The sequence below is a fragment of the Chaetodon auriga genome, chromosome 6 (genome assembly GCF_051107435.1).
Source record: "Chaetodon auriga isolate fChaAug3 chromosome 6, fChaAug3.hap1, whole genome shotgun sequence".
Classification (NCBI taxonomy): domain Eukaryota; kingdom Metazoa; phylum Chordata; class Actinopteri; order Chaetodontiformes; family Chaetodontidae; genus Chaetodon; species Chaetodon auriga.
Window position 1 is genome coordinate 17,041,672 of NC_135079.1, and position 288,358 is coordinate 17,330,029.

Genomic DNA, 288,358 nt, shown 5'->3' on the forward strand with positions numbered 1-288,358 from the left:
AACGTTTTTTTCTTTTATTAATTCTCAAATTCTATTTTACAAAACAGAATAATGGATGTAAACATAATATATACATTAGTTTAAAGTTAATGTATTAACAGCAGTCACAAGCACAGCAGAGTGGACAGAAGGATGGTAGTGTGTAAAAAGGCATGTAACAGCCTTTTTGGAAGTTTATAAAAGGCATGTCTAAAGCCTGTATGAAACAGTTTAAAAAGGAAATGTGAAAAATGTTTGTGTCTCAGGAAACAAACATTGAACTCTGCCATGCAGAGTACCATTTCCGATGCGTGGCTCAACACTCATTTCAATGTAGGCCTGCCCTGGAGGGCTGTGTTCACACCATGCTTTGGCCACTTTAGAGCGAGGAAGTCAGATATCAGCAGGTATCAAGATACTTGTGGACAAAAAGGGACAGAAGAGGGACAGAACAGAAGATCTTGGCAGACTTGTTAGAAAAATATTCTGGTTGAACTGTGGGGATTCTCTTAAAGCTGCAGTAGGTAAGACGGAGAAGAGAGCAGACTTAGCCTGAAAATTTAAAGTTCCACGTCACTCCCCCTCCCTCTCTGCTGCACTCATGTCCTGCCTCCACGCCCCTCCTCCCTGCAGTGTCTGCATGGCTGCTGTGACAACCAGTAACGTTAGCCTTAGCATCGGAAACAAGCTAATTCTGCCAGCCGCTACACCACAGTCGCTAACATACCATACACGCTGCAGAGTGTAACTGTAACAATCACCATATTAGCTTTGTGGTTATTTGTTGTCTTAGCCGTATATGCTGTTGTTGGCAGTGGTGGTATGGGCGGTTCCTCCTTTGCAGGTGGCTGTTGGTACGCTATAGCCTTCAATGGCCCTACTGTTTGACTGATCGGCAGCAGGCAGCATGAGCGATGGAGGGGTCAGTTTGCAGCGTGTGTGAGTAGTGATTGACAGATGTCAGACACTCCCTCAGACGCTCCTCTGGTTCTGATTGGTTGTTTTGAGTCGGGCACGGTGGATTCTTGCAAATCACAGTAGGAGCAGTAGGTGGGACCAATGGAGCCATTTTTTTTTCACAGATTACATGTTTCATGTACTGCTGTCTGGGCATAGGGAGAGTTTTAGCAAATATGACAAAAAATTACTTTTATACAAGTTACCTACTGCAGCTTTAAAAGATGTTGACCAGTCTTAAAGTATGAACACTGGCAAAGTGTTTTCTTTGTTCAGTGTTAGATTAAAACTGAGAGTTTTGCTTGTTCAACAAAATACTGACTTGAGGGCTTTAATGTTTATTAAAATGAGACATTTCATCATTTAATATTTGCTATCAACTAAACTATCAAATTTCCCAAAACCTGTTGTTGCCTTGTCTTCATGGGGAATTTGGTGTAGACTGTGGAGAGAGAATCTCAATGTAAAGACGGGAGTATGGGAGAAAAAACATGAAGACTAGTCCCTGTCCCAGGAGAGGGCGTTCCTCTCCAGCCCTTTCTTGCATGTCATCCCCTCTCTCACCTGCCTCTCCTGTCTCTCTCCAGCTAATACCTAGAAAACCTAAGGTTGAGAATACATAGGTCATATTTTACATTACAGCTGGAACATATGGGTATAAATGTTTTGTACATGAAATTTAAAACACATTACAACATAGACACAGCATAAATACTTTTGGCTTTGGCACATTTGGCTTTGTACTGAGCGATGTACACTACAGAGAAGTGGGTTTTCATCACAAACATTAATGTGCCTTTTTCATACTTTTTAGTGTGGAAAGTATGCACACATACTTAACTGTTTGTTTGCACTGTAACACACACACACACACACACACACACACACATTGTGTTAAATAAAGCATACTGTAAATAATATTAATAATGGTCAATGGCAGTCACTTAAAAGCCTGCCAATTGGACACTTGAGTCAAGGTGGGATACAGGATCATTTTGCTAAGTAGCATTCAACAATTCATCAGAATAATTGTGTTTACCAGTGTTTAATAAAGTATTGTGCAAATCCACTTCAGCCGTACACAGCACTTACAAGTGGTGATATGCTCTCATGCACTTATTTTTTTTTATGAATTTTAAAAAATTCTCACATTGTCCTTCAGTGGATCATGGTATCCTCACATAAGCACTGTGCAGCCATCAACCCACCACCCACTTGTGCTAGGCAGAGCTAAAAACAAACAAACCCTCCTCTGCACTGAAGCCAGTAAAAGCAATGACTGCTACCTATTCTGTGGTGCAGACAGACAAAGCAAAGGTAGTTAGACAGCACAGATATCTAACAACATTTAAATATGCTGAATTAAAGTGCAATCTTTGTCAAATGTTTCTCTTTGTCAGTTCAATCCAAGCAGGTGACTGCAAAACAGAAATGCCTTGTTGTCCATGAATTTTATACCAAACTCCACATATATCCCACAGAGCTAACACATCACGTCTTAATGCTGTAGTTAACTTAAAGGAAGCCTCAGTTTAAAGCTTTCATAACATAATTCTAAAATAGCAACAAAAACTGACAATCATTTTTTTTTCTCACTTTTAATACAACAGTGGATTCCTATTGGATAGTTCAATACTCTGTATTAAAAACTATCATGAAAAGAAACTTGCTGATGTTTATTTGCTGCATATTTTAACGGTGAAACAAATACTTGGTTCAGTCGATACATACATTTATTTTAACCCGAGCCTGAGTCAGTTATTAGTGCAAAACAAAGTCACTAAAACAGCAACATTGTGACAGTTTGATCAGCACCATGGACAGCAGCACTACTCATCAAACAAGCAAGACTATGACAGCGTACATTTTATTCCACTCTCACAGATCTATCACTTGATATTGACATACACTGAAAAAGATCCAATATTTCTTACCACCTAAAAGCTGGGAGACAATTTAGAAAAACAACTTACACATAAAAGACATGACTAATATGATTGTGACCTATTTATTACACTTCGGTGGCTCAGGCCGAGCCTAATAAAGCTGCAGCCGGCGTTTACCAGATGGATGGAATCTCCTCAGTAAACTCTGTCTCCGCTCTGTCGTTTTCTTTCTTGGTCAGGTCCTTCCCGAAAGCAAGTTGAATTAAACAACCTTTCTGGAGGTGTGACATGCTTCTTTGGTGCTTAGGGAACACTTTTTTCAAAGTGGAAAAAGAGTTCTTGCAGCCTTTTACTGTAAATATTAAATCCAATGATACAGGAAACAGTCTGCAGCATGGCCTTTCACAGAGTACTGAAACTGGGATTTGGTGGCAACGTTAAAGCTAGTTCCTGTTTCATTACTGAAACCTGCTAGTAGTAGCTAATTCTTTGACTGATGGGTCTTTTAACATTATTTAAATTAAACCAAGCTAGCCAAACAAAATGTTAGACAAAATTTAAAGACAAAACTTGAAAAAACAAGCTAAATCGTGGAAAGGTTGATGTTGCTAATACCGTTACACACAACTCAAACCAGTTTAGGGTGTACTTCTTCTAAACTTTTATCCCACAATAATACAAGAACATTGCAAGATTGTTGAATACAAAACAAACATTTGGATAAAGCATGCATATGTCAAAAACAATGATGATAATGATGATAATAAATCACAACCCCCCCAAAAATGAATATATGTGCTAAAATAATAAAGCTGATTTCTCCTGGAAGGGGCAAGTTGCTGGATGGGTGGGCCTCTCCCAAGTTGAAATGTTGAATTGAGCGAAACACTGCACACAAGTCATCAATATGTTTCTCCACATCTTTCTCTGTGACTGTACTCATCAAATATGGCACAATGTGTTGGTCAGTCAGCCAGTTAACAGCCTGAGCCTGTTTACCCAGGCCAAGATCTTTCAACGTGTTTTATTAGAGGAGACTCTACTGGTTCATGGTATTTCTCTTCTGCAGATACTGCTTCCACCTCATTACAGCCAGGGCTCCAGCCAGTGTGAAAATCCCCTGAGGAGGGAGGCACTGAAGCAGAAGCAAGACAAGCCCAAGATATTATTGGGCGAATAAAGACCCTGTAGCTCTGGGATCATCATGTAACAAGATATTTTATGCCCTCATTAAAATGGACAAAAAAAGTGTGGCATTTGAAATCAATCAATTTTGTTGTTGTTTTTTTTTTTGCTAGTTTTGTTGTCTTATCTGTGATCTCTTATCACTACTCAGCAGTTCTATGTTTTGTAGTGCGACACCCTTAACCGCAGCAGAACAAATGAACATTTAATTGGGTTGAAAAATACTCAAGTAAACAATGTGTTTTGTCTCTTTTGTGTTTTTTGTGTATAAATTATTGTTCCATGATGAATTGGAACACTTCCACTCCCCCCAAACATAAGCAAACACACACACACACACACACACATACATACATACATACATATGTATGTCCATATGTGTATGTGTATGTATAAATATACACATATATATTGACAGATGATGGCAGCTGCTGATGACTTTGAACTATTGCAGTAAACGAAGATCAAATATATGACAGTTCAGGTGTTTGCATGCCTGTTCTTTACCAGATATGTTGCATTTGTGCTATCACTCATGCCACACTTTTACAAAGCACCGCTTGCATGTATGAGCAACTTTACATGGCCAACAGACAAGTTTGCTCCATCTCAGCGCACTCTGAGGTTGGCGGGTGTCACTTTCAAACAAAGCAGCAATGTATCCGCGTGCACTACGAGAACTCAAACTGCATTATCAAGGGTTGTAGATGGTCCGCCGGTGGGGTCGGCCAGAGGCTGGTTGGCTGTCTGCCTGCTCTATGGTGCCGCTGGGTCCAAGGCAAGGGACATGCATGGCTGGTTACTAGAGCACTATCTTGCCCGAGTGTAGACAGGAGGCTGAAGTTTTGCAGTCTCTTCTTGTAATTATTAGAAATGAACTTAATCCTGGATCTGACTCACATGGTTTTATGTTGACTTTCTTGTATTTTCTGAAGAAATTATATTCATTGTGCAAACTGCAACAGACCGTCCTTGTACAGATATTTACCAAATGTAATAAAACTGCAGCACATGTCACCAATCATGAATCCTATCGTTTCCTCCTTTCCTGCAAAATCCAATAATTCCAACTGTCCCTCTCCCTTCCTTCATTTCTGCTCCAGTTCAGAAAAAATCCATCTAAACTGTGTCAATTTGGTAGAATTCAAGGCCTTGAAATTTGCTATCTAAACACTTGAGTCTTGCCCCCAAAATGGCTGTAATTAAGATCATGCTTGTGCAGTCAAAAGCACATACAATGACAATTTCTCAGTAGTGACAAACTCCTCCTATTTCTGATTTTTTTCATCTCAATACAAAATTATTATCTATATCACACTGTTAAATTGCTGGTGGAGTTGCTTTTTACATGAGTCAGAAATATGTGAATTCAATAACATACATTGAAACTGAAATTGAGACCTTGTAGCTGGTTGTTAATTTTACGTCAATATACAATTACATTTATTATGACCTGTAAGGCATCAAATTGTGGTGCAAGTGTCTATTCAGTCCTCAACCTCATATTTACAAGTCGACCCTCTAAATATGCACTGCCTGGAGCAATTCTTACCACAGCATCAGATTGCTTATTTACTGTATGCCGGTGGGAAAACTGTCAAAACTCGCTGTTTATGTAAAAAAATGCCAAATTCAAAACTACCTCATTTCATTGCTGAAATTAGTGATATTGATTGAAGCAATGACTTGAAAAACAGATCAAATTGTAGCTCAGTTCTACAATACATAAACTATATTTACCATTGCCTACAAGGTACGATCTCGGCAGAGTAAATTACCATGAAACCACTGAACCAATTCCAAGATGATATAATGAAGCTTATATGATCCACGACAACCTCCCCTCTTCATCACTGCACTGCGCTTTTATATTCTGATGCCATGACTTTTCAGAACGACACAAATAATCCTGAAGTCAAATTTTACTTTCAGATTCAAAAAATAAGTGCCCTCCAACACTCACTGCTTTACTTCCAAGACATTACACAATACAGGAACATAGCACTAGATCAGTTCACATGCACTTATTTCAGCCCTGACAATTACAACAATGGTCAGAGATCATTTTTTCACACTTGCACTAAAATCTGGAACGAGAACCAACGTCACATTTCAACAACAGCCTCCATTACACATTTCAAACCCTTCACACAAACACTGTCTGATGGAAGGACCTCTCATATGAGTTTCATAAAGCAGTGAAACAGTATGTCTGTATTTTCAGTAACAACTCCTTAACCAGCAGCTACATGTTGGATGTTCCATAAAACAGAGAAGACTGCAGGACTCATGGTGGTAAGGACTGTGTGCCACAATAATGTGCACTCAGGTGCACAGAATTGCCACCAGCAAGCAGTGTGGGTTTTTACTACCAACACAGTGATAACGTCGTTGGTTCATAGCGACAGTTTACTGATAAATCAACCAAAGACGCAGTTTTCGAAAGACCCTGCTGGCCCATCCTGCTTTGCCACCAGTGGAAGAAGTGGCACCGCTTCGGAATTATTATTATCAGTATTATCGTCATTATTTTTAGTAGTAGCAACGCTGAAAGCAGCAAAAATTAGGAGTAGCATTAGTCACTACTTGCCTGGCCCTAACACTAACCTTAACCCATGTCTTCAGCCCACTGTGATTATGCACTTGATTGTCTCTTTGTTCTGAAACAAGTTCCAGTTTAGAGCAGCTTTTAGTCTGCCACAAAACCTTCATCACTGTCTTCAATCCACACAGTCCCACTGAGTAGTTGCTCACTTAAATATAGACAAAGAGGTTTGACCCCCCAGGCGGTTGTGTCCTACTTAACAGACATGCTGACAGGGCATAAATGGTGACAATTGCTATTTGTTTCTCAGCAGGAGACTCAAAAGGAGTTATATCATCATCTTATGAGCTAAAACACAGAGAGAACTGGTTTTGAAAAGGAGGTGTCCCAAGAGGATTCCTATTTCAGGTTTTCTGACTAAAACAAGATGATGATTGTTTTCTAAAAATACTTGAAAACTGTCAGTATGTCTCTCCATACAAAGTTCAATTTTTTTTTTTGTCTTGCTTCACCAGTAAAAAATCTCAACCCTGTGAGACCAAGACCAAAGAAGCACACACACCAACTAACTGATTGGCGATCCTTGAAAATAAGTCAGTGCAACGAGGCATTAAAATTGCTGAACGGTTTGCCTTGGTGACAACATTCAGGGCTTAACAGCAATCTGCAAGAAACCTTAATGCCTTAAATCTGTATTAAAATGATGGTCCCTGTCTGACACAAAGGTCTGTAATAATCCTCTAAAATAGAATATCTGCTATTATTTCTTTTGACAACAAGTTGCAACAGAGTCAATTCAGTTTCCGTGAGTGTGAAATTTGAAAAATGCCAAATATAGACAACCTCTAAAGGGAACTGAAACACCAAATTGCTTTGCTTAAAAGCCAAGTGCTTGTAGAACCAACTGGCCCGTGGAGCTAGACAAATGTGCCCTGAGGCTGACCTCAGGCAGGCTGGAAATGATCTACCAAGGGGTGCCAGAGACCTAAATGTCACAGACAGTCATGGGTCATGGGTGCTGTCACTATGAGACGCGAGGGGCTGCTTCTTCTTCATCTTTACAACATTCCCCCGAGGTGTCACTTGGGTGGCGGAGAGGGGTGCTTTCAGTTTGTAATCAGGCCCTGCCACAGCTTTTGTTTTGACAAAGCTTGCAAAGACCAAAAGGAAATAATGCCTGTGTGGGCACTGGGATGAAACAAAAACTGGGAAAAAATATAATTCTGTTGTCAGATGAAAAATGCAGTTGAGAGGCAGCTACTGGTTGCAGACCAATTAGAAAAGAATGGCATGCTAGTGGACTGTGTCTGTTTTATTCTGCTGACATATTTGGAACTTTAAGAGTCTACAGCATGAGCAAAGTATAGATGCAAATGCCCATGTGTTGAGTCGTAGACATTGAATACAGGACGCAACAGTGACGGATGTTGTGTTTGATTATCCTCATTTGTCTTGCGAGTGTGCATGCTCTTTGATGGAGATCTGCATCTTTTCAAGGAACGCCTATAATGTTCAACATTCCATATTTATCACATGTTGCCGGAGCTGCTGTCACATTAAAAATGAATGCACAAATCAAAATGAACAAGTAATTTGTGAAAATCACTGTTATACATCAAATTTATCCTTGAGCAGATGATGACTGATAATGACTTTGAATGGGGCAATCCTTCATTTGGACCGAAGGTGGCCAAAGCTTTTCCTGTGTCATCCTGTAAGTAATGCCTTGGTAAAAGCCTCAGACATGAGTACTTCAATTACAACTGACAACAGTTTGTGTATGTAGTTATAGGCTGCACTTGGTTGCATATTTGTGAATGTTTTATTTCTGTCATGAACGTCTCTGACATTATTTTCATGCTTTGAAAAGCTTGTGTGGAAGCTTTATTTTCTGAGCCATCATGTTCATCTGCTTAAAGCGTGTGAGAAAAGTAATTCCGCTTACAAGAATATATAAATGTTTTGATTTTTGGGTGTGGGGGTGGGAGGTCAGTCTTAGCCCGATACTTTTAAATATATAATGATATGGATGAAGCCAACATTGGCAATGAATTGTCAGCAGAAGGTGCGACAGCATTCGGGAACTATGTTAGGCCATAAAAACAAGGCCAAATAGTTTATGCTGTGCTATTTGACATTGACTTGACTCACTTTATAACAGAGTTATGATTGTTATCTTATCTTGTTATGACCATGGAATTCATCATTATCATGGCATGGCACACACACTGGGCTACCTTCCTGTGCCCTCCTGGAGACTCCCTGTTAACCTGCATGCTATTCTCATGGTACTTCAACAACACTCTCCTCCTGCTTACTGTGATCCTCAGCTTCCCGGTCACATACCTGCTCCTCTTCCTGCTTCCTTATTTTTAGCCAGCAACCTCTCTGCACCTCCTTCTTTCATTTTTTATGTTATTCATCCTTTGTTTGTATGGTATTCATCTTACCGATGAGCCACAGCATCAGACACGAGAAACAGAGAGGATAGAGGGCGTGGAGTGGGGGCCCAACCTAGTAAGAGATGTGAGTGGGCCAGCCTGGCATCATTACTGAAAATGAACTAATGACCTGCTGCCCTTGCTTTATGGGGTGTAATCTGATATCGAAGGTCGAGGTGCACTGTTTTGAAACTTCTCGAAGAGTTGAAGGTGAGCAGGTATGCTCGAGCGGTGGAGGGGTGGGTGGAGATGGAGGCGGGGACTGTCTGCATCTTCATAAATGAAGGTAAAGGTGTAGAGTTACATCCAAGCCATTTTAAGGTATGACAGAATTTCTTACATGGAAAAATTATTGTTTTGATGAACACCAATGTGTTTTAGGCGTTTAACTGATGCCAGGAGAGGAACTTACAATGAAAAGTTTAAAGGTTTTGCAAATATGCTGATTTGGTTTTGTGCCAATAATTCTTGTTCATTAAGTATGCTAAAGCCAGCTGTTGATTTGCCTAGTTTATCATAACGACTGTGTACATGAGGTTGCTAAGCGACTACGGGGGATTCAAGGAGGTCACTGGCCTGGCCACAACATCTCTCAGTTTCAGTTTCTCTCTCAACATCATCTGCACAGATTTAACATGTATATCAGCGAGCTTTACAGGTGTTGATTGGTGTGTTTATAAAAAGCTAGGCTGGCTGTTTCCAGCTTTTGCGCACAGTTAAAGCATAATAATTAGAGAGGTTTCACTCTTCTCATATCTCAACAAGAAAGCAAATGACTGTATTTCTCAAAATGTCACATTTTTCCTCTTATTTCTGAATTAACACTTCATGAGTGGTATAAACAAGTTATAAAATTTTAATTCAGTCATTTGTAATTTGCTGTGTGACTTTTTGTGTTTTGCATACACCAGTACACATTTGCTCTTCCACTAATATGCACTTATTACATACATACAGCTACAGACTGGATTAAACACCTGACTCGTCAGTGTTAGTGCAGCTCATTTTATCATAAAGTGTTCCACTCATATATCTACACAGTATGTTGTGCCTCCCTGATATGTGCAAAAAGGGCCACATTAAAATTCCAGCTACATTCAGGGGACAGACAGAACTACATCACCAGACCATAAGAGAGAAATTGTCTGCTCTTTGGTAAATGCTGGAGGAGAGCCTTCATCTCTTCTGAGCACAGAGAAAGGACTGAGAGGTGTTAAATGAAGCACAAGGGTCACATAGTGAATACGTAAGAGAAAAACATAAAGCCTCTTCTCCTGCAGACCTCAATGCTTGTTTAACTTTTGCCATAATCTCAATCAGACTGCTCTGTTGATGATGAATTGATTCATTTGTGGGAGCAACAGTGATCGACTCACCACCATGAGAGCTTGCACTTTCAGAGAGGATCCCTGTCTCCAGTCTTTTTTTTTTTTTTAAGCTGAATTTTTTGCTCTGAGTCACCTTTCTCTCCCTTTCCTGCCTCCACCCCCACATGCAGTAAGCCAGCAGTTGAAAACAGCATCTGTCCGAGTTGCAGAAATATGCCAAATAGTCCCCGGTGTCTGCACAACAAGTGAAAAGACTGTTTAAAAAAATAAAACTGCAAACAGGATGCATCAATGTTTGATGATGTTCTCTGCACAGGATGGTGTAGATGTAGTATTTACATATGAAGTGTTGAAATAGTTACTACAGCACAGAAAATACAAGAGATGCTACAATACTCAAGTACACTTAATTAAATTGATAATATGAGCAAAAATGAGTTGATTTTTAATGCTAAATTCACCCAGAGCCTTGACATTGTTTTGCCACAGATGAGAGAGACAAAAGTTAACTGTTACCGTACTGAAATATTTATACCTATTAAGCTCCAGATCCCCTCAGTGAGCTGGCAGTTTACTGTGACCACCCATCATGCAGTCAGTTGGTTAAATCGAAGTGGTGAGGAGTGGATGTCCAAGGGAGAGGTTTAGTGGAGAAGATTCCAACTCAGTGTATATGAATAAGAGTAGAAGTACAGTGTTTTTTAAATCAATCTAATGGATCTAACACATTAATTTGATAGCTAAGTGGTTCGTCCTTATAAAGACAATGAGGCATTGAAATAATTTCCACTGTCAACTGAACTTCATTGCAACACATTCCTCCTCAATGATTCTTTGAAGCACTGTCCTTGAGCCTCTGTCCTTTATTAAAAGTCCTTACAAGTCTACAATCTTGTGACTTCAATTTTAGCAAAATACACAGTTTCCAATTGTGAAAATATTGGTCTTGCTGGAGGGAAGGATGTAAAGTCATATATGCCTTGTCGTCTAATTCCAGACACAACTGAGGAACTGAAGAAATCAATCACACATGCTGTTGACCAGCAGCAATGACATTATTGTCTTGCTGACACTGCACTTCGGCGTCGTGCTGACACAGCCAGCAGCTAATGTCTAATAGAGCCGTCTTCCAATCTAGATTGTAACAATGTGGCTCCAACCTGAATTGGAAAAAGCAATTGTTTTTTACGATACTTTATCATATTTATTTAATTCTCCATTAAAGAATACTATCAATAAAAAGTTTTCTTCTGTCCTGCCCAAAGCATTACTTTATCTTAAGAATTTGCATGCTTTTCGTGGCTTTTTCACACATCATTCACATATAATGTGAACATTTGGTCTCATAATTTACTAAATGTATTCTGTCCCACTGGCTCCTTGTTCAATGATATTTTTATACAATAATCAAGATCACTTTTCTTAATTTATATTACCGAGTAAAGTACGTGTGAACTTAAACTAGCATTAACATTATGCCAAGCAGGATTTTTTTTTCTCTTCCATTTGCATATAAGCGACCTGAAGGAATATCACACAGAGTTGTTGACACAGTTGTTGACACAGTGTAACAAACATGGACCCCCAGTGAGAATTTCTGGTCTACTGTGGCCACCCTCTGTGCATTCAGTCACATCCTAATAGGTCCTCAATAAAGTACGAAAAATTAATAACACCAAGTAATTAGCCATGGGTTCAAAAAAGGAAGTACTCAATACAGGTAATCTGGTAAAGTCATTAATGTTCAAGTGATTAAGTTCATGCATTATTCATTAAATTATTTTTTTCTTCTCTTTCTAATAATACTGTATGCATTAATAAGAAATGCTGTCAATCATATGATATGTCATATGTGTCAATTTACCATTTATCATTTAAGGTGAGGGGAGTCCAGATCATTTATGATTCAAGAAGATAGACGAGGTGTGGTGCTTTTACCCTTCAGTCAAACAGCATATAATCAATGGCATTGATGCTGGCATCAGGCAATGACAAAGGTCATTGTGAATTTATTCTCATGATGAATGTGAACAAGGAAGTTTAAAGGCATGTTGATGCTTCTTGTTAATGTTTTGTATAGTCTAGTTTATTCCAATAAGCACAGAGTGATAATTTTACATAACACATTATTTGCATTCAAAAGTGGTTCATAGCACATTGTTGAGAAAAGATTTGATCAAGCAAACTGAAAGCTGATTTAAAACACATAATAAATCAAGTTGGATAATTTAAGAAAAAAACAAGTTCACAGCCACACTAATGGCTCTGTGAGACTGTAGGAAAATTGAAATGTTAAGTAAGGTCTTTGGTAACCCATATCGTTTTGTGAGTGTGTGTCAAGTGGCTGCATTACATAACATTTCAGAGTTGTTCTCCTGAAGATTTCAGTACTCGATGATTTGGCAACACCTGTAGTCCCCGGTGATAACAACAAATGCACTTTTGTATTGCCAAGCAGCAACCTTCAATGTTGAGGAATAAAAATATACTAATACCGTAGTTCCTCAATTAGCCTCTTGAGGCTGGCTTCAAAAGCAAGTCAATCCCCACAGACCTCCTTTAATAAAATGGCCAGCTTCACAGCAGAAATCAACATTTTACAAAACTATGTGGGGTGTGAATTTTTCTAAAAACTCACTCATTTACATTACATTAAAGCTTTAAGTTATGGATAATTAAGGGAATGAATGTTTTGAGTTTTAGCTGTCTGCTCAGTTTCAGCAACCAGGTTTAATTTGACCCACCTTTATCCCCCCTGTGAATGATCTGATTCTCATATGGCAGAAAACTCAAAACAATTTCAAGGAGTTACACAAGGAGTTACACAACACAACACAATCTGCAACACATGCTCAATTTGTGATTAACTTGAAAAGGAGCACAGTCAGCAAGCTTTACATGTGTGAATCAACTCATCTTGACCACTTGGTGTGCATACCTTTGAAAATGCCGACAGGCAGATCAGGGAAAGGCCCTCAGCCGGATATAACAAGGCAGAGCTGTCATAGACATGACACTGATGTGCCTGTTGGGCTGTCAGCCTGGCCTCTTGTCATCTCGGATGATCCAAGGAGAGTTTGCTACCAAACAGGAAAAATAAAAAAAAAGCAAAACAAAAACAGTAATAATAAACCAGCACTGCAGTTAAAATCAGAAAAAAAATGTAATCAAGTGACTTGGCAGCATTGTAAAGCTACATACATTTAATCCAGTTGATCCTGAGGAGAGCAACATATTTTTGTTTTATATTTTCATATCCAAAGCCAGGATTTCAGAAGTTTATGTCACAGTTCGATCAATAAAAGAGATTTGATTGTTTGTCATTTTCCATCTCTGTCCAGCTGGTGTCTTTTCATCTCATCAGTTAACTGTAGCTCCATGAAGAGCCAGCAAGATGCTCAATCATGCTGCATGTCTGTATGTACTACTTTTAGCAGTGCACAATAATCCTTATTTTCTAAATATCAGCCAGTGATCTGAGAAAAAAAAAAACCCTGACTATTTGTGGTGGCATACATGATACTTTGAGTTAGTGTGATATATTTACACAATGGCTGTACATTACCTGAGAAAAGCTTGTCCACCTTTCAGTTCATATGTAAATCATTATAAGAACAGTCATCTAATTCATTAGCCTTGGAATAAAGACTTCCTTTGTGAAGCATAAAATGACTTAAATGTTACATAACAATGATAATTCTTGAGGCTTGTGGTGTTGTACAATGACATTATATTGTAATCTGCTTGCTGTTGCATCAAATTGCATTACTTTATACTGTACAGGTGCTTTTGTTATTATGTCCAACCCTTGTATGTTGTCACAGTGTGTAGCCACATACCTGCTGTTCAGTATTTATTGTAATGAAGATACGATGAGAGGCCTTAATGTGCTCAATTGATGTAATGTAAATCAGTTTCACATTCGAGTGAACTACATCCACTCAGTTTTTAATTACTTTCATTCACCATACGAGAAAAAGGGTTTTCCTCATCATTTGGGTTACTTGGCCGAAAATGTCTAGTTTCTTAGTGTGCAAGGTCCCTGTGAAAATTGGAATATTCCCACACCCGTTTATCAACCAGCGCAGTGTGCTGTGCTTAATTTGGTTGAATAGTGAAGGTTATGCTTGTTAACCCTAGTTCTATAGGCAGAGGGAGATTATAAGAGAAGGGGTTTCCCCAAACACAGGCCCCATCCATTTATGGTCATTTTGTATGTCTTTGTGGTTTGTTTGTGTCTGTTTGTGGTTGTTTTTTTGTCTATTTGAGGCAGTTTTGTGTCTCTTTGTGGTCATTTGACTTTCCAACAAGAAATTTTACCGGTTGCATCATATGGACTAGGCTCTGGTCCAGCGTCCTGGACCTAACCCATGAGCTTATTGAGTAATCCATCCATCCAAGCTACTGGGGATACTTGTTGTGTGTGGGTGTGGTACATCAATGAAATGATGCCTTGTGTACAAACACCACGTTAGTTAGGTTTCCCAGATTACCCAAGGGCCCTGGACACCCATGTCAAAGTGGCATTTCAAATGTTGTCAAGACCATGACAGATAGCAGCAGTTTGCTTAAGCTCCAGGGAGGCCACAGTTGGCTCCGATGACAGTGATAGAAGTCAGCAGTATTTTCTGTTCTATTCGATTGCAGACCCAGTGTCACAGTCAGATCTAATTTTCCCCTTGGCTACTGGAATAATATCAGTTATTTATGTTTTAGTTAAGCCTAAATATATGAATTTTAAATTATGTTCTATGCCACCATGCATTATCTCAAAGGAAGAAAAAAAATCACTTGAATTTGCCCCTTCATTGCATAGAACTAGTGAGTTGTGCTTCTTAATTAACAAGGTGCAACAAGAATATTCCACAGGGATGTGGGTCTGTGCGAGTGGAAAACACACATTTACTGCAAAGCACATTAAGGGGTACATGTGCAGATTTCCACCAATTACTGATGCAGCCATCAGCTGTATAAGAGCTCATTTTGACTAAAAAGCCCCCCAAATCCCAGTTTGTCCGTTTGTCTGAGCTTACTGAAGTGAAATCCAGCATTTCCTTATGTTGTATGGATGTAGCCTACCCATTCCAAGCATTATTTTTAATTCTCTTGTTAGTAAATATCTGTCATTCTCACAATTTTGGCCTGAGCGCTGTCATCCAAGTGTTTTCATAATTCTTCTCTGACCTCCTCCTTTTATTTGAGCAGATGTTGACAAAGAAGTTCATTTGCAAGGCTGCAGTTTCACACTTTATGGGTTTTAATTGGTGGAATGATGGACGCTTGTTAAGTTTAATTAACGTGCAACAACAGATGGAAACAATATCACTTGTTCACAGTTGTTTTTGAGAATGATTATCAGAAATACAACAGCAAAAGTTTTGTTAACTCAGTTATAGGCCACTTGCCTCTCTCACATTCATCTCTGCCCAAAACTAAATGAGCAGGGAATGCCTTGTGTATACCAATGCCATCATTGATTCTGCCTCCGGGTCAGATTCTTTATCAATTTCCTTATTGATTCCTGATCAGTTTTAGTTGAGCTGCCTGCAGCCTGAGAGCCAGTCTCACGTCATCTGAAATGGATGGAATGAGAGAATATTTCTACAACATTTATTTTTATTTCGGTTTTCTTAGTCAAAGAAAAAAATCTGCACTCTGGGGCTCCATGGCGCTAATGTTGTTATAACAGGATATTTATCCCCGGCAGTGGACGTGCCCCTCGGCTGGGGAGCAGTGGCACTCACTCAAAGAGTGATAAATACATACACGATATTCCTGAAATTTAAGCCCATGTTGTGTAGAAGGATATCTCAGCGTATTGATGCCGTTTTCACCTTTACTTGGAATTAGCATTTTACCGACATTGATTGAAACTCACATCGTTGTCATCTTTCATCATGAACTGAAGCTTTGCAATGGGCAGCTTTGATAAAAGCAACTGATGTGCTGGGTGGCATATGGTTTGGGACCGGTTCTCAATGGTTCTGGTTCTTAATTCCCATTCCTTATCAGGACTGTTAGTATAACTAACTGCAAAAATGTTTCACTGCACAGCTGCTCAGATTGTGATTTATATGCAGTGCATTAAAATGCATTACAACATCACTCAACACACATTGGGTTGGTAATTGGGTGATATAGGACAACAGATGAACAGAACGCTACGGACTATGTGTTATGTGTGCAGTATGTGGTGCATCACTGTAACAAAGATGACAGTAAGATACAGTTCTTGTCTTTGTGATACCAGACCTGTGACATAACATGACTTACACCGGGGCAACGGAGAGAGAAAGAGAGCAAAACAGTCAGTAAATCTCCAAGACAGGGCCAAAATGGGTCAGAGTTTCATTGATGCATTCTGTCTACACACACTTTCACTGCTTAGACACCTGTCCCCCAATGTAACGTTGGGAGCTTCCATATCAGAGAGTAGCATCTATTATAGTAAGTAGCATAGAAATGTTACTATTATGGATCCCATCCATTCAGAAATGTGACATGGGAGAGCACTATTAAAGGGATATGTCCAAGGTAGGGCTCCAAGACGAGGGGTTGCCGCTGTGTCAGGACAAAATCAATGCACATCGAGGGAATAAATGGGCCAATCACTCAGACGGTCAGCCATATTGAGCGGGTGGCAACAGGCCATGGGCTCATAACAGTTAAGAGACACATGAGAGAGTGCAGATTATATGAAATATGGGACCATGGCTGCCACTTTACATTACAGGTATGGGTGCATGTAACAAGGGAGTTGGGGTTCTGTTACTTGGATGGGTGGCTTCTTTGGTCAGTATAGAAACCATTAGGTGGCACTGGTTATATTTCATTCCTCATGTAAACTTTCAACTGATCTGAACTCACTTCTAACATCTTATATTTAGATTAATTACATCAAGGTTATATGTTTCAAACATCAGTCAGGAAGTGATTAATCTAACTGCCAGGTAATCAAAGGCTTAAGTAAAGACATTGTTCAAGGTTTGACCTTCTCGAGTCCAGTGTGACTCCCTAATCGTTATGTTAGTGGATTACCTGCATTATTATTTTACTCCCCTCAGTCCTACTGTCACTTGGAGGGAACAGACCTGGAAAACCAATTACATTACTCAGTTTGCAAAAAAGTTTTGTTGCCCATAAAAAATCCAGGTGCAACATGAGTGATTATTCACCTGATTATGAAGGCACGTTTTGTGGCAGACTGGCTGTAGGGTTTTATTTTATGCCTCTGCAGTTCGCTATATGCAATAGTAAGCAAATGCCGAAGCCACGACTATTTCCTTCTCTGCCTATGAATTAAGATTCTTAATAAAATCTAACCAGATGGTTCAAGTGGTGTCAGTGTCGTGGAGCCTCTGACATCAGTCTTTAGCTTTTGTCTGTATTAGATATGGAAAGTGTTTGAAGGAATACTCAAATCAAAAGACAAAAATATACCTTATCAGATCAATCCCCTCCGATTCTCCAGCATTCGTCCCATTGCCTATCAAACAGGCATAATCGCTGTTGTTGTTGTCAACTAAGAAAAGGAGCTATTAATCACTACGAGAAGAAGTCTTAGTCGAAGTCGAAGTGCACTGATGTTTGTGTTTCTATTGCCCAGAAAATGTGTAAAGACAGTATTGTATGTGTTACAGAACACTCTGGGGCAAAGCCTGGAAGGCCTGTGCAGTATTTTATTGAAGCACTGGCTGAACTCAAGTGATAATTTGATTAAATGCAGAAAAAGAAATTTTTTGCGTTCCAGAAATACAAGTAGAAACCCAGATTGATCTTTCATCCACAGTAAAGATATTGGAGCATTGCTTTAACCAACCCCTCATGCTGCTGTGTCTTGTCTCTCTAAATCAGATGCCATTAACCAAATCCTTTCTCCATACAGATTAAGATCATTGCTGGTGGTGCAGTGTAACTGTGAGTATGCATTGTGTATCAGGTCTGCCAATATGCTGCACAGCTTTCAGAGATGGCCACTGAATCATGGGACACCTGTGGGGATGGAGAAAGGGCAGCTGCTGCTGTGTTAGACATTTTCCTGCTGAGACTTAAGTTTTCTGCCTGACAGACAGAAGAAATGTGTACCGTGTTTTACATGTAAAGCAAAATTATATCTCAGGGCAGTTTGTGGAAATATGTGGACAAGTCAATGGCAAACAAAAGATGCAACAGATATTTTAGATTTATGTATAATGGTAATTCTCATATCCCTTCAGTAAACTGTCAATTTCTGCCTGATTTTTTGTCAACTGTCATAACCAGTGGCAGACTGAACAAGAGCTGTCACACTTCTCATCCTTCAAATTCTTTGCTTTCTAATTCTTTTTTGTCTTTTTTTCCTTGTGTTTTCCTCTTAAAAAAATGCTGCATTGTATCCCACAGAGCGGAGCACACACTCATAGCTGTGTGCCTAACAAGAGTGGAATCAAGACCAGAAATGATGGAGTCATGGCTCAGCAGGACCGATGGTCTCATGTCAGGTTGTCTCTCTAGATCTGAAAACTTGACCAGCAAATGCCAGCATGGTAGAACAAGCCCAGGAGCATGTGAGCAAAGGATCACCTCTGCACTATCATACACCACTGCAGGAATTTACTGGTGCTCTCTCTAGGGAGGACAGTACTGATAGCTGGATCCTCTGAAGCCCACATGTCCTGACTGAATATGTCACAACGGGCTGACAAGGCCTGTCCCATTCCAAAGGCTCCTCCAGATCCAGCTGAGAAATACAGCCTTTTTTTGTCAGAATTTGGAGGACACAGTCAGTTGATCCTTTGCTGCCTTCATTATCCCACTATGAAAGACATTTTACCATTATCAAACAAAGCTAGAAAGTACCATGCACCACATGTTTGCATTCAGATGGTGATTTGTCATCAGTAAATGCATCATTTAAACTAAAGAAACTAAAAAAACATCAGCCCTATGTTTGCTCTTTACAGCCCAGATATGCTGCAGTCTCAGGGAGCTACTGAAAGAGTGACTTGGAGCATGTGATCTGCCAGTTGTCATGCAGTACACTTGGATTATTACTACTATTTTTCTGCCAATTTATGACAACCCTCAAGCAATAACCTGAACACACTGTTTGTTTTGGTCACTGTAGTTCCAGCATAGACTTCAGGTGGGCTGTATCCTGTGCGCTGTGTCCTTTGGAGCATCAAACACCCAGCAAGCGTCTTTTCACCAGGGAGACAAGGTGTCAACTTTTATCCTTCATGTTTGCAGTCTCATAGTTGCATGTATTTAAGGAATTTCCTAATCAAAAAGCATTTGACTGTCAGAGAGCTGTGCTGGTAAGCAGTGTGGCTCTCAAAGCAAGCTGAGGACAGTGACTGTATGAATAAAGACCTGCTGTTTAAAGACTACATGCCCCAAGATGTTGGTTCAATGATAGATATCTACATTACACATTTTTATACAGTTTTAAGTGATAAAAAATGACATGAATTCTCCATGGATTAGGTATTTTCTCCATTCAAAGATAAGTGGAATTCACAGCTATCATTGAATTGAAGCCACAGAGCAACTTTTTTTTCTCTCTTCCAGGAGCAGCAACATGTCTTCAGCTGTATCTGATCTCCTCCAACCTGAATAAGCTGAGCTCAATAGCAATCTTTTCTGCTGCCTCAGACATTAAGAAAGAATGCCTGCATTGGTGGAAGCACGACCAAACAAACCCTCTGAGGTTTATCAAACAGGGGAAACAAAAAAAAAAAAAAAAAAAAGCAACCAGCAAACAGCAAACATATCACCATCTGACTGGGCTTTTATAATGGAACAGGACAGACTGTAGTGACAGCACACTGACTCTGTCTGCCAACCAGCAATGCTAGTTCATCTTCCCTAAAATCCATTTCCAAGCCAATAATCTGTCTTAAGTCCCAATAAACAAACTAACAAATTACTGGAAGTGCTTGTTTTGTAGTCATTACTTTTGTAGAAAAGAGCACTTCGCTTTTTAATATTTGCTACTGATCTGTCTTGGTGGGGCACTGAATGTGTGCTGTTTGCGCGTTTGAAAGAAGTCAAGAGTATAGAGAGAAAATAAATATAAGAATATAAATGTAATGTATTTCAGGATGGCAATGTCAGCTGGTCCAACACTTTGGTCCAGACTATCTGAAAACTACCAGATGAATTGCTATCGAATTCTAGGGGTTATTCCTATATTCCCAAGGGTCCTTTCTTCTCCATATTTATATAGCACATCATGGGAACATGACAAACGGTCCTATGTTCCCAAGGCTCCATGTTCACAAAGTAATTGTTAGGGTTTTGACCCTGGGAATGTAGGAGGTTGGGAAGCAGCACAGCTACTGTATGATCCCAAATTTTATACAGTTATTCATGGCTTAGAGGATGAATCATAGTAACTTCGATTTGACTTTCCTTTTAGCTCCACCAGCTGGTCAAAGTGTTCACTTATCCTGTCCTTCATAGATTGGCATAAAAGTTGGTACCGATATCCATGATGTCCAGGTAAAGTATGTGCTCACTTCTCCCCTAACTCTAGCTCTAGAATCACCATCAGGTTAATGTTTTAGTTCTTAAATATCTCTGAAACTAATGGATGGTTTGCTGTGAAATGTTGTACACATATTCATGGTCCCCAGAGGATTAATTGTAAGGAATTGGTCTCCTAACTTTGTTTTTTTCCAATAGTGACACCAAATCTGTGAGATTCCCATCAGCCTCAGCTGTGCTTTACGGTTATCGCTAATTAGTAAATATTGCCATTCTAATTAGATAAACAGACATGGTAAGCACTGTGCCTTCAAGCATTATGACTGTAATATCAGTATGATGAAATAGAGCATAAAAGGAAAATCTATATTTGAATTTGAATAAATTTGGATTAAAAAAAAAAACAGATTTAATTTTCAAGTCCTCTAAATGGAAAATGGAACTGTAAGAGTTACATAGACACTGGTCGATTTGCAGTTGTTGTCACTTGTCAGCCACATTTTTGTCTTCTTTGAGCAATTAAACTCAGTCATGACAGTAATGAGAAAGGCTGGTACTCACCAAAAATAAGGGAACACTGAAGGAATGAGACACGAAGAAACCAGTGGCAAGTAGTAATTAAACAGCTGCTCAACCTTGCATTACTGCTAGAAAGGAATAACATAAAGAAAGCAACAAAATGGAGACAAGTGATTAACAAGCAGGGCCCACACACTTGAAAGATGTTTCAGTAAACCTGCCTCCCTAAATTTTGGCATGATGGATTTAAGACTCTCTCTAAACACCACACACAGAATTCCAACACATCTAAGATTGACATTGTAGGAGGAAGCTCTTGATGACTTAATTGTTTTCTTTTGCCTGTACAAAACATCACATCGAGATAGATAAACAGAAATATACATACACACATAGACACTGATAATGTGGACATTTATGTATTGAAACAAGCATTTACTAATACAGAAGAGACATTGAGATAATATGTATAGACATGCAAGAGTGTCACTTTCAGTCTGATGATGTTAACCTTTTTGACAATGCACGGACTAATATAAGATCTACCTATAACTTTATGCATTTGTTAGTGGAGAGGAATTACAATTAATGGAGCCAGCACGAAAGATGATCAATGTTTGACCACCAACAAAGCCTGAAGTAATCAGTCATAACACATTTTCTATTGAACTGTTTTCCATTGCAACAAAGAGAATGCTTCAAATATTATGCCCTGGAATATAAAAACAGAAAGATTACGCTGGCACCGTAACTTTAGCAATGCATGCTTACTTTAGAGGCTTAGGAAAATATGTGGTTCATTATGAACCATAAATATAAATTAATTTTATGTGAAATATATTGCTGCCAGCAGCAAATCTGGGGCCAAGCACAAGCACATCAGTGGGGTAGATTGCAGGTATTATCGGGACTTATCTGCCCATTCAGTATTTTTAATTTAGGATTATGGACATGGTGCCTCGTCATATTTTCTGATTTAATTATTTTATCTTATTTCACATTTGATTTGTGATAAACTGTTGTTTGGAATATGATCATCTTAGATGGTTAAATAAATAAAAACAACAGCAGTAGCAATTATCTATTGCTATAATCTATTGCTGCTGTTTGCACAGAGCCCTTAACTGACCTGGTGAGTCAAAGAATAATTGAAATATTAATAGTTATAAAAACTGACCAATTGTGTCACGAGAGACTGAACTTACCTCGATTTATCAGGAGGGAAGTCAGAACAGGATTTCCAATCTGAAAAAACAAAAACAAAAACAAACAGTATGACAATGATGGAAATAATTAGTATGGCCATAGTTGACACAGTTTTGTTGTACCAACTTTAAATGCCCTATATGTACATGAGAAAGTAGGAGGTATCTCTTGAGCTGGCGTTGACAGGGGACAGCCAGGAAAAATCTGTAATCTGTGTTGAGTCTCTCATAGCACCCATATGTCCATCTGGGATCCACCTGTTTGCTTGATGGTCGTGCAGTTTCGTGACAGCAGAGCGTGGGCTGCAGTCAGTCCGAGGCAGTCCTGCAGATCCCACACCCAGCTGTATAGGTAAAAGTGCATCTAGGAAGACAAAGTACTCGTTGCAAATCCAGTACGAGCCACAATGCAATAAATGGTTTGAAGTACTTTGGAAATACACACAGGCAGCACTGGCTATACAGTTGGGGTTCCTTGGTTGCTAAGCGATAGAAAAAGGGCAGGTTCAACGCTCACAAAGCTTTGGGCTTCAGCGGGAGGAAGAGCAGTGGAATGCTTTATTTCTCTCAATCGAAGGTCCGGTTAAAGAGTCAGTATCTGTGTTGACCACAACTACCTTCTCAGATGATAAAAGCAGCAGGTGAGAACAGTCAATTTTCTATATATATTCTCTATATAAATATTATATAAATGGTATAAAACATGAGTCAGTGGGATTCCTGCTCATTCACACATACAAAACCATGCTGTGATGTAGGTTGCTAATATGTAAAATGTAACCTGGGCATACCAATTAGTGCTGTCCCTGTGCCCGTCTTTCACTGCTCAGTCGCGCTATGTCTGTGTTGGTACTTTCCGAACAGCGACATGCAGGATGTCACTGATGTTCACGCACTCTTTCATCTACAGCCACATTGACAAATGCACTAATGTTCAACTGGTCCATTTGTCAGTCCAACTGTTTGCTGGATGTGTACATTTCCTGTCATTTCAGGAAATGTGCCTCGCAACAGCTCTTGCAAACAGAGGCAAGTCTTTAATCCTGGATGTGATGGTGTCTTTATTCAGCAGACCATCAAACAAATCTTCTGCACTGTTGGAGAAAGCCTCTGTTATGTATTCTCTTTCTGTGAATAGCTTCCCACGTTGAGCTATGTGCTATGAAATCTTATTGTTATGTTTTATACATGCTACTTTGCTTGGCACATTTTGACACTTGCCTCTCGGTGACTCCTCCGTATCGGACTCATCTTTGAAGTTTCTCTCATGTTTAGTTTCAAAATAATAAAACATCACTTGATGTTTGATACACCATGTTTTCTTAGCAAAATGCACATAGGGCTCAGTCTCCTCTTGCAGGTTTTCAGGGGTTATGGCACCTGCACTGTTTTTAAGCAGAGCAAGGACCATTTAGCAGAATCGCATCCTGCTTTTTGTAAAGGCAGATATAATATATCACCATGCCAACATTATTGCGATCGGTGCAGGTATCACTAATGCACTATTTAACAAAGTGGTTATGGCAGCTGAGCTACCTGCTCATTACGAGCGTTACCCATTCAAACACACTCACACACGGATGGCACAGCATCCAAGGCCATCTTTGGGTTCAGTATCTTGCCCAAGGAACCGCCAACCTGTGGACTGCAGAGGCCAAACCACCAACCCTCCGATAAGTGAACGATTGCTCTACCCCCTGACCCACATTTGTCAATGTGGTATACTATTTGCTTCCTCATGTGCCACTGAAAATGGCTTTGCATGCCCACTCTGACACATGCTGCACTGGTTACTCACCCCCTGCTGTAGAATATTGCCAATGCCAGACTAAATGTATAATGAACTTGGCTCATCCACATAAACACAATGTAAAACTTGAAGGAATGACCAGGGGTGTAATGTTACTGTCGGCTCATTGTTTGGTTCCGTCCACTCATTCCTGATACTTTCAAGTATGCATGGAAATAAATCTGGAATTAGAAATCCTTTGTTGTATATATCTTAAAGGTTTAAGGATCCGCTCAGAAGACACGGTTTTGCGTGCAGATTCTTGTCTGCATAAAGATAAAGTCAAGAATAAAAAGACGTGATGAAATTCCTATAATGGATAATATGAGATAATAAATGTATTTACCATTTAAAGAAGACATGAGATTGCAAGCTAGATCGAAAGGTGACACAGAGTCATGACGAATGCCTGTCACTCGTTTATTTAGATGCTGTGTCACACACTGTGCTGATTTGTATTATAATTACATCACAGTCAACATCCCCTGTCCTTCAGTGTACACATAAATCTCTGTCATTAATGGTTATCAATTAATCAATCAGACAATTAACCACCATGGATCATATCTTTCTAAATCATCCCTAGATGTGCACCCTTTTTAACGTTACCACTAAAATGAACCTTCTTCAACTTTTGTGCTTTTAGTAATGTCATTTATCATACGAAAATATACTTGATACCATCCCTTGTCCTTGCAGGATGAAAAAAAGACAGTATTCAGTGAGACGTTAGTAAGTCAGGCATGACTGTTGTTGTACTGGAATTAATGCTGTGAACATTGACATGCTGAATTTACTATTGTCAGCCATTATAGCATCTGTAAGCTGATGAAACTCTGTGACAGGAAATGTACAGTGTCACTCTGTATCACGTCCTTTTACCTATACCTTACATCTTCAAATTTGACTATAATGCAGTCAGAGATAGGCCTTTATCTTAGAATGAGGATAGAAAAACTTTTCTAGAAAGACTGAAAATGCATTAGTTTAAAGAGGTCACACGCCTTCAACTTAGTATTTTGTGATTCTGGGATGTTTTTTGGATTTCAAGACATCTCTAACATGAACATCAAAAGTTTGGATTAGCACAGTTATACTGTGTATGCATATATGAGCTGTTTTAAGTACATAAAACATCAAATGTCACAGCCGAGGTAACAAAAGAGAACATGATAACATTTCCTACTTTACTAAATTAATTTCAATCCATTCTGTGACTCAGCCCCACTTTGTGCTGTTTACAGTTGTTGTGTCCTTTCCATTACTCACAAAATAATTAAAAGAGTAATGTCATTTGTGATAACCTGGTTGCAGCTTATCATGAATTACTCCAATATGTCTGCTTAGCTCACTGAATCTGAATTAATATGAAAACCTTGGGTCACTGGCATGGTAGAGTGACGCTTTAGCTCCAAAAGTCAAATGCAGTCAAATCTCCCCCTCCAGCTTACTCCTTCTGGGCAATGTTGTCTCAAATTTCTCTTCCCCTTCATGTCTCTTCCTAGCATTTGCCTCTACCAGTAATAATTGCCCTAGACAAAATCCTTTTAAATGCATAGATCTGTGAAAAGTGTAGAGATAAAGGCTACTGGTGTTGGTGCAGTCAAACCCTGCATGCATGATGCCTGGAAAAGCCCTTTTACAGCATTCCTGCAAACACTATGATAACATATCATGTTCAAGCCCATCATTGTGGATTTAATTTCAAATCTTACAATTACAAATAGAAGTAAAAGTATAAACTGTAAGTTTATACTTTTACTTCTATGTGCAATCAATCTATAATTGTGCCTTCTAACACCTAACAAGTGCCAAACCAGATGACAGAAATATGACTCATATTCCTTCTTAAAACAGATTACATACCAGTGTCCTATACCCATTATAGCAACATGAACGTGCACTATGAGCAAATATTTAGACAAAGAACAGTGTTGAGCATTTACATAATGCATTACTTACGCAGTTAAGTGTTGGAGCACTGTCTTAAATTTGGAGGTTAAAGTACAATGTAAATTAATTACTTTATGAAACATGTCTTATCTGCACTCAAAGGTGTTGGCCCAGAAAGGCTACCATACGGTGAATGTCTAGTTCGGGTTGTATGTGTAGGTATGTTCTGTGAATATTTGGTGGTGATGTGTCCTCTCTGTGTCCAAGTTATAAGCCTACACTTGTGTTGTGTTGTGTTCACATGTCTGTGCTTTCACACACCTCCTCACTCCATATGGAGACATATAGAGCTATTTAGTTAGCTGAAGAAACCTGCTGCTGGGTTAATACCTCTGTTTGAATATATTTCTCTGACCAAGGCTGCAATTTGAGTGCCAGCTTTCATGTTCATTTGCTGGAGTAACATGGCAACATTACAAAAGAATACACTGTATGAACCACAGAGAACAACACTGAATATGAATATGAATACACAGTGCATCTTTCTCTAAAATGTTTTCCATTATGGTTTTAATATGTTAAAAATTCTGCCCTTGTCGTCTTGTCATTGCAAAATATTTTGGCAACATTCCCAGAAAAAAGTGCTGTATTGCTGATGTTACTGCTAATGCAAACTGAACATTTCCTACTGCTGCAGCTTCACATTAACACCGTTTAACTGGCAAAACATGAGTTGACTTTTATCAAGAAGAAGTCACAGGAAATGCAATGTGTCAATGAGTGTAACACTATCGTTAATTAAGTATACATCTACAACGGCACTGGTAATTTTTGGCATCTTTGAATCGGTTTGAAATACTGCAGAAGAGTAAAGGAACGGTAGTTACATAATTTAACTCCAGATTCTATGATTATAGGAGTAGCCCTCCAAGAATACATAAGAGCTGCTTGACATGAGCTCTGACCCCAAAAGCATTTTCTTCTGATAATGGTGGTGGAGCAGGAGGAGGAGTTATGATACGTATCTTATGTTCTATGTCTTGGAGGCTCACCTTCTGAGAGTTGTTGCTATTGGCTAAGGGTGAAGCTGATGTAGTCACTGCTCACTGTGACACCAAAGTCCACAACATGCACCAGCTCACAACCCTGTAAATGCGTAATAAGACAGAGGCTGGGCCGAGTGATAATACACACCCTGCACACAGCGCTTCTGCTGCAGAAGGGTGGGACATTGATTATATACTGTAATGGTCGCCAATGCAGCCCACTAAGCCATGATGATGGGATTAGAGGTGGACTGTTTGGCATGTGCATAAAAGCGCCAGATCTGACAACATGTCATGTGCCATTCCAGCATGTTTAAAACTGAATGAGTCAGAGAGGACTCAGACACATTGCACAGATAGAGACAGATGACAGGGCGCAGAGAAGCAAGATGCCACTGCACAGATGTCTGCTATTGTCATTCCTCTGAGGAGGCTGTGGATGAGGATAAGGACAGGTTTCTGGCATCTCACTCCCTTTAAAAAAGCACTTCACAAAGGGACACGTGAAAACCAATCTCTTTCCATAGCCTTCATGGCAGGATGAAATGACTGCAGCATACGCTTTAATCGTAGATGGAGCCAAATCGTTATCTGCCAACATCTGAAGGTAGGTTAACATGAGAGGCAGAGGACACTAGGTGGAATCTGAGCCTCTCTCCACACACCTTACAAGCTGGAGCAGAAGGGGCACTTGCTCCCATGATAGAGCACACCACTGCAGGGGGCAGTAGTAGACTTTGCTAAACGCTCCCGGTCGGTGACTGGGCCCACAGGCTTTGGCTGATCACCTGGAGGTGAAGGATTGTGCCATGCAGCTGTGACAGTGCCATGGTTTCCTCAACAGCAGCATCACCATGGTTGGGAACCAAGATGTGCTCATGCGTTAACCAGCAGATGAAAAGATGAAAAAATCACTGTCACCACCACTGTCATCTGTGCGGTGCAGTGTATGACAGCAGAGAGTTTAGCACATCGAGCCTGACTACTGACAGCTTTGCTCTCACGTTCTCATTTCCACACCCAGGTGAATTAACAACTGGCTTGGAGTCTTTGCAGATGCTGTATGACTTCCACTGCGTTGAATGTGGCTTTCTCCTGGGAAGGGGTCGTAAGGATAAGGCTGTTTAAGTGGAACAAATCCCTGATTCCTGTCCTGCGTAATGGTTCATCACTGTTTCAATACACTTGGAGAATGTGTGTGGAGAAAGAGAATAGCCAAATAGTAGCTAGGTGCACTGATGTTGTTAAGGCACAGGGATTTTCTGTGCCTGGTGATGCCAAGAATGTGGAAATTTCTTAAGTTAATGGAAGTTAACCATTTGCTGGGATGCACACAGTCCATGTCTGGTAATCCACATGTGAAAAAGACCACTTACATGTGCACCTGTTGAACCGACAAAAATTGACCTCATCATGCCTATTTTCTTTGGTGTGAGAAAATAACGTTCGGGGGTTTAGGATTGAAGTGTGCAGCCTTTTCAAATTATCAAAAGTGGTCTGTAAGCAAGTGTCCACACATAGCCAGCTCATAGCCCTCTTCACTGCTGTGTGAACCGAGTGCTTGTTCTATGGGAGCATGTCGACTGTCTAGAAAGGGCGGGCTGCTGCTAGAAACACGACAGCGTCAGAAGAATGCAGTGACATGTTGTTTTGTGCTGTAGCCACCTGAGCAGCACAGTGGTATGAGTGGTCAGTTAGGCAAGCATAAACCTGGTCCTGAGGAAACGGGATTACGTCTTCCAAAAAAACATTGCCTTGGGAAACAAGATGGATGGAAAACCCATTTTCTGTATCCTCTTGGACTCTGGCGAAAGGTTCATAGTGAAATACTAGTTCTCTCAGTTGGTGGTGGTCTCTCAGTGCTCCATGAAGGGCCAGACCTCTGTTTAGTGAGGCCCCAGTGGGGACGTCTGGCCAATGGCTCGTTGTCATAATCATTTCCGCATCAGAGACGTTCCTCAGATCTACCACCGCTGTGTGAACCGAGTGTTTGTTCTATGGAAGCGTGGACGGCTGTCTAGTAAGGACTGGCTGCTGCTAGAAACACATAACAGTTAGATACTTGTTATATACTGCAGGTATTCATAAGGAAATCTTCACAACTGCGCATTCAGGTGGGGAGGAACGCGATAGTGACAGCTCTAAGAGGGCAGAGCATACACCAAATAGAACAAGAAGGTGCAGCCACAATGATGAACTGTGTGATGAACAGGCGACAGGCTGCAAACCTTCAACTTTTCAGTGAGTTAACCAACTCCTCTCACTGTGCCCGGCTGTTTGAATGCTTCGTGTGCAGCATGATATACGATCATGGTTGCTCACAGAATGATGGAAAAAGGCTAATAGTTGATAGCTAACAGACATCTTTATTAAATTGACAATAGTTTGTTTGGCTGAACCCAATATTCTGTAACCTGTGGTATTAAACTGAATTTGCTATTATCCTCAGTAAACACAGGTATCACCAAATCAACCACAACTGAAACTTTAAGAATTACAACTTAAAGTGCAATTTACATTAAAAGGCAAAATAAAAACAAGACAAGAACAAAGCTTGAAAAAATAGAGTTTTCATCACTGGAGTCATCATTGCCTCCATGTTCTGTTATGTGTGAAACATTTCATAGATTTATGCCCGTGCTGGTTGCCTTGGAACGAAGACAGACTGTTTCAATATTTTCTTCTTTGTTTCAAACAGCATCAAGTTTAATCAAAGCCCAAGGCTTCAGCTCAGGTCAATACAACAGTGAAGAGTCTTATTATGTGTGTACGTTTTAGACATGCAAGGAATGCATTTCAGAGAGTCTGTGAATAAATGTGAGTGTGTAGACTGACGTCTGCGAATAGTTTCATAGCTCTGCCTACGTTCGTATGAGCAGAGGACTCAAGTCCAGATGTGCAGCCTAACATTAACGCTACAAAGGAGAAAAAAACAAATACTTTGCTTTGCTTTGTCTTTGGAACAAAGTGTGTTCCTGATTCCAAATCATATACATATGTGTGTGTGTGCGTGTGTCTATGTTAATTTATTTTTTTCAGTATATACGCCCAGAAGCTACAGATATAGCTACAGTATAATACACAATCTGGTTTCATGTGAGTCTCATATATACCATCTGCTGTGATATTTTCTCTGACCATGAGGACTGCATGTCTGGAGGAGAAGTTCTGCCATATCGTCTCACTTCTTTCTTGGCATCTGTTGCAGGATTTCTGCCCCTCCCTACATTAGCCCTCTCCTGGCAGTACACTGCTCTTTCTGGCAAAGGTGGGAATTCTAACAGTATTTGACAACATCCAACCAGCAACATGTAGGGGAGAAACAAAATTCCATTAGTAGCTAGTAGCAACCAAGGAGAAAGACACTACTTTTGCTTTTCAGCTCAACCTTGACTGAAAAAGGAAGAAATACAAATTCTTAAAATGAATAAATAATGTTTCTACATGAATTAATAATGCAGTGGTGCAATAGCTGGTCTTGTGGTTGTATAATGTAGTGGTAACTATGAAACAATATTTTTACTAAATGCCATTATTTCAAAAATTTTTTATACCCAAAACAACAAATTGTGGTTCAGAGGTCCAAACTACCATGCACTGACTGAAAGGCACGTTAATATTTTGAACAGAGTCTATTGCTGGGCTAACACCCACAGGGAACCCATCTGACTATGAGGAGAACATGCACTTTTAATAAAGAGAAGCAGGACCAGAATTTAAGCTTAGGACCTTTTTGATGTGAGACAACAATCATCTGAACCATCAAACCGTTTTTTAAATATTAAGAAACTAAAATGTGTATAAGTATTTAAAACCATGAACCAATATGACTAGTGAATCTAAGCCACCCATGGTGATCCACTCATCATATTTACATTTCACAAGCTGGAGGTATGCTGGAGGATTTTCTATGGTTGCAAGGTGTTTTGTCTGAATAGATGCTTAGTTTATGCTCCTAATCAGCTGAAGTGTCTTGTTTAGATTACCTTTACAATCTCACAGAAACAGGCTGAAGGTAAATCTTAGCCCATCCATCTTATTACAAATCTATAGCTTTCAACATTAATAGGCTTAACGCAGTATAATCCAGATTTTTCATCTTTGCTTCCTAAAACATGCAAATCCTGTTTTTGACTGAAGAAACAACCAGGGTGAAGTGAGGATCTTGTAAACATGGAATACATTTTTTAATTTCTAAAGGTATAAGATGGAATAACTACCACTTACAACTATTTGCATGCTTCCATTTCAGCTGTATTCAATTGGCTTTATTCTTTATTTTTTATTTGGATCCCCATTAGCTGGCACTCTTCCTAGGGTCCACACACAAGAAAACACAACATATAAAACAGGCATTTGACTCATGAGAGAGGTCTCAATAAGGAAAAAAAACAACAACAAGAAACTTGACATCACAACACATCAAATTGCAGATACTTTGAAGAAACTTATTCGATTACATGCATACCCTCTGCCTCACACCTACTGGACAGGACAGTGCAAGGCTTGCAGCTTTACTCTGGAGCTGAAACTGATCTTTTATGGCTGCACCAGACCAGACTTTTGAACAGTAAACAAGAGGGGAAAAAACTAGTGCCTGTGTCCCTTGCATTGAGAGGCAGACATAAGAAAAGAGGAACATCTTCTGGTGCATGATATTCAAACTTGACCCATTTTCTAAACAATATTTCAATATATTTCATAACTGTGCTTTTGAGTGATATACACATCAGATTATCATAATTAGTGGCATGTCTGGCCTTACAAAAACATTCTCTATTTTTGCTAAATTCAAAACACGTCTGTTCTCACATTTCCAGTCAAGTAATAGTTGCAGTTCAGATTCAGAAGAGTGGTCCTTCAGTTATATTATTTGATGTAAAATGAATAGTTGTGTCATCTGCAAATAGAATAGCGCTGCACTTATCCAAAACATAAGGCATGTCATTTGTAAATGCTGAAAAAAGTAGTGGTCCAGGGGAACTGAAGCACGCCACACAGTGAGCTTTTAGGAGAGGGAAAAAACTACCTTTAAGAACACACAGGCCGCATCCTAATGGGTAAACAGCTATGCATCCAATTGACTGTCATTTGATTAAACCCACAAGCAGTTAGTTTTGCTATTAATAACCTGTGGTCTACAATAAAAAATGGTGTGTTAAAGTCAAGTAATGCAGGTCCAACCATCATTTTCTTGTCAATATAAGATTTGACTGTTGGTCATCTCTGTCAATGCTGTGCATATAGAGTAATCTGCCTTTTGGGAATGCTGGAAATCCGAGCTTAATTCATTACGGGAAAAAAAATATAGTATCTGTTCAAGAACAACGTTTTCAATTAGCTTGCTCAACACTGGGAGAATGCTAATGCGTCTGCTATTGGCAGCTGAGAAACTCTCGGAAGAGGAACAACCTTGGCAGATTTCCAAACCTGAGGGAATAACCCCTCGTTTAGAGTCAAGTTGAAAATATGACATATTGGCAAAGATATCATACTGGAAACAACTTTAAGTAACTGTCCGTCCCAATTATCCACAACAGCTGGTTTATCATCATTTAGCGCAGCAAGTAGAGTTTGTCCACTGTATCAGTTTCTACAGGTTAAAGCTCAAAAACACATTGTCTGTTTTTCATGACAGAATTGGTTATTATTCAAGGCATCATACCACCAACACTAGGGGGAACCCATTTCTTTAACAACAAAGTAATTACTGAAATGCATTGCAATGCTTTTGTTGATAAAAGTCCATGAACCTCAGTGAATGAATCAATGCAGGCTCTACCCATTATTTACATTTTCCAAAGTTTGTTATCATTATTCTTCTTCTCCTGAATTTTATTTTGCTCATGTTTTTTTTCTCCTTTCTGTTTGATTTTGTAACCTTATGTCTGATTACACAGTAAATTTGACATTTTTCCTGTAGAATCTATTGCAGCTTTTTCCAGCTCGCCCGTTTTTACCAAACACTCCCTAAGTTCTTCATTAATCCAAGATGTTTTATTAGATCTTACTGTAAATTTTCTTTATGGCAAATGTTGATCCACCACAAAGAGAAATAGTTCAGTAAATACCTGGAGGGTTTTTTTTCCACCCCATTTGAAGCCAACTCTTGGTTCCACTCAACATTCTCTACATCTCAAACAAAATCATTCTCACAAAACATTCTGTATGACCTCTTCTATAGTACTTTAGGCCTGGCTTTGGGAGTTGTGGCTGCCATATTTTGATCACTAAACTAAAGGGACAGATACTGCTTTAGAGCATAATTCGCTGTAATTTGTAAATATGTGGTCAATACAGGTTGCAGTTCTTTGCCCAGCATAATTGCAATACACCCTACAGTAGCTGACTTGTTCACCATCTGAGTTCAATTACAAATGAGTGCAGAGCTGTTCAACATTTTTCTCAAAGCTCATAAATCCAACAGCCAATCTATATTAACGTCACCGAGGGCAAATATGTCTTTACCAATATATGTTACCTTCATCAGCACAGAACATAATTCTTCGACATGTTGCACACTTGCATTTGAGACCTATAGGCACAGCCAACAAAATCAGTTTACAAGGAGGGACACGGACTTTCAGACAAAGAGTCTCAATACGAGGATCCATCAGGTATAGACCATCATTTCCAGAAATGTTATAGCCTGGCATGGTTGCCCCCATGCATGTTATTGAGTGGTCTAGGTTCAGTACTATGTTGTTTCTAATTTTAACAACAGAAGAACAGTTGAACCAGTGATCAAAAACAGTTTTGATCACTGATTGGAGGCCTTCCCTCTGCTCAGTCACTGCTCCTAGGCCACACCATAAGGCAGTTGTAGCTGTTGATAGCACAATCTTCTCTTGCTCTTGCCTCCTTCATTGCGGCTAATAGCTCAGCTCTTCTCGTCTTCATTCATTCAGAAAACTCCTTGCTGATTTAACCTGAGGTGTCAAGTTAGATCTTGTCCTGGCCAGGATTAGCTGTTTGTCCTTGAAAGGCAACAGCTTGATCACCACTGATCTCTGCCTTTTACTGCCACCTCTGGACTTTCCATTCCTGTGAGCTCTCTTGATTTCCATGGTGGTCACCAAGCTTAAGTTTTGTGGTCAACATTTCTTTTACTATGGGTTCTGTTTGAGCCCTGGTTTCATCAGCTTTATCTGGTCCAAGTCCATTACTCACAAGATTGTTTCTCCTGTACTGATTTTTTAGGTAATCCATCTGTTCAAACAGATAGTGTCCTTCACAGCCTGTCCTGATTTCAGTTCATTAACCTGCTTGGATATGGCCTTAGACTCAATTTGTTGGGCCTTTTGGTGTTTCTTCAGATCATCAATGTAATTTTGAGACTAACTCTTGTTGGCTGAGTTCATGACCATTTGAGAAAAAATTGCAAATTGTAGTCGCTTGCCTCTTCACCAGATCCTTCTGAAGGTCAAGTAATTCCAGTGTGCAGTGTCACATACTTAGGATCGTCATTTAGAGCCGCTGTTTGCATTTCTTTTGCGACCTGCCATGATGTAGCTCTTTGTGGAAATGAATGCAGCTGATGTACAGAATAAGTATGTTGTTTGTTTACAGGGGTCACCCAGCTTTTGCTGTGGAGTAGGCTGAAACCAATCCTTTTAATATGTTTGACTATGGAAACCATCCACAACGTTTGACTGTAAGGTAGCAGGTCTATTCAAACACATTACCAATGTCAAGAAAAACGTTGATTAATTCCTTCCCAGAAATCAAAGAAATACTCACTTTACATATGTCAAACTGTGTCAGCACTTCAGCACAGACCAAGTCAAAGTGTTCTTCATAAAGCTAATGAACCATAATGACCATCCTTATACAACCATCTCCACAGACTCAAATATTATGCAATTTGTGACACTGCCCATTGATTTCAGGGAGAATAAAAAGAAAAACCTTTCTGTGCTTCCCCTTGAGCTCATTGTGGTCGAACGGTCAGCTCACCGATAAATGGATGTGAAGAAATAAATTAATAAGTGAATGAAAATGATCTATCCTGAGCCAGAGGCTCTCTGGGACTTTAATTTACATGAGTACTGTATTTTGTTTGTCCCCCCAAGTGTGATGGATGGTTCCCCAGACCCTGATGAAATGGAATGCATCAGTTAATTAGTTTTCTTTGGACAATGCTGTGGACTGTACTGTAAGCTATCAGTACAAGAGTCCATCTTTTACACATAAGGGAAAAAATGTTATGCCCATGAGTGAACATTCACACACAAAATGTGTATTCACTGTGATGTTCATAAATGCATTATCAAAAGACTTCCCACTGCACATCACTACTATATACTGTTTATGATATATTGCATTCTGTTAGAAGTCCTGCAGCCAGTATCTGAATATCTGGCTTGAGTCATGATTGCAAAGAAAGATGGTTAACAGCAATCTTCTATACAAACCTAAATGCAGTAACATACAGCAAAGTACTATCACCCATCTGTCAGTCTTCTTGGCCTATAAATGAACATGAAGAAATGCAGCAAATGAACAGCCCTCTATGCAGAGAAAGTAAACTTCTTCAGATCTTTGTTATTACATTTATTGTATACTATGTCTCTGTGGGTTCTATTATGACAATGTAAAGCTTCTCTTGTTGAACAAAACCTGCTGCAGCTAACAAGGATTTCTTGGCAAACTCTCCTCTATGTTCCCTAGGGAAAAAAAGAAAAACTAAGCATGTGGGATCTCAGAATTGTTGGGCCCAAAAATCCTGTTTCCTCAAGAAATGAGCAACTTAATGCATTTTCAAGGACAAATCATTCTTTAAAAAATTGGTAAAATATTCGTCCCTACACCTATAGTGTCTATGACCATAGTTTGGAAATAGTGGTGTGTGTGAGCAGTCTGAAATTGTGTGGGATCAATGCAAAGTTTGAAAGCAAGTAGGTGTTTTACTGGAATATATGTATCTCCTTCTATCATTGAACTCACTGCTGTGCAAAGTGTAATTACTCACATTGTTTTGCAGTAATTACCGTGTCCAGACTGAGGGGCCAATACAAGCTTTTTAATTAAGCCTTACCTGACAACTTCACTGCCAATCAAAATCAGAATAATGAAATGGAATATTTCAGTCACATTACAAATTCTTACAGAACTTCAATAGATCTCTATAAAGATACGTAGACGTTTTGTTTTTACAGACTGTACATCATTTGAAGCATTTCATGATGTATTAAATAAGTGAAGAGAAGCAGGAACTTCTTAACTCTTTTAAGTTGAATATTAATGGAACTAGAGCTGGAAATACATTAAAATAATGTATGATTATTTCCAGTTTATGTGGGAGGCAGACATTGTGTTAATGGCTTTATTCACACAAGCACCGTGCTTCATTACTGATTCATACACTTTTCACTGTGGAGAATAAAAAAAAAAAACAACAACATTTTACAACCACATTGCATTGTTAGCTAAGCTTATCGGTATTGCACATCAGAATTAGGCCATATTCCTGTGCTGGAAGTAGTTGTGTGGTGAGAGCCAACAAAGCACAATTTTGTGTAATAATATGCAATAATTTGTGTTCAAGTAAAACTGCTGTGGTAATGGAAACAACATTTGCTTAATTAAGTTTTGCTTTTTACATTAATAAAAGAAATGTTACTGTTAACCTGAAATGTACATCGCAAACTAATACATTTCCTGAATGCTATTTTGATTACATTCTCGAACACAAACAAGGCTCTATGCTGTTGGCAGCTTACAGTTTATAATTGAATTGTTACAATGGTATCAGCTGATCTCTTCTGCCACCTCCTCTCCTCTCTGCTCCGCCATTTCTGGGGTCTGTGTCACCATTTTCACCACCATCAGTTACCTCAGAACTGGTTAGCAGTTGAGCATCTGTTAGAGACTCCCCCAACTCTCATCTCGGAGAGTTTGCCGGTGTTGAGTTACTGTGCAATGTCACTACATGGTGACTTCCTCAGTATAAATAATGTATGATAAAATAAAGAGTATCACTCAAACAATCAGGTGCATTTTTTTCCCCAAGATTACACCTGCTATGGGTAAAGTGTGAGGCTAAATAAGACTTTAAAAAATAAAATAAATTAATAATAAAAATGGATGGATGGATGGATGGATGGATGGATGGATGGATGGATGGATGGGGCTGCTTTGGTTGACTGAAGAGCTGTTCTACATCTGAGAGAAATGCCCTTTGAACAAGAAACTGTGCTCATAGATTTCAACTTTGAAGTACATTTACATGGCTAAGGTCATTGGTGTAGTCAGTAAGCTCATCAATGGCAAGGAGGCAAGGTTGGGGAGATTCATGCCGAAATGCCAAAGGCTTTATATATCGTTGGAATGTCACGGTCAACATATCCCTTTAGTGTTGTTTTATGTTGGAAACAGTGTCCTTAAAGTGACAAAAAGATCAGTTATTTCAGTTTTTAACAGTGACAGAGGGTAGTTCCAACTTCTGTATAATCACAGTGATCTGCCTGAGAAAGCCTATATTCCAAGGACTTTTACATAAATTACTAGGACATGGAGTCTGACAAGAGTGTGCCTTATCACTTTTCTGGTTTTTGATATTTTTGGACATAATGTATTGTAGTCACCATGGCCTGGAAAGTGTCTGGGTTGGTACCATAGGAATGGCATCTCTTCTAGTTATGGAAGATAGTGTAACTCCAGGGTGGGTGACAAAAAAGATTGAAAAAAAAAAAAAAATCTCTGTGACATTTAGGATGTTTAGGACAAGTTATGGAGGGTGGGAAAGATAGCATTTGCTTCCAGTGTTGGGGAACAATACATTTGAAATAATGACGCCATTTTGGACCTTTAGCTTTTTAATGTTAAACATTATCTGCATAAATTACCAAACTATCAGTCCATATCAGCAGACATAATTACAGTTTTTAATTGTAGGCTTCTTCATAAACATAGCAAAGTAATTGGAGTAGAAAAGTTCTTTTGAAACGTTTCAGTGCTTTGTAGTTTGGTTTTGCCAACCTACAGCCGGACAAGAGTTTCTCACGTCACGTTCATTCTTGCATATCCAACGTGAAGACCAGGAGTTGGAGAAAGTTGTTGCATGTTTGCCGCCACACTTGACTACATCATGAATATGTAATGTCTGTTGGAAATATATGTGAATCGATACAACAGTACATTAATCTCTGGGCTGGGCTTTAAAGTTGTGAAACTGATGTTGTTTTGGGGGTCTTTGTAGACACTTAAACTGAATATTTTAGCTATGTCAGACTTTTCAAAATAAAGCTTGCTTTTCTGAGCTGTTTTTCTGAATCGCTCCAGAGAATTAGGTCTCAGGGCTCAGACAAAACCTCCTGACCCTGATTCTTGAGATGGATAGCAAACATTGGTGGCAATGGATGCAGCACTGAATGATCATGTTTAGAAGTTTAGGGACAAGTTTAGAGATCTGACCCAACCAGGTTTCATCCATTTACCACCTGGATACTTGCCACTGTCCATTATCACAGCTGCTGGTCTTAAACTGCTGTCTTTTTACATCCCATACCTGTTTATTCCTAAATAAACAGGACACATCATGCAGAATTTTCTTTCTTTTTTTGTTTTTTTTTTTGTCTTTTTATTGTTTCATTTTATTTTTCATAATGCCTTCCTATGTTTCAGAAATGATTTTAGTACTCTTTTGCTTTTCTGTCCTCTAAAAAAGTGCGTATTGACAAAAGCATTTTTTGACTGGTCGTGATATATACATAGAGAAAAAAAAATAAAAAATCGCCTGTTCCATCAGCATAATATACATTCTTAAGAAGAGTTAGAGGTTTACTTCAGTTTAATTCTATGCCTTTCGGGGTGCAAAAGCCTTTGATCTGGACATTCATCATCCAAATACATTTTGTTCCTGCACTGAGCCTTAGATTAATGAATTGGCACAGTTAGAAGGATTTTACCTCTTAAGACCTGACCTTCAAATGTGTGCTTGCCAGTTGCTGCAGGCTCACTGTTATACAACAGTATACAAAAGCTTTCTTTTAGAGCTAAACCAGTGTAATTCATAAGTTCAAAGGGAGACTGTGCAGTTCAAGTGCCTGTTGTACTGTATTAGTCAATTTTCAGTCTTAATGCAATGTCTACAAAGTGCCCTCTTCCTTTTTCTACATCTCAGTCTTATCATTATGTGATAACTGTGCATAAGAAAATATTGTTATTGTTCTCTAACACAAAGGGTAGCAAAATGAAACATAATACAATATTGAAATGAAGTAAAATCCAAGCCTGTGCATAATGTAACGTTGTTATGGAGATCATGGTGATGAAGATTCTGGAGCCATATGAAGATTCTTCATTCAGGAAGGAAAAGTCGTGTTCACATGGCATAAGGGAGTGCAGATGAGCTGGAATTTTAGTTGAATCATGGGGTGTCGAGCTGCTGTGCTGTTGGTTGCTCTGTAACCTGACACCAATGCTTCGACTTGAATGGGAGCAGGTAGAGGAAGGATAGGCAATCCTATCTTGTACAAATTACGTTTATAGAACACTAATTTAGTTTTCCAAATGCATTTTTGAGGAAATGAAATTGCTGTCTGGATCATGCCCACCGGCAATGTTTTTCTTTCTTTTTCTTCCTTTTTATTGTTTTTCCCCCAATCCAGGAAGTGTGACAACCTGTTTGATTTCCGTAATGTGGCCAAAATAAGAGTCACTGCACTAGTCCTTATTTCTGCAGCCTTACATCTTCAAGCCATATTGAAGAGAAGGACAATCTAGTGGTCATCACCATTGTTCTCACTTTCCGCTTTGCTTTAATATTTATAAGTGGCATACATTCATCAGTGCCAAAATTTTGTAATTCTGTTTGGTTTCATTTATTTTAAAATAACTATAAATTTTGGATTTTGGATCACATGACTACTTGTATATGAAAGGGGTCATTTGTGAATCCGCAAATAATTATCATCAAACATACTCAGCTTCTGAGCTTTATAGCCTCTTTGAGATCAGTGTTTTGGTTTTCTGGCCCATAACTTTATAGTTTTGGTTCCCTCTCACCCGTCTCATCAGCATCGACCTGCAGACGGACAGAGTTAGCGGCTAAGCCAGATGTGCCTGTTAGGAGTTAGCAAGAGACCAAAACAGAGCTAAAAGGACAGAATCCAAATGATTATGTTGTATATCATTTGGATGTTCAGCTTAAAAGCTGAAACTACGTCAATTTTGTATTTACAGCTTGTTTACGCTGCACACAGATAACCAGAAATCAGTTACTGCATGGCTTATATTGATATGAAGAAACTTTGAAATGTTGTTACTCAACAGTGTTCTGAGACAAACTGAATCATGACTTTAACGAGCTTACTGCTACATCTCCATGCCCACATTGAAGTATGGATGAAGATAATATTTTGAAGTTCACCAGTTGCACAGCAGGGTCAAAAAAAAAACTGTTAAACTGAATCACTCTTTGGCTTCTTTCTGTCACCCACCCCCTTGCCTCTCATTCTGTCTCATTCTGTTTTCATTTTGTGTCTGCTACCAAATAAAGGCATAGCATGATATACGGTACATTAATATGGGTTATCCACTTTTTCTTTTGGCTGTTACGGCTTCCAGACAACACATTTGTAAGAATCTTCAGTAAGAGAGAGTGTGTCTTTCCTTTTGCACCTGATACTTAATCTCTGAACCCAATTCACAGAGATGCAGGACAATGGCTCTTGGAAATTTCAAGCATCTCATTTGCCAGTCATCATCATGGGCCATAAAATCAGTACAATCTCTCTGCTAGTGTCCCACCTTGCCTTGGCAATAAAATCCAAGAGCATCAAATCACTCAATGTATATCATTATGCAAGAGTATTATGCACACATATTGAGAGCCATTTGAGTTGAATTTATTACACTTGAATAATTCATCACTGTAAAATGGTCATTATTGTTGGTGTACATAACTCAAAAGATTTGGATGACAAAGGAATTCATAGTTTTCGGTCACATACTAAATACTGTTAGGCATGTGCAGCCCTGGCTAAAATTCATATTTGGACAACAGGTTGTAAATAGTTTTAAAAGGCAAAATGAATGTTTAAAATGTATAAATGTGGTTAAAATGTTTTATAAAATGTAAGAGACATAATCTGTACAGTTAAAAAGGTTATATGTTGGAGTTCATTTGCGTAAGCATAGTTTGTTTGATATGTATGGCCAGCACGTGTAGTCAGCATGACAATCTAACTTGGATTTGCAGCCCAATGTCAATCTGTTTTGTCTTTATTTTAATTGGAAGGTCCTAAGGTTAACAGCCAATTCAGGTGCGTGATTAGGAAAAAGAATGGGGCTTAGCTGTAGGCCGAATAAGTTTTGAGTTTTGGAGACACACAGAAGCAAAGCACTATGGACGAGAGAACGTTGTGAGACAGAGAGACAATAAAGTTCCTAGCTCGAGGGTTGACGACCAGTTATCCTACAGTTGGATTTATTGTGATCTACATGAGGTAAATAAGAGTTTTGTACCATTTTTATACTTTGACTACATGTTACATATGTGAAAAGAATGTGTCGCTAATCACGGTTAGCGTTAGCATTAGCGTGATAGCCATTATCTTTGCTGTTGTACTGTCTGCATTGCATGTGTTAAATTGATAAAGACGAGTTATTGCTATGTATGGACTTGTTGCTTAGGTAATGTATGGGATTTAGGAGGACGGAGATTTGTGACTGAGAGAGAGGACCTGGAAATCTCCTATGGACCACAATGGAGAGTGATTTCCCGTGAGTACCGTTAAACTAGCACCTGCCATTTTATCTTCATTGCTTGTGTTAACAAGTGAAGTGGCCATTTCAGTTTTAGGCCTCTACTCTCCCGAACCAAGATGCAGGCCTGCAATGGTGTTTTTAGTAATTATTTGGTTTGGTTGCAGTGTGAGTGTGTGTGAGAGTGCGAGCTCATATTGTGTTAGTAATATTGTCAAATGTTAAAGAGGTTATGCATTTTTGATGTTAGAGTTAAATAGAGGTAACAGATAGTGAGTTTAAAAGACTTGAAAGAAATAACAAAAACAAAGTATTAGTTTGTGTTTATTGTTGTTGGATATAATTTAGATTTTCATCTATTGCATATAAGAGACAAAAACTGATTTTATTTTGTGTATTTGGATTCATGAATGTTTCTTTAATTTTAATGGGGCAACACCAGTTATTTTGAGATTTTGAAATAGGGAACAAAGGTTGAAAGGCTAATAAGTGGGACATACAAGTAAAAGTACCACTAAATTGGAAACTGTACCCAGGCCCCCTCCCATAGTATATAGTTATCTGAGACTGGGGTTACACATGTTTCTACCTCAGTAGAAACAGGACAACGAACCAAAGCTCTACAGCTCCACATGTACAGCGCCCAGATTCACCATAGTAACACCAATGACGATCCAGAAGGATCCCCAGAGATAGGTTATTGCATGAAGAGCACTCCCTCCACTCTAGGAACCCCCTCATCTTTATGTAAACAACCAGGACATTCGCGATTGATCTCAAACTAACACAGTTGATGTGAAGTGTAAGCAGGCAGCTGAACTCTCACTCTTCCTCTGGCACATTCTGCAATTTACCAAACAGCTTCAGGTGTATTTCACCACTCTGTGGACTGAAGAAAGGCCCATATTTGAATCTAATGAGGGAAAAGCAAGAATGTGTTTTACTTTCATTTTAGTTTCATCCTCAAACATCAACCACCCATTTGAGTTACATTTTAAATGCACATTTACATTTGCAGGCAACGGTGAAGAATAAGTGGCTTAGTCTTCATGGAACTCTCAGGCTGAGGATGAGTGCCATTCCAGCCGTAGGCTCACACAGTATATTACACACTTAACTAGAGAGGGAGGGCATTAAATGTATGGTATTTATGACTTTGCTGGAACTTCCTATAGCTGTACCTGCAGCACACATTCAGTCATCACTTTCTTACAGAAAAATATAAATTCAGTAAAAGTACTGTAAAGTATTCAGTTAAAAATATACTAATCTGTGCATTTGGTTCTGTGATGATGCATCCATCCAGACATTATTGTGAAAAGATGAAGTTTTAACAGCAATTTGCTACCGGCTATTCCTCCTCGCGGTTTGGCTTTGATCAATGTGAATGCCCCGTAGCATTCAGTGGTTCCTGGACTGCAAAACAACACGTTACATTCAAGGTCATGGTGCACTCAGAAAGTCCCAAAATTATTAATCTGATTTAGCTTTACTTCGATATGTTTAATATCCAACTGACAGAAACAGATGGTTTCCATTTCACCTTATTGATCATTCCTCTCCAGCAATGACCCATTTAAACTACATGACTATCAATTACTCAAGGTTTCCCCTTCACCCACAGCACAAGTTTGCTCAAGAGACCATAGCTCACTGTAAGATCAGTGTGAACACGACACCAGATTGCAATAAAAAGTCTGACAGGTAACAGACACAATTTTCAACTTGTGATACAGAGTCCCCTGTTCTCAGCTCTTAGCACATCATCAGTCTAAACTGTGCATCATTTTTAATTGCTTTGACAATTTGAAAATGGATTTAATGACCACATCTTCCAAGTCTCAAACTCCTCCATTAGCAAAATTGGATTTGCAAAACAGTGAATGTTGTTATAAAGAGCCAGTGGTGTAACATGCATATTATGTAAACATAAGCACCATGCTTGATTTCTCTTTATTTTTTTCGCTTTAAGAACTACAAAATGTATGACCACTGGCCACATCATCATGCATGTCACTCTTGGTGGAATAAATACTAGATGGTTGGACATACATATTTGCAGGAATGGTTCAGGCATGCATTTTGTTTTATATTTATATATCATACTTTCGTTAGAACATCATGTAATATGTATTATGCATGTGTGTGACAGAGAAAGGATACCACCTGCAAACTTCTAATCACTTGATTAGTGACATGGATGTCTTCTTGCTCCCTCAATGGGACCATAGCATTGATTTTCACTGCTATACAGATGACATGCAGCTGTGCACTTCCATACCACCCAAAGATGTCAGACCCTTAGTGGTTTACTGTATTGATCACATCAACTTGTGAATGTCACAGAAGTCCTGTCAGCTGCACAGAGGTAAGACACAGATACTTTTCTATTGCTGTAAGGTCCAGAGAGAGAAGCTGCCAATGTACAAAGTTCTGAGGCCTCAATGCTTTGGAGTATATTCCGATAATTGGAGTTTTGATACACACATAAGACATCACTTTTATCAATTTTAGGACCTCTGACCTCTGCTGCATACTGTCATCAGCAGCATACTTTATTACTCTAAGTTTTGCAAAAGATGTTTCTAAGATTACCAGCAATTTATTCCAAACCAAGATCACGAAGAGCACGAACTACACCTATTGTTGCTTCACTAGTTATCTGCTTGCTTTGGATACTGCTCTTAGTTTTAAAATCACTGAGGATATTAGCCAGTGCCTACATGTTGCACATGCTTGAAAGGTTTGTCCCCCTCCACATCCCTCTGTGCCTTCAGCGCTGGCCTTTAATGGCCACCATTTATGGCTGCTATTCCATTTCAAACAAAATGGTTAGATGTATCTTTTCAGTTAAGAATGTACTGAATATAATAAAAACAACCACAAGTCTATGTATTGTATTTATGTCATGTTGCTTTTGATTAAGTGCCACCACTGGAGTGTGTGTGCATGCACTTACTTCATGTCAACCCTGCATTATATCTGTGTGGAATACATGTTTTTACAGCACTTTTGATGAATAGAAATGTTGATTTGACCGGATTGATTAAAAACATCTGAAATATGCAGTTGGAGAACTGGAGTAAAAGGTTGTAAGAGGTGAAAATTTTGAAAATAGGGTTTCTCTGCATGGCTTATTCTTGGCATGCTAAACAGGGTCAGTTAGTGCATCCCACTATTACAGTTTCCACGGGAACACAGACACTGAGCACTGTAGCAGCCGACGGCACCTCCAACCATCGCCCACACAGAACAAAGCCTGACCATTATTACAGGGTTTTGTCTACACATGTGCATATGTGTACATGTAAGAGACACAGGGACAGACAGCGGGACTGCGTATATGGCTGGTTACCCACTGGTCCCCTGTATATGCAGCTGGGTGGTTGCTTTGCTGCATTTCTGTTAAGTACAAACATGGTGAACACACCCTCGGGAAGTAATTCTCCTGACAGTGAAGGAAAGCTCGATGATGGAGAGTGGGTTTTTTTAGATCCTGCATGCTCAGAGATTGAGCACCCCTGAAGAGCAGGAGGATGACAGTAGCAGCACTGTGACTCTGCTCTACTCCATTATCCTTTAACAGACGTGCCCTGGTTATAGGACAGAAGCTGCTGTCAGACATGTCAATTGCCTGCACAGGCAGGTGTCTTATGCCACTAAAAAGTTGTTGTGTGGACCTCAGCTTTGCCTGTGAAGCAGTTGTGGCGTGCACATCTTAGTGTTCCAACAATGCACTGCTGATCTTAGACAACACAGTGGCGGTAATTACACCTGTTGACTGCCCTCTGGTGTAGTAATGTGTAGCTCTGTGTGGGAGAAGTGAGCCACCCAAGAGGAGAGCTCTGCCTTCACATTGCTCTCCTGTATATCAGTAGCATAAGTTTGAAATTAAAGGCATTTCAGGGCCTCACAGTACTTCTCAATTTCTTGTCTAATTGAAGTCTGTACGGTGCATTATCTTAGGGGAAAACAAAGATGGTGTACTTGGTATATGGTATACATTTTTTTTCTTTTTCTTTTTTCTGTAATGTAAAGAGGGTTATGCTCCATATTTAATTCACTCTTCCATCATGTTTATTTTGAATAGCCTGCAGGCCCATGCAATCATGGAGCAGTTCATTGCTTTTGGTGGTAAGTAAAGATTCCCTGGTAAAACCCATTCAAAGTGTTACCACAACATCAAGCGGACTGCAGCCTGAGATTGCATCTTCTTTAACAGAACAAGTTATCCATTTTAATTATTGGATCTCTTTAAGGTGGGGGACTTACCACAAATTTGGGTGATCTCCTGCTCCCAATGGCGTCTCGTCTCCTCTTGTTTGATGTGATGCCACCCCTCCATCCTACTCTCACAGCAGTGGTGGATCTCTCACTGCCAGGAAGAAGAGCAGGCTGCAGGCATCCAGCTTCCACTGCAGTTTGCGTCACCATCAACCCTAACGGTGTCGACCTGGAGACAGAACATCAGGGCCTCTCTCTCCTGCTCTTTAACTGTTGATCATTTCTGCAGCATGTGGAAAACCTGGTTGTCATTAAGTCACTGTAGATGTCACCAGCCTACAAATTTGGATCAGTCCAAAGCCAGCCTCACTTTTCGCTCATCCAACTTCATATTCCAGCCTTAACTTGCTTAAAGCCACATATTTGTCTTGTATTTTTAATTAGCATGGCAAATCACTGACTTCCTGCTTCTCAGGTGACATCCATCCATCTGTCTGCTCAAGTTAACTTCGGTCCGCACTCTGTCAATGTGTAACCTTTGGTACACAGTACATGCTAATAGTGTTCTTCTTCTCCCTGATGACATATAACACATTTTTATTTGATCTTATTTTGAGCTCGTCTGTTGTGATGCAGAATCTGAAAGAAAAGGGCAGCTACTGACCTCAAAAGAGGAACTGTCATCTCAGGGCATCTGGCTGCTTGAGGTCCCAGGGCAGAGGAGGCTGTGAATAAGGGCACATCATCAAATAAATTAAACATACAAAATGTCTATTTTTCTCTCTTTTTCAGGTTTTGGCTGGTATGTTTATGAATCTAGAGCTTGCCTCGGTGCAAAAAAAACTTAAGGTCTGTGCTCTCTGTCCACACAAGCTGCCTTATTTCCTTGATTTATTATATCTTTGAGGCTAAACTTTCGCATATACTGCATCTGCACCTGCTGCTCGTGTCATAGATTTTCTGCCATTGCTAAAAGAGACAAATTTTGTCTTTTGTGCCTGAAAAAGATGCATTGTGACTGTAGGGCAGCAGTTTACTGTGCACAAAGCAGCTTTTGGCAGTGATCATTAAATATTTTTCATATGAGACCCTTAAAAATGTCCATTTCCACCTCGTGTGTTAGCTGGTGTGACCTGCTTTAACCTGGTGTGAGCATACAACAGCTTTACTCTCTATAGCACCTTGAATTACAGAGCTTTATGAACATTGTCCTCTCTGATTGACTGCAAAACATTTTTTACATTTATTTCATGGTCATGTTTGGGGTCCCTGCTGGACATATGTGACCTGTTAGCTTGTGTTAAAAACAGAGCTTACGTGTAAGTCTAACATGATGAGGAAAGCAAAAAAAAAAAAAAAAAAAAAAAAAAAAAAACTGCTGCTGCTCAACCTTTTCTGACGTATTTTTCCTGCATGGTGTTCTGTCTAACCTCAAATATTATACACATAAGAAAAACACAGGCATACCAAACAGTGCACTGGTATTAAGCACCCATTAACTTACTCGAGCCTCAGGAGCAGAATAAATAAGAAAATGAGGAGTTTAATGGTGCATTAGTGAGGAGCCAGTGGAACAGGCCCTAGGCTGTGTTTTGAATCGCCAACTATTATGAAAACCAACCTGTCACACACTTGAAAGAGCAGACCAGTTGGCATTATACATTGTAATGCAATGTTTCCTCAAGGAGTAGACTGCACACTTCAGCTTGTTCCTGATCAAAGATGAAAAGGACGGATGACTTCACCTTTTGGAAGAAGTAGCAAACTTTTGAATTAACTGTGGTGCGCTGTGTTTCCCTGTTATCTAGGGTCTTAACAATGTGACAGCATACACATTTTTGCAGTGTTTTCAATTAGTGGCTGCCAGTTGATATATCTGATTATAGCTGTTTATTTCCAAGCAGATTCATTTGAACTTTTTTTTTTTTTTTTTTTGCATGGAGGATACTCTTCTCACTTCGATTATCATATTGTTGTTAACAGTATTGTATTCCTACATCACACAGACCTTTTTGTATTTATGCTTTGTTTGACAGAGGCTGCCACTGCACCAGCTTTACCTCTAATGGATACAATACGCAAATACAGCAAGCAAAATTAAGAACTGTGACAGTGTGCTGAATAAAGACATGCCAGCACATCTATGATTACTGGACTGGTGTGGTATCTTAAAGCTAGCATACCTTACACATGTTTTGCAGCTACTTACTCATGTAAAAGGTTCTGTGCAGCTGTAGAATTGAGTAAAGACTCTCAGTGGGCTGATCGCTACGAATAACCTTTTCACATTACATTTGATTTTATCTCAATATTGATACTGGTTGACATCGCTGTAAGCTGGAGATCTCAATATGTAATTTCATCGATATGTTGGCAAGATCTTATGTCTCATCCTTTTTGGCCCTCCTTGAGAAGCTGTTTTCATTAGCATGGCCTTAAGCATGACTGAATTTACATGAGGGTCTCACACATGTTGGCTTATGTGGAAGAAGAAAAAAGGTGATGTAAACAATAGACTGTCAGTCTAGATATGCAGTATCAACCTCAGCTGAAGCGGCTTCAGGTTTGGAATAATAACATATCATCAAGAGAAGAAGAGAGTAAGTTTCATTTTGGTAGCTTATTTATAGCATCATATGAGAGTTTAACTGTCTCACATAAAATATTGGTCTGCTCTAAAGAAGCGAGAGAGTGATTAATGAGCTGCCTTGGTGTCACTGGTGTAAGAAAACATTAAAAGAGGAGCACAAACGATGAATCCACTATCATTTATATGTTTTCTGACTGTCAGACATTTTGCAATCCGGTTATCAATCCAACTCTTCAACCTTTGTTCACTTGCTCCTGATTGACCCAAAGGGATGTGAACATACGTGGATCCAGATGTTTACTGTGGCCTTGTATTTTGTGGTATGAGTTGATCATATTATGATCACAATCTTATTTCACTCAGCTAATATACCAAGTGGAGCAATAACTAATGATGGAGAAATGAATTACGAAGTGCAATCATCGTTTGTCTTGTGCTGGAATCTGTTCAGGATTAGATCCCAATTACATGATGCTTTACTAATACACTTTTATTAGCTCTCCATAAGCTAACAAAATAGTATGATGATTGGATTTTACTGAATAGATAGCATCACACAGAGATGTGCAGTTTGAAAGTGACATCACTAGAATATGGTTAAATCTGATCAATACTTTTTTCTGGAAAAAAAAAAAAAAAAAAGAACGGCATTATACTTTCAGTGCTTTAGACTATGAGGTCGCCCCCTCCTAACAAGTTTTGACTTGTGTTGGGTTTAATGCATTAGATTGGACGCCATCCATGAGATAGTGTTTCACAGGGACACCTATGAGTACTCTGAGTGTTGTCTGAATTGTAGTTTAGCACAGAAAACCAACTGTTTTCAGTAGCGCTGTTATCATGGTGACATTTTTAAGGGCTCTTGAAAGAAAAATAATGCACAGTTTTAATACTTCAAGTATGATTCCAAGTTCTGTCATTGTCACCTCAACTGGAAAGTTTTAAGGTAACTGGACCCCTCATCTATGTGAAGACACATCATTTTAAATTATTTAACAAGTTAAGAATTTGACAGAATACTAGCAGAATAGTGAATGTACTGCATGTTTGGGTATGTGGTGCTTTTAAACACTGTCTCATTCAGTCCTCTAAAGTCCTGCATGGTTTCCCATGTCAGTACGTCCCTGCAGCAGTGGTACAAAGATGAATGTCTGTGATTTCATTTCACTTGCTGGAGTGACTGGTTTTATACTGACGCCATGTAACTACACTTTAGATTGTATGGTTATACACATGTTAAGAAGGCATTATGATTGCATCCTTACCATGAACCTGCATTTTCATAAATACTGTTGTAAAGAATGACAACAAAAGTATTAAAAATAGACAAAGATCCTATCTTTTTCCCTAATTTTGATGACGACTGGAAACCGTCATAAATTATTATGATCAAAAGTAACAAAAGAGTCATTGAAATTAATCAATTAGGTTTGAAACAGTTATCATCGTTGTAATAAATACTGGAATTACAAAAAATTAATCATTCAAAAAAGCGTGTGAATGGAGTGGAAAAGACAATGTAACCTACATTGTTTCCTAAAGTTTGTTTTAATGTTACACAGTTTTCTCTGTCAAACCTCCACGGTGTGAAAACAAGAATCAGACAATACAGAAAAACAACAATAGTTTATTTTAACCATATTTTGTGTATGAACTACAAACTCTGGTCTCTATAATCGATCTCCATATCTTTTAAAGGTCATGAAAGAATGCTTACATGAAAATCAATCTCTTATTCGTTTACATCATGTTTCTCTTTTTCACTTTTAGAACAGGTTGTTGGCACATGTAAAATCAAAATTTAAAAATTTTTGTTTTTGTTTTGTTTTATTCTCAAAATGTATTTTTTCATATAAATCTACCACTAGAACAGCATTCAATCTCAGAAGAAAAGAAAAGAACGTGAAAAAAAAAATAATGTTGACCAAAAATATTTAGATATCTTACATACATGAGACAGCTCGACTAAAATGCAACAAATTTACGATTTAAATTTTCAGACGATTTACCTCCAACTAAAGGCAAAAAGGGAAGATGGTTACACTCTCTTACATAAACTGAGTAGAATTGTGATCCACATCCCACCACTAGGAACTCAAACACAGACTTAATGACACACACTCAGGTCATTCTATGGTTTACAAATGTGCCAAACTCCACAGAAGTATAATTATGAGATAAATAGTGTCTGAATGAGCCGAAAGAAAGCTTGATATGGGCTAATGGGGTATCTCATTCGGTCTGAACTCAGGGACCCCATGTTTATAGGAGTCTCTGTGCACTACATTCAAAGTGAATAAATGAAGTTGTGTTTACTGAACAAATCTCCAGAATAATCTCATTATCAAGTGATCTTGAAACAGTTTCCATACTGAGTAGATAACTTGCCTCGTGCATTTGCACCCATAATGGTATCAAACCTCCCATTAATAGTTTCCACTGCAGCCTCCATAATTCTTAACCTGGAGGAGGAGGAGAAATATAAATAAAAAATATAAATAAAATGATGCTGCTTCACACGGGACTAATATTATCAGATTACCTCCGCACTGGGTGGAATATAGACGGTAATTTGCTACAGAGTTTGTAACAGATTACATAATCTGTGCAGTTATTGTATTACATATCGCAAGAGGACCCCAGGTAATACTAGTCTTGTGTGAATAGGGCTTTAGATTACTATCTTGTTTTAATTTAATTGTCTTTTCATATCCTACTGCTGCTGTATCTCCTTTATTCCCCCTACTGGAAAGATGCAGAAGCATTTAAGATGAAGTAGCCTTTTTGTCTTTTAGCTTAAAACTTGTCTTTTTGAGTAGAAAGCACTCTCTCCATGTAGGCTTTCAAGGTGTTTGTTTATAGTTATGCCCACCTGATGACATTTTGTTCAGATGTCTTCACTTTTGCATGTGGGATAGTGAACTCCTACCAAACTTGCACTCAGATGCACTTTGTTTAAGGATGTAGAGAAAAGGGCTAGCTAGTATACTTCAGAGTGGTTTTGCCCAGTGGAGGGACAGGAGACACTGTAACAAGCTACAAACTTTACAGCTCGTAAGCTTGAGAGAGAGTTGTGTTTCTGTGGATGTGTTGATATTTTATTTCTGCTTCTACCATTCCCAGTAGAGTCCACTGTAATCCAAGCTGATCAGAGCGACTGATCTTTGTGAAATGGCAAATCATGTACTTTTTTTGTACTAACAGACACCTCTCAAGCCTACAGAAGCCAAGTGTTTGAAACTCACAGCATACTTTAACGGATTTTGGGTGCAGTTCCACTTCCAGTTTTAAGGTTAGTGGTGTGCATAGTGACACCACAGAAGGTATGCCACTATCTGTATCTGTAATAGCAGTTTTTATGAGTTCTCCTCTATATAATTCCTTACTGTAACATCTTGATATAATGAAAACACAAAGCTGAATTATGCATGGCAGTGGCTTGACCTCTTTGTATATTTTACTCCTAGGGGAGCAAAAACTGCACTAATTTGCTAAAAATAAGCCTGGGATCTCTCTCTAAGTGTTGGATCTGACAAATGTCTGCCTAACCTGTGCATTTATGGTGCCTGATGCCATTTTTCACAGTGGGGGTTTGAAATGGCTTCCAGGGTATGGGCGCCTGCAGAGCTGTGTCCATCCAAAGCCCATGGGCACATCAATTAAAATGGAAATTGCGTTGTCGCTAAGGGAGAGGGAGAGACGCAGGTGCAACCCAAACATCTGGTTGATGCCCGATCCCACACATTCACCCCTAAAGCCTCCTGCAGCATAAGCCCTGCCGCTCAGGGCCAAGTCCTGTGGTTGGCAGGGGCAGGGTGTGAATCTGGGGCTGCCAGGCACTGCCCATGTGGAAATGTGGCACACAGATGACAGGCAATGTGCTCAGACAGCTGTATAAAGGGTTTGCGCTCTTTCTTCAGCTCATCAGTCTGCTCCTGATAGCACTCAGTCCTGCAGTGCTGCAGATGAGGTAAGGGGTCCCAGCATGAAAAGGGTGGCTTCAAAGCAATCATCTTCATATGCAACAGTACAAAGCACTGTAAGGTAAAGGTGAGACCATGATACATTGGAAACATTTGGAGGCAGTGGAATTGGCAGTTGCCAGAATTTAAGATGAGCTACACTTTGAGCTTAAGATGAGCTAGACTTTCCCCTATTCCCAATCACAATTATGTTAATTCTAAAGTACCCATTAATGCTGCTTCTGCATCACGACCTTCAGAATTAAAATGGTCTTAATGCAATTAATGGAATGCTCTCTACAATAATAAGAACATATCTTGAGTCAAAAAAAGTGGCGATTATTGATAAAACAATACTTAGCATATACATTAGGAACACAAAGACAAATGTAAGTGTATTTCACAGTTAATCGATAGAATTTAATTTTACTGAAATGTACTCCTAATAGTGAGCCTCGACTTTTACAACAGCAGAACGCAGGACATATTCCCCTCATTTACGATCCTCAGTCTATTGATGACAGAGTAGAGAGTGCCTAATATGTATGTGACAGTTATAATTAAACAGTGAATTATGATCAAATTTCATCACTGACAGTTCTGTCACTCACTGTAAAATTAGAAACAAGTGTTTAATTCATCTCAGTTACAGATGGTCACAAAAGATTTCATCACTTAATCCACAGCTGGAGAAGATCACTAGATTTCTAGATTCCTTTGATACATGAGGAAATGAGGTCACTATCTCATCTGATCTAAAGTCTGCAGTTTACCAGAAATGAACAATAATTTGGTTCGGGAGTTTCTCTTCGACAGATGTCTTCAAACAGAGTTTCAAAGCATATTAGTAAACCAATCATGTGAAATGAGAGGAAGAAAATAAAAGCATGAATTAAGTGCTGAAAAAATAATTGCAGAATACAGTTTTTTCTTGATTTAACCACAATACTTTTTTTTTCTTAAATAAATAACTTCTGTTTTGTAAAGACACTTTTTGAAACAGTAGACATACCCTAATTCCCAAAGTCATTGAATAAACATAACCAGTTACTGATTTGCCAGACACACGTTTCCAAACCTCCATGTTTGAGCTACAGTCCTCACAAGCAATTGTCAGTAATGTCCTGTCAGTAATATCTTTATGTAATTCCATCAGTTTTATAGTGTCTCATTTTGAAAAAAAAAAAAAAAAAAAAGTATTAGATTTGAGTCTCTTGTACATTGTCTTTTGAGCTGGCCCGGATTAACAAAGGTTCATGCGCTGAGCTGTGTATGGAGTTGATAGTGGAGGCATGGTTGTATGCAGTCTTGTAGGTGTTATAGTGGTTGAGGTGCTCGTGCTCAAGAGGAGGCAGAGTCAGGTGGCCCTCCATGCCTGGGCCTCCTGTTACACAGTCCTCATCCACATTGATGATCTCAATGGTGCGTGTGGGTGCATGGTGGTTCTGCTGGTGGTGCTGTTTGCGCATCTTGTAGAAGATAATCAGCATGACAGCTGCCATGAGTGTGATTGCAACAAAGCAGCCAATGATGATCTTGGTCGTCTTCATGACCTCATCCAAGCCGTTCAGCGAGCCGTCCCCGACCAGCTCCGTGACGGGAATTGTGTAAGTCTTCTCTGTGGCGCGGGTGGAGAGCGGGGTCCGGACTGTGGTGGTTGTTGTAGAGGTGGGTGAAACAGACTCCCATGTGCCAGCAGAGGGGGTGGGGCCTACCTTCTGCTGCACAGCAGTGGTGAAGCCTTCATTATGTGGCGTTTCTATGGTCTCCACTGTCACTGTGGTGAAGTAGCTGAAGCTGCTATTCTCTGTAGAGGACACATTGAGCGTGGCAGATGCTGTCGTGTTACCCGCAGAATTACTGACCATACATGTATACGTGCCTGTGTCCTGCATGGTAACATTGGTGAAGTTCAGAGTGCCGTCATTCAGCACAGAGATTCTGACCTTGTACGCGCCGTGTGTCATGATGGAACCGTTGGGTGTAATCCAGCTCACTGAGGTCAAGGAGCTGGCTCTGCATTTCAACTCTGCAGCACTTCCCTCTGTCACATTTAGGTCTGCGGGAGGCTCCACAATAACAGGAGCATAACAATGAAAGTAGTTCTGGTCCAGCTCGCCAATGTATCGCCCCTTATGGTGGGATGGTGAGCTGCAGCGGGCGCAGCAGCTGGTGTTTGCTGGCACCATCTCCTTTAGCCACCAGCTTAGCCAGAGGATGTCACAGTTACAATTCCACGGGTTGTGGTGCAAGTGCACCCTCTCGAGGTGATGTAAAGGAGTGAAGAGATCATGGGGCAAGAGGGTAAGATTGTTATGGGCCAGATTGAGCTCCACTAGTGACTGCAGGTCATCAAAAGAGTTCCTTTCTATGGTCTGAATCTGGGCATGCATCATCCATAGCTTCTGCAAATGGATGAGCCCTTTAAAGGAGCCAGGTCGGATGACAGAGAGCTGGTTCCCTGACATCTCCAGTTCATCCAGCTTCACCAGGGGAATAAGATTGGGAATTTCCTTCAGATTGCACATTCCCAGATTTAAGTAGCGCAGATTGCTCAGCCCTTCAAATGCCCCCTCAGATATGTATGACAGCCGTTTGAGCTCCCCAAGGTCCAGCCGCCGTAATGAGGGCACTCTGTTGAAAGCATAGGAGGGAATGCTCTCTATGGGGTTATTTCTCAGCCAAAGCTCCTTTAGTTTGGACAGGTACTCAAATGCCCCGTTTGGGATAGTAGTGAGGCGATTATCAAAAAGCTCCAAGGTATTGAGGCTGGCCAGTCCATTGAAGGCCCCCAGCTCGATTTTGCGTATGTGGTTTTTGCTCAGCTGCAGGATCTCCAGATGTCTTAGGTGCTTGAAGCTGTCCACCTTTATGACCTGAATGAGATTTTCTTGCAGATTCAGGTAGCGTGTGTTGGTAGAGATGCCATCAGGGACATCCCGCAGGCCTCGCCGGGTGCAGATGACTTTGCTGAACTGGTTACTGCAGGAGCAGACAGAGGGGCACGTCTGAGCACGCACCAGCCCTGCCACCACCAGCAGCTGGAGGGCCAGAAGCAGCACAAACAAAGGGTCGGACAAGGCCCGGTTCCACCTAGGACCTCGCATCATCTGCTGCTGCTGAGAGGAGGTCATCTTGTTTAACATTCATAATTCATTGACTGGTCTCCCACTCTTTGGAAAGAGGATTAGGGCTCACTGGAATGAAATGAGAGACAGAAGAGATGCATTAGATAATTGAATGCACAGGTGCAAGGCATGTTTGAGGTTATCATGTCACTTACAAAAAAAACATGAAACATTGCAAATTAGATATCTCAAAAAAGTAAACATTGAGAGATAGTATTTAAATTTGTGTTTCTGTTGCAGCCACTCATAATCACACATACATGCAACCAAAACAAACAACCCTCATGGAGTGCCTTGTATCCTTTTTTGTTTCTGGGTTCACTGTCCTCCTCGCACTCTCAATCTTAGTCACATAAAATAAAATCACAATGAAGCCGCCAAATTTAGTGCTGTATCTCTGCAGGAAGAGGAAAGCAGGGAAGAAAAGCAGCTTTGACTGCTGTGTTGTGTGATTTATATGTTAGACTGGGGGAACATAAATAATAAGGAAGCTCGCCACCCACCAGTCCTTCAATCGAGTCGAGATATCTGGAAATGTCTGATTACAACTCACAGTTCCTCAAAGGCACGTATGTGACTGGGATGTCAAACCAGCACGCCAAAATGGGACCGGGGAATTTGTTTGTGTAATGCTTTATGTATCACGCCAGAGGAAACAGTGGAAATACAAACAATGTGCTCTTTGATTAAGATTTACTGTGTGCAAGAGAGATGATGCCATGGTAGCTATAGAGTGTACCTCAATAACTGATGTTCATTTAATTGATTCAGCGGCTGTTATCCTCCTGATTTCTACTTGACAATACCAGCATTCCTCACAGTTGTTCATGTGGTTGCATAGTGAATAATGGTTGAATACATGTGCTGCAAATACAAGCAGGAATATGAGGCAGCAGGGAGACACATTTACAAGTCATGTAAAATATGAGCATTAAAAGTGGGCTGAAAACATTAGGATACACATATACAGAATGTCCCTTATGCAATAACTGGATTAACAGCAGCAAAGCCATCGTGATCAGTCATGAATCACTACATGAGTACATACCACACCGTGTAGTATCTAGATACTATAGTATAGTGACCTGTGGTATCTATATCATCTGAACTATTGAGATTGAATTAAAATCCCACCCAGCCATCCTGTGGAAATACACATCAATAAAGAGACAGCTTGTTGTGCTGCTAACATGCTAATTACCTAAGCTTCAGTGCTCATGTATGACACCTATGCGACTTCAAAAAGAAATGTATCAGAACCTGGTAAAGCTAATGGAAGTGAATCATATTTTCACCAATTTACTGTTAAAGATTACATTATGGCGTTCAGTAATCAATACATACACCTTACAGAAATTGCTGTATGTAAATGCTGAGATGGGCATATTAGTTTTCATCATTGTCACAGATTTTTTTTCCTCTCTAAGTAAAAGCGAGGGAAACATTCGGAAGTGAGTCACAGAGCTAACATAGAGAACAAGAAACATTTATAGAGCCTCTAATCTACCTGACCTGAATGTTTTTGAATGTGGGAGGAAACTGGAGTACTTTCAGAAAATCAATGCGAACATGAGGAGAAAAATATGAACTTCACTCAGGAAGTGCTAGAGTTACAACCTGCAGTGAAATGACTGATAAATACAGCTAAATGTGTTGTTAAGCCACAAATAGTGAAAGCGAATCACCACATTTGTCATGAGGAGAACGACTGTCACACAAACAAGTTTTAATCTATAAACAGAGTAATGAGCTCCGTGAGATGAGGGCTCTCTTTGGATGCAGTTGATGAATCAAGTGAAATTGCTGTCACATTTAAATAGGTAATCAAAAATAAAAATTATTTATTGTTATTGAGTCAGTTGTTACTGACACTGTGATTTTAGAACACAAATTAACAAAATAATAAAATTTGAAAATGGTGCGTGACATTCTGAAAAGGGCTCATCTCTGGGTGTCTGCAAACCAAGACGTGCATGACCATCAGATCAGCTCAAAGGTGAATTAGAAAGACTTGAGATGACTGTATTATGCTGACACACACACACACACACACACACACACACACACACTCACAAGAAAAGAAATAAATAAATGCATGAAAATAAAAATTAATTCCAGATTTTACAACCCTCACTTTTTTGCAGTGCAGCAACATTAACATGACATCTGATTTCTGAACAGAATAGAATGAATCAGCGACATGAATGTTGTTGTGGGATTACAGTATTTTCTTCTTATATACAGTATGTTCGACACACTGCCTAATCTGCAACAGAAAGCTCTTTCCTTAAGAACGAGCAAGCTATTACTGTAACTACTGATTAATTGCTTGATTACTGACTCCATTAATTCTTCAATTACAAAATTCAAATTCCAAGAAGCCAAAGCCTGAGGGTGGAGCAAGAATGTGCTTTCATGCAGGGGACCAAACAAATGTGACAGGGATCACACACCAGGCTGAAAATCACATTCCATTATGGCGGCTTTTAATTTGTGAGGATTTAAAACCTAGCAGAAAAAATGACAGAAAATGGGGTTTATGGGACAATGAGGTTCCTGCTTGCATGTTATGCTGACCCTTTCTGACATGAGCTATAATAAAAGTGAGCATTTACAGGAATATTTATGGTACACACTTATTATTCAGACAAGTGGCATGTTTTTTTTTCAAGGTGAAAAATATGCTGCACAGTTTGGATTTGTGAATAACTGTCCCTCGGATAAGGAATCCCTGTATCTTATTCCGCTATTTACTCATCCTCTTCAACAGATCAAACCTTGAAAAGAGATAAACAATGAATCAGCAGAACAGAATCCAAATTATGGCAGCAGAAAAGATGAAGTTGATTTACAAATCAAAACAATGCGTCCTCACACTGACAATGAAAGCAGCAAAATTGGATTTACGTGCGCAGTGAAGGAATTAGATTACAAGAGATATGGAAAATGAGATTAAGAAAAGAATGCATTTTCAAACTTTTGTCCTAAGAGATTGTGAACTGCCAGCTGTCTCTTTGTCTGGTAGAGAGTACTAAAGCATGACCCAGATTAGCAGGACTGCAGACAATTGAAGAGCAAGATCTGCAACATTTCTGAGTAATTTCTGGTTATGAAGTGGAAACAATTTACACTGAAGCCAGCCATACAAAGAAACTCGGAACATGACTGCATCTGTTTAGCAGCATAGATGACAAAAAAGCATCTTTCATCTGTCACATGACAAAGTACCTTAAAGTGAATTCATATGGTCCATAGACATTCCATTAACCAGGACTCTGTGTTGGTTTGGAGTTACTGTATTACATTATAGATGCCACATTTCTTGGTACATGAATATATATATAGTGGTATGGATTAGCGTTAATTTAGTGACAACTGAATGTGAGGATGTTTCTGAATTGACTTTCCCAAAATTGACTGACTTGTTATTAGTGTAGGTCTAGTTTGCCAAATTCAACAATTTAAATAGCATGCTATTAAATCAATATGTTTTGGGAGGTATAACTGTGTGTCATCAGCATAAAAATGCATTGATAGATTTTATGCGCATTTTTAAGTATCTGATTAGACAAGGAACGGAATTGGTAAAATTATGGAAAAAACTCGTAAAAAGCTTTTTTTTTTTATGCTCGTCTGAGGTTAACTTAATTCATGTGACTGATCAGCATCATATTCTTGTGCCCTCATATTCTGCAATGGTATGATGTTTTTTCTGAGAAGGATTGGCGCCACCTACTGCTTGTCTCGATGAACCAACTCCTAATAACATAAGAGTAGTGGATGGGAACAAGTATTTATTCACATCTTCTTTTGCCCATTTACTCGAAATACGTTTAAAATGTGTGAAGCATTTGGATGGAAACCTACGTATAGACTCATAGTTTAACTGACTCCTCTTTACACTAACATGCATATAATAGAGTATGATACACTACAAGACAAAAGAAAGTAATGCTCCGTCTTGATAATTGTATACTGTACAATCAGCATTTTATTTGAATAAAAATGAGGATAGGTGGCTTATCTGTTTGTAGTACTGCAGTAACAACATAGACTGGTATGAATCTTTTTCTGTAAGACACTTACAAATGTGCCTGTAGAAAATTGCACGTGCCACATTACTCCACCATCAGGGTGTAGTTACATCAACCAGCCCCCTGCTAGTTCTTCCACAAAGCCTCCCTGACCATTTGTCATCAGTAGACTTAAAGGTGACCACTGGGAATTAACTTTGGCAGCCATAGAAACAAGAGACTCGTCTTTTTGCATGACACAACTAATCAATACTCATACAGCATAAATTCAGCAGCTGTCTCACTGAGCTCTCTTTTTCAGCCAGTTTATCTACAGACTCAATACAATGACCAGTCTTTAAACCAGCTGCATCTAACATCACATAACACATACAGATGTTTGTTTTACCCTGAGCAACCAGGCCAACAATTTGTAATATTGTGTAAATAAGCCAATCAGAGAGATCAGAAACGAATGGGAAATATTAGTACTTTTAGTTTAGAGAATTAATGAATAACAATAATTATAGTGTCAGTGTTTTCTTTGTATAAAATCAGCTGATCTTATGTCTATGATTCAACTATCTGCATCAGAGTTTATTACCTAAGGCTTGCACCTTAATAGCTTACCATACTTTCACAAGTGGTGCACATCTATTCAGCTGGTCATGTGTCTCGACTCTATTCATATTTTAGATGTACTTAAGATGGATAAGGCATTTAGCTCGGGTAAGTCCAGTGTTTCATCATAACATTCTTTTATTTTTCATGGCTGAATGCACAGAGTTCTGGAGCTGGTTTCTCCTGTGCACACATTGCGCTGCACAGCAGTTTCCACTGCGTCCTGCCTTTTTCATGAGTACAGTAATTTTGGAGTCTGTATCGTATTTTTGCATTATAAATCAGCCAGAAAAGCCAGAATGAATTATTTAGCAGGGATACAGGAAATTCTAGTGGGGCTAGAGCCCCCTAAAATAGGTCTGGTGACGCCACCGCTTGGCAAAAAGCAGTGAGCGATTTTCTTCTGCTCTCTTTCCAGGATAAACAAACATTTCCTGTCTTCACTCTTTACAAACACATTCGTGGCTTCATTTGAAAGGTGAGGAAAGTGCGAGGGGACTCACCGGAGGCTTTCTTCACTCAGCTAATGCTTGAGTGTCCGCTGATTATTAACTTTTTAGAGAGAGTGACTGGCACAGGCCGTGTGTTTCACACTGCATGGCAATGAGGGGGAAGGGTGAGGAGAGATTGTAGAGTGAGAGGAAGGTCGGCATGTAGGCTATAGTGAGAAAGAGAGAGGGGAAGAGAGAGGAAGAGAGAGGGAGAGAGATTAATGAGATATAAATCAAATCAGGTCACTACTTGATAATGCCAGCAATCGCGCAACAGCTCCAAATATAAACCAGAATCCTTTATGGATTCCAGTGTGGGAGGGATACCAACCGCATGCATCACAAGCATTTATCTTTTTCCTTCTCCTCTCCCTCTCACCGTGTCATCTTTGCCATGTAGCCATATTTTGCATACAGTGTTTGGTCACTGTTTATCTCCACCAGTATATTATGATTTCACTGGGATGAAGACAAGATATGACATCCTCCCTTTGAGCCAGTGTCACTGCTCTGTATCTCGTGTTAATATTTTGAGGTCGAAAACAGTGTGTCACACAGTATGACTCAACTGCTTTGCTTCTATGTTTGTAATTTTTAATCATTTCTTTTTTTCTTTTTTTGTCTCCTAAATGACTCATTTTTTTCAGCATTTTAATCTAACTTTAACACTTTAATGACACTGATTGGTTGTCTTCACTGACAACAGCTAAAATACTAAGAAATGTTACTTATAAACAGCAAATAAAACTGAAATGTGTTTCTCTTTTAGTCATTTGTCTGTATTAATATTTCATCCCTTTGGTAATTGTTTTTTTTTATATATATATATTTTTATTTGACTCTATAATAGTTCATAATAAGTTAATCTAAAGCCTGCAACACACTGACCAGTTGCACTTAAGTAATTTATTTCAAATTATCTCCTGAGGCACTCTCCAAACAACATATATAATTATTTCTTCCGTGCATTTCAGTAATTAATACACAGCGGAAAGCAACAGGCATGGGGGCTAACACGTTTCACAAAAGGCACATGTTAAGCTCTTTTCACAGACAAACTATTAATAATTAAGTAAGTGCTTCATCTGCAGATAAGCTCTTGATCTAATTCATGTAGCACCAACCACCTACACACATAAACACAACTTGCTTAGCAAGCTGTATATTACCTGTAGATGATGACTGAATATGCACTAATTATCCAGATTGTTGCAGCTGTTATTTTGGTCAGCTCTGACTGTGGTTTCTGACAAAACACATAAGGCCATACTACAGTGTTTGGTCTGAAACGTTTCATTCCAACATCCAAAGCTTTTAGGGCCATGATTATTGTGTTCCAGTGTTTGTGTATTATTCTATAATTATTACTAATTCTTTTTGTCTCTATATTTGCAATGCCAAGTTTGTGTCTGACTAATACCTGATGGAGGTTAACATTTGAGTGGAATCAATGAAAATACTTGTTGTTCCAGCGTACTGTAATAATGCTAATTTTAACCCTCTACCTGCAAATGTCAGTACTGGCTTTAATGTAAGAGTCACCAAATTTTTATTATTGTTCATCATATATGTAGTGCATAAATCACATCTATTTTGTACATTAGTTATATATGTGTAAGTACAATATTCAGTACTGTGTGTAATGGTATAAATCCCATCATTTGTGGTTATGAATGAATGTGTTGTACTCCTGTATTCCTCCGCAGCTTAAAGTACACATCAATTCACTGAGCCACCATAAAATAAAGTGTTCAGGAATGTTGAGAGAAAAAAAAAAAAAACCTGAATATGGTCATCCTGCAGGTCTTTTTCATTGTCTTTTGTTGTAACCAGCCAAGTGCAACAGACAAGCCGAGTACTTTGAATTGGTGCTAACTAGCCAAGTGAGACAAACTGACAGCTGCTCCCCTGCCCACGGCCTGACATCCTTCCACTCACAGCTTGTATGTCTCATCCATAACAAGATGGTGAAATGAATTTGATTCATCTAACAAACACTGATTTAACCAGAAATCCCTGCATGGAAATGTATTAGGAAGCTGCTACGCAAACTGAGGCAGCCCCTATTTAGCCCCTTTTTGTTTTATCATCGTTTGAAATTAGTGGATCATTGTCAGTGACAGAGTGCAAATGAAAGATGAGTCCTAGCTATAGTTCAGACCTAGTGGGGAAGAGGGGTATATAAATAGTGAATTGTGATATAGGGATAACAGGGCAGAGACAAAGTCCATGCTACTCAATAACAAATTGGCATAACATTTTAAAAAAGAAAAGACATAAGCTACATTCATTGAATTTCACTACAGCTCAACTGAGTCAGGAATTGCCTGGGTTGGGTGATTGCAATTTGTCCCCAGACTAATCAATGATTTTAATCCCATCTGTGTGTGAATTTTCTCCCATTTCTTGACGACCTCAGTGGTCCTCTCATAACATGAATCCAGTCCACACATTTTGTATATTTAAGTGTGCTTCTGAGCTTCTGTGCTCCAGGTGCTGTGTTTCCCGTTATTATCTCCAGCCCCTCAGTTCACAGGTGGAGTTTTGTGTTACACTGGACGAAAAAGAAAAGGTTTCTGCCAGCTCATTAACATCAGCATCCAGTCCTAATTGGAAAATATATACAATGAAGGGCAAAAAAAAAAAAAGAAGCCATTAGAAGTGCAAGACGCAAGCTCATCTAATGAGCTCTTGTAGCGTCAGCTACAACTAAGCATTCTGTCTCAGGGAGACTGCCCAGAAACGACTTAGCTACACATATTAAACCTGACTTTCACGTGACAGTTCCCTTCTTACTGTCAAAGCAAATGAAGCATTTTTCAGAAACATCCTACAGAAATAGATTTCAATCAGCATGTGACAACAGGACTTCAGGAAGAAGCTGTACTTTTAAAGATAATTCATGGGACATTTTACCTTCATTTCCATTCTTTATTACAGTGTAGATACAGACAGAAAATGTGAGGGATAGAGAGGAGCGTACAATACTATAAAAGTCTCCAGTCTGAAGCAGGAATGTTGCTGTAATACATTTTAACCACTTGGCCATCATATGCCTCCAAGCAGGCATACTTTTAATTATCACTGTACTCAGACGATAAGCTTTTTCTCCAGACACCTGTGAATTGTTTTTTATTGGACTGTGTTAATTTGAAAACCATTGATTAAATAATTTTAATTCCAAGGGTCTAAAACACAAATTCATACATCATTCTGAGACAAATGGGAGGAGGGATCCATTTGGTCATCATGCAGTAGTTTGCGTCCTCCTGGAAGATGAATGCAACATGGATGGGCCTTTATTTGTATTTCTGTGCATGTGCTTGTCACTGTAACAAGGGGAAAACCTAACTTTTGCCTGAATAAAGAGTCTTGTTAAGATGATCTAACATGAATGAAGAGAGAAGATTGACACGGAACTGAAAGTGTTTCATTACTTCAACTGTTTGTAGACGCTGGGCTAAGTTTAGGTTGTGAGAAACAACTTTTAACATCATGAGTACACAGTATGTCACTGTTTACAATAACACATCCACTATTTCTGAATGAGGCCATTGTTGGTGACGATGCTTATCTGTGAGTCAACATTCTAGTATCTGCGAGAGAGAGTGATGTGTCACCACAGCATGATGAGGAAGGTGTATCATTACTGCAGTGCATCACACTTGTTATTCAGGTGCAGGCCAGTTTTACACAGAGACAAAGCAACTGGCCTCCCCCTCAGTCAGAGGATGACCCCCGGAGAGACACATTTTCCTGATAAATGAGCTGCAGTAATTTCAATTGGCCTCTTTGGACAGAAGTGCCTGACCAGGAGCTTGTTTATGGCCACTGGCCTTGAAAATATATGCAAGGATACATGCATGGATGTGCATCTGCGTGAGCTGGTAAACATACACGCACACACACAGGAGTGCAGACGTGCATTCACAGACTTATCTACACAGTGCAGCTAATGATTAACTAGATTTTCTAACTAAAATCATTTTGATTTTAAACTTTAATCCTTCCTGCACACTGTTTTGATTCTTGTCATTCCCAAAGGAAAAAAAGACTTTGAACCAGCTGCACAGATTACCAACAGAAGGTGTGTATCTATGTGAGTGTGTGTGCGCGTTGTATGCTTTTAGCACGTGCAAATTTTCACAAGCTGTGTACGTGACAGCCTTCTTATTTCACAGTGAATAGTGTGTTGGCGGTGGGGGCTTGTGGGTGTCAAGAGGTATTGATAAAATCATTCTTCACCCTGTGAACATTTCAGAGAGGCTGTGGGCAGAAAATGGCTGCTAACTACTCTTCAAGGATGTAGGATGAAGGAGTCTGTCCATAATACTGCTGTCACTCTGGTGTCTGGCTGAGGTCAGGGTTAGCATGCATCACTTTGAGTCTGACCGAACCGTGCAGGGGTCATTCTGAGGTTGCGAACCCGGATATCTGGGCAGCACAGTCTCCCTGTAATGGCGTGTGGGATATGTACGATAAGAGGGAGCACGCTGATGATGTCTGCAAATTAGATGCAGAAATCGGAGGCAGTGTCAGAAAACATAATAAACATAAAAGTCTATTAAGATAGAATGTGTAAATTAATTCATCGGGCTGTGAGTTCTTTGAATTCTTGTACATTTACACTCCTTTTGCAATACAACAGGAGCCTAATGACTGATAAAAGTCGTTATGACAAAATCAATGAGCGTTGCGGTTTTACAGTAAGACAGAGCAGAATTATACCTCTGCAGTGAGTCAGTGAGTTAGAAGAGGACAAACGCTCCACTTTTGTTCTCCTTTTCTGAACATATGACTGATTTTAACATCTGTTCTGTGTTGACATCTTCAAGGACACATGCTTGTACTGTCTCCTTGATTGATGTGTCAGTATACCTGTGTCATAGCAGCTGGACTGAAGGTCGGCTTTATAGACGATTTGCTAAAAGACAGTTTGCTGCTGACAGCAAGAAAAGCAATAAGTAGAGCTAAATGTCAAATAAAATGTGCTGGATGCACCTTATAATGGTAACAATGAGAGTGGGGGGACCTCTGGTGGTTTGGAAACACGTCATTACAATGAAGAATTCTTTACAACATATAGAGGTGATTCCATCAGATTCATCATTCATCTTGAATAACCTGAATATTAATGGATGACGGGGAAAAACCTCATTTAATTGTTATTCAACAATCTAAGTAAGATATAAATACATAATAAATCTTCTTTTTAGCTTTGGCATTTTAGGCTTGGAGTTCTGTGATGTGTGTGTGTGCTTGTTTTTCTATATTTGTAAGGCCTAAATGCCCACTCAAGCCCACTCACAGCATGGGGTCTGACAACTTCATGGGGACCAAAATGCGGGACCCACCAATGTAAATCATTAAATTTAGGATAAAGACTTGGATTAAGGGTAGTGTAAGTCTACAGCAAATGCGTGTAAGTCTATGTAATGTCCCCACAAGGGATGAGAACAAACCTTTATGTGTCTGAGTGAATGTGTGTGTGTGTGTGTGTGTGTGTGTGTGTGTGTGTGTGTGTGTGTGTGTATATGTGTACAGTTTTTGGTTGCAAATTAGCCTCTTCAGCCATTTAAAGAACCACAATAAAACCCCCCAGGAGTATCATTATGCTGACTTCGAGTGATCCCTGATGGTGGTGCGTGCGTGTGTGTGTGTGTGTGTGTGTGTGTGTGTGTGTGTGTGTGTCACTGAAAACGCCAATAATGTGCATTATGACGGTTGAGGAAGTGTTACTTACAGTAGTACAGTAGTGTTTTTTCTTGCTGGGATTTGTATAAAGATTGCAGCTAACAGTGGATGATTCAGGGCCCCTCTCTGCACTTACTGCTGGGTCTCATTTTTGTTGTACAGGACAACACTGTGGTGAAAATGTTATTTTAATTTTCATTTTAATCACCTGCATCTCAATGACAAGAACTAATTAAAGGAACAAGGTTCCTCATTGTTTCATATCAGGCATCTGCTCCCCTATTTTTTGACCTTTTCCCTTTGTAACAATCTGCTTCATATTCATACACAACACACACTATCCCAGTTTGGAGATGCTCACAACTGCATTTCAAAGGCAAATTCACAGAAGTGACAGTGAGAAGGGAGAGTGATGCTCATTTTACCTAACAACAGGCCAAGATTAAAGCAGAGCACAGCAAGGCTCAGACTCAGAAAACACAGAGGACCTCTGTGAGGAGGCGTACAGTAAAGTTACACTTATGATAGTCCTGTGATAAAGTAAGACTAATTATGATGCTTTTTCTTTCAATAACACATCTCCAGATGTGAATCCACACACTTGGGAACATGTATGTCACCAGCTGTTTTTCTGAAACGTGTTGCCAAAGGAAAGGGATACATTTTAGAGGAAATAAAAGCATGTGACTCGACTCCATTGCACAAATTCAATATATTTTCCATAAAGAAACCCAATCTCCCGCCCCACCGGGACAGATATAAAGGGTGGATAAAATAAGAGGAACACCACATGAAAAGGAGCTTTGAACTAAGTGAATCACAAAAGCAACTATTCATGCGAGTCATTTCAAATAAGTTGAATGCTATTTAGCTTTTAAAGAGGTCTGACAATCACCGCTTTAATGTGTCGGTTTCCAAAGGAAAACGAGGGAACTAATAGAGTTTTAAAGAGGCCACAGAGTTTGTGCCTGATGCGGTGCTGCATCGGTTGTAAAAACTCAAGAATGATTTGCTGTAGCAGGGATAATAGACTCTCAAATTATGACAACATATGGCCAACACAGACAAACAGCATCATCAGCCTAGAGGAACAGAGGTTGCAAGTAAAAGCTCCCTGACACTGCGACAGTAGTTCACACCAAAAGTAGAACAGACGTGTAGTGGAAGTTACATGCATGAGTTGCAGTGGGTCTGCGCACACCAGAGGCATATTTCTCTGTGCAGTCCAGCAGCTCTCTTTGAGAAAAAAAAAAAAAAAATTGTCTTACACAAAGGTGAAATGTCTTGTGAAAATAGACAGAGTCACTGCTGAGAGTCATAAAGTTTCTCTTATTTTTCCACTTCGGTAACTCTATAACATACTTTCATTCCATTTTCTCCTCAGACTTACTCATGCATCCAAGCAGCCACTGAATTTCTCATTTAGCGCCGTGCTGTGATTGGGTAAAGCCTGCAGCATAAGACCTATGATCCTCTCTCTGTCTTTGTCTACAGTACCAATCAAATAATTTCTTAAACACTTAATCCTTCAGTAACAGAGCTGATATTCACTTGGCATTTCATGTTTCACAAGCAAGAAATAACAGTAATCACTCTCCTGTTTTTAAATCACATTGGGTTTTATTGTGAAATATGTGCCTTCTTTTTAACGGCCATTGCGCTCAGCACTGCCAGAACAGTAGCTGGAGGTTTATGGGCTGCCTGCACCACTCTGCACCACATGTGGGAGATTTCAGTATGCATCTGCTACATACAGCTACAGAATTTAGAATTGTAGATAAAAAAATGCAAAGCTATTCCCTCACCAATTAATCCACACACTCAACAAAAACTCTCACACAGCTACTGTACTTGTCAGTAGTCTGGTCTTGGGTAAAAACAGTTGCAGTGCAGCAGCCTTGCCAATCTGAATAAGCTTGTATCCAGAGCTAATAGACAAAGATACACAGAGGTTTAACCAACGTATTCGGCCACCTCAGGCGCCACTACATCCCTAGATCTATTTGTTCCTCCAACACTGGTCAACCAACAACCCACAATCCAACTACAAACTCAGTGGCGACCCCTGAGATGAGGAGCAATCTCATATTGGCCCCTTCCTTAAGCTTATTTAACACTTAACATCTTTATTTTTGTCCACCTGACTTTTGCCCTCTAGTTTCAGCTGTATTTGTGTTTTGCCACTTTTCACTAAATTTTATTCATTTTCTTATATTTGTATTGTTCTTTGGTTTTCTCATTCTACAGCAATTTGGATGATGTCCATTATTTTAAATGTGATCTATAAGTAAACTTGACTTGATAGGTAGCTGTTCAGCTAGATGGATGGAACAGTGAAAGTCAAATAAATGCAAAATACACCCACAATACCATTTCAACCTGTTAATCATGATTGTGGATGTCTGATTGTATGGTAAGCCCTCTTGTGGGAGCGATTCAATAATTGCTCTGCATTATTGTAAAAGGGCCAAAGAAAGTGAGGCTATTTTAAAGGAGCCGATGTACCCTATGGTGCAAATATTGTTCCCTCATAATGTCCCAGTGTTCCATAATGATTATTTTCCTAGGCATGCTGCTAACCACTCTCAACAGATCCACAAATTATTCACTCTTTATGGATTGAACAAAACACTTCAACAATGCAGACTCGCAAAGTGTTCCTAAAAGATCAAGAGACTTTCCGCCTGCTGAAAGTATCCAATTACTCATTAACATCCCTGAATTAAAGGTACATAACAAGGAGAGTATTCAATGGCTCGGTCATGAAGTAGAAGAAATAAACTGGAAAAAGAAATAGAAATAGTGCAGACCATTCATTTACATTTCCCACTAAATCCTTCACATGATCACAGGGGGCTGGAAGCTAATCCCAGCATACCCCGGCCACAAGACAGAGAAACATCAAGGTGATTTATAGTTTCCAATCCACCAGAATTAGACACCTTTGGACTGTGCTGTGTTCCCACACTATAAGAAGTGTGCCAGCAGTAGTTTGCTGAGATAATAAGGGTGATTTATTTTGGCTGAAAAGGTCCATTCTCAGGGAACACAGGGAGTGAAAAAAGACCAGGTGAATCCACACTGAAATAGTCACTTTCTCTATCTGCGGCTCCTCCTGAAATGGCTGAATATGATTCGGCCAAAGGTATGAAATAGAGTGTGCTTTGTTTTGCCTCATGCCACATTATTAGGGTTTAGGTTCGGCACTCCGATTTATGACACGAAAAGTGTGTTTCTCTCTTTTTCTCTCAATCAATCAATCCATCAACTCTGCACGTCCTGCTGATCAAGATTAGGCTGCTGACTCTGTCTAGCTCTTCAGTTCGTACCTGCCAATTCAATCACGGCTCCAATGGGTTCTGGTCATCCTCATGATAACGTCCAATCCACCGTAACGCTGTCCCTGAAAACACAAGAGGCGAACCGTAAGAATACTTTAAAACAGATACAAGATTTACAGTGATACAGTTTGTGGCCACTCCGTTTCACGGGCTCCATGGAATAGCCATGAATAATGCACTATTTTGGAAAGATTATCATGTATCTACTCAGCTACAAAAAATGCAATTTTTTAAAACCCTCAGGATAGAGTACATCTAATTCAAAATTCTCTTTACTGTTTCTAAATAATCATTGAGTCATCTTGTTAGTTTTCCTTTCAACCACTTCCTCAGCACTCTCTGCTGATGCTGATTTTTTAGTGCCTTTGAGAACCTCTATCGAGCAAATGGAGCTTTACTGTATTCTACTGTACTGTAAGCCAGAAAAGCTCGTTCCCCAGGGACAAGGGGACAGTCAAAGCCATAAAGCCTTACAAACACACGGCCACACACACATGCCTGGCGTGTACACACAGACACGTTCACACAACACAGAGGACAGAACCCTGCTGAATAAATTATGGGGGACAAAAGCAAACGGAGATAAAACTCTCTCCATCTCGCCATCCATTAGTGCAGTGCCGGAACTGTGAGCGCAACAAGTGTGTGTTTGATCCACAGGAACATTATTTTGTGGGCCTATCATCACCCCAACCTTTGTTTTAAGACAAGGGTTTTGCCGTGTCTGTCTCATTTATGCAGCATTGCCAGTGAGTACGGTTTTCACATTACGGTTGCATTACACCCTGATGACCTCTCATGGCAGTGAACGCACCACAACCATATCTTGACCCATCTGATGACAAAACAAAATAGAATAGTGCTAAATAGAATATGTTAGAAATTAAGGAAATTTGCTTAGGAATTAGCCAGCTGGAGTGGGATGAAACATTTTTGTTCATGAGCCCGAGACCATTCTCAAAAGTCCTAGAAGGCAAAACTAACCAAACTACAGGTATTTATGTTTGTTAATGCAGTCTTGTTCCTACAAGGCTGAATAATAAGGACATTCAAGGAATGTAGATATGCATCAGTCTAAGCTTGTTTATGGCACCAACCATGAGCTCCGCTTGGTCCTAATGACCATGTAAATCTTCAAAAAGCGGTCTCTAATATGTAGTTTTGTCTTGGAATTCGTTGCTTGTCTTTGACTTCTCCTGAGATTTGTTGACATTAAGGAAAATGCAGAATATCACCAATTTTATCCATTAACTTTAGTCCAAGTCTCACATCTCCAGTGTACAGCTTTAAGTTGCACAACTATACATAAATGGAATGTAATGTCACGGTGACAGTAATAAATGGCACAAAATTGTTGAAAAGCTGGAACCATCCAATGCTCTCTGAGTGAAACTTCACTAAGAATGACAAACTATGTCCACGGATAGTAATGATGGATATGGGCTTGGCCGATGTAATCTTTATCATTGTTGTAATTATCAACAACATCAATATTGCACCACACACACACACACACACACACACATACAACCAAAAAAAACAAAACAAAAAAACCAACAACAAAAAAAAAAAAAACACCCGCTGGCTTTACTCTGTCTTTGACAAAACACTACATCATTCCATTTTTTTCGAAGCATGTCTCCAGTCAGTGTCTGGAGACATGATGTATGTTCTTCCTAATTAAGAAGAAAGAACTAAAAGAACTACACTCAAACCTTAAACATGCGGACAGCTTGGTCTGTCAGACACAGCTGCTGCTTCAACAGTGGTTGGGTCTTTCTAGGATAAGGAAAGAGATGAATCAAAGTGTGACTTGCTTCTTTATAGCCTTTCCATGAATGTATGCAGTGTACATATACATGTATATATTGCAATTTATCACTTGGAGTTTTCAAATTGAATATTGCTCTTTCTTAAAAAATGTCATCCAGTGTCCTCATATGTGTTTCAGTAGTGTGCGCTGCACTGCACAACTGAATACAGTTTGCTCATATGCAACCATGCCAAATACCCGAGAAAGGGCACAGCAACTGAATGCTGCTGTCAATGCAAATATTGTCAGATTGCATCAGTTGAAATAACATGTGACTTGCATGAGCATGTCACCGCCACCAGCTCTGGAAGTCACACCTGACACAAACAGGCAGCAGATGGATCCCAACTATCAGCTGCATGGGGCAGATCATGGTGGACTCGCTTCCTCTTGAAAGTCTGATTCATGAAAAAATGAAACGTCACAAATACTGTAGTTAAAATAAATCTAAAAATATCATAGTCCCTTCTTTCCAGCAATTACATTCCCAGAGACACTTTATTGCCACCTTATATTTTGCATGGACACCCGAGCACCATTTATTATCTCATCACATCTTCAACATCAGCTAGTCCAATAAACTTCGACTCGTATCTTTAGAGGTCTGCAGGACATCAAATATCTACTCAGCCACTTTTTCGCCTCTCTCTTTATTTCCCATGAACTCACAGAGATAAAGTCCCTCTCTGAAAGAGTAGTAGTCCAACAAATCAAGACTAATGTCAGTGCCTTCTGCTCCAGATCGCAGCATATTTTGACCTGCAGGTCACACTACATCACCCACTGGAAATGACCAGAAATGTATGTCAGGCTGAATCAATTGGCTGCACAGCCACTCGTTCAATTAAGATCTTGGGGGGGGTGGTCAGTGTGGTTTGCACTGCGGTGAGTACAGGCTCCCAAAGGAGCAGTAAGTGCTGAAATCAGCTCAGCTGCGCCTGCCATTTGTCATTATCTAATGGTAAATCCATCTGTGTCTGGTAGAGGGTCCTCGCCTGGCCAAATTGCTAAGTGACCAAACAGTAAGGAAAAGGAAAAGAAGGCTAGATAGATAGATAGATAGATAGATAGATAGATGTAAGTTGTAACTAACTTGTTGTTAAACGTACTGTGGCTCCAATCTAACTGTAGACTGTAGGCAGAGAGATCATATCAAGATGTTTAAAAAGATCCATGAAATCTCGAAGGTTTGCTTTGACATGATGCATATGCACACAGAGATTCTCAAGCCATATTTTCTATTTTAGAAAGTCTATGGAAGACGATGGTGATGAGATAAAACAAATTAACAGACTTTAAAGTAGGCATTAAGATGGAATACAATTATCTGGAACAAAGAATGCAATTTTGTAATTCTCTCAATTACATGATCTGTGACTTAATTAAATTAGAATGCGGCTAAATCAGTACTTATAATATGATTTTAATTAATACATGTCTCAGCTATGCACACCATTTGTTAGAAGACAATATGAGAGCTTACAGGCTTTTCAGGCATATTCTGTTTATCGCTGCGCTTGTATGTGTGTGCAAGTGCATGTGAGTGTGTACAGGAATGCTTGTGCCTGCACTGTATAAAGAATTTACTGTCAAAAATTGCTGCCACTGACTACCAGACTTTCTTGAAATGCAGACAAACATGTTCTAATAACGTGTCATTTAGCCAAAGTGATTCAGAAGCAGTGGACATTGTTGCCAGATTGTCTTATCTGGAATTGGCAAACTGGTGCAAGATGAGGTCTATTTATTTTCACTGGATGGCTTCATGTACTGCTACTCAGAATGACACCATACATGGCTATCTACAAGTCCAGTGGTACTGAAATGGCTGGAGGGCTGAAGGATCACAGGAAAGCATGATAAAACATGGACTGCTGCATATTATCCTTGCCATACCTATTTTTATTGTCAATGCATGGTGTTGCCTGGTTTAAATAAATGCTTTTGCAGACCACGGTTAGCACCGCAGTTTAAAATTCTGCTGCACTGAAGGGATGCCGCAGAGAAACTCAGTGCAGAGTGGAATTAGTGCAATCAGGGGAGATATGGAATTAATATGTCTGATTAAGTGCCTGACTGAATTAGCATTTGGAGTCCAAAGAGAGTTCAAGCAGGAGGAGAGGGATAAGATATGTTCTGTAGAGAGAAGGAAAGGCTGACAGACTGGGCTGTAGAGGAGAATAAGGTAGCAAAGACAGAAAGAGGAGCAGGAAAAGGTAGAATGACTGCGATATGGAGAGTTTTACTGTGCGATGATCAATCCGTCAGCGCCTCGTTTCACTCAGGCCAGTCTTGTCTCTTTGATTAATTATTTTTGACAGGGAAATATTCCTTCTACTCATCTGCCTGTGAAATGGATTCATAGTCACCCTCCTGTCTTAGCTTTTCACCAATATGCACACCAGCTGTCAGTTGTTTGTGATGGGAAAGGTAATTGGTTTAGCCCCATCAAAAATGTTGAAATGAGTCTTCGAAGACATTGTAATCTGTTTTCATGAAGACCCCCGTCATTAGGGATGAGAGAACTACACAAAGGTGCTTACACGGAGAGGGAGACATTAAGGATGACACAAAGAGGGAAATATTCAGAGGGAGGCAAATAGGGACACAATAGTAACACTCAGAAGGCAGAAGGATAAGTCAGGGAAAAGGTAGTTTGAGGAGAAACAGGGAAGATGAAAGACACAGACTACATGGTTAGCCCCACAGAGAGAGAGGAGTAAATTACCAATAAGGAATCTCTCCCCCGAAAATATCTAACTCTCATATGAAAGGCTGGCAAAAGCCTCTGAAGAAAAAATGCATGAGAACCGATGCCATGCTACCACAGGGTGATACAGGAGACATACCACACTAAGCCAATAAGCCTATGTAAAGCAAATCAATGAAAAGCAACCTGGGATTGCACAATAGGAAGCTAACTACATGTGTGTGCATGCAAGACTAAAATTGACTACTGTTTACGATTCTTGCTAATTAATAAATGTGTGAGAAAAAGCAGACATGATCACTGAGAGTAGATCACAGGGAATAGGAGAAATGGAGTGATGTAAGGGGAGAGGGTAAAGAATAAGGAGTAGGAAAAAAGCAGAATACAAACCAAATAGAAAAGGTAACATGGTATATGAAATCTTTTGGTGAAATGGTGTAAGCAAATGAGGTGAGAGACACATCAAGGGGGAAAAAAGAGTGAGGAGGGCAGGAGATATTTTCTTGAGTCACTGGGTGTGTCTGTCTCCATGAAGAGATGAGAGCGGTAGCTGAGGTGGTTAGCATGCGGCACCATCAAAGGAACATGGCAAACTGACAAATTGGAGAGATATTCTCCAATTTTCCCCTTCTGTTCTTTCTTCAGATTTTACTAATTTGGATTTTCCTCCAGGAATTAAATGGCAGGCTTCAATTTGTGCTCCATTTGAGGCAGGAACTGACTTCTTGGTACAGTCACATTAAGCCGTTTTATGATGAAATGTCTGGATCTAACAATGCTATAAAATCAACTGGAAATCTGGCTCATTAAGCGTTTAGGCAGTAAGTGCGTGCAGACTAAACTGCATAAAATATTTAATAGTTTGTTGTGTCAGCACAAGCATTGCTACTTCAGTTTGATTTCTGCTCTGTTCTTGACGATGGCTGCAGATGGTAATGTTGGTTAGTCAACCAGAACCAAGCAACAACAGACCTCAACATATCTCTGGCTAGATTATTGTGACACTTACCAGATTTATGCTCCCCAGAGAATGACTGAGCTGATTTTGGTGACCCTTCCTCACCTTTTGCGCTGCACTTCTGTCATGTCAAACTTAGCTGACAGCTGAATTCATGATTCAGATTCATGAATCCTCATGTTTTTGGTGATTAGCATTAACATACAGTGTCTAGTTATAGTTTTTATCTGCAACAACATATAACAACATACCCTAGTTCTAATCTGCTTCGGATCCGAGCATGAATCCTGTCCGCAGGATTGTGTTCTGATTTCACTGTGACTGTGTAAACAAAGCTAAGATAAGCCGAAATCAACTCATAATCCATGAGTCATATTGCAATAAATGTTGTTTTCCAAGCAGGTAAACTCATTTGATTTTGACCCAGTGACCTTTCCTTTCACACTCTCCGCAGGACAAACTTAACATCGCATTACATTTTTTTCTTCATCAAATACTTAATACACAGTAATTGCATGGTGTAATGAGCATTACATACTCTAGAGACAGCTGCGGGGCTTGAGCATGAGTGTTTGTTTTATGTGTGCATGGTTGGTTCATTTGTGTCAACACCATTGTCTATACAGTACACAGTATATGCATGATTGAGCTTAGATGGACAAAGTGGCATGTTTTCTGACCACGATTTTGCTTTGAAAAATCCAACCTTTCACATTTGCTCAGCCTCAAATGGGAGAACCCAGCACACAAGCCAGTATAACAACCTCTTAGCGCATGCATGTCTGTTCCCACATACTGAGACAATTCTTCACGCGGCTTTCTGAAAGTCCATGTGGACACATTTCATGTGCAAAACCACACAAAAGACATGTCATCAGGCTACAGCTATGAACCATGCAGGAGAGTGAGCATACAGAAGTGTAGCTAACACATTCCCTGTTGGACTTGACGCTAGGGATCCTAAGCGGATATACAGTACAATATCAGCACTAAGCAGAGCGTTCATTACAGGTATCAGGAGTTGAAGTTGATAGTGGAGTTAAGAAAGGAAGTGCTGACAAGCTACCAGAGAAAGGAGGTAATACGAACGGCAGACTATAATGCTGACTGTTATCATGCTACACGCAGGCAGTGGAAGATAGAAAAAGAGAGAGGAAGAGAGCATCTGTATATTACAATATGTGTTAATATGTCTTCTTAGAGGCAAGTTAGAAAACTGCTGTGACGACTAACATGTAGAGTGTAAAAGAGGAGCATGTTTGTATTAGATGTTCAGAAAGGTCCTCATGTTAAGGTGTGAATTACCAGAGCATGATATTAGCTGTTTTGTACCAGCAACCACAACAACAGTACGATTAAAAAAGAATAATGTTGAGTGTAGAATAAAATATTTGTGTTGGCAAGTACAGAGGGGACAGTCAACACCAGACATACACATGGCAGACATCATTTCTTCTTCTCAGCTTTTTGCATGAAAGCCCAGGGAGAAGCATCAGATAGCACGGAGCACTCGTCATGCACAATCGGCCATGAGTCTCTCTCTTGACGAGGCCATCAGCCTTACAGCGCTTTCCAGAACAATCTTGCACCAGACTAGCCTTTAGCTTCAGTGCCTGGCAGCACCAGCTGCTACGCTCTGCCAGCCGTGCTTGCACAGGGAGCAAATGCTCCATTGCAGAGGAGATAAGTAAATGTTACTTATTCCATGTACAAAGGCAGTATTGTACTATGTACCTTGACACAGGCTGATAACCTAGGCTTGAAGCAGACAGCTCCCGGAAGGCAGAGGTGGATTGATGCATCTTATGATTCAGTATGTGAGATACCATGAAGCTGAATGTTCTTAAGTGAGGAGGAACAAAGAAAAGATGATGAAGGGTAAATGTTCAGTCAGATTTTGCCCACTTTGTTGGCAAAAAATCAAAAGTTACTTTTGGGTTGATGATCAGACTTACATGTGAGAGTATTGAAGATAATACAGAGCCCTGCTCTTTAATTTGAAATTATTATATATATACAATACAATAAATCTTGCCTATAGGCCATGCTATGGTCATCTACAGTACATATAGCCTGACTGTGCATGTGACAGTGTGTGAAAGATTAAGTTAAAGAGGGGAGACAGAGAGATAACTACATGGAAAGTGAAGACTGCTCTTGGGAAAGCTCCCTTTCTCTCTCAGAGGAGAGGGAGGCCGTCTGAAGAGGTTATTTATTTTTCATCTGGAGATGGAAACTGAAGAGCGGTGGGGAGAGCCCCAGTGGAATTACTGACTGGAGATGGGGCTCCTGGGGCTACTGTCTCTCTCTTCTCCCTCTTTCTCCCCACTCCCGCTCACTTTCCATCTCCCACCTTTCTGATCTTCACCAGAGAGCTGCCACTGTCTCTCTGGGAGAAGCGGGAAGAGGAGAAGAAAAAGAAGCGCTGCTCATTCTCGATGCCATCTTTGCCTGCCTCACAGTCAAACTCTATTCATCCCACACTCCTGTGGTCTGCGGAGCTCTGCTTGGCTTTGCTCAGCTGTAACTGCATCGCCGAGTTGTTCTTCAGGCTCTTCCCAGGCTTGTCTGTCTCTACGTGGGAAGCATAGCTTCTTATCCCAGCCCTCCTCATTAACAGCATTCCCATCACACTCCAGAGTCATTAAAAGAGCCACTTGTCCTCCCCCATCCCCTCTGGTGTTTTCCTTTCATCATTCCATTTCTCTGTTCGGATGAACTGGCGGTGTGAATGTCTTGGCTGACACCTTTACTCCACCAGGACCGGAGTGAATTATTGGGAGGCAGAGAAGTGGGGCTACATAAGCTTTATAAGACGGCCTCTCCATGGCCTGTTCCAGGCATTCTTGTGTTGTCATGGGAGCCCATGAAAGACTGCCTTTCTGCTCCCCATTTCTCTTAATGAACAAAGGTGTCAAATGCATCCTTACATTCAGGCCATTTGGGAGGTTCCCCATAGCTGCAAAAAGTCAAGATACTAAAAATAAGAGTGCTGCAGAAAGTATGCAAGGGAGCCCATAGTTTCAGACTGATGTGAGGCAATACCTTCTCCTTTCTACCATCCAGGGAGGCCTTGTGTCAGTGCAAGTTTTCAGCAAGCACATAATTAAGATGACATTGTTGCTACAGTGCAGTAAAGTGCTCCTCAGCAACAAAGCTCCTCTGCAAGAATTCTCACCTGGCGAGAGTGTGGTACCCCAGGAGTTTGCTATTTCCACATGACTTTCTTCCACATTCTGGCTGTCGGGCCACAACACAAACCCTCTCCGCTATCTTATTTTATAAGCTGGATAAAAACAGGATGAGGAACGATGAACCACTACATGCTTTTCCATTTGTACGGAAAGAGAGAGAGAGGGTGCGCGAGAAGGGGGGGGACTAATAGAGGACCTAGAGTAGAGTAGTGTTTGTATAGGGACACACTCTTCATTATTCCTCAAATAGAAACAAGCTCGGCCTCTGCCAATCTCCCTCACAACAGTAACACGAAAATGGACTTCACTTTCGCTGCCTCTCAAAGCCACGAGCTAACAATGGCTGGAGAAGAAATCAAATTTGCACCCCCCATGCAATAACCTCCTTATTTTCTTCCTCGTCCCTTTGCCTGTCCCTTTCTTCGCCTTTCTCCCTCTCCTCTATCTTCCTCTGCACTCCATCCCCCACCCAGTTAACTTCATTGGTTGGAGAGGAAGAATGCTGAGGATGCAGGACTAAGGAGGAACCAGCATCAATTAGACTCTAAAGTGCACTTTATTTTTTTGTCCCCCCATGCCAAATTAAATTACTCTATAAATTTAAAAAAGCGCAATGGAAAAGCAATGAACTTTAATTATTGAAGCAGAACCTCAGCGTGGGTCATTGCTCACTACACTCCGGTTCACTGTGTGCTCTCACACTGCACATGTGTTGGCTTGGGGCCACTGATTTCCTCTGCTCAAAGATGTATATTTCACAAAGTCGGCCTCACTTTTAATGATCAAACCTTCCCTTCACATGGTCCAACAAATTAGAACACAAATGAGCAGTCTGTTTTTGTCCACATAGCTGCAAATGGCCTCTAATGATTATAATCCACAGCAAGCAGGGGATGAATCATACCTGTTTAATAAAGTGATATTCTGACATGTTCAAAGGATTTAATTAAGTAATTAGTTAACAACATATGAGATAATAAAAAGCTAGTCACACTTTAGACTTTCATTCTTGCTTTGTCATTGTCTTCTTATGTTCTTTTTCTCACTTGGTTAGCATGCACACTGTATGTAACAGAACAGATCAAACCACTTTGATAATTCAACTGAGAACACCGAGGACACAGTGGGAAACAAATTAAACATGATAAGTGAGACTGTGCCTCCCCCCATGTGGATCGGATAGATGGGGTAACGCGTGTCTGAGAGGGGAGAGAAAGCGTGAGACAGCAGCTGTGATTCCCCTCTATTTCTTTTCTGGGAGGACTGCCAGGTCAGATGGCATGGCACAACGTGACCTGTGTAAAATGTTACTGCCATTTGCCAGTGTTTTATCTTTCTATTTTAAGGGTGCAGTGTAAATTCTGACCTGTGCTGAAAAATATGCGTCTGGTCTGGGTGGAATGCTAACAGCAACCTTTCATTCAAATCCACTCATTTTCCCTGCTGCAGTAAAGTGTCAATAGAGAGCTGCAGAAACCTGAGGACATAAAATGGCTGCAGACATGTCATGAGTGAAAAACACTCTGTCTTACTTCACAAGTCACAATGAAAAACTATGGTTGTTTGATTTGTTTGCTTTCTTTCACAAGATGTGTTGATTTGTAATGGCACAGTTCCACTAAACAACAAGGATTTATCATGTAAATCTATATTTTTTTAGTTGTGGATGTGGATTATCACGGTACATGCAGTCATGTGTGGGATTCGAGAATGAATCTAGATACTCTGTGATTAAGGTTGTGTGGCTTCATCGATATGGAACACTTGAGGATATCAAGGACATCAAGCAAAATAAGAGGGAAAGAATTAAAGAGGGGGTGAGATGAGAGGATAAAGTAGGTCATCCATGTAATGTTACCGGTCAGCAGATAAACTGGCTGAAATATCCTTGTTTACATGCGGCTTTCACATGCGTATATTGAAGATTTTTATTTTCTAATTGAGATCAAACACCACACTTTCGTTTTTAATCACTTATGTGGGCTGCTAATGGGGGAAGACAGCTGCACCTTTCAGTATAATGCAGTTTAATACCAAAACCCCACTAAATGAGCCCAGGCAGATTAAATTATTGATTGAATGCTTCTGGCATAGAGAACTGCACGAATATGACTGAATAGTAAAAAGTCATTTTCAAGTCAGATTTGAAGGACATTAAGACAAAGATAAGCCAAGGTTGTGTGAGTAATTTAACAAATGCTAAGTCTTTTAATGATAACTATTTATAATTTAGTAGTATCTGGACCAGCTTGTCATTGTATTTGATAAATGTTACTGCTCAAAATTCAGAAAAAACACATTGTTATTGTATGAGGGGTATACCTGGACAATTTTCCCTCCTTGGTGGCCAAATGAACCTCTTTCCTTTAAACAGCTTGAAATACATTGAGTTAATGCATTCGGTTCCAAAGCAGGAAGTTGTGTGATGTTTCTAGTGTAACAATGTGGATGTTGGAGGTGGTCGGTGGGTACACAAACCATTTGATTTCAACACACCAGACCAGGTCCCATCTCATACCAACAGTCATTATCTATGTATTTTTACCACAAAGGCAATTGTTTCCTAACCCTAAATCGAGTGGTTATGGTTGCCGAAACGTAACCATACTTAAGCGAAACAGGTTGAAGTCAAAGTCAATTTTAGGATGCAGTGACAACGTACCTATTGTGTGTTTTTTTTTTTTTTTATTATACATTTTTGTTAGTTCATTTGCTGATGACAACCATACGATGCACTTAAAGGAGCGTCATGTGAGAATCTTAGTTTAAAACATTCTAAAATTAACTCAAATTACAAACACAATGTGAAGAAATAACAGTTTTGATGTTATCCCAAAGACATCTATGTAGCCTATTGTGTTGCAGAGAGAGCTACTGAAGTTAGCATGCTAACCAGCTAGCCCCAGCCTGTCATGTCTTGTAGTGCTACTTTGTACCTAAAGAGGATAAAGTGAGTCACTGTAACATCCAGTCTGCCATCAGACTAACATGAGAGGATGAAGATGAAGGATAAATGTTCAGCGGTGAGGAAACGAAGTGATGAAAATAAAAGCAAAACACGAGTTTGTCTCTTTCCACCACTGGACACAGCTCTTAGAGAGTAAAGGGATGAAGTTTGATGGTGAACTTGCATCTTTCTTCTAGACTGGTAAGTAAACAGCTGTTAATGTTAATATTGTGTTGTGTAGCACTGTGTAACATTCCTCTAAGGTAGCTGTCAGTTGAAAAAGACCTATGGGAGACACTGCTCCTTACATGCTGCCCCCAATCTGTTTGGAGTATGAATTTTACAGGTGCCTGTTTCTTACATATAGCACCCTTAAATGCCTGGAAAGCAGACATTGAGTTGATTTTACATTGTAACTATACAGACTACTAATCCTGAGGTCACGAACAATCCTCACAATCTATTTTGTCTTTCAATAGAGGACTTGTTGCTCTAATTTTTAGTAATTTTTAATTAATTTAATTTAATTCTCACATTAATGGCGTGGTGCTGGTAAAAAAAAAAAAAAAAAAAAAAGAAGATTTTGCACCATTAAAAATGCAAAAACTCAGCCTGAACAGCGGCTTGACTGACTAATAGTAGGCGATAATGGTAAATGCTAGTGAAGCAGCGGCACAAAGAGACAAGAGTCATAAGGTCAGCAAACTGACTCAGTAATGTACAACACAATGACGGTATAGTTTGTGGCTGGTTAAGAAGTAGAGCTGAAATCCATTTTGTTCACTAAGAATGTCTCAATTTTGCACTGAAGACATACGTAGGTGCTTGCAATTACACCATGAGCCACGAGACACTTAGAATATTTTAGAAAACATGTTACCATTGAACCTTAGAGCAACTAAAGAAATGATTTCAATGAGCAGGAAGTGAATCAACCGATGCAGCCCCCCCATACATGTCCTCACACACATGCACCACCTCTGATTTCCTTGTCGAAATAGGCCTGTTATACAATTGAATTATGAGTGAATCATTATTCGTTGGTGTCGTCTCCTGGTGGTTTACATAACCGGGATTTAATAATAGAACAAGTGCACGAATGCTCTCCCACAATACTACTGGTGCTCCCTGACCAAGAAACGGTACTCAGGTTTGTAGCTCCATTTTGAGAATGAGTCAGGCGGAGAGCCATAGAGAGACAGAGAGAAAGAAAGGGAGATAGAGAGAGAGAAAGTGGAGAGATGAAATGAACCGAAGAAGTACATTTCCCCTGCCACATGCCTGCTGTTCACCCTGCCGAGTCACAGGCGTCTTGGCCTCTGCAGTTTTACAGAAATGCAGAAATGTCTCAAGGGCATTTAATTTGGCATCAAAAAAGCATGGATCAAAACAGTGGAGTACACAGCTTTGTTTCAGATTTGCTCATGAGACAGGGTGCTGTTTCAGTCTGAACTTGAACACATATCCCATTACAGATGATGCTGGAGCACTCAGTGCTACAAGCTGTACACAGCACACAGAAGTGTGTCTGCAACAAAGCATCGTCAGTGTGACTTTAGCCAGAAATGAATTCTTACATACTGCATGTGTGAAGAGAGCCAACAGACACGACCACACGCACACACCCACACACCCACACACACACACACACGCACACACACACACACACACACACACACACACACACACACACACAGTGTAACTATGTGACTGGTTTGAAAATGAACAGAGACGCATTAAAGATTCCAGTGTGCTTTCAGATCTCTCACCCTCTATGCTAAAATACACAAATTATTTGCATTTCTTGACCTTCTTTCAAAAATACAAGTGCTGTAAATGTAAGATGATTTAAAATTCAAAGCTGGTGTTTTTATATAGGACTTCTGACAAATTTGGCAACTCTAAACCTTCATTCCTGACAAATTACTGGCGGACAAATTACAGAGCTTCAGCTGGAGACGAACAAAAGCCTGACTGAGGGACACGGTCAGCTGGCAGACATTTAACTTTAGCTGGAGACCCCCGGAGTCTGAGTGTGTGTGTTAGAGAGAGAGAGAGAGGGAGAGATAGAGAGAGGCAGACAGAGAGAGAGAGACTCCATGTTAGCAGTCACATCACATCACAGTTTGCAACCACATTGATTAAGAAAGTCACCATGCAGACTAATTTGGACATGGAGCAGACTAAACGATTACTGGCAACCACCGATTTCATGTGAGGACATCAGACGACTTTAATGGTTATTGCAGTTATACATTACCATGCTCGCAGTTTTGTTTTTTTTTTTCTTCTTTTTTGTGCAGCTTTTAATTATTTTACCCATTTCCTCCATGTATAGGCACTGGCAAATAATGCATCCTGTGTGCAGGTTTGATTATTTGTATGTAGACATGTGTAATCAGTTCTCGTGTGGGTGTGTGTGTGTGCATATCTCTGTGTGGTATTATTATAGGGGAATTGCATGTCAGTATGTTGTGTGCACTGTATATGTGTGGGGGTGTTTTATTTATCTCCCTCTGTTTGAGGATACGGTCCTTTGAGAGACTCAAAGCAAATTCTATTGTAAACCCTGAGCTACTGAGGGACTGCAGGAGCCAAAGCCATCCATCAGAGCTGGACATATCCCCCATATGCAAACAAATGAATTAACGCACTCGCCTCCCACCGGGCCCACGCCACAGCAGAGCAAAATACGGTGCAGGGATGTTAGGAGAGGTGAAGCAATGCCATATAATAAGATGAAGATTAGAAAACCCTCTTGTGGCACCAAAGTGAAAGGACAGGCAAATATAAGGATAAATGAGGAATAAGGTCAAGTGAGTTGGTTGTGTGAAAAAGAGAAGAGGCCAAGACAGAGCATTAAAACTCTCCACCTCTTTTGAAGTGTATAGTGGCTGTAAGATCTGTGGTTATCCTTTAAAGGGTCTGTAATCACTGGAAGTGGGTGCACAAGAACCCCACTGCACACAGCTGTGTGTCACTTTTTCGCGGCACTGTGGTGCTGTCGTCCTCTAGGAATGATTAACCCAGAAGAGCTTAATATAGAAAGAGAGGAGGAAAAAAGAAAAGCGAGAGAGGAGAAGAGAGAGTGAGAGGAGGGCATAGAGGACATTATTGTATTCCGTGGAGAGTCTACTCTTTACCTCTGCACATCAAACCGTGTTCGCCACCATTTAGCAATCTGTCTGCTAATTAATCATGCACTGTAATCAGTCAGAGGCTCTGAAATACTCTGTGCGTTTGAGTGGCTGTTGGTACATCATGTGTGTAGGGAAACAGATACACGCTGAGAATAAAAGATGAAGACTGCATGACATGGTGCTGCTGCAATCTTCCTGTCTGGGGCTACAACTGTCATGCAATCAGGCTTTGACGTTTAGAGCAGGACCCTGGGTTTAAGTTTCTATATTATTGCTTTCCTGTGCTCCAGATACAATGGAGGGTTCACTTTATGCTGTTTGTTCACTTTATGGTTTTACTTCAACACCTCTGATCTATCTTGTGTTCATGACTCATTCTTGGGTTGTTGATTGTGAGCTTTTTAGCCCCAGAAATCAGAGAAATGAACAATAGATAGTGTATCCACTGATTCTGGCAAGGCATATAATCTTAACGGGTGCAGTATTCATGATGCTGATAATGACCTCCAGAGTGGTGATATCATAGTGATTGGAGATGGATTGACTGCATTGCCACCAGGGCGAGCAATCATGTCTGCAGCAATTCTGGCTAATTGTGACATGGTGGCAGTGGCAGCAGGGGTGGGCTGGGTTAGCATCCGACACAGAACACCAGCCAAGCCTGCTAGCTCACATACAGCCATCAGCGCTAATCTCCCGCTATGTGCTAACAATAGCACTGATGTGCTTGCTTTCTGGAGGAGCTTTACTTCCCCCAAGCCCGCCTTGTTTGTGCGATGCCCCAGCAGCCAGCCGTCTTTAGCTTTCCCATTACCGAGGGAACAGTGGAGCTGAAATCAGCCGGGGTATTGTCGCTCCCCTGGAATGGCTGACTGATTGAAGGCACGCAGGTTACCGGATTCAGCATCGCATGAGCTGGGAAATGTGCAGGATGTGGATAAACAGTTCTCTAAACCAATTACTTTGCATAAAGCACATTGAGATTAGTGAAAGGGAAAAATGTGGAGCAGGATAGAGTAGATGAGGGAGGAAGATACAGATACTTTGTGTTTAACAGAGTGGACAGGATAAGAGAGTTTGCAGAGAGTGAGAAAGAGAGAGATGAAGCTACAGGAGGTGGACAAAATAACAGCAACAGCCTTTAAAATCGCTAGTCAGCAGAAAATGCTGACGGTGGCACATTGTGGAAATGGATTCTTTTTAAACATTGACTTCCATTGAAAGACAGCTGAGCATGTCTGCCTTTTCTGCCGATGCTCTGCTATATATTTATAGACAGTAGGTCCTCTTGTTCATGCAGTCCTCTACTGTTGAAGCTGATGCTGCCTTCCCGAAGGGATCGACGGGGCTCATTGTTTTCACTTATTACCAACTGTCACCAAACACAACATGATTTTCCAAAAGAAGCTGAATTGTCTAAACTCATTTTCACCTTGTGGTCCTGCACATCAAAATATTGTGTTTACTGTTATTATTGAGTGTCTCATTGCTCATATTAATAAATAGGCAAATTACTGCTACTTGTTGCCCACTTCAAAAGCGACGATATTAAATATAAATTACAGCTTTAAATGATAATTGATGGTGGATGTAACTTGTTACTCTGTAGTTTAATGCATTTCCAATATACATTCTCATTTAGCTTCACTAATTGGGCTAATAAATGTGCATGTAATAATGCCTTCCACTGTATATGCATGATCGCCAGGATATGATCTCTCCTTTTCTCAGTCCAACCCTCTTGCACCCTGTATTTACTTTCATATTTATAAGCATATGTGGTCTAGCACATTTCATAAGGTCTTTAAATCCTATAACAGCCCCTGGGCATTGGGCTTAAAACACGGCAAATTACATTGGACCTCAGCTGCTCTGAAAAAGGGGAGGGCTCCCCCCACGGTATGTCAAAGTGTAATCCTCCATTTTAGCACACTCCCTCAAGCTTTCTTTATTTGTCTGTCTGTATTTTTCTCTTCCTGCACCTTAGGTTATTCAAAGACATTCACTGTGGGTAACGACTGAGATGTGGTGGCTTCTGCGCATCTCATGTAGCATTATAAAGAAATGGCAACCATCATTCACAATTCTAGTTCACTGCAAAGTCCAGAGGCAGGGTCAACATTATGCCAGACACTTCCCTGATACGGTAGAGAGAAAGAGACAAGGCTTCCCGATCCCGCTAAGCTGAATGACAGCCAAAGACACAGTCAGAGAAACTGCAATGTCACACACGACAGCAGGTTAGTTGGCATCTGGCAAGTGGACATTAACTTGCTGTCTGAGTTCGCGAGCAGGTCTGACACACCAAAAGCCGCAGCGACCACAATCGGCACACAGGACATTTAGAGCACACACAGCAGTCTTCTTGGCCTGTTACCCATTTTCAAGGTGAAGGAGGCATTAAACTAAATGGGCAATACATTTCACAATCAAATAAAATAGATAATGATGTGCTTGCAGCAAGTTCTATTCATGCATCTATTCAGTGCCAAAATACAATATGCTGACCCCGTTCCACAAAGGTGAATTGGGGTGCTTCGCACCCTCAGATATAATTAATGCGTCTTCATTCTTAAATCTGTTTTTCCCTGTCTTTGCTCATAATTGCCTGAGCACAGGCCAAGTTCTTTGATTTAATTTTGTTTGATTAATTTCACAGTGCTTGGAATGGTATTTACCACTGAAATAATATTTGCATGACACAAAACGCTCTTCTCCTCCAAAGAGCATTTCAAGTTGGCCTGAATGATGTTATGCCAGTGTGCACACCAGGAATGTTGCATGTCTGAGTGCCATGTTTGTGAAGCAATGACGATGTAACTCTGGGAGATTAAAAAAAAACAAAAAAACAACATTCTTCCTCTTTTGAATTAAGTTGAAATTAAGTTTTGAAAATAAGCTTCAAACACATCTTTGCTCAATTCAGTAGTCTCAGAGGTTTATTTGCTACAGCTATTATGCTATAATTTTATTTAATTTAAGATTATAATACCAAACTCTTTTAAAAAAAACACACTTTTGTAATAGACATTATATGAACTCACACCTTCTTACAGTTGAAAATTAGCACCATTGAATTAACATGGTTAGTCAGTCAGTAAAGATCATTTTTTTTCAGCATGTCTCCTCTTTAATTTAATATGTATGTCAGCATTTCCAATAGATCTACGTGCCAAGATGATATTTTATATAAATGAATGTGTCCAGGAGCCAAATGGTACTGAAAGCTAACAAAATCACCCTGTTGACAGGGCAGGTTAAAAGTCAACATAAAACAGGAAAGAATATGTCACCCCACTTTGAAGATTTAAACTTTCTCACTGCAGCATACTAAATAATACAGGACTTGTTAGCATGTTTCGGCATTGCTCCATCAATTAATTTGGATTAGGGTCCACTTTACAGGGGCTGTAATCACAATGCAGCCGATCCTTTGATGTTGGAACAAATGAGTACAAAAATGGCAGAACAGTCTTATGAAGATTTGTTCTCCTTTTTCACCACAGAGAACACTAGATCTCCCCTAAGTCAGTGAATCTCTTTCCCCTCACAATGATGAAATCCTCCATTGTCACATTAAATGAGAGGATGGAGGATCCTAGCTTTTTGGGGTGAAAAAAAAAAAAAAAAAAAAAAAAACCCTCCTCCACACTTTCCCTGTTTGCCCAGCCATCCATTGAAGCCTATTTGCATTTTTGACATTTATGGGTGTGCTCCTACACTTGCAGTATAATTTATATGACTTATACAGCTCATTTACAGATTGATAGCTGCCATTCTTAACTGGCTATAATGAATGCCTCATCACTGCACAAAAGTTACTGTGCTGGATCTGATGTTATGCCAGAGACTCCACAGAGCCACTTTCATTCTTCATTAAAATCTAATTTGTCTTTGGAAGACAGAAGCCAGTGTTTTTTTAATGCATCATTTTAGTCTGTACAAGGAAACACAATTTGCCATTAAGGTTCATCTTTCAAAACTGAACACTGAAATGAAGCAAAAAGAAGAATTCCAATTAGGGAAGGATCATGCAATACTTCCAGAGCAGGGTGAAGGTTGTGGTTAACTGTTCTCAACACACACACACACACACACAGCGATAAGGAAAAGGCAAGGCAGCGGTTCCAAACAGTCCCACAATCAGGGCGTGACACTCATTTGTCCTTCAAAAGACCTTGTTCTGTCTTATCAGTCAACCAGTTATGTCCATTGTGATTTTGTCCAGACTACAATAGGAGGAATTTGTTTCTGTTCTGCTTCCGTACTGAAATGGTTTAGCCTTCTTAGCCGTAAGGGACACCTCACATTCATGTGACCTCTTTTAACTACAAAACTCCACATTCCAATTCAAGCATCGCAAAAAGAAATAGCACAGCGGAATGGTGCCTGAGAGCGGAGAAATATGCAATGTGATGGCTAGGACATGATAGGGCCTTTATAGTGTAGAATAAAGAAACACCTAGAGATGAAGCTAATGAATACAGAATGAATCTGACTCTCTTTTATGCTCCGATTAGTGTTATGCAAATGTAGAGCACACCGGTGGGGGGAGGAAGAGGAAGGATTGCATGCCAGTGACTGTAGGGGTCCCACCTGTTTCATCAGGCACAGAAGACCCTTTTAACCTGTCCACACTGCCCTCAAAGAAATACGCAGCTCCCAGAGGGCTCTGTCATCCCCTGCAAAACAGCTCTTTCTGGATTTGCTTTTGAAACGGATTACCTAACATATACCAGCTGGTTTGGAATCTGTTTTTCCGGTCTCTTTTTCAACATCGTGTGGCACAAAGACGGCCGATTACCCTACAACACTTGTCTGCAGATCAGATGCAGATTTAAATCAACACACACCTTTTCATATCAATGGCATTGGGAAAGGGGGAAACCCACATCATAGGAACGAGGCTGCAAGCGCTGCAACCGCTTTTCAGGAATACAAAAGGATAAATTGAAGAGGAGCTGTACACAGTGATCAACCTTTGTTCCCGACACCCACACATTCTCTCTCTCTCTTACACACACACACACACAGACACAGACACACACATAAACCTCTGCACCACACAGTCCCAGAGAGAAATGGCAATCCTCACAGCACATGAATATTACAATGAGCTGGATCTGGGTCATTAATATGACACAGTCGTTACACTGGAGCCCAATTAGCAGTCAACATAGAGCCTGGAATGTTCCCCTGTTACTAAACATAATCACTATATCACTGCGACAGACTCCAGAACAGGGATGGATCAAACCCCGCAATCACATACAAGAAACATCAAGAACTCTTCCACACGTGACTTGATGAGACGAGGAGGTCACCTCTGCTTGACGGTATTCACTCGACAACATTTAGAGACACCTGATCAGTGACCTGCACACTGCATAACAAACCCTGTAAACAAACAAAATATTATGTAATGCTGTGGTATCTGCCTTGTTTGGGCGATGCCCCCGTAGCCAGGAAGCAATCAAGCAAAAACTGTCCCAGTGGAGTATGCCCAAGTGACTACACACATTTTCTGGAAAATCTACAAATCTAAAAACCAAGCCCCTGCAAAACGTTTAAAAGTGCAAAGAGAAATCTGAAAAGTTTAAAGTTGGAGGTTCATAATGCGCCACACCAGATCCGATCCTCCTCTGAGTCGTCACCTTAATCGAGAAGTCGCTAATGCAACAACAACATGATCCCCCACTGGCTTCCCAAACGCAAACACTGAATTCACAGCCAGGCTGGAGGTGTCACTGCTGGGAATTAAACCTTGGTCATGGCCCCTGTTCCACCTGTGTGTCCTACATGACTTGTTAAAGCGTTCCCTCACATGCAAGCCACTTCCTTTAAAAAGAAAGAATTTTCTTGATGCTAATCTGTCTCGCCTCGAAAATTCTTGAAACATGTTGATTTCAATTCCAAACTATTTGACCTAATGCGACCACACTGGCAGATTCTTAGAAAAAAAAAAAAAAAAAGAGAGAGAGAAAAAAAAGAGGGCTTCGGGAACTTTTGAAATAAAAGACAAAATGAGTTTTTGCAGTGATAGCTTCATAGTGGTTTTTCAACCAATAGGTCCCTTCTTAAATCCTACCCTGAGAACAACTGTAATCAGGACATGATGACAGGAAGAAACGTTTATTTGAATTCAGAGTGCATAGTCAGCACTAGAGCAAAAAAAAAATCCTTTCCGACACCTAACAACTCAATTTTAAACCTTAATATACTGTAACATTACCCTACTTGCTTAGATATATACAGGTAGATGCATACATTTGACGCATTATACCAATGTACGCTTCCACTCGAAGATATCTGCCAGTGGTTAGATTATGTTAATGTATTCACCAACGGGAAATGAAATATGACAAGGCCCTGTATGTTGTGTGACTTTTTTCTCTCTTCAGTGACAGACGGGCTGCAGCCAAACGCTGAGGAGTCTGGCACGGGCTGCAGGAGGCTAGCTATTGGGCTGTAGGCACACACACACACACACACACACGTGCACACACACACTCTCCCATTGAGCATGTTTGGCTACCTCTTTACTGCCTCTCAACCACTTATATCCATCAGTTTAATTTTGTTGCTACCATCCATGACAAATATTACCTGCTGGCGAACAGATTTGTGTTTGTCATTGATTAAGAACTTCCTGTGTGAAAAAGTGTTAATTTTATTTATTTATCTTAATTCATAACGGGCTTCATTCAGCCTTATCATGAGTATGCCTGAAAGACCACAAAGCCAAGCCAAGTGACATTCCAACTTTAAAACTGTCGTCAATGTATAAATGAAGCTTTCTTTGGTTTGTTTTTTCATCTTGATTCCTGACAAGCTGCCGGTTTGGAAACAAGTGCAAGTGTTTCATTATATGAGGTGGCATCTGTTCCCGATTAATTCTTGTCGTGTATGAGGGAGATTAACCATTAACCGGGCGTGCATGAGCTCTTTCAATTCATCCAGGCCTCTCTGCAGCTAGGGTTTCAAAGCATTTTCCTTCCTCTCGCACACATGCAGTAGAGGAGCGGACTGACAGCCGCTGTCACAAGGCCTTGACCTGAGCAGTGAAACAGACTGGTGCCTTAGCAGACTCCATAGAGACAACTTGGATTAAATCAAGTGTGAGTCTATCCTTGTCAGATCAAAACTATCATAGTAGGGCAGCCTTGCCTACATGCAGGTGCCAGGATGAGTGACACATTAAGGTCAGAGACTAACAGTGTGAGATACCGACACACAGGCACACTGATACACACTGATAAACACACACATCATGTACACATGCATGCACACGCACTCATGAGTGAAAACAGGCAAATAATTGTAAACACAGAACAGAGCATGAAGTCTGTCCTGAAATTGGTGCATTCTTTGGTGTTTCTGTAAGGTTTTTGTGTGAGTCAAATATTTAACAGCGCGTGTGTTCCCTGGTGATTTAGCGTAGTGGTGTGTCTTTAAAGGTGTGAGAATTTCATGCTTTTTTTCCCCCTCAGAATGATCAAAGGTGCAATGTCTGTACAGCTCAACAGTCAGAGAATGTGTGACTGTTAGCTGGGGTGTCATCATGCTGCGTCGTATTGTGGGGCTTTGACTGATGACCAGACTCCTGCTACGTAGCCGGGCTGAGCGACCATCTGATTGCCAGCCTGATTGGGTTTATGACTTAAAAGCAGATCTGGGAGACAGACGGCAAAGCTCGGCCCAGATGTCCAGATCCCAGACACTCATTCTGCACCCCTGGGTCTCCAGAAGGCACTGGTTTAGGAGGGCACACGCCTGCGATGTCACGCATGCATGCATACACGCACGCACGCACACACACACACACACACACACACACACACACACACACACACACACACACACACACCTGTAGGAAAAATCTACAGAAAAATGTTTTCAGGCTTTTGAGCTCTCTGTTTTTGAAAATTGCACTCTTGCGTTCCTGATTCTCCACATGACAGCAGATGGGTTTTGATTATGGGGCATCTCATACACTTGGCTTTCAAGAGCACATTATCGCAATGTGCATACTGTGATAATCAAAACTGAATTAAGATATCGCATTCACAGAGGCCAAACCTTCCATTTAAACTTTCATGTTATAGCTGATGTGAAGGTGATTTAATTAAATTGTGTACCCATGTATGAAAATTTCTCTTTCTCTTCATTTCTGTCTTCCTCCACAAAGCAGAACTTATTAGATTTCGTTTTTAAAGCAATATGCAGCCGAGGGGAAGTACTGATTATTTATTTATTTATTTTTTTTCCTTCAATGAATGAGTAGCCGTTTGTTCAGCAGTCACAGCATGATGAGACGAGTCTAGTCCTGCTGGTGTTAGCGCAGCCCAGCTCAGGGTCAAAGCTTGATGAAGGCCACTGAAATGCATTAGTTTTTAATATCATAGCTTTGGGAGATGTTCTCAAAGGGCAGCTGAACTTTCCATTATTTTATTCTTTTTGCTCAATTTGATTCATGCACATCGCAACAGCTGCAAGGCTGCAACTGATTTGTTGTCCTTCAGCACAAGCTGCTTCCAGTTTTTCTGTATTTTGATGATTTCACCTGAGGAAGCTATACTGAAAATTAAGTGGATCCTTGTGAAATGCCAGTTCTGCTTCGTTGGAGAGCAAAGTACAAAATCTTTTGCAACTACCCCTCTAGATAAAGCTTGCAATTTGTTGTGGACAAAACACTGTGAGAGAAAGGCTTCTTCTCCACTGGGAGAAGCCCATCAGCTCAAACAGGTCAAGTATCCATTACAGCTACAGGGCATTTTCGTTTTATCTCAAAAACAACACTACAAGTTAAAAGGTAAGCAGTACATCCTCTTGCGCCTACATGTACATGCTTGTGTCGACAACAACACGGCTTTTCTCTGTCTTCAGTAACTCCTCTTAGACTGAGAAACTGCTTAATTTGGTTGACAGGATACAGGAAGCATGTGAAGAAAATTCACAGTAATGAACCGAGATAACAACCATTTCCAGCAGACTAAAGGTCTGCACATTTTGAAATAGACCACAGTGTTAAATCTAAATTCTTACTGGTTTTGTCACTGAAAGCTGGTGTCCATTGACAACCTCTATTTTAGCTAGCAGCTCATAAGCTGCCTGGGGATGCGCTAGTCATGGCTCTGTTGCTATGCGACCACTAAAAACCTGTTTGAAGGGCATCTCTCCAGTTAAAATGTTTTTTAACTTTGTGTGTTTAGAGCACAGAGCACCGAGCACACTCAGCTCACTCTAAATTCCACAGTAAACAACAAAAGATTGAGAAGAAGAAGTGCTTGAGAGGAAGGGCTCACATTCCTACCCTGCCTCAAGTTGATTTTTCATTGCCCCCCATCCTCTTTTTTTTTTTTTTTTTTTTTTTTGTCTACGTAGGACTTACATATCTTACCTTCGTAAGGCCCAATCTGGAAAAATAAAGGGAGAGTAAGAGATAGGCGGCCACCCTTTCCCAGGCCATTTAACCTTTTAATTTAGCAGGAGGAATTAATGTGGTGGCCTGGGTCAGCATCACTTTAAACAGATGCCACCAGGATGCCCCGGAGGCAGGAAGAATGACTGTGGTGCACATGTATATATTTCTGTTCGTGTGTGTGTGTGTGTGTGTGTGCTTCTGAGCATTTGCGCTGTACTCATGCAAGCTGTTATTAGCAGAGCCGTCACATTAGTCCTACCTCGGGTGCTGTCACTCTCATTTTAGCACCATGTGACATTACAGTGAGGTCAAGAAAAGACAGAGTGGCAGAGGAGAGGAAGGTGGGGATTACTAAATCGAAAAGACACCATCATCACGACTGGCAAGGTGGGTGATGTAAGGTAAGTGGTGAGTAATGATGCGCCCTGAATTCAGGTCAGTGCTCTTAGCTCAATTTTACGAAGGAAGCGAGGAAATGGGGAGATAGTGATGGAGTTGGAAGAATTCCTGTTTAGCCCTGAGTCACAGCAGCAAAAAATATTTCAAGCTGTTGTTTCAAAATAGCAGAAACACAAGCAAAACACCTCACGATGTTGCCACTGCGAATTCACCTATCTGTCTCCCATTTAATCCACTCCTGTTTGCATGATAAGAGTGGCAGTGGAGAGAGGCGGTCAGGAAAAAAGGAGCACTGCTCCCTGGCCTCTAGAATGACAGAATGGCACTTTTATGATGTCTCCCAGATTATTCCCAGAGATGGATGGGCTAAGTTGGAACACCAATTGATTAATCCATCGACTGACGGAATGTGCTGCAGCCCGTCCCCCTGCTCAGCTGTTCTTTCCCTGGACAGAAAATTCAGCCAGACATGCTGGAGAGGATGACTAATGAGTGGGGCTACTGCAGACACTGTTCATGTCCATCTGTGTATGCTGCGACCAAGATGCTTCCTGGTTTCTGGTTGACAGACTACAGTAGGTTATATATTATAAAAGCATGAGCTCTGGTTTCAGTGGTCACAGCGGTGGTGAAGGAGATTAGAAACAACTCTCAATAAAGACTATATAGGGATGCTGTTGTGACAGTAAGCTTGCAGTGACAAAACAGTGACCAATAGCTACATTTTTACAGCCACCTAATCTGACCACAACACTGTCTTCAAAGCAGTGCATGCATCATCCACCAGCACCACAGTTTGAAAGAGACTGAGGTGGGTTTTTATCACCTTCACAATAGCTGCCTGTGATGCAGACTTGCAACACCGTGTCACTGACCATCATGTCAGCGCTTATTCACTGCTGGCGCATGAAAGCATCCTCCAACCATCAATTCCTCTTAAAGTGACTCTCTTCTTGCCTATCTTCTGCAGCTATGCATGATTAATCACCACAAGACTGACCTCGTGTCTAACATCAGCAATCATCAGCCATGATGCACTTTGCGAAGCTTCAACTTACATCACTGCTGCTTCTGTCCTGACCTCAAAATCCTTAGATTTTCATTTTTTTCTCCCTGAGAGCTGACAAGAACTACCTCATGATAATGTGGACTGTCATGAGCTGGCTGCTTTGTTTGGCAAAATATATATGAACTTTGTCAGTGAACTAGATTTGAAACATTTGCCACAGTGCTGAAACCTGGTGTCACTGCAAATATTCAAGACATCTGGATCATCTCTAGTGATAAAGACACGTTTGTGTATTGTTAATTCCAACAGAAATATAGGCTGCAGAGTATTAGAAGAGGGTAAAGGCAAGACAGAATATTTGAACATGTAATCGTGTTACACTTATCATAATTGGGCAAATATATATTGTTTTGCACTCTGAATTTGGTATCAGTCATCCATTACGTGGATGTTGTCAGCCTTCAAATAATGGCTTCTTTCACCTGCAGCATTAGGACTCCCAGCTCGTATCTGGCCTACTACTTCAGACCTCCTGCATCGCACTGCTGGTCTCCAATGCAATAGCCAAGGGAGTAGATAACGGATCACTGTAACTTTTCCCTTTCTCATTGAATGAAACCCCCCGAGAGGGTTTATACCCAGAGAAGATGAAAAATGTAGGGGTAGCTCCATTATTGATACAAGTCCCCAACAGTGAAAGAAATGAATGCTAATGGTGTCCTAAGCTGGGCTTTACAGAGATTAATCCGATTTGAGAAATGAACATTTTATTGCATGGCACAAAGTGCTGGCCCTGATCTGAACTGAGTCACAGGCTGAGGAGGAAAAAATGACAAAGGGAGTGTGGGAAGGGAACACGGGTATACAGTCTGTCGCTTTGTAAGACCCTGGCACCTCATTGCAGTAGTGCCCTTTTCCAGCTGACAAGTTCATTAATTCTGTGACATGGCTGCTTGAAATGATTTTCAATAGATAAGTCAAACAACAATGGCTTGAGAAATTGGATATAAAATGTATGTCCATGGTAGCAACAAATTCAGCTGAAGACTGGCTTTGTGTGAGCAGCAGGAAGTCCCTCTGCTGCACCTGCTCTAATGCTGTTTCCCACTGCTTAGAAGGACTAATAGGAACACACTGGGGATACAGCTGTTGTCGCTTTGAAATAAACAAACACACTGATCCACATCCATCTCCAAGAAAATCTCCACAGGGATGGAAAGGTTTGAGAAGTGTTAAATGGGGAGGAGGAATAGTCTCTCTGCTTACAGTATTACTGTGAATCACTCTGCACCAGTTGCCAACAAACCACCCGCAATCTTGGGAATATGTAGGGAGGATTTATCATGCTAAAGCCTCTGACAGAGCAAAAACATAAAATCAGCCGTCTAATTTGTCTCCCCAAGGTGATGTCACTCCATCATATGGAGGGTTTTTCTTTCAGTGGGTGAGTAATGCTTCCCATGTTTCTCCCTTTCGCAGGTGAGAAATTCATTCTTTGTCTGAATAGTGACAGCCACCTCCATTTATGCTTTTACCACCAGTCTTGTTTATCACCAACATGACAGACATCTATTTCTAAGCTCACAAAAGCACTGATGTGAAAATTTTTAACGTGTTTGTACTAATCTTTGTTCAGGGGGACACATCCTATGACATTCTTTATTGTTAATTTAGAGACGATGATGAGGGGATGAAGATAAAATTGACATGATAATATAAACTACAGTATATTGCAGTCACATTTAGTGCATAAATGTATCTATTCAGACTTGCTCCACAGAGAAACAGAACTTCTAAAATGGTGTTTAGCCATACAACTCTGCACAACTCCAATTCACTTTTTAACTTTTTGCATATCACAGACACAAACCCTCAAATGTGTCATCTGTTGCTTCGTTGCATACTGGGAAAAGATTACATTCAGCTCAGCTCAGATTTTCAAGCCATGAACTACAACACCCGTGCCTTCTCCAGCTGAGCAGAGGCAGAGCGAGGACAGCAAATATTAATTTCAGCACCACGTAAGAAGGACAGCTCCCTCCCAGGCTACCACAGGCTTCTGAGTAAAAACCAAGAAGAAGAAGAAGAAGTGGACCAGAGTCTGACAATTTAGACATCAGTCACAGATGCATCCTTGAATTTTATGTTGTAATACTTAATATTTTATACAGCCTGTACGATATTTTTTCTCAAATGTTACTATAGGCAACACATGTTTGTATAAATAATGCAGATTTTCAGATAGAATGCAGGCTGAGAGCATGCAGGTACAGCTGGATGGATGGATAGGTGGATTGCAGGCGGCTTGTCCGCATTCAGCAAGTCACTATGTGAAAAGAGGAACCACATACATCTATCACACTCCCTTTTACAAATATTTGCCTTGCTCTGTTTCGAGAAAAGCTAAACTCTTTGCTATTTTTTAAGTGTTCATGACGTCCAAGCTTGATGCTCGCGCACTCAACTCAAGGGCGCGCAGCGAAACGCAGGCAGAGCCACACGAACGCGCGCATCTTTTTCCTTATCTCCCAAATCAGCGCGATTAGAGATCTTTTAGTTAGAGGCCGCGATATCAGTGAGGGGAAAGCCTTTGGGAATGCTGTGCCCTGATTTAGTTCATATCACTGCAGTCATCAGGAGAGGAAGACAAACTACCACATGTGAACACAACAACAGGAAGAAACAGGCTGAATGGGGGAGTTGTGTTACAGCACGAGTGAGGCAATCAGACAAACATCTTTTTTTTTTTTTCTTTTTTCTTTTCCACGCCACAAACACTAACTTACTTGTTCACCAAGACGCCGAGGTCTGCAGGATCTCTGCTTTAGACGGAGAACGGTCCCTCTTCCGCTCCCTCCCCAAAAACTGCATCGAAAAAACATCCGCAATTCTCAGGCGATTTTGCAGAATCCGTGCTGATATTTTCTTGTCAGACACATTTTGCTCCCACTCTCAAAACGCCGTGGTATGTAATCCACACATCAGTCCGGATGGCATGCTATTAACTCACAGTGACGATAATGCATCCGATATTTCCTCTTCTTCTTTCAGCGCGCAAATAACACGGAGGCACCCACAAGTGCCATTGTTGAAACTACTCTTCCGATGCAAAGCGATACCCACTGTGGTCCCAGATTTTCTCCAGATGATGAGTTAGGCGAATGTGAAGTCACACAGTTTTAATTTGCTCTCGGGACTGCCTTAAATGTGATAGAAGAAACGTCTTCACAGCATGTAGAGCACGGAGAACCTCGTGCGGTCAGTTTCCAGGTAGATACATCCCGAGAAGCCCGTTATTAGACTGTACCACAGACCATCATCCATACATTGAGGGGGCAGAGGTGAGCTTATTTTAACGTCCCGCTCTCTATCGTTTTCAAATGGAACTTTTCTTTAAGTCCCTTTTAGTTCTTAGTCATCAACCCCGCTGGATCTGATTAGATTTCACCTCACAGCCCAGTGCGGATTTCAAGACGCTCATTTCTCCTTTTCCTCTTGGTTATATAGATGTAATTAGTCCCGCAGATTAGTGATTTCATTGGTATCCTATACATTGGAGAATTGTTAAAGTTGCCGGGATGAAACAATATTTCTCTCTTCTCATCAGGTTCCGTTTTCCATTTTCAGGAGGAAAAAATGCGTTAATCAGAGATGCAACATGGGATGAAAAAAAAAAAAAAAATCCAGCAGGTATCCTTAAGAAGCCTTTAAAACCCCATCAGATATTCAGTCAGCTGCTTCAAGTGTGAGAAGCTTTCGCTGTACCACCAAAAGCTGTTTTTTTTTTTTTACATGATTTCCACGCCAAGTCTCATCGCCCTGTCTGTACGAGAGTTATAGTTCAATAAAGACAGTCATCACTTCTGCGCCCTCGTTCCATCTATGTATACATTTCGCGTATTCAAGCCTCCCCTATCCATTGATATGACGCACGCACGGGGGTAAGAAATTGTTTATGGGTTATTATCCACAGAGTGCAGATGGCCCCAGCCCCGTCTTCTTCTCCTCTGTCGACTGCAGTGTGTTTTAAGCGGCTTCAAAGGTGATCACAAATTAGCTCGTTCCAACACGCGTACGCAGGCGGCATCCATCGGTGCGCTTTACAGTACCTCAGTGCGCTCTGCATTTACGCACCCAAATAAAAACGCACGGCGCGGCACGGACGGACACCGAATTTGTAAGCGCACGAGTGGGGCATCATGTAGGTTACCTCCCACTGACAAGCTGTTCTCTCCAAGACACAGTGTTCGCCATTCACTGCCGGTGGTTCGGCAGCCGCTGGACTGTGGCAGCGAGGGCAAGGGGAAAAAAAAAATGTTTCCCCCTCTCGTCACATTTCTCCGCTTGAACTTCTAGAGCTTCCTAAAATTTCTCCACTGCAGGAAGCCCATGCGCTGAGTCACATCAGGAGTACTGGCATTAATTAATAGATTCTTTACCTTTGTCTTCATTCATCGGTCAGTTTTAACAGGGGCAAGAAAATGTAAATTACTGTTGACGCGCGCACCAGCTTGTGCTGGTGTCTGTGTGCGTGCGTGAGAGAAAAAAGAGAGAGGTTTAGAGAGACAGGGGAGACGGAAAGAGAGAGAGACAGAGTCCTCCCATGTGTCAGCTGCAAATGGGACACGACTGCCACCTACCGACTCCCCTCGCCTGTTTGCTGGATGATTGTGTGATAGTGGCCTCGGGCTGATTGTTGCATAGGATTGCTCTCCCATGACAACCTACGTTGTGTTTATATGGAGTTATATATATCATATCTATTTGTATTTCAAAACGCTGTAAGGTACAATATGAGACAGAGGCCTACATAATTGTTTACGGTGAAGAGAACAGTAACCACACAATCACAGACTGGAACAAATGCAAAGCACATGAGGGGAGCACTGTGACACGATTGACAATCCAGAAAACGGTTTAATATAACAGTCCTAATCTCTCTCAGGCTTCAGCACTTTAGATCGCATTTATAAACGCTGGCTCTGTGTTATGAATTATGAAATACACGTCGCAGACTTTTAGCTATGGCGGCTGACACAGGCGACTTCAGGTCTTCAGAGAGATTATTGCTTGTGGAACGCTTATCTCAGGCAACCTGCTGTACAGTGTATATTATGCTAAACTAAGTCATATTACACAACATGCAAAAAAAAAAAAAAAAAGGATGAATTTGCAGACAGCAGAGTGAAAACACGTCTCATCTGGAAAGAGTATGCGTTCAGATGGTGGATGTGAGACAGCATCTGAATGCCAGACCAGGGATGTGTCCATCTCGTTGTCAGCATCTGATCTCATTTCCCTCTGTGCTGAAGGCGTTGCATCATTCATCTGTCTTCATAAGTGTCGACCTGCCTGTCTGTGCATTTGGCATATGGCGGTAAAGTGCACCTCCCTCTTGCTTTCCAGTTGGAGGAGACATCATTAAATAACTCAGTTCTTTCATTTCATTCTTCTCGCTTTGCATTTTCCTCCACTCTGTCCAAGCAGGGGGATGAAACATGGACATGCATACCCACTTTGCTCTTCAAGATACCAGAGCAGTGTTTTTTTTTGTTGTTGTTGTTGTTTGTTTCTTGTGGTCATTATAATACCCTTTGAATCTACAGCATTTCCATGTCATTCATTCATGTAACTGCCGAGGTCACTTTTGAGTGCTCTGTTCCATAATTTGTGTCATGTTGCTGTATGACAGCCTTGCCTAATGGTTTTGATTTAATGCTTTTACTTTTCCACCAGCTGGGAGTCTGTGGATCTCTGGTGACCACTCCTGACTACTTTAGGTCTTATTTGCTGTGTGGGAACCATCACTGGAGGCCATACCTTTTATCTTGATTTATGTAGCTTTTGAGACCACACACTCTTTGCTGCTGGAGACACTTGCTTCCCCGAAGTGAAGCTTTTGGGATACTCAGATATTGTTGCCAGAATCCATCATCTTGAACACCGCATTCATGTCTTAATTGTAAAATGCATTATTCAGCATCTTTCCAGCTAGCCTGACACATTGAATTGATGTTTTTACTGATGTGAGCATTGGTCCTGAACGCTATTGAAACATCATAGTAAAGCTCACTCTGTCCTTGGAGAATGTTAAAGAGGCGTTGTACTGCCACTGTAAACAACGTGACCTTGTTCCATGAAAGGGCAAGACACATACAAGACTCATGAGGCCAGTTATTCCTGGAGTGACAAGGGCAAGTAAAAAACCTTACTTAAGGCAATGTTGTGGTATAGATTATTGGGTATACTTTCAGCATCCTTGTAAAAATGAATATTGCTCCACACTAACAATGTGAATTACAGACGCAGTGGTAATGAAGGCTTTAAAATGATCAGTGCTTTGTCAGCACTTTACTGAGACCAGCCCCGCAAAAAGCTGGTGTTTTGACAGAAGACTAAAACGCAGTAAAGCACCATTCAGAGACGACTTAAGGCACAGAACTCTTCCTTTCCTTGAGAGTGTTGTCAGGACCTCAATAATACATGTATTGGGATGCAATTCGATAATCTAATAATCATGTTCAGTATGCCAAGTTTGTCTCATTCAGTGATCAAAAGGAATACACATACGCATAGCATAGGTTTATCCAAACAGAAGGAGTTAAGCTCATATAAGCTCAGGGCTCCATGTGATGCAAGTTTTATTATCGTGATGACAGTGATCCCATGTTACATATACATAAAATATACAACCTCAGCTGCTCGCTCTGATCTCCAAATGTCAAACTGAACTGCTGAGAAATTCTTTTCACACTTTAAATGTGTATCTCAACAGTTGGGATTTGTTATTCTCCAAATTCTGCTGTTATTTTGATAAAACGCACATTATGATAAGCCTCCCTCTGTCTGATGTTCTCCACAAAAATGCTCTTAAATCTACCTGTTCAGAGACGGAGTGAGCGGGGGGGTGCTGTGACACCGACAGTACAGCTGCCCCTTTTAAAGGATGCTCCGAATACATTAATAATGCGTGTTATTTATTTTGAGATCTGACATTCATTATTCATGATGTTGTTTTGGAGAGTATGAGACATCACTACTGATATCCTGCAAGGCTCAGAGGCAATGAAATAATGTAGTCAGGTGTGTTTTGAGAGGCAAGACAGAGAAAGTCTGTGGGCCTGCAAATGTGTCACACGTCGCTCGTTTCCATTCCGCTCCATCAGTCCACCTCAGGATGTGTAGCGTAGGAAGCTTGTCTTTCTCTGCCTAATGTTTGATAACCCTCTTTGCTTTTTCCCTGTTTCCACTGTACTCGCAGCAATCGCGTATTTCAACCACGGAATTAGTTCAGCACGTGCACTCAATGCGAGGAAATTCAACAAACACCTCAGTGGCGACGTCTCCGAGATTCAAAGCAATTCATCAAATTTCACGGACTTGATAATTAGGTGCATCAGTGTGTTTGCCTTCCTATTTAATCTCCACTTTGATCCACACTAATCTTCAACTGTACTTCTTATCCAAGGCTTCCTTTGGCCCATAGGGCTCCTGATCGAAGAATGAATTCTTAGTTTCCATTCTATGCCACTTTTGGCTCAGGGTCTCGATTTACCAATGTATCTGGGGTAAATTAAAATAATTCAAAGGATGCTTCACCCTAATAATGCTCTCTAAGCTGCTTCAAATGCACAATGTAATGGTGAAGGAACTCTGGATGACTGGCTTAGTTATTGGATATTGGCTGCAGCTCAAAGAATTATCAAGAGATGAGAAAGCCCACACTCACGGAAGGATGAATCAGTTGATGATGGTAATCAGTATGTTATTTATCATATCATGCAGCATCATCATCCGTCATTCGCGTCCTTCAACATATAAACTCCAGTTAGCACACATGCACACTCAAAATCTGATTATTTTTTAACATTATGTGATCTTATGTGAGCTTGTCTAATGGCTCATGCATTTTGAAAGACACTGAACCACAGTGGCAATCTTGAATATCCATTCAAGTATAACTCCAATGAGGAAGCTCCACATGAGCACAGGGAGCTCTCTCCCACTGTGCCTGACTTTAATTGGTCTGTTTAAAATTGCAGTGAGACCTGGTTCAATACATCACGGAGGATAGCATTTTCACAAAATAAATAAATAAATATGTCACATTATATCATTTCACAAAATGAGCATTTAACAGCAAAAAGTTGGCAAAATTAAAAAAGAAAAAAAGGAAAAACAAAAAAACAACTAAGCATCATTTGAACTATAGCACCTCAAAAAAAATGATTCATAAAATGAAATGAAATGAAAAAATCACGATATTCATCTCTCAGTCTGTGGATGTGAAAATCTCTGGATGGGGATTTGTGATTAAAACTGTAAATGATTTCAGTCAAGCTGTTTGTTTTAATTAAATTTTAGAAAAGAATTATAATTTACAGGCAAAAAGAAAAAAGAAAACCGAAACTTTCTCCGGTTTTAATTTGAAGGAATTTACAGCTCTAAGCTAGTCATTTTTCACAGGGATCTTTTGTAATGTGGACATTAACTATTCAAATTCATTTCAATGCACAAAATGTCCTGTTTGGACCATGTTGATCCATCTGCACTCTCATTCCCACCAAAAGGACAAAAAGAAGACACAAAGCAATTTGACCTTAAGAGGCTTCCAAGCCCATGGCCCGAATGATCTGACAGCGAAAATAAAAGTGTGATTCATGATTTTGGAAGAGGTCCATTGCTCAGAGAGTGAACATTTCAGAGGAAGCTCTGTGACTACAGATGAAATGTTGCAAGACATATTGCCATTTGAGACACCACCAATGTTTCGCCATATGGTAAAATACAGCTCAACCAAACATGGCCTGACAAACTCTCTGGAGTTTGCACACATTTCTGTGAGGTTTGGTTGCTGAAATGCATGGGCATTAAAAATTATGTATTCCTTTCAGGCTGTGTGCAACTTCTTTTGTGGGTCATGACTAAGTGCAAGTATCAAAATTTTGTGATGCAAAGATGATGTAGGCAGCTGAAATATGCTGTGTAAAATTGGACGGCGAGGGAGGCGATAGGGTGAAAATGATATTGGTGCTACAGAGCATGATGTAATGTGGTTTAGTACAATTTAGGGTCCATCCAAAATGTTTATCTGAAGGCTGGTTACTCTGGCAGGCTTGACAGTTTTGTCTTCCGTCACTTGTGCATCATGCTCCATAGATTTCGCTCTCCCAATTTACGGGACAGAATCTCACGTCCTGCAACTCCATTTACAGAAAGGTGTGTGCAAAACACAAAATATATTAGATTGAAAATGTTAAATAGAGACTTCCATGTGTTTTACGCATGATTGGACCAACTGATGTACTTTTTTGTTGGTTGCGCGTAAATTCTAGGAGACATGGCAAAGCATATCTAACAACTCTGATAGGTGTGGAACTGGTTTTAGGGGAGGGGGAGATCAGTCCTCACACAAAAACAGTTCAGTCCTTAGACCTCAAACCTGAAGAAGGAGAAAGATGTGACCACGTGAAAGAAGCTGCTCATTCCTCGCCGTAATGAAATGCTTATTGCACAGAAACATCCTCCCATGCTATTTACTGTAAATGAAGAAAGTACTGAGTACTTGAGAGATTATCATGCTGAAGCTGAAGCTATCCCCAACGCTTTTATTTCAGGAATTAAGCTGGAATTTATTAGTCATTAGAGGCTTCCTCAATCATTCATTACACTTTTTATATCCCCCAATGAATATTTTTAATGTCTTCGTCTCAAAATGTAGAGCACTCCCTGCACCTTCATATATCGTTATATATATATCTGCTCATCCATCTATGACAGTGTAAAATATCACATCCAAACAGTTGCAGGGATGAATAACTGACAAGAAAGTTGATTCAAGTTTACAAATTAATCGCTCTTCTATCATCATGACAGAAATATCTTAAGAACGAATCTCACCTCAGTAGTGTATTCTCTGTAGAAATGCTTTGCAACAATAAAGCCAGACGTTTCAAGTCAAGCATGACTGGCTGTTTCCACTGCAGGTGAACAACAGCCCACTGCCTCTACGTGACAAACCGCCAGTGGAACATAGGCGCACATCCCGATGTGAGGGTTTGATATCTACTTTATGTTTAGCAAACAGTTAAGTATGTGTCTCATAGCTTAGTATCAGTATGCTGTACATGTTTAAATAACTCCTACCTCTCTGTTCAAATTGTCTATAAATGCACAGCCATTAGAGGCTTACTAAGTTTGCCACTGAGAAAATCTTGACTGACAATCAGAGGATAAAGCTTTAAGCATGACATAAACCTTGTAATCCTGTATCATAGCAGATTTAGACTTGGTGTAACCTCAGTTTCAGCTTGTTTATCTCCTTGGCTGTGTCTCTGTTCATGCAAAACAAGCAGCGCTCCAGACAATGGCGTACCTATTCACATGTGAGGCAGGGAGCAGATTTGCAGCATCTGGATGTGACAGCCGATCCCCTCTCTCTCTAATCCTCCAAGCGGTTGTCTTTCTGCTCAGACACATAGGGGATCGAGTGGGCCATCCATTCACATCCTGCCTGCCATAGGGCAGATAAACAGAGGAAAACAGTGAAATAGCCACATAATCAATAAGAAACATTAGAAGGGGCTGCATGTTTCATTGACTGTGCTTGCATTTTGTTAGCTGGCAAAACATATACCGCTCACATACAGTGGATGGAGGTTGATTAGTGTCTCTTCAGGCTGCTATCACTAAAAACAGTAAAATGCGTGGGAGCACGAGAGTTCATGATGAGTTACGGATAGGAAAGAACAGGATTTCTGCAGTGGCTTCCCTTTGAGATGCCAAAACAGTGCCCTGCATATCCTTAATATTCAAGAAAATATTGGCAACACTTTAAATAATACAATACTTTTACTGCAAATACATTCAGAAATGCTTATGTCTGCTGACAATTACATGTATGTACAAATCATTTGTTAAATGTTTATATACAGTTAGGAAGCGCTGAGCAGGGGGACTTAAAGGAGTGTCCTGCTTAAATATTACCAGCCAGCGGGAAGAACGGCTGAAATCATAAATGCCAGGTTTTCTAATCCTTGTGGAGAAGAATGCAACTTTGAAAGGGGATAAAGGGTCCAGTAAGAGCTTTATTTGGCCATTGCAAGGTATCACCTTGAAAGGTTGGGTATAATTGAACACCATGAGGTTCACTCCTGATTACCTTAATCATCTTTCTCCTAGAAAGGTCATTTTACAGTCTGGTTAACTACGGACAATAAGAATCAATGACTGGTAAATTATGACATTCATAAGAGCTGCTTGTGGTAATATCTAATGGGCAAGCTAACACTATTTTAAAGAGATTAGCAAGATGAGGAATAGAATATGGAGCCAGATGTGACATGGCATGAAAAACCGTGACCATTAAACACAGTGGATGACTGGAAAGTGATTCGCCACCTCTGCTCTTGCCACAGTTACTAAATGGTCACTTCATGATTACTTTTTAACCTTTTTAACCATTCAAATAAATCTGACAAATCGGATGGTACCAACTATCAGTAATATAATGGGTTTGGAATTAGCACAACAGATGGCTGCTGTCCTAGAAAAACCTCGAGTTTTGGTGGTTGTTATTTTGTAATTACATTATGTATTGAGAAAAAAAATATGTGATTCTCATGAAACAAGTTTTTCAGTTTATGTGAAGGTTTGTGATAGTCATTGCACTTTGTAAAACTGTTGTCGGTAAACACTGTTTGTTTGTAAATGACTGCACTCATGGTTGTGTTTGAATTGCCTTGTTTAGGTCCAGTCTGTGGGACTACTGGCTGATTGCAAGATTACAACCAACTGAATACCCCTTGCCTCACCCTCCACTATGATGGCCAAAAAACATGAGTATCAGTAGAGCCAGGGCTTGGTTTGTCCAATCTGGCTCACTGTAGAAAAATGGCGGTGCAACATGGCAGCTTCCGTAGGTGAGGACCTGCTCCTTCTGTAGATATAAAGAGCTCATCCTAAGGTAACGAAAGCACAATCATTCCTATTTTATTTTCATTAATATTCTATTCCATTTCTGCCAATGGAGCCCCCTACACGTTGGACCTTTAATTAACATTTTCAGTACAATCATACAGTGTGAGCTACACTATGTGTAAACAGTATTCATGCACTTCAAACCCAAGGAAAAGGGATTTTGTTGCATCATTAGTTTTTCACTTTGAGCAAAACTTAAAGCGTTTGACTTGGTAAGTGTCATTCACACACACCCACACACACAAAAACACACTGTGCAATCTATCTTCTGTACACATTACAATAAAATTCAATTGCACTGATCCGTTATTGTTCTGTCATCAAAACAATTTTCATCTCAGGGTGGACGGGTATGAGGAAAATATATTTTAGAGATATCCTTCCTGCACTCCAAAATAATTCAAAGCTTCCTGCATTACATGTCCACACTTAATCCAAACACACATGCAGTCCAGTATTTCAGATGAGCGTGCCTTTCATTCTGAGTATACATTACTTCTGCACATGGACAATCAATATGATGAACTGGAGTCAATACTTAGCGGCTGTGGCCAGAAATGTGGTGGGCATTTTGTATAGTGTTCCCCATGAAATGTAAGATTGCTTTCAGGCATTTTTTTTGTTTTGTTTGCTTCTGCTCACGAGCTGCTCCACTGCACCAGAAAAAGCTGCTGGCAAGAAAAAAAAGAAAGAAAAAAACACTTGATCTCTGCCACTTGCAATATGAATAAAAAAACAATGTGAAAATATTAAAATACTGTATTTCTGTTTTGGAGGAGGAAGAAAGTGGGCAGGGTAAATAGACCCCCATGCCAGAAAAATTATACACAAGTTGGAAGTGATGACAGACCACACAAAGTCAGAAGTGCAAAGAAAAGTGTGAGCTTCTTTGGGTGACCTGGAACTTTCTGTCAGTCGAGACTGAACTCTACTGTTCTGCATTATTTGTATGAAGGTTGACTGGCATTCACAGTGAAGAGCAATTTAAAGAAGTATCACATGCATTTGAATTACGAAAGTTATTTTCATTATTTAGCCCTTGTCACTTGTACTCAACAGTGCCATAACATCTCAACATCTATCTGACACAGTACAACTGGAAAGGTTTCATTACTAAAGGATATATTAGAGTGCAGATGTAGTGGATTGCATTTCATGTGGTTGTGTGCACCTAATATGGCAAGTTAGAGAGAGAGAGAGCAAAAGAGCAAAGAGACTGCCAAGCAACAAAGACACAGAATCAGACAGACCCAATAAAAATCACACAGAAACAAATTAACTTCTTCTCTCTGGCCTGAGTTTTGCTTAATTAATAAGGCTCAGCATTCTATAATAAACAACAAACCCACATACTGGAGGCTAGTTTCTGCTCTATATTTAATCTACGCTGTAAGTGGAGGAGCTCAGACTGACCCTGTGTGGATTGCATTGTGCAAAAGTCCAGAGACACCAGTGATAAGCTTTTTCTCCAAACTCTCTGCCAGCAATTTAAGCCTTGCCCTTTGCCATAATCCCTCCCAGACTCACTACTGGCTGACATGCAGAAGAGTATCTATCCTAACTCAAGTTCCCAAACTGTGCCCTCCTGATAATGTTCAGGAAACCAAATTCCAAGCAAATGAAATGTAAGTCCTCTGATACCACTGTTCCATAATATGCCTCGATTGTATTTTGATGTGCGTAAATCCTGGCATTCTCATCTTGGAAGTCACTGAAATATTACAGAAGATGAAAAAATGCTTCCAAATTTAGAACTCTTATCTTCTCTGTAGCACTGCGGACACGTATGAAGACAGCATGACATTTCTTATTCTCCCTTTTGACACGTCTGCTGATATTTTTCCTTCATCGTTTTGGATGACACATTCATGTTTTTTCAACATACAACAGTGTTCCCCTCTGAAGGCAGCCGAACATGAACGCTGGGGGACAAAATCAGCTGTCCAATTCCTATGTAAAGAATGAATTCCAGATTCAGATTCAGTTAACAGAGTTATGATTCACAGTTATGAGGCTTTATCAGTGTAAGTTAGACAAACAGAGAGGGTATGATCAGTAAAATCTTTTTACCATCCCTCCTCCGCAGCTCACCAAGGGCACACTGTCAGAGGCGATTTTTCTTCTTTTCTGTTGTGAAAAGGCAAACTTGGGAAGTTATCCACTTGGTTTGACTGTCTTTGATTACTGAAGCCTCATATTAGCTTCAACTGAACCTTAGAATGAGCACTCTTGCAGCCGGTGTGGACAGGAGGAGAGATGATGACACATTTTCCCTTTCAATGCACATATGGACATGTGAGTATTGTTTAAAGGTGGACAGGAAGAAAGGTGAACCTACCCTTTAAGCGCAGTGTATCAATGGGACTTAATTATCTTCATAGTGATTTTAGTGTTGGAGTCTATCAGGATTCTGCCCTGGTCTATACTGTTCCTGCTGTTTTCCCCTCCCTGCTCTGTCCTGTTGGACTCTCTGTGTTTGTGTGTATGGGTGTGGCGTGGCAACCGTGTTTCCTCCTCCCTTCCTCCTGCACATCTGCTGCCACTCATCAACTACACCTGCAGCCTGCAGTATGTGACCCCCAGGCTCTTCACTCGGCTCTTCCCCACATTGTTCCGTGTGTCATAGTGGTGCTACGTTCAGCAGGCTGTCCAAGTTTTTAAAAACCTGCCAATTCCTATTCCCCTGTGCTTCAGGTCCGTTGACTCCAGCCCTCCTGATTTGCCTGCTACGCCCTGATCCCCATCAGTCTCCTGAAGATTCCAGCCACTACCTGCCCTGCACCACTGTTTTGCCTCTGATTCACAATACACAGTCCAGCCAGCCAGGCTCCATCGCCCCAGATATCCACAACTAACTCATTTTAGAACAAATAGATCTTGTTTGAACTTTTACACGGTCTCCAAGTCTACTTAAAGCTTCACATATAGCTATGCTGATAACTTGAACACTATTTAATTATTTATTGACTGTAAATCTGCACCGATGTATTATTTACTTTGTCTCAAGACGATTCTTCTGTGGATCATATTTTTCTTTAGTTCAGTAAACACAGTGAACACCAATGCAACACATGCATGCCTGCTTTACATTTGCACTAACCTGATTACTGCAAATAAAGTTAGAAACTGTTTTAAAATGGTAATTTAAAACCTTTAACACTTTGGCTAATGTCCAGAATAATATGTAATAGTCAACAGTATCGACACCTTGTTGGAGCCACAAAATACCGTAAGAAAGATCACAGAGATTCCTGTTTCTTTTTATTGGCATTTGACATCAACGACTTAAGTTTTCCTCCAATCCCATTAAAGACAAACAGATATGCTGCTACTTGTGTAGAGACACACCTCCATACCACCACTTTAGCCCCAGAGTAAAGTGGAGGTAAGGAGGTTGTGCATGCACAGACTGAAAACACTGCAAGAATCAATCTTTAAGATCAAGGTTTATACATCTCACAGCATGCTTTGACAGACTGATGAGTGATTCAGCTCTGTTGTGGTTTTTGCTTCTCTGATATCATGCATACAGCATTTTGAGTAGGGTCCCTGAGTGACACCTTAGATATTTTGACCTTAAGTGGTATGAGTTTTAGTCTTGTGAGTGAGTAGTGATGGGATGAGATCTCTCAGTCAGTCCATATCAGCATCAATGTGTTGCTACTCAAAGCATTTCCAACCACAATGATAAACCACATGATTTTGTTTTCGCAAACAAACAGAAGACAATTTTGTTGTGTTTCTTATGCTCCGATCTTTGGAAACTGAAGGTCACTCAAGGAAGTAGTCAAGTCTGTGGTTCATGCTGCAATGCAGAATGAAGCACTGCTAGCGTTAGCTTATAGCTTACAGTCTATTGGATCCCTCAAAAGTTGCAGCTGTATGACTCTTGAGGCAGTTGTTGCATAGCTTTACCTGGTAAGAATCACATGTTAAACTTGCATGATACACACTGAATGTGTTTACTTAGCCGTAGCAGTGCAACAAACAGCTATTTTCATTATCAATTGATTTGCAGACAGTATTTTTCGATTTATTGGTTCATTGTTCAGTCTATGAAATGTCAAAAAAGTTTGATCGAAAGCAAAAAAAAAAAATCTCAAATTACTCCATTAAAACAGAAAAACTGCAAATGCTTACTTTTGAGGAGCTGGAAGCAGAGAGAGTTATTTGCTTGCAACTGTTAATTGATTATGAAAATAGATTATTTTTCTCTCGATGTACTTGCACACACAAACACACACACACACACATATCATAGACACAAGCACACACATCATCTCCGTGCCCATGTTTTCTGAGAAATACCAGCTATGTTCCGAACCAAAGGCCCCAGAACAAACATGCAACAGTGAACAGCTGAACACAAAGGAAACATTTTCTGGACGAGCTGTCCACCATCCTGAAAATCTTTAGCTCAACCATCAAAGTTCCTTTTAAAAAACCCTTTGGACTATGTGTCACGACACTTTTTTGATATGTTTTGCTTTGTCTGCCTCTGCGGATTGATGGCCTGGTGAGTCCGCTGAGTGAAGTGTAACATGAATCATAAAAAAGCCACCACCATGTCCAGAGCCCAGCCATGTAGCAACTCTATGAACATCATCACACGCTCTGCTGCAAAGCTGTTTACATGTGTATGCATGCTGCCATTCAAGCATTTACACTGTTCATTTCAGCTGGTTAAAACCAGCGTCTCTGACAAGGACAGACAACGTTCACTTTAAACATCAATTTCAAAATTTGTCCACGTCCAACCAACAGCCAAAGTACACAGCCAAATTCAAATGAACACTGTTTCGGTATCATGTTGAATTAAGGTCAGGAATTACTGTTACTTTGCATCAGTCTCATATGTTTTGGTGATGCCAAGATGTGTGGCCCAGCATTGAGCTTTACGGCTCATGAGTCGGAAAACACATCATAGACACACACAGCTTCAATACGCTACCTCTGCAGTCCCCCAGAACTATTAGAATTACTGTATATACCTATAATGAATCATTTATAAACCTGTGACACATTCAATGATACAGCAGCTTCCCAAAAGTGTGAGAGTGTACACACACGGGATCGCATTTAACACACACACACATGCACACGATCAATTAAATAGGCAAGCAGGAGACTTGAAGACAGTAAAAAAGCAAAGGTAGCTCGGAAAAAAAGTGAAATGTTATCACTTTATATTAAAAGAAAGGCTCTTTTTTTAATACACTGTCTGTAGAGGGAGCAGGATGTTGCTAATAACTTGACTTAGACTGGTGATTGGTTTTGGTGATACGTGGTTACCCACCAGTGGAAATACAGATGAAAATACCAGCATATTCCTCAGGGAGCGCCTGTGTTTGCCCTGCGGCAGGCAGCGGGATAAGCACTGTGGGTAGCATTTATGACAGAAACTGCAACTGTGATGCCAAAGCCAGTCTCTCGTGTCAAAACAGTATAAAGAATTACTATTTGTTGATTTGTGCAATATTTAAAGTCTTCATACTGATTCATGCTATTTAGTTAATATTATTAACAATTATGTTAGTTTGTTATAAAGCTCTACTGCATCTGTGTGTGTGTGTGTGTGTGTGTGTCTGTGTGTGTGTGTTCCAAGGAACGTGTGATGGATCTGCATGGTGTATATTTCTACTGCAATGATTCTTCGTATTTTCTGCATCATGTATTTGCTTCCTCATGCTCTATAATGCAAACTGTGATGTGGGTGGACAGGATTAATTAGAGGACATTATCTATTGTTGTTCTGTTGTGTTGTTCCTTTGACCTTGCTGACAAACCTCATGTGAAACTGTAGCACTCAGAAGCCTAAAAGCTGAAGCGACAGTACATTATTGAGAAAAATGCCATATTTCATTATTTACACACATTATGTATTGTTCTGTGGTTATAATATTCTAATAGTGATACTAATTGTAATGGTGCAATGGAATACAATACTAGAACCAAAAAAAAGCTATTTATTCCATGTGCAAGCAGCCTATTATGACTCATATTTCCATTTATTGCAACAAAAAGAGGAAGTCCAGTCACGTAGTAAGTTTAAAGAGAGGCAAAGTCTACGTAGGGAGGAGACCGCTGTTTGTGTGCGCGTTAAAGCACAAGTTAACAATGACTTATTTCAAGCCACGTGTGCAAACTACATAATGTACTTAGGTCACGTTAGTTGACTTACATACATAACTGAACTAGCATAACTAACGTACTTAGTTTAATCCCAAACAATGATCTTTTCCTAAACTGAACCAAGTAGTTTTGTCACCATGATGTTACCAAACTGCAGCCATTTCACATGCCTGTCGCTGGTACTCCCCAACAGTCATATATGTTGTTTTGGCAGTCACTGGCACAATCAATAATCATCTATATCCGTATTTTCCAATGATTCAGATTCAAAGGGTTCAAAGACATTAAATGCAACCAAAGGGTCACATTAATGTAGACTCTCATACTGTAGGTGAGCCAGCCTCACCCTCTCTCTGTGTCTCTTTTTCACTGACTCATTCACTCACACAGACACACACAGACACACACACACACACACACACACACACACACACGATTCAAAAAGCGTTGTATGCTTAAGAAAGCAGATTTGTTTAATACGAGCTATTGTCCCACAGCCACAGCTGCAGCCATGCAGGGCTTTTATATAAAGCACTGAACTCAGATCTGCCAAGTCACAAGCTGAATCACTTTGCAACAGAAGCCCTGTGGCCCTTTCCTTTACCCGAATCCTGCAATAACAACACAGCCTCAGTAATCTCCAACGTGCATTGGCAATGCTCTGCTTTTAGTTTAGTGAGTGTGCTGTAGTTGATGTAATAAAGTAACATTCTTACATTACACTAGAGAACCTAATGGACAAGTTCATTTATTGTCACAAGTAGAAATGTATACTGCATATTGTATCAATGCTTTCTCAATTTCCACCCCTTTGTGGGTCCGAAAACTTTTGCTTCAACCCATAAGAGTTGTAAAATTGTGGCCTAGTTTTTATTGTATGCCTAGTGGGAGCTCCATGTAGACTACCATTATATGTAAATTATATTATTTCCTTCCTTAAAAAAAACATCAAACGAATGTAAATGTAATGTAATTAGTCTTACTAGAAGCCATCAGGTGACCTCACATAAGATCTTAAACCTCATGTGTCGTTTCAGGCCGAGGCCGAGACCAGGCTGAAAGTGTTCATTAAAGGCTATTTTCTACAAAAAAACAAATTTATTATGATGTAAAAATAAAAGCCCTATAAAGCGTATTATGAAAATAAGAAAGATGAAATAACATTTCATTGTGATGAGTTTCGTAAATTATTTCATAAATTATTCCCAAGTGATTGTTCATTTATATATTAATAATTGAACGCTCTGGGGATCCAGGAGATGCTGATGGATGGGATTTTCTCTTCTTTGCTTTCGCTCAAACGTTCTGTGCATTGAAGGCCAAGACTCTTCAAAGACTGACTGTATTTAAAAGCTACTGCTCAAATGAAAAGACGCTGCTTTGCTTATCTGTGCGTAAGTGTGTCTGTATGCTTTTGTGGTAGAAGCGAGACAATTCGTGACAAGGCAATGTGCCCTCATGCTTCCTTGTCAAAACTGCATCAATTCTAACGTCTCAGTTTTCAGCTAAAGAAGGAAAATGGGTCATTTGTGTTGGGGAACAGTTTGAATAAGTTCTCACTGAGGTGAACATTAATATAATTCCAAATACAAACTCATTTTTTTTTTAAAATTCTCTTTACTTATTCTGCTTCTTTGACTACTTCATGGTTTATCAATCTTTAAAGATGAAGTAAAATCTATGGAAGGACAAGAGCAGCTTTGACAATACATCGTGTTAATTTGATTATTTCTGTGAAGTGCGCTGGAAATGGTTTCAGCACATATTTCATGCTTGCTTGCCTGAAAACAATTTCAACAATGCTTTCATGGTGTCATTTTGGTCTTCTAAGCATAACTCTTTCAACTGCATCTGATATAAACAGTTTGACACAGCTGATACATCCAAAACACCATCCAAAACAAATTCCTACACCAGTGTCCCTTTCAAAATATAGCGAGCTGAAGTGCACAATCATTTATTATGCATACCCAAGCTCGATTTTGTTGATTTGGTGGATGCAACAAGTTGGAATCACAACGATGATGTGTTATCCACTCATAAAAGTAATGGGCAAACATTTTAAACCATTGCCCACCCACAAGGGAGCAACATTAGCATTCATGTTTCAGAATAAATGTTGATTTTAAGTACAATATTCACTTTAACTGTTTTGGTTTCTATCAGCTCATGAAGGAAATATCTGGCTGTTGAGCTGCTAAATGCTCCACTATGTTCACCAGCTAATCTCTAACTTTGTCTGCCGCTCGGCGCTGAGCAGATGATGTGCAGCATATTTATCAGAGCGTTTTCTCCAGAAACAGCTGCCTGCTGCATCCTGAAACGCTTATGAGAGCAGTTCCAGAGCCAGAGGAAACTTCGTGTGATTGATGATGTGTTCATTAGTCTTAAAACAGGAGGACAAATGGGAAATAATGGAAATATCATGGATGTTTATGTTTTATTTCATGCATTTCATTTCATGTATAATGTTGGATGGAATTCAGGGAAGAAGTAGACTAGATTCCACAAAGTGTAATTCATTGGTTTCAAAATGCCCTTACAATGTTGTAAAACACTTTGACAGCACCATATGACTTTTAGTGAGTGAAACAACATGACAGCATGAAAACAGCACAGTTAATAAATGAAGGCTGCTTTAGGCATCAGTATATCTACACTGCAGAGTCATCACTCATGACAAACCACATTTTTTCAAGCGCTGCTGATGGTTGAAAGCTGCATTTGAACCATATTTTGTTCATGCTAGAGAGGCTGTATGAATCCAGTCTGAACCTTCTGCCACAGCACATCGATAGTCCCACAGACAAATTACTACAGGACACTATGCACAATATCCCAGGAAATCATCTGGAAAGCTCACGCTACTCACAATAATCAAAACAAAAGATATTGCAGGTGACAGGGAAATGGGGGGGGGGGGGGGGGGTATACTGTGACCCCCCCAAAAACCCCAAACAGTCCACATAACACACCTCATCCACCTGGGGGTGGGGTGATGCTGCAGCACCCTCAGGCTGTGTCTGAGGGCGATGTGTCTGTGTGGAATCTCCTCAGGACCAGCTGCGCCCTTCTGGCATGGCACATCGTCAACAGAGAAAACTTTCCTCAGTGCTCACAGTGACTTTTCACACGTTGCAGTGGAAGCAGCACCTGCCAATCAGTCTCATTTTTTTCTTTGTACTGGAAAATTCATTTTGAGGGGTGTGTAATCGGGGAACTTGGGTGGACAGTGTGTCCCACTGAGACTGAACTAAAGGACTGACTCCCCTCACATTACATACGATCATCTGGCCCATCTGACAGCGATGAGACTAGACACTACATACATACATATGTTCTTCTGATATCCCCCAAGAAGAACATCCACATATCATCACTGTGGGAAACTGGACAAATATCATCTTCTGAGCTTTTCAGATGTCTGTGTCAGGTGTATAACATCTTAAATGGTTTGGTCTGTCCTCCATTACACGACTTTGTTCCCCTTTGTTTGGAAAACGGCCAGCTTTCTCTGTGAAAGCCACAACTCAGTGGAACATAAAGTGTTGTTGTTCCATCAGTAGCTTTACAGTCAAATTGAAAAATCTGCTAAGAGCGACTCTGTAACCACCGACTCTGTATTTCATTAATTTTGCTTGACTCTGTGTTTTATTTGTTTTGCTTGGTATACAAGTACCCTTGCTTTTAATCTGTCTGACATACTCATGGTTCTGACAAGGTGTGCGTGTGTGCGTGCGTGATGTGTCATTGTGTGCAATTTGTATTATGTGTTTTGTGTTGTTTGTCTAGTTTGCTGAGTGCTGTGCTGTCACTGTGTGGATGTTTTAATCGTGACCTGCCAGGGGACTGCAGATGAAAATGAGCCTTAGGCTAACTCTGGTACTGTATTCTGACGCATCAAATGGTAACATTTATGTTTAATATTGTACATGGTCCCTAAATAATATAAAATAAATAAATAAAATATGGCTGAATTACGTGCTACATTACTTCTTCATTCCCACTAACCCTCCTCTGTCTCTCCCTAACACATAAACCCTTTGAAAATACCCTGAATTGATGTGCATCATTGCCCCTTACTTTCTCTTTCTTTATCCCTCTCTCTTGCTGCTGAGCCTTCACTCACAGAGAAGACCTCAAGAGAAACACATCGCAGACGATAATGGCTTACCTGTAGTGCAGACACTTATTCATATCCTAAACAACAAAGTTGGTGAGCCGATAATCACTACATGGTGTGGGCAAACACGCCATACACATCATCCTGAGGGCCCCGATCCTTGTGTGTAACAGGTAGTACAAATCGATACCACCAAATGGCAGCTTCAGAGATCTCACATAATTAGACAGAGACACAGGGAGAAGGAGAAAGAGCTCGACTCACCCAGACAGATGAACATTAAACAAGTGCTTTCAGTCTGCCTCCTACCATGTTTCGCCAACATTCATTGCCTTCCTATTGACTGGAAAAGCTACTCTCACCCAAGGTGCAGATTGACTGGCAATTGGAGGGGAACCAAGGTTTATGTAAACAAATCATCTGAAAGACAGCAAACGGCAGAGGAGTAGCATGGAATGCTGATGAGTGTTATCATCTATTTCTCTCTCTGTTTTTATCTGTGTAATGTGATTAAGAATCTCTGGGCATACTGGAGGCTCAGACGCCTTCAAGTCAACCCCTCTGTGTTTTTTGGGTTTTTTTTTCTTGTGCTTCTCTTGTCGCTGACCCCTGGAAGCTGCCACACAAAATACACCAAGAAAAAAGAGAAAATACTCAAAGTGGAAGAAAATAAGCTCCTGTTGGTCAAAAGACATCGCTGTCTGATTTTAAGTATAATCATGGTGTAATTGTCACGTCGGTAATAATAAAGTATGCTGACATTATAATAATGCTAAGCAGCCCTGTTTTGAATTCAATTGTTCAAAGAGTTTGCTTTGATTTCTGTCCATGTCTCACTCCATAGTGCCTTCCTCACTCTCTCTGTAGCTGCACTTGTAAAACGTGCCAGTGATATGGACCTGTCTATTAAGGGAGGTGACGCAGTTATGAGTTCCATCGCTAAGTGTATGGACCAAAGGCCGTACTATTAGCAATGACTCATCTCTATCTCTCTGGATAACTATCCCTCTTATGTCACTTTCACTTCATTTCCTCCCACTCACTGCAGGTCGGTCAGATCTGATAAGAGATGTGGTGCTGGGAAAGTAATAATCTGCTGATAAAGCATAGGACCATTCATATACAGTTAAATTGCCCAAAAATCCTTCTATTAAAAAAAAAAATTCAGGCTTCAACACTAGAATTTCTTAAAGTAAAGAAACAGAGTCTGGCAATGCACCGTAGCGAGAAAACCCATTTTCGCACTGTAGTGTCATGTAATATTTACTTTAATTTCTCTTTAAAACAACACAGAATGATGCAGATTGCTCCACAGGTATCTACAACACAGAAACAAACTGATTTGTATTGGAGACAGACCCCTGCTTGTTTGAAGAAAATAAATTCCCAGGGCTCAATAACAGAAAGACTGGCAGAGTGGATGAATGAAAAGACTGTTGAAATAAGGAGAGAGAGGGAGAAAGAGCCACTGAGTGATCAGATGGCTCTTTTATAGATTGCTATCATAAGTTGGTCCAACCACCCATCCGTCCAACGCCACGGTGTGTGTCAGCATGTGGCCTTTGAAACTACAGGGAAGCCCTTCCTGTTCAAGTACTGACATGGTAGCAAAATGGTATACTTGGTGTTCTGTGTCACTGTGTGTGTGGCAAATAAACTCATTGTTGTGGGGCCATCTGTGCCTTTAAACCTAAAATGGACAGCATTACTTAGAATTTTTGAGTAAATAATTAGCTCCTGTTCAAACTCTAATTATGTCATGAGTCATTGTTTGCTGTCATGGCTCGCAAATTAGGCAGAGGGGAAAAAAGAAACAAAACAAAGTCACTGAGAGAGAAAAATATGGAAATGCTTTTCATTGTATTGCCTTTCAAATGTGGCAAAACACACTTTAAAATGTATAAGACCCATATACTTCTCTGTATTGCCCAGTTTATTTATCCAGTCATAACGAAAGCATAGTCACAGAACGGCGTTACCAAAATTGTCCCTTTTTAAATTCTAGCTCTTTAGTAATTGATGGCTTCTTTTTCGCAAATTTGTTGGTGGATTTGGTACCTGTTCAGACTCTGGCATCTTTATGACTCCAGAATCTAGAATTAACCATGGGGAAAACTGCTAATGTTTTGATGAATGTGCATTTGGAGACAAATCCGTACAGCTAATGCAGATTTGTTCTGTTTCATGTCTAATCTGGGGCTTCTGATGCTTTCCATACACTGAGTAGCAGTCCCTCCCACAGAGAGCAGCGACTGTAGAAAATGCTCTGGTATGCAAATTCAGATTCACACATGATGTCATCTCATGTCATCAGGTTTTCAATAGCTACTCTCCGTGGAAAATAGTTGTCAACACTGCGAGCACGTTTTCCTGCTACCCTCGGATCAGAGCAAGTCATGTGTGAGATTCCCACATCGCTTGATAAAGATGAAGAACAAGCCGCTAAAGAGCTTTGAATGAAATGGTTGGTAAAAAGAGGGAACAGTGAAAACTTTTAACACTGCTCTGTGCCGTTATGTGTATGCAAAGACAAACCCCCGTCATCTGGGGACTAGGCTGTTCCACTATGACACCATTTATGTTGTATTTACGTGTTCCTTCAAACAGCCATCACAGGGACCAGCTGTATTTGCATTTAAAGAGATGATGCAGACCTAAGCACCCCGAAAATCAAAACAAAATGCAAGCCATAGGGCTTTTTTTTTCTTTTTTCTTTTTCTAGGTGTATATAGATTTTGTTTGGCCACAGAAAATAATATAGTTGCCACCAATCTGTTGTTGGTTTTGTTGTTTCAAATAAATTTGGAAATATAACAAGTTGTTCCTGTTTAGACTGTCAGCTGCTTGTCGTTCTGTGTCTGGGTGTCTGCCAGCCTTTTGTGAACGGTGGAAGGATTTTGTGCAAATTCGCAAAATTGGAGGAATGTGAATCAAAATGACAACAGACATGCCATGACACACTAAAGACAATACTCTTTATATACGCTTCATATTCTTTACTGTAAGAACGCCATTCTGTATTCATGATTCTTGACTTTTACAGTCTTTTGACTTTCTCTCTCTCTCATAATATTTCTGTAAACACCTAGTTGTCAATGGCAGTTTATGAGTCAAAAACAAACAAAGAACATGATAACATGTGTTTACTGTATATCATGGAATTGTGTAAATAGGATACCTCTCTCTACTGCATTGCAGATAATTAGATTGTCGAGAATACTGCAGATTGAGATCTGGAACAGTTTGCTTGTGTCAGTCTAGTGATTATCTCAGCATAAGAGTGCCATCGCTATAGAAGAGTATACTGTGTAGTGATGCTGTTGTGGTGCTTTCACTATATATTATCTTGGCATAATTTGGTTTGTTTTTATTCTGTCATATGCCGAGAGAGCATTCCAGAAATGTTAGGTGATGTGCTGTGTTCAATCATTTGTTAGGCATTAATAAATTATCTATTTAAGCATGTGCTACATGTACAGATGGACAGACGAACATGACACAGTGTGACCAGATGTATAATTCATACAAGAAAACAACACATGTAAAAATTTGTATGAACATGACAGTGTGAATGAAAATAGACAAATGCGGCTCTCCTGGAAGCTTCAGCAGAAGGACATAAATCTCCCTTTACCATGGCATACAAGAGAAGCAAGCTGGGCCTGCATTCATAACACTTTCATCTCCCATTACAATATTGCGAGTAAATAACCATCATGTTTCAAATGTGACATGCAGGTTTCCAGCTTATGCATGCATCATTCTCTCGTTCATTATTACCTCTCTCCTCATTCACAGAGGACAAATAACTTCATTTCTGTTGACAAAAAAGTTCTCTCCCTCTCTCAAGATGCAGTAAAAGCACACAAAGGGAGGATAGCTGTGTTTTTAAAAATGTCCCTTTATCCTTTAATCATACACCATGCAGTGTCAAGGTAAAATTAAAAAAAAAAAAATCTCATTATACCAGGAAATACAGACAGAAGCAAGAAAATGAGTTTCATACAGCAAGTTGGTAAGACTAATGTACATTTAATTAGAAACTCCTTTACTGCTATAGATGTGTACAGTAAGTAAATGTATTCAATCAGTGTAGTTTTTCAAGAGCAAATTGTAGTGAGGGAGAGCAGATACGATCAACAGGACCCATCTGATACAGCACATGTCCTCCGGATGGAAACGTGTTATTGCCAGGTGTTATCTGAGGTAACAGGGGATGGATTGTGGATTGTGGCTGTGTGATTTGACCATGCAAATCATGACCAAAAAAAAAAAAAAAAGCCCCAGTGATCAGGTCCCTGTCTGTGAAAATGCAGCTTGCACTAGAAGTCTGTTAAACTCAGCGTGTTCAAACAATTTCTTGGCATTCTCTTTCCATCCAAGCAGCGCCATCTGTTTCAATGATTACTCTAAGATTCAAGTTGTGTGTGAGATGAACTGGTGTATGGGTGTGGGTTTAAAGAATAGGAGACAGCCTGTGTGTAAAACAAGTGGCTGACAGTGGAGGCCAGTGTAGAATTTTGAAGATCCGGGACACAATTCTGCATCAGAAATAGTGATTTACAGCAGCATCTCAATGACAGTGAGGGTTGTGTTTGCAAAGGCTGGGTCATGAGTAGCACTGGTTTGTAAAATTAAGGAGCGCCACATACTTCATGAATATCTGATATCTAAGAGACTGAGCTTTCCTCTGTGTTACATTCATTGAGTAATGGTGTCGAAGTGAATATGTACACCTAATCCAAAGGGATACTGAAAGCTTTCCAGGCTGTCTTTCCCTGAATCCTATAGGACTCAAAAAACTATCTTAGTTCTTTGAGTCTCATTCCTGGTCAATATTATCATGAATCTTTATCTTTTATAGCTCTTAAGAAACACCTTAAAGTTTTGTTCTGAAGTAGGCTGGCGTCTGATTGGAGTCTTACAGGATTTTCCTATTGGATTAGCAAAGGACTTTTTGACGAAGGACATGAAACTCAGCGAAGGTCACAGTGAGCCAGTTCTTACTGTTGTTACAGTACTGTACAATACAACACAATGGCAACGCTTTTTCCCCTCCACTCTATTTCCCTTCCTACCTTTGTTTCTATCTTTTAACAGCAGCTGTCCCAGGAAGACTCAGCTGTAAAAGTTGAGGACACACTATAAAAGGTAAATTGTTTATCTGTACTCAAGGTCTGCCGCAGCACGTTAATACTCAACAACTAAAATGGAAAAACTTTTGAACTTTTGAAGATCTTAACTGCATAGCAGACAGCAATGGACTGATTAATGCTTCTGTGTAACTACCACTTAAACAAGCAGCTTGACTTGACTTTTTCTTTTTTAAACTTACTTGTGGATTACATCATCTCGATGATTCAAGAAGTGGATTCTCTTGTATAGTTTTCAAAGGTGACAACAACGGAGATATTGATAAAATGAATAATTTAGAGAGGATCAGATCTGTACAAAAACAGAGTCAGAATCCCTCAACTGATGCTGCAGCGCTTCACAAACCAAGGCTTCTACATAATATCTGTAGCATGAAAACAGCTACTGTTCATGAAGCACGAGCATTTCATTTTTGTGATGTGAGTATAATTTAACCGCAGTCTCGCTGACATTAAAGACTGGGAGAGACACTGATGTACAGTGGTACTCCAAAGTTCTCTACAGAGACATTAAAAAGATTGTTCCATTGGCAGATGCACAGGAACACCACCTGTGCAAAATGGGGCTGCTTTGAGGATAGATTCAATTCCCAGGTTTCAACTATTTTTAGTTTTTTTAATTAATTTATTTTTTTAATGTTAAGTTTTATACTCACATGCTTATGTAAACAACAGTAGCCGGTAGATGACTTTTGCATTTGTGCGAAATTTAAGAAAAAACAGAAGTACAACTCTTCAGACTGTGTCAGCAAGAACAGTCCGTCGACAATTACTTAGAAAGGGATATTATAGAAGGGCTGCAGTGCATAAACCCCTCATTACAAAGATGGATGCACATTTGAGAGTTCAGTGGTGCAAAAACCATAGGCACAGGTCTACAGAGATGTGGGGAAAAAAATGATACGGTCAGATGAGTCATTCGTCACCATATTTTCAACAAATGGGCGAACGCATGCACCTGAATGCTTGACCGACTCACTGAGGAGATCTGGTGGCTCTGTTATGCTGTGGGGGGCATTTTGCTAGCATGGTTTAGGTTTGCTTGTCCCCTTAGAGGGAAGGGTCACTGCAAATCAATACAAAGTTGTTCTGAGTGATTAAATTTATCCTGTAATACAAATTTCTATCCTGATGGGAGTGGTCTCTTCCAGGATGACAATGCCTCCATTCACAGGGCGCGAGGGGTCACTGAATGGTTTGATGAGTATTAAAATGATGTGAATCATATGCTATGGCCTTTGCAGACATCAGAATGGTGTTCCATCCCTCCAGCAGAGACTTGTAGAATCAATGCCATTGAAGCTGCTCTTGTGTCATGGATTTCTGTTAGCATGAATGTAATTGTGGACATTCCAATCAGGGTGCAACACTATTTGCTTTTGTTTTGTGGCTAAACATCTACACACAGGGAAGCCTTTTGTAGCCTTGAACAAAGTCACAAACAGCACTGCGGATGCATTTTTTGATTTGTTTGACGCACTTCTCATTCAAAAATGCCAAGGACAATGTCGTGATAGTGCTGCTAATGTGTCTGAGACTTACTGGCAGATGCACAACAACAGATGTGAGTCTTGTCACTGTTTGGGCACATCATGAATTTAGTTGTGCCGTACACGGCCCAGAGCATACCAGCTTGTCACAACAATATGAAGAGTGAAAACGACTTCTTTGCAGTCCATCATGTGAAACAAGCACAACATTCATGGAGATTTTGGATGGTTTCCCTGGTCATGACAGGAGTTTTGCAGGGGAAAAGGCAAACTGCCTTGTCCCTGCAGAAGATTGACATATATTTCACATTAAAACTGATGCTCATCTTTTCTCCAGTACTGAGACAGCAGGCTGCACCTCAGCAAAATCAATCAAATGTCTGGAACAGAGGGTGTGAAACATCTCCGTGACAAATTTGAAGAATTTTCAAAATACACAACCACTGCAGTCAAATGGTTTCAATGTGCAAGACCCCAGCTGGGTGGGTCAGACCCAGGACCGTGTTGCTGAGCAACTCTCAAAAGTTATCACTTTGATAGCAACTTGTTCCTTAGTTTAATACCTCAAGAATGATGGTGGTACCATAGCTGTGATGCTTAAAGCTGAAGAGTGAGACCACGCATTAAAGTCTGACAGTCTGTGAAGGTGGAGTATTTGTGATCAGCAGAAAAAAGGGGGGTTAAAAGTAAGTTTGTTATTTTAAAACTGAAAGGCGTTTTGGAATTTATAAATGGAACTTTAAAAAAAAAAAGTGTTTATGTGCATCAGATATCTGTGCTCAAGTCAGAAATGTTTTTTCAAGTCATAAAAATTATGAAATGTGAAAGACTGACATGAACAGTGAAATGAACAATAACTGAAGGAGCTTGCCAGAGGGTGTTTTTGTCTGAATAAAACTGCCTTTCTTACGGGGGAGGGAACTTAAAATAGAAACAAGTATTATGTCACTATACTCAAGTTCAATCCGTATTTGTGAAACTACATGACATGTTGCCAAAACCACAAACAGGAGATCCAAAGACTTAGTCAAGCAAAGACATTGTCAGCAGTCAGTGTTGTGGAGCTGCAATGTTGTGTATGTCTGAATGTCTATGAATGTCTTCTTTCCTTTTTTTCCCAGCACACCACACACGTTGTCCAGTGTCAACACTGGCTCGCTGGTTTGGAACTGTTGGATGTTTACTGCACTGCGGGATGGAGTCCAAATCCAAATGGCAATTCAAATGGGACAGTCCAAATGACTGGCACAGGTTTCATTGGCTGCAGCCATTTAATGCACTTGCTCTTGGCATTTTACACAATATTAAATCCACTTTAACCCTTTTAAACTTATCTGGACAGTACTTCAAGTAGCTTTAGCTAAGCACAGTGATAGAACAGCAATGTCCCACCATTGCTCTTAGAAAATATTCCATCTTTGATTTTCTTGGCTGTGCTTTTTTGTGTACTGACATCCATACAAAACTGTTTACAGGAAATAAAACTATATATTTTGACTCATTTATGTAGATTTACTGTCCCTCTTTGGTGTAGCATACGGCACGGGGCTGAGTGCCACATACAGGGACGTCTGTCAGAGAAACAGACATGTCATCTGACCAGGTCTGAGGACAAAAGTGTTTGAACCTGCCATGTACAGCTTCTCTATTTTTGGTTGTTCTGTCCATGGGATTTGTTAACAATAAGAAATAGAAAGTGTAGAATAATATGAGGCTAAAACTTTAAAAAACACTTATTATAAAATAGCCAAAATTCATGTGAAATATATCTAAACATTTTCATATTCCATGTTTCATATATGTTATCCCAGACTAGATCTGCAGTGACAGTAATAAAGTGCTTTACTTTATACTGACAATAAATGAAAATGGCACAGAAGTCATGTCATATGTAGCTCCTTCAGCTGGTGAATGAAATTGTTAAAGCTCAGTTTATGGAACTCATCCAACTGTATTGATTCAATGCTGTCTTTTAGGGAAACTTGATCATTTCATTGCTGTCTTACTACAGATGAAACAATCAGTATCAGTTTTATTTCTGGTCAGTCAGTAGACAGATCTCAGCTAAAAACAAAAGGAAGCAAAAGGGAAAATGCTAGAATAGAAAATGCTTTTCAACAACTCCGAAGCTTCGGTCTTTACACAATGTTTGAATTATATTTAATTATGTCTTATATCTTTGCATCTTGTGAATTCTAAAATGCTGTAAAGTCACTGGACCAAGGTGGCTTCGGTCAAGAAATTAAGTCTTTTGTACACACTCACACACACACACACACACACACATATATTTATAAATGTGTATTGGCAGCTATCTTTTTCCCAGTGCTAACCCAGGCTAACATCCCAGACCTCTCTGTGAACTAAATGTACAGATTCAGTCGCCTCACCTAGTTTTTGGAAAGATGACAAACAAATTAATCTCTCAAAATAAATTTTTAAGGCCCCTTGCCTTAACTATTAGCTCATGTCTTTCCTATGTAGCTTTTTTTAACAGGTCTCAGTTACCAGCCATGGGTATTGCAACTTAACTGTAACTCCACAATTTGTTTCCCAGATTGTGTCTGCTGTGCACGAAGCTGTATGACTGCTGGCTGTTACTGTGTTATTAAGTTACCTTTCTCTTTCTGATGCTCCTGGCCTGTTTCTGGTCCAGTATAGGTTGTCCTGGTAATCACTGTAAAACATCCTGGAGCTGTTCTTTGATTGGCCTACCACAGCAGCACTCTCGGCTGTCATTTCTTATTTGGGAAAGAGAGGATGTTCATGCCCACAGACAGGACTAGATTTGATTGGAATAACACTGGTGTGCACCGGGCAGGCAGAAATGTCTGTCTCGACAGTGACTGTAGAATGCTTGCCGAGATGCAGCTGAAATAGAAGCCAGCCACATGGAGGAATCAGCTTCTACTGGTTTTAAGAGAATGCATGAAAATACAGATATGGATCACATATGCTGAGCCACAGACTCAAGAATTAAAGAATCGAGTTAGCAAAACTTAACACAGTCTAGCGCATTCAAAGCATGTCTTTCTTCACCGGAAACTAGCTTCCATTGTATTAATTTGCAGGTTTTCAATATAGGGTTTCCAGCTACACTATCTTTCGTCATTTACAAAATATTCTTCCTCTAAAATATATCTTTTTATTGTCTATTTTTAATGACCTGTTTTACTTGTGCACAATGTTTTGGTCACTTGAGTGCCTCTACAGTATATAGTTTCAGAAATCTCAGCTTGTCAGTGTCTGGACAACCTTCACAAGCCTGAAAGTGTCAAGCCTGCTGATCACTACACACAAATGAATCTATGATGCTCCATTTCCCACATTCATGATCCATATCCGCATGAGTTGTTGCTTGAACACAGGAAACGTAACGAAGGCAGACTGTGACACACTTCTCCAAAGGGCAACTACCCCATGACTTTGATTAATCAGTCTCATTGGAATGATGTCACATGCTCTTTATTTTCTCATACAGAGTGCAAGCAGAACAGATGGTATCTGGGAGTAACATATTCTCATTAGGAGGTCCAGAATCTGCATATCTGAAAGGGAAAACAAGAAAAAAAGGGGAGGGGGGGTAAAATCCTCAGAGTTTTGGCACAGATCAACTCTCTGACCTTCTGTCCAGTCTGCTGGCCGACAGGCAGGAATAAAAGGATGGAGCAGGGAAGGAAAACTGACAGCCTCTCAGTAGCAGAGAGCTCCAGATCTGAGTCGGCCTAATCAGTAATCACTGATATGTTGCTTTCACCTTTTACAGGGCTTTTGTTATGAGAGAAAATCAATAAGCTGCAATACTCTCCATACAAATATAAAGGTTGTCTCTACTGTAACCGCATTCATAATAATCGCTATTGCCATACCACTGGAGCATGTTTGTGTATGTGTTTCAGCATAGGGGGCTGGGTGGATAAAAGCACTGTCCTCGTATAACAGCACTCAGTAAGCAATGGGAAATCTATGGGATGGGAAGACTATATCATTCAGTGATTTCATGAGAAAAAATAAAACGCATTCCAAACATATTCAATACAAACAGGTTAAATTTAAGTAATTATTAGAATCTTAACAGAGACATAATTGCAAAAAAGTTTCTCTTTAACCTAAAACGGTGTGCACCTGAAATGCTGCTTTTGGTGTTTGTCCCTATGGGTTTGAGTGTGCTTCTCTAAGAGGAGATGGTGCCCTTTGGTCTACCTAACACTACCTGGCAGCTAAATGGCATGGCATATACCTTGACTGATGTGTCAGAATGGGAAGATGACTGTCTACTCTGATCATTGTCTCTGTTTCAAAGTCATTGCATTGCTTACAGCAGGTTAAGTTGGTGTGTCTGGCAGTGACAGCTAGCAACAATGGTGGAATGCTTGCTCTGACTGCGTTGTGGCATATAGGTCGTGCTTGCCCTCAGTGGGAGCTGGACTCTGTCAAGGTTGTGCTTTGTCACCTGTGACTTTTGTTGGCAGGGATTCAAGAATCAGTCAAGAATTTGAAATTGTCCAGTATTTACAGGTTGCACATCTGCTTTTTGCAGATGATGTACTTCTGCTGGATTCCTAATCCGAATGTCCAGTGTACCTTGGGGCAGTTTGTAGCTGCTTGTAAAGCTGTTGAGAAAAGGGGCAGAACCGCTGAGTTTAAGGACAAGGTCACAGTGAAAATATGCATTCTTCATTTCAAGTTGAGGGTGTGTTGCTGCCCCAATGATGGTGTTCAATTATCTCTGGGTATCACAAATAAGGTTAAATTGAAGCACAGTGGGCAACTCAGTGCAGCTGCTACAAATGTGAAAGCCACTGTGGTGAAGAAAGAAGACAACTGACCTGATTCCCACTCGATTTACTGTATGTCCTTACCCATACCAATGCCTACAAGCTTGTTCCTGTGGTGAAGAACATGGACACAAACTCCTGAAGTTAGTTTCCTGTACCGTTTTGCTTGGAAGTAGTGTGAGGAGCTCAAACATCCTGAAATAGCTGTGAGAGGAGATTCTGCTCATTTGCATTGAAAAGAGCCAGTAAGGGTGAACCAGGCATTGATTGGGATGCCTTTCAGGCACGTCCCAACGGAGGCCTTCCAGCAGACCCAGACTGCCGTGGAAATACCTCTGAATTCCCAATTCCCAAGTGGATGTGGCTATAGGGTAAAGGATTTCTGGTTTAGTCTGCTGTCATGTCAACACAGACTCCAGTTATGCGACTGAAAATGGATGGATGGATAAAAATGTTTGAACTGCGTACTTGGTAACTGACAGCAATCAACAGTGTCTGGAGCTCTGTAAATATTTCCCATCTCTGTGTTGCTATGGCTTCCCAAAATTCCACTGATTGGTCTAAATGCCTCAAGTCTGACCTTCAGCCAGGGAACATCCGCCCCCATCATTGAGAAAGATCAGCAGAGAATAAGTGCTGCAGAAAACATTAGTGTAGTTATACACAACTACCTCTTAGTATGGATGGCATATGATCACCTCGTCTGTGGGGAAACTGATTGGCTGCAGCCTGTTTTCTGTACCTTCCTCTGAATCAGGAATTATGATCTATCCTTCTCACCTCAGTTACAACATCTTTGAGAGAATTCCCTCAGGCCAGAGGCTGCAGTCTATGAAGATGAACCACCACAAATGTTTCTACAAACTGGAGCGGGAAATGTAGCTGTAAAATGAACCAGATTCTGGAATGATTAAATAATCGGGGTTGAAGTCGCACCTCAGCAACATTTTGCAACTATAAGACTAACATGGAGTATCATGCAGACAGCACAACACCAACCATATCATACACCCACCCACCCACACATACATGAAAACCAAAAACCACCTGCTCCCTTTGTTTGTTTCTTCTCCAGACCCCACAGCCTCCGGAGAGAAGTGATGTGACTTTATGCCCCAGGACCTGCCAGCGGGAAAGTGGCCTTGCAAAGCCCTTGTAGTTGAGTCTGACTCATTGTGTGTCTCACACCGCAGCCACAACAACAGCCACAAACCTGAGGCTTTCTCAGGTAAAAGTCAGATAGTTAGAAGCTTTGGTGCCGGCGGGCCAAAGTATAAACACCATTGCTGACTGTAGGAGAAAAAGCAGACCCCATAACCATCTCTGCCCCCAACTATGAAGGTGAAAAGGGATTTTTTTTTGTTGTTGTTTTTTTCTCTGTAGCGATTCACCTCACTGAGGTGAAAATAAACAACCAAAGATGACAAGGGGCCCAATAGATGGAAAGATATGCTATCAGTGAATGCCTTCAGTTCTGAAGTACACAAACATGCCAGAAAAGCTGTGATTATTGAGGGCTGCATAATGTGTCTTTGTTGATGCTCGCCTTCTACTGAGAATACAAGCCTGTGTCCATAAAAAGTCCACGTGAAACTACTACTCCTTTTTCTTTAACCAAGAAAGAGGAGGTAAGAACATTTCTCTGATTTCAACCAAACTCACAGCAAAGCACTGATGCTGTAGAATAGAAAAGTTGTAAAAAGAATGCAATGAAAAAAAGTGTTTGTGTTTTACTGCAGCGATCTCAGTGATTAGCTTTGGCTTTAATTAACAGCAAAGCTCTCAAGCCTTATTTATTTTGTACTCCCAAGATAAATAGAAAGATCTCTGATTTTTCTGGCACCTGTTCATTTTTATTCCCCAGTATGATAAATATGGCTGTAATACTTTGGGATCTTTGTTGGTTATGCTGAATCATAACCATCACAGCAACTACTACATATATGCAATAGCAAAGTTTTTCCCTTAAAGGTGCAATGTGGAAGATATGGCCAGAATTGTACTTTGTTAAAAAAAAAAAAAAAGAACTAACATTATCTACAGAATGTGAAGAAGTAACGGTCCACATGTTATGTCAAAGACGCCTGTGTATTGTGTTGAAGAGATATCTACTGAAGTTAGCATGCTAACATGCTGTGTCGTAATACCATTTTGTGCCTCCAAGGGCAGTAGTCTGAAAGTACACTCCACCCATATATATGGGATATGTAACATTATGCAAGTTTGCTACATTTCATTAGTTTTGTTAACAAATAAACAAAATCAACTCACAAAATGTCAAGAAAGGAAATATGTTTAGACCAATTTTCCTTATTAGACAGAAAAATTGAATTGAACCAAAAATTTCTTGTCTTTCCATCAACTCTGGTTTGGTTCTCTGTGTTAGATGTGGCATTATTTCAGCTGGTAATGACTGACCGTCCTCTCGCTGCTGTCCTGCGTCATGCCTCTGTTGTCCCCGTATGCCATATCCTCATCATCTCTGGAGTCACCATTTTCCCTGTCATCAAACTGGCCTCCTCAGTTGCCGCAGAGTAAACACTAACAATCTGGTGCTCCGAGCTCTCAGTTGGGGCAGACTGCATTCGGCTAATAGGGCCAGTAGCTGCATGGCTAACTGGGCTAACTAGCTAACAGCAGTGAGTAGCTACGGCCAATGATAGCAACAGCAAAGAGTACAGTGAGCAGCATTTAGTGGTTACTCTGGTGATATGCTGCCCCCATTTGTTTGGAGTAACCTTCAAAAGGTCGCCAATTCTTACACACTGTACCTTTAAATTAGACTTCTCACCAAGTCATAGACAGAAAGGTAGTTGAGCACATTTGACGTGTCCACATACATTGCATTCATGCCTTACATCAGCATGTTCTTTTCAACATTAGATTTTTTGGACACTGACCTAAAATCTTTTTGCACCAAACACTCAATAAATCTAGTACTTTTCCCTTGAGTCTCAGTGAGTAGCTCCAGCCTGACCTCCTAATCCCTTTTCCTATCACAGTTTTAGAGAAAAATAATCTCAAAAAAGGCACAGCAATACCTTTTCTGGCCCATCACAATACTTTGGAAAAAAATCTACAGTTTCTAACAGAGTCCTCTTTTTCAAGATAAGTAACTGCTGGGCAATAATTTAATCATTTCAAACCTTTGAGGCAATCAATACAATAAACCCTAACATTTTGCCTGAAAACATTGCAAAATGAGACCAACAAAGTGTTTTTTTTTTAAATGACCCAATCCACCAGCTGAACTTTCTAAGTAACACTGAGTCTCCATTATCGTCTAATCCCTTGCAGCGCTCTGCACTGGCCTTTCCATTTAATCCGATTATTGTAAAACAAAATACAGTATCTATTATTGCTATGTAATCTACACCTATCTAACTCTTTTCAAAGGAGATCAAAGAAAAAAACTGCAACTTAAAAATGCCCAGCAACTAATTTTAGATATTTAAAAGAGAATGATTACCAATTTACACAAACAAGTCAGCAGATCATAGTCTTCTAATATTTTCTGAAGATAATTATAGCTCTGAAAGCTGTTTTACACTTCAGCACCTGATCTATGTACAATATATTTTACTTCTTTAGATCGCTCTCTCTCTCTCTCTCTCGTTCTCTCTCTCTCTCTCTCTACTTTGGCTGGCCTATTTTATGCAGCAACAATACTTTTACCAGAACTTGGAGATGTGATTACATAACCTTTTCTTTTCAACCTCCTTGCTGCACTGGTTTTTAAACTCAGAAAGTGATTTTACATATTCTAGAGATTATTTTTAAGGCACAACTTTATCTGGCTGCAGGCTATAATAGACCCTTTAATCCTGTAGGAGCTGGGGTATTGTCTGAGACTGAAAAAAGCCAAGTTTGCTACAAAAAAAAGGCAAGGGAAGTAACTGTCTTCCTCAAATGTTTCCCATCTATAATAATAATAATAATAATCATAAAATTGCTAAATTCAGAAAATTGATTTACGAGAGATGCTTTGATAGCATGTAGCTGTAAAAATCCCAATCCTATTGTTGCCTTTTCATGAAAGTCTGAAAATCTCCGGCCTTTTAGTTTGTCTATGATAAAAAGGAAATTCGCCCAGGGAGGCTGAGAGATGTCGCTTCCGCCCTAATTGCATAATTTTGATGGCTCTGATCTACACTTCTGTGGTTTGTGTACTTTGTGTTCATGACTTTTATATCTCTACCCTCCATGGATGGCACAAGATAAAATGTTCTGAGAAAGGTTGGTTTTAATGGGAAAGTTTTATCCTCAAGTTGTTTTATGAAATGCTTCTTGCATTTTTTTTTTTTTTTCACTTCTAAAGATGAGTCAATCAGTGCATCCTGCATTGGATGACAGGAGAGGGGCCGTGAATTGTAAAGTTGCATTAAATCCCCTGTAGCTCAGACAGAGAGCAGAATTGTGCCAGCCAGGTTGAAAATTGAAATTATGTTTAATTCATATTCAAAGTGAAGAAACATTTAAAATGTGGCATTGAAAACCCATTTAGAGAGATTTGCCCAAAGCACTATAATTCAGAAATCAGCACTTTATGAATCCCAGGCAGATCATGTAATATATATGAAAATATGATAAAACAACTAATAGATTTTAATGTAATTGCTTCACTTAAGGTAGATGGAGTCAGGTGCAAATGTGCTTTGTTGTCTTCTCTGTTTTCTGTTCCCTTGCTTCTCATATTTCAGGCCTGAATCTCTGCCAATTCTGATACCAATCCTGGCTCTGAAGGGGAAATTAGCGCTGGGATAACTCTGCAGCTGTCCATTGCCAGAGGTTGTTCACCAGTGGCTCATCACAGCTCTAGTCGCATATCATAGCCTTTTCACACTTGTATAAAACTACATGCTGGCTCCATGGGTTACCTTACTTGCATGACTATCCCTGGAAAAAAAAAAAAAAAAAAAAAGTCTCTGACAACCTAATCCTAAAACTTAAGCCTGGCACTGCTGAGTCTCTGCAAGCATTAACTTTTTTTGCAGGCTGGAGGGAGGGGTAGCAGGAGTCGTAGCACATGTTTTTGCTGACCACAACCTGCTAAGTTATTATTTATTATTTCCTTGTCAAATCATTGCTGGTTCAGGCTGGTATTTTGACAGCCACCTTATACGGAGCATGACAAGTTTAATTTAAATAGATATGAATGTTAAAAAAAAAAAAAAAAAAAAAAAGAGTGGCACAATTTCAGTGTCTGAACAGATGGAATCAGGTGGTGTCAGCGGCATATACAAATATGTTAGGACTGCACTTTTTTTCTGTCAAGTGGTAATATACAGAATGCAATTTTCTATATAAGAGAGTGTGTGGCAGTTGAGATTTAACAGAATGATAGTATTCACACTGAAGTGCTTGCCATGACCAGAAGACCTGGCCTGCCTCAGCTTCTATTTCTCCTGTGTGTTATTCTGCATTTGACATGTACAAGTGCCGTATAGCTGCTCACAGCAGGATCTACACACCACAGGACTCTTTGAATCCCATCAGCCAAAAGAGTTTTCTGACCTGTGGGTTTTACAAGAAAACAATGACACAACATGTCCTCATACCTAAACAACTGAAAAGGTGGATTGCCAATGGCTGCCAAAATTACACACAGGTCTGCTGGAGAGCACCAGCAACAAGCCAAGATGATGAAGGCAGACCTTCGTCATACTGGACCTTCGTCTGTGTTTAGTGGACGTCCTGAAACGGTCGTAGTTTGCTTTGGTTTAGGCACCAAATATATTAGTTAGGTTTAGGAAAACGTAATGGGTTAAAATAAGTGTAAAATAAGGTGTTAGGTACATGACATAACTTAAGTACGTTGTGTAAGTAAATTTAGGGCAATGCTGACTTTCGGTGTCACATGGACATGAACAGCAGTCTCCTGGATGAAAGTCCTGTGTGTGTTTTATCCATCCATTCACCCCACCTTCCTCCAAATGTGGACTTCTTTGTTCTTTATACATCACCTGCCTTCCTCCTTTGCTCTTGACATAATTACTACAGCCCCTCGAGGAAGCAGTCTAACAATAAATGTAAATATGGGTTGTAATAAGCTCCTTGCAAAGTCAAGCTATATGGTTGCGGGTTTCCACATGAGGATGAGCTCAAAGGGCACATGATGCTCATTATGGTAGACAGAGGTAGGGGTAGTGGTGTAGAGTTTTTTTCCATACACAGTTTTGCAGTGATTTTGTTGGAGCATTTACATTTGCAAGAACAAAGAGCAATTTCTCATGTGCACAGCTTTTAGAAAACAAAATCTGCTTATTTGGCTGCAGAGCAAGTTAGCCAGCGTACTGTTTTGTTATGGATACCTGGAGGATGTATGACGAAGCAGTGAACCTCTTCCAGGAACAACGTAACCAGAAGAATTTCAGGGATAATTACTCCCTGTGTGAGTAGTAGCAGCGCCATGGCCTGTGTGCAGTATTTTTCATCATCCCCGCTGAGCACTTTGCCATCACTACAATCACTTTATCAGTACAGTTTCCACTTAAAAACATTTTGCACTTCTGGTCTTTAGTGCTGGCCTCCGCTTCAGGTCTGTAGTTTTCCTGGTTCTTGTTCAAGGTGAGGACTTAGCAGAACAAAGAGACAGCCTGGCTGCGACTTTAAACCGTGACATTTGCTGATAAATTAAAGAACAGTCCAGAATGAGCCAGCACACAGCAATGCCTCTGCATCACATCACCTGTCTTCTTCTTACCATATGTTACACACTGTAATTCGGAACTATAGGAAGGGCCATAGTGAGAGTGCTTAAACATATGGGATGGTGTCACTGTTCATACTTTGTAATCAAACTAACCATGTTCTGATGAATTATGATATTTCTTGTAATAGCAAGCTAAATTGGGTTGGGAGAAATGTTCCTCCTCCATACTGCTAATTTACTTTCTATTGAAGGGAAGAGTTGACCTTTACAAGGAAGGCCACATTGGACAAATACAAAAGACACATGCCTCTAGAAATACTCCAAAAACGCTTGTAACAGCTATGACTGCTGTGCTTTGCCCCTCTATACGTAACTTCAGGAAGTTTCAACCACGGCTTTCAGCTTTCATATCAGTAAACATCTTCCATGGACTCTCATTTTAGGTCACATTTTCACCATTTTGTCTTACTAATGGCCATAATGCCTAATGCCTTCACTAGATTAATGTAAGATTTTTGCAAGGTCATTCATTACATTTTACATATTTCTAATTCAACTTCAGTTCATCATAAGTGGATTCACTTTAATTCTTGTCAATATAATTGTACTTATTAAAGTACATCTTAAAGAAGAGATTAGACTTTTTTCCTTGACTGTATCTTACTTTTGAAAGTTGAAACTTGCTGAAAGCCCCCTCATCTTTACATATCATATGAGCTACCTTGGGGCATAAATATGTATTAGCCCTTAAACCCTGCTGTGGAACAACACAAGTTTAGACAGGAGCAGCTAGAGGAATGACACCACAGCTTAAAAAAGAAAGAAAAAAGGGCAGCCAACTCGTTATCCATCACCATCCAAGGCCCATATTTGAATTCCAAACAATTCCTCATTCTGTTTTTCTCTTTGCCTTGTTGATCTTTCAGCGATGGATGTGGGAGATCACCCCAGGGAACGGGAGACATTTTGGTTTAATTGTGTGTGATTGGCAGACTGAGTGTTGATTTCCTCTTCTGTCTGTCTGGATCTGGGTTTCAGAGAGCAGGGACCCATACAAAGTACCTTTGAAGAGCCCAACACACAAAAAAGGGTTAAATAAATAACATTGACCTGAACTGACCCGACATTGAGTTGAATGCTGAATCTGAGAAAGTGTTGGGTGGTAAATTAGCACCGATAGATCCAGATTCATGCAAGAAGACTATTAATCCACAACACAGGCACACAGGCAGGGAAAAACATTGTAGCAGAGAAATGGATTTCTGTGTTAAAGTATTTTATTCAACCTTTTAAAATAAATGAGTCCTCTTTTGGCTCACTTGTAGTTTTTTCATGACTGAGCTGGAATCAGTTGCTTAAATGACAGATGTCAAAGTTAACCATAAAAAACAATTTACCCTAATCATTGTCAAATAAATCATTTGAAAATTCATGAACCGTAGCTCCCCTGAGGCATATTCTCTTGGTATACAAAGTACCCCTCTGCCACTTATAATGCAAAAATTTGAAAGTATTGTGTCTTTTCAAGGGGATTTTCTAAGCGGAAAAAAAGCCCAGTAACCCCAAAACTGGACTTAATGAAAGCCTGACATGGCTAATTTAAGCTGCTGTAAAGGACACAATTATTATTATTTATTACTTATTTTTGTTTCATTGCATTAGTATTTGTCACCACAAGAAATAGCCCATGACAGGTGGAAAAGTGAGGCCCTGTTCTGCACAATGTGATCATCTGCATTCAAGCTCTTTAAGTTACTGGAGGGGTGAATGATGAATAATGACTTCAGGGATGAGGGCACATGAGACTGGTAAGTGAAGGGAAAAGTAAAGGGAATGTTGTTACATTTCATCACTTCTTCTCAAAGAGACCAAAAGTCATTTCAGGCCTGGAATAGGCTACGCTCAGATCCATTAATGCAATAAGCTTGAATGAGGTGAGGGATAATTTGGGAAAGATGATGGAGATTTGTATAAATTAAATTAGACTCAAAACAGATAATTGCAAGGCTGTAGACTTTTTTTTTTTTGTCCCCTAAAACTGTTGAGTAAAGCGGACACCTCAGAAAAGAGCACCATGAGACTTTAATTTTGCATAAAGTCATGCTCTATGGCCTTTGTGTGCAGCTTCCAGGTGTGAACCAGTGACCATGTGAATTCAGAATACACCTTGAATTTCTCGCTAAGCTTCCATTTCTTCCATATAAGAACAATAAACACATGTGCAAATATATATGATTTCACTATCTTCAGTTTAACTTTACTGCACTGACTATTCTCATGCATACTTGCTCCATCACTTTGTAATGAATTAATTAATTTCAAACTACTCTTTTGTTCCCTCGAGGAGAGCCAGATGCTAAACTTTTCTGTTCTATGCAATCAAAAATAGCATTCCTTGTCTTTTATATGGCTGTTATGTACATTATAATAAACAGAGGGTGGACACAATAATCTAAACACCTTGTACTGTACTGCACTGTAACCCAGTGCAGTACTATATATACTGCCAAAAATACCCAATACCCTGTTTGCTTAGCTGTTGCATTGTATTGCATTACACTGTCAGGGGTTCTTTATAGTTTTTAACATTTAATGATGATGATGAACACGCACACACACACACACACACACACACACACACACACACACACACACACACACACACACACACACACACACACGTCATGCCAGTGACAGTCACTGCTTTCTGCAAGAACAGTTCAAAGTTAAACATTTTACTAAGCTATTAAGACAGAAGTTCCCCATCAACATACATAGAAACACAAAAGGAAAATAAGTGGTATGTGGAAAGATGCATGGCTTCATCAAGACACCAGAAGGGTTAATGCTTGAGTATGCTGATTCCATCACTATTGATTTGTACCAGGAGGATGAATCAAGCACACATAATAAGGATTTACAGACACTGCACATTGCTTTACTGGGTTTGTCTTTATCAGTTGACAGCTCAGACTACTGTAAATAAAGGGCAACATATGCTTGAAAAGAAAGGAAATGAAGCGGCATGACTCACACATTACAGGTGTGTTCAAGCAAAAATTCATAACGCGCATTTTTATCTTTTTTTTTCTTTTCTAGTCCCTAGTTAATTCCTCCTTAATCAGATGTCGATATTGTTTAAGTCTCACCCAAGCATTAAAATCTCTCAAATGTATGTGTGTGTGCAACGTGTGGTGCATCGGCAAAATCATAAGGAGAGTCAGTCTATATGAAGAAACAATGTCCAGTCAACAACAAAAACAGAATTATTCAAGGACTAACATCAAAGACAAGCTTATGATGTGCTGCTTGTTTCGCTTCCTTGTGCCTTTTATTTTTTTCTTCCACCATGTTTTGTAGCGAATCTGTAAACTGTGATTAAAACCTGTAATCATGTGCAGATATGCAGTTCTAGTAGAGATAAGTAGCCCTGTGAGACTACGGCCATCATAGTAATTTGAACAAACAAGCAATTTGAGCAAAGATGGTGGTAACTCAAAAGTGTAAAACTGCTTAGATTGTGGACAAAAATCTCTGCTGTTCTCTTTCTGACGTTTCATTGTTGCATAAAACAATATGTAAGAACCAACGCTTGGTGAAATGCATTATTCGAAGGGATGTTCTCTCACTCAGAATTGATTTTTAGATTTTAGTCAACGGAGAGAAGAGCTTGGATCATGCACATATTAGGTGGATTTAAAACAATTTAAACCCTGCTGGTACCTCGGAGGAAATTAAGCTGGATAACCAATGTGTGAATTTTAATCCATATCCCCTGAGAAGAGAATATTTCAGACAGTGACTGATGACATTAGAGATTAGTACATTTTACACACTGAGGTGTGTACCGTGGTGTGGCTGAGATTCTGCCTTCTAATCTAACACTGGAGATCAGTTATACTGAGGATCTTCCACTCAGTAAATCTAATATCAGAACAATGCCTCATCTACTGATTTAGAAACACAATTAACCTTGGTCACAAGAAACTTAAATACAGCTTAAATGTCCCTGGCACAAATCCAACCCAACTCAGAACTCTGCAGAGATCTGTAGTATTATTATGCCAAATCTTGTCTAGGATTTACAGCTCATACTCAAAGGAGTTTCAGAGTTAGCTTAAGTAGGTGGGGTTGGGGATATGTTGGCCCAATAAACCTTGAATTCTATTACAGCAGTGTGAATGGGGGGGAAAGCATTTTCCTTGCATGGTTTTATCTGCCTCTTTACTCAACAAACACGCCCTGTGTTATTAAAAACTGGTCGCAGACATGCAGCGGAAAGAGGCGTACATGGAGAATACATCATGAAGCAATTTGATCTTGCATGCATTGGTGTACAGGTGAAGAGGATTAAAGTGTGTCACTTCAATGATGAGTGCATCTCTGAAATAGTTTTTTTTTTTTAAATGCAGGGGGAAATGAACAGACAGCTCCAATGTGAGCCTTGGTGACAAAACAATGCCAACAGTCACCCTGAAGAATCTTGATAAACTGTCTTTCTTGTTCAGTATCAGCACTCCATTATTCATTTGTTTAACCACAGCAAGGATCACTGTTTCATCCTAGGATAGGAAGGGCCTTTCATAATTGCTCTTTTTTATGGGGAAAATAGATGGGTGTTCTACCTGCCTATGCAGTGCCTTCTAAACACCTGGGCCCTGCTGAGAACATCCAAGTCTTTGATCTGGGCTCCAGAGAGCCTTTCGTTTTCAGCAGAATTACGGATTAGCATCACAATGAACAGGGGAGGATATTCGGGTGGCCAAGTATGTTATAAACGGAGAGGGTAGGGGAGAGAGAGACAAGCAGGAACGCTGTTGTTTGATAGTTCCAGCATTGCTATAACGGAGCATTTTGTAAAACTTGAAGAAAAGACATGTTATCCAGCTGATCCCTTACTGTTTGAAACCAGTTCAAGCTGCTGCATAAAGACTAATTAGACTCAAATCTTTACCTGGGTCACTTTTGAGCGAACCTCTAAAGAATCAACATGATCACCCCACTCAGACACTAAAAGCACTACTGTGTTTATCATATGACCTACATTAGGCAACAGTAAGGGCCCTCATTAGTATTTTGGTTTTTAGTAAATAAATTACATAAAATAAAATCCTCTTACAAAAACTCCTTTCCCCAGATTTCAGGCAAACAGGAGGCAATCCTCTCAAAACAGACATCACATAAGCCCTGAGCAAGACCCTTGAAGTGCAGCAGGGGTCCCAGAAAAGCAATTTCTCCCTTGACATCACCAACATCACTAACACTGTGTGTGCACACTGCTTTCATATGCACAGTATACTCTGGTCTCTCAAAATTCTAATAAATGGCACCACATGTGAGGAAAAACTCCCCTGTGCTCCCATGTCAGGAAGACCAACAAATGTCACTCCACGTCCACGTTATTTGTTTTAGCATGTTAGCATGACTGAAAGATAAATTACACATTTCATATAACATAAATCCATGTTTGACACCAATATCTCCGTCATGGTGCAATAACTTGTACACTGGATAAAGAGAGCAAAGAATTTAAGCTTTTCATCCTCGGAGAGGGCACCAATCAGATTCCCCTAAGGCCTGGATGATCTAATGGTGACATGAGACAGTAAATCATAGCTAAGATAGATGCAGCAGCACAAAGATGCTCAATATATCTATGCAGGCTTCAATCTTAAGACAATGGACAAACAGTGCAGTCGACAAATGAAGCTCCAACAAAAGGAAGACCACTCACTTGCGTGTACCTGTAGTTTAATTCTTATACCATCCTGCATTCATTCCGCTCTCTGCTGCCATTATCTGATGCTGTCAATTGAGGTGTCAGCTGTTCTTATCAGCTGGTCACATCTGTCCAATAGCACAGCCACACACTTCCACCGTTAGCCTATCATCTCACTGCTGTCTTTTCAAATGCGATTTTTTCTCTGCCTTAGTACTTTCATGGTGCTTTAATGTGCACCGCTCCTCTTCCCCATCACCACACAGTCTTTGCACATTCATCAGCTTCATCATTTCATCAGCCTCATCAGCCTATCAGTCTCAGCAGAGTCATCAGCCACCACCAGTGTCTGGACTCCATGGGGGGATTTATCTGCTGCTGCTCAGGGCGATACCCCTCCATTACAAAGTCTCCCTGTAGAGTCTAAGGCTTTCTGATAAGCCTTAATTATTGCAAATCAAATGTCATAATAAACAATCATCTTTTCTTCATTCACTTGTCTCTCTTGGTTGAAATGGGATTAACATCAGACTTTCACTGGATTTCAATTACTATTTTACTGGATTTCTGTACCATAAAGAACTATGGAACTATCTGAGAAATTGTTGAGTTATTGGTATTAAAGTTGCGCACAACACTGCAACTCCAGCTCGGCTCCCATTATAGAAATAAATTCATTACTTAACACAGAAACATACTGGAGCAGAGTGTATTTATAGTGACTGTTTAAAACAAACAAAAAGGGACTTTTGGAACAAAACAATTCAAATCAAAGTGCAAATTAAAATACACAGAGATGACAAAATTTGTTTCATTCTTTTATATTATCGTCACATTTCTGACATTTTTCACTTTGCATAATAAAAAAAAACCTAAGAGTTGTATATACTGTAGATTAGAAATGAATGTTTCACTTTTAAAATCAGAACTACAAACCTCCAAAACCTCCACCAACGTCACCTGTCCTCAGTTGGAGTTACATGCAATTGTGATGAGTGATGGATACACTGCATCAAACACCAGGGTTCTGGAAGGATGAAGAGTTGTTTATTTCCTACATGAAGTAAATCATGGTATCATAAAAACAACACACTTTAAAATCAATTCTCCGACTTTCCAAAGCAAACAATGGGGCTCAATAAGGCATGGCATATAAAGCTGTTTGTGTTTAGACTTGGACATCCTTGAACTCATAGAGTGACTATGAGCAACATGCTCTAAAATATACAAACCCTTTATATTTCAGACAAACAAGTGGACGCAACTGCTTGTGGTCTGAGCCTTTTATAATGAAAGAGGATCTCACCAAGTTCAAATAAACTGCTATTCACAGCACAGAAAGCCTGCAGTCCCACTAAATGCTTCTGTAGCTTTTCAATCAAACCACATTGAAGGCATTCACTGAACATCTCATTCACAGGACTCATGTGTAACCCTTGATGGAACTGTGATTTGGTTTGCATTTTCATATAGTCCAGTGTGCTATTTGGCTTTTTACATAGAGAAACATCTTGAAGCCGTTCAGAGGATCTTATCAGAGTTACTAAAGCTGGAGGTATCACATGTAATATAAGCACATGGCAGACTTTCAGAAAATCTCAGGACAGTACAATAATAATATTCTCAGTATAATGAGACAGTAGGTCCTTTGTCATTACCATATCAGAAAGGAAAGGAAAGTCATGCAACTCCATTGGGCTTGATTTGAAAAAGGAAAATAAATAAATGAATAAAAACAAAAGTTTTATTAAAGTTTTATTCTTTAAAAATATATTTTAATACAACTGGCTGATTTAAAGACCCACAGCCTGCTTCTTTTGCAGTTTATCTTTTCAAGAATTGTAAAGAATTCAGTAATTCTGTAATTATTGCGGAAAAGAACACAGCAAGCTAGTAGAGAAAAAAAAATCCAAATTATTGGTATTGGTCCTCCTAATTGGGTTTCTCTCTATAAATAAATAAATAAATAAATAAAAACTGTGCCAAAAGAAAAAAGATTTCATATACTTTGTTCGGTATGACTGTACTATGATTTTTTTCTGATCAAACTTTTTGACCAAAATAAGTTCAAACATTTTAGAACACCTTATAGACTCGAAACCTTACAAACAATTGTGCCTCGCTGACCTGCAGAGCACTCTGTCAGACATGGTGCAGAGCACAACTGCTGCACCCTCAGTAATGACAATGTCACTATTGTTGTTTGTTCTGTATAGCTCAGACTTCAGATTTAACTCTGGATCCTGCCAGTTTCAAGAAGTTTTCAGATGAGTTCGCTATTGCCTACTGTGGCACACACAGCAGAGAGGGAAATGAGTGATGGGGGACACCTGTCACCTTCCAGAGAGAGGACACAGAGATAGTGCAGCAGGGTAGGAGGTTCATGTCCTTCAGTGTATGCAACACACTCCTCTACTTGTTCAATCAGCCTGTTGTGGCAGGTGCACTGCTCTTTGTGATGGCATGCTGCGTGGGGAAGTGGCAAAAAAAAAAAAAAAAAACAATGAAAGAGACGGACTACAGAGAGGCAGGGGATGGAGCAGAGGGGGAGGTATAGAGCCAATTGTACCCTAACGTGGGCAAGACATCTCAAGCTCTGTGAGACTGATGCAAGAGTGAAGCACCTTCAGCCTCTGAATTCACAGCCTCACTGTGCATCATGGAGTGCTGTCCACTGTAATTTCTGTCTCTCTTCAAGGACGGGCTCATGTGATTACATGTTCTGCATATGACTCACTAATGCTTAGCTTTGTCTGCTAATAGGTGGTATGTTCTGATTTTGAGAGCAGTGACAATTGTACTGGTACCTTTGGTACATTCTGCTGGTAATCATCCACATGCCGTTGTGAACAGGTGGAGTAGATAATGTTGTGTTTAGGGGACTTTTAGAGCAAACATATACAAGCTGACACAAAATGGACCGCTTTTTGATCAGCTATTGAAGACATTGTTGGTGTAAATTGGCTGTTGTAAATGAGTCTGTCTACCCTCCTCTCATATTGCACGTATGCTGGACGTGTTTCAAACAGTCTTGCACTACACTGCAAAAAAGAAAAAAAAAGAAAATGAAAAACAGTCAAAATTAATCGATCGTAGTAATAGAGGAAGATGGAGACAAATAGCAGGTTAATGCTCTCTTTGTCTGGTACTGTTTCAGCGCACCGTGTGCTTACTCTGGGTTATACACACATTAATGAGAGTTTGGAGAAAGCACTCCATTGATTGATGCAGCTGAAGACTCGGTGGCTTTGGAAAAAAGGATGGCATGTTGTGCCACTATAAATCCATTTCCTGCTCCAAAACAAATGATCAAATATATAGATAGAAGTGAAGGAAAATAAACATGTGAATTCAGAGTGAAAATTAATTCCCGAGCAGATGTAAATACCGTCCTATTTATTTATTTAGATAAATTCTGTCACATTGGACTGACATGCCAGGCTGAGTCAAAGACAGGTTAAGAGCTCACTTATAATTTGACAGTGAAACCACTGCAGAAAAGCCTTTATTATAGTCATTTTGTTAACAATCATCTGAATATTATCTGTGAATGTGAACAGGATCCTACAGTCAGACAATAAAACACCGTCCCGTGAGCCGGTAAAATGAACTGGGATAGTTTAATGACAGGGACGGTGGCATTTTCCCAACAAATACACTGTGGAGTAGCTCACAACAGCTGCTCAGCCTTGAAAACAACACAAAACCATACGTTTACTTCCCAGTTGTCTGGTGAAGGTGACTGGCAAAGCCCCTTGGGTGGTGTCTGGTGATAATAACTCTGGAGTTTTTGTGTTAGTCATCGTCTGGTCTCTGGAGGGTTGCTGATATCCATAAATGCTTCATAAAGGTTTGAGTCATAGACCACCTTACAATATAAACATTTCTCTTTCTTGCATACACACACACGCACACGCACACGCACACCCATATTTTAAAAGGTCAACATGTGTTTGTGAAGCTCATAATCAAACAATTATGTTATAAATCCCAATTTTGTCAATTGTGCAATTGTATTTCCATCAATTTTCGTCCAGCTATGCAAAGCCCAACAGCACTGCAACAAACAATGACAGGGTGAAAACTGATCCAATACATTTAAATTAAACACAAATTGGTATTTTACTAAACATTGTATCATGATAAACTAAACAGTAGGATTGCAGTAGAAATTAATTGATATTTGTAAAAAAAAAATGCAAATTATATCTGATATTCACACACAGCACTGTCAGTATGGTTTATGTTGTGCAACTCAAACACAGAGACATTTCCTCGTCTATATGACTTATGATATTTCCAACAGCACCTTAAAGGCAACACCACATGAATGTGTTAAAGGTGTGCCATGGAGTTCTCTTGTCAACCAACAAATGTTATGTTTACATTCAGCGTTACACAGAAAAACACAATGTGTGTATCCTTGAACTCCAACAAATGCGCTGAGTGCATTTTCTTCCTCATACAACATTTACAAATCCACTTAAAGTATTTTGAATGCAGTGTTGCTCATGTCCATGTTTGCTAGCTTGTAGTCGTCTTTCTCACCGCCTTTGCTTGTATATTGCTGCATATCTTGACATGATATCACCACTTGTAGATCAGCGGAATAGTGTATATGTAACAACAGTGTGTATGAAAGCATCAACTGTGTTTTGTGTTCTCGTTTGTGCTGTTAGAGGTCAAAAACTCCACAGGGACCCTTTAAGTTAACTTGTTTATCAGTTTATCATGATCAGTTCATTTTAAACTCATTAAAAAGATCTTGGCCTCATGAGATGCGATGAACTAATGACCCTGCACACAAACATTGCATGCAGTCAGTCTGCAACAGAACTACACAACATGGGCGTCCGTACAAATCCTACTCCAGATGGCCAGTCCTTTCCCTGGCCTCCCCTGGGCTTTTGGCTTTTTTCCCTGCAGGAAACCTGCAGTGGCTCCAGTAGAGGTGAAGCAACAATTAGCTGATCTCTCCACATCGCCTCAGCTACTAAGTGCAACTGACTGAAAGGACGTTAACACAAGGTAAAAAAAAAAAAAAAGAAAGAAAGAAAAGAAAAGACTGTGTTCATACAGTTTCCTGAAAGAAAGCATTTATTTGGTTTGTTCTTTGTGCCAGAAGGCAGAGAGGGATGTGCAGTGGGAATATGAGCTTTGACTTGACAGTCAAGAGAGCCAATGAAGCAACCAAACTCAACTGAGATTGGCTCAGAGTTGCCAAAGCTAACATACAGAAATGTGGCACAAAAAGTTGTTTCCTGAGCAGAAGGTTAAACATTTTTATGCAGATGCTTCTGTGAAAGTTCTTTTTTGCTGAGAGTCTTTACTTGAAGATGAAGGACAGCGCAGGATAAAACCTGGTCAAAGACTGAAGAGTCCAGAAATCAGCTGAAAATACACTTTCGTAAGTCGAATACCTGGGGCTAGAATTCTTTGTGACATATTCTTTTGCATTTATAGCAGATGTATTTAAAAAACCATTTTGTGAAAGTGACTTTTGAGACTTTTACAAAGTAACATCTGATTGATGCTTGATTTAAAAATTGGTTGAGAAGAGAAAGGTGGAGGGAAAAAAAGAAGAGAGTAAAAAAAATGAGAGAATTAGAGTGTCGAAAATTAAACTGTGGCTGTTATAAACATATGAATTAAATGCTTCACAAAATGGAATCAGTTTTCTTTATTTCTATTTTTGCAGCCACACTATGAAACCCCAAATTATGTGTGTATCTTGTATGTTATGAAGAGAGCAAAATCAGTGTAGGAAGCAGAATATGTTTGGTTTGGCTTGGCTTGGCTTAAATGATACACTGGTAACATACTATCTGTATGTGGAATGCTTCTCACGTCTGCCCTAAATTCTGGTCTGTAAAAAGGATAGGGTAGGACATTGCGGAATAACACAAAAAAGGCAAAAATACTGTTGTAGTAAATGTACAACAATACTAAATGTGTGCTATTTATCAAGATAACCCTGAAGACCCTGTCTAGCCAAAATAATAGAGCTCCTATGTACTACTGTAATTCAATAAACCTTGAGAAAGTCGGAGAAATTCGTGGTATCCCCACACTCATCATGCCTCTATTTACATATTTACCTTCAGAGATTTATTTGTGTGAGATAGTATCAAGGCCATCGGACATTAATATAATGCATTTTAGCATAATAAAAGTAGCATCTTGGTCAGTACTGCTCTTAAGGGCAAAACGAAGCTCTTCATTTAAACAGCCTTTAGCACTGCAGTGCAGCCTGCGCTATAGGATCAGCGCCACAAAGGACCCTATTGATCTAAGATGTTCTGTGAGCAGCATCATACCAGTATCTAATCAAATCCAATTAACACTGGTGGCCCCCTCCAGAAAACTGCATTTTAGAGGGATTACACAGATATCTGTGCTGGTCTGATTAATGGCCACAGTAATTCATGCTGAAGGGGTCTGTCCGAGTGCCTCAGTGTAGAGGAGCATACAGCAGTGAGCCAGCTGCAGAGAACAGAGCTTACACTCACACACATGCACAAATGCGAGCACACACACCAAACACCTGGATCCTCTCATGTGCGCATATGCTGCACACAATATGTGGCTTTTTTTGGTAAGTTCTGTGTCTCTGATACATATGGGAGTGGGCAAGAAAATGAAAATATATGCAAAAATCTGTTCCATAGACGAAAGAATAAATAAAGTTGTACCCACAAATAAAGGGCTTTTTTTCTTTTTTCTTTTGTCTTTTTTTTGTACTATTAAGGCGTCAAATCTTCCCACCTTTTATCTAAATGAGGCATGTGAGTGCTCGGTGTACTGAGTCCACACTCATATAACATGCACACAGTCAGAGAGACAGATACAGAGTGGAGGAGGCACAGAGTGACAGAGTTTAACAGATGTGCAATGACAGTTGCAGAACTGAGCCAAACTGAGTTAGAGAACCTCCTCCGTTCAAATCAGCAGCTCGTTATTTGACTTCCTGTTACATGAACAACAATAGTGCCACACACATATCCAACCGGTAACTCTAGAAACATGTTTGCTTAAGTAGACTGAAGCTGAACTGAAGGTTGTTTTTAAAAAGAAAGGCGTATTTCTAAAGTGTTTTCTACAATTCAGAGTTAGACCAAGTTGCGTCTTATACAATACCAAAAAATTATCCTAATTTTACCATACAGAAAATGAAATAATTACACAGAACCACAATCTACAGATACAAGAACAACAGCCAGTATCATTAATTTATACACTTAAATGTAATGATATTACCAGTTACGTCACTTTTGCTGTCACAACTATACAATTCCAGAAACAGGAAAATCCGCAACTGACACTGCACTGGAGACTTGTCAAGCAGACATAATGTATAATTGAAGTATACCAGTCCAAATAATTCATAAAGCACTCTACTTGCAGCATCTGATTGCAGAGATAACAATCCTCAGCATCTTCAGCACAGAATTATCACAGGTGGCTGAAGGCCTTAAACCTAATCTCCAGGATGTGACATGCAAATTTGAAGGCTGTTCCTTGGCTTCAGTCAGTCAGTGTGCATCTATCAGTCTATTTCAACATCAAATGTTCTTTATCGTGCAATGTTATCTCATATTTCAAAGGCTGTGGTTGATATGGCATGACTCCAGCCTGATAAGAGCACAAACACCTGCTTGCTCTGCAGGTGTGCAGCTTTGAGAGCCCTTTATATTGGCTTTGGATTGCTTTGCTGCAATATAAGGTTTAATCTCTCTGTTTTTCACCTGCCTCTCCAAATCCTCTCCATGTCTTTTTTCTCATACTGATGTGTAGTAATTTTCTGTAAATCGTAGCACAAAGGACTATGAAAAGCTTTGCAGACAATTTGTGAAAATTGCTTTCAGTTTACGCAGGTTTTTCATGTGTCCTTTTGTCCTTTCATTTTTCTACTCCTTACACATCTTTCTGTACCCTGTGAATGAATGTTTGTGTGTGTGTGTTTGAGTGGCTTTGGAACAAACTACTACCACTATATTCTGTTACGCTCTATGGTCTGTTTCGCTCTGTAGGTTAACCACCACAACAGAGAAATTCACAATTCATGAGGTGCAAATACTCAATTCTCAGTATTCTCTGAGGGCTATTTGAAGGAGGGTGGGGGTGGGGGAGGGGTGGAATGACTCTCATGAATGATGAATACAAAACTGTTCCCAAAATAAAAGTTAATCAATGCTGTAGATGTCTGTTGAACTGAAGGAAAATGTGACACAAGCTGTCTGTAGTCTTTTATAATCTGACACTTTAAATAAGGAAGGCACATACTGGTTTACAGTACAAATAGTGGGAAAATTCTAAGGACCACAGCAAATGGCAGCTAATTTTGGCAATTTTGTGGCCAAACATGAGAAAAGCAATGAGAAGAGATTAAGGGCTGTATCAGACACGACTAATCAAATCAAAAGTTCTCCAGCCCTTTAATTATATAACACTTAGGGGCCTAAATCAATTAAAAAGATGCCAAAATACACCCATGTGAACTTTTGGCAGTTTTGCAGCAGCACTAGGGTGCACTTTGTTACAGGCTGAGCTAAAGAACAGCAAATAGCATTCATGCATATGTCAATCAAGAGAGGTTTCACCAGTCACCAAAATGTCAAACCAAAGCAGGTGAGGAAAAAAAACAATAAACCACTGTCAATTGTTTTCATTACTCCAGGACACTGCGGTGCCTTTAAGTTGGCTTTACTGACTGAGCAGAGGAATCTTAAAGCACAGCAGTGTTTATCATGGATTCATTGTGTTTTAACATCTCTTTCTCAAAAAAAAAAAAAAAAAAAAAAAAACAAATTCTGGAGGGAACTCACTGTTCAAAACTTGATGTTGTGGTTGTCGTTGATAGTCCAAATCGATTTACATCTGATCCTCCCTCTTCAAGAACCTACAAAACCAGAAGAGGGGAAATTAAAGCCCCAACAAATTCACATCAAAATACATTGGTTAGTCATGGCAAATGACCAATTAGTTATATTAGAGATCCTCTTGGTTATAATGGCCCACTTTCTATGGGATAAGTAATCTACTGATTTAGGATACAGCTAATATTTTAAATAGAAATTTCAAAATGAAATGATAAGATTTGAGACAAGCATTCTATCATAGAAATGTAAATGAGGTAATTATATTTTTTTATGCTCTCCACATTAGAAGGAGATGAGTTATATGTAGCTGAAGGCTGTACACTAATTATATTTGAATTTCAGCGGGCAATTGTGAGACAATCCTTGTGTGACTAGGTTTACATCTAAACATACTGAATGCAGAAAAGCTTTCATATGGAGAACCAATTCATCATCAGACATTCATGCCTACCTCATTTAAATAAAAGACATGTCACAACACAACAAAAGCATCTTACAGCCAAATTGGTTTTGTACAACTGAAAGCTGATGGACATTAGGCACACTGTGTCCACATTAGGCTTTGATGCAATCAAGGCAGTGATAGTTTTGTTGCTGGTCTGGCTGGAAATTGGCAGTAATAAGGATGTTTAAAGACATGCAGTGGAGACTATTGACATCCCAGGCCTTTGAGACCAGCCTATAGATTTTTTTTCACTCGATTACCAGCTCCAGTTGCCAATCTGCTATCATTAATAAGGCCGTCTAGTCTTTACAGCCACCATAGAATACAAATGAACTGAACTCTGCAATGATACTTATCATGGAGCAAGCAGTTATGTGCAAGGGCATTTAGAGTAACTTGAACTTTCTCAAATGTCAAATATCCCTGCATTAAAATCATCATGTATGTGCATGCAGTGCATCACAGTAGCACTAACATTAACATCTCCACCCACGCATACTGTACTCATGCATTCAAAGACACAGACACAAGAAAGCACAAACACAAACATAGTACACCGTATGTAGAAATATATTCTTGCTAGGACATGCGTAGGCTTAATGATGAGATAGCACAAGGCAGAGAGTGAATCCATTCAGTTTGACACATGTTTTATTATTCCTCCATTATGCAACCATTGCTAAATGTCATGTAAATGCTTCAATGAATTTCAATTTACCATAAAGCCACTAAGCCCCAATTTGTACTTTGAGTTGATAAAGTGAAATTGAGGGATGAGAAAAAGTGGCACGGTAGAGAGGAGACACTGCATGGGACACTTCCCTGAGAGTAGTATTATCCAACCATGAATACAGAATGTCACTAACGGTAAGGGAAAAAAGTCATTTGTCGGCTGTATCAAGACTCAGAGAGTAATTAATGTAGAAACAGCAGTATTCTGATTAGCCTTGCTGAACAAGTACAAGATAGGAAGTCTCCAAATCTGTGTTGATTAAACACTGAAACATTCACGGCAGTTCAGGGAACAAAATCTGCATCTGTTAATGTTGGAGCTTACAGTCTGACCAGTTATCATAATTTCATATACTGATGAAACTCTTTACGGAATAGTATGCAAATGAATCCAGTCCACAGCCCGTCACATTTTAAGCTAATTAAATGACTTTGCTTATCCAAAGACATAGACAAATGCTGAGAGGGATCACACCACAAGGTAAATACTCTTATGTGACCCAGTTTTTACTACAGCAACTAACCACAAAGTATTGTGGCTATACCTGGACACTAAGGACTTTACGCTTGTTGACTGAGTTGAGTTAAGCACCATATATGCAATGATCTGCCGTGTGTTAGACCTCTTTGGTAAGAATTACAGAAAAAAGTCTAAACTGTTCTGGCAGGCCAGTCATCCCAGATTGTGATTCTGGCCAGATCTCATCGAAGAAAGATAATATATGACTACGTATTAAGCACGGTGACACTGAGCTCAATGCTCAGAATGCAGACAGTGAAAACATTAACACGTGATGTTTAGCAGGATATATTTATTATATTCCTTATCGTAGTTTTGCATGTTAGCATGCTAACATTTTCAAATTAGTAGACAGAAAGACAAAGGACGGCTGAGGCAGATGGGAAAGTCATTAGTTTTGTAGGTATTCATGAGCCAAAATGTCAGATAAATTGTATTTCTGACTCAATGATGGAACGTGAAGGGATCTGTACAACATTTCATGGCAATCATCCAGTAGTTATTGAGATATTTCTGTCTTGGCCAAAGTGGTGGACCAACTGACTGATTGATACATTGCAATCCCTAGAGTCACTCCACTTACGTGTAATAAGTACTTCCTGAATAAACCTAACTTGAGGACTATATATATTATTGATGAGTACTAGAGAACATACGTGGATATGCTATATTAACAAATCCTTAGGTAAAGATTCATTTAGAAATATCTTTGAATTGACATACTGACCACTTTCTTCATGAGTCATTCCAGATAAACTCTGACTTTTCTACACTATGAATATGTACGAGTGTGGGCTAATGGTACTGGTGCTGAGTTATGCATAAAAATATGGCCAATTAAAGACAAGATGAAGGACTCTCTTGGTACATTGAGTAAGCAATGTGTGTAATATCCACCCAGGGTAAAATTACAAGGCAAACAAAAGCTGAAAAAAATGTGTTGACTTGAATTGTTGAAAAAGTGTGTCTTGTTGAATTGGTTGTGTCAGCAAGAGTAAGATTGACCATGCTCTTGCCCTTTTGGAGAGAAATAAGGAAGAGGCCAGAATCTAAATCTGGATGTGTAATACTTGACCCTGCACCCCAACAGAACTGATGTCTAAATCAATTTGGCAGATGAAGAATGAAAGTAAGCAGCACTCATACTAAGAGGTTTTTGGTAAGTTAAATTCCACATAAAGCTTCCCGGCTCTGTATCCTTGAGATGTGTTTAATATTCATTTACGTAAAAAGTTCAATTCATCATCAGGTTAAGAAAAGGTTGGAAGTATTACTGCTCGTGTTTGACTCATTTGACTGTCTTTCATTAGAGCCAGAAAGCAGTGCCAGCTGGCCAGTGCCTGCTACCTGGCTGTTCATTTTACTGTCATTTCATCCCAGACACTAAATGAGCATGAGTTCAAATTTCAGTAACAGCAATTACTAAGGAACAATTAGTCCAATTAGAGGATGAAATATTTGGCACGATGAAATGTAAATGGATAATGATATGAAGCTCGACTGCAGAAATATCATAGCGACACAATTGAAACAAGATATACTTGCATCATAGTGCAGAGTATTTACAGATAACAGGCTGATTTGAGAGTTGTCATCGTCTTGAAATGAAACATCATCTAACCAGAAGTGCAAAAAGCATAAAAAGCAGAGTAATGTACATCTCGACATGTACAGATAACAGTGAAGGGTATATAAGACTGCTAATTAACAGTATGAACAGTATTAAGAGTATGAACAGAGTGAACTGATTGCACTAAGGTATAAGTGTAAATAAACAGTGCAAGTAATGCTTGTAGTAGACATTATATACAGAATAAACAGCAGGAAAAGAGTATGGTATATTACAGTGTAGATATGTACTGTATAGACAGTTGTATAAATATGAATACACAACAAGTCAGATATATACAGTATGAACAGTGGTATAACTATGTATGTATTCCTGATCCTGCTGGTTCTGCAAAGTGCAAGCCTCTGTGACTGGACTGAGAGGTGTCTCTGATGATGCTGCGTGCCTCCGCCTGTGCTGGACAGCCTCAATGGTGGGTGTAGAATCTGTGATGCATTGGGAAACTTTCTGCACCCTCTGCAGTGCTTTCCAGTATAGAGACAGAGCAATTGCTGAACTATAATGCGATGCAGTTGGTAAGATTGCTCTCCATGGTGCAGCAGTAGAAGTTCACCACAACCTGAGAAGACACGTGGCTAAGAGGAGATGCTTGTGAGCACTCTTGACCCAAACTGTGATCCAAGCGAGATCCTTGGTGATGTGGACATCCAGAAACTTGAGGCTGGAAACGCTCTCAACCCTATCCTGTTTACACAGCTGGGGCTTTGTGTGCCACCTTTGGTCATTCTGAAGTCCACAATGATCCCTTTGATCTTCTTGATTTTGAGGTCCAGGCTGTAACTGGTGCATCATGTGGCCAGGTACTGGACCTCCCTGTCGGCCAACTCATCATTGTCACTGATGAGGCCAACTACCATTGTGTCATCTTGACAGTGGTGTTAGAACCAGGTGTGAGGTCATAGGTGAAAGAGGTGTGGTTATCTAACCTAATAGATGGGGGTGCAGAGGATGGTGTTGATGTCGAGGTCACTGAGTTTGGTGATCAGATTGGATGGGATGATAGCATTGAATGCTGAACTAAAGTCAATCAACAGCATTCTCACACAGCTGTTGCTGTTGTCGAGCTGAGAGGCAGTACTGTGGATATGTGCTGCAGTCACAGCAGTTACTGCTAACTCTCTGGACAGATAGAAAGGTCTACATTTAACCATGAGATACTCTAGATTAGTCCTGCTGTGACTCTGGATTTTTAGCAGTGTCAATGCACCAAGTTTTGTTCATATAAACGCTCAACCCCCCACCTTTGGTCTAACTGCTGTCATCAGCTGTTCTATCTGTCTGGAGGACTTAGCATTCTGTTAGCTGTCGATCCACCTTTCTGTGAAAATCGTGATGCTTCAGTTGATAATCCATTTGTGGGAGATGATCCATAGTCACTTTAATTTTGTTTATTTTATTAATATTCTTTTTTTGTGTGTGTTATCATTATTGTGAATGATTATAAATTACCACAATACCTTTTACCTTAATATTCTGTCTTTACGATGACTTTGTAACATCTGTCCAGGGACTACAGATGAAAAATAGCCTCTTGGCTAACTCTGGCACATTTACAGCAATGGTTGTTAATGTGCACTGTCTCTGTTAAATAGATAAGGAAATAAATAAAATTCAAACATTCCCTGGAGACCCTGGCCTTAATCATAACCACTACATGCTTAAACTTAACCTCAACCCTTAAACGTCTAGTCTTGAAGGCTAAAATTCAATGATTCACATTGCAGGCACTTGCACACTCAATGTGACTGTGTGAGCAACAATGTTATGTTGTTGTGGCAGAAAAATGTTAAATTAACTGAAGCCTTCCAGTCAAGTCAAAGAATGTCAGTCGCAGTTCAGTCTCAGAATGTTGTTACTGATCCACAGATGGTCAAGGAGGTTTATCTATTCATGTCATTTTGTCCAGCAGAAATACACTTGTGTATTATCGTACACATAGATCTGCAAGTTGTCTCACCTCACCAAATTGAAGCATGTGCTGACTGAGAAGTAATTAATTTACAAAATGACTTACTGTTTGAGCTTCATTTTCATAATAAAACTTTCCCATGAACCTCCATTTAAAACCAGACCATTATTAGGTTTGTTTGCCCTCAGGTATACAGGAGCACAACCATCTACTTAATTGGACTATGGCACTCGAAAATGCCTTACAGCGCTGTAGGGTATACGAAGCATATGAAGAGTCCCTTCAAAATGAACAGTCAATGTCCATTTTGAAATGAGGTGCCCTGTCTTTGTATGAAAATCATTTGTATGTAAGTATTAGACATGTTTTACTCGGTACCAGCTAAGGGTGCCCTTCAATGTAGTTTTACAGAGGCAGCTGTAGGCAGAGAAGTATAGATGTCTGGAACTAATGTAGTGAGATTTGTCTCAAATGTAGAAGAAAATAATGAAACCGAATATAAAAAATGTACAAAAATCCAAAAGCTCGTGAAGGCTGTAGTCATGGCACAGTGGTGATTTATAGTGGAATGAAAGCCTTGGGGTGTCAGCAACAAACTTTGCAACAACCATGCTTTCACCCAGGTGTGTCTGGATATGTGTTCCCGGTGCATATTCATGTCTCTCACCGTGAAATTAGCAGCAAGCTTCATAATTTTAGACTAAAAAAAAAGTTTAGCTTTATATCGTATGGTCAGGAAAGATACGTAGAGGAAAGGTGGCGGTTTCTAGAACGGTGATTGGAGTTTTCAGCTCTGAGTGCTCCTACCACCATAGGAAGAAGCACTTGAGCACCATTGCCTCCTACAGACCCTGATATTTCTCCAAATGCCTATATTTCTCATTGTTGATGTTGCTGAGCCACATGGGACTGCCACTTCCATCATCACTGCTTTCTGTTGCTTCGCCATTACCACAATGCCTGTTTGGTTGGCCAGTACTTGTTTATCTGTCTGGATCAGCAGGTCCCAAAGGATCTTACCTCTGCTTTTCTCAACCAACAGGGGCTGACTTGGGTCCTAATAGCTATATATTTAGCTGGTACCATAGATAAGGTGTAGACTCATACCTCTAGCACAATATATACATACAGATTTCAATATACTGCTCCTCAGAGAGATAAAGCCTGCAATATCTAAAAGAGGTCTTCAGTTTTGGTCATAGAACTACAATTAGTGTGTATCCTTTGTCTGTAATTCGTTTCTAGTCACATTTGCTTTTGAGTATGGAAATGACATTCCAACTTGAAGTCACTGTGCTGGGAAGAGTGAAAAAATAGGAGAGCAGAGAGCAAGCACATTATATGTAATGAGAACAAGCAAAGCAATCATGGAAAAATAGAGAACTGAGGGAGTTAATGCTGGTGTGACTGAGGTATTTTTAGAGACATTGTGCACATGAACATCCATCACTGATTCTCACTGTGGGAGTGGTTGCAGTGTGTATGGTGGGAGACATAGCAGTGGAGAGAATGGAGAGGGGAGCAAAAATGGTTCTTTTCTGTCAGAGGAAGTCCATGTGCTCTTCCCAAAATGAATTTCATCCCATATACATGCGTAAATCTCGTCAGCCCCCCATCTCTCTCTTGGCGGGAAAAGCCGTTCAGAAAGACAGCTGAGATAAATCAGCATGTGGGGCCCGATGTAGCCTGTGTGGGCTGGGACGAGATGAAGCCACTGCAAGCGGCCTCTGGCTTTAATGATGTGCAGTGAGCCAGTGGAGGCGTGTAAATCTGCAGTTGGCATCTCATTCTCTGCAGCCTCAATTCCTCCCCAACCTCTGAGATATCTCTGTCAAAGTCACCTCTGTGCACCTGTGTCAGTTTCAGGTGTAACAATCCCTACAGTAGGTTAGTAAATACAGTAGGTTAGTAAATACAGTAGCAAGTTGTACAGATGGCCAGAAATTGCTGCCCGAGGTTATGACCTCACATAAATTCATGAATAAATGATGTTACTTTGTTACAACAGAGGTATGTCTACTAAAATAATAGCCTGCATTGCAGGAGTTAACATGCTTTCTCGAAACACTTAAAAAAAAACCTCAGGAGGCAGTTAATCTAGTTCCATCTAGGGAACAGCATGGGTGTGGTAAATCATTAAACACAACAAACAGTTGCCAGTGGCATACATCAAACTTAAGTTAAAACATCCCTGAGAAAAATAAATAAATAAATAAAATGCTATCCCCTGAAATAAAAATGGGAGGTAAACACACTGACTTTAATTGAAACAAATGAAAATGATGATGTACAGGACACAGTAATGTAATTGGGACTGTCATCACAAAAGCCTCAAACCATAATGAAGTCATTAATCATGTGAAGAGGTCAGATCTTTCCAATAAGCACTATGTTTTCGTGATTGCTTATTGAGGCGTTTTCCAAAATTTTGTAACCCTGTGATCAATTATGTCACGCAGGCAAATGCCAATATTCCTTTGTTGTAATAAAGTATAAGAGATTTGTTTATAGATTTGAAAATAATTAAAGGCTGGAGGTCATTGATTTGTCAACACTAGAACACAGAACAGGATGTAACGCATGTATGTTTAAAGTATGGGAAAGATTGCATGTGTTGGCTCTGGAAAGAATGACATCACCAACTTTTAAATTGTCAACAAGAAAAGTCCCATATATTCATCTATTAATACATCCATCCATCATCTATCACTGCTGTGTAACTGCTTTAACAGCTATCCAAGCATGACCTCAGTGAAAGGCTTCATGAACAGGTTGGCAGTCTGTTGCAGACCTGGCATATTGACAGACAAGCACACTGACTCTCATTTCACATCTATGGGTTACTTACTGTGTCCACTTCACCTGGCCTGGACAGCCACACAAACATGGGGAGCGCTTTCAAACTTCACACCATCTCACAAACTCAGACATTAGTGAGACTGCCTTTTCCTTTTCCTTTTGACTCTGCGTCTTGTTGCTTTCAACACTAGCTGTCAGTGTTAAAGGGTGCTATTAAATGTTTAATTTCAAGCAAGGCTGTTCTCATCAGAAACACAGCCGCATTTGTTGTTTGTCTGAATGCGTAAAATAACCATATGCTCACATCTTACGAGCAGCCTCTTGTGTGAATAATGACTATTCTGTCTCACTAGAAATGGTGGAAGTAGTGTGACATTCTGTGTCCTCGGGTTTTTTTGAACATATAGGCAGCCATGTGCCGCCTTTGTGTTTCCGAATGTTTGCTTATCCATATTAAAAAAAATTACTTTGTTGCCATACCTGGTAATGTAGTGCGTTTACCAATAAGGCAAACAACCACGTACGCAGTGTTATCTCCTGCAAACAGAGGCCTTTTACAGTGTGTAATACCAGGCAACTCAGCACTGCAACACAATTGCACAATGCAATTCAGATGCCAGTACAATTTGAGGCCTTGTAATTATAAGGTTCTGTGTGTGATCTGAATGGGTTTGTGATATTGAGTTATAAAGTTTTAATATTCAATCAAATTCATATGCAGTGAAATTCTCTTTCTTTGTTCAAAATTACAGGTAGCTCACAATATAAAATATCAAAATGCAATCACATTTTAAATGGGGTTAGAGCAGGTTATAGAACTTTCTAATACTGAAAACTCATTTAAGGTTTGGAATCGTGAGGTAATTTCTTGTAAGACATCACTGAAAGCAACGATTTTAAAGGAAAAATTGACTCTGGCACAGTTTTGATTAAAACTAATATTAAATTTTGCATTCTGATACAAGATAGGTGATAGATGTTTGGGAACTCTCCAAAATGTGTGTTCCTTTTTCTGTTGGCTACCACTCGGTCATGAGTGCTAAACCCCAAGAAGTCACAGCAGCAGACGATCCACCCACTCACACATTGAATGAAAAGAGTAGGTGGAATGGTGCGGTCTTATGCTTTTGAGAGAACATGGCAGGATATGTTGACATAATATTCTTGACCTTGTACTTTCACACAGGGTCTGCTGAGGATCCAGGGAGTATAACTGTAATTTAGATGCCTAACATTTTGTTTTCTCTCATCTTTTTCTTCAGCCTCCAGGACCATTTGAGTGTGGTCAGCAGTGCACAAGGGGCAAGGCTGTTTGGACTGATTCCTCTACAGTATCATGTTTCAGTTTTCTAAAGCTCGTACTTCAGTACTGTCTGATTGTGGCTCTTTCATCAGAATCAGAATAAGAATACTTAATTGATCCCAGACGGCAATTGGATCACTTGCAGTTGCTCCTATTGTTGTTATTGTAATTACACAGAAAAAGGAAATATGTAGAGAATCTGTAACAATATGTACACTGTACAACAATGTGAAACCCTAAATAATAAGAGAATAGAATAAATAGCAACTGTGCATAAAGAAATATATCTGCAGCATTCCAAATCAAGTATCAAGAACAATAGAATACTACTACTGCTAATACTACAATAATACCCATAATAATAACATATAGTAATATATCCTTTCTGATATGTCCTTATAACTTGTTTAAAACTCTTCTGCAATGTTAAAGAAAAGATGTAACACGGTACTGCACATAGAATACAACCACAAACTCTTTATATTTTGTATCCTCTGAAATCCTTTTATTGGAGGCCATACGTCCAGTGGAAGAAATCAACACTTCAATAAACGACAGTGCTAAAGGTAAGAAAACTATTTATTTGCAAAAGTTTTGGGGAGGCTCGGCTTTTCAGTACCTGTTCTCCTGAGGGTACCTACCAAAATGAGCTCAACTCTCCATAGAATTCACCTCCAGACACGGGGCTAAGAGCTACATTCGTCTCTAGTGGACAAGCTTGCCTGTAATTGAATTGGCCTCAACACCGTACTGGAGGAATAGGTTGTGATGTGTTTATTTATTTTTGGGCATAACCCAGAGAATTTACCATGCAGTGCATTTTTTTTTTCAGGCCAGAAAATGCTCCAGTGCTTTTGAGGAATGAACAGATTGTCAGCATTGTCAAAACAGTGGTTATCTTTCTCATGCTGCATGTGACCAGACATTGTTCACTGATTTAATGCCCTGGGTCAAATGCATCCATTTATATGGGTTATTCATAAATGTTAAGGGATGGCGGTGATCTATATAGGCACACACTGTGTTATTCAATTTTTACCCATGTGTTAGTGAAAAGGTGCATTTGTTAGAGAATTACATTCAAGTTTCTTGTAATGTAATACTGCCAGATGAAGACAAGATAGCCATTTGAAGAATAAGGCAAAGTGGACTGGAGGGGAGTTGTGGCACGTGTTTTTATTTCACTGAACTTGCACTGAAGCTTGCACAGATCTGCAGCTCACTGTGTGTGTGCTCTCAAACTCAGAAATCATAACATCCATTTATAGAAATGGTTCCCTTAAGTAATTCCTACAAGTCCAAAGACGCGTAAGTCAGGTGAATTGCTGGTAGGTGTTAGTGTGAATTTACCCGCGGATATGAGAGTGAATGTGGTTTTCCACGTATGAAACCTGCGATAGAGTGGCGACCAGGTGTGTTTCCATTCCTCTCACTGAGCAGTGCACGCTGGGCCCCCATTGTGGCCCTGAAGGAATGAAGTGCAGAAAATTGATGAATGGTTGGAATGGCAAGGAAACAAGAGAAGTTCATTACATCAGGACAACAAAACAACGAAAAGGAGATTATTTAAATTTTACTTTCATGAAAAGATATATTGGATTGTACTGTATATCTCTTAAATCCAGTTTCCAAAGCTTATTGAATTGCATTTGTGTACACAGCAGCACTAAGCAGATTTGGAGAGAACCACAGAACTACATAAACATGCTGCACCGCCTGAACCCAAATACCTCTTCAGATTTCACTTACTGAGTCCCCTGTAGTGTTGTTAGGTGCACAATGAAGTGCCCAATTAAATCACTGCTGTTTAACTGCCAGCATATTTGTCTTTCTAACCAAATTGAGACAAAGCAGAAAAGATGTTTGACAGGATTGTTTCTCTCTTTGAAAGTGTAACCTCAAAGGAGAGATCTGACACGAACAGGAATACTGCAAACAGCTGGAAGAATGATAGAAAATGAAGTAATGGACTGAAATTCAAACAGCAAGGCGGAATACGGGGTGGTACGAATGCAAACATTTTCACTGTCACATCTTCTTGCTCTCAGAATGTGGCTGTTAAGCTTGAACAGATTTGCTGAAGCCAAGTAGTTATGAAGAGAACGAAATAACAGATCAGCGAGACTTACCATTCAACATGCAGAGTAATATTTTTTTAACTACTAAAAACTGAACAAATATTCACATCGTAACCTAACCTGTAAGAATAAAGCTGAGGATTTGTGATAAGCAATTCTGCATAAGGAGACATGGAATTAATAACGCTGCAACAACCCAAAGCAAACATGATCTATACATGTAGAACAACACTGACACAAACACCTCAGTATTCCTCAAAGTCAGAGAGCTTAGTGAAAGAGCTATTGGAAATGTCTCACCTAGGATGCCCACATACTGCAACAAACTCTCCCAAACACTTTAATAATCTCAAAATCAAGAGAGAAGATCTTCACCAGTAGCCTGTCCTATTAATGATCCGGGCTAAACGTACTGTATGTCTACCTTTAACTGTATCGACTCAACTTTGTTCTGCATCAGAGCACACACACACACACACACACACACACACACTAGTCACCAACAAGCTAATAAGATAGACAGTGATATCAGAGCAAAAAATCATTACCATCCAGCTGTAGATCAGCTGCTATTTCCTGCCAAAGTTTCTCTCATTCGTATCGGTTGTGATAGGAGGAGGGGGAAACATCAAAGAGCTTGACCAACCGGCCTCCATATTTTCTGTCCACATGATGTGTTGTGTTGTCACGGCACATTCATACGTTCTGTTTGCCTTTTCACACAGACGCAGTGAGAAAAAAGGCATAGATGTTGGCCAGTCGACTTGTGGTTCTGCTTGAACTGTGCGAGAGCCTGACGACGGCCGACCAAAACTTCTGACATGTCAGGAATTTATCAGAACATCTGACAACCAGTCAGAAGCAGCTGATCTGGCTACGATTGGTCCTCGCTCCCTCCTCTACACTGCAGGGCAAACGATGCCCGATGAAGCTGAAAGTCAGCCTGACTCTGAAATGAGTTGTGCCGCTCAAAAATTAGGTCAGAAACAGACTCAAAACATAGAGTGTATGTCCATCTTAGCGGGGTTCTTTTTGCAATTCAGCTGCAATAAAAAAAAAACTTGTACATGAAAGTAAATAGAAACTGAGAGTACCTGAGCGTCGTGGAGCTGTGCTTAGCTTGCAGCTGCTTTGAAGTAGAGCTCTTCACAGCTGACACACACTTATTACCAAGACACAGTTTGAATTTCAGTGTCATGGTCTTGTCCCTTTCACCCACCCAATTCAAAAAACTTCCACGACATACAGAGTATCCTCACCACCATCTTGCATGCTGAGCTACACATGCGCACTGACGCTACGGCAAGCTTGGATACCTTCCACTGGTGCATAACAGGAAAGAAACCGGAACAGCAGGAATGCATCAGGGAATTTCTACTACTTTCTACTTTCTCTCTGCATCCCTACAACAGAAAAGTAATCTGAGTACTTTCCGACACAGCTGCTAAAGAGACGTAGTGTACTTTAAAGTCAAAAGCTCCTTGTACTTGCTTTTGAAGATCCAGCTGACTGCATTTAATTTATACTACAAAGCTTTATTGGAGTTTGTTGTTTCACCTTTATGATCGTCATACATACATGTTGCTAAGTGTTTCAATTTAACTCACCATCCAATTCAGGGCACATATTATGGTAAGATCTATCTGCAGTGCAGTACACTCATTCCCACCCCTCTGAGGAGGGTTATAAGGGCTATACAAATGCAGCTGTATTGACTTTACACTTGAGAACTCTCTGTTGGGTCTCCCTGAGCTTCTATTGTTGACTTTTTTCTGCATTTTGAAACTGAATGCAGGTATATAAAAGGATTAGTTAATATGCTTAATGCATTTGAGACTTTTCTGAACACTTACTGTGAAACTGGACTGTATAAGCCTGTTGTTTGTTCCCAGCCCTGCGATCAGTACTGCCTCCCCGTGTGCCTGGGCGTTCCTTTTGATCGGTCTGCTGGTAATTCCTAGATCCTGGCTTGTGACCAAAGGTGACCGTGCCTTTGCAGTTAGAGCCCTCAGACTGTGGAACACTCTGCCTATTGAGATCAGACGGGGTACATCATTAGTGTCTTTCAGATCCCCTCTTTTTATAGGAGAGCGTTAATGAATATTTAATGCGTTGCTGGGTTTTATTATCGCACTCTTGCCATTTTCAGTTTTTTAGCTTTATTTTGTCCCAGTAACTTGTGATGCCCGTGTTGTTTTATTTGTTTTTGTTTTTATCTGCAGTTTTTTTTTTTTTTCTTGTAAAGCACTTTGTAACCTCATTAAGAAAAGTGCTGTATAAATAACATTAATTATTATATACTGAAGGACTGCCAACATTAGTGTCCAAAAAAAAAAAGAAAGAATAACAAAAACCCCTGTGTTGACCCAGAATCAATCAGAGCAGTTATTTATCACTTATACTTAATAATCCCCCTTAATTGGATATAGGAGAAACTGGGTTGCAATGCTCTCTCTCTCATCTTGTGGGTTTTTATGCTTACTTTCACAAAATTGACTAAAGCTTACGAGCTCGTATAAAATACAAGATGTATGACGCAGTGCCTATCAAGGACAAATGGTATTATATTTTGCGCTCCAAGGCTGTTTTTTCTTAAAGGTTTAAGAAATATTCTAAACAGAGATTGGTTCTGCCTTCTGTTCTTTGTTTTCTAATGTTTCCCTGACAAACATGCAAAAAGAAGCAAACACAGAAACAGGTGAGGAGCCTCATATCTATATGAGGCACATCTAATCCAGCTGTTTTTAGCTATGTGCGCTTATCGCAAGTCACAGAGTGGAGTTGGCAGACAAAGCCACAGTTGTATGTTGATGCAGATGAAAGTCTTCGCCTTGCATGGCTCTTACTGCTGTGTTGTGTCTTACTGAGTTATTGTGTGCAGTCTGCCTCTGGTGAATCTCCTGAGGTCCGGTGTAAGTGCAGCGCATAAGCTGGACATTCTCGAAAATACAACCTGATCTATGGGGGACGTGCTCAGCATAAGAGGACTTGGATGTGAGACTTAGTTATGATGAGTCAGTTTATTTCCAGGTGTCAGAGATATTAACACTTCTGTGAAATGGCAGACATTTAAGTCCTGAAACTCCAAAATTAAAGCTGCGAAAATATCACTTGGTATTTGAGTAAACATTCTCCTCTCAAAAACTATTATGAAGTTGTTTTCAAAGCAGGCTCACTTTACCAATTCCTTTGATACCTGTAATTAAAGATCAGTATTTTAATTTAAATCTTGAGTGAGTTCCCACTTTGCAAACTTATAAAAATAAAAACATCCCACAAGGCATTAAGTCCTCTGAATGTGCAGTGATTCTGTGGCAAAAAAATATAAACTGGGTAAATATAGCAACTTTATCTAATCCTGTACAATTTAAGGTCACCATTAAAGTGGTAGCAGCCTTGATTTATGCAGAGATGAGGCTGGCACTCTCAAAGTGTAGTTCTGCCTGAATGCAATATTGAGCAAAAACAGGAAAGACACAAGAGTGATGCTAAAGGTAGGCAATGTAAAAGCACTATAATTAGAAATAATTAATTTTTCAAGCTGTGGGAAAGTGATGATGTGCAGCGTGTACAGTTTCAAAACAGTTTGGGCACAGAGATCACACGTAATTTTATGACAATCAGAATGGTTATTGCAAGAAGTTTCACATACTGACAGGGATAAAGAGAAAGACAAGAGGAGTGCAACGGTGATGACACATGCTTTGGCAATCACAAGCAGTGAGCAATGGCTCATCTAAGACTGCTGATATGTTACACCTGTGTCAGTCTCCATTAGTGTAATTAGAGTTCAGCCAGCAGTCCAGAATGAGGAAGGAAAAGATGGCAGCACAATACTGACGTTTATAATGACAATATTAGTATGTCTGTCTGAGGCAGAGAAAGTGAGAAATACACCAAGTTGAAGAGAGTGGATTTTATTAACATTCATAAAGCAGGTGTTTGTCGTTTTCAACAAGCCGCCATAAATAAAAAACCGAGTAGGTCGATTGCCAATGACTCCCAAAACGACATGCATCAATGGTAGTGTTTGACGTACCAGGCCTTCATTGTACCAGGCCTTCAACCTCATGTGGTTACATTGTGAAACGGTCAGTTTCTTTAGGTTTCAGTTCAACCATACCAGCTCTTCAATCTCCACATGATGAGTGTTGTGAACCTGTTGATTAGATTTACACCCTAAAAGCACTTGGTCAGCTTTAATCAACACAGCTACTAGGTTAGATTTCGGAAAAAAAACATGGTTTGTGTTAAATTAAGCATGTTGCTGTTACATACAGGGTGTAACTTAAGTCAACTTTTGGTTTCACATGGGTTTTCACATGTCTCCCTGGTAAAAGTCCTGATCTTGTTTCACCCATCCATCCCACCCTGTCCATTTGCAGACTCTTGCTGTTTTGAGTACCCATATGACTTTCTCCTTTGCTCCGATCCTAATTAGTCCATAGGCCATATGGCCACTATGGCCGTTTCTTTTAATGAGGACTGGCTGGTAGTTTAGAGTGTCTCACTTGAGTGACACACTGCTTCAGGCATCACTGTCATGCTTTGTGTCGGATGGCTTTAAACCTTTTATTGACCACAGTTCAACTTGGGTCTGACTGCTCACAGTGTATTTCAGTTGAATTTATGCCTCCATAGAACAGGTGGTCTATGCAACATAGTCTGGATCAAAGCAGAAACTGCAATTCCAGTGAAATCATACATTTTGTTACAAGGAATGGCATCGACAGAACACAAAGTACTACTTCATGCAAAGGCTACACGTTTCTTTGTAATGGATGAGGGGAAATAAACGAGGAGTTAATATTCTAGTAGGGTGACCAGAACTTCCAACGACAGTCCCCAGGTTTGGTGCTTTGTCTTTGGCTGGCAGGGTCCCCAGAGAAGTTTTGCCCTCTCTGCATGGCATTAGCATCAAGGAAGGAACTACAAATGTATTACTGCAGTTCTGTATCATGCATTCTTTTTCATCTTTACTCCAAAATGAAGGTGTTATGTTTTCAGTTGACAAAGAAACACCTTCATGACACCTGAGGGGTGTACTACGAAGCAAGATTAATGGGTTAGCAAGGTATGTTAAGCCTAAAGCCAGAGTTTTCAATGTCACCAAGGTGGCTCTTTTAACCTGGCTAGATTGCCATGTTAACTTATACTGCATACCTAACCTGCTCTGGAGGAGAATATATTCAGAGTAAAAATTAAATTCACTATAAAAGCATCCCCCTTTCACTAATCCTTTTTCCTGACGACATTCTCTATGAGCAATATATTCTCAGCTGAGGGAATATGTTATATATGCAAACTTGCTGAACCATATCTTAGTAATGTCACTGACAGAAGCTGTACAGAGCAGTACAAACTATATGCAATGCGTTATGGGTTTTTTTTGCAATGGGAACCACAATGCATCCAGAAAATCATTTTTTCATTTGCTTCAGGTAATGTAAAACTTTACATGGCATATCTTCCATACAATAAAATAATCGTGAAGGCGTAAAAACTACTTTGGATTATGTCTTGATGTTTGGTCCTGAATTGCTGCCAAGTCCATTTTACACTGCTGATAACACAGAACACCAATTAGAGAATAGATTAGTCTATTGGTATTCATCACAGATAATATTCAATCAGTAAAAATCATTTCACATTGATGTGGCCAAAAACTGAGTGATTTCCACGTATCCTTCATTATGGGATGTGTCAGACCTAAATGCAGACATTACCTCTGATTGGGGTTTTAGGTTTGTGGTGGCAACTCACGCAAAGAAAGCCTGGTAATGTCGATCTTGCTCTTTGGTATATCCCCCTGAATTCTTACACCTCTTCAGTGGTTGCTCGTTTTTCAGAATTCCCTTGATATAAAAGTAGATGTGGCTCGGTCTTAAAAATTGGATGAAAAAGTAAGTGCTTTTATGAGTCAGTGATAGATTCTGAAAACTGACATAGCATATTAACATGTTACGTTTATGTATTTATTTTCCTAATTGGCGAGGGAGCCCTTAAAACACTTAAAGGCACACTGCAAGACAGCATGCATCTAATGTGGTACATCTCTTAAGTCAAAAGGCAATGCTACCATTCAGAAATATCAACCCATCCTGATACTTCTTGCTGTTGCATTTTGATAATGATATCACTGTTGTCTGTGGCCCACACTTCCAGCGCTGATGAATGAACCAAAACACACTACTATGTAGAAAACAAGAGTAGGCAAGGATCAGGTGGCACCATGAGTCAGGCAGCAGCTCTGTGCATTCACTGCTTGTTGATATACAGTATATATATACACAGTATATACACAAGCAACAATGAAGTTCAATGATCAGCTTGGAAACACAGTCTCTCAATAGAATACAGATACTATTGAAATGTTTGGTGAACCAAACATCAAACAGTCACAGGCAAACAAAGATCCAGGAAGTGCAAAGCAAGACTCGTGGTCAGAGACAAAAGGTTGAGATATTTATCGGCGAACAGGAGAACAGACGTTTGGGTCAAAGGCAGGCAGGTTCGATCAGTACAACAGCGATTGCAGGAGAGTCATGCATGGAAACAAAGAGGAGCCTGGCCCTGAGTGAGTGTGGGAGAGCAGCTTAAATACTTGACTAATTGGGAATGAATCTCAGGTGTGTGATCAGGTGAGTGTGCAGGTAGGCCTGGCTGGCAGGGCAGTGAGAGGGGGAAAGTACTGACTGAGTATGTGAACAGATGCTTCAGTTGGCCACCTTTTATGTGTATTAATTTATTTATTAATCTGCTACATTTTGACATTATAACATCCAGATTAATTCCAGCCATAAAATGAAAGTTTAGGCAAATTAAGAGTGATGACATTCAGTAAAGGATGGTAGTTTTCTCCATGTTACAGAATGGATGGGGTCATTTTGAATTCTTGTCAGCAACAGTGTACCCCAATGATAATACATTTTCTTGGTAGAAATCTTAAAAACTTCCAGAGAAACTCATGAAGACAGTCCTGCAACATAATCCTCCTCTACTGCCCATTCAGATTCTCTGTAAGGTTCGCAAAAATTAATAAAGGCACTGTTTCTGTGTCCGCTGATTGTGTGCCTCGTGTTCGACCTGAGTACATGTGCCTCAAAAATTCTTGCGCTTGGTGCCTTTATCACCCCACCAGTTGTGGCTTATCCTTCTACCATGGACTGTTAGGACAATCTGTGTCCACTGCTCCATGTATAACCCCGCTCTCTCAGACATCTGCTGACTGCTGCACAGTCCTCCAAGAGAGAGAGCCAAGAGTGAAATGATTCGCTCATTTTTCACTTTCTTTTAGCTACATCTTTCTTTCCTCTCACTGTTTGGAGTTTTGGAGCTGGGAGCCATTACATGATTGACATAGACATGCTGGTGTAAAGAAGTGACTTACACTATACTCATCCTTCTCCATGACGCAGACCAGGACCACTCATAACAGCCCAAATTCCTCTGGACTGAGAGTGCATGCCGATAGCCATGCTCCTCTTGCATCTCTGCTCCAATCCTTATCTGAGAGGAAGCGACATATTGGCGTTGGGGAGCTCTGAGGCAGAGCAGAGCTGCATCAGGGGAATGGACTGGAGCCTCAAGGTCCAGTCTGTTTTATTATGCTGCACATTTTTGTAGATGCAGATTTGCCCTTGCTGACCAGCAGGGACATTCAGTGTATGTTCTCTAGGTAGAAAATGCTCTTTCAAGTCACAAATTCTTGGATATCTAAATAAGAATAAGTATATACTTGTTTGAATATTATTCTATATGTGGTTGGGACAGTCATGGGCATGACTGATATGCATATATACATGCAGGATGTTCAGTATAAGAACAACAAACAAACAGTGGAGCACTGAAACAACACAAAAGTCTAACAAATGAGAATCAGCTTTTTAAAAGCCCCTGAAAACTTTTTTTTCAATAGCCTGAAATATTCATGACTAAATAAGCATCAAGCATAGTAAGAACATTAAAAGCAAGTGCTTTGAGCAGATTTAATAACCTGCTGACATAAGCAAGAACAGAGAAAAACACATATCTAGAACTCTGACGTGATCAATTTTGAATTGTTGTCACATAGGATCATTTGCTCATCATAAGATGAAAAAAGGGCCTTTAAATCCATATTGACTCCTGCAACATTGTATGGAAATGATAGTTTACCAGTGTTCCCGCAGATATATGTTTTGTTGGACAATGTAACACACTGGCTTACGTGTTTAACAATGCACTTCTCTAATTATTGCAACATGAATAGTTTGAGTGAATGAATAGTTTGCTTTGTTCTTTTTCCCGGTAGACTTCAGTGTGCAAATGTTCAGAATTGTTTGACTATGCCCAGGCAATTTCAGGGAGGATTGTGGCTTGCAAGTCTGTGGAGGAGGTCCTGCTGTATTCTACCATGATAAATGAGACAGGAAGAGACAGGCACAATTACAATGCCATAAGCCACCAATCACAATGACCCAAGGCTGAAAATCCAAACGAAAAATACCACAGCTGAATGTTATTCAGTCAGTGAAAATTGGTGCTTGTTCATATTCAAGCTTTCAATCATCAGTGTTTGCAGGGCAACAGTGTGCAGGCAGTGACGTACAGCTCTCACTTAATGCTATGCTCTCTTGACCACTCTGGGGAGCAGCGGGGAGATGGAGTCTGCCATCCACTGCTTTCATCAAAAGCCATTTGTCAATGTTTTTTAGTGCACATCAGTACACAGAGCTGAGAGGGTCTAACCCGCTGGCCCCTCACCAACCACAGACATACTGCATCAAATGGAAAATGGGCCTGAAGTGTGCAGTGATGTGACAGACACTGTCAATATGTGTGTGGGGAAATTGTTTATTCCTGCACCGAATTTTAAAGTAGTATTTATTTGAATTTTCTTTGAATACAAAGCAAAGCCAAAGTAAAATTTGTGTGTGTGAATTATGGAAAAGATTTTGTGGTTTTCTGTGTTCTCTTGATATTGGACGCGGCGATGAAATAAAGTGCCTCCTTTGATGATGTCAGCTGAAAGTTTGAGTTGATTAGCGCAGATTAAAATCAAACAAGACACAAACAACAATGAAAATCAACATGCAGGGAGGGGAAAAAGCCAGGATGGGCTTATTGATTATCTCTACCTAATTAATGTAAAAAGGGGGGAAAAGGATTATAAAACATGGATTAAGATGTTGCTTTGAGGAACAATAATGATAAGAATAATGATAATAACAATAATAATAATCAGACCTTTTTTTTATCTGATTGAATGATCAGAATCTTACAGAGCAGCAGAGCAGAGGTCAGCTTTCAGAGTGTGATGGAGCCCATCAAAACCACATTACAGTGGAAAGAAATCCTTTACTTCATATTAGTCTATCAATACAAAGAGGGATTAACAAAATCATTCATACACTGAACAAAGGGGAGAAAGCGGGTTGTTCACTTTACAAATGTGCAGTTAGTTTCTGCTATGCAATTCATTGATATTTCCTATTTCATACTGGCAGGATTGATTCATTTCATCTTCGGGCATTTAAATCTCAATCATGTTGAGATGAATGGAAGAAGTCATGTTTTGTGAAGAAAACTCCATCAAAGTTTCAGATGCTCTCTTCAGATACATTATTTCTACTAAGATCTTATTCAGTTAATCTGCCAGCAAGCAACTTGAGCCAGTCAATCATTTGGAGATGTGTGAGGACAAATGAGTGCTTCATGTCAGATTTTTTATTTATTTATTTATTTTTTTAAAATAAATATCTGGGGTTCCTCCAGTCAAGGGCACTGATTGACTTCTGTTTTGCTTGCAGAGAAGTCTTCATGGTAGTCACACTCAAGATGTGAGGAAAAACCGGTGCTTAATTTCATTTACATTGAGTGGTACTCTGAAAGCTCTGGCACAGCTTCAAGAAGTTTGAAAAATGGATCTGTGTTATTTTGTAAATAAACTGCTGCCTCTATTCTTTTTTTCAGATAAATGCAGAATTTGTGTTTTACCGCCAACCTCACAAGCTGCTGATGGATTGACATGATGATGATCATGGATTATATAATCTGTTCATTTGCCAGTAAGCGATTGAGCCAGTTCATTCAAATGTTAGCCACCATTCTGCAGTCATGCTAACATTAGCCCTCAAATAACTTTTAAAACCTTATCTGTTAATGAGGAAATGTGTGCTAAAGACCCACCGTTGGAGATAATGTAACAGTCTCGTAGAATATTTTTCTCACCGGAGTGACACTGCTTATCTCTGTTACACCTGCTGGGTGACAAGTTTTTACAAGTTAAAAAAAAAAAAAAAACGGGAGGCAAACAGCTCAGTCAGTTGCAATCAATTGGAGATGTGTGAGGACAAATGGGTATTTCATTTAAGGTGAGAGCAGAGGAGAGCAGCAGCTCAAATTATACAATGTTTTGCACAGTTAACGCTTGATTTTTTTTAATAGACATCTGGTGTTCCTTCAGCCAAGGGCATTGATTGACTTCTGTTTTCCCTGCATGGTAGTCACACTCAATTTGAGGTGTGTGGAGGAAAATGTGGGCTTCATTTTATTTACATTGAGTGGTGCTCTAAAAGCCCTATGGTAGCATGAAAAGCTTCAAGAGGTTGGAAAAATAAAACAATTAAAAAACATATGTATTCTTTTTTCCTATTGTATGCTGACTTTGTGTTTTACCCCCGTCCCCTGCAGTCCAAATGTACAACCTGACAAGCTGCTGAAGACAGTCATAAAAAGAGGACAGAGAGGCGAAACACTTGAGAGCAGGCTCCCATGGCTGAAGTTACACTGCATTCTGACACAAACTAGAGTTCTTTTGCTGTGCATATTGTGAACATATGAGAACACAACAAGGATTCCTCTCAAATAACCTTTTCTGCTGTTCTGTCTTGACCAGAGTGACAATGTTGAGTTAAGACGAGAGGCCATGAGTCTAATTTAATAAGGTTCAATATATGTGAAATTTGAAGTTTTATATTTAAGCTCTAAAAAACATCACCAGTTGAACAAATCATTCGACTATTCAAAATCAATATAATGAACTAAAAAACAGTAACTTTAGATGTTAGACTGTGCTTTATGACATTTGGTTATATTTTTCTGTATAGGGGTTTTGTGTTGGTGTCCTTCTGTTTTCCACAGTGGAGGTGTGGCCTGGCGGTGCAGAGGGCAGACGGCGCACCTGACGCTCATCCACTGATTTCTCCCGGCGTTTAAGCAGTGGTGGCATTGTCCCGCTGCCAGATTGTTCGAGCCTCATGCCAGACTCTCCAGCCGTTCCTTGTCTCTTGATATCTGATTTCTTGTTGTTACCTAGCCGCCTGTGAGTGTGTCTCAGTTTTTCGTTGTCCTGTTACCATATTTGTTCTTTCGTTTTGATTTCCTAGTCTCAGTTGTGCGTGTTGTTCCTACCCGCTCTCCACGGTGTAGTTGACTTTTGTTTTAAGGCTGATTTTGTGTTTGTTTTGGAGACTGTGTTTTGTTGGTTTTCGTAGTGATTGTTTCTTTAATAGAACCGTTGTGTTTTGAATGGCTCCTTTCGTTTCCGTGCTTTTTGTCTGCCCCTTGGGTCCTACAACAAATTATTGATTTGGTAATCATTACATTGGAAACCACAATGTCATGTTCTAACTCAGACTGCTGTCCTATTATAACTGTGGATTTAGTCCCACATGTTTTACAGTGTAATCTTGTTATGAAGGGCTCACTTTACTCCCAGGTTGGACAGAGGGAATGATTACAGACACCAACAACTCTGTCAGTTTAGCATGTGAGAGTGTTTGCTGTCTGACTTTATTATTGAATGCAGCCATTTTAAATAATATTTCTAGTACATGTGTGTATTTTATTTGATCTCATTGTGTTTTATTTTGTGAATGTGCATTCTACTGGTTGCAGTAGGAATACATATTATCGAAGGCCAGGATGCCAGCATTTAAACCAGCAGGCATCAGGACTGTCCTTGAGGACAAATGCTGTGGCAAGATTTGGACAACTGCATCTCTGACTACTCTGAACTATCTATCAGTGTGCTGTTACCGAACACACTTGATTAAGATGAATGTGTGCTGAGGCAGACAGGATGCATTTTTCTGCGTTTTCCATGTTGGATTATTAAGATATCAGCTGGTCAAGTCCATCCAATAGCACAGCGACAAACCTTCATTGTGAGCCAATCCTCTTTCTGCAGTTTATTTAACTTTGATTCTCTCTCTGCCTCAGTAGACAGAGAGTCATCAGCCACAACCACCACCAGTGTCTGGAATCCACGGAGGTGTTCATCTTGCGGCTGCTCAGGGCGATGCCCCTTGATTACAGACTCTCCCTGTAGAATCGAAGCACCAAAGACTTTCTGATAACACTTACTTAACTTTGGTCATAATAAACAATTATCTTTTCTTCAATGGCTTCTCTCCCCTGATTGAAATGCATTTCACAGTTCTTGTTATAAAAGCAAATTTGTGGATTGCAATTATTTCATCTCACAAAACAAGGAAAAAAGAACTGCAACTGAGGCACCTTCACATTATGACAAATTTCCTTCTGCATCTTCACGCAGAGAGAGCTCTGTCTCACAAACTCAGAAATAACCTTTGCTGTATGGGTTCGATTGGTAGTGGTTGGGACTGTATTTATGCCTTCAGCAATCTGACAGCTAAGCAGTGTACATATGTCCAATAATGTGTGTGCTTACGATAGTAAGTGATCATCAAAGGAGACAGTTGTACCCATGTTGACAGGGGATGCCAAGAAACTGAATATATATGTGCTGACTGTAATAGACAGAGTCAGTATTTTGGATGGATCTCTAAGCAGTACAGTCTTTTGAGCGGTTATATGCAGAGCTACACTGCACTGCTGACATCTTTCCCATCAAAGTAACTTGCACACACTTCATCCTGGCGACAGGTGCTGCATCAGCCCCACAGGGTATCTGGGGATTCTGTGGGAATATTTTAAGCCTTCCCGATGCAGCTTGTAATGGCAGTGAACAATAAATACGTGAGACATGGATGCACCAAGAAGTATAATCAAAGAACGATTCCTTGGTGGTTTGGGATTTTCAGAAGTATGCATGACAGCATCAGGGTAAAGAGTTGAATATTATGGTAATAAGGTGATGTTCCATGAGCAAATTCAATTAGTGTGACATGCAGAACCAGCTCAAAACAAGTTTATGCACGAGGTGACCAGTCTTCTTCCTGGAATGCTTCCTTCACCAAACTGTCCTACTTTGATGTGAAAGATGAGTAATTTAGGTGAGTCGGATGGAAAGCAGTTGCAATTAAGAAATTCTTTAAAAAATATTTTAATCAAGACATTATTGTGATTTTAGTTATTCAGGCAAAATGCGGAATGGCCTAATCTATTTTCAGTTTTTACTGAGGTAGATGTTAGAATGTTGCTCCAATTAATGCTTCAAGGCGTCAATTCAATCTCAATGTGTAGTCATATTATGCAAAACCCAATTAAAAACATCAAGTATTTAAGGGCAGAGCTGTCTATTGGCAAACCTTTTCTCCAGTTTTGCAGAACATAAGTGTGGGTTTGTATAAATGTAAGCCCGAAGTTCCCCAAAATGAAAACCTCACAAAGTGCAGATCTGAATCTTGTCCTAAAATGTGATTTGAATATTATTTTGTATGTCTAATTCAAACAGCCATGTGGGAAGTTTGCAGTGATCCTTAAATTACATTTCAGTTTTTGCAAGAGCAAAATAACTGATTCAAATCCTGACACCTACAAGTGTTGTGTCCAATGCCCCCATGCTGTTGAAGGCAGTGCACATACACTCACTCGGCCTGTGATGGATAGCACCGAAACAAAGAGCAGAACAAATCTATTGTCCTGTTAAGATCAGCAATCTGGCTTCACCCAATGGTTGATGTCAGCAGACTGACTTATGAGACAGCATCCATCCTTACACAGTCTGTCTTGCTATCAGCTCTCATTGTGGCAGCATTAAACAAATACTGGAAGCACCAAATACCATCCCTGCCACTAAATGACAACAACAAACTCTGATCAGATGGAGTCTGTCTAAATAAAGTCTACATAAAGGTTAATTTCTTAAAGTTATGTCCTCACTATCATGCCTAATAATTTTAGAGTATGAGTAATAAAAAAAACAGACAAAAACTGTGGTCTTTGAAAACAATGAAAAGGACAGAGAAAGAAAGTGTGCATAATGAGCACCGCAGTGCTTTCTTTTGTAATCTAAGGCGTTGCAATTTACAGTAGAAGTGTTGAAGTGTTTTGTTTTTTTTTCTTCCTCTCTTCTTTTTTTTTTTTTTTTTTTTTTTTTTTTGAGCAAAACTGCTGATAAAAGCCTCCAAAGCCAGGAGGCATCTCATCTTCATACATACATTATACTAAAAAAGTTCAGCTTTATGTAACCATAATATGGGAACATTTTGTCTCCTGCTCCAGTTCTTTCATCACAAATTAAATGCAGTGTGCCTGGCAAAAAAGATGAATAAATTAACAGCTTTAAAACACAAAATGCAAGTGACAGGCAACTAGAGGAGTGACAGCAACAATGATAGGCATGTAGGAAGAGGACTTGGCTAGATTATTGCTTCCAGGCATTCAAACAGGGAGTGGAACTCAGAGATGTGCTGTATTCATTGTGCCAACATCACCTGCTGAAAACTATTTGTGCTGCAGTTTCCACTGCGGGGCTGCTCAATCTCAACAAAACACAAATACAAATAAAAATGAACATGTGAACATGTGTGCAGAGATACACACATGCACATGGCCACAGCTTTTCCATCACTGTCGAATCTATTTCCACTGGAATGAGAAACCACACCTGATGTGATGCTAAGGCACAGCTTTCCACTCGTCCCAATTATGCAATTACTGCTTCACACTTAGTACGGCCAGTGTGCAGCAGATGGAAAAAGACTTGAGCACATGTGTTGTAAGCTTGTGCGTAGCAAGAGAGTCTGAAGCAAGTGCTGCTGGTTGTGGACGTGTTAGTCTACAGGCAGGATACTGTAAGTGAAACACACAAATATCCAAGCACTGTATGTATATATCACTTTATGTCCCAATTTAAATGGAAAAACTAGGTTGCCTGAACAGCAGGGAACTCCAACAAATACAACAGGGGATAAGAAATTCCTTTCAAGCTATCTTTGTGTTTCAACATGTTTGCCCTATTTTCACCTGATTGTATGTGGCTTGATTGACACCCGACTAAACTATGGGAAAATATCTGTGAATGAAAACAACCCAGTGGTATTTAAGATGCTGAAAATACAGTAGGATCACTACTTTTCATGCTAAAACAGACCGATACATGTAAATTATCAATCAGTTATCCTTTTCCAAAACACTAATCTGCATCCCCCTATTTAACATTATTTAATTTATAAGCCATATACAAAAATGTAATAAATGGTTTAGAACACACTATCATGTAGTTAAAAGTAGATATAAGGACATTGTACAGCATTTACCATTAATTATAGCTTCTGTCTAATAAAATGTAATATAAAGCATTACATTTCATATTTTGCTTCTATAGGCTTAGTGTGGCCTGTCCTAACAGCCTCAGACTGTTCAAATTCAGTGTACCACAAAGATGTTGTAGTAGCTCAGAGTTCCATAGAGAATAATGGGGACCTCAATACAAATTGAAGATTATGCTTAAAGAGCACATTGTGTAATAGGATTATTCATAGCCCAGCCACAATGTATGTATTACAAGTTGGGGATAACGCATCACAATACGTGCAGAAATATTGAACAATGCAGTGGCTAAGAACCCTCAACCACTTATACAGACAAATACAGTGTCAGCACTGTTAATGCATCTTTTCTATATTGAAATATTAGCACTGCTTCCCTTTCTGCTTCCTTTCAGAAAGGTACTACTTTTGTATATTCATCTTTTGTGGCAACTACTTGGCAACCACCGATGCACAACTGGTGCCAGCTAGCATGAGTTAACATGAATAAATATGCATGAGTGCCCTGGTAGATATTGTTGACACTGAAATATTTGTTTCACCATTTTTCATCCATAATAAATTAGACACAGCAGTGCTGATTTGTACAGTAATGCACATTTTATTGACATTTAATCAATGAATAATCTTAAATAACATAAATGAATAAATGGCGTTAAAAACACCAACCTGTCGTCGCCATTAATTTAGCTGCAAAGCAGGGAAAGTTCACACACAGAATTTAATGCCAAGTGCATCAGCTTGTGGCTTCCAGGGAAGCCTAAATCTTGATCGCCAGTTAATTCAGAGGACTGTAATTAAAGGTCAGAATTATTAATTCATGCATGATATATCAAATACCACTGATCTAATATAAAATGGATACGCAGCACTGGACCTCAGCACTGGTGTGGCATTACAGCACTTCTTATGTAAATACATTAGATTTCAATGACAAAGCTGACCGTTTTTACTCCGTAAGAATAAGGATGAAAATCAGCGTCAGGCAATCCTTAATGTATGTGCTTCACTGTCTGCATTTGTTTTTAACTATAACTTTAATCTCAACACTAAAATCACTAATTTAATGTAAAAACAGCCTTGACGGTCTCAGTTGCTCATACCTGCAACTTGAGCAGTGAAGCCCTGAGACTTATTATTATGCACAAGTCATCTGACATGTTTTTCTGAATGTGATGAATATTGTTTTGCTGTTCTCTCATGCAGCTGAAGTCATTTTGTGGCTACCACCTTTAGAAGCTCCAATGAAGGATGCACTGAAGAGTTTTTCAGATAATGCTGGAGTGCTAGAGAAGGAGTATATGACTGACAACAGAAAAAGACCTCTAGGATGGTGAATTTTAATTGGGAGCATATTCCACATTTAAATAAAATATGATTAAAAAGAATGTGGTTCAAGTGAGATCTGTAACCAGTTTCCTATCAGACCACCACTTCTGCTAAAAGTGGATTGCATGCAGATATTCATTGCACTTTTACCTTTTTTACTTTTTCAGAACAGCTACTACCAACTTACTATACTGTAAGTGAGGAGATATATTTAAGTATCAAATGATGCATTATGTATGTATTGGAGATGAGTATAGGCAGGTAATCTTACTGCTTATCCCAACACACATTTACGTGTGTGGGCCTTTATTTAGCTGTATGTTTTTTTTTGGCTTTCTCAAACACACACACATACACACACACACACAGACACACTATATGACACAACCCTGCTCTCCCACCCCACCCCCCTTTTTTCTGCATGTTTACTCTGACCTCATATAGTCATCGTGCTCCTGCCTCTCTCGTAACCAACCAAAGGAAATCCACTGTAATGACAGTAATCTCTAATCCCTGGATATCAGTGTGTTCTACAAAACCTTCTTATTGAACACCTGGAGACAAGGATGAAGCCATTCTTGGAGGGCTTACCTCTATTTCCTCTTAAATTAGCTATTTAACATATGCCACTGCACGCTCGTGCCATGTTTAAGTTCCATTGCATTCATCATGCAGTGAGTGCATTCATCATTAGCATGGTTGCTCCCAATAGGGATTAAACTTCTAACCCTCACAGTGTTAGTGCTTTGCTCCTTCAATGCAACACACACACACACACACACACACACACACACAGATAACAAAGGATATAAAGTGGGTGTACACGCATGACCGTATCTTTTTAAAGTTCTTAGCCTTAGTCCATCCTATTAACATGATCTGCTGTAGTGTTCTCTCTTAGCACAAAGCTGCATGCTTAATATTTCAAATATGTTAGCAATATTGGGCCAGGGGAGGAGGATGTATATATCTGTGAAAGTTGGATTATAGTATTATTCACAATACCACTGAAATCTACCAAGGTATGGTTGTCAAGTATGACAGATTTTGAAAAAAAGCAAAAGATGTGTATCTCGAGAACATGTAAATTTGAGTTGTGTGTGCCCAGTCAGACTCAATATCAAGCCATGTTGCGTGCATTCAACACTGGCTTGCTCCCTAAATGGGATTCATGATTCAGGTGTGGTTTGCTCCATGTTTGCAGGGTACAATCCTTCAACAGTACAAAAAGAAAAAAAAAAAAAAAAAAAAAAAAAAGAACACGAAAGAAGACCAGTTACCTCTCAGAGAAGCAATTACAGGAAGCAATAAAGGCGTAGAAGTGCATTCAAGAGAAGCAATTTTTGGTACCTCTCTCCCTTTGGCAGTCCACTTGTTCTCACTTGCACATAGAAATAGAGCGAGGGAGAGAAGGAGCAAGGGAGTTGCAGTCTCTGAGGTCTCATCCCTTCCCTTTCTCCCTGCTTGCCATTTCTCATTGCAGTACTGCATTGTTTACTTTCTACAGATGTGGGCAGAAAATGGTGAGACAAAGAGAAGAAATTTGGACTAACTAGATACTGCTGAGAGAGCACAACAGGGTCACAGTGGGGCCTGATGAATGGTGGCCCACTTTCAGACAGAGCGGAGGCTGTCTTCCTCAGACGAGGTCCAGTGCATCTGGTAATGGCACAGATCTCGTAAAGCAGAGTGACTGTGGCAGAGTTCAGCGCCCACGAGGTCAGAGAGAAGTGTGTACTCTATTAGCACAGTCCTAAACAAATAAACAAGGCTTACACATTGGTGTGTGGGCGTGACCTAATTATATAATTTCTGCTCATCTTAAAGTATATTGCCACTGAACGTCCCTTCATCCTGTGTAAAGAGGTCAGCTCCAGCCTACACTTTGAAAAAGTAATTTTTTTTTTTCTCCATGCTTTGATTACATTTCTGAGTGCCTTGATTAATGACTGCTAAAGCTTGTTAAGTGTAAAATTAAGAAGCACATTAGATCAACAAATCAAATGATTGCAATGACTAATGTTTGAAGTTATGGGTAATCTGCTGAGTTTTGTTTGTGTGTCATTTTCCCCACTCACTGAATAATATAATCAGTGATATCGTTCATAAACAGTTAATACTTCACCATTTAAGCCCTGCATAAAATTGCATAATATCATATAACATCTGTGTTGGGTACAGTTTGGTAACTTACAATGAGCAGAAAATAATGTGATTCTAAAATAAAATACTGTATCTACACTTTACATTTATGCAGTAGTTTATCATATCATATAATACCATATGTTCTTTTAAAGCTACTCAACTGTGAGTTTTGTTATGCCCGTGCCTCCAACGCAGAGTCTCTCCAGCTGATGAGGAAGAGATTCATCTGCAGCTGCCAAAGCTGAACAGAGTAGGAAGAATATTCATGAAATCACGACTGACTATGAAGCGACCTTTTACCTCTGAGAAACAAGAGGGCAGGCAACACGATGATGCACACAGTTATCTGCCAAACGCCAACATCAACATCACTTCAGTACCAAGGAGAGAACACGGCACCAGTCTGAGTTATTAATTAACAAAGTTTTTTACTGTAAAACCAAAAGCAAACAAATAAAAGTTCCATCCTCGCTGTCAACAGTTTGACTACTGCATGAATAAAATCTGCACCGTTGCCAGTTTGTGGCTAAATATTAGCAAAACAGTTTTGCAGTCACATATCCAACACACCAAGTTTCTCCCAAGTCCCCCCACCCCCACAACACCCGCTATTGCTTGTAAACTAACGCAGTTGTTTACAGTCACTGTTTCTCACCACAACTTTTGTGTGCATCGCTGAGCCCTAACAAATGTGCTGAATGCATTTCCTTTCACACAAAACATTTGCAATGCTGATTTTTAGAATATTTTGAAACTGTTTGTTTACAACCAAGTTTACATCAGCCGTCAGTCTCGATCGTCCTCACCTTTTTCTGGGGCCATTTCTACAACTGTTGACCAGTGAGACAGCATGGGCTGCATGCATTAGATATTTACATTACTGCACAAAAGTCACCCTAAACAGAGACCTGCTAATCAAAGTAGTGCCTCCAGTAGGAGCTTCATAGAACCAATGCTGACTGAAATGTCAAATACTCCACAGGTTACTTTTGAATCCACCACCAGTGATAAATATTGGGGTAATCTGAATACACTGATGACAGGCATAAGATGCATTGTTAGTGCAATTAAATAAGGCAGTTTTTGAGAGCCCACACTCAGTATTGCAGGATTATGTGGTGCAATGACCCCATAATTATACACAATCACTACAAAAAGAATGAAACTTTTTTTTTCTTTTTTTTTCCTGAGCATCACAAACACCTTGAAATGACTCTTCATACTACCAGAGTTTGATTCATTCAGCGTGAGACTTTTTAGATGATGTGGTACCATCTTGAAATGCTGTATACAGATTTCTTAACAAATCCATCACTGAATAGTATCCACGAAGCAAGTCAGGGCTGCACTCAAGATTAAATCCAGTGCTAATTAATATGTCAGTTATTTCTCTTTTTCAATTAGTTAATTGGTTAGTCTATAAAATGTCAGAAAATAGCTTATAATGCCTGTGACATCTTGAAATTGCAGCCAAAAACCCAAAGATATTCTGTTTTCAATGACATAAAGTGGAAAAAACCTGCAAATCTTTGCATCTGAAGAGCTGATACCAGCAAATGTTTTGCATTTTTGTTTGATCAATAGCCTAAGTGATTAACCAGTTATCAGAATTGTTCTTATCAGCTGACAGGTCAATAGTTTCAACACTTCAGAGAGTAATTGGGTTCCAGAAATTAGATGGCTGTCAATACAGATGAATGGCACTCATGACACAGTCATGAAGACACTAGAAAATGAGTTTGCGTTCAGTGGCCACCGACATCATGGTGATCATTTAATCCCTGTTTTCACAGAATAATTACCAGATTGCTATCAGTTGAAAGAACAGATGACCAAATCTTAGTTCAAAGAAAACAAAATTGGCTACATGCATAGTGAGATCTACAAAATAAGGCTTAAACTGCACCAGGAGACATGCCTAGATCCTGTTTTTCAATGTTTAAGATTACACAGTCGTGGAATCAGTGAATAAAAACAGAAAAATATTAAATACTGTGGTGAATCCAGCGTTATCCTTTCCACGTCCCCTCAGGCCTGTTTTTGTGAGAGATGGATGTTTGTACCTCTACTTGCACTTTCCCTTTGGAAATATTCATCAGAAGTGCTGGCTGCTTTCACTCCATAACCTCTTCCTCTATCAGGCTTTCTGTATCTTTCCCTCTCCCTTCCTCTCCTCTAATGGCTTAAGTCTTCCCTGGGGGAAAGATAGCCAGGGATGATGCTTCTGTGGATGGGTTTAGAGTTGCTGAAGGTCTTTCTTGTCATGGGAACAATATAAAAATGATAAAGCTGGATTTTGTCAGGGCTTTCTTGATGTATTTCATTTTCTCAAAGCCAGATGACTGCTCTCTGCTTGACTATGGCCCTGGTCTGGTTTTGAATCATATTCACAAGCTGTCTCTCCTAGTTATCTTGTTCTTTATTGCCTCTACTGTATTACTTCTTGCCTTTGCTGGATGCCCAGATGAGAATCACAACTAAGGTCTCCTGAAGCCCATTTAACACTACATTTTACATTTTCTACTTTTTTCTCCCAGAGGTGCAGATATTTCTCATTGTATCATGAATAATAGCATTGAAAATTACATCGTGTCACTTTTTTTTTTTTTTTTTTTAACAATGTGCCAATGTATGCTACAAAGTATTCCACACTCTTACTCAAGGAAATGTCAGCTAATCTGTACTCAGACAGGGCTGCTCTGCCTGCACTGCTGGAATTAACTACATTTCTTAAAAAATAAAAATAAATAAATAAAAATAGCAGACATATTTCATACTACCTCTCAATGATTTACTGTTAACTAAAGCAGGACTGACATAAGCACATTCACATAACATGATGTACTCTGATGAGATCTGCTTTGCATATCACTACTAACTAATAACATACTCTGAACGATAAAGGAATATAATGAGAAGCTCTATGAAATGAAGGTGGGTCAGGTTTTTCATTTCAGATGCCAAACAACAGGGCAATAAATTAGTCAATTCATGGTAGCAACATCCATGATCCACAGCACTAACTGAAACTGGTGATGATCTGTATAATAATGTGGAGTCTGTCACAGTCACTACAACTAGGGGCAGCAAAATTTCCCAAACTGTCTACATTTAGAATAAAAGCTAAAAATCCGTAAAAAAAAAAAAAAAAAAAAAAAACAATTGAAAACACATAGTTACTACTCGAAAGATGTCAGTCAATCGATGTTAAAGGATGGACACCAACTGGTTTAAAATGATCAGTTATTTTCCTTCCACAGCATATTATAACAAATATGTACCTCAGCTATATATTTAAGATTCCAAAAAGCAAAAAAAAAAAAATGCTAATAGTATTTGTACACTGTGGTATCAGGACTACCACTAAGTGATTACTTAATTTAAGGGGGAGGGGGATCTTTCAGACTCTCTAACGCTGCATACAAAACTAAAACATCACATCTCTTGGATTTTACTGTCAGTTCCACTAATATTTTAACATTCTTATATTGACACTGGGATGCTTTAATTTTAATCATTTCCCATATTTTTTTAGATCATAATTTGCTTTACAGACTCGGTCCCTAATTTGCGGTGTCCGTGTGTGATTTGTGTGGCGCTAACATGTTAATAACGTACTTGACAGCAGAAAATTATCGGGGCAGCAGTGTGGTCATGGCCGTCTCTGCTGATTTGTCAGATGATGCATGATGTTAGATAATAGCAGAGAAAATGAGATGCCACACTTTACTGAGGCTCACGAAAGTTCTGCATTATGCAGCAATGTCTGATGAGCGCAGGTCACAGTGAAACGTTAAGAGACTTTTCTTATTCCTGAGCACTTTAAAGGTGACAATATTAATCTCTTTGACATGCAGGACTTTTTAACACTTGTGTGTGTTCTTGATTCAAAGCACTGGTAATGATCCACTACATCCACAACTGTTCTTTTCATTATGCTTTACACACTCATTATTTACTCTTAGAGCTACCTTCAGCCTTGATGGCACCCTGATAGGACTGAACTATTAGTTTGATCCAAACAGTCACATAGACTTGCAGCGAGAAATGTGAAGAGAGTCAAGGAGGGTTTGTTTCTTTTCTAGAATACGTCATTTTATTTTCACATTTCTTTTATGTTGCATGTACCGACTTCCTTTGTCCTCGCTGTTTAGAAAAAATAATTGTCAAATTGCCCCACAGATGGATTCTGACAAACATGTCCATATCACAAGGACATAATCCTAGAGCAGCACCTCATGTCTTATATAATGGAGCACTAAAAATAGCACAGCAGACTGAAATGACAAAAAATAAATAAATAAATAAATAAACAACAACTTTGGAGTACTACATTTGCAGTAAAACAAAATGCTGTAGGTATTTTTCAGCATGACTCACTGTGCCTAAAGAAAAAGCCCAGAAAGCTGTCTAACCAGCTCTACAACACGCTGACATGTGGAACACTCAAACACACAGAACTGTGTGTTAGCAGACATAATGTTTATAGAGCATTTTGTCATTGAGCTGAACCTTTTATTTCCTTGTGTTTTAAAGCTGTACATGTAGGAACTGAACCATCAAGTAATATGAACAGTGAGCCTTCAAATGTAATAGCAGCATGCCATAGCAACAAATGCCGTGTCATTCAAAAGGAATTACAACAAGAGGGATGCACACTGCTACCCAATTTGATGAACGAACAAGCATTCATCAAGAGGGTGCAACAAAACCACCAGATCATCACATCATTCAAGGACGGTACTAAAGGTCTATAGCCCTGCACTGGAAGATGTTAGTCCATTCTCTGAATATAGACCACAATGGACTACATACTCCTTATCTGGCAACAGCTTAAAAAAAAAAAAAAAAAACATTTCTCCAGGGCCTAGTATAAATCTAATTCTCATCCACAGAAAATTTCATTGAAATCCATACATCACGTTGCAAGGTATCTCGTTATGATCCACAAAGTTGGCCAAGAGGAAATTTTGACCTGACTGTGGCATTAGATTAAAGGCTAAGAGGTAACTGAAGCCTTGGAAATCACCCTCTGGGGAAGTGGGATATCTATAATACATTTCATGGCATGGTCTTGCTGGTAGTATATATTGTGTCTTGCTTTAAATCAAACTCTTGGTCAGAGGGAACAACAAAGTGACATTGCATTATGTCCAGCTTTAAGAGGGTAAAAAGCCTTTACCTCTCAATGGGAGAATGAATAAAATATAGATTTGCTTTGGAGTATAAGTATATAAGCAGTAAATACTACAGGGAAACCATGTCTTGCTTGGTTATTTCAATTTCCAGAATTCAGAGCAAAAAATGCATAGAAATAAGTGCATATGAAAATCAAACATCATATAAACGCTTGGTCAGGACCCCTTGGTGTCACATTTTAAGGCACTGGGTACCCCTTTAGCATCATTTTTCAACATGGAGGGTAGTCCAATTTTTGTTGACAACCTGTTCTCACTTCCAAAATGTCAAATGACATAATACAATACAGTCTAACTGGACATTGCATATTATTTTATTATAATATTATTATATTTTATTATTGCTAACTGGACTGCAAAGCACTGCACATGAGAGACATGAGAGAGGTATTCTGAGTGTCGCAGTTTGAAGCGTAGGACCGCCGGCCAAGCTTCCGTATGTGATGAGTTGGGAGCGAGAGTGTATTGCACTCTACTTTGTTGGATGAATTGTCCAGCCCACTCGCTACTAAGTAGTTCATTTTGTCATTGAGACCTTCATGGATTAACCTCCTAACCACTAGCAAAAAATTCTAATGGTTTGGTTTCTGACTCCACATCCTTTTTGACTTGACTGCAAAATTATTTAAACTAAAAGAACATTATTAAAGAGTTTGAAGAGTTTAAATTAATGATAAAAGACTTACTACAATAAGAGTTTGACTTTTGTTCAGTTTCCCATTTAAATATCTATTTTCAATTCTATTTCTAATCTATGATCTTGATCATTTGGTTTATTCTGTTTCCATCTGTATGCCATGAAGTTACTGTCACACCTACTCGACTTATTCACGCCATCTGACTTTGGTTACCATAGTAAAATGAACCATTCTGTCACAGTCTGCCAGCTCCTTACCTGCTACCATTCTGTCCATGATCTGCACACCTGTTCAACCAGCACCCTTCACCACTAAGCCTTGCCCACCTGCCCTATCGCCTGAGCACATACCTGAGACTCATCAACAATCAGTGCAGTACTTGAGCGGCTCTCCCACTCTCGTTACCAGGCTGTTGTTCGCCCTCATGCAAGACTCTCGGACTGCAATTATCCTCGGACTGCCTTCTTTGTATCAACCCTGCCTGCCTTTGATTTCGTCTACTCCTCTGCTCTCCGGTCACTACCTCAGGCTTCTGTACCTGACTATGTTTGTTGCCTTGCCCTTCCTGCATCTGTTACTGAGTGGCACTTCCAATTGGTTGACCTGGCAAATTATTAAACTATTATTACAACGGTCGGAACATCAAGCCAGCCTCACCTAAGACTCTAAAAGATTTCCGTATTCAGGCAGTGCTGCTATTGGGTCCTAACCTTACCTGTTACACATCCATAGGTCCAAAAACAACGCTAAAATACAGCAGTGCTAGATTAAACAAAAGTGGTATCACTGCATAGTCAGAAGACAGCTGTAATCACTCAGCAGATGGAAAGCAACCTTCTATTAAGCACAGGGAGTTCTGTTTTTCTGTGAGTATGTTTATGTTGCTGTGTGCAACTTCTTTGCTACTGCTTGTTTGAATAATGACCAAATACAACTGTTAATTCTTGCAAGACAAGGTCGCTATCACTAATGTAGTTTGCTACTAAGATACAAATGAACATAAGCAAAACTGGGTGCAAAATGACTATTTCTAGTAAGTTCACAGCAGTCATTATCCATTTCTGTAGCCTATTTAGAGCAGGATGCTTTGTCAGCAAAGCAGTATTGCAAAGGAAGTAGTATTACTCTAAGCACAATGAGGGTAATGATGATTTGTCGATTAATTTTAAATGTATGTCTCATGTTTTGTTACATTTTGACAGCTTGAGCATTTTGCTGTGTGTATTTTAAAAAGCAACATAAAAGGCCCTAGTACAATCCAATATTCAACAACAGTATTTGAAATAGGTTAAAGCTGGCTGTTCTTTTGAAAGTTGCATAAACCCCACTATTCTTTGCTGTGACAGACACTTGATAGTATCTCCTGTAATGTACAATGTGTAGAGGTGATGTATTTGCACACACACACACACACACAAATAAATAAATAAATAAATAAATAAATAAATAAATAAAAAATCAGTGCTTGATATCACTATAAATCCCAGCTGCTTTAGAAAAGACTGCAACACCAAGAAGGACAGAAAGTCACTGGGACAATGACAAATGTAGGACATCTGATTTAATATGAAACATGGGAGTGCCTTATGGGGGAAGAGCATTGAAAGCAGCACAGTTACAGGGCAGAACATTCCCTATAGGCCCCTCCCATGTCACCGCTGGGCAGTGGCTCCACCACCACCACCACACCTGTTTCTCCACAACAGAAAGGTAGCCTCCTAACCTTGCCCACACAGCCTTAATCTTCCAAATGCTGCTTGAGCATTTGAATTTCTGCACATCAATCTCAGGGCCCCGTCCTGCCTTGATTAATGGTCCCCATCTATCACGGCACCATGTGGCGCACAGGCCTTGCCCCGCCAGACAGCTTTGCTTTAGAATAATGGGTGCACTCCATCCCAGTCCCTACCATGCAATGATTGTGCATCTTTGTGATCTATCTGTCAAGCCCCTCTGTCAAAAGGGACAACAGGGGACAGTACAGGTGGAAGCAATCAGGACGGGGTTGGGGGCACTGCAGCGTGACATTTACGTACAGTATGCAACAGAATGCCTTTTATTGTGGCTAGCTGTGCTGACTGATAAACACAGAAATATTTTCTCACAGACAACACTGTGTCTCTCATTCTGTTGCACATGACAGCATGAAGCCTTGGAGACATTCAGTCTGCCATCGATAACGTTGGCAGGGAAAGCAAAGCCACTAATGGTGACTCTAGGTTCGATTCATGGATGATCGCTTTCTTGCTTCTCTGATATGCTAAACAAGATTGTATACATGCATATGCTCAATTGTACATACACCCAAATTCACAGTCTCATGAACACATAGGGTGGCTGAATAGTTCCTTTCCAACTGGACAGAAACATACAGCAAGCGACCATCACAGTGACGTAAAGGTGCTCTGTTTAGGAAACACTTGTTTTCATCAATATTCAGAAAATAATTAGCTGCAATTATGTCTGTCTCTTACCAAAGCAATTACATGCCACATGATCAAGCCCCTTATATGGGCACACCAGTATTCTGTGGAGTCAAGAGCTATTCATGCTTTTAAACAAGCCATTCATCACTGTCATATGAATATTCCTCACTCTTGATGGCGCCTTTGTGTGCCTTATTACAGGCAGACAGGAGAACAAAAACTCTTAGTCCCTATGGAAAACACACAAACTGGGCAGGAATGTGCCTCTCTTTAATTGAGAACTGGCTCATAACAACAATAATTAAAGTGCCATCACAGTGCAGCATTTTGCATGGCAAAGGAACAAGTGTGACCATAGTTAGACGTCGGATCTAACCACTACATCTTGGTTGCTTGATATTCTCTGGCATTGTTTTTTAAATGTCGCAGCCCTATTACATTGCCCACTGGGATCAGCACTGATATGTGGGAGTATTGTGTTTCTGCCTGTTGCTGACATTTCAACCGGCTGGATATTGCTGCTGCATTCCCCAAACATCACCCACTGGTCCACTGCTCATGTCTGTTCCAGACGTGAAAATGAACCCTTCCCCCCGCCTCCACTGCTTTGCCGGACAAAAGACAGTTTCATTTTATGAAATGTTCCGCTACTTGAAGCAATATCAAAAATACTACATACAATTTAATTGAACATACAAGTCATTTATGTCATATTATAATCTTAGATTAGCCAAGAAATGTACCAGATCCATCAGCCGATCTGCCAGTATTTTGCCACTATGGCATTAGGACTAGGCTTCTGTCTTGGTCACTAACTTGTGTTCTGAAAATGCCTTCATACACGCTGACTTTGGCTTGCATCACCAGCTTTGCACACTTAAAATGGGGTTTGTGTTTCTGGATGTGGGCGCATTTCTGACAGATGAAGTGGGAGGGCCAAAAAACATGCACGCATTCTCAGTTGACCTTGCCTGAGCTGGTGTGCAGTGGCTGGCACATATATCACAAATCCTGCACCGCTTTGGCGAACGGAAAGCCGCTGAAATATTTTATGAGGGCAGGTTAAGAAAAACCATCACCGTGCATCTGGAAAGTACATTTTCCAGCCATGCCTTATGTCTTTCCTGTATGAAACTAGGGCCACGAGTCAAGAGAGAATACACTGACCCACATACAGGTAGGCTTCAGGCTTAGTTGCACAGTCATATTGCTTTCTTAGCATTTGGTCTGTGCTGTAGTGCTGTGTGTTTCATTGTGTCTTTGTGTACCATGTATTACTCTCATTGTGGGGACATAAATCTGCACTGTCACATTGTGGGGACTCACCTTCTTAATGGGGACAAAATGCAGGTCCCCGTAATGTAAATCATTTAATTTTAGGATGAAGACTGGGGTTAGGATAAGGGTTAGGGTTAGGCAAGTAGTGGTTTTAGTGAGGGTAACTCTCCAGGAAATGAATGTAAGTCTATGTAATGTCCCCATAAGTTATGTATACACGACTGTGTGTTCTCTCCTGTGTGTGTCTCCATCACCACCCTCCCCCACCTTGCAGCTGCAGTGATTGATTGGTGGCAGCTGTTTTCTACCATCTCATCAGAGCTTGGAGTTTGAAAAACTAGTGGGCCATTCGACAGACATCAGTCTGTGTGTTGCGGGCGTGGTGCAAGTGTGTGCTGGGTGTGGCAGTATCATTCCCTTTGGAGGGAGGGTGCTGGCAGATCTGTGCGTTGCTAACATGTTGCTTGTGGGTGTTGTGGTTGGTAAAGCTTCATGGTGTTTATTAGTGTTTTTATTGTTTGATTTGGTGTCTTATGTTAATGTTCATTTGTCATTTGTTGTAAGTTATTCACTTTGGACTTGATATGTTAATGAATATGCTTCAGTTTCCTTGCTTATTTTTTTCTTGGGCTTCATTTTATGTTACTCCCCTCATGCCCTGGACCTTCCCAGGGAAATAGCATTAAAATAAAAGATTCAGTGTGTCCCAAAAACAGAAAACAAATGATCTCATTCTGTTTTAACTTGCTAAATTAAACTGAAATTTGGATGTATGAATGGATGATGTAGTGCATTCCTCTGTCAAGCAGACATGCAGCATGTAAACAAGGAAGCCAGGCAACTGCTTGGGGCCCCAGGCCATAACCCCCAAGGACTGACAAACTCCACTTCATAGCAATGTCTCACCAGAGTGACCACAAGCAATAATTTCAGCTAGCAACTCTAACTGAAGTACGACAGGCAGAGTTGGAGCGATAAACTAAATATTCTAAACAGTCCACTTTAAATCATGTATAAATGGGTGAAGTGTCAGCAGAGGAGGACAGTATTGCTCTCTCAGTACTCTCCTCCTCTCTATCATGCTTGTTATGATGTCACTCCTGTTTTCTAAGTTTCGTTTTTGATTTTAATCTCAATGAGACTTTATTAAATAAAGGATGTATATACATCGTAAATTTTAAGGTTTATATTTAGAAAATTCTGCTATTGTGATATTTAAAAAAAAAAAAAAAGTTTTTGTTTTGTACACTTTCCATTCGTTGGTGTCATATTATTTCACAACAAAATGCCGATGGATGCCGAAGGGGAATTTTTGTCTAGGGTCCCAGAAAACTCTAAAATCACCACTGCTGTCATATTCTCTGACCTATTTTAGAAGCCTTGTGGCTTTGCTTTAAAATAGTTTTTGGAAAAGCGACAGGCCTAATGAGCATGGACTTTAGCTTGCCAAAGTTGAATACAAAATGCATGCCGTTCATTTGCCAGTATGGGCCCTCTTTTGTTTTCATTCAAAATTCAGTGGGTTCTGGGCCATGGGTGTTTCATTTGAGCCGGGCGCCATTAAACGGTGAATTCCATACTACATAAGTTATGCACAAAATAATGAACAGGACAGATAGCTGGCATAGACTGAGTGAGCAAGAACAAACACGGAGCAGCCTGTACAGCTTAGGAAGGTTTTAGATGAGAGGCAAGTGACTGATCCTTGTTCAGTGTCATCATATTGCCATGGCGGCAGAATGATATGCATGACAGAGTCATACATAGATACAGAGATTTTATTGAAGTGTTACAACAGCATGATCAAGAACAGATTAATAGTAACAATAAAAATCAAAAGCAGAATTGCAGATCTGCAGAACAAGACACTGAATATGGAATAAACATATGTTCAATACATACATGAAAACAAAGACGATAACAAGAGAAAAAAGACCAATAAGAACAGGTGTGCAAAAATGACAGTGAATAATATCCACTGTGTGTTTATGATAAAAACAGTATGTCCAGATGGTAGTGCAGTCGTGTGTTCACCTGTCCCACAGAGGTGAGCTGTTGAACACTGTTACAGTGAAAGGTGAGAGTGATTTCAGGAAACGTTCTTTTTGACAGTGAAGCTGAATAAGCCTGTTGGAGAATGAGCTCTACTGTCCCTGATATGTGTCATGGAGGGGGTGGGATGGATTGTCCATGATAGAGAGTAGCTTGTTCAGTGACCTCCAGGTCCTCACTGACTCACACTTCTCCAGGTTTTGACCAATGATAGTTCCAGCCTTGTGAATGACTGGCACTGACGCAGCTCCTCCAACAGACCACAATAGATGCACTCACCACCACAGACTGGTGGAGGATCTCCGGCATCTTGTTGCATGCATTGAAAGATCTGAGCTTCTCAGAAAATAGAGTCTGTCCATCCCCTCTGTATTTGCCTTCCAGTCAGTCCAATCTGTTGTTCAAGTGGACACCCAAATGCTTCTGGTGATCAACAATTCCAGCCTCCTCACCCATGGTGTTGATGGGCTTGGTCACAGTTCTCGTTCTCCTAAAAGTGACCATCTACTTAGTCTTGTTTACATCTGATGACATGGTCTATGCATTACTAGCTATAGACTAAAATAATTCAGCTGACAAGGATAAACTTGATCAAAATGTTTAAAAGCTTGCTGCACCAATAGTCAGCAGCATAGCATATATTCTTAACCTTTTACTTTTTACTGGTACAGTTTTTAAGGTCTGGAACACTGCTTATGTAACTCCTTTACATAAAGGCAGTGGAACAACAAACTAAACAACTACAGGCCAATTTCTAAATTATCATGCTGAACAAAACTATTTGAATCTCTAGTAAATGATCAGCCTCAATTATTCCTGTCTGCACATTCTATTCCAAGCATACAACAATCAGGGTTCAGATAAAAGCACAACACCGTTACTGCTGCCACTCTTGTCTGAAATAGCATTATTTCAGCTTTGGATAGAAAGAAACACTGTGCAGCTATTTTTACGGATCTTTCAAAGGCATTCAATGCATTCGATTATGCTTTGCATTTAAAAAGGCTTCACAACGTCGGATTCGATGAAACTGCTTATACGTTGTTTCAGAGTCACCTCATAAACAGACATCAGTGAGTCACTATCGGAAGCCTTAAACCTGAATTTGAGAAAATTGCCAAAGGTGACCAACAGGGCTCCTTCCTGGGACCTGGTCTGTTCACTCAGGTAATGTATATTCCTCAGTTAAGCCCCATCAGTGTTACTTGTGAGTCACAAGTTGCACTCAGTAAGCATAAATTCTTCTTAAGTTCTTCATGCAGATAAAATTAACTTCATGTTTTTCCTCTTGAGCTAAAAAAAATATGGATTATGGTAATCACATCATCTTTACCAAGAACGGTATAAATATTGAAAGAGTCTTACAGTACAAGAATCTTGGAACTGAATGTATTTATGAAAAAAATGGTTTCTCCTACGGGAATAAAATATTAGTAGGATTGTAGAAAGGTGCTTACTGAGGCAACTCCTCTCGGTTTTGGACTACGGTGACATTTTATACATGTATGCTTCAGCTGTGACTCTGAAGCCCTTGGATGCTGTTTATCACTCTGCCTTAAGATTTATTACTGGCCATATTTAAAATAGTCATCATTGTGAGCTGTACGCTAAGGTTGGGTCGCCCTCTCTCCCTGTGAGAGACACTGGGTATTCTTTTTTTTTATAAGGCCCTTACTGGTTTTGGACCCCCTTACATAACATCTTTGTTGCCTTTTAATGTGGGCCCTTATCAAACATGTTCAAATAATTGGTACCACTCCACACAGTATGTGAATATGAGTGGGATTAATCTTGGATCCATGCGGTGCTTTCTCTCTCAAAAGTGCAGTTTTAGACTGCCACACTACCTCAATAAAGAGCTTTATTCACAATTTGCTCTCTGCAACTTAAGCGAAAAAAAAAAAAAAAAAAAAAAAAAATCCTAAAATGGTGAATTAAAACAGTTGCTGTTTAAAATCCATCAGTGTTTTTAATTGGGATAACACTGAAAAGACACTTCATAAAATGAATAAATCCCTCTGTGACTTTGTTGCTTGTCATACCCAAGATAAAGACAACTGCCAGCTCCTGTGACACAAGCAAGTTTTAATATATAGAATATAAACTTAACACTGACCACTCTGTGCTACACACTTGCAAGACACAAATATACCCGATTACACAGGACGCTCTTGCTGGTCTTTGTCAACATGCATTCTTCTGTATCCTCACTTTCTTTTTTCATGATAATTATGAATGGATTGTACTAAATAAGACCAGTAAATGTGTGCAGTTGGCTGAGTTTGCTAAGTCTGCTCTCTTCTCGATCTTACCTACTGCAGCTTTAAGGGAGCAAAGTAAGATTGCTGCACTTACTGTAATCATACCAACATACACAGCTGTGTTGTAAGAGAGTTTACAATTAAGGCCACCATTCAAGGCACTTCCACACTAGGTGAGAGAGGGCTAAACAAAATTAAATTTCTATTAGGTATATATTGTGCACTATTAGAATACATATTTCTTCACCAATTTAGAAAACCAAAATGCACAGAATTAGTTACCAAAGAGAAAATCTAACAAAAGCAAAGAGAATAGGCTGCTACACAAACACATTAATACTATACTGTTTTCATGGTGAAAAAAAAACCTTTTTATATGAAAAATTCTGTGATCACATAATTGTGTAAAACTAGAAAAGGAAGCATTAAGCAACCAGTCGCTCTTACTGCCCTTACTGCCCCAGCACCAGTAACAATGCTTAATATGCATTTAAAAAGGCACAAAAGTATACAAGTAGGAAATTAACTGAATAATTATGATGACTCCTTCGATCTGATTTGAGAAGCAACATCTGGTTTCACCCTAGAAATCTGCACAGATTCTGGCTGATTTTAGCCCCAAATTGGTTGTTGCAGTTTGAGTAATCCCAAGGTCTGATATCCCACAAGGCTTCTGTGAAAAGATCTGTTTTAAACTGTCGTGAGCTTGTCCTCATATTATTGTATCAGTATATGTTATGATAAAAACAGTTGCCTTGACTGAGACTTCTGTGAAGCAAAACTGAACTTTGCCGGAGAATAGGTGATATTGTCTGAATATTCCATATTTGTCTTTTATTCTTCTCTCTCTCTACCCTCCATTCATAGTAGAATTGCACTAAATAATGCTTCTTTTCTGTTTTTTTATCAACACTGAGGACACGGGGCCAATATGTTTGAATAAGCTTTTTTTGGAACTTCCAGTGGACAAAACTCACATGGTGCATTTTCATTGTGAGCAGATACGTTAGGGCTGATTCATCGGTGTGTTCACGTAAGCATGAAAGTCACAGGTTCTGGCCATGCAGAGAAGGCAGATTAAAAAGTGTAGTATGAGTTAACACAGAGTAAAACATGAATAAAAATGCACAGTGTCTGCCCAGCTTTAGGAGATAACTTTGTGCGGAGCGTGACTTGTGGAGCTCTCTGGACCTTGACTGTCAGCAGTGAGGGAGCTGTCCATGGTGCTCGCCACAGTTCCATTAGAGCTGGGCCTGAGACTGTGCTGCTGCGACTGTTGCAGCACTCTGTTTCCTGTGAGTGGAAAACTGTGTGCACATTACGTCCTGATGCTGAACTTTCCCCTGCCTAGTTGTATCCCAGTTATTTTTTGTAACAGCTTGGTTGTATGGTCAACTAGTTTAGCCAAACAAGTAGTAACACTTCCTTTTTTCACCTTAATCATCAGATGGTTTATATCATGAGACATCACTGAACCTCTGTCAACGCTCTCTACTTGGGTCAATATCGCAACCCCTGCTGTCAGCCTTAGTTTTCTGCATTGACGTGGCTGCTGCCATGTTGACAGGGCGAGGAAGCAGAATGGGGCGACAAAGTGTTTCATCTGCACATTACTCTATAGGGATGGCAGAGGATTAGGTGAAAAATAGGTGCAGGTCATCAAGTCACACAGTTCTATCTCAACTGGAAGAAAATAGGCTTGGTATCACAGATGGAGAACGCTTGGCAGCCAAAGTTTAAGCAACCCTTCATCACTTGGCCTTGAGGTCTTTCCTGTAGGCAGTACGGATGTCGCAATCGCTCTTGCACTGTCTGTGGTACTAAAGACAACTGTGCAGGCACAACAAGCGGTGGATGATAACAACGAGCAGATTTACTCTCCATATCAGGACTCCCAAATGTCAAACCACACTTTATTAATAACTGACAGGAAAGATGAAGGAGGAGGCGGAGGGTGAGAAAGCATGTGGGTGATTGTTACATGTAAAGAAACACTGCATTATTCCACTCCTATAGATGAGGCAGATCCTTGCAACCTTTTCTAGTCAATAAAGGCCCTGTTAGTTCAGCATTCAACAACTTTCTGCAGCTTTAATTAATGGGCTGAATGAGGTTGTACACATTTTACACAATAGAGTTGGTGGATTCAGTGGAGCTCTTCATGGCTTTCCTACTATGGACTTATTTGCCATCAAAATCAAATTATAGCATTTTGATGATGTGCAAGGATCAAACAAGTGGGTATTGAGTTCTGTGGTTTTGACAAGAAAAAAAAAAATCTCAAGATTTCAATGAGATATTGACAATTAATTAACTAGAAGGTCTTAAAGCTATGATAAAAGCTGGTGACAGCTGATGAAGTTTAATTTCATTCTTTGTTTCTTTTCGTAGTAAAATAGAGCTATAAGGCCAATATTTGCAATTGATACCAATACATCTAATGAGCAATAATAACAATGCAGTTTGTAAGACATTACAAACCAGAGCTAGCTCAAATAAAACTAACTTAAAAACTATTAAATAAATTAACCTTTTCTATTTTTATATTCAACTTGTGTGTTTATGATGGTGCAAGACGGCCGTCTTTGGCTGAGGCGTGAAACTCTTTGGATTCCCTGGAGTGGGTCTGGCTGTAAATTCAGTGTGGAAATGGGTGCAGATTAAAGCTTCATTAGTCAAGGTTTTAGTAGCTATGTACTGTGCATGCCCTCCCCCACCCTCTGCATCTTTGCCTCTCTCCCTCAACACGTGTATTTAAACAGAATAACACATACACAGAAGCGGAATGAATTACTCAGACGATACATGAGGTTGTACACACACACACACAGACGTGCATACTGCGCCTCACTGTTCTGAAAAAGCTGTTTATTTCAGACACATGCACCATGTTTCTTTTATATCGCTGTTATCCAAACAAGCATTTGCGTCATTCTACTGTACTGTACATATTTTACATAAATTGTACATGCAATTTATCCAGTATCACACACACACACACACACACACACACGCACACACATATAGTACAGTGTTTTTTATGTCTTTCATCATTGTGCCCCCCCTACAACAAATTGTACCACATAGTGATTGTATACTGTATCTTTTATAGTTAACTGCTCTATGTATGATTTCTTTTTTGATTTCTCACCTTGTCATCATTTTTTGTAACTGGGCTTTTGTTTTGAGTGTTGTGACAGACCATTGTGCGGGATTTAGGGGGGTCAATTTGCAGAAATGTAAGCATTAAATGAAATAATGATGGAATGAAAACAAGAATTGTTGTTTTTTGATACCTCTAGCTCTTTAAATTTACAGAGGGAGCAGGTCCTCTTCCACAGAATCGGCCATGATGCACTGCCACGTTTCTACAGAAGCCCAGAATGGACAAACCAAACTGCCATTAGCCGGTCTGTCTAGTTTTGTTATTTCCTGTTTTACAATTACAATCACAATTGCAATTACAAATGGTCATTTGGCAGATGCTTTTATCCAAAGCGACGTACATATGAATTCACACACTGATGGTGCAGCATCGGGGGCAGTTTTGGGGTTCAGTATCTTGCCCAAGGATACTTCGGCATATGGACTGCCGAGGCCGGAGATCAAACCACCGACCTCCCAATTGGCAGATGGCCGCTACCTCCTGAGCCACAGCCGCCCTGTTTTATGTCGAAGGTTTTCCTCGTGTCACATTTTGCTTTACTTCCTGTGTTTTCCCGCCTCTGTAATTATATGGTTGTTTTCACCTGTGTCCATGTGTTTCCCTCAGTCTTTGTCGGTTTGCCTTCGTTCCTTCTGGTGTCATGTGTTCCTTTCAGTTTGAGTTTTCTGGTGGATTTATTTGCCTAATTGGACTCTTTACTCTGGTTTTGTTTCTCGCCTGCCTCCTTGCTTGTGAGTCTTTGTCTAGTCACCTTAGTTAATACAGATCTTGTATTGCACCAGCACTGTCATTTGGTCTGCGATTGGGTTTAACCCTGTTAGTCCATGACACAATTTCGACACAAACACTGGCTCTAAAGAGGCCTTTTCTGTTTTTCATGGCCACAGTAATGGAATATGAGACAAGGAGGGCTGTTCAGTTGGTTGCAATCAGCAATGTCCCCGCCACATGCCAATTAATTCCTCACGTTGCTCCTTTTTAGTGTGCTTTTAATTGTAAAAATTATGACATTCACAGCTAGAAAAGTGTTTCTTGAGTCATGCTCGAAACACAAAATAAACAGAAATATAATCTAATTACTGCATCAGCATTAGTGAATTGTGTGAAATGATCAAGTCCACTGGACCCCGATACTCGAGAGTATGGTGTTTTGAGTTTCCTGAGGCATTTTGCTTAACATCACACACTCCTCCATGGGTGACAGACATACCCTGTGGCACACTTCTCAATTTTCCATGTATTTATTCTCTCCCACACAGAATCCGGAAATATTTAGCTTCCTATTCTTCATGATAGTTAGTATAGTTAGTAACTGATTGCAAACTCTTGCTTTTGACAGGGGGGGCTTAGAGAGGAGGCAGAGGCCATTTGTAAATGGGAGGCTGACTCCCACTACCTGCCAGCAACTCCTTGACATGGCAACATCGACAGCGCGCGCGCACACACCATCATGCACAGAGCGAGTGAGAAAACTAAGGACAAAGAGCTCCCTGCCTGCTTTTGTCATTAAATTTGCTCTCTATTGGTCGCATCTCATAAATGAATTGACTTATTTTTTTCTTATTTCTTCTGTAAGTGGGGAAATAAAGAGCAAATCACTTCACTCACTGACTCAAAGCAGAAAAATGTTTTTTACTTGATAAAGCTTCCAGAGTGTGAACACGGTCCTCGACAGTGGGGTTGAGCTGCAAGATCATGACTGTCATATATACAAAAAAAAAAAAATCAGTTCTGCAGAATACAGCTGACTGAAATTTATTACATTTAATTGCTGTTCATTCTTCATTACTGCTCTCACCAGAGACTGCTCATTTAAAATAAAACACTTAAAATGTTGTCTGTTTACACAGTTAAGTATGGATATGCCACATATCTGTACCTACAGGATAACAGTACACTTGCATCAGGAGACAGAAAAAGAGAGGGGAACATCAAAGGGAATGCAGACCAGCCTCACACAGCCCTGCATGTTTAAAACGCATGCATAATACAAAACCAAAAGCCTGAGAAAAAGATTGTAGGAGAATGTTCAGGGTCAGTTCTGACACAACAGCGTTAGAAGGCGTAGTATCCTTTAGTCATGTTCTTCACCCTGTGTGTGTGTGTGTGTGTGTGTGTGTGTGTGTGTGTGGTTGAGTGTTTGTGAGGGCCTTTCATATTTTAGTAGATGTAATAGTGACAGGAGAGGAGGAGGAGTGTTTATTTCATTCTCATTCTGTTGTTACTCGAGTTTGTTTTAGTGCATAATACAGTAGTTCCTTCCAGCCCCTAAATTTATCTTTTGAGAATATGTTGAGTTTCAAAACATAAGCAGTGACCTGAGAGGAAATGCCGCTATTAGTGGGTGCTATTAATCACTATAATACTTCCAATGGGAAAAGCAAAATGGTAGAAAGCTTAAGTTGTGCAAGATGTAGTGAAAGCTGACAGACTCCAATTGATTTGACTCGGAGAAACCCTATCTGACTCTGTTTATTTGACAATCAACTGTAGGGAGTGACAGGACATTTGGAGAGAGAGAAGACGTTGATCTTAACCGGGAGAGCTTGCAGTTATATGGTAACACTAATCCCCCAGGAACCCCCCAAAAAAGATATATCAACACAACAACAGGCTGTTAACATGAACCGAAACTGTAGACTGTAGATAGTTAGAAGGATTAGAAAGCCAGCTAATAATCCTACAGTTGCATAAAGATGCTTTCAGGCTTAAGGAAGAAATATTACTAGAGGCACAAAAAACCAAACCACCATCTTCGTTATGTTGACATACAGACTCATTATATAATCTTTAACTTCACTTAGTCCCTAACACAGTACAGCAGTCTAAATTAATTTATTGTGGCATAAGTGCATTTCCACTATAGAAACGGAGATTGAAAAGACAGACTGCATAAAAAAATAAAAAAAAAAAAAGGAAAGGAAAAAGAAAAAAGAAAAGAAAGAAAGAAAGAAATCCAAGCAGGATTATGACAAATCACTCAGTTGCTTCGGGCAATTGATGAGACAGCCAACTTGGCCTAAATAGGTATCCAACAGAGAATCCATAATCTGTATTGTCTTCTTTAACAATCAGTTTGGAATTAGCTCTTGCTGTTGGATCGCTCGGGTGCCACAGCTGACGTCAGAAATGTGCGGAGTGTGGTTCACTTTGCTCCTCCCGTTTAAGTACAGACCGAGATCAGCAGTCACACTGTCTGTCTTTTCAGATGACACAAAGGGGATAGAATCAACTGTCCCCCCCCCCCTTTTTTTAGGAAGCTGCAAATAGCAATCTAAAACACAAAGGAAACAAACGTATGCAACCCCTTATAGCATTCAGCTTGTGGCTTTAGTTAAGTTAAAGCATTTGGAAAAGTCATTGTAATAGTTGCAGTGGCTGGGGTATCTTAATTATCCCACCGCTGCAGATTATTGTAGAATATGTGTAAACAAAGTGCCGTGTAGACCTTATTGTCTGTGCTTAATTAAATTTCCTCCTTGACCGAAAACTGCTCAATCATTGTCAGTGATGTGATTGCGTTGAATCCTTTCTCTTTGCCGTTTGCACGTCCCAACGTTGTCTTCTATATTTTACTTTGAACACAGTTTGTTGAGTTATATCTGATCATATATACTATGATCTACTTTTTAAAGGCTAGTAATGTAATACTGATTAGAAAAACAGGATCTGCTGAATGCAAACTCCAGGTAAAACAGGCTCCTGCTAAATGAAAGTGGTATGGTGATCTGAAGACTTTGACCATGATAAGCGAAGTGGTTGCATATTCATCTGTAGTGCAGTAATGTGACACCGGTGGAGGTTCCTGGTGAATCAGTAGGCAATTGGCCCCAATCCAAATGCAGACCCTGAATATATTATAATAATCGTGCTTCCTCCTGATACTGTGCACCATGCTGGTGGCCTCACGTCGGAGCTCAGGCGCAGGCAAGGTGACATTAGCTTGCTCTTGCAGCTCAGGCCCTGATGGACTCTGGTGACAGTCTTTTTTGTGCATTTTCTGCTTCAGTTGCAGCGAATCATATGATTTTCTCGCTTACAGCTCCAAAGCTGACGACCCTGATGCAACTAAGCACCATATTTCATAGCAGTCTTAATTTAGTGTTCAGTATGTGTACTCTGTTGTATGAATGTATTATATTTGACAACGAAAGACATACATTAAATGATTTATAAAGATAAATGATGATAAATAAAGATTCATTTGCGCACTATTTGATCCCTAAGTCATTTTTAAAGTTATTTTGGTTGAGCAAAGGGCATTTTTGATCCAAGAACTTTTCAATTTTCAGAAGTCAGTAAAAGCAATTGAAGAAACAAAAGCAGTTTTAGCCTTATTGTTCTCTCTGTTTGGCTCCTGAAAAACAACATTTCAATGATGTAATTCTTTTCATGCTTGCTGTGAAACTTTAAGGCTTGTGAAAGTTATCAACCCCCTCTCTCTCCAAAGGGTTGACCTGGAAAACACTGCCAGCCAAACTCATTTGAACAACATCAATGAAGGTGACCCCTGAACAGCAGGGCGCACACTGCAGTGGCAATGCTTCAAATGCAATTTAACTGGAAATCAGATGATCCTGCTTTATTCTCATTGAGTTCTTCTGTCAAAGAGTCATTTTGGAGATATAGTTATGGGTAATGTTGCAATTAGTGATGTGTTCTGCATTTAATTTTCCCTAAAATGAGGTTCTGTCAGAGCAAATGCAATATGTGAGCTGGGGACTGCGTAGGCCAACGCAAGAAGAAATCACTTTGGCCATGATTTGAATTGCTGATGAGGAAGACCTTTACTAGGCCTTCGGTGCAATCTAAAAGCTGTTTTTCACCTTTGTAATCAAATGCAGTTTTATCTGTTATAATGGCGCTTTAACATGCCTAAGATGTTTACTGGAGAATTTTGGTCTCTCTCATGCTTAAAAAGGCAACCCTTACTCTCTGCATGTATGCCTTCACCAAAGTTAAATTTTACAGTTTACTGTTAATGAGTGTTTTGTAATTGCTAATGCTGGCAATTACACAGTTGCCTCCTCTGCCCTATTCACAGCCCACAACAACAAACCTCTGATAGTGCATTCTCTGTATGTATGGCAAAAAATGGATGAGAGTGGTGCCGCACTCTATCCCTCTATCCGTCACTATTTATAGCCCAAACAATTAAGCTGAGAAGACCTTCATTAGCCTGCTGCTATTCAGCGGGACCCTGAGTCGCCTTGCCAGCCAGCTAAACAGGTGTTCCTTAATAATCACTGCTGAATTGCCAGCAACACTGGTTTGCGATTTTCCCTCCATATGTTTCAAGCTGCTAGCAGTTCTCTGCTGAGAAATGAATGACTTTCTAAGCCTCATTACAATATCTTACAGTACTTACAGGTGGCTGTTGGCTGGCAGTCTGACCCTTATATAAGACAAACTGCCAATGTTTATGACATTCAGCCCCAGTATCAAAATAACACATATCACAGTATTTATTATCTGCAGAAGTTATTACTATGCCAATAGTATTACGATCAGAATATAAAGTTATTGTTGTACCTGTACTCTTACTTACCGCAACACCTCTTTTGCTCTTGAAAAATTGATTGTTTGCTTTCCTCTGAAGGATGAACATACAGTAGTTTTATGAGGATGTTACCCCTGTGCTAATATACTGTGGTCAGCCAACACATACTTAGCTATATATGGACATATTTACTATGAGGCACCTTAATTACAACTGAACATATAAGGCCATTTTTAACATTGCAGATTGGCTGCAAGTCTCCACTAGAGCTGTGCCAAAAGCCAGGAGATGAGAGGCTGCCAGAGGTTTTGTAAATACTGCAGTGGCATGGCACCACTTGGGCCAGTTAGGCTTTGGTTCATTTGTTATCTCATCAAGCAGTGATAAAATATAATCACTGTGGGGTGTATATTGAGGGGTTGGTTTTGGTTTGGTTATCTTCATTTTTCACCCTAGCATATCTGCACATGCATGCAATGCGATAAAAAGCATGTAAGCCCTCAAATCAAAATGTATGCTTAAAAAAATATAACACCATTAAGTATCCTGTTTGAATATTAAAAAAATCCACAAATGATTGAAGTTATTCCACACTTGCGTGTAAATGCATAATCACAAAGCCATAATTTGTGAATTTTGCTGAATGAAATGTGTAAGCTACTTTTTATTATTTCTAAAAACACATATGTATTTGCTAAAAGTAAGCTGCAGAATTTTTAATTACTTAGTGACTCCAGCAAGCAAGCAGTCCGAACATACAATACAATAAACAATGAAACATCAGCACAGTTGGTAATAAAGCACACGATGAACAATCAAGCACCAGAAATATAATTTCAGTACAGTTAACAGTACAGCATGTAGTAAGCAACATCGCATAGCTCAACAAATTACTTAGGAAACAATATTGTAGTGAAAAATCGGATGCAACTGATGCAGTTAAAGTGAGCAAAGTATTTCAAAGACATTGGATTTAAAAACAGTTTTGAACTCTGTAATGGAGTCCAGCATGTGGACATGAGGGTGAGGGGTGTTCCAAAGTTTGGGTGCAGCATAAGAGAAGGCCTGAGCATTGATTGTGCTGAGGCTGATGGCTGGTAGTGCCAGCAGATGCGGACCGCAGGGAGCGAGAGGGTCTGTAAGTCTGAAGGAGGTCTGAGAGATAAACAGGGGATAGATTATGGAGCTGCTTTAAATGTTAATAGTAAGATTTTAAAGTTAATCCGCTGTGACACAGGGAGCCAATGTAGCTGAATCAGCAGAGGAGTGACATGTTCGGTAGACTTTGAAAGTGTAATATGAAATCATAACTTTCCTTATATACCAAACATCGCCACTGATCTTCCATCTGATGCGGAATAGTTACATGTCATATGAATAAAATTTGCATAAGACTGAGAGGCCCATGACAACACATTTGGGGTGCTGTAAATTCATATCTGGGATTCTGTATATCTCCTCCTGGACTACTGAACACCTTTCTTCTAGAAGCTGGTCTGGCCTCTTCTACTTCCCCATTAAGAAACTGTCTGCTGCTTTTAAACCAAATGAGAGGAGTTAATGTGATTGGACACCATGAAAGCCTGCCCCAACTTCATCTGCTGATAATATATTCCTCCCACTAACAATGCATTCATCCTGCTTCTGCCTCTATTCCAGATTGTACCAAACTATGCAAGGCTGGTGCTTAACTCTGACCAAAATTAGACACATCCACTTGCTCTTTCTCCCTGAGTTTGCTGGGTTTTCATCAGTTGAATTCATTAATTCATTGTCACATATTGCATAAAGAAAATTTCTCCAACTGTCTACTTTCGCTCTGCCTGTAAATTTATAACAGACTGAGGAATAGTCAGTGTGTCAGTATGTCTGCAGAGCCACCTATTCAAATCAGCAAATATTATTCTGGTTACAAAAAAATCACCGAGCTATTTTTCTTTCCTCTTCTTCAATTTCCCAATAATTTATTCATTTTCACATTGTGTTTCATTTGCAGGCATAATAAAAAAAATCTCTCACAGTTTGACTGCGTGTTTTCTGTCTTTTAAAAATACCTTAAAGATCCGGGAATGGAATGTTACCAGCCTTGAGTGATGTCTCCCACTATGGTAGAGTGATATTTCCATTCATTCTATCTACCTGCAGCATTGCACCAATTTAAATAGAGCTGTCAGTCTGCAGTCTTGCTGTAATTATGATGAAATACTAATTAGGGCAGACCTGACCTGTGCTGACATGCTCACACTCTGAAATGTCTACTCCAGATGGCAGCAGGTACAAAGGATGTCTGGGGAAGAGACCTTTTTCAGGGTTGTCTGCATTAGCATAGGGAAGACCACTCCTAGTAGGTTCAGATTCTAGACATGTCTCATTTGGTTTAGATTTTCAAATGAACAATCTGGCCAACGTGTGAAAAGACTGTCTGTCGAACAGAACCGAGTTAGGGGGCTGCAACAGGATTGGGGTCCAGTGGCTGCTTAGGGACCCGACAAAAATGCCGCAGGTGCGGTGTTTGTTTACCCCAGGAGGATGGCAGCAGCTGATCAACATAATCATGATGAGATGGAATTTCACAGACTCTTATTACTGAGTTTAATCATGTATGTAAATGCATTGTCGCTGTAGTGTGTTTCCTTCAAATAAAGTTTTTTGAACAAACAATTAGTGCTGTCATTTTTCTTGTTGAAACATTTCACTCACACATATCAAATGATGGTGCTGAAGGAAAAGTCAGAGGATTGCCAAATATACCAAATTTTCTGCCAATCCATCTGGTACCTGTTGAGACTTTCACAGCATACGTACAAAAATGTGGTGGTGGCGCTAACAGAAATGTCAAGCGATCATCAAAGTCAGCATTCATTCTCTGCAGACCGTGGGTGTCTGTATAAAATGTCAATCCATCCAGTAGCTGACATATTTCCATCTAGACCAAAGTGGTGCACCAGTTCACCAACTGACACACCAACATCACCACCACAAAAGCCATGACGCAAGCATGGCTAAAAACACATCTGTAATCTTCCCTCCATCCAAGCAGAACCTGTGGGTAAGTGGTTTGTACCCAGTTTCAGGGTCATGCACTTATAGTTGTTGATAGATGCAGAGACTTTCAACATCTTTACATTTAGTGGATAGTGGTGAAGCATATATATGGCTGAGTGGAAATAAAATAATAAAACACATTAAACATTAAATGACAAGCATAAATGGTGCTTTAAAGATCCCCTCCAGACATGTTTTAAGATGTATATAAAATGCTCTACTTTCAATAATAATTTGTGTCTGATATGGTTTTTCCACACAAAAAAAGTTCACTTATCGTGTTAAAATGCTTAAAATGACACATACTCCTTCTCCCTCATTTAAAATTTAAGAATCTATGAATATGTAATTATTTTTCATTTCCAAAGCTTAACTGCTGGACACTAGATGTCTCCTGCTTCATTGAGAGGTCAATTCTCAGTGTTTGTGCACTGGAGGCTTCAAGTTTCTGCATCGCACTTGTGCAAACTGAATATTGGACCAGGATTGGTGTCCAAACTAGTTGTGATGTCACCAATAAGGCTCATAAGCCCGCCCCTTGAAATTGGGTTTCCTGTGAGAACAGAGAAAGTTTCCACTTTCAGAAGATGAAGGTGAAAACATCCGTCTAGTGTCAAGATCTGCACAGACATCATTCTGCACAGTGACGCTTGAACATGTACAGTTCAGCTCCTGATCAGTGACAGAAAATAGTCAATTATGCACATATTACAGGAGTTGTCAGTGTGGTTCCAATGAGCCTTTTATCTCCATGATTCTCAGAGAAACATATCAGTGCATAAAGGTTACATTTCCTTACTTTCACCACTTTTTGCAGTGACAGAGATATTCAAAGCTGCCAATGTAAGCTTCCCAAACTTCTCTGTGCCTGTTCCACACTACAACTGCCAAGCTGGCGAGGGCAACATCATCAGCAAGGCATAGAAAAGAGGAGTTAAGGGGTCAGTTCTCTCTTTCGCTCTTTCTGTCTCCAGCTCCCTGACAGTCTGCGATACCAGCCACTTTGCTGTTCACCGGGGGAAAGTGTAGTGCATAGATAAGCACTGAGATGTGCACGGAAACAGCCACGAGTGTAAGTCTGAGGAGACAGTGACTGAATGAACTGCACATCTCATGAAACTGTTGACGGAACAGGTCAAAAGCCTGCTGAGTGATTTTACTACACATCCTACCCACACAATTTACCCAATTGTCAATTTGGTATTTCAGAATAGCACAGACACACACACACACACACACACACACACACACACACACACACATCTGGAAACATTTCCTTACAGAAGAGACATCTGAAATCAGAAAACGATGCATGTTTTCAACCAGAGCTGCAACTAACTATTATTGTCATTATTGATTAATCTGCCTATTATTTTCTCTAGTGATCGTTTGGTTTAGAAAATCCAGTGTGTGACATCATCAAACTGCTTGTTTTGTGCAACCAACCGTCCAAAACCCAAAGACATTCATTTTACAATCATATAAAACCCTGAAAAACAAAATTGGAGGTTGGTCCTCTGGAAAACAATTGGTGATTTTTCATTTAAAAAAAAAAAAAAAAAAAAAAAAAAAAAAAAACTACATGCAAAACTACAATCAATCAATTTTGAAACAATATTTTTTTCCTTCAAGTTGTAATGAACTGGTATGATTCTCCACACTGGACAGGTACTCATTTTATTTTGCTTTCATCTGTTCTTAAATACTTTGTGAATTGCATTTCTTTAAGAAGAACTTTGTAAAAGTATTCTGATAAGGGCTGATGAATTAATTTTAATTAAAAAGATTTGATCTGTTATTGCAGCAGAGGTTTGGACACACCTTCTCATTCAATAGTTTTTCTTTATTTTTCATCATTTCCTCAATTGCAGATTAATACTGAGGATGTCCACACTACGAAATAACACATATGGAACTATTTGGAAAGGAAAAAAGTGTAAATAAAGCAAAATATGTTTATATAGCCACCTTTAGCTTTGATGACAGCTTTGCACATTACAACCATCATCTTAACTCGGCTTCATAAGGAAGTCACCTGGAACACTTTTCCAACACTCCTGAATGAGTTTCCATACACGCTGAGCCGTTGTTGACTGTCATTCACACAGCCCAGGTCAGACCAAACGATCTCAGTTGGGTTCAGGTCAGGTCACTGTGGATGACATGTCATCTGATGCAGCACTCAGTCACTCTCTTTTTTGGTCAAATAGCCCTCTCACAGCCTGGAGGTGTGTTTTGGGTCATTGTCCTGTTGAAAAACAAATGATGGCCCCACAAAGCTCAAACCAGATGGGATGACATGTTGAATGCTGGTTAATTGTGCCTTGAATTCTGAATAAATCGCCAACAGTGTCACCAGCAAAGCATCCCCACACCATCACACCTCCTCCTTCATGCTTCACAGTGGGAACCACACATGCTGATACCGTCCATTCATCTTCTCTGCATCCCACAAAGACACAGCAGTTAGAATAAAAACCTCAATTTAGTACTCATTAGACCAAAGCACAGATTTCCACTGGTCTAATGTCCAGTCCTTGTGTTTCTTTGCCCAAGCAGTTCTCTTCTTCTTGTCGGTCTCCCTCAGTAGTGGTTTCTTTGCTGCAATTCGACCATGAAGGCCTGATTCACACAGTCTCTTTTGAACAGTTGATGTTGAGATGCGTCTGCTACTTGAACTCTGAAGCATTTATGTGGGCTCTAATATGAGCTGCTGCTAATTGGCGATTTCTGAGGCTGTTAACTGTAATGAACTTATCCTCTGCAGCAGAAGCAACTCTTGGTCTTCTTTTTTTGGGTTACTTTATGATTCCCTCAAAGTTCTTGAAATTTTCCAGGTTGATTGACCTTTACCATAACATGGATTACTACAGTAGTTAAATTGGGCTGGTTAGTGTATATCCAACACTACCTCTGCACAACACAACTGATAGTCTCAAATTAATTAAGGCAAGAAATTCCACTAATTATTTTTGGACAAGGCACACCTGTTCATTGAAAACCATTGCAGATGGCTACCCCATGAAACTGGCTGAGAGAACAAAAGACAATGTAAAAGATCCATACATCCCAATGCACAATATGGTGGGTGCTGGATCAAATGCAGATCTATTTATTCCAACTCTGCTGTGTGCAAAGCTGTCACCAAAGTGAAAGCTGTCTACTTTGAAGAATCTAAGATCTAAAATTTATTTTGCTTTGCTGCATTTTATTGTTGGCCTCATAATTCTGTATGCATTATTGCATAGTTTTGGTGTCTTCAGTATTACTTGGCAATGTTGAAAATAATAAAGAAAAACTATTGAATGAGAAGGTGTGTCTAAACAGTTGACTGCTACTGTATTTGAAGTGCTTGGTTTGTAGTTGTCAGAGTTGTAACATGAGTACACATCAGTAGATTTTGGTAAAAGCCAGCTGTGGCTCACTCTAGAGGTCCACCGGTGTGCTCCTGTTTCTCACTTGTTTTTGATGCTGTTCCTATTGTTTTCCTTGTTCAATAATATATAGCACATATGCTTGCTACTGAGACTAATGTCTTTGGTGTGGGATTTGTGCTGGATTAAGCTTCAAAATGCTGGCATGCTCAGTTCCCCATAGGGCTGCTGGTTTAGTGCAGTTTGAAGAAAATAGAACCAATATTATGCAGTCTAGTATTATTTTGCCATTGTGCGTAGAGTACGCAGTTGGGAGGTACTGGCTGATGGCTAAACAGGGCAAACTGAGAATAACAACCCATGTGACAAGTAAATTATTGTGCTGTGCTGCCACAATCATCCATGCATTCAATTCAGGCAGACATCGTGTTGTTTACCACAATGGCATGCGACACACATCCTTCCATGATGAATGGTGAGTGAATGAATCAAACTCTGCTCACTTTTTCAAGTGATCCCGTCTTGATGGAAGGACTTCATCAATTGAACTAATTGAAGTATGTTTGCTCTGATTTTGATGACGCATATAATTTCATTATGCATGGGTGAATGCTTTTTCTAACATCTTAATCAGCAGCAATTACCAGCCTTTCATCATCACGTCACTGCTTCGAGAATCACAAGTGGCATCAAGGGTTGTGCACACATGGCTCATCACCACATGCTCTCTCAGGGGTACAGCGCTTGTCCAGAATCTCAGAGGCCCTGATTGCATACAAACAGATGATGGTGTAATCTAAATGTGTGTGCAATGCTCCCTCTTATCTCAACAGGCCTGTGGGTGACAGAGTAGTGTGATTGCGGTAAATAGAAACCGCCCACCACCAGTACTCCAGTCCTGTAGGACACAGGCCACCAGTGTATGGTGTACTTGATTCTCAGTCTGTTTAGTACTTGACAATTATGGTAATGTGTAATTATAGTTGATACAGTGAGAGGTTAGACAAGACTTAACAAGAGGCAGGGACCCGTTATTGACACTAAGACGCCTGAATATAGATTCCAGGCCTTTTGATGATGTTGGAAGACAGCAAAGAGGCATATGTGTTTCCAGTAGAGCCAATATTCATCTGGGAAAAGCAGTAAATCTCTCAGAGGTCCACGCATTCATACAGCAAGTGTTCCAACGACGTGCCTTTTGACATCAACCTAAAACATGCCTCGTGGTGCATTTAGTGATGGTATTTAACATGCTGAATATCCTTAGTCATTCAGATACACTTTGATCTCTTCTATAATGAACTGTATGCTTTCACCACTGCTTCACTATGCACAGCTCTGACAGTGCAGGAGTAGCATTCAACATGCTATATGCAGGGGCAAACAGCAGAGAACTCTGAAGGACAAGCTAAACAAATCTGGACTTAGCTATTCAACACCTGAAGTGTGAAATGACCTTAAGTGTGAAGTGACCTGACGTAATGAATTATGTTAATGTCAATCCTGACAGATTGCATGATTACTCTCGCAGAGGGGAACTGTAGTTTAGCAACAAAATTACAACAAGTTGATCTCAGTGGAGAAGCCTTGCTATGCATCAGTTAGCCTGTCATTTTTATGTTAGTGTAACTGTATGGCATCAATCCCTGCAGTCTGGGCTGCAAGGATGACAGAATAACTGTAATTGCAGAGTTGGAAAAAAAAAAACAGGTTTTAAAAATATAAAGAATAAATACACTGATAACAATCTGGAGGGAGAATACATGATGAAATCTGCCAGGTGTTGCAAATTAGTATTTTTTCTTGTCTGATATCAGATCTTGTGAGGTCAATGGGTAAGAAATGCTTGGCTAGAAAGCAGCACTGCACAATGTTTTACAGTAATATCTGAGATGCGAGTCAGAAAACATGTGTGTGTGTGTGTGTGTGTGTGTGTGTGTGTGTGTGTGTGTGTGAGAAGGTTGGAAACTTCTATTACTCACCAGTAGGCTTCACAAAATGGTCCTGGTTGCCATTCAGGTGGAATAAACAAGAATCACCAACGGTGGAATTGAAGCAAAGGAGAATTTTGTAGCGGTTTTCTTCTTTTTAGAAAGCAAATCTACTTTTGCTCTTCGGTTTTTCTTGTCTTCGTTTCACTCCCACATTGACCCAAAAACTCAATAGCCATACAGGACAAGAAAAAAGAAAAGCTGAGGCCTATTTGGAGAACAACTTCTCATATGTACTTCTCCACGGCAGTAACTCCTGTAGTAACGTCTGACTTCTTTCCACTGGATGAGACAGAGCTGTGATAAAACCCCTGGAGATCGCAGAGGAGTACTCAGGAGATTTGCATAATGTGCAAAATGCCTCTTGAGTCTTCTGCTGGTGCTAATGTCTGACCTGTAGAGAGACCCACGCTGATTCTCATTCAAGCCACACTTTCCCTTGGCATGAATACCCCTTCAAATCAAGATACGGAAAAGGGTAAGAGATTGACTGAAGAGTATCAGGAGGAAGAGGGAACTGATATGCTGCAAGGCAAAGCTGGAAAAGCCAGTATAGTATTCCACAAATCATATCGCTGGTGGCATTGAATAGGTGTTGTGCTCCCGGCGTGTATCCCCTGCGCCTCCGCCTCTTTGTGTCCACCTTGTCTCCAGCTTTGGTGGAGGCACTGAGTGATGGAGCAGTGCCGCCGCCGCTGCCGCTGCCGCTGCCGCTGCGTCCTTCCTGCTACAGCAGCAGTCTCTGCTCAAATAAATGCCTGGTCTGTCACAGTTCTCTGCTGCAACGCATTAGATTCATCCTTCCTCTCTCTCATACACTCCCTCTCTCTTTCTGCCCTCCTCCCTCCTTGCTCACTCTCCTTCTTTCACTTGCACTCAGTCACACGTGAGGAGACACAGTGGGAGCCTAGAATACAAATAGGCTGTCTTCCTTAAAGACGTGATTGTGCTCCTTGAATTTGATCAGGGTTTTTTTTAAGCCAAAGTGAGGGGATGGATGAAGTAGATGTGATCTATAGATCCCTGACTTGCCGTCTTTGATCTGCCTTATCTCCACTGGACAAAGCTGTCTGTGAGTGTTGCTGCGACGCTGGATGACAGATTATTCCCATCAAGAAAAAAAAACAAAAAAAGACAGAGAAAGTAGAAGAAGTCTGTTTCAGAGAACACAGCTGTTGTGGAATCCTGGTTTGATTCTGGGTCTGTGCACAGTGTCACAAGTTTTGAGATAGTGGCATCTCTGTCCCTGCTGGAAAGAAAGAAAAAAAAAAAAAAACACCACATAGCCCTAACCTCAAAGCACAATGAAAAGCCACATTCAATTAATATACAATCTGGGATATGCACTTGGAAAAAAATTAGAGAAACCCATATTCTTATTATTGAAACTAAAATGCGGCAAAGGAGGCATGTGGCAAACATCGTTGAAATAAAAAATCTTTTCAGTTTAAATAACACATAAATAGTTTTCATAGATAGATGCTTAAAAATTACACACATTTATAAGACATACCACAGGCAAACAGGTTCAGCAGGTGACATTATACATGATTGGGTATGAAAGGGGTATCCTTGAAAGCCTCAGTCCTTCACAAACAAGGATGCGACAAGGTTCACCACTTTGAGAATACGTGATTGTATAAAGGAGATTTCTGCTTGGGCTCAGACACATTTTGTAAAATCGATGTCGGTAAACACAGTTTACTGCATTCTGTTTTTATCTACTTTTTAAGCAGCTTTCCAACCTTTTTGGAACCAGGGTTGACTTGAAAGACCTTCGTTTTCACTGGGCACAACAAGCAATTAATTGTGGACGTTACCATGACTTTTCAAGAACATGATGGCCATTTTATTTCAACATTTTATATATGTTTACTCAATCAATTGAAAAAAAAAGTATTTCCAGATTTACTGGGAGATACAAAAAAAATTCACTGCTGCAGCTGAAGCACTGAAAAACACAACTTTGCAAAAGGAGGCGTAAAGTTCATTAATCACACCTACCTTATTAATTTTTATTAGCTGCAGCTGTGATTACCCCGCTGTGACATGAGGCTGGAAGTGTAGATAAGTGCAAATGTCATCACAATCGGTCAATGAGCACAGAGAGCAGAAGCTGGTCGCACTTTTTGCAGGGCATTCTGAAAATATTCTCAGGAGCTGATGCCAATTGCATGTCATGTGAGATGGATGTTGAGGGTGGAAAGGTATTCATAGTTGCAACACTTGTTCATGCCAGGATTTCTAACAAAAACTGAAACTGTATGTATAGTTTTCTATCATTATATAGGCAGGGCTGGAAAAGAATAGCATACATGCACAAATTTAAGTTATTGCAGGTACCTTGAATAACAGACTTCAGCTGATTTTTGCTTAACAGACACTTTTGTCTAACTTAGTGCCAAGTCAAATATGTCAGGGCTTCTCGCAAAATACAAGACTCTGAGTCATAATTGCCAATGTGGCATCAGCATCCACACTGGAGATAATCTGCCACAGGCCTCTGTCTTGACTTGTCATATCAGGACAAGTGCAGGTGTGACAAATAACATTAATGATGGACGTGTTGCTTAAGTACAGTAAGTCATACCAGTGAGGCAGGATGCACAGGGTGCTTTTATTAGCATACCTACATGACATTATTAAAGATAATACACACATCCATTCTTGACAAGTGAAAATGTCTATGAGAAAGGAAAGAAAATAGCAGAGTCCCTGGGCAGTTCGCTACCTACAGCACTGAGACTAAGCTTTACTTTAATACATGCTCTTAGTTTTTGAGTTACTCTAGTTACATTGTTATCTGATTGCACACCTATTGCCAATGCTCTGCCTGTTAGTCGCTTCCACTGGGCTTTTGTTTGCCTTATCCTGCCCTCCTATTGCAGGCTGGAGGCAAGACTAGCTAGTAAAGTGCCTGTTAACTTCACCTGCCTTGTCTGATGGATGCATGCTTTGGGGCCTAAGTCCTGCCTGACTGTAACACACACTGATGGATACAATTAAATTCCTGTTGTGCACTCAAAGTGTTGAACAACCATTTGTGGATCAACTGTCAGACTGTATGTGTGCAGCTCATAAGATCTAGTGGTATGTATAAAATGGTGCAGCATTAGACACTTCAGTGCCTTACACTGACAAGAGTAAAGGTAACATAATAGTACACCAACACACACAGAACTGAAATGATAAATGATAATCTTATATATTCCACCCTATAAACTGTTGTTATCAAGCTGTCAAACTACTAAAATCCTTTCCAGGAGTCTGAAGATTTGTTTTTTATTATTTACGTACTGACCCTACCTACTTCCTTTCGCTACTTCTGTCAAGTTATAATGCATATGCAAACAATAGAAATAAGAAATAGCCAGTTTTCTCATTTATCTTCTTTGAATGTGTAACAAACCAAGCCTGCAAATGCAAAAAGATGTCAGTGGAGGACGCACTGTGCGTCAGCTTAAACATTCAAATTCATTCATAAAGGACTGTTTTAGGTCCAGACTGAGAAAAACTGATGGAGGCACAACAAAGAATACAGATCATAGAGATCATAAACCTGAAGTCAGGTTACAAATAACCTCCAGATCCAGTTTTCATGTGCTATTCATTTTCCATCTCCAGAGGGCAAGGATGATTTCGTCATCTCTGACCATTTATGTCTCCAATTATCATATCTTGTTTCCATGACAGCTAAAACTCTGTGTCTTTCCTGAACCTTTTTTTTTTCTTTTTTATTAAATTACTTTTTCTTTCCTAATAGAGCGTGCTGTTGCTTTACCTTGAAACAAGCTTGGTTTTTATCGGCTTTATGAACATGAACTCCACAGCTTACAAATGACCATGCGAGATGTTATATGTGTTATGGTTGCGTGCAAGGCGAGGACCCAGAATGCAGAGAGAGTTTTAACACAGTTTATTGATCAAAAATTAACAACAACCAAAAATCACCGTCGGGGGAAAATGCAGCACAACCAGGCAAAAACTCAGCAACCAAAAAATGAAGAGAACAAAAACACCACTGTCAGGGAAGACTAACAAAACTCACATGAGCAAACCAAAAGCGCGGCAAAAGACTACAGCGTCGGCTGGAGGAGCGTGGCAGGGACCAGGAGATCAATCTGTGGCGAGACACAAAGGGCAAGAGCGAGAATCATCTGGCACAGGAGTGTGGGAGAAGCCAGCTTAAAAGGAGAGTCTTGATGAGCGAGGATTAGAGTCAGGTGTGTCTAGAAGCCGCTCGCTTCAGAGGAGATCGGCCCCGCCCCTGCCACACTCCAACCCTGCAGAGAAACAGAAGCAGAACCAGAGCAGCCAAAAAAACACAGCCATAACAATATGAATCAGTGACAAAGATCTGACTGAAAACTTCACAAAAGAGCGCAAACAGATGGCTGTCTGAGGATCACAATCTTAACACACATCACAGTTTTGCTTTTATATCAGAAGCAAATGTAGGAAAGAGTCATTCTTGCTCTCTCACAAAGAGAAGAAAGATAAACTCTGGAAAGAACAAAACCAAAGCCATATGTTAAGATAACCTGGACTGAAAATCATTTTAATTCTCTCTCAAATATCAAATCTCCAAACACGCTTGGTGTCTTTTGATTCCATGGGTATCATCAGCAAAACTAGGGTCCTGTGGACCTTTTCTACAGAACCAGAGTCCACAAGAGAGGGATGGGGGAGTCCACAAGAGAATCCACTCTTGTCACTGCTAACCATATCTAACTACTTCACGGCTCATTCACATGTATGGAAACACCAATATTATCATTATCAAGGAACATAGCAAATTCGCTATAGCTTTAGCAAACTATCTGCCGAGCCTTTTGGAAGAATCCAATCATGTGTAATGACTGCACCAGCAGAGTGTATGAGGGTAGGCACATCCACAGGTAGTCAGGCAGGTAGACCATGCAGTCATTTCAGACTCCACTGATTGGCTACCGGGCTTTTTTGTCAGGTAATTTGATTTTTTGATTGCTGTCAAAATGTAAACAGAATTACAACAAATATGACAAACAATTGAAGAAAATTAAGAAAGACTTTGGCCAAATTTAGAGTAACTTCATGCTCCTGTGCATCATTGCTATTCTTCCTGTAAAGTCAGATAAGTTGTACCTTGTTAACTTCGATTAAACAGTGCTTAAGCATTCAATGACCATTCATGCTTCTTCTGAGAGATGGGATGGAAAGAGCACTAGAATATTTTAAAAGTCATATGTCACATGAAATGTACTCTGAGCAAATGCTGTGTTGCATTTTGAAAGGGTTGTTTGGCCATGTGATGTGGTATAAAATAAAAAAAAAAAAAAAAAAAAAAATTTGTTTACAAAATAAAGTACATTACGACATTATCCAAAGCAGAAATAACGATGAAACAGAGAGAGCTGCACAGATTTTGCACAGAGCTTACACATGTAGCAAACATGTATACAATGCTATGTCGCCTAACAATGCAGTGGTTGTTGCCAAGAGTTCCATCCATCTGTCAGTTTGTTGTTGCACTTGTCTATCTGGACAGCTTTCTGCAAGTCTTTTGCATCGCAAAGTCGCATTCTGCTCTGCAGTCAACTTCTCCGCTTGAAGTTTTCAATTTTCGATTATTGTCAAGAACAAAAGAGAGGCCCCTCACACGTCACTGGAGGAAGAACTTCCTGAGAACATAAAGGTCACTGTTGCAGGATATAAGCATTTTAGCATTTAGCATGTTAGCCAGACCCAGCATTTGTTTGTTGGTTAAGCAACATCATAGGTGTGACTGATTGGTTCATTTGCATTAAATCAGTGATTAAATGAGGTAGATGCAACTTCTGTTCTTTCCCCTATGGCGGAAGTATTGGTAACACTGGGGTCAGTTGCACAGGAGGTTCTTTGGAAATTTACATTCATTAATGTAAATTTTGCTATAATTATAAGAGCAGTAAAATTTGTTGTTATCATTCCTGCTGTGTTCAGTAACCTATGCCATGGTACTATGATGCTAACCACAACTCATAATGTCATCATACTTAATTGTATTGCAGTGTTGTGTATGTTTTTGTACTGTTTACAAAGTGCTCACCCTATGTACTACAGCACAAAAGAATATGTTTGTTGCAGTGATGAGTTTAAATATTGTGAGACAGATTCTCGTACAGGCATTGTTGGCACGATTCACTGGCGATCTTATCATGTTGAATTGATCTGTTCTTCAGAGACTGATGATGCAGCAAACTATTTTTTTGTTATCTGACAGCACACATGTTTTTTGTATTACAAATTGCCAGTCAAATAAGACAAACCTCAGGGATTGTGTCTATATTTGTTTTTCTGGAATGTAATAATTCCTCCATACTTCAAGTAAGAATGAGGAAGACTTCTTTCGGCTAAGTTGAGGCTGCTTCTTTCCTTTGTCAGCCCTGATTGTTTCACAGCCTTTTCAGATGCTACTCAGTACTATAACTTGAGAATGATTTATTGAGGTTAATATTATGCAAGTAGGGTCTTTAAGCAGGAATTAAAACTTTCTTGCAGTCACACTCATTGTGAGTTTGCCCTTGGAAATAACATCAGCTAAATGGCTCAGATATAAAATGTAAATGTAAGTTTTATATCATTGAACCACATCTGTTACAGCTTGACATTTATTCCTGAACCCAACCTGGACCCACATTTATCAAAATCAGTCCAAGGAATCACAGCTGAAGTTTGACTCAAGCTAAAAATAATCACAGCTTCCTTTGAGAAGCTATGCCGTCAGAATTTTATAACACTGAGAGTAGGCACTTAAAGAATGCATATGAACATCTCTGCAACTTGGGGTCATGCCAAAAGACATTAGTTCAGTTAAAGTTTCATTTGAACTAATGTTTTTAACTCTACAACGCTGCACATCCACTTAGGCTTTAGAATCTCTGGAATCTGATTTTGTTCCTAGTTTTGGCAACAAAAGTGTCTATCAATAAAAAACCAAGATCCTGACCTCCACCAAAATCCAATTAATTGTTTTTTGGCATGAGGCCTGTCTCTCTACCACTTTATATACACAGAAAAGCACACAGACAGTCAGTAGTTGATGAGATCAAGATCCTGTTTAAAAATATATCTATTGAAAAAACACACTTTTATTTTGTGATGCCCAGCCTCTATACACAGAGTATGACTAATTAAACAATAAGTATTAAGGCCCATTCTTCAGCGCTGGAGAAATCAAAGAAAAGTGGTCCCTCTGAAAGTGTTGTGCTGGCAATCTAGGTTCAGCTTATGACCCTTGGTTGGCTATAGAAGCCCCAAAGCCACCATTAGCCAGGTTTCCATCCAAATGTCAAATTTTAATAGAATTTGCAGAAAATTGCCAGAAGAAAATGCAAACGAATGCGATAAAGTAAACTGTGCCACAAACAGTAGAAAACAATGTCCGTACACATACGAACGCAAGCTGACTCCAAGCACTAACACAAGCCTAATGCTGTTTCCATGTGAACAAGAGGCCCTAACACAGAAGAAAATATACTATGTACTACATACTGCATACTGTTTTTCAGTTATATTGATTTGTTTTGCACTCTGCTTGGCCAGGCTTAGCTGGTTTCCAGTTTTGGAAAAAAAAAAATAAAAAAAAAACAGCTAAAGGCAAACCTCCACCACTGTGCAGCATCGTCTTATGTTCCAAAAAAGAGAAATTACAAATGTGGATTTTCACAATTTTCCGAACATGAACATTTACCTGAGAGATGAGTAATTCACTGGCACATTTTTTTGGTCGCATTACTTCACTGCAAATGTAAGGTGAGTTAGTCCTCCTTTCCGTTTCGTAAGATTTGTTGATTGACGGTACTTTTGTTCTTGTTAATGGCCGTGCTTGTTTCGTCATGTTGTGAACATTTCCCCCACAGAAGTAGTTGCATGAGTTCAATAAAATATGTGAACACTGTAATGTAATGACAGAATAAAAGTGGTAAAATTCTAAAATTACTTGCAGTTGTGGGCCTTTCCTCTGTCAGCCGGGATCTGTTTTGGCTGCAATGGTCTGTGTGATGTCTGGCTGGCTGGGTAACTAGGCTGCCTTGCAGGCGTTTGTGGAGCTTCTAAACTCCGAAAATGTTATTCACACCTTTTCAATTCATCATCAATTTCATAAAACTGCAAATGTTTGAAATCTACTGTACACACAGTTTATTTCTCACCTGAGAGATTGCCAGAAATTAATTCATTGATGAAATAACATACAAAAACTGAACCCCCCCCCCCCCCCACAAAACCCTTCCCATTGTTTCAATTGTGGAACATCCATCCACTGCAGAGTTCGCTGTTGTTTGCATGCTTCATAATACATGTTACTTACATTATACAAACCAGTAAGTACTGCTAGTATAGTAGGTGGTTTCAAATACTGCCATTGTGAACAAAAATGCAAGCGTAACACTTCTTTTTGCTCCCATTTTTCATGAGTTGACATAAAACATCTGACTTTTTCTACGCAGAAAAAAGGCTTATTTCTCTCAAATTTTGTTCCCAAATTTGTTGACTAACCTGATCCTGAACATGGATAAAATCAAAGAGATCATTGTGGACTTCAGGAAGAACCAGCCCAGTCACGCTCCACTTCTCCTCAACAACACGGCTGTGGAGGTGATCAGCGGCACCCAGTTCTTGGGGGTGCGCATCACAGATGACCTCACCAGGTCTGTGAACACTGCATCACTGGTGAAAAGGGCACAGCAACGCCTGCACTTTCTGCGCAGGTTGCAGAGAGCCCATCTGCCCCCACCCATCCTCACTACATTCTACAAAAGCACCATAGAAAGCATCTTGACCAGCTGCATCTCTGTGTGGTGTGGAGGCTGCAGCGCCGCCGACTGGAAGAATGTGCGGAGAGTGGTGAGGACAGTGGAGAAATCATTGGGAGATCTCTCCCCTCCATTCAGGACATTGCACCTAAATGCTGCATGTCGCATGCCGATAAAATCATCAGGGACTCCTCACACCCCCACCATGGTCTGTTCTCCCTGCTGGCCTCTGCAAAGAGGTTCTGCAGCATTTGGTGCAGGACTACCAGGCTCTGCAACAACTTTTTCCCCCAGGCCATCAGACTGCTGAACTCTAAATGAGTATTTTTGCACCATTGTTACCACCTCAGGTCATTCTTCACAATTGCACTTTAATTTTTTTTTTTTTAACCTATTCCTTATTCCTGCTGCTATTTTTATCCAGTTTATATTCTGCTGTTTATTCTACACAGTTTATTCACATATTGTATATATCATAATACTCTGCTGTTTTATTTTAACATACTTCACCATACCTTTACATATTACCACTATATATACTTTTTAAATATTTCAACCCTGTGCTGAGCCTGTTGCAATCAAAATTTCGTTCGGTGTACACTTGCTGTCTACTGAATGACAATAAAGTAAAGTCTAAGACAGTCTTGCAGGAGAAAAAGGTGGATTTCGAGGTCCTGGGCTGGCGTGGTTACACGTGGTGGTTGGATGTACTGCCAAAGTCTCTTGGAGGTGGCTTTTGGTAGCGCGCAACAGCTTTGGCTGAAATTCAGCATGCCAATTGCATGCTCCCTAAAAATGTGTGACATCTGTGGCATTGTGTTCAGTGATAAAACTGCACATTTTAGAGTGGCCTTTTATTGTGACCAGCCCAAGGCACACCTGTGCAATAAACATGCTGGCAAATCAGTATCTTGATAAGCCACACCTAAACGAGCCTTTTGTGTGCAGAGAAAAAAAGTCTTCAATATTTTATTCCAAGTCGTGAACAATGGAAGCAGAAAAAAGTGTTTCTCTTGTCTGTCCAATGCACATGAGGTCAACGAACTCCATGGACCAATAAAGATGGTAAACATGTAAGCTCTGCCACCCGAGCATCTGAACTAATCAGAGAGTCAGAAGGATGAGCTCATACTGACATATGTTGCTGCCTCATTAGATACAAGTTTGTTTCAGTACTGCATGTTTAAATATGGCATTGTCTGAAAGTAGTGGAATGTGAATAGTGAACAAGGTTTTCAGATTCACAGTATTTGCAATTTTGAGATTTTTACACTGACAACATAGGAAAGCTACTCTGATTCAATCAAGCTTAAAGCAACACACAAACACACGAGTTAAGCTCGGACACCTGTCACTCAAGGCTTTTTTTTTAAATATCTTTTAAGAGACAACTCTATTTTTAAATCCCATTTTTCAATCCTCTGAAGAATTTCAACATGCTGGACACTCTGCTGCAAATGCACTTCTTCAACATGCTACCATCAGACAATCCATTGTTAAAACCCCTTTGTAGGCAGAATAAATGTTTATTTTCTCTCTGCGCTAATTACTTATTAGTAGGACACATACGCTTTCCCTTAAGTGGTTTATACATCACTCCCCCCATTTTCTAAATTAATTACATCAGAGGTTCAAAGAAATGGTGGAAATGCTAATGTGGCCCACTAACACCACTGCTGTAGGAGCTGGAGAATTCAGGTCATAGGAGAGCAACTCTTCAGGCAACACATCCAGATTTTTGCTGCCAGTTTAGGAGGAGTACAGATGAAGCTACACGCTTTATACAGAGCCAGATGTTTTACGATCATTAACACTAACACTAACACTACTGTTGCCTTTGACAAGATCTGGTAATCTAGACAAATTACCCTAATTACTTCCCATTTTTAATGGTCAGTATTGGGGATTATGTCTAAGAGAGGGTTCTGGTGTGTTGTGGAACTTTAACACAGTCAACACTTTACTGTGTCACAGTTATTACCGTCAGATAAAAAGCTTTAGTCTTTATTCTTTACAGATTGAAGCTGAAGTTCTTTCTTTCTTTTTAATGTTGGTCTCATTTGTTAGCATTAATTAGCAACATTGTATGGCCTGGTGATGAACTCACCTGTACACTGCCAGACTCCTTACACGTTATTTCACTCAGATTTTTTCCATATTTTTTATTATCATTTGAAATATTCTTTCTGTCTGATGTCATTTCACAAGATGACCTTGCTTCTCAACTTGCAATAATGGCTTCTATTTTAAAGGACACCCCGATTTCTGAGCAGCAGCCTTGGCATTGTCTCTTTGAATCAAATTCACCATGTGGTGCACCAGTGGTGTACCATTAACCATGGTGCACCACTGCCCTTTACAGACGTCTTTCTGAGCGGAGCATGCATGTCCACAAACTCCACTAACTTATCCGTGAAATTTTTCCAAGCAACTTTTCATATTTCTCTTGACAGACGTCAGAGCACTGTTAATCTCATTCAAAAATGGGGCAGCATTAAATCTTTTACAATGCCAGCAATAAACAATGAGTCTTTCGTGCTAAAGATGTCAAACTGTGGTCACTGCAGGCTACCACCACTGATACTGCCTGTGATAACAACTCATGCATGTTCATGAAAATACGATCGGTACAGGTTGAAGTATTAGTTGTTGAGTGACAACCTGGGTAAACACTGGCTGCTTTTATGTATGTTATATCACCCTTACCTCCTTCAGTCACTGTATCAAAAGTTTCACATATTCTAGCAGTTGATATTAGGCCTGGTGGCCTGTAACACAACAAACTAAAATAGGTTTGCTGTACAGCTGGTGAATCTGAGGCAGTTCAGTGTCAGTACTCAGAATGTCTTTGTGTAGTACAACAGGAATGTTTACGTTAATATAAAATGCAACACCACCAATATATTCGTCCCTATCGCTTCTATATATCTTATATGCATCGACAGCCAGCTCTGAGTCATCAAGTGTCATCCAGGTGCAAAAACATGAATGAGGTCTGGAGAGGAGATTCTGGTAACCCCATGAATCTTATTCCTGAGTGAGCAAGAACTAAAGCCTTCCTTGGCAAACAAAAATGCTTGGTTGAATAAAAATACCACAAAATGAAACATTAAGTAATGTTTGGGCTGCCTTGTCAGTTTTCACACATTTAGAGATGGAAAAAACAAAGCCACTTCCTTATGGTTGTTCAGACACTGCAAATGCCCTAAAGAGCCTGGATGTGCAGCCATCAAGATTGTCACACTGCTACCGAATGACAATGTATTAATCACATAATGTGTCCTGCAAGTGACAGGGAGAGAGTGCACTGAGTGAAACAAGGGCCTCTGTGGGGATTTGCCAGTGGGCCTGTCCCTTCAAATGGCATGTGATGATAACCTCCTTGTCTTCTGCTCAGAGATTAACAGCCAGGCGTGCTGTACGGATGGATATGCTCTAGTGGTGTGCTTGGACTTGAGAGGCATAGAGGTCAGAGTCTATCTAAACAGCAGATGGTTTGTTGGGCCTCTTTGGGAGTGTGCTAAAATGGATTGAATACACAAATCAAAGTCTGCATATGAGCACTCTCTTTAGCTGTAATGGAGGCCAGTTGTACAAAATCACATGAATGCATTGGAATCTGATTTAAATCCTGCACGAGCATGAATCCACAGCACACAAACATGACTAGAAACTAGGAAAAAAATACTTCACTATAATCACGGAAATATTTGGAAAAACAAGGGGGGAGTTTATATGAGTGTAGTCACACAGTTCTAGTAGACAGCAGCAGTGCTAATTACACAGACTAAAGCCATAAACAGGAAAACAATACACAGAATGCAGCCTTCCTCCACACTGCACAGCTTCCAATAACAGCTGACATTGAACCACCAGCAATTTGGCCCTCCTCCTCCTCCTCAACCAACCCTGTGTATAAAGGCCTTTTACTGTTATAATAAATGGATTATCAGCATGGCCTTGACTATCAAAATAAAACCAAAAATGTTAGGTGGCACCTGTCACCTCATTGTGATGTGAGCTGTGGCAGATGTTGTTTCGTAAAGCAGCCAGACCATTCTATTAGGACGGGATCACAAATGCAGCTGATTTTTAAAAATGAAAGGCTCCTCTGAGCTCCGTATTTCCAACATCTGGAGTATAAACAATCACATCAGACAAGGCAATCATTACAGAAGGGAACCATGCACGAGTTGAAACAAGTGTGGTCATGCATCATTAACACAGGCTGGAAGAACAAAGTGAAATGGCCTTGGATGCAAATGCATGCACACCTGCTCACACAGTAAACTGACACAGGATGCCGAGCACATTTTATGCATTTTCAAATTAAAGGCATAAACCTCAATGTGAAATGGTTATCAGTGCATTCACTGTACTGAAATGTTAAAAACGTGACAGATATTTGGGAGTTTCAACATATTTTATTGTGCCATAATGCTTAATAATAGTGATAGTAATATAATAGTGTCCCTGAGATTACCTGTTACCAACGTCATTCAGTGTGTGTGTGTGTGTGTGTGTGTGTGTGTGTGTGTGTGTGTGTACGCGCGTACATGCAGGAGTCAACAAATAAATTGTCAAAAATGTTTAACTTGGATCTGCACTTTAAATGTGAGCTTTCTTTGCCTAAATACAGCATCAGACTACATCCCCTTAACGAACAAGGGGTCATAACAATAACCATGCAAGGTAATACTGAAACACCCATTTCTTATTTCACTGGAAGTAAAATGAAATGTAAACTTATTGTGCTCTTGAAATTCTGCTTTTCACATTTCATATTGTGTTGTTATCAATGAAAAGATTCTTGATAGAATTTCTTGTGAGCTTCACTGTTTTTAGGGATATTGAGGTAAGTAAAAGGATAAAAGTATCCATCACCGATGTGTTTATGAGCTATTTCACACACTCTTTTGCATTTGCTTTACTCTGAGACGCTTTCCTTTTTCCAAGCTCACCATGTAGGCACATCACTCTGTGCAAAAAGGTTATGGTAAAGATTAGGATGTAGACTTTCTGCTTTATATAGCATCACTGGGGCCTTTACATTGCACAGCCCCTTAGACAGTAGTCTTGAAGTGCAAAAAACCGTAATGTAATGAGCAGCTGATACTGAACATAGACAATCAAAGTCCTGCAGGCAAAGGCAAGCCATGTAAATTAGATTTAGTGCCGTTGAGCTCTAAGGGATGTCTCCTAAAGGCCAACAAACTATGGCCGTGTTTTTCACGTTCCATAAGTTACTCAATTCCTAATCTTGAGAAATAGGCAAAGGGCATCTGAAGAATATTATCCCTTGAGTTACCTTCAGCTTACTTAATCAAAACAACTTCTAATCCTGGTGTAAGACGCAGAAGATCTGTTGGGTATTATGGGACACCTGCAGTACATAGAGTAAGCTGACTCCTGATGTATAATACCATCAGTGACAAGAGAAACACCCACTGCAGAGACAGAGAAAACTGCATACATGATGAACATTCCCATATGCCTCTTTTCTCTGAAACAGAGGGAACGCTCCCTGGGGGAGGCTCCCACAAAGGCTGACAGACAGCCCAGTTTTTCAAAATGAGTCCTCAACATCTGATGTTTCCTCAATTAAAAGCAGTCTCTAATGGCTTTAATTCATTGAGAAGATGTGACCCAAGATTCAATTTATGCATCCTCAGAGGCAGATGGTTGTGTTATTTTCTCTCTCTCTCTTTTCTTTTAAGAATACCACAATTTAAACACGTTGAATATGAATGAAGGGTTCTACTCCCACAACTACTTAAAAAAAACTGTTTATTTAAAAAAAAAAAAAAAGGAAGATAGAAAGAAATGTAAGATAGAAAGGTACCACAATTTGTGTCAGTTCCCACATTGTGCATTATTGTGTTGGCTTAACTGACTGTTAATGTGACTGTTCAGATTCAGTTCAGTGCTGCTGAATCAATTTCATTTTTGCACATTTTTTCGAATTAAAACATTCACATGAATGGTTGATGTCTTTGCTCAAGTCAATCCAATACAAACAAAAAACATCACACCTCACAGTCTTAGCATTAGGCTCAGAAAAAGGGGATTCTGGACTGCCCTCTATGCTACCATCATACAGACCATTGTCCCTTTGTGGGCAGAATAAATGTTTATGCTCTCAATGTGCTAATTAATCATTATTAGGATGCATACAGTACATTTTCTCTTAAGTGGTTTATACATCATTCCCACTGTTGCTGTAGAAGAACTGGCTGAGCTAGACTGGCAGGCTTCAGCAGTCTAAGGCATGTGGGCACAGTATTAAAATGGATTAGAAAAATCAGAGCCAAAAAAAATCCTCACCATCTAGAAACTTCAGCAACTCAAGAACCAATCATTAAACCATCCATATTGATCAGCAACAATATTACTGCCAGCTGCAGGGGTTACAGTCTTTTGAGGCATGGATGGCTCATTTTCAATGTTTTATGATTTCAGTTCTGCTGCTGACATCAACTCTGTGATTGATGATTTCTTAAAATTAGCGAATGGATGGAGAGATACAGTATGTGGAAATGTTGCGTTTTCTATGCGGGAAATCTCTCTCCACTGCTTCAATTATCAGATAATTCTGAAACTAACACACTGAGACTCAGCTTGCCAAGGCAGATATTTACATGACACAGAAGCCTGTGGTCCTGTTCAACTCTGTCTGCATCATCTGTCTCTATTTATTTACATTTGCACTAATGAGGCTCTTTGCCTATTTATGTGTGCTTAACCTCCTGGCGAGCATTTCCATGACATTACTCAGTGTGTTGTTTTTTTTTCCTTCATAAGAAAAGATTGTTAAATTGTTGCTCAGTTGTACATATGTTTTTGGGAGTTTTTTTTTTTTTTTTTGTGCTGCTTACTTTGATGGTATTGCCTTGCCGCTGTATTAGTGTGACTTGAATTTTGCAGGGTGTGAATGAATCTGTAACTGGCAAGCCAGCAGAGCGCAATGTCAGCTGTCAAAGAGATTTACATTTCTGGAATTCAGGCTGAATATACTGTAGTTCTTTCCCAGAAAACATTCTAGACTTGCACTAAACAAATGCTAAATGCTAAGACAACAGTCAAACATTTGTTATAAATCTGCTGTAAGCCATTTTTCTCCATTCTACTTTTCTGAAACTGGGTTGGGGTGCAAACGTTTGTGCACACGGTGTGGCCCCATTTGTGCAAGCTGGTTGACCAAAGTCACAATCTGTTGCTAATACTGTCTTTCATGGATTTTGGTTACCAGTGTAATTAACAAGTTTGCCATCTCTGCAAAAGTGAGAATATGACTGAATACACTGGCTGTCATCCACATATTAATCCTGCTTGCAAGACAAAATATATAATAAAACAGTGCTGTGATTAACAGCAGGAAATGGTGTTTGGGGTTTTACTGTAAGAAAGAAATGTCCTCCTGCTCACTTCTGATGATACAGTGTTTGAAATCTGTGTGTTACAGTTCGCCATTACGATCGGCAGAAACCCAGAGAAGGTCATGCACCTATCTTGTTAAATCTCTGCTCTGTATCGGAAGATTTGACTAATTAATTAAGGTACCCATGCTGTTTGACCCACGCATAATTACACGCAGAGCATCCTTCGAATTAGAGACTGCAGATGGAATGCACATGTTAATCCTGCTGCTGTCTGATGAATACAGGTATTTAATCAAATGAAAGAGAACAATCTCATAAATCCAAAATGCTAAATGTTGTGGATGATATTATAGATAAGAATCAGTTATTGATGTAAGCCCACGCAGGCTTTGTCTTAACTGTATTAAAGAGTATGATGTTGATTTAAATGCTTAACAGAAAAAATGGAATTAAAGGGAAAAAAGTTCTGCCGCTATCAGTGTGTGTGTGTGTGTGTGTGTGTGTGTGTGTGTGTGTGTGTGTGTGTGTGTGTGTGGATGTGTGTGAATGGGTGAATGAGATACCACATCTAACATGCTTTGTCTGTTGAAGTAGAAAATCGCTGGATAACTGCAGGTCATTTACAGTTTACTACAGAGCCCCTAAAGTGCCATGAAGAAAAAACACTATATTGTGCGCACAAGATACTAAAACATGCGCACGTTTTAGCTAAATCGTATGCTCGAGATACTAACACATGTGCACAAGATACTAAAACATGCACTCAAGAGAAGATTATTTCCCACGCTTTGACTTATCCATGCATACAGCTCTCCGTAGTGACCACTTCAGATGTTCATAGTCACAAACACACTCAATATGCACCGAGCTGTCGTCTGCATACCTAGTTATCCCTATCCCTAGTTATCCATTTACATTCACAATACCATCAAATTAACTTACCAATACTTGAAGTAGGTGTACTTGTAGGTGTAGTACTTTGACGCTTCAACGAGCCCGGCTGTCTATTGTGTTGCCGCCTGTCTGTATAAATGAACGAGTTAATTAAATCAAGAACACGTTTTACTTTAAACATGTGCACGTTTTAGCATCTTGGGCACACATTTTAGTATCTCGTGTGCACGATATAGTTTTTTTTTTTCCTCGTGGCACTTTAGGGGCTCCATAGTTTACTCCAACAACACAGGAGAAAAAATAAATAAATAAAAATTGCCCTGTGCCCTTGCATTTGTAAAATGATTTGACCTAAGCACTTCTTTGCCAAGATTGGTCGACACCAGTGAACAGAAGCAGGAGCGGCTTGCAGACAATCTGGTCTGGCAAAAAAAGATTGGTAAGAGCAAAAATAAAAAGGGGGCTTCACCACTGCATTTGCACCCATGCTAAGATAGCGAACTATCTGTGATAGTTAGCAATTGCAGGCCGCTGCACATAGTAATCTTATCAATGACCAAGCTGTGCTAAAGCTTATACAGCCTACAGGATTACACCCAATCCCCTGATAATGCTTAATGACAAGCATCAAGAAAATAGGAAGGACTTTCATTTCACCCAGCTATGAAAATAAAATGCTCAAACCAAAATGCCACTCAGCTAGCAGTTTTTGAACAGCCTGGATTAGGTGTACTCTTGCCTTCAGCAAGGACAGATACTGTCAGTGCAACAGATTCCAGACTTCTGTCGAGCAGACAGTGACTGTATACAGCTACAAAGCGAGCCTAGTGCCAAGGTCTTGCTGGTGCCTTGTGGCTATCAGATATACATCTCTATTCAAATCATATATTTTGTGATCAGTTGGATTAGTTGTTGGACAAACACGAAAGCCACTCCAGCCTTTTTAGAGTTATTTCTGTCTTTTTTCATCCTCTCCTGTGTCCGCGCCTCAGACCTCATTGCAGGTGACAAAACGGTTAAGAAAGTGGAGATGTAAACATTAAAGATCCGTCTGTTGGAAAGGCAGGCGCGCAGATGGTTCACTAATACCAATTCAAATTTATCAAGGCAAGACAATGTATTAAAGCTGGTGCAACACTTGGAGAGCACTCTGAGGATAGAATGTTAATGGATGTGATGGTTATGGCTGATGTTTTATTGGCCTAGATGGTGGGAGGTTTGACTGCCTAATGACCACTCTGCTTAGCAACAATCAACTCAATACACAAACCCCAGGTTGGTGGCATGCGTGGAGTTTGATATGTGTTAGTGTTTGTTTGCACGTGCGTGTGCCGATGGACGAGCTCAAGAATAAAAGCCATTCTATAATCTAACAACGTACATGCAAGATGGATGGACAGGGAAAACATTTGTGATAGCAAGATGGGTATCTCATGAATTTTCAACATCGTGCCTCTCTCCCAGTGTGACTAACCTCATGTATTTGTAAAGGCTCTTTCATCACTTATGTCAACTTCACCTACGGATAACCAACAGAGGATGAGCACCCTTCCTTTTGCATAAAATTGTCTTGTGTCAGTTGGCTGCCATGTGCAGAGAAAGATGCTGAGCATTAATTAAAGGTATGTCCTTTTCAGGTAAAATTGAGGTTTTATCAACCACTTAATAATCTTTACCATAGTGAGAGCGTCTGAGCAAAGCAACGGCTCAGACTGGTGGCAAGTTTGTGTTACTCAAACCAGGACACAGTAAACACAGTGAATTAAAGATAACTTCTGAAAGGGAGGCAACAATGAGATGAAAATAAAACTGCATTTCCATTTGATTCACTTGTTACCTGAATGAATTCTGTGGGAGTCATCAGAGGACTGTTCTGAGGAAAGCATGAATGAGCTCAACAATGAGTGTCTGCAAAACATCCTCATTCATTAAACGAGCGACTGGCATTCAGAGATAGCTGAACCGGTATGTCATTCCCCAGCTGGAGAAGTGCATCACAGTAATAAACTTTGCTACTTGAGTTTTAGACTTGAAAACATGCACTGCGAAAACAACAACAGGATGAACAAGATCCATCCCGACTGCACTGCTGTACTTAAAACAGAGGACTGTTAGAAAAAGGGGGTTGATGTTTTTTAGGAGGCAACCTCATGACTGTGCAATACTGATGTGCATGTTGGATACAGATGAGCACAGAATCATGGCACTGAAATAGAGAGGGAGAATAAGATTGTGAGAGATGCAGTTTTTCCATTGTGTCTGCAAAACACAAACATAATATGAAAAATGAATAAAATACGCACAGTAGGAAAATTGGGTAAATGAATATTCATGCCCGGGATCGCTCTAACAAGCACAGTGAGTCTTAAAATGTCTTTTCACTGTCTACAGTGGTGCATTCAGTTCTCTTTGTATGCTAACTGCATTTGCCTGATTGCTTTTTCTGTTTGTGAATGGTTTGTTTGGAGAAAGGCCTTGGCATGGGGTATAAGGCATCACTTAATCCTCTGGCAATAAGAAAGAAAGGATAAGAAACAATGTGAATGCATGGCAGAATAGACATCCAATGATGCTTCTCAATGGTGATCATTGCGGTATTCTCTGACACAGCATGCTCAATGGATTTTCCGGTTATACTGTATGCCTCAGTTGCTGCCAAAAGGCAACCAACTGAATTGACAGAATTTGTCATTTAAATGCGACCTTTATTGAAGACGTATGCTATTCTGGGCGGATACAGCTTTAGTTTGGTTGTTTTTATGAAGGTGAGTGCATTTTGAGTCAGATCAAGGTAAAGGATGTTAAAATGTGACTTTCCTTTTTACTGTTGTTGTAACCACCGAATCTAAATGGAGGGGTTCACGCGGTGGTTGACTTTAACCATTCAAGCACAGCAAGCAACCCATGAAGAAATAAAAAAAAAGAGTCCAGTCATTTTCTCCAAGCAGGGAATCGCCCGCTGAAATAAAATGTTCAGCAGCCATGTGAAAGGGAAAGCTGAACTTTTGTCAATCACATGCTTTTCTTTACTACCCTCTGAAAAAGATTTGCCAAGCATCTGGACCAAAATCCAAATATAAATGAAATCATTATGTATTAACATTTAGAAATGCAGACTTTATGGATTGTTGTAAATAGCCTTTATTGATGACTTACTAACAATGAACTATTGAATTTCTGTTTCTGTCTGGAATTTTGGCTGTTCCAGCAGCTTGGATCGTAATGGTTGAAAGAACGTCACCAAATGTTTTTGTTCTGCTCTGTAGGACAGCTAACGGGAAAAACGGGAGGATCTGAAGGGCCTTCTTGGTTCATAAACCAAAAGTGCTTCTGAGAGGCAGTCAAGTGCAAGGCCATGTATGGTCTTAAAACACTGGTTCCCAAGCTGGGGGCCCTGAGCCCCACTAACGGTCGCCAAAGCTTCACTGTGGGTTGCAAGGCTTTCTTGAAGAAATGTTCTTTAAACATAAACAGTAGGCCTACATCTCATCAGTTCACCCATTTCTGAGAAAAAAAAAAAAACACTGAATTTATCAAAAAAAAAAACAAAAAAAACAAGCCTATTTAGGGTGTATGATTGTTAAAAATACAATTCTGGAATTGTGAATGATGGAATGATGGCGTCTAGAAATACACGTGCTGTGATGTTTGTATTGCCTTTTTGTAAGTTTTAAGTTGTGATGTTCAGCAATCCTGCAGTCTCTTTACAGTTCTATGGTTTAATTATTTTTCCATGGGGAGACCTTTTTTTGTAGTTATTTTCCTGGTTTTAATTACTTCGGGGGTAATGTGGCGTTCTTTGACAATATGTTCTGTGGTAGTTGGCAGGCAATGATCAAAACACACAGTGGTGGTCAGACAGAGCCAGATTAGTGACAGAAGATATACTGATGCTAACGATATGACAGTGCAATCCGAGATGTGTGTGTCGTTTAAAGGCCATACATTTTGGCTATCAACATGCATGTATGTTAAAATCAAAAAAACAATGCCTCCAACAAATCCACTGCTGTGATGTACTGTGGGCCTGGATTGTTCCTGATGCATTGACAAGTGTTCGCTCTATCGTTTCATCATTTGGAGCGTTGTTTAGTTTAGAAGTAGTTCCAAATCTGCACATATTCAGATCGGCTGCCTCCAGCTGTATCTGCCTCCCCTGCCCTTGACGTCCATGTTCTGCATATTTAATTCTCCACTCACCCCCTCACTTTGCCTTTGCATAACGCTTGCCTCTTCTCTTACTGTCAGGAGTACCTCTGCGTGTGAATTTTACAGGTTCAAAGATCAAAGCAAAGAATCCCAATGGAGATAAAGACGGAGAGAAAATGAAAGGGAAGATAAAGAGAGTTTGAAATCCCCTCCAGTCTCCATATTTAGATGTTTGTCATCACTTTGTTTGTGTTTTACCGCAACCTTTTCCTTGCCGAGGTTTTGCACCCTGCAGCTTTGTTTGGACTGCTTAAGTAACCTGACAGCTACTTGGTGATGACAGAGCATCAACAAATATTTACCCTCATTCAACTGCAATTTCTTTTCTGTCACAAATTAAGTAACAAACACTTTGTGTAACTTTGAAAACGTAAATCTTTACAGCAAGAAATTGTAAGTATATAAATAAAATTCTAAAATAAATAAATGGAATATATACATTCAAAATCAGAAGAAATAGCACTCGAGACTCGATAAATGACTTTCCTTGTTAAATAGACAAACCTCAGATCCACATGAGATTTTTATTAAAGTTAATGATTTCTCCCGTGTCTTTCTTCAAGGTTATCAGCAATGTGCAGATTCCTGAATCACCATAGGGCCACTGTTTCACCAGTGTATAGAATAATTGAAAAAGATCCTATCAGTTCCTACTTCTGGATTACATCATGTGCAATCAAAATTCAACTGTCAGGCAACAGTATGGTGGCAGTATTAATGTGACTGCATGATGTGTAGCATGATACGAGCTGTGAAACTACAGTAAATTTAACCAGAATTGTTATTTTCAACAGATGAACGGAGGTTAAATTGTTGATTGACACCAGACACGTACATACCATGTATGTATGAAGATTTAATACATTTGAATGTGTTTCAAAAAATGTGTTAGGATCTGCTTGATTCTTCTTGTGATTACCAAAGACAGTTCTTATGTTGGATCATGTTTGGTTTCTTTGGACTTCCGCTAAATGTTTTCTCTTTCTCATTGCCTTCCAGCCACGTCCAGTGTCCCGCCCTGCCTCAGCCCCTCTAGTTGTGTTTGTTTCATTTCCATTCCTTGAGTGCGCTTTCAGTTTAAGAATTTTTGTATAATAAATTTGCTTCATTCGGAAAAATTTGTACTTTTTTTTTGTAGACACTCAATACATGATTCCAAAGATGTTTTGTCACGACCCTCGGCTTCTCGTAGAGACACAAAAGATACTTGTTAGCCTGGTGCCTCTTATACGAATGCTAAATGGTATCTTTTGGGTTTGTATGAGATGGCATGGAGGGGATAAAATATTGGTATTTGATGACCGGGGAACGACAATGGTCCGGCATTTGTCTCATTATGGTGTCCGTTCTGTGTCTGTATCCATTTGACTGGTGCTGCACTGCAGATGGTGCTGAGGAATGGGTAGGGAACAGTTGGTCTTAATTAACCTTTCTATTCTGTAGTGTCATTAATGTCAATCGGGTGCCATCACGAGAGATGAGCTCGGGCTGGAGCGAACGGGTCAGGGTGCAAATGGACAGATGAGCGGTGTGAGGGTCAGAGAAGTAGACAAGAGAACAGCGATACAGAGAGAGGAGGGTGGAAGGTCTGAGCAGAGAGAGGGGAATATGTGGTGAAAGGGGGAAGTCTGGTTTGACCTTGCTGTGTGAATGACAGATGAGGAGAGGGAGTTTGTGGTTGGTTAGACATTTGTTTCAACTGCAGAATTCATGCTGCTGTCGAGTGGTTACCGTGAGCGAGTCTAAATGCAGACCCAACTTTAGACCTGCATTTGATGAACAAAAGTTATTGTTTCATTAACGAGACGAAGAACACAGATTAGGGAAAACAACTACATCAGAAGCCCCTGAAATGCCATGGTCTTGTTCTTTCTTATATCACTCAAAAGTAGGGCAGACAATGTTAATGGCTTTTCTCAGAATGGGTGATTGAAGTGTTTGTCAGCTTCTCCAGCCAAATCCTGGGGCAAAAACATAGATTAGAATGTGCACATCACAGTTCTTGCATCAAAGACATCACAGATTTCCAAAAGTACATTTGAGAAAAAAAAAAAAAAAAAGGCGTTACATAGAAAAGCTAAAATATAAACCGTTCTATTCACGTCGGTCAATACACATTCAGCCAAGACAGACTCTGATCTGTATCAGAAAGCAGTAATGTGTTGAGCTGGTTTCAACTTTAAAATGGCAAAGATGATTAACACTCTGTTAAGGAGAGATTGTTCTAGTTTGAAAAGAGGAGGGCCATCTTTTTCTGCATGTTTTTAAAAGGGTTTTATAATTAACTTTTAAAGAAAGACAACACTGCAAAACAACACACCTAAATTTAGCATCTCCTGAGGCAAACATGACGTGTACTTATAATTAGAAATATCTAGTCTTTTGGAGCACTTTCTTTTTCTGTCTGGTTTTCAGGGTTTTCTTTCCATCTCTCTGATATTCTGTTCGACTCTTCTCTCTGAGGAAAAGGGTTATTTGTCCGTGGGTTTTTAGTACAGCAGCCCTCTCCGCTCCTGGAGAAGTTGCTGCAGTGTGTGAGTTTGAGTTTGAATGTGCTTTTTAAGAGTGAAAATATGTACAAAGGCATTGCAGAGGCAGAGAATGCCTGTTTTGCTCAACCCACTCGGCCTGTTTAAATTCATCCATTCTAGACAATATGTAACCTTCAAGATGGAGCTGAGCAAAATCCTGCAATGAATGCAAAGGATGATGGGAGCACTGCAGCCAGTCCCAGAAAAGACTGATACCAATGTTACCTTTAAATTCTTAGTTTTTTTAATTTCATTTTTTATTTGTTTTTATTATTGTTCTTGGGATGATGCAGTGGCATGAAAAACTAAGTGTGAAGCCTTGTGTAATAGTCGTCATCACTTGAATTATCTGAATAGTGGAATTAGTGGTTATGACACACTAGATTTTGTATCAAAAGAAAAGGATTCTATAAATTTGAAAATATATTTTTAATTGAATGTAATAAAAAAAATAGATGCAGAAACATTACAAATCTGTAGATAAATAGATATCTATGGATATAACCTATGTGTGTGTGTGTGTGTGTGTGTGTGTGTGTGTGTGTGTGTGTATATATATATATATATATATATATATATATATATATATATATATGCAGACCATGGAATACTGACATTATATTCATTCAACAGAAAAACGACAGGTTAAAACTATTCCAGTTTTGCTGCTGGCGGACATGAACAGGCATGCTACCTCAATTGTTCCCTCACTGTGGTAATAGTGAAAGATTGATCTGCAAGACATGCTCAACAATTAATTCATGAATTGATTTTCTGCTTGGGATTAGTATAGCTGCAGTGTTTGAGAAAAGCTGTAGTGTCTCTGGCCCGGAGCAAATTTTGTTCACTAATAAGTCGAACAGAAAGGACATGAAGGTCAAGGAGTGTTCAACAGAGCCAGAGTGACTGAAATAAAGGGCAGACTGAGCATCTGCTGAAGTGAGGCAAGTGTGTTCAGTCTAGAAACACTGATGGGAAACATCAAAATACTGAGTGTAACAACAGAATTGTTGGTTTTACATCATTGGTTAGGTCTGCATCTGAGATACTGGGTGTGAGAACTTAACATGCTTTGCTCTAAATTCACACCCACATCTTTTTTGATTAACACGTTGATTTATCACTCTGCCGAAAGGTATATCATCTGATGCAGGAGCACCTGTAGCACTGGTGGCGCTAAATCATCATGGGCCTGTATGCAGCATTTTTTATGAGCTCATCTCCATAAAACTGGGTGGTGATAACGTTGTTTCCCATAGTCTGGTGAGGAGAATTCATCAATTACCCTGCTGCAGTGATGACCCTTGCATACTGTGACTGGTTACCAACATTTTAATCAGCTATACACGATTCCCCAACGCAACTGATTGATTTTAATTTGTGTGTCATGCCTCATTGGAGCTCAGGCTATATGGACTTAGAAGACATTACTCATGTTCAGTGATAAACACACTTTTTTTGTTGGTTACACATTTCTTTTGGAACAAGGAAAGCCTAACAGCAAGCATGCTCTCTAGATTCTGACACACACGAAGATGGATGGTAATGACCAGCCTTTACGTGGCTGTAAAGTATGCAGCTGCATGGAGTGCCCTCTCCTTCTGGCAAGTCATTAAGAGTGCATCATCAGGGTCTTCCTTCACACCTGGAAAAGCAGGTGCAGGGCCTCGACCTCATAATGGAGTACAAGGTGAGCTCAAATAGCAGACAGCTCCCTGTTTGGGAAATCCAGGAGGCAGTAAGTGTGGTAAGAGTGTGTGTGTCTTTATACGAGTGTGAATGAGGCACTTTTAAAAAAGGAAAAAAAAAAAAAAAAGAAAAACACTTTAGCTGTTAAAATTTGATAGCAAAAAACAACAAACACGCCCACACTGCAGTGCAGAACTTGTGCCAATTATAGACGGCAGCTTGAAATCTTATCTGTTTGATATAAAATATTGAGGAAACACTTCACATCCTTCCAATCAGGTGATATTTTGCACTGTGTTATTGCCTCTCATACAACTATAAATCATTTATTTAATTACCAGTTTAAGGGAGGCTTAGATTAAAGAACTCATTTGCATTATTGAGCATCAGACCACTCTGCTAGAAAATATATGTACTTCGTCAGCGAGATAATGACTCCATCGAAGAAACAGCACAACAAGATGGTGTCACATTTTACTGTACATCATAAAATGCATCAAGGGCATAGATTAAGTTGCTCTCCACCAGGACGGTCCCATGAGGACAGATCGGTGTGATGACAACTAGGTTTACGTGAGGAGACACAGTAATGGCTGTTGATTCTCAAGTGTCTATTTGACATTGGTTGTGGCCCTTAAGAACAAAACGCAATACTTATGCAAAGTACTAATCAAGTAGTATCAAAATTCACCATGCCAGTCTCGCCTAAGTGCTTTCTTGGCAGATGCGGACGTTTACTACGTATGTATGAGTGTGTATGTGTGTGTTTCAGAGGGAGCAAGAGGGACAGATAATAGTTCTCACTTGATTTTAAAATCGTCATTACAACAGCCTAAGGAAACGTTTCTCACGTGGCGATTGTACTCCACCATCCTGACATGAATATAAAACAGCAGACCTGTGTCTGGAACCTCAAGCCAGCCATTTGCCATGGCATCTGTGAGGGTAATGGGAGGGGACAAGAGGGGGTTGGGATGTGACACTCATTGCATGCACCTCTGGCTATGGCGAGCATGCCTGAAGAGGTATGTGAAAGTGAACTGATTTAGGCTGCTAAGAGTAGCGACCGTCCGTCACACCAGCAGCAAAGTAAATTTGAGAGAAATGAGCCCTTATAGATAGTGTATTGGTCCTGACTGCAGGCAGTCAGCATCCATTTATGGTAATGGTGAGGCACACAAACCAAGGTGCCTGCCTCAGGTCCTGCTTTTTTCCTTCCCCTCACTGCACTGTTTCTGTTAAATCGCTCTTAAATGATTCTTTTTATTGTAAGTGTCATGCTGAGAATTGACCAGCTAATAAGTTTTGAGTTCAACTGCGTCTTGAGACCTTTAATCAGCCCGTGCCCTAAAAAGGTCATGTTTTCTCTTATATTCTCTTTTGAATTACTTTCACTGGTTGAAAGTCTCCTTCATATTTGATTTATGATGATATTTGACTAAATCTTATCTAATTCCACAATGTTGAAACATGACCCAGGGTTAACATCAGAAGTTAATATTTCATTCGCCCCTGCTATAACTTTGGTCATTGAGACAGTGTTGATAGGCCATTATTAGTGAGTGATGGAGTGATTGCTAATGAGGAGGATCGAGTATGCAGCCAAGCCCCAGTTGATGAAGTGTGATAGATAAAGGAAGAAATTGTCCTGCTAATGTGTAATTGAGTTTGAAAAGACATCATCATCTTCAGGTGAGGGAAGATTATAGATGACCCCCTATTATTATATTATTGTGGCAACTTTTTAGATATGAGAATGTTCATGTTTTCCGTGTCACTTCACTTTACGGGTAATGAGGGCCTTGAAGAATGTGCCTGCTGAGGTGGTAATTTCACTACTGATTGGAACATGCAGGTGCTATTTTTCTGCATTTCGAAACAATTATATCCAGATAGACAATGGGACAGACAGGATGATAATGCTATCAATGAGTTGGTACATATACAGTTTCTCCGTCCCCATGTGTGTCTCTCCCTCTCTTGTCTCTCTCAACCCCATAACACAATCATATAAAATAAATAGTTTTAAACATGCAGACATATCGCTCATACTGCGAGACAGCCATGCACATAAAGATAGGACAGAGCTTAAGGGCACGATGTATTTCTTTAAAGAAGTCACCCATACACATATACTAAACACACAATGTTTATGTCGCATTTGCAGTTAAATCGCACAAGCAGTGACCTCACCATTTTCTTTCTTCATAAACAGCCACTTAGCTTGATTACCTCCTACTCACTACTCTCCTCCACTCACAGATCTGTCAAAGCCCTTTCCACAACAGCATCCCATGGTGACACTGTCTGGAAGATTAAATGTATGGATCACAGTTTCCCTAGCAGGACCACCTGAGTGGCAATGAGCTGGGATAGCATCACCTCCCTATCTGGGCCACGCCAAAGTAGACTCAGGTTCCAGACCAGCGGGAGTTGATCAGTCAGCGAGCAAGGCATTAATCTGCTGTGACACACTGACTCTCCCCTTGGAGGACGTCCGGCGCTGGGAAGCCGTCCAACAGCAGTGCCTATCGCTACTAGAGTAATGCGGGGTGTCAGAGAAGCTGGCATGGATGGAGGGACAGGGTATGGAGGGATGGAGGTGAACGGACAGGAGGGGCAACACTGAGATGCTGGATCAGCGGAAGAGAGAAGAGGGATATGGGAAGGAATAAGAGGGATGGAATGTGGCATAGAGCAGATAAGGACTATAAGTTAGTTTGAAAAGAAGCTGAGTTAAGCTGGAAACGAGAGTGAAATCTTCATTGGCTGCTCCTTTTCCTGTTTTGTGTTCAGATTCTGTGAGAAGTGACTATACTATCTTTGCAGTCATCAAAAGCTTGTTATCGCCATTTTACAGTTTAGGGCTGAAAAGTTTATCAGTCATAGGCAGGTATCGGTACACAATGCTATCAGTGCTAAATTTACAGATGTACCACCTCAAAGATTCACACACAACAACTAAATCAAATGTATTAATGTTTTTCTTATCTTGTAAAACTTTAGCTTTAGTAAGCATTTATGCAAGGAGGGACAGCAATATAACTAACGTAGCTATCATTTCTTAAAGTGGCGATTGTGTTCGCAGCTTTTTTTCCTGTTCCCATTAACTGGCAAAACAATTCTGTTAATACAGTTTTAAACACAAGTGCTGTACTGTGTTTGGCAGCTGAGCTCAGAGCAGTGTCCAGATCGAGACCTTTGGTGTTTGGCTGCATATCTTCTAACATTTCAGTTTCCAGCTCTTAGCAATATTTTCTCAAATAAAAAGACTGTTGATCTAAAGTTTGTTTGTATGGATATTACGCAGCTGTTGTGAAGGATTGAAGGCGGTTATTAAACACACCATCAAATACCATATTTTGTATGGTATTTTCAAGTTGTTTGAAGGAGTTCCTTAAAGACGAGATTCCTGCACACTGCTCTTGATTTTATGTGGAATCTGCATTTCAATCAGTATATCAGTTAGTTAAATATTCAGGTCCCTACAGACCGTCATCAAAGTATGGCTTCATTACGATGAGAATGAGATCATATATTACATAGGATCCTCGATGCCACAGTTGATTTCACTGAGGTATCAAAGAGCTCAGCTGAAGGCACTAATTGCATTGAATGGACTCAATATATTCTAATACATCATAGCAGTTCATAGAAAATGTGGATATATCATAAAATGATCTCATAAATTACGCTAAATTTTTTGGATATGCGGATTGCTGACTGACTCAAAGACTGATGTACTGATTATAAAATATGTAGTAAACGCAAGAGCAGTTTGCAGGAAAAGAGATATTAATAAATCCCCAGTGCAACTGCATTGAAAAAATCAGATGTGCTTTTATGTTTTTTTTTTTTTTTTTTTTTTAATGTATCTTGTACTTTCTTAATGTTAGCATTAGGAAATCACCTTGGTAATTTGGTTGGAAGAACAGCTGTAAGACATCTGTAGAGATGTTGTTGCATTGCCCAAATAACAGATCATTTAAGCAACTATTGAATAAGCAATGATTCACCACACTTCTGATCAAAGCATATATAGATAGGCAGAGAGATGTGTACACACACAAAGAAATGCTCTCTTATTTTTACTAGCATGAATGCACATTATATAAAATAACTCATGCACAGGTACGCAACATGAGACAGCGTATCTGTTTGCTGGTAAAAATCTGGACAAAAGTCCCAAGTCAGATGTGGTGTATTAATGAAGTGCTGCTAAGTGGTGGGATATATCAAATAGTTCTTGTCTCTGGAGCCCCTTCTTCCTCCACCGCCCAGTTTGTCTCCAAGGAATGTTGAGCATAAACATCAAAGCAGAAATTACATTAATCTAGCACTCTGATGTTGAACTTTGTTCCAGAAAGTTTCTTTCATATGAAAATACAGAAGGAGTTCATATTGCTTCCCTGCATGCTAATCGTTTCAGCCTCCAGTTTACATAATCAGTGTCCTGCACTGGTGCAGTGACACCAGGGGGAGAGTAATGGACCAATGCATATGCCATACAGGGGATCAGGTGCAGTGAAGTCATGGTTGCTGCACTCCCCCAGGGCTTGGAAGACAAAGGCTGAAGACCCGCCCCACAAATGTCAGAGAGAGCACCTGCTGCTATGAATAACTACAGAGATAACAGAGGCAGGACACATGCCCACCTGCTGAGAGGGCGCACACAGGCCACAGTGCTTCACAGAAGAGTGAAGACATTCAGGGCAACAGAGAACACATGCACAGCATGATAGTTAATTACCACAACATACTGCAACAAACCAAGGTTTGATGTTACTGGTCAAGGTAATGCTTTAAAGTTAAGAGAACAATTAGACACAATATTTAGCTAATTTCAGTGCAGTCAAAAGCAATACCAACATCAAACATTTTCATTGTTTCTGGTAACAAAGTGTTTTTTTCTAATTGTCCCTCACAGGCATACCAGAAAGAACCTTTCAAATTGAAGGTTGTACAATTCATTGTGTAGGTTATGGGACTCATTTAATATTGCCTGGGTCTGACTCTGAACCTGCTGGGAGTACTGTTTGAAACTTCGTTGAGGTAATCCAGTGATTTTAGAGCACCTGCTGACAATGCCAGAGAGTCTGTTTCTGATAGTCAAGCAACTAAGAAAGAAGTGTAGAAAATAAAATTTAAATAACTCTAAGATAAGAAAGGAATGGATAGAAATCCAATTATAACTTCAGTTTGGTACCACCAAAATGAAATTAATTCACAATCTATTACTAATTTCTCTAAGGAGTCTTGAATTCCCTGTTGGTTAAAAAGTGAATGTGCCTCTTAAAGCTAAGTGTTGTCATTTGAAGATTAATACAAAATGGAAAACGTATAAACACCACATTACAGATACGACTTTGCGGACATGGCCGTTATATTGTAAGACCGCAGTAAGTTTCAGTGCAATAAACCACAACTACGGTAAGAAGAGAGTCAAATTAAAGGATGTTCTTATTGTGTACTTTACAGGAGCTCTTTCATTTCATTCGTTCAGCCCCATAAACCCACACAAACACAAGTCAGAAAGTGATACATAAAGTGGTCAGTGGTGTTTTCTTGGCTTCCTAGTCCAAGCCTTTGTTTTTCCCCATCTGTCAGCCTGACATACTACATGTATGCCCTCCAAGCTGACTGGGAAGGAATGCCAAAAAGGGTGCACTTTAAAGGGAAATGATCAGCAATTCAAAGCCAATACTACCTCTGGACAAAAGTACTTCTCCATGGGGTGCTTCGCCCTTTATCATGGGTAACATTTGCTAATATTAGCAACTAAGCACATAAGACTGTAGGAACAAAACCCCCAACTGTGCCTCACTGAGGATGGGTATTGCTTTTAAATTCAACATTCTTGTTTGTGGCTCAAAAGTAGTACTTTATGGGGCTATATTTTTCTGTCAAACTTCTTGAGTTTGCATTTCCTGTTGACTAGAAATTAATAAAGGACATTTTGGGTTAGGCTTTATTCAATTCTTACAAAACACTGAAGAACAACTTGAAACCATTGTACAGTAAAATACCACCAGGGGTATTTATTTTATCTGTCTGTGGTATTCCACAATCCAATGCTTTGGTTGCCAAGGCTATGTTTTGAGCAAAAGTGGTTTGCATGGAGAGAGGGAGAGCTGATGCTGATATATTTGGCAGCGGAGGTGAGATTTTACACTGGTGCCACTACAGTACTCCCACCACTGCTAATCTAAAACCTTTCACAACACCCAGATTCACACCATCAATTATTTGTTTTCAGCAAAACCAGCAATGCTCTCCCCTTCCCTGCAATCTCTTTTGACAGAATCAAGATTGTAAAAGAAGATTATGTGTCTTTCATCGCTTAGAGGGTGGGACCACTCTTGACAGCCAATCAGTGAGTTGAACTGCAAACTAGCAGGAACATGCATTTGGAACATTTGTTCTGGTAAACACAATTTGTTGAAAATTAGGATTTTCATCTGTTACCCAAACTAAGGTGTGATGCACAGAACTGACAGGCATGAGGAGTCACAGGTGGATTTTCAAAAAGCAGTTTTAGCATTTCTAAAATATACTGTAAAGTTCAGGGCTGATAATAGAAGTCAACTAAACAACTGGTCAGCTGATCTAACAATTTTTTTCAAATTTTAATGGTGGTTGGCAAACCAGCTTATAGGTGCATTATCACCACCTGCTGGACTGGAGTGGAGCAGAAGATTGGCAGAAAAAAAAAAAAAAAAACCCAACAACAACTACATTCTCCCTATTGTTCCTGTTACTCTTTAAGTAATTAATTAGAAGATTGCAACTTTCCTAGTAGATTCCCCAATATAATTATGTAGTGCTGATATTAATTTACGGGACACGTTTGATGGTTTCTGGTTTATTACAGTATGTCCATAGTCTGGTAGGGTGCTAGCCTTTGATATGGGGTGTTTGATTAGACCTGAATGTCCTATTCTCAGACAGGTAATGACCACCTCTTCCTTTAGGCTCCTGCTCGTAATTTCATCAATGCCTATGTTTTTTAATGCTGTAAAGATGTCTTCCTGTCTCACTTGAGTCTCAGTATTCCTGGCTTAAGACACTGAAGTATTGTATCACAGGTTTCATTCAGAACACCATGTGCTTGATTTATAGCCTTTAGGCCTTGACAACTTACCACAGAAGGATGGTGACTTCCTGTGCATACCCCCAGTAAAGCCAAATCTGCTTCAAGCTGTTTAACTGTGGTAAGTAACATTATTCTAATTGGTTAAAAAATTACAAGAAAAACAAGAAGAGAAAAAAAGAAACTTATTTTATGCAGCGAATTTCAACTCTCAGACGTGTACCACTGCTTTGACTGCCTGCACTATTAAAACACGAGTCAATTTTTCAGCAGACTTCAGCACACAGGAAGATTTTGTTTGTATCTGCACAGCGCAAGTGGGCGGTAGGTTGATGGCTAAACAATGCTCAATAGAGGAGACCGCCTTTACCCGACTCCACAGCCCACAGTGTGAATCTTGATTTTGACTGACAAGATGTACAGAAAATAGATGCAATCACTGGACACAGCAAACACACAACATACCTATGTATGAGCACACAATGAAACACAATGGGAAGATGACTATGCAAGCAAAAAATGAGAATTTTTAAGTGAAACTGCAGAAGCATAATTATGAGGCTCACCACCATATTATCGGCTATCTATTACTGCAGTGACCCACAACCCTATGCATTTGAGAATTTAATTACATTTAAAAGAATGTATGGGTGGTTGGCACTTCATATTGAGTGCAAACTTTGCAAATGCAGCCTGATGGTGAAGACAGATAGGGGTACAGAGGGCAAGAGGGGCACCATAAATCAACATCTTTCTGAGCTGCCACATTTAGTTTCGAGTGATGTCTCCTCAGCATCCCAAAGGCACTGGATGCAGAGCTCATAGCACTTCTCCTGCTCCATGACAGCGGGCATGATTGCATGTTTCACAATAACACTGGTCAGAAAAAAACATTTTTTTTTTTTTTTTTCATTTCATTTTTTTTATTGTATTTTATTTTTTTCTTTTAGGAGCAGTGTTGCATTAAATTAACTTAAACTGACTTGCTGACGTCAGTAGCAATACTACAAACTAAAGCATGTCAGCATTTTTATGAATTTTAATAAAAATAATTGTATAATTGTAATTGTATGATATAAATAAAGAAATAAATAAAAATATCCTAATTTCTCAATTATTCTCAATTATGTACTCTTGTATACATTGTATGGTAAAAAGTTTGTGGATAATTTGCCTGAGTAAAACCTGAAACAGTGACATGTATCACAAAGTGAGATTAGTGAGTTGGCAAACAATCTTTGAGCTCAAAGAGGAATATTCCACTGAAAACCTATTAATCATCAAAAGATATAATGGATTCCAACAACCCAGTTCCATGGCAGAAAAACAGAATCAAACATTCAGAAACTTTTCAAACAGCCATTTCTTCACTGCACATTAGTATGCTTTTGTCTAACCTTACTCTGTCTCATAGAAATTACATTTACATACTAATTTGCAACAGCAAATAGATTTTGAAGAAAATGTAATGCTAAAAAGATTACATTTTCTACTAACATATTAAGGAAATTATGATAATGTATCTGCCAAGTCATAAAAATATTAATACTGAACATGTCACAAAAATGTTCACTGACAAAATATTTAATCTGCTTTCCACCTAAATATCTGATTGTGTAAGACAATCTGTTTGCAGAGAACACAGAAGACTTAAACTTTTTTATGGTTATGTTTATATAAAACATTTAACTGAAAACACAACCTTTCCCTTACCTTAACCAAAATTCTGTTGTTGCCTAAACCAAACCACACTTCGACACGTTTGGAGTCAAAGTCCTGAGCTTTTCACACTGACAGTCTTCGCTGAACACCCAGTGATTCAGGTGCAGAACATAAATGCACTTCATTCACTCAAAAAAACAATACTTGTGAACATAATCCAGACAGGGTTGATCTAAACTACAACGCTTTGTGGCTAAAGCTTGGCTACAAAGCTTCAGTATGTTGCTAGCACAGATTGCTCGTGTGTGTCGCTCACCTCCAACTTTAGATTAGATTAGATTCAACTTTATTGTCATCGTCAGAATGCAACACAGAGACAATGAAACATCTTACTGATTATTATTTTAAACTACAGAAAACCTGCTACAAGTTACCGTTCCCACAGCCCGTCCATGGCCCGTCAGTTAAAACAAATGCTACGTTCCTGTTCAGATTTCATGAACGTAAATATAGATATTTATGCAAGTAAATATAATTGGTTTTTTTTTGGAGATCACCTAGACATATCATTAGAGAAAAAATGAAAATATTCAGTTTCTATGGCACTATTATCAGTTTTTATTGAACCTAGACAAGGGCAAGGCTTCGTGCTGTGGTCCCACTGTGCTTTCCAGTTAATAAGTCCCGGATCCAGTCATCTGCAAGCATCTATTTGCAAAAAAAAAATATTGTAAGACCAAAACCATGAATGTACTCCAAATGGCTATGGTTGTCAATTTTAGGATAACTTTTAATGAGCTGGTATAGCTTGAGGGACAGACTTTAATAATCTGAACCTGGGTGACATCTTCAAGATGTTCTTTTTATTGTTTGTGGTATAGTTAAAGCTTGCTGTATTGTCAGCTGCATACATTTCATTTTTCATTTGAAGTTGCTACACCACCACATTACCACGTTGCTATATGACCCTTACAAGTTACAAGACTTACCAAAAGAGGCTACAATTCTGATTTGTTAAATAAGATTCCATTTTATTCCAATTCTCTCTCCAGATGACAGAATGGTGCCTGTACTATTTCAAGACAGATGTGCAGACTGTACAGTATGTCTTAATTCCAGTGGTGAAATATGGTCTATAGTACAGGATACCAAGAAACGATGGACACTGTGGCACGATGGCATACTGTGATATACAGAGCTTGGTGACTGCCAGTTCATGGTTAATTTGAATTACAAAATAAGTAACATCCCTGCAGAAACTGCATGCGTGTTTGTCTTGTGTGTGTGAGCATGGAACAGTGAACTAGTTCTTCTTTCTGGTTTTCCATCGTTCTATGTGTAATATTTTGTTTATACAGCTTTACTGTTTCTCTTACACTAGAGCACAGCTGCCCACTTTAATTACACAGTTGGATCACTTTAAATATTTCACTTCTACCTCAGGGAAGAGGTTTTTGGAAGAAAGTTGGAGGTTAAGTGATCAATATGTCGATTGTGGCTCAAAAAAAAAAAAAAAAAAAAAAAAAACCTCCAAACTCTGCATTGCTGCTTCTCACCAGCCCATTAGCTAAATCCCTAACCACCATTTTACAATATGCTTGGGTCAAATTTTCATTTTGAGACGATGCTAACTGCCATCAATATTTAAAAAAACCCATGGCGCAGAAGGCTGTTTTGCAAATTCAAATTATGGCGAATTTATCAAACACATTGACACTTTTGCATATTTGGCATAAAACTTGTAATGTGGTTCTCTTTAATACATCTCTCCTCAAATTAGAGTATGTCAAAATGATGAGTGATTAAATTACAGTACTTTTTTTTTTTTGCATCTGAATTGTAACAGCCAGGGTAAAAGGTCTGTCAGTTCTCTGAGCCAATCTCATTTGGGACTTGAGCAAGCATTTGGGGTTGGGAAGCAATTTAAAGCAACAGAGTTCAGGCAGCGAATGCACCCAAGCTCTTTGTCATGAGGAATTAGCAGCAGCTTGTTTAATGTCTTTAGGATTATGATGATGTGAATAGTAATTACGATCATGGTAATGATGATTAAAATGTGGATGCCTCCAAGGTAAAACAAAATGAGAGAGAAAAATAGGCTGTAAATGAATTGGTTTTTAAATGATCAACTGCTGACTATCAGAATGCTTGATGTAGCTGCAGAGTGATCAGCGTTGGTTTGATCGAGAGACTACGCCTGTTTCCGGGGGGCGTAACCAGGAGGTGGCTTGGGGCAACATGGACCACCCCTGAAATCCAATTGGCCGGCTCATGCGTCATCCCTTTCTTAGTGTAGGATTCAAATACTCAGCTTGCCTGCACTCAACAGTTGTTATGATATGTATGGATCGACTCAGGAAACATTCATTCCGATTACACTTTAACACGAGGAAGACCAACCATAAAGTGACAGCTGTTTTGAATCTTTGAAATGAATCTTCTATTTTTAAGCTGTGCAGATGTTTCACTTCTCGACTTTTCCTAGAACCAACATATTTATTCATTCAACATCAACATTTTCTTCCCAGATTGGCACATCCAGAATAAAGTATTACTGCTTTTGCATGTAGGGTGTGTCTGTGGAGCGTGTGTGTTATGGGTGTCAGCGAAACATTCACAAAATGATGCAACGCTATGTGACGTGGCTGATGTGTGTTGCACATTAGACCCTTTGCTAAGCGGTATCGTGTGGACTCAGGCCTCTTTTTTGATGGCATAAAGTGTTGAATCCTCAGATTTAAACATCATATTATTTCATATCAGCAAAGTTTCAGCTCACAGCTGGGATCCAGACAAAGTGCTCACATTTACATGAGCACACAGCTGCTGGACAGTAATCTGAGGGGAAACAATGGCTCCAGCATCATCCCGGCTCATTTGTTGTACGTAGTTGAATAGATAAGGAGGAGTAAAAGTTTTGAGAATAATTATAGTTTTCTTTATAGAGGCAGCAGTAGATGTGTAATCATACAGCAGGGATGTATAACATTTTTATTTTGTTCACCATCACATGATGTTTTGATCTAATCGACAGATTTCATTTCTTTAAGCTGATGGATAAAAGTAAGGCTCATACTATGCCACTCTTCTTGTCTTTTCAGCCATGATGCTGATCTCTGTCAACATCTTTGTGGCTCGGCAACATGTAGTGCACAGACTTGACCCGACACAGACGCGTTGTAGATCATCACTCTCATATGGTGTATGCAGTGTATGTATTACAGGCACTGTTTGAATTGTATGATACACTCCTGGTTTTAGAATTTATGTGGGCAACTCATGCACAGTCTGTCATACCCAGAGGTTCCCCCAATAAAAAGGACTAGATCAGTATGCCAGTTGGCTGCCGCAGGTGGGAACGCTTTAGTCAATCTTGAACACTGTCAGCAGAATATTACACACACATCAGGAACACCACACCCAACATGGCACTGAAGTCTGCTGTTAACAGGAGATTCCAAGGGTTTAGTAGAGCTCCAGCGAGCCAGACTGGAGGAGGTGCAGGTGGCACAGCGGAATACAGAATATTTTAAGAAAATTGCAGGAAGTGGCACAGGCAACAGCAGAAAGACTGGACACGAGTTAGCCACAGCTGGCCAGAAGGACATTAAGCCACCAGTTAATCTGTTTATGTGTGAGCCGCAAACTTCGAGCCAGAATCACAGACCATTCAGCCACAAGGCTAACGGGGACCTCCACAAAGCCCAAGGTTTTATTTATTTATTTATTGGAACCCAGGAACCTATTTAGGTACTGACCACAAGGACAGATTTGTGGGCTATGGCTTTGTTTTGTTTATACTGTAGTCTTGTTCTACATGGTATTATTATATATTGTTATATATTGTCAGCATATATTTTTTGATTTTGACTTCAGTTAACAGAAAAGTTTAAACAACCACATCACAAAAAGGGGAAAGACAGATCTGTGAGCAAGACAGAAAATTTTTTAAAATAATTATTTAAATGTGCAGTCAGCAAGCTCTTTTCAAAACATTAATTTAGACATCACAAATGCACAATATTACAAAGAAAACAAACACTGGCTGAGCATTATAAAGGGAATTCTAGGAGAGTGTATGTTTATCTAGATTTTGTTTTAAAATACAGATTTCACAAACGCATTTTGTAATAACTTAATTGGTGGAATAATTTAAATCACCATCCCATTGACAAAAACTGACAATCTGGCTCCTATTTCTAAATGACAACTGTCTCTTCAAGACGGTGGCACATGGCGATGTGGCAATTAAACAGCGTGCCAGTTTTTAAGTATGCGCATCTGTTGGTATGCCACGTTCTGGCTGTTTAGCACCATGGCCTACAGCTCTCTCTCTGTCTTCCTTCCCTTTGTCACTCTTCCCATCCATCCCTCACATTCTGTCCTTGGTTTCCTGCTGCATTGAACTCACCACAACAAAGGCCTGCCTTCCTTACAGCTGGTGCATTGAATTCCACCAAGTATGGACATCATGAGGATGATGTATTTATTGTCAATGAGGGATATTTGTTGGACAGAAAAACAGTCTTTCTTCCTGGGAAAGTGAACCAGTTATTGTTTCCCCCCATGCAAATTCTTTACTGTGTGCAACGAAAGAGTTTAGTTTGAGGAGCTCCATTGACATACTGTCAGCTGGCTCTTAATAGGTTTCAAACAAGTTGTGAATCGCATTACTGAAGCTGTCTTTTGAGTCTAGAAAAAACATTTTTAAAAAGAAGTAGTGCAAACCCAGTGTCTGCATTTTCTTGTCCTGTGGTCATTTTCCTTTCTATCTGAGTTACACTATGATTTCTTTTCTTTAACCTACGCATATTTTGTATGAAAATAATCCTCATGGTTATTAAGGCCACATACAAGCACATGTCAGATTTCTAGTGGTGGAAAATGTAATCAGAAGATGGTAAATGAAAATAAATAAATGTTTTTGCATAATTAGTCCATCCCTAAGAGCTGGTGCTGTTATCACTTTTCATGATCCAGCAAACGCAAAATGCTACAGTTGCTCTCTCTTGACGTCATGTGAAATCGCCAAAATAAACACTGATGTTGTCTGGCTCAGGAGGAAGCAGATGTTTGGAAACTGTGTGCCAGAAGGAACATCGGGGTGTGACAGTAAGGTGCATCAAGACGACGGCAGCAGGCAACGGACCAAGCGATCTCCTGAGTGGAGCTCTATCAGACAAACAAATGCACGCAAGGGCTGCAGGCGAGGTTCTGATTTCGAATGTGACGCTGCAGATCTTTCACCATCTTCTTATAATAAAAGTTTAAGAAAACCACTTAATGATTGAGAGGTGAGCCGTGTTGCTCCTGTTTTAATCAATCCAGCTGTCCACACAGGCCAAATAATGGCCTGCGCTATACGTGGCTGTACGTGCGTCACCACATTGATTTTGTGTTGGACTCTGAGCACTGCCAAACAAGCTGCTGCTTCTCACAGCCTCTTTGAGTGGAGCCAGAACAACAGACTTAGAGTAATGGCACTTTGAAAAACCTACAGAAAGTCTTGAAGCCTTTAAAATAATTACCCATGGCATAGTCCTGACCTTTAAAATGCTGTGACATTTTAAAGGATTTTGTATTTTTTTTTTTTTTTTTTGTACTGAAGGGTTTGGTTGCAAATTCAATTGGAACTTGTAATTGCTTCCTTAGCTCTTCCTCCTGTCTCCTGTTTTTTGTCTCTGGCATATGATCCTGTGAGTTGATACTGTATGTTTTATTTTTGTGCTTGCAATGTTTGTGTGTATGCTGCTTGAAACACTGTGACGCTGCTATCTTGGCCAAATAACTTTTTAATAAAAAAAAATTATGACAAACATTCAAGGTTTCAGGCACTGTTTTTGGAACACCTGATTAGCGAAAACATCAAGTTGGGCATGTCTCAGTCTTGTGAGACTTTGGTGGACTGTTTGGTGAGGAGGTCCCAATTGCCTCAATATAACAAGTTGCAAATCTTTCTAACTACAGCTAATTACATTGCAAGCTCCGTGCACCATCCACCCTGCAATTATGAGGCATTATCTGTGTCCTGAAAAATGCCTCACCTTATGAACCAGCTGTTCAAGGCTCATTCCCCGCTCAAAGCAGAGACCAAGCACAGCTAATGTGAAATGGATAGAAGCCTGTAATTGTGAGCCACGTTCCAGCTGGCATCCTGCCCTGGAAGAAGACACATCCCCCGCCTCTGTTTGGGTCCTTAACCAGATCTGCCTGTTTCCCCTCTGCACATAGCTAAACGTTTAACCTCTTCAATGACTTTTCTCTTTGAAAAAAAAAAAAAAAAGGAAAAAAAAAATTCTGGGCATTGCTAGCACTGCAGTGGCGCCACTCCAGGCAGGATCAGTGGCTGTCGCTCATGCTCACAGATCAGTAAGAACTAAGGCTTGCCATGTGTGATGGCAGAAGAGCTCTCGGGGACGGGGGGCACATTGACACAGGGCTACGTTTCCTCTCAGTTTCTTTTTTTATGCCACAAACCAGCAAATCAAATTGTAAGTTTTCTGCTCTCTGCATGTGTCCTTGTGAAGACTTTTTTTGTTTTGTTGCCAATGTGATCTTACAATTTAAGACTCCCAAAATTAATTTCTATGCTTAGAATGGCAGCTTCATGCTAATGCAATTCACCGCTCTGTTTTCAGTCATGTGCTGCGGCATATTATGGAGGAAGACCATGCATTTGTGTGTGATGTACAAGAAAAAGAAGGCACACTTTATTAATCCCTCCAGGGGAAATTCAATTGTTACCTTCTGTTGGTTTCAGCTCTGAATTGGTGCCGGTGCATTGTGCTATATTTTCGACAAAAAACATCTGCGCCAGTTTGTCATGTATTGTTTTGGGATATTTAAAAAGGCGTATTCAGTTGTTTGATTTGTAGACCAGTGGTTTGATGTATGAATGCTTGGACTATACTTTAGCTCGTCGGTGGAACGAATGGGGTCATTCCTTCATGAGCAATGCATCGTAACTCAGATATGTCTCCTCTGTATTTTATACTTGAATTTACCTCATGTTTAGTCTGTCTGCATACTCAAGAGAGCTGGCATAATAAAATGACATTGGCTACAATCCAGCTGTCCTCAATTTAGGAACAACAGTGCCTCCTAGGGCAACAAATGGCAGTGCATAATCTGTGCTTTCCTTTCTCTCCCTTCCTTCCCCATCTCTCGTCCTTTGTTTCTCTTATTTTGGGGCAGAGCCTTCAGGCTTTCAGGGAGAGACATGTTGCAGCTCAGGTTCTGCAAATGTGTAGGAGGCTTTAAAGCAACTGTTGCCGTGCAAAGTTGCACTCAGCAAAGAGAGCACAAGGAATGCTGTTACAGTGAAGGTAACGGAAAAACACTGAAAGAAGCTTTGAGTAAGAATGAAGTATTATGAGACACAGAGAGAAAAGCAGTCATCCAAGGAGAAAGACCTCCTCTTTATTGTTTTGTTTTTCTTTTTTTTTTTTTTACTTCACAAAGAGTTTGTCTGGCAATGTACATGAACACAAAATGAAGGCCAGCATGTCAATCATCTTTAGACAAAGAAAGTGTTAGAGAGTGAAGCGAATCTGCTTCTGCTTGAGTTGACAGCAGGTTTGCAATGCAATGTTGGCCTTTTCCCTCTCTTTCACCCCTCCTGCTAACTTACTCACTGTAAATATCCTGTTGACATAATTGCTATGGGATTTCATGCGGAGGTCCTTATAAAAGCAGTAAACATCAAGTGGGTTCTTGATTTGAGTTACAAATTGGGTGCTTTGAGTGAGTTGTTTTTAGATTTTGAAACTCAAGCTCTGAACACCATCACCTGCACTGCCAAATCTTGCAGGTCTGTCAGTTTCTTGCCCAGAGAGTATTTTTATGGAGCTTAGCAGTTCATTTTCTGACAGTTTATTTCAGCATTTTCCCACTCATACTGAGAACTGTCTGGTTGTTGGCCGTTCTCACCTCCAGAATTGCTGAATGATTTCCAGAATGTCTGATCTGAGCCGTCTTCCGTTGCCTTGCCAAACTCGTCACTCGCACAGGCTTTTGCTCCGAACATGTAGAGAAGACAGCTTCGCTCACCCAATGTCAACAAGCAGCTCCTTGGGTTGCCACCTTGGCAGGCTCTGGCCACAGCGTGTTGCAGCAGCCCATATGACCGTGTGTCTTGCCATTTTAGTCTTGCTCTCTGGACTTTCTCAGATTTATATATATATATATATATATATATATATAATTACAAATGAATCACAACTCAAAAGTGGTAGTTCTCCAATTCCAAAAGTGTGAGCCCAGAACAGATACTATACATAGATTTTTTTTTTCTTTTCTGTTTTTTTACATTTTTTGATCTTGGGTCCAACCCCAAATTTTAAACATATCAGATAAATGACCAGGGTCAGGATATCAAATGCTTTTGTTACACAGATGAGCGGCAGTACATAGACAAGCTGTTTTGATGCTACATATCCAGAAACATTAAAACAAGTGTCAACTTGAAAGATGCTGTCGATTAAATCCATGATCTTCAGTCATGCATCTAATCACTGGTGATTTAAATTTCATATACCCGTTCTATCACACATGCATACATAGATTAAATCATAAAATAAACTGTGAACGTGGTGATATGTGTTATGCAAGCTGAATATGGGGGGGAGTCATGTAGAAAGATGAGAAGCAAAGTACTCAAGGAGAAAATAGAACTTTTGCAAGGCAAGCAGTTATGTGTCGGATGTTTGAAGCATAGCCATATGAGTAAAGGCTGCAAGGAGGAGTTCGCGCTGACAGGTGTGCTCCCTGATGTATCCTACTGTTTTGGCAAAATGACATGATGCACACGACCGGACAGGCAGTAATAACAGTCAGAAGAAATCAGTCACTAGCGCTTTGTTCTGTACATAAAGTAAAACTTGTGCACTTGAGGAACAGTGCATGTTAAAAGATGAAGAACGATTTCAGCATTTCTCCTCTATACACACACTGAGCAAGAAGATCCAGATGGTAGAAGAACAGCTAAATCACAAAACCTTTTGTCGTCCTTCACTTTAAACCAATGACGTTCTAGAAACAATTACTTTCAAATGAATGCAATAGAATAAGAACTTTGTCGGTGCACAGTAGATTAGATTAAGATTTAACACATTTAGCCTGAAAATTACAAGCTTATCACAACAACAGTTGATGTGGTTTTCAGTTCTTTCAGCACAAGCTAGTTGCAACCAGAGTTTTGCAGTTGAAGAGAATCTGGGAAATAAAAACTGGACTAAACCCTCAGCAGTAGATAACAACATTTGCAGATGTGTATGTATATGATGTATGATGTATATATATATATATATATATATCATGTTAAACATAAAGGAACCATTTTATTATGTTTGATTGTTTTTCTTTTTTGTTCCTTCCAAGATACATCCTTATCAATCCTCACCAAATGCCAAGAACACATGGAAAACACTGTAAAAAAAACGTGTTGGCAACGCCTATCACCACAAGAAAAAGCTTGTCTGGCTCCCACACAGGCAGCCGCCACTGTTACTGTTGTGGGGGAGATAAGGATGGAGGGGAGTGGACAGAGTATTGTGTTTGAACTTCAGATAGCTATAGCGATGGCTTAATTCTCTTTTCTGTCTCAGTCCTGCACTCACTGACCTTTCTTTCTAATCCCTTTTCTCAATCTCCGTATTTGTCAAAGGCCTGGGTGGTGTGACCTGCTTCCCAGGGTGATAAAATCAAATTCATTCCCTTCATGGGCACTGCCACTGCCTCTATCCTAATGCATATCCTCACACGCATGTTCAAAGTTTATGTGTCATCGTAAAGAAGCAGATTTTATTTTTGTCTACAAATATTTGCGTTAGTATTGTTTCTCGTGAGAGTGTGTTATGTTTCTCCTACAGTATTGAATTAAATATGACTTCTATGTAGAAATGTGCGCAAAAATTCAGAAGTTTTTGTTGTTGTATGTATATGTAATGTGCACTTTCTGGCCCCAGCGTCCCTGGGGTGCCTGCCCTCCACCGTCTTGTCCCCTGTCCCCAGATGGAAGGCGGTGTGTGTCGGGGATGGAGAGGGGGAGGGTAATGTACGCTGCATTATTTATCGGTTCTCATCCATGTCAGTGCTTTGTGCTCATTTCCCTGTGACATTTCAGGGGTTGAGGAAAAAAGCAACAAAACAATGTAATGGAGAGAAAGACCTTCAGCACAGCACAATAGAGTTGAAAGAAGCGTGACGGATGAAGCAAATGCCTCGATTAACACTCACAGTTCCCTCTCTTGCAACCTATCTGTGCAGCCCGGTGTGCGGATCACATGTACACGAGATTGGGAACACAACAGCGAACCAGGGTTGCTATATTACACGAGCTCCCCATAGTTATATGGGAGATATATTATGTTGGATCTATCCTCTCCATCCCATCTTCACAGGCCTCTCTTTCATCTGTCAAGTCTAATGAACAGATGTTGCTCAGCTGTTGGAGTCAACATGATGGACTGAGTCGCTGGCAGGCACATCCTTCTGCTGAGAGAAAGTGAGAGGGGTCATCTGGACAGTGAACAGCGTGCCAGGGCGCCTTGACTCTTCTGTGTTTCTCACCTTCTTCCTTCCTCATCGCTGCCCTCATCTCTGACATTCAGGAGTCTTTCCACCCCGAGCCCCGCCCCCAGCACTCTACCACCCACTGTCCTGTCCATCTGAGCCCTTGTCAGCCATTCTGTTCGACTGATCACTTACCTGTAATGTGCCCTTGTCCACAACTGGAGAAGCCAGCCGGTGAAAAGGTCGAAATATTTATAATAAGGTCAACAAGGCCTCTGAGAAGCGAGGGAGGGAGGAAGGAGAGGAACAGCGGTAGGAGGGATGCGATAGAATGAAGGTTACATGAAAAGTCACTCAATATTTTTGAGATGGAGAAATCACATATTATAAGCGACATGATTTAATGGAGAATCCAAAGAGACATCACACATTTTATTTCTAACTTTGGATAATTCAATCCAGATTTATAGATATGAACAAGTCTTACGCAATGCTTCCCAATCCCCCAACATTACTAGCAATGAATGGGTGATACACGCATGCTGATGACATAACACACACATCTTGGGAAGATTTGCTGCATATTTAAACATGTATGGCTGCACACAATTTTTTGACGTTGTGTCAGTCATTTGGTTCTGTCATTTAAACCTGTAATTGGTTCTGTTACAGTTGAGACATTCAGTGTTTCTGGCTATGTTTCTGCGTTCTCATGTCAGAACCAAGCTTACATAAAATAAAATCACACTGCTAGTGGGTGCAGATGGAGGAGAGCAGATTCAAATTAACAGCAAGCTTCTTCAAAATCATTTCATGACCTCTCATTGCTCAAGAGGGTGGCAATATGTGCAACAGTACAAATTCTGGATATACAGTTTATAGTTCAGTGAATTAATCAGATATGATGACTTGAAGTTGCAAAAACTGAAGCCAAAGGAGAAGCAGCTGTATCTCCAAGTTTCCTGACATATCTAAGGAGAAATGTTCGACAATAAGTGAATTGTTTGTAAGGTAGTCACTTGTATAAGCAAACAGGGAAGCTACAAAGTGCAGCAGAAACAAAGACTGACCTAAAGCACCTGGCACATTAACCACAAAGCTAACAACTGATATCAAGCCGGTCAAGAATGTTGATCCTAAAACAACACATTTAATGACAGAAGGTCTTTTCTTTCTTTCTTTCTTTCTTTCTTTCTTTCTTTCTTTTTTACTGTACATCACAGCACTATATGGCTAAGGTCAGCTTTGAATCAGATCTGTTCATTAAACTAGCAGCATATATCCGTGGTGAGGTTTCAACAAGTATAAATATCCTCGATCATATGGATAATATTGTTTATCCTGCTGTAACATTTCCACTCAAGTGTCAGATTTCATTACAGAAGATGTGTTGCATCTACAAACTGTTCATTCTTACCTTTAATACACATATGCACCTAAGCGGTCGTGGTCATGCTCGTATACAGGGCAGTGCCCCTGAATGAAGCGTCCTTGCATGCACTAATAAACTGGAATTTTCTATTAAGTGATGGTTAGGGTAGGGCAACTTAAAGACTGGGCTGAGGTTAAGTAAAGACTGTGGTTACTGCTAATTACACATCTGCAGAACATCGAAGAACATCTGTATTGGTTGTAAATCATGTGGTGCAGATTTGTCCAATTCGGTCTGCCCGAGTCGGGGGACCGGGGGGCTCTGCACTATGTGTGGGGGTCCATCCCAGTCTATCTGGGTCGGGGGTCTCTGTTGCGGCGGCGCTCCCTGTGGCCATGGGCTGTGATCCCTTGCAGTGTGGATGAGCTCCCCATAGGTGGTTTTTTTCCTCTCTTGATTCCTCAGTGCCCTGCCATGTTATTACACCGACATTTTTGTTGGGTGTGTGTGCGTGTGTGTGTGTGTGGGGGGGGGGTTTGTGTACTATTGTACTATTGTTTCATGTTTTTATCCTTTGTCAAGCACCTTGTGTTGCATTTTTATGTATGAAAGGTGCTATACATATAAAGTTTGATTGATAAAGTTTGATTGATAAATTGCAATTCCTCAGAATAGTGGTTTGGGTTTAGTTGAGTTTTGCTAAGATCAGCAATATTCAAAATGGATTTGATCTGTCTAGAACACAAACTGGGACACACCTTACTTCCTGTAAACATGAAAGTGCTGCAGTGGTGATATAAATGCTAGTGCTTTCTTCCATCACAATAATCGAGGTGGTGGATTTTAAACCTGGTTGAGAAGAGGGTGACAGGTGTATCACCCTCCCCGATACTCTCATGTAATGGGACAGCACCTGCTCCCACCCTGAAGTGTCTTCCTGTACTCGTGGAGCAGCCAGCACCAGAGCAGCACACAAGAATGCCTGCACACTTCCAAACACCAGCTGACATTCTTCAAAGTGGCCCAGACATACTTAGCCTGGGCTTTTATCAAATCTGTCAAGGCCGCTACAACTGACGATTTTTTTTTTTTTTCCCCAAAATGGGTTATAATAGCACACCATGCCTATTTCCTTTTTAGTAGCAGATGGCAGATAGTGAGTGATAACTTTATCCTGGACTTTTCTTTACTGGACCTGTCACAGGTGTGCCAGCAGGGTAACAAGGGGCACGGGGAATATGACCCAAATGCAGACACCAGAGGCAGAGCTAGTTCAGTTCAGTGATTTTATTCACACAAAAAGGGTACAAAAGCTTACAGGATGGTGAGACAGGCCAAAGTCCATAGATGGCAGTCCAAACAGGCAAACACTAGGAAAGGCTGGACTGCTTGACACTGGGTACAAAGATGAACTGGCACAGAGAGAGGCGAACACACAGACGAAATACACCAGGGAGGGAAGGCTAATGAGCTACAGGTGAAGCTAATCAGGGCAGGCAAGGCATCCACACAGGTGGGAAACACACAAGGGAACGAAGTGAAGTCACTGAAGCAGGACGAGAGGTGAGTATGTCAAAATCAAACAGGAAACAATGCCATGAGGCACGAAAACCATAACCTATAGGGCAGGACTGAGCAGGGCCACCACACCCACCAGTTTGGGCAACCATACCCATGCAAATCTCAAACACTATTTTTTTCTTTTGCATTCCCTGTTTTGTTGCCTTCAGCATGACTCACAGCTCTGCGTGTGCTCACTCGGTGTTAAATGTGTAACTACAGGCATGTCTTGTTCGTCATCATTGGTTTCAGCACATTTTCAGCGTCTTCAACATACATCATTCCAGGGTAACATCTGACAAGGGCTCATTCCTCTGGTGTAGTCATGGAAACATAGAAACATCCAGTTATATTGAGGGGCTTTCTTTCTTTGTAAAATGTCCCATTTGCTTTGCACAGCAGCAGCAAAAGGTCAAATCAGGTCTTCCTCGAGTGCAGCGTTAACACTGGGCCGGCCTGAACTGCAACTTTTGCAAAGGCTGATTCCAATAAATGTCAAGCTTTGACACACTCTCCTGCTTTAGATGTAAAACCTGCAGGGAGAGGGGCAGCATTTCCTCCCTGATAGAGGTGAATATTGGCTCAGAAGCTGAGTGCTCAGAATGCTGAAGTGTCAAAAGATATTTTAACGCAATGAGGTCAGAGGGCAGAATTGGGTATAGGTAATGTGCTAGTTTGTTTGATTGCAGCAGAGATTTGCATAAAATTGTAATATTATTGAGCATGCTCTTGATCCTAATCAGAACTGTATTACCACACACTTGATCTTATTATGACCTTAAGATCTTTAATACTTTTGAAATAATTTCCACTGTCAGGTCACATGGGTTTCATTTTGCAGAGAGTTCAGTGTAGTTTTATTCTCATTTGATGCACATGATCGTCTGTTGGAACATTTGGGTTGCTCCTGTTAAACCCAAGTTTCTTTTGAAAAGGTTCTCTCTGGTTGAATGAGCCGTCCTATTAAATGAAATGGGCATACAAGGAAGGATTCTATACACTGATCGGCACAACATTAACACCACAAACACATGACCTCCAACAGTATTATGTTGTGTCATTTCTCCTTTCAGATTCTGACACATTTGTCCCTCTCCTGTCATAAAAAAGTCACTCTTCTTTGACAAACATATGGCTTGGTAGTTTGGCTCTGACAAGGAATGGAGTCTGAGCTCTCTAAGGTAGACTCACCCATATGTTGACTGACAGCTACACTGCCAGCTTTAAGGTACAGCGACAAGACGGAGCACTCAACATGGCCCCCACTGCAAACTCTCAGGTGTAGTATCACCTGTGTTCAAGTTGTGCATTCTCAAACCTAAAAACATCTGCATTCCTCTGAAAAAAGAAAAAAAAAAAAAAGCCTCTGATGTCAGAGTTTAAAGACTGACAGGCTCCATAACTTCTGGGGTTATCAGACTGACTGATAAAGCCTTTCAATTTCCTCTGGACTTTCATCCTTCCCTGCATGAAGTCCAAGCGATGAGGGGTATGCAGGAGGAGTCCATGTTGTCCCTTATTCCCAATTCAATATGAAATGCAATTGCTTTGTCTCACATTTTACTCCCAATCTGCCACACTCAACCACCTTACTCATCTATTCTCATTCATGAGCAAAGAGCTCCCCTGATGTGGAGAAAGAGAGATTGAAGAAGGGGATGAAGAGATAGCACTGTGTTAAGAAATGAGAGGGATGAATAAAACAGGCATGTGGGCATCTATACAGTAAGGATTGTGTAGAACACTGTCTAGGCTGATAGCCCTAATTTGGGACACTGTTTTAGTGTTGGAAACAACAATACAATATTCTAAATAATTCTATTTCATGAAGCCACTCTTTCAAATAGAAAGAGCATCATCAAATGAAGTTACATAACATACAAATTGCAGAATCAACTCTTCAGCTAACAAAATGGATTCATAGGTTTTAAAATGTTTTAAATGTCAGAAATTTAGGTTGCTGTCAAATGCTTTAGTGTAATATCTATAAACAGAACATACCATGCAACTTTCCAGATTTGTATGCCGTATGACTCAGAAAGTCACAGTCTCCCTTGTTTTACTTGTTTTTGGTCCCAAAAAGTGAAGATAAAATGTACAGCGAGAAGCAGCTGTTCCAAAGATGATTATAACTGCGAAGGATGCCTAACCTTGAGACCCTTGTGCTCATTATTTTTCCATCACATGTCTACTCGTGTTGGAAAATTTCTTGTGCTCATAACTTCTACTAAAGTTATGAGCATGAGGGTGTCAAGGTTAGGCATGTGATGGAAGATTCCTTCACAGTGCATGTTTATACCACAGATGTATATGCATGTTGAATAAGGGCAGCCAGCTTCCAGTTTAAAAATGATTAGTTAGCTCTGTCCTATAGCAAGCTATCATGGGCACACATGCATCCTATAGATAATACTTTCCTGACTGCATCTTGTGTCCCACCACAGTAAACAACATCGACTGGGGAACATAAACTGCTACAGACACCTGTGGTTGAGAACATGTGGCTATGATGAATGATGAATGAAAAACACAGTTAATAGATACGTACGGATTAATATCACTCAATCAGCAAAGCATCCCTTGCATTAATTAATACCTCAAACTGCACAGCACAACATACGCTGCGCTATGCAGTTTCAAGTTCCACTGCTTTTCATCACAGCCTGCCACATGATCACTCGTTACCAACTGGTTTGGTTCACAAGGACTTCTTCATAAGATGGAAACCCTCACAGGAATAGCTTCATGGAATGAGCAGAGTGAGCAAACCCACTCGTTCACACAGAATACTCACGGGCCATCGTGTCAACAAAGAGAGATTGGCTGCTGCATAGTTTTGCAAGAGAAAAGAGCACCAGTAAAAAATGTTGCTAGTTGAAAGCTTGACTAACAACCTGTAACAGATAATCTGAAGCGTGCTCAGTAATTTGTAAATATATGGCCCCCTTTACAGTAACAGTGCAATAGAACTACACTGTACGCCATTGCTTCAGCGGTTTTAACACATAGCTAATAGAATAAGCCTCACAGCGATAATATGATAAGATGCAAATAAAAATGTATCCATGCAGATGCATAGAGCCTTCTCTTTCCACGTGCTGCCCATGTTTGAGCAGTGCTCTGGAAGGTCACTCCCCTGATAAGAATTTTGCGCCTGCTAATTTGGGATGACAGCCCATGTCATCCAGAATGTTTTTTCTAGGACCTGATTATCATTAGAGCTACCCATGCAAATGACAGGGAGACCTTAAGGGATATCATTTTCTATTAAAATATGTAAGAGTCTAATTACAGATAAATGTCACATTAGCTGTGTGAGATATAAAGACCTGGAGTGAATAGGTGGTCGAGGAGAGGGGTGGAAAGGGCCAAACGTGCTCAAAGAGTGATGCGTGAACAGAGGAGGGAGAATCAGTGGATCTAATAACATTGTCCAACGTCATTAGCACACTTCACTTAGCAATTTTTATAGGAAACATATGAGAATATGGATGCAGAATGAGAGCAGCAAGTGCATATGACATGCAAGAATATGATTAGATTGTGGGAGGAAAAAAGTGCTGCATTCGAGAGGACAGTTTTAAAATCAATGCTAAAGGTACAGAAATGTTATATGTTGGCTTGATTGTAGGTACATAAGCATACAAGGGTAAATTTTAAGGGTATACTGAAATAACATTAACAAGAGGACTAAACAGCTCACTTATGATTCCTGTAATAACTTAGTATGTATTATTTTACTAAACATTTTTTTTATCCAAGCATACTGACTCAAAAAATGGAACATGGCTCTGAGTAATCCACCCTTAAAAAGCTAAGTATAGCTTCTGCGGTGACTTTACAGAGGAGCCAAACTTTGTGACTTTCCACTAGAGCGTTCATGGCTCTGTCCTGCAGCAATGAAGGAAATCCAGCTTCCCGGTTAAGGTTCTTTTCTTGCCCTGAATTATGCCTCTTAGACAGCACTTATTGCCATGCTGTGTACTGTTCCCAACATCCACCACTTTAATGGTAATGTTAAGTTAAAGGGGGTTAAGTTCCTGCCTGACCTGAAATTGGCAGGGCAAAGTATAATCTCAAACTGGGATGAAAAACAAGCAGGGTGGAGGACATAGTATTGGCAGGGTTATAACCATAATCTGGTAGTATAGTATGACTTCTGTCTTTGCTGTCTGTCATTTTGTCTGCACAAAGTCTTTTATCAGCAGACATATCAGAAAAATCACAGGTGTAACTACAGTAACAACAATGATGGCCCCACTGATTACCCGATTACCCAATAAAATTGCCCTGCACTCAGAAAAGTGACGTGATGTGGGTATATGTAATATGGAGGAGAGCAGACATCAAATGGAAACAGTCTATTTGAGCGCTGCTGCAGTTTGTAGTCTGGTAGTGATGATGATAGAAAAAAGTTCATTTTCAAACAGTAGAATACATCTTTGAATTTGTCACTTGTGTGGGCTTAAATTGAAGTGAATGTGAGGTGTCCCTCGTATTCGCAGAGATTGGCCCTAATGTCAAGTCTTTCCAGTGAGCAGCCAAGTGCCAAGCCAGGACACGCATGCTGATTAGGCATGGCAATCGAGAACCGAACCGAAAACTAGTTCTAAATTGCCCAATCCATCGAAATCATGTCTCCAAGCTTATCAATTCCTTTTATCGATGCTGGCAAGTTTTTCAACAGTTTACCACTGCAAAACAATCATAAATGGCTACGTCTATATAGAGCATTTATGAACTGCTTCACAACAAGGAGGCCGCTCATTCACATACATGCTCACACACCGATGGCAGCAATCTACCATGCAGGGAGTGGGCCTGACTATCGGGAGCAATTTGGTTTTTAGTATAATGGTAATTTGAGGAAAGGTGGAAGCATCTTTCTATGAAACATGGGCTTAAATTCCAGAAATAACATGTATGTATTTGACAACCCACACATAAGTACCATTGCTTATTTGTCTGACTAAATGAAAATGAGAACATTGTTTCATTTCATCCATCTTGATTATGAAATTAGTGGGGGCGTAGGTTGTGCCTGCCTGACCTGACAAAATGCTGCAATTAATGTTATTAGCAATACATGGCCAATGGCTTCCAAAAAAAAGGCCTTATCTGCTCCATTCTATCAGCTTTGAGTTATTTTATTCTGCACTTAGCTGTACATTTTTGGTATTTACATTGAACAGAATGTCTGGATAACTTGAACAGGTCATTCGTCGTGCCATGACATCCGATTCTGCAGCTTTTTGCAGGTTTTAGCCACTTTTGGCTCATTGGTTATCAGTTTCAGTTCACAGACACACTCTGGTTGAGTCTCAGGGCTCTGACTGTTAGTGGATCAAACCACTTGCTAAATGTTGAGTGAATATTAAACATAATTCATTAGGAGGCCAGAGACACAACTTTAAAACAGGACACAATGGGATGCATATCTTCAATGATCAATGGGAAATTGCAGACCAAATGCAGGCAGGCCCCAGCGCTGTGCAAGGCTTTGTTTACAGCTGTAGTAGAGTTTTGGACAACTAAAGCTTCTACAAACACTTGAGTAAAGTTATGAAAGTTTGAACTGAATCATAACTATTGCAAAAACACAGATGGAAGAGTATAAAATATAAGTGGAATGATCATTCAAATTCTGCCTCTCTTTCTCATCTTAGTCTTATTTCTGCCATCTTTGTGATTCACAGTAAATAAAGGTGGAGAGACTGCAACCAGAACTAACCTTGTTTTCATATGTCTGAATGATCATGCTGAACACTTAGGCGGTTTTCAGTAATATAAAGCCAAAACTGTTTGTGAATGTTAATGAGGTAGGCCTAATATCGCTGTTCCATCCTTTAATTTGTCATTATATGTGATTTTTCCTGCTATGCATGAAAGTCTGTCACATTTTATAAGGGAATTGTTAAACTTTTAATGAACAAACTCATTAAAATGGAGGATATTTTCAGAAATATCCCTGTTGGCTTGCACACACTAGATTGAAACCTCTTTTCAATTATCATGCAGCCCCAAAGAGACAGACAGCTTTTAAGGCCCTCTCTGAAGCCACATCATTAAAATGTAATGAGAAGCTGTCCAATTGCATTCCTGTGTCGCACTATAGGACACACATCCAGTGGTTAATAATACCATGCACACAATGGGGGGATATTTGCTTTTATGTAATAGTCTTTTACACTAGATTTGTGTTGATTAGAGAAAAAAATAACATCCACCAACAATTTGGAGAATGGTTAGAATTTTAATCAGCTGTTGAATAGTGCAGTGTTTTATTCAAGAGGCCAGACAGGCTAATGCTTATTACTGTAATTGAGGCAACTGCTAAAAGTCCCAGAATAGATAATAGATATTACAAATCACTATTGAAAACTGTTCCATGATCTGACAATGCTTGGTTAGTTTTTGGGACAGATCATGGTTTGGGTTAAAATGGTTAGGGTCAGAGCTAGAGGACCTTTGTTGTCATGGTTCTAAATAATATAAATCAGATAAATATAGAATATTGGGGAAAGGTCACAGTCATGCTGTTAAAAAATCTGCACCGGCTGTTGGTGGGAAATGGTTAATGAAAAGCGATCTCTCTCTTGTTAAAGTACAACATTCTATTGATCCAACCATCCACCCCAACCTCCTCCTGCTGACTTTGTTGCTGTAACAACATCACCTGACTTCCTCCATTGCTCCTGTCATAATTCCTTCAGCCGCTAGAGGCCTTTGTCATTTTGACAGTTAAACAAATGATGCTGTTGTTTTTCTTGGGAGAACAGTCTCTACGCAACCATTCATGCATTCAAAGAGCTACTAGGCCAGTGTAATCATTCCTCCTCCGCAGCCTGGCTGTAAAAAGACTCCATCCTTGTAGAACTCAAAAATAATCCACAGTTCTTGTTTCATGCAAAAATGATTTCTAAATCAGATGATTCCTTTGCAAGGTTTCAGCTATATCATTTAGCCAAATCAAGTAAATAGTAAAAATTGAATGGAAATGCTGTCATAAGGGCCAATAGTATATATATATAATTTTTTTTTTTTTTTTTTAAAGATGGTTGAGAGTGAAAGAATATCTTCATATGTGATCTTCAATTAGAAAGGGAATCAATGCAAGAAGAATCCAGAGATTATTGAACTGACAGATTAGGTCAGAATAGTGTGTGGATATTTAGCGTAGTTAGTACTTTGTAGGCAACAGGAAGAATTTTTCATGTGGGACTAGTCACGTGTTTCCATTAACACCATTAACTTTTTTTTTACTTTTATGCGCATTTTGATGTATCGCATTAAGAAGGGTTGATGGAAACAGCAAAATTTTAGTGTCTGTAAAAATCATTAATTTAGCAAAAAAGTTTTCACATTTGCTTGAGGTCATTTTTGTCTATTTTGAAAAATAGTTAATGAGATGGACATGCCTTTTTTATGTAAGTTCTAACTGAGCAAACATTTAACTCACACGATTTAACTCATGCTGAGCAGTTGTTTTCTGCTTGGAGAGTAGACGAAGAAGAAGAAGAAGCTGCTTCCATTGATTAAAATGTCTCCTCATCGATCCGTATGAATCTCATTTGCAGTTTCTTTTGCTGATTTTCTCAAAATTCTGTTAAAATTTGCAATACATTTGGTTGGAAACCCAGTGACTGGAGGTACTTTCGTCTCCACTCCACCCACTTGCAGTGCAACTTGAGGCTTTTGATTAGAATTCATCTATAGGACTTGTCTGACTGGTTTTACTTAGTTTTAGGCAACAACAAGAATATGAAAAGGATTCTTTAAAAATCTAATGTAACCACTAAAAGCACTGCATTTAACTTGAGGTCCTTGAATCTCCTCCAGCAAGAACACACAGAGCAATATGGACGTTTTGAAGTTATTGTTACAACACAACAGCTCCTCAGTATGTTAGATCATGAAAAGATGCCACTCATCGCCTTCTGAAAAATATCTCAGCAAAAGGGGAGGACTGTGCTTACTGACTCATATTTGTTCCCTTTAGCATTCTGTGGCCACAGATGGCCTGAAAATCTCCATTGCAGAGAGATTCCATTGGGGTTTGGCCAATGCTTCAACAGTATGTGGACACAGTACACATAAAGAGGCTCCCAAATCCTAGAACAGCCTCCTTCGAGACCACTGAAGCTGCACAGCAAGGTCTTCTCATCTTAGCCAAACTTCAATTCTTCATGGCTCTATGCTGGTTCTTCAGCCCCCTCTTGAAAAAATAGCAACAAATGAACAAAGGTTCTCATTTCTTTGCAAAGTTTTGACTAAGTTGTTCAAATAAACCTAATCACTTTTAATATTTCATGCATTTCTGGCAGTTACTTTGAAGAAGATAAAGAAAACATTGTAACAACTTTGTAATATTAATCACTATAGTGCTGTACTGTAACATGCAAGAAATACAATAAATGTCGAGACAAGGACATTTTATCGTGTACTTACGAATGTCTTCAATGATTCTTTTTTTTTTTTTTTTTTTCATTAAAATGAAACTAAGACAAAAATGACCATGCTTTCCATTTCAGTGCTGAACAGACTTCTTTTAGAAATGAATTATATGAAGAAGATCTCCAATTCTTACAGTCTACAACAGCAGTTGTAGATGTCAGGAGCGCTAACGCAATGACAGGTGCACCACAAATGCCAGCAGCTTCTCTCTGCTGGTCCAATGGGGCGGCCACTTTTGTGTGTTTTTAGAGAAATCCTACCCTGAGCTCTCTCTGTATAGACTCATGCTTTGGTCACATGCATGCACAATCATTGGTAGAGGAATAAAATTATCAAAAAGAGGAAAAAGTGGTTGAACCCTGCAGGAGATAACCCACCCAGGCTGTGGAATTCAAACTGTTCTACCAGTTTAATGGCTCGGTTTGTGCTGTGCACAGTATCTTCTTACGTGTTCAAAAGCCAAGAGTAGAACTTCAGAAGGCCGGCAGTGCATTTAATGTGTGGCATTGGAGGTTATTAACCTAGCAAATACACTATTGTCACTATTGTCATCACCTTTTGTGGGTCTTTGGGGACATGCATAATGCAGTCTCTCATTCTGCGACAGTCATGATCCTGATTGTTCAAATGGGCGGACATGGTAAAAAATTTGGTTTATCAACAGCCATTGTGGTTAAGAATATAAACCCTTCTCACCCGTGAAGACTGCTCATATTGCTTTAGTATAACCAGCAAGCATTAAATTAAATGATTTGCTTGTGTCTGCAGATCTGAAGACAAGAAACATACGGTTAACAGTGTGATTTGAGATGGATCTACACCTCCACTGTTCCCAACACAGATGGGTAGTTGGAACGAAGAGTTGGAACGTTTCTCCCTCAAATGCTGTGAGAATATGGCTCAGGGACAGTAGCCCCCAAAAAGGACAAGAAAGAGGGAATAATGAAAATAATTTAAAAGATGGGTTATAAAAACTATAAATAGGCGTAGTAAGTAAGATTACAAGGATACCACAAACTGTGTGCCAGACAGGGCACACACAACACAGTGTCTGTCAGCTGGAAATACTCCCTAACTTGGAAGGACAACAGGGGTCGGGATTTGGACATCAAGAGTACAAGCTGTCAGTGTCCGCCCTTATCCTGTCCCTTGGTTCCCTACACTAAATCCCTAAGTTAGACATCAAGGCCATTGTGATCTGATTTCATCCTATTTATCTAGTTCAGCATAACCAGTTTTATTTATTTATTTATTTATTTATTTTTTGTCTTGGCTGTTGGGGAATACTCCTGTTGTGGCCCATTTCTAAGAAGGGCTGCAGAAAAAGTGAGCATTTGTTCGATATGCCATAAGGAAAACTAATATTTGTTAATATTTTGTGGTCTGCATTGCTAGCTTGATAGGACAAATCTATATTTTTGTCTGCTTTTGTCAATTACATCTGTTTTGTGCAGCGACACAATTCCAGTCTGGTGATTTCACTGAATATTTCAACTGCCTCATACCAATGCAAATGTGCAAGTGAGAGAATAGCTCACCAGATGGGATGCAAGGTGTAAGTAGTAAAGAAAGGATGGGAGGGGAGCTATTTAAAATATGGGCCTTTTTCTTTTTTTCTGTGAGCTCCAGATGAGGGCCATTGACGATTTAAGTATAACCATATCAGACAGGACACCAGAAAGTCACAGCTGTCCCTGAATTATACACAGAAGAAAAAGAGGTAAAGAGCTCAGTGTCTGTGTTTAGCTTCGAGATACTGACACTACGCATATTAGCCATGTTTACATACACATCAAAATCAAATTATATGGAATGGAAGACTACAACGGATAAAAGGGAAATCTTGATATTATTATCTGACACTTTTGGTAAAATTTGGTAGAACTGACACAACATTAACATATACTGTGATATATGGTGTTCAACACAGCATAATGTTTGTGAAATAAATATGAATCAACACCATCCATTAGTAGAGGTGGTAATTTAGTTGGAAACAAAAAAACAAAACTGCCTGCATCCATCTGGTAATTGTATTGCTCACAGCAACATCACACCCACATAGCCCTCACTAAACTCCCATAAACCTCTTATATGCAAGTTATGGATGCTTGTTTCACTTTGGTATGCATTCAGTGACTGGGAAAAAATACAGGGCCTGCCCTAGAAGCAAAAATTTGCATCTCAAACCATCTGCATGCGTGTTTTTACACCAACGGGTCCATGCAACAGTAACGGCATTTCAATCCTCGTTTTGCTTTTCAACAAATGAGAGAGAATGGCTTTTAAGTGTGGTCTAGTTTGATCCTTATGTGTGATGCCAGAAGTGTGTATGAGGTGGGTATGGTCACCAATATCAAATTTAAAATGCTTGCATGCAAATACAGATCAGACTTTAGCACAACAAGCACTGCCTATGGCCAATTCTCAATCAGTGTATAATTGTATAAGCATATAAGCTGTGTTGACCTACATCCAGGAAGCGGTGCCAGCTCTATCAGTCACAGACATTGTATGGCACTCCTCCTCCATTGGTCAGAAGCATTTCTCATCGAGTTATCAGTCGCTATTGATCTCCAGTGCAATAATTCTCCACAGGATGAATTGTACCATCAGCGTAATGACAATATGTTGCTTTCAGTCCAAGAACCAGCAACAGAGCAAGTAGCATGAGTAGACGGTGAACATTAGCGAGAGAGAGAGAAAGCGGAAAATGCAGTGACCAAGAAAGTCAGTGTGTTTTGTCAGTTATGAGTGAAATAATTATGTTTTAATTGGGAAAATGGAGGGCTTGTTTGCAGTTGTGACAAAGACATTGGATTGTATTTGGCAGTTTGTTGGGGTTTAATTCTTGGAATCAATGACTGATGTTTATATGGAAAATGTCTCAGAGAAAGGTTCAGGTGGGAAAAGTTAATTAGTTTTGCCCCTATGTACAGATTTTCAACTGCAAGTGCATCATATTATTTATAATGTGCAAATAATTCTTAGAAAATGTGGCAATAACATATATTTTTTTTTTACGGTTAATCTTGTGTGCAATTCTGACTCTTGAGCACAGACTCAATAAAAATATTGTATAATGTAACATCATTGTACATGAACTTGTCCTCAACGTACCATTCTGTGTCAAAGTAATTATTAAAATCTTCCTCAAGGATAGCATTAATTATTATCAATTAATTAAGGGTAATGGTTTAAGATGTCTCTGACCTGACCTTGCCAGTGCATCTCACAAACACAGTGTTCATCTGCATGTTGCCTCCTTTGACATCTGTGCATCAGTACTGTGAAAGCAGAGCAGCATGAATCTTTGTAGGGCATCAGTAAGTCCTACTTTACACTATCTGCAGATCTGCAAATTGTCTTTACAAGTATAGCGGTGAAGCTCAGTGTATATGAATCTAAGAAGCATTCAAGTCCCTCTTGCCCATATGTCCCAAGTTCAGTTCATTCATCTGTTGTCTTTTTTGATGGACAGATGTTGGCTCATACTAACTAAAATGTTATTGTTGAAACAAAATTGGTAAAGTGCAGAAATTCTTCTTCATCTGCCATTTTTTGTCAATTACTGGGCAGCTTCAGGGACATTACCATCTCCCTCTAGAGTAGAGTCAACCCTGATTTGCATGTAGCCCAGGAAAACCAAGCAATCAGAATCAGATGTCTGGTGTGGCCAACAGAGACGCATGCACTCGGCCAAGTGTAAATTAAAGGGTCTTTAATCTGATCTGTATCTGAACACAAGACACTGGAAAGGACAAGTGCAAAAGGGGCTCATGATTCACCATTTGGGACCCATGAATGTCTCTACTAACTTCTGTCCTAAGAAGATGTTGAAATGTTTCACTGATAAAGTGAAAATTGTATCCTGCTGCTGGCGCTAAAGGAAAAGTCAGGCTATCATTCATGGCAATCCCCCCATTAGTTGCTGAAATATTCAGTCTGGACAAAGTGGTGGACCAACAGACTGACAATGGTATCCCCTTGAGCCGACTGCGACAAAAAAAAAACAAGTATCTGTCCATGAACACGAATCAAGAACATGTCTGATTAAAGCATCAAATGGCAGTGTAAAGTGCCAAGACAAATTATATTGTCTCTTGCTCTCGCTTGGCAATGGGATTGTCAGCTTTTGGTCTTTTGCTTAGTGGAAGCCACAAATCAGCAGTGGCCTATCAGTGCCTGATGGCTGACTCAGAGGTACTGCAAGTGCATTCACGAGTGTCATATGTGAGTGTATAAGTTAATAATGCAAAACATTTTCCTGAATGAATATCTATAATGTATTATATGTACCTATATAATGCATTAACACATGCATAATACATTGTATACAATGTATAATGCATTATTAAATGTTACTATAAAAGTCCATACAGCACTGTTGCTGTATGTCTCATAAATAGTCATAGAAGCCATAAGGCTGTACAGGTCAAGTAGCTCTTGCTCAGGCTAACTAGCTTTCCATAGCTCACCATCTGCTTCAAGTAAAATAAAAATGTACTGAAAATACCACAGCTCTGAGAGAGACAGGAGAGGAGCTTCGTACCATTTGTCGCTCCTGAGACTCTTCATTTAAGAAGAGGGAGAGCGCCTGACACACAAAACAGAACAGGAGCCTTGTTATGGGAAGAAGATCTCTTATAAATTTAGAAGCAGCCTTCACAGGCGCTACATTTTGGACACATCATGACACCATGTACATCATTATAATGTCAGCAATTCTTGGACCTGCTCCTGTTGATCCTTCTCCTACACTGGTGACATATAACAGTCAAATCGCCCAATGAATGCCAAAAGATTATTTCGACAACACAAAACTAATTAATTAATGCGTAAGTACATGCGGAGGAGTTACAAGGCGCCCTGACCGAAGAAATAAATCTGGGGCCATTTATGCCTGTGTTCTCTTTTAACAATGTCACATTTAGGGGTTACATTTTGATTGACAGCAAATTGACTGGAGATGAGTTTCAGGGACAACACTGGTGTCTCCAGCAGACGGATTAGGAATGAACATACACAGGGCCTCTCTTGATTGGGGTGAGATTAAGGTTAAAACATGCCTCCAGGCAATGAATTCAAGTCAACAGAGTGTCCTCAAAAGTGACCTAACGCCTCATTGTACGTGTTAATTGCTTTGTTGGTTAAACTAACCCTAACACTAACCCCAAAAAGCAATAATCTGAAATCCTCATTACCTACTTTATAAACAAAGACACAGAGCAAAAACTTCAAGGGCTTTGTCACAGTGGACATTAGAGCCACACTTGGCACTAGCTGCTTTCTGTCTGCTTATTTTTCGACCAGCTTTTACTTCCTCCCCTTTCATCCTTTGATGAAGCAATTCCGACACTGATTTCTTCCACATTAAGAATTCCTACACTGAAGCTCAAACTCCTATGGCTACACTAAAAGCAAGGCTTTGAGGTAGATTTTTAAACACAAATGTCTTCTGAGCGAGTTTGGTGTAGAGTTGAATACTGATAACATGCATAATGATGCATGATTTATTTGATTGTGGTATTTTAATATTTTTAAAGAAGGGTGTTAGCGTGAGCTCATATTGGAAATTTAATGGGAATCTTTGATCTGGCTCAGTCCTTACCATTACAGCGTTGGTCTCTGATTTTTCTTTGACAAGATTCATTGCTAGCCTCTGAAATTTGTAGTTCGTGATTTATGGCGGTTATACCAAAGATATGGATCATTACTTTACAAAAGCGCCTAAAATGTGTTTGTGTTTCACTTAACTCTCTAAATGGGAAACTTTAGGCCCAGCGTGCAGAGAACTGTGTCGTGTGTGTTGCTATTGATGCACACTATTGTCGTACAATGCACAAAGGAAATAGAGCTGAAAATAGATAAATTGTGAGTGTTGGTGAGACAGCTGCAGGAAGATCTTGAAACAACGTATTAAATTACTGGAAAACATTTGTTTTTTTTTTGTTGTGATGTCTCATCTGCAGTGAAAATGCTTAAGGTAATGAAAACAGCAGGTTTCTGAAGCTGCAGTTTCACTGATGTCTGATGACAGACTTGCTGTATGACTTACTGTTACTGTAAAGTGGTAAAGTATGTTGATGTCTTGTACACTACTGTAACTGCAAACTGCATGTGTGCATTTCTGCCAAAAGGAAAAATGAAAAGTTCCTGACACCTGAAGGACACTGTGGAAAACATATAGAAATATTGATAATGTAGAATATAACAGCAAATCTCACTGTGTACCAGACAAGCATAAGGATCAGGTCCTCTTTTTTCAGGTTCACATAAACGCGTGCTCACACACACACACACACACACACACACACACACACACACACACACACACACACACATTCTCTCTCTGTTAGTTAAAATTGTATTTTCTAGTATCAGGAGTTGCTAAGCAAAATATATCTAGCTTTCTCTTGGTGTGGGTGATGTTTTTATATCTTAAGGTTACAGACAGAATGATGCAGGTTTAGTTTCCTAAATTAACCTCCTATCAAGCTGTCGAGTAATACGAGGCCTTTCGTTTGGCTGAGGAATATGCATTCAGCCTACTTGTCACCCTGCTGTGTTCCATTTCTTACTCAAGAGCAGCAAATTGATGGTAAAATGTTCCAAATCCTGGTGCCAACTCAGCTCTCGGGGGAGATGCACAAATATGGGGGTAAGCTCATCTCTTTGAAGTCATTACATACTAAGTCAACTCAGTCAAACTCAATTATTTCTCTGATCAGGTTGAGTGTCAAAATGATGTTAGCACACTTCTTTTACTGTAGTATCTCAAGAGCTCAGACTCACACTGCTCCCCTCACATCCCTTACATCATTAAGCCCTTAAAGCAACGTAGCAAAGCACAAATTGATTGAGACTCCATCTCCAGCAAACATCACATGCCACTGAAGACTGGCAGGGTAGAGTAGGTGCATTTCAACAGGTAGGGAGGAATTCCCTGCCCCATCTCTTGCATTGCTCTTTTGCTTTAAGCATGTCCCTCTTTCTTTATACTGTTCATTTTATCAGCTATTTCTTTGTTTAGTCTCTATCAAATGACTTTGTTAGTTGTTAGCATATTTGGTCAACCTCATCCTGCTAGTATAGTCCAGGTTTAGTTGACTTAGAGACTGGATTTAGTCTTGTTAATCAGAGTAAACGGTGAACATTTTAGACTTTTTATAGTCATCAGATAAATAAAGGATGAAGGATGCAGCTCTGTGAAGAGTGTCTCGACTACTGGTCTGATGGTATCAGTTTAAGGAATACATCATATTCATTTCGGTGCCAAATCAAATTCAATTTGAGGGTAATTTGAAGCACAAAGAAATACATCCGTCAGTAAGTTAGCTGCTCAGGCTGTTTATGATTGCAAGGCACATTGCTTTTAGCTAGTTAGTTCCTAAGCTCACTGCTGGTTTAAATACATTTCCAATCGAGCTGTAACGTAAGCTTTTCCCAAACACTTTGGCCCACTACAGCATCCCTCCACATATAACACTGACAGAGCTACATTTTTGTCGCATCTTTTTTGTCAACAATATCGCACGCTGATATAATCACAGGTAGTTTGTTGGTGCCACCTAGTCATTGTCTCGTCTTAGTCATGGAAAAAAGGGGTCAAAAACATATTTAATCATAGTTTTTGTTCATTAAATCAACATTTCATTATCCAAAAAATGCTGAGCTTCAGTCTCATCCGGTGAGAAAATCAGTCACGGCTTTTTCAGCACCAACGCTGCTGACTGATCTCACCTCTTTTTATGGTCTCAAATATATTCTTAGTTATGGTTTCTGGGGTATTTGTTCCCATGACACCAAGGCTGACACAGGACAGTGTGTCCAAGTTACACATGTACCTAAAAGGAAACTTTTTGAGGCAGGTCACCTCTTTTGCCCCTTTTAACCCTCCAGCACAGCTCACAGCTCACGAAAGAGAATTCATATCCTTCAGGCTATACCAGACATATATGTGACAAAGCCTAAAAATTCACACACTGTACACACTCAAACATCACAAAGACATAAACACTTTCAAACAGACACAACCCTGTGTGTGCACACACACATAAACACATATTTATGTGTGTGTGCATACTGTATATGCACACATCCCTCTGGGGTATGTCGGACTGCTCAGCTAACCCATAAAACCTCAGCTTATCGCCTCTATGAGCCTCGTGGTTCTGCAGTTCCCTCAATCCATCCCAGGGCTCCTCTGATAATCAGCCGTCTCTGCTTGGCCTGACGTCTGGGTGAATATCCCTAGGTCTAGAGATATGAGATCCAAGCCCAGGCCTCAAGGACTCAGTGTGCAAATACAGTGCAGCTAGAGTAAGAAGATGTGCAAATCCACAAAAGCGTCCATGCTGCATGTGTGAAAACATGTCCAGAAGTGCACTTGTTTACTGCGAATGTAATGAGTGGCACTGCGACTTCTAAAAGAGTAAGATGCCCTCGCTTAGAGATCAGAGGCACGCGGGATATCTTTTGTCTTGGTCTAACATCACATGCTGGATTACTGCTATGGCTTAGCCACCCCCCTTTGAGAAAAACCAAAGGAGAGAAGTACGGAGAGCATGTTGGAGTAAGGAAAATAGGGAGTGGGGGGTAAAGAGACAGAAAATGAAAAGATAAGCCACATCAAGTGCAGGCTTATCCAACACCCTGCTATAATTGAGACAGCTAATGCATTACAAAGACAGTGTAATCCTAGGTGTCAGGAAGCAATTACATGTAGCTAATTACTAAATAATTAATGCAGACAGTTTAACCGGACAGACTGCAAACTTGTCTTGAACTGGGTTTTATGTTTGTCTCTTTTTAGGGTTAAGTCAGAAGCCTCGGGCCTTGTGACAGTGGAGATAGCCCTTAATTACACTTTATTTTTGTAATAGCTGTCAAAATGCACATTCGTGTGAAAGACCTTTTCATCAGCCAGCTTTTGTATTCTTTGCGGGGCCACAGTGAGGAAGAATATATCAGCCTAAAGATGAAATCACAAGCAATCTGTAATGATTGTGTAGCACCTGGTAATCATGCATCTGTTACTTTGAGGAATGATATACCAAAGTTCAGACGCTCCATCCGAATCAATTTATGACATATGCTGTCACAGTTACTCAGAAAGTAGTTCCAAAAACAATGTTTACGGACAGGTCTATGGACTAGCCTATTGAAGAAATAAGTCTCAATGAAATCAGCTCACAGCATTGTTCTTGAAAGACCTATAACTGTTGAACCCTGGTGTTGTTGACACCGTCTTCTCTTCCCGGTTTACCTGGGCTCCGCCACTGATGTATGGGTAAAATCAACAGTAATAATGAGAATTGCAAAATTAGTCAACTTTATTCATGAAACAATTTTTTTATTTTTTCTAATCAGGCATTAGTATAACATCAAATATGTCACGTTTTATATATTATATGAGCTCTGCAGGCCTATTCCCTCTGTTAACCAAAAATCATTCACAGACAACGATGTGTACAGTATTTTGTCTTATCACTTTTACCCTGAGGGAACTCCCTGGCATAAACAAATGATTAACAAACTCCAATAACAGAAATCCAATAAATTATGAATATTTAATCGATTCTTTGAGCTGTTATAGAGGGGTTATAAGGGTTAACTAATGTAATTTTCCAGTGCTTTGGGCAGGCATGTATCTCAAACCCTGGGCACAAAAAAAACCTGGCAGATGTCGCGATGAGTGAGAAAATGTGCTTTATTGTGTTTTGCCGAACTTAATTTCGAATAATCACTTCAGTAAAGCAAGTCATAGTGATAAAATGACATAATGAATGAATTAATGAAATCATAATGATGTGGAGGAAATGGATGAAGATTAAGTTTTCAATTTGTCCAGAAACATGCGTTCATCTTAAAAAGAGACATGATCTGCATTCTGTTTGTGCGTGTTTGTGCTACCAAATGCATTTTTCCACATTTGTAAATATGATTTTGTGAGTTTTCTCTAAGGAAAGCTTCCTGCACCATCTCTCCTGCACTCCCTACCAAGCTGTGAAGCCATTACAGTGGGATGGCACAGCTTTTAACAGGGTAAAAGGAACCAATGTGATTGGCCGCGACTGCTACAGCCCCTAACACACCCACACATAATATATGATAATGGATTCTTTCTCATCCACACGCACACACACTGCCACAGCACAGTTGGCTTTGCACATTGCCCCTTGATTCATTAAGATAGAGGCTTCAAAGTCAAGAGAGGAGGACGTAAATCATATAAAACACGAAAGAGGAACACTTAAAAGAAAAGACCAAAATTATTGAACATGACAAGGATGCCAGGACAGGTTGGTCTTGACTTAAGGATTAATTTCATACCATATTAACAGAAATCAACTGTGGTCACTGTTAAAAGTCCAAGCCATGCATATTAATAGCTCTTCAGCTTAACTCCACCTATCCAGAATGTCAGACCCAAGACACCGTGACACAGTGTGTGTGAGATTTGAATGATCCTGACGGCCTTTGTGGTAACCCTTCCTTCCATGGGAGATTCCACAGGTAGAACATATCCTGTAGAATATAGTCCCTATTGTACTATGCTAATATCATGAGAAAAGTCATCCCCTTACCACACAGTTCAAGGAAAATACTATATTTGATCACCTAACGTGTGCACATAATTGTATTTTTCCCTCACTTTTAATTCTCTACTCCCCTGGAAGTTTTGCCATCTAGGTCAAGGGTATCGGAGGGAGGCAAATTGCTGTGACTGCTCCATGCAGATTGGTTCACAGTAAAGATACTTCCAAAGACACAATGACTTTCTCTTATATTTCTGTTTCCATATTATCAATCTGAGGTGAACTGGAGAGGGAAGATGAATACTTTATCTAATACAAATACACATAACAATGCCTCTACGGATCAAAACTCCATTATACTATAAAAAAAAAAAGCATTGAAATACAGTACTGTGAAGATGAGAAAATCTATGAAAGAACCAATGACAAAAGATTGTAAACAGCCAGCCTCTGGAGTCACTCATGCAGACCCTATACTGTCGCTCTGGCCATATAAATGTGGCACTAACGGCCTCTGATCAGGCTCTAATGGTATTCATAGTTGCCATGGGTCCTTTCACTGAGATATTATTAAGATCATTTTTATTCATGATATCTCCCAAATTGTCCTTGGAAGAAACAGCAGATTATGGGAGGCTGCTGACCCGTGGGTTGTGAATAAACATGAAAAACAATCAGTGTTCCATTTAAAGGCAGAATGGTGTTCCGTCCTGAGCCTCTGGGGTAAGATTGGAGAAGAGGGGCATCAAAGGAAGAATGAAATCATTAGAAATTAACTGAAGTGAGAATGAATGATGCTGTTCTTTAACACTTCATCCAGTTTTCAGCCTCCACATTATGTACATTGAAAATTAGAAGGGGTCATTTAACCGTACAGTGGAAGATGCAGCAAAACCTTATTTTGTTGTCGTAGATCTCCAGTGATCATAATTTCGATAAGCACCAGCTGCTGGGATTTCAGCGCTTTAGCTCTGACCCACTTGTTTCATTCAGTTTGAAGCAATTTGCAAAAAACATGACAGTTTTTCCAAGTTGCTTCTTCTGCAATTCACCTTGCTCGAAGTATTTCACTGTTATAATGCGTTTGCAAAGATCTGCCTTCAACAGCATTCCACCTCTTTTAAAGACATGTGTAAGCAGATAACACTTACTTCTTCGTGATACCCAGCCATGATAAACTGTTTGGTTTTATTTGTCCAGCTTTTGAGATGTCAAGCTCTGAGATTCATGCTGGCACCCCAATACAGTGGAGGTGAATGTTATTTTGTTTGTGATGCCAAAGAACTAACAAATGGCATGTTGAAGAAGAAAAGTGGATTAGCATGGCAATAGAAAGGTGAGAGATGTGGGTTGGTCAAAATATGGGAAAATCAAAAAACCAAAACAATTTGCATGACTCCATACCACCACATACAGGTGAGAACATCAACTTTTGTTTGTCTTGTAAATTGGGCAAATGCATCATTTTAATGTAAGATGGGAGCTTCTCAGCTTCTCTAAGAAGATCCCTCCATTATTTTGTTTTGTTTGTTCGTCTCTGATGAAGGTATCTCAACCATGTTTCTAAACTGCCATGCTTTTTGCTGTGTTTTCTTCCCAAGAGAGAGAAATCCATTGATTTTTTTTGCTGATGACATGACCTTTCCTCTGGAGCCAACATCAGGCCAAACTTTTTCTACAAGCTTTTTGCCACCTCTTCAAATCTCTGAAAGGGATTTCCAATCTGAAAAATAAGTGATTTTAAAGTACTGCCACTGTGAGACCAAAACATTCCTGAGCTTCAGGTCAGCAGGTATTGCTCCTCTTATTGTTCCCAGAATAAGCTCCAGATAGGGCTGAGCTGCTTTTAGCTACTTTGCTGCACATGTCTGGAAGATATTCTAGAGATCAAGAATTTCCTTTGACACTTATTCATGTTGAATCGCTGCTACAAGTGTTCATCAATGCTTTTAATTGAACAGTGGCCTGTTTTTTAGAGCTTTGTTCTAAAGTTTATTTTATTCCTTCATCTTCTAGTTTTACTTTCTTCATTTTGATTAGCCTTTGCATCTGTCATTTATTCTGTTATTTGTTAATTGCTTCAAACTCAATCTCTTGACCTTTTTCAGTAGTGACTCTGATGTGATGGTTGTGTAGTACAATAAGAGTAAAATGTGTTTGTCTTTATTGGCATAAATTATTGTGTGTTGACCCTGCTCTTAAAGTCTGTATATGTTTGGCTCAGAATAAGTGAGAAGCTCTTGTGTTCCTGATGGAATCGAGATGAGAGTGGATTTGGTTGTATTGTCAGCTAGAGTTGGAATCTGTCCTCCACGTTCTCTGATTGAAAGAGAAAGGGATAAACAAGTGGAACGGCTGCCTGTAGGCACAAACTGTTCAGGAATATCCACAGAGAGACAAAGGGAAAACTAGCAGGAGGGGAGGGAAAGAGGTTGAGTGACAATTCAGAGAAAGTGCAAACGGAGCAAAGGGATGCAGGCAGGTGACTCTCACTCTTTGAAAGTCTGTCTCCTGCAAACAAATTGAGCTGTAACCATGCACCTCAGCACAGTAACAAGAGGCTTTTTGTCTTTTAGATCTTGACAGTTGAGTTGAGAGCAAGGCTCAGGGCACGGAGTTGGCAGTTACTGTGTCGAGCTGTTATATATTTCCCATCAGTGCTTTCCAATAACATGGGAGAGACAGGAAAGGGCCCGGTGTCAGGAGATTTAGGGAAACACTCACTGCTGAAGCGACCAACAATCAGCGATAAAGGCACTCTCCCTGCTTGTGCACAAACCATTCAGACTCACGCAGCCAATTAACTGTTTATACCCCACATGATGTGGAGGCTGAAGGCAGGGGGTTAAACTGCAGCCGAGATTGTGCTTGACATCTTCAACAGTTAACTGTGTCTGTCCTAATGGATTTAACACAATATGCACAAAATGACAATTTACACAATGTTATACCTTTGTAGAGTAATGTGCACACCTAAATTAGTTTATATGCCTATCATGATAGGAGCAAGTCTATCAGTCTTACTTCTGCAGAAGCTTTCTAGCTATATAACCTAGGTAGGTTTGCATGAGTAGTCAGGTTGCAGAGGTGCAGATAGTTATTCAGACATGGAACCATGTGCAATCATTGATAAAATTGTTTTGCATAAACACAATCGTAATATTCATTTTAACAAGCACCTGCTACCTGCTCTGCATTTTCAAAATCCCGCTCGGGAAACAGCTATTTAAACAGGTATTATTTTCTGTGTGTGGGTAAATGGGTTTGTGTGTGTTTTGTGTGCATGTGTGTGTGTGTGTGTGTCTATGGAAGTGGTGGCGGCGGCTGTACGACATTGTGTTCTGTTTCTACTGTCTGCATTTGCATCTGTAGCTGAGACTCCGCATGTGATTCCGAAGTTTGGAAATGCATGCCCACTGTGCCTTTTTATTTCCGTCCCTGATAGTAATATGAGAATTAGGACAGCTTGGGGGACTGATGAAACTGACCTTGGTGTTAATGAGCTTCTCACAGACAGACAGCGGTCCTCTATACACCTTAATTGACACAGCACCCTTGCATGCGCAGCACCACTTACCTGTGTCAATCTTAAGAAGACTTCTCAGCCCATGTCTGCCATAGCCATTTGTTCCAGCCACCCTCTCAAGGGATGCAACAGCATTCTCATCATCCTCTCTTAAGTGCTTTTCCATTTATTCCATCATTGGATGCCCTATTTTTAATTTCTATTTTTTCACAGTTGTGTGCCCGGGGTAAATTAATGCACTTTGTGAATTGTGTTCAACAATGAGCACAACAATTGCAAGTAATCATTTGGAGCTGGTGAATTGGATAAAACTTTTGAATGTATGATAAGCTCAGAAAGTATAGCTGTTTTCACATGAATAAAACAACACAATTCTTGCACAAAAAGCCCATTTTGGTGTTCAACCAAGTATACTTTTGGGTAAACTTTTCCTGACCCTGGGGCTTGTCAATTCCATTATGCTTCATATTTGTAATATATTGCCTCTATACAAATTCTCTCGTAGACATTACATAACCAATTTTTTTCTGAATGCCATCATAAATTTTTCTCTTCAAGCCCCTATAAACATCACAGAGGAGCTCACTATGAGAATGCGTGTGCATGTGGGGTCCACTTGTGTGTGCAGTCACATGTGTGCATAGATACACCAGGAGGTCTTGTGAAGCCAGTGAGGATAATTCATATTTTATGGACAGAACAAGTCAAGTGTGTAAAGTTCAACAGAAACATCAAAGAAAATGAACAGAGGCAATGACATTTTAATCGAAACGACCACCCATGTAAAAATAGCATTGTTGACAGAGGCATTTCATTTATCCGTAACATATTTTTTGTAACCCCAACCACTCATTGTACCAGGGAAGACAAATGGATCTTTGTTTGCACATGAAGGTCAAATATAAAGAGGAACAGAGAGAACAAATGGCTTGATGTACATGAGGCAACCCCCCCCCCCATACACAAATTTGCCAATTTGGATGTTTATATAAAGCAAATTACACATATATAATATAATTTGTATGATACAAAACATTTTCCAATGGTTACATTTTTAACGATGTGAGTTGCACCTTGGCAGTATAAATCTTGGCAATTATCCAGTGTACTGAACAACAGAGGACATCTTTATGAGTCTCATACGCACCCAAAACTGTAATAACTACATGCAAATTTTCTTCAAATGTCAAAATTACAATGACAAGGTGGACTGTAATATCTCCCAATGATGTGTTTTATTAATTTTATTCAAATATAAAGGGACCTTCATTTCACATCAGAGACATTCGAACACAGCTGCTATAATAATTATTTCATATCTCTGAAAATATCACTTTTATATGGGGGGAAAGAGTGAGGTGCCTCTGGCTGTGAGGCGAGTTGGTCATGGGTTTTTGGACCATTCTTTGAACATCAATCACTGGCTGACACTGGGGGGAGCGTTGCTGCTCTCCACATCAGTCACTGACTCCCTCCTGCCCTTAACACTTCAGCACAGGACATGTTCACGCACTATCAAAGTCAGAGAGCTCCAGTCTGATGACAGTAATGGCTGAAGATGGGAGTGTAAATGGTGGGAGAAAAAGAGAGATTCTGCTTCCTTTCAGAATTTTAATGTACAGAGACTTGTGTATCTTTAGTGAAGTAGTTGGATATAGGAGCTGTGATAAGTATATATATATATTTGACAAGTATAGTTACATGTTTTGAAATGATCTCCATTGAGACCAGAGGAACGGGAAAGGAGAGAGGATCCACAGTTCAGGGGATTTATCGGGGACTGCGCAGAAGACATATATGCCATGGTAGATCACTCATCACAGTACGGATGTGTTTGTGTGTGGTCTACAAAGGAGAAATAATGTATGTAGTGCACTGAGCCCAAATGTGAATTAACATACTTTCAAACCAATAAAGGCAGATGCAAACTCAGCAGATAATTAGTACATGCAGGAAACTCCCTATGGCAGCACTAAATTAGGAGCATGCAAATAACTAAACACATTTAAATACCACAACACAAGATACCACAACTGTACTGCATATTGATAAAACTAACACAACATACCCTCCACTCAAACTGGGTAATTAAGAGGTAATTAAGGCAAAAACGGTAAAACAACATAGTTACAAACAAGCCCAGTAAATAAATGCTGCATGACAACACAACGGGAACATGAAAACAATTCACACGGCCATTTATGGTGGGAAAAACTCGGGAGTGTCCAGAATTTGCTCCTCTGCTTTGCCTCTGCAGTGCATGCCAACAGGGACTATGTTGACATCAGCACTCGTTACCCCGCTCGTTAAGGTGAGGCAGTAGCAGGCTTTTTCATACAGGCATAACCAACTGCTGTTTAAAACCATCCCCTGAATATTTCATTACATAGAATAGGTCGATGCGTACAATTGTGTGGAGCCGGGCCTGTTACAGAGCACAATTTACAACCCAGATTCCCAAAAAGTTGGGGTGCTGTGTAAACATAAAGAAACTGAATGTGATAACTTGCTAATCCTTTTTGACATAAACGTTATTGAAAACTGACTCTTTGATTGCATGTACATCACATTAGTATCCTGATTTTGATCATATTCAGGAAATCTCATTTAAATGGAGAATTAGTTAGTTATTCATATCCCTGGATGTGATCATAATGGTTGATGCTTTTAAATGGAACTTGTGAGTTTGTGAGTGCGACATGGGAAGTCATCTACACTTCCATGTCGATCGCTAAGGCGTGAAAACATCGTTACCAGGTAATCTCAACATGGATGTTACTGTTGCCATCTAGAAGCCATTGAGGCTAATAATTTAGCAGGCTCGTGAACAGGTAACGTAATGCAGAAAAAAGATAAGGCTGTTGAGAATATCAGCGTTTTTCTCAGACATGTCATAAATTTATATCGGAAAAACTCTTTATGACCAAAATTACTGTATGTTAAATTACCATCCATCAAAAAAGTGTATGTATGCATTGCACACTTCAAGTATCACCACTAGCAACTGGAAGGTTGACAAAACTAGGATGTTTCTCACAATCTGCAATGACTGTCAAGCGTACAAGGGCGTTTGAAAGTAGAAACTCAAGTGACATTACTTTATAATCTTTCACAATATTTGTGCTTGAATTAGGTTAAAATGATCAGTTATGCAGTCTTTTCTAAACTGAAAATAGGACATCACAGAAAGACGACTGACCCGTGTCATGCATAAAAACATGTTCATTCAAATCAACAGAATGAAACTGAACTCAGACCTGCAAGAGTGAGGAATCACGGAGAATCTGTAAGTATGCAGATCTCATATCTCAGAGACAGAGACAGAAGGTACGTACATAGTATGGAGTCAAGGTAAGCGAGGTATGTCAACTCTGCTCTACATCAGTATGAGATATATCTAACATAGAAGGACTCTTTGCACAAAGACTGCAATGCACCTCTAAGGTGAAGCTAAACACTTAGCAAGCAGATATTAAATGTGGTGTACTGCAATGCAGACCTTCATGTTGTTACAGTTGTTAAGAATAAATCTATTTTACAAATATTGTTTCAGCTCTTGGACTCATTCAGGGTAACCTGTAACATTCAGTAATATGTCTTAAATTGTCATTCTCTACATGATAGTAGCCTAATCTTTTGCACAGGTCTGGGGTCCATTCCTCCAGCCATCACCATGTCACAGTGAGTAGAAGTCTAATTATATCACTTGGATCCAAAGTAAGTGGATTATGACAGGATATTCAGATGAAATATTTTTTTGTGTATTGATGTAACCACTCCATTGTTGCTTGAAATAAATGTTTTTATTTTATTCTGACCAGAATTGTCTCTGTCTCAGGTCCAGCAGGGACTCACTGCTTTAGCGTGCGGTGCTGTTGTTTTCTGACCTCGTTTCTGACATCATACTGAGTGGCACGAAAAATATTGTGGAATACTTAATACTTAATTTAAACAAACCAGTGTAAACAGAGGAGCTGGCTTGATTTTTAATGTGCAAGTTGCACTGAGTCTGTACCATTTCCTTCACATCAATTCAGAAGTGAACACACACACACACACACACACACACACACACACAGGCACAAACACAAAAACACATGCAGAGAGGAGGGAGAAAGAGAACTTGTTAACAGAGCGCAACAGTTGGATGCGACTGCAGATACGGTGGGCGATGAGACCAACATACGAGCAGGGTAGGCCAAGGCAAACTTGACAGGACACCCAAACAACCCGGCACATTTTCCTATAAATGGCAGACCTCAACAGACCAACCCTATCCAAAACATGTCAGTGACAGATCACATGTACGACTTAGATTGCCAATACCACAGTGAAAGAGAGAGAGAGAGAGAGAGATAGAGAGAGAGACAGAGAGAGAGAGAGAGAGAGAGAGAGAGAGAGAGAACACGAAACATCTGAGGCAAGACAAAACGCAGCAAAGTTATTTTTAAAAGTACATTAAAACTCATTGACTTTTTCAACAGGTAGGTCTTAAACTTGCTTTTAAAAGACGGCGCAGTTGTGATACATCTTTATATCATCAGGCAGTTTGTTGCAGAGATAGGACCGATAGCAACTGACTGTACCTTCACCAGATTTACTTCTGATCATGGGCACAGCAAGAAGACCAGTGTCTAATGATCTGTGAGCTGTCATGCTGTCCATTGTTTATACCGCCATCAGTTACACCCCTACTGTTTAGATGCCACAGTGTTCTGCTTTATATCACAGTACAGCACAGCACATAAGGTCTAGGGATAAGGGCCCATTCAGATTGGACACATAGGATCCTACAGCATACTCCAAAAACCTGATGATGACCAGGACACTTGGAAATGATCAAAATAACAGTGTGTAAATGGCATGTACATATTTTAAGGTGTTGGAGAAATATTAATTCTTGTGGCATGTGGAGTAACATGGTGGGTGCAGTGATATTAACAACACTATGTCAGATGTGAATAATGCATCCTGTTCTGGATCACTGCACCTTTATTCCAGCATTAGACGGGCAAGAGGTGGGGAAGATGGGATGGGATCGCGGTCTATCACGGACAAATACATTCATAATGTTCAGTTTGCTGACTGTACCCAGTGCATGGCCCTATCATAGGTGGTAAATTAGATGTTACTTTCTCCAGATCAGGTACTAATGCACTGGGCTAAAGGCCCTCACCATTTTCGTTAATATTTTAATTTAGTGATGCACATGACCAAACTAATCTGCAATTAAACACATCATCACCACAAACCAAATAACACATTGGGATCCTGGGTCAGTGGCTCACTTTGCTGCTCAGCAATCCGACCTTGCATAAAGGGGCATAAAGAAGCATCCAGCCAGATTTGTTTGTGATGTCTTAATCACTCCCATAATCCTTGAGAGTTTCAAACAAAGCACACAAAATGAACCACTACTAATGTCTGTATGCCACTGAATTCAGTCTACTTACACAATGACAGGCCAGAGCTGTCTTTCAAAGGTGGGAGGGGCAACATATTACAATATCATTAATGTGCTTTAGTATATTAAGGATTAGAGGTTACCCAGTCTCCCTCAGACATCATGTCTTTCATTAGCCCTGCGGTGCTCTGGGGAAGAGCACTGAATGTTGCATATGAGCTGTCATCAACAGAAGTGGATAAATGGCTGGCTCATGCACCAAAGTTCTTCCGCTCAGTGAGAAACAGAGTCAAAGCATCATTGTGGGTGAAAAACTCGCCATAAGACACACTTACTGCGGGGAGCGAACTCACACTTGTTATGTAATTTGAGCATGTGAAGGCATTACAGTGGGCTATAAAGGCATAGTTTAATAACTCAATTTCACAATCTCATGCAATGCAATATTTCAAGATGACAGTAAGATTGGCACTTTGTATGTATTTATTTACTAAAATGGAAAATCACTACACAGTGACCATAATAATTTTATCCACTCAAGCGTGTGGTAATATAATGGTGGTCTGATATTATGAGCAGATCAGTTTTCTTTCTCTGTGTGAAGGTGAAGCCAGTGCTCAAGCTCTGGAATCACAGCAGTACTGCTTGTTAAGTTTTTACGTGTAAAGATACCATGACATTGTGACAGACTGTTTCAAAGATATGAAATGAGTAATGTAACTTTCATAAAATATTACACCCCTCTGATTTACAGTAGGTTAGGTTATTAGGTCATTAGATTAGGTTAGTAGGTTATATTCCAGTGCTTCACACTGTTCTGCACACAGCACATTACACCTACTGCATATGGAATTAAACAGTGAGTGCACCTGGACTTATACCCTCATTGTCCTTGTATATGTGACCTGGTGCTTTGTGCTGCTCTGATTGTGTCACTGGAGGAGAGCTTCAAGTTTCTGTCCTCCTGCC

At 39.9% G+C, this 288,358-nt stretch overlaps 1 protein-coding gene across 4 annotated transcripts; it reads right to left on the reverse strand.

Annotated features, from left to right (window-relative positions):
• Nucleotides 1–50,372: 50,372 nt before the first annotated feature.
• lrrc4ca (leucine rich repeat containing 4C, genome duplicate a) lies at nucleotides 50,373–212,491 on the reverse strand. Of its 4 annotated transcripts, XM_076733483.1 has the most exons (5): nucleotides 211,784–212,491; nucleotides 150,459–150,532; nucleotides 105,983–106,120; nucleotides 70,002–70,075; nucleotides 50,373–55,922 (listed from the first exon to the last, which is right to left on the reverse strand). In XM_076733483.1, exon 5 carries the CDS (start codon nucleotides 55,869–55,871, stop codon nucleotides 53,925–53,927), a length of 1,947 nt encoding a protein of 648 aa, XP_076589598.1. In that variant the 5' UTR covers nucleotides 55,872–55,922; nucleotides 70,002–70,075; nucleotides 105,983–106,120; nucleotides 150,459–150,532; nucleotides 211,784–212,491; the 3' UTR covers nucleotides 50,373–53,924. The 4 variants fall into 4 exon arrangements, with proteins under 4 accessions (XP_076589598.1, XP_076589597.1, XP_076589601.1 ...); XM_076733482.1 differs by lacking the exon at nucleotides 105,983–106,120; XM_076733486.1 differs by lacking the exons at nucleotides 105,983–106,120; nucleotides 150,459–150,532; nucleotides 211,784–212,491 and adding an exon at nucleotides 98,394–100,144.
• Between the last annotated feature and the right edge of the window lie 75,867 nt (nucleotides 212,492–288,358).

Bases quoted from the DNA above. Each gene is read 5' to 3' on its own strand.
- lrrc4ca (XM_076733482.1), bottom strand. From the start codon at position 55,871: ATGTTAAACAAGATGACCTCCTCTCAGCAGCAGCAGATGATGCGAGGT.